The following is a 282,926-nucleotide window of genomic DNA, read 5'->3' as shown; positions in this document are numbered from 1 at the left end:
TCTTTATTTCAGTTTCACATGCTTTTTATGGTTTAAAATAAAGCTCAGCAAAGACTGTCATGCAAATATAACCTCTCATGGTCTTTGCCTGAAATTTATTACTTGTGCTGCAGGACTTTGTTTTAACAGATGGGACTTTATCAGCAAATTATATGGGCAGGCCACCAACTTCTCTCAGGAATGGAGGAGTGCTAGTATTTACTTGGGCTCTTATCTCTGCACTTAAAGCCATATTCTAACCACAAACTTCTATATTCGTTTATTGATAGAAAAGACAAAACACAGAGAATCTTCTGTTCTAAAACACTGCATCCCCAACCCTAGTGTACCCCGTGTATGGGATGAGTAGCTGCTGTCAGATATTTCACACGAGGAAAACTTCTCCTCTTTAAAACTTCTCCTCTTCAAAACTTCTCCTCTTCCTTTTGAAAGCTGAATAGACTTGACAGGGTGTTCTCACTTTCCCCATGTAACTCCATTAATGCTGCACAAAAGGGAACAATTGAGATCACGTTTCCAAATATTTATTTTCCTAAATAATTTGTTGTGGTTTGCTTGGAGTTCTTCCTCCACTGAAGTGCACCGTAATTTACCCTGCAAATAATATTCTATAAGAGAATTTTGTTCATGGAAGGAAAGTCCTTCTAAACTACAGCCACCAGTGCATTGGGAACTGGAAGGTTTACTGAATGCAACCAGAGAGGAGTGACCCCAATTTCATCTCTTTACTACCCTAGCAGCACAGAAGGGCTCCAAAAAGTAATCCTGTTCTGAGCAGGCAGGAGAGGGTGCAGGACCAGTATGGGGAGAGGGAGGGAATCTGAGCCCCCAGGCCAGCCTGGCTCCCACCTGCTCCGTGGTGTAACCTGTGTGGGACATTGTGGGCTGAGAAAGAGGCAGGTGAGGGAGAAAAACTAAATAAATAATAACTCCAGGGAGAGAGAGAAATAGTGATAAGCACTGAGTGTCATGCTAGCTGCCAGCTGCTATGTCCCATTGCAGAACCTGATATTTATGCTTACTCCTAATCAAGATCTAAAGATGTAATTTATAATTTATCTCTGAATTGCAAACACCATCCACAGACAAACACCTTTTGAAGGAATTTTGAAAATGTGCATTCTACATCTAATAACTCTACTCAGCAATGCGCTCTGAAAGAGATGGAATTCTGAAAATTATGGCACATGGCTAATTTTAAGATTTTCCTGCTGAAACAGTGTTTCACAGCTGTTTGAATTAATAGGAAGGATGGCAAATAAATTCTTTAAAATGGGAACGAAATTTTCAATAGAAGACCATGTAAAATTTGCCAAAAAGCCCACTGAAACATTTTAAGTGTTTTGTTCCAAATCACTGAAAATAGCATTAAAACCAAACCATGTTTTCTTGTTCAACGCAATTATTTCAATATAGTTTCATTTGTATGTGTGTTAAAGGATCCAGACTGTAGGACCCAATCCTGTAATGACCCCCCTGGAATTTTCTCATTAAATCCATCTAGGAATATTTGAGCAATGCATTTAGGACTCGACATTCAGTCAGATGAGACTCTTTGTTAGCAGAAAGATTCCAAGTAAATTGTCAACCATAAAGTTCAGAATCCAGCACAGAAGCCACCTATATCATTGTGACACACAGTTAAATGAGCTGTTTAACTACAGTTAAATGCAATTTGTCTTAATTTTTACTCTTGATGACTTGATCATCCTGTTCTTCAACCACATATAAAGCCCTGCTAAGCAATGAGATACCTCCATTGTACTCCATGGGTCTTGGATGAGACCTTGATGGCCAAAGTCGTCCTGTTTTGTTCCCAGAATGAACACTTCCCAGTCCAAAAATGTGGTATTACTGCGAGAAAATATATCAGAAACCAGACCTCAGAGGAAAACTTAGTAATATGCTTCTACAGAGAAAGTTTGAAAAAGCACTACAATTGTAAGAGGATTTGTAAAGCAATCCTGTGAAAATCTGGCCATGGTTCTGGCCCAACAATCCATATCTGGATTTCAAATATTCCAGCATTTACAGATAAGATATAAACCAAATGGTGTGGTATGAACTACCACAAGGATAAGGGTTATTTTCTATATAATCACCAAAATCATGCTTAGAGGCAACAAACAATTGCCAGAGCTGTAACTCATGTGAGAGCGGTTAAGCAAAGGCAAATTCCAAGGTATTTTAGCCGAATATTAGGTTCAAATTCTGACATACAAGGATAGGAACTCATGTGAAATGTGGATCTGGATTTCAATTTTAAACTTCTTGCCATTAAAATTCAGGCTATGTTTGGGTCACGCAGCTCAATATGGGTTTAGATCTCTACAGGATATCGGGGTTTTTAAAGATACTTTTCATTTTCAGATGTGACAGTTAAAAAATCCCGGGTACAATAAACCATTTGACTTGGGGAAAAAAAAGTTGAGCTATAAACTGAAACCAAAGTAGCTCAACTTGGGAGTGTCCCAGCTGCAGAAAACTCTTAATTTTAAAACATTTTGATTGATCCCCAATCTCTTAGAATTACACTGCAGTAAGGGCTGTGCACCCTTCTGAAATCGGGCTATGCCTCAATTACTTCATCTGCGGATAAATTTCATTGTTATTTGAAACATGTGCAAAAGGCAGATACCAGTATACCCTAAAATTGATTAAATATCTACCTCATTAAAATACAAACCCTACAGTATAAGAGGCCCTGCTCTGAGGGTTCACTTTGCATTAGGAATGCTAAACCTTGCCAGGGAAATACCATTCTGGATCTGGATCAATCCAGTTTAGTTGGACAACATCTGCACTTTAGCAGCTGGACATTTACAGCACCAACAGCTTCATTAGGGCTTTCACGGAGTTTCTACTGACAGTAAACACAAACTGACTCACCTGGTTGTCTCCAGCAATGCAAAGGAGAAAGATAAACAAGAAACCTCCTCAGATAAAAGCTTGGAGTGAAAAGCTTCATCCCACATGAAGCTGACATTTTTGAGCACCAAATTTGGATCAGAGTATTTCAGAATGTTTTATGAATTCAAAAGTGACTCAAGGAAACGTGAAACCTGACAGGCTATTAGTCCATTCTGGGGGACTATTACCTTCCAGACAATTATTTTCAACATAAAATTCTGAGGTTTGGAAAACCCTTGTGCCACTTCCCGTGAGGATTCACAGTCTGCTGGCCAAATGTGTCTCTGCCTTGTGATACAACACACACAGCAACACTGTGCTTGCTGCCCTTGAATTAACAGACAGGAGGAACATTTCATACCTTTGTTCTGAGACACTACTAAGAAAAGGGCAATAATTATTTAAAAATTATAGGAAAAACTTATATAAACACAAAACTTTCAGGAAAAAATATAGGTAAAACCAGTCCCATCTTGGCAAGCAAGCAAACAAGGTGAGTAGTATTCATAAATTCCATCTGAATGGATCATTTTTCCTGACCTTCCGCTACAAGATCTGGGGTGCACAAATAGCAGGAATGGCACTTCCCAGAGTCTCTCAGTTTTCCATGCATGCAGAAAACCCTCTAAGAATCACAGCATTCCCTTGGGAGAAAAAAAAAGTCACAAATGTGTGCTGGATCTGTTTGATGAGGTTGTTCCCAGTTGTTGCCTTTGTTTTCCAAGGGAGAGTTGGGAAGATGCAGATTTCAAGCCAGAGGAACTGCTCCAGAGATGGTACCCTACAGCTTGCTGATATTCTTCCCTGGAGCTCACATCTGGAAGCATGCACCTCATGAAATGCAAGTCCAGGAGCCCTACAAGGAGCACAGGGGCCATGTTCTTGGCCTTTCACTATCCAAACAGCTCTGGAAGCCAACACCGCATGCTTCCTGTGCTCCTGACTTGCTACCTGAAAACAAGGAGCAAGTTGCAAACTGGTTTAACCCTCTGGGTGAGCACTACTGCAGCCTGTGGATCACAGCTGAGCACCCCTGTGATCAAGAACCTGTGCAGGTGTTTTTCAGCCAAATTTTGCTACTACAGCTCTGGGAGAAGCAGTTCAGCTCCACATTGCTGCTGCTCAAAGCCATGTCCACAAGGTGTATACCCGCCCTGTAGTTAAGCAAGGAATTTGAATGTGTGCTCGGTGAACAGGATGAGTTACAGAGTTGTATCGGGTTTAAATCAATCCCTTTTCAGCAGAGCACTTATGTATGTGATTACCTCTAAGGCTGTATGTTCCTCATTAAGTCGGTGGGGTTAAGTATGCCCTTAATGATATAACAACGATCAGAATATGCTTAACTCTTTTACAGATGGCAGCCCTGAGCCAGGACCCTCATTAGTGCTCCCACTACACTGGCAAAGGGACTGGGCCCTTTTACTACAAGGGAAATGGGATGTGGTCCTTCATAATATTTCAAGCATTAAATCCAAATGCAGTTTCCAGAAGAAAGCCACTCAAATCCACACGGACATCTCAACTACTTTACTGTACATCTCACCTCCTGAGTTCTGCATGGAAAAGTTTTCTGAGTGTGGAAGTGACTGTCCCAAGCTTTTGGAGAATCATTTGTAAACTTGGCACGAGGTTTGTTTTCTAAAATGCTGCTGTGAACAATTTGTCACTGACTGAAAGTCTGACAAACAAGCCCCTCTAGGCTAATTCAAACAATGATTAGAAATGCTTTTCTGGAGCTAAGGATGGAATACTGGCTTTGAAGGCATTGCTTTTACTTATGACATCCAAACACTGCCTTAAAATAAAAATAATAATGGCAATCAATGCCAAGAATCCAATTGTTAGGAAATGCCACAAACTTCATCCAGCTCTTTTTTGAGTCAAGTGTCCACGACATGATCATGCACAACTCTTTTCCACCAACCCACCACTTCATTCATTGTGAGGAAAGAACTGGGGCTGTCCAGGAGAGAGCTGTCTGTAGAGATGCTCAATGATTTCAAAACCAAGCAGTTATTGAGCTTCTTTCTATTCTTTCCTCTACATGCAGCCCCAGACTTTATCCTGTACATGGCCTTAAACTCCACATTTAATACGGAATTATCCATTTCCTCACAGGCATTCCTAGGGTCCTTTTAGCAAAGCATCCAAGCACATCACATTGGATAAAAAGTTTATCTTCACAACAGATATGTGAGAACAGAATTAACAGCTTCCACTCAGATCATTTGTTGTTTTCTGATACCTCTACTTCCTACTTCCCTCCCATTTTCTCCACTGAAATTCCCATCAAGTGCTTCTTCCTATCACTTATCCTGAGCATGTACTTGAGAGACAGCACTAGAAGCAAAGAAAAATAATTATGAGATGAAAACTTCAGAGGATTTGGCTGCCAAACCCTAAAAAGCCTCTACTAAACATCTGTGAACTAAAATCTTTTGAGAGCCATACAGCTTGGCCAGATTCGGGGAAACATTTTTATAGGCATGCCAAAAGATCTCAATTTGATATCAGAACAAGTTTCATGTCAGATTTCAGGTGTTTGAGCAAAGCCTGCTTGGGCTCACAGTGAGAATGGACAAACCTTTGGTTTGCTTGTGGGTTATTTGTTTGTTTGATTTACACAGTGTCTTTTTCATTAAAGCATTTCTAGTAGAGTGAGAGGAGCGTTGCTAATCAAAAACAGTTAAAAAATTGTAACAGAAATCAGTGCAATATACACTCAAAGCATTTCAGCTCTTCTGGGGATGCCAACTGAGACTTAAAATAAAAATTTAGGAATAAGGTTCCTTGAGTTTAAGGCTAAGTAATACAGATAAGTAGGCAAAGGCATGTTAGACCTTGCAGTGACTCCTGGTGGCCAGTTGTCCCGGAAAAGAAAAGAATATCAGTGTAAAACCCATGACACAAGGGTGCTGTTCACAGCTTGGCAGGATCCTGTCAGCTGCAGGCACTGCCCAGAAAGGTTCTTCCCTCTGGGCACCTTCCAGGGGTGTGATTTCTCTGGAGCACCAACAACATCCAGCAACCTCTTCCTGGCAATGGGATTCAGCTCCAGTCAGCAAGGGAAGCTTCCCTAAGGAAATCTCAACAGTGCTTTTTTTGATGTTCCCTTCCAGCTATTTGAGTATCTAGTTCTTCCCTCATCCCTCAAATTTCGGGTTGTAATGAAATTATAAAAGCCAAAAAGTACTGAATATCAGGAAAAATATTAGAAGTTTATTAAAGACGAGAAAACAGTGGTTTTCCCCTTGCTGAAAATGTCAAGCAAAGGTAGACATTTCTGACAAATTTCCAGTAGAAAACAATTAATTTCAACCAATAAAATCCTAATAATATTAAAAAAAAATTCAGCATAAAATGTCTTTTGTGATTCAATCAAAAATTTCCTTCAGGCTCTGTGGCTTTATTTGTGGGGATTTCTTTCCATTGGCCTCCAAAGGCTCTTCTCAAGTACGACTCCTCCACCCAGGATGTGAAAGCCTAATGCTTTAGGACAGATATGTGCAAAGGAGAAAAGGAAATCTGTTTTAAATGCAAAGAAATACAAAGCAGATAAAGGAGTGATTTTAAGTTAAGCTAATGAGAAGTGTACAATTCATTTTCAAATTAATATGTTTCTTTCTCATAAATAAAATAGAAATGAGCTTTTTAGGAACAGCATTTTTGTGGAGGATGACGGCTGAGACACACGCAGACAGGGAAGGCAGATGCTGCTATCCAAACACGTAAACTACCAAGTTGTACAAAGTGCCTCCCCACTTTTAAATGGACTAAAATTAAATGAAATCAATTTGGTTTTAATTTATAAGCTCAAGTAAGCACAAGATTCTTCCTTTTTTTCATGTTCACTACTCTAGCCAGGAATAAGGTCACCCCTGGCCACATGTGAGGCTGGATTTACATCGAAGGCCCCAGCAGTGATCTGTGGAAAAGAGTCTTTGAGCAGCAAGAACAGCATCCAGGCTCTTGGCTTGCTCCTCACACAGTTGTGCTGACAGGTCTGGAGCTGCCCTTCACACTGTCACAGCCAGGCTGCTCATGCCATGTCCCTCCCCCCTCGTCCCCTCCGTGTCACTTCATTCCTTTAACTCATATTTAGTGCTAACAGAGCTCCACACCTCCATCCCTATGGACTGGGGGCCTCTATTCCTTCTCTGACTTCACAGCGAGCTCAGCCAAACATCCACGCGGGGGCAGCTTCCCAGGCATCCCCACACGGGATTTCCTTGGGAGGGTTCTGGGCCTGATCCAAAAACCAACAGAGCAATGGGCTTTCCCCACACTGTCCTATCAGAGGATTTCAACTCCAGCCCAGTGTCACTGCCACCTCATCAAGCAGACAAGGAGGTGCCAAGAAAGTGCTGTCCTACCCCAGAACTACAACTTGTCACCACCTCAGTGTGAGCCAGTGACATTTCCTATTATTTCCACAGATCTCCAGGGTGTGAATCTGGGATATGGGCCGTAAACATAATTCACAAAGCAAGCTGAGGCTGCACTGATAAATTGTATTTCTTACCCCTTTAAACACTCAACACACCGAATACATAAAACATCTTGTTTATGAACTTCTTCCTGTGTGGACAGACCCACTCCAGAGAATCAGCCCATTTTTTTATGTCACATGAATGAAAATCAACCTTGGATGACAATCTACTGTGGACCCATTTACTGTGATTTATTGAAGCTTAAGACACTACTTTCTAAACATATTTTGTGTAACCCACCTGAGAGTCTGGCCATCTGGTTAAATAAGATTTTTCTATTTGATTTCAAAATGTTGCTGCACTTGGCCTGCAGATACTAAGGTTAAAAACCTCAGCAGTAAGGAAAAAAGCCCAATTACACAAAGGCACAAAGAATTCCTGATCAAAACTCTGCAGCAAATCCTCAGCTGCTGCAAATTGGCATGAAGCAACTTACAGGGGGCAGGAATCTGGTGAGCTATTTAGCTATGAAAGGCTGTAATGCTACAGGATCTGAAATTCTTTTTCTAAAAGAACTCAAGCAATCAGGGCTCACCAGATTGAAATGAGTATCTTACAGGCATGATGCTGTGAGATAAAAAGTATGCTGGCTGCTTGCCAGCAAGGAACTTGAGCATCTCCTTATCTTTAAACTTAGGAGCAGTCACACTGAAGTCCCATGCTTTGGGCCTGAAATTAAACATCAACTCAAGGATTTGGCTGGACCAGCGCCAGTGAAATTTTAAAAGTGACATCTCCAAAAGCCAGGATTGTTTTGGGAACAGTTACTCAGGTGTATCTGGTCTGAGCTCAGCTGACAGTCTCAGGGAGGGATGAAAGTGCTGTTACTTTTCTGCTTTCCAGTTATTTCAGGCCTGACAGTCTCCCATTTAACCGTGGGAAAGGTTTTCAAGTTAGTAAATGGCTATTAAGAAAACCGAGAGAACTTAAAATAAACTTACATAATGCCTTGCAAAATGTAGCATCCATATACCTTCATCTCAGTCATCCAGAATACAAATGGAGGAAAATCTAAAAATCTGTCACAAAGCTTTAAATTAACTGTTTCGTCAATAGCTGAGCATTTGCAGCATTGACCTGCAACTTCAGCTATTAAAGTAAGTCAAGGAGACAAAAAGGGAAGATGGAAATCAGAAAGAATAAAAGCTGCAAAATTAAGCTGTTCTCTTTCACATGTGAAATTCCATATAAAATACTTCCCTATAAATAGTTGTCAATAAACACAACTGCTGCAAATGTATTTGGTAAATGTTGAGGTCAAAGGCCTCAACTGTTTATTGCCTTGTAAACTCAAAGGCAAGTAAATTTATTGCCTAAACGAGTTTCAGAGTATTGGCCATCATAAAAACTCTGCAGCCAAGGTACAAACCAGCCCATGGGCTGTACCACAACCATTCCACACACAACTCAGGGCCACCACATATAGCATAATTCCAAGTATCAGAAATACACCAGAAATACATTGCTGCCATGGTGGATGTACACTGCACTTCCCAGCTGGAAGAATGGATCTCACGATTTATGTGATCTCACAGACAGAAGATTATTACTTCATAGTACCTCTTTTCCCTAATTTCAAAAATGTTGAATTGGTCCTAAGCTTTCTATAAACTCACTAGAACCGTGGTTAGTGTTTAGGGCCAAATCCTATCCATTAGTCATGACTATATTTCCAGCATTAATGTTTTGAGAACCTTGTTGTCTTCCAGCTCCAAAACAGAAAAGGGCTAGTTCAGAAACAAAGTACATATATATGTGTGTGTGTATATATATGTACAAACATATATAATGTATGTATATATATGTTTTCTTGACCAGGGTTCTATTTAAGAAACATGTTTCTGTCCTTGAAGTTGCACCTCTAGAACAGAATGTGCTCAGCACCCTTGTTCACGTGATCCTCTCTCAAGTATTGTATGATTATTAATTAATGTAAATTAGGAGACAACAACCTGCACCAATTGGATCAAGAGAAAATTCCAGGCTCAAGCTAATATGGCATTTGGTATAAAATACTACACATAGTAATCTAGCCTGTAAACCCCTCAGGGATTTTCCCTCTGATGTTTTCCTCTGTACTGTGGAACTTTGGGGTAATTCCAATTTTTAATCCTCTTCAGTTGTGTGGTCAATAGGAGCTGTCTGGCTGCCCCAGCTCTGCTTTCCAATTTAACTGGATCTGCATCCTGCCTCCACTCTGTGAGCCCACTGCGAGTAGCTGATGATATCTGCAGATAAAGCTTTGCAGGGTGTTATTTGAGAGTGAAGCTGCTGCCAGGGGATGGAGCAGCTGAGTGCATCTGCCAGTCAGCAGCCCCACCATCCCCACTTCAGCTGAGCACACACATGTAGACAGGCACGTGTCAGTGCATGCACACAGACATTTCCCCAAACCCATCAAACAACAAACAAACAGCAGTCGGTTTAAAAATCTAAGTCCACAGATCTTCAAGCTCCAAGAAGTCAGAGATCTAAATACAAAACACCCAGGAACATGCATAGGTACACCTCATTTCCTAGACAACTATGGCACAAGTACAGAATGTAGATTTTTGGTTTTACTCCAGACAGACCTAACTCTCAGCTTTCCTCCAGCCGTTCCTTGGAAAGGTTAAATGGTAAACATTGCTCCATCTGAGAAACTGCCCCAGTAGATTCCATGCACAAACACCTCGTCAATGTCAACAAACCAACGTTTAAACTGAAAGGTACTGTCATGCTGACCCTCCTTCTTCTATTTGCACCTTTTTAAAAAACACAATTAATCCAAACCACACATAGCATGTGACAAGTATAACACCCCAATACAGTTACATATGAGTGGGCAAATCAGAAAATTCAACACTTTTCCCCATGTTTCCTGAACAGCTTTATCCTGGGATGATAATACACAAATGCAGAACACTTATGACTGAAGACTTCATTGGAGAAATATTTCCATCTCCAGGCAATTCAGCTTCTGCTTCTTTCCACACCAGAACCACTTGACACACCCACTGATGAGGATTTATCACTTAAAGGCACCAACTTCTTGGGGGAAAGGCTAAGGAAGCAGCACCTCCATACCCCTAGCCAGAGTTACCTAACAGAGCATTACTCATGGTAGTAATTCTACTGGGGTTACTGGGACTAATCAATAGAATGGTTAAGGTGGAGGAGAAATAGACCCCAAATTAACATAGGGAGAAAATAAGCCCAAGACTAATAATGCACAATATTAAACATAAAACTCTTCCAGGTACTTCTGTCCTATAAGTGTGTTTAGCACACTTAATGGAATAACAAATAAGTGTTATAACATCACCCACCCATTACACTGTCACTCGACAAACAACACAACCATGAACTTTTCTTGGCATAACGTGGGATATAAATGGGGTACTGTTGCTTAATCATTCTCCATGATGTTTATAGGAGGGAAATAAGATCTCAGTATAGCTACAGGCCACAGGAGGGACACTTTAAAGGCTGCACTGCCATGTGTGTCAATACCAAGGGCTCAGCAACATCTGGCTTAATTCATTTTTTAGCTGTTTGCTAACTGGAGACCAGGTGTTATTTCCTCTTTGAGATGGGAAATGCCTTTAATTGCTGCCAGTGCATCTCCCTCGTGCCAAATGGGCACTCAGCAGACCCTGTGAAAACCAGTGGAGTTGTGGGAGAAGCTGGGGCTGGGATTTGCCCATGGGGCCTCTGCAGACCACAGGCCCTTGGAACAGAAGCTGTGTCTGACTGTGCTCTTACTCTGACAAAGCTTGTGAGTCCATGCAAGGCTGCTCAGTGCTTTTGAAACAGAAGTGTAGGAGAAGATGGTTAATTCCAAAATCCTTACCCTCCGCTGAACAAAGGAAGTGTATCTCTTTAGCATTATGTCTTCCAAAATTTCTTCCAGAACAAGTTACAGGTTTTAAGGGACTCTACCCAGAATTCCTTTTTAGAAAGGCAGTTTTTAAAAACAATCACCTGTTGCTACAGTCTTCTGGGGAGACCTTTTGACCAGTTGGACTCAGTTTGTCTCTCAAAACTCAGTTAAACATTAGCAAAGCTGCTTGTGAATAATTTTTCATAAGAAGGGTTTTTTTTTTCATATCCATGTTTGGCAGAAAGCAGAAACAATTTGAGGCTGTTAGAGAAAAATCAAACTTGCCTCAGATGATCTGTATCCCCAAACAAGTTTAGAGCACAGCTGCAGATAGGTTATGGAGATATGAGCTTTGTGCACTCACAAAAACATCAAACCACATTACTGGCTACAGGAACATGCCAGAAAACTTCATTTGAAAATCATTATGCATTCATTTCTACAAGTAACACCTTGTGGTCCCTGCTGTGAGTGTGGTTGTGCTGCAGCTATTTCCTTTTATGTCAGAAATGTTTTTTGGGAGTTTGGCAAGAGAAACACACTAATACTTTTGTTAAGAAAAATTTCGAGTTCCGCAGCAGGTCCTTGAGAACAGCACTGTAATGCAAGTATTCAGATTTTTATCATTTGTAACCCAATTTCAGCTTTGCCTTACATCAGAATAAAATTCCTTCAAAGCTAATTTCAGTCCAGTCCCAAGAGAGCATTTGTCCATATCATGAAAACTGGGATTTTATTTAACACGATTACATGCACATGCTGGTGCAGTCAGATGCCTGACTGGAACAGCAGAGTTAAGACAGGTCAGGATGAAGGTGCACTGGTGGAGCTTGGCAGGGAACCTGCTTTTAGTGTTTCTGGCTCTAGCTGAGAACATCAGTTTCTCGTTGGTGAGTTCTGAAAACAAAATTCTTTCCAGAGAAAAAAAGAAAAGAAATAAATCCCTTCACAAATTCTACTTCGGGCAATTGTGTGTCGGTGTCGTAACTTAAAATCAACAAACCATACAAAGGAGGTGAATCAAAGTTAAACACATCTGTGGACATGACATTCTTTGATTCTATTTCTTCCACCCACTTTTGCAAGCAGGCTTCTGATGCGTCAGGCTCAGCTGGCACAGGCATTTTATTCAAGTTCTCCCAGCCGGTGCTCCTCCACAGGTATTAAATCCCCGCGGGGAACGCAGGCACAGAGGTAATAAACATGTTCGTTTCATTACAACATCTTAAAAAATGTAAAAATTCTAAAAAACCAACTGTAAGCTGACCTGCAGCCAAAGTACACATTAATTATACAGCTTAAGTCAGGCGGATGCTCAAGGAAAAGAGATATAATGTTACACCCAGCTGGATACTTTGTAGTTAGCACAAATGTAATATAAAGCGTACCAGAGTTTGTCAAGTGTCTGTCTGGATTTTCAGTTTTCATTAGTACTATAATTAAAACCACATTTTCAGCTATATTACCTATAACAAGAAAGGAATGAGAAATGAGGTTGTCAAGGTCAGTCTCTCTCTGCTCTTTATCCTGAGTATCTGCAGGCCACAAGCTGTTGAATTTGGTGTAAACCAGAGTAATAGGATGGAATGTCACGTTACAACCAAACCTTTGTGGCTGCAAAGACAAACTGATGAGGTCACTTCCTTTTAATCACCAGTGGAGGGTATTTATCAACAGCCACATAAGTCAGGGGGACAGGGAGGCAGATGACAGACAGACTGACAGATATATGGAAATACAAACACCCCAAATGCAGATACCACAGAGCTGATGCACACAACGGTCCTTTGCAGAGAGCTGCACTTGATCTTGTGCTGTCACGGTCCCTCCCATCCATAAAAGGCACATAAATGCTTTTTATGCCCTTTCTGTGTCACAGAGGGAACCGCTAAGATTTGGAAAATAGGAACTATGGATGAGCGAACTCAAAAAGATTTAGACCCAGATTCATATTTTTAAAACTTTGAGAGAAATCACAGTTTTGCTTAAAGCCACTAAGGCAAAGGGAGCAGGTAGCAGAGAGCAGAATTCCCAGGAGAGGGACACAGTGTTACAATCGCTATTGTGGATGCCTTAATTAGAGACTGGTGGTGAAAAGCAGCACAGCTTCATTAAACTCAGCAGAGCTCAACATTTACTAAGGATCTGACCCATAAATTCCAGTACCAAAAATGCCTCTTTTTTTTTCATATTTAAGTGCAAGTAAGTACTTGAGGCAACCAAGGCACCAGTGAATGCAAATGGAATTCCCTAGCTGTGGTCTAGAAGGTAAATATGGGTTTGGCTTCCATGAAACTCAGAAAAAAAATTTAAAAAGCAGCTGATCAGCCATGTTAAATATAAACGACAGTTTACTTGTGATACTAAAAGGGGATTTTAGCTTCATTAAAAAACAAAAACTAACTACTATGAAGGAGATGAGTGAAATATTACAACACTAAAAGACTTAAAAACGATACCCCAGGAGATAACATTCTGAGAATAAAGTGAAAGAGCTCATATAAAATACAAAAGGTGTGTTGTAAAGAAGGATCAGAAGGGCAGACTTTGAGCTTCATCCAGTCATAAATCAAAAGCTTGTTCTCCATCATTCTTGCCTATGAGGTCAGCTTTGATTCCCAAGCTACAATTCCCAAAGGATGGAGGTATTTCTATTGGCAAGTATGTGTCTTTCTTCCCCCAGGCTGGCTCTGCCAGCCCTGCTGTCACCATGGACTGTCATTATCTCAATCTCTTTACTGCCCAGGATTGTTCCATCCTGGAGCCATAGGGAACTATCACAGGGCTGCGAGAGGAAAACCCATTCAGAAGACCGAGGGCATTTGCAACAGATTAATTGACAAAGAAGTTTATCAAGCCAGGCCATCTGCAATAGTTCAGTGATTCTCCTTCACAGGGACCAAATGCTTTAGCACTCCAGGTGACATGTCAGGGATGCAAACTGTTACACAAAATAAAAGTGTTTAAAAAACAGCTTAAAAACTCTACCCCCAAAGAATATAATATCAACTCTACCCAGTCACGGGATTCATATCTTTTGTATTTGAGTAACTGAAGCAATAATCTTTGAGGTTTAGCTCGGGCAGACTGTCGATGCTCATAAGAATGGTCTGTTCTCTCCCCACCTGAGCACCGGAGACTGGTTCAGCACCTCGATTTGCAGTCAGGCATCTCTGTGTGCACAGATGAAGGGCAGACACTTTCCAGACTGAAATAAACATAAAACACATTTAGCATGTTGTTACCCCAACCTTCATGTAATATATTAAACCAGATAATTTTTTCTTAAATCGAAAAAAAAAAAATTCAAAAGACTTCTTGAGTTTTACTCAACACACCAGACTTTTACAGTGCTCTTGCACAGTGAGTTCTATTATTTGCTCCATTAGTATCATAATGGTTTTACTTCAGTAATTCTCACTTACTATAGAGCAACGTTGCTGTGTGGTGTAAAACCTGATAGTTACTGCGAGTATCTCTAACAGAGATAACAGAATAATGCAGACATCTGATCCCGTATGTTTCTAGAGATAAAAACCTTCATTCTTTTGACAATTCGCAAGGGAAAGGCTTCGATGGGTGTAAAACCTAAATTTTTAATACAAGATCGCCCTCTACTGTGTAGGAGAGAGGAAAACGAGTGAGGCTCGCAGAGACTGGTTTGGGCTGGAAGGGACCTTAAAGCCCATTTCATTTCATCCCCAGCCATGTCAGGGACACCTTCCACTACCCCAGGCTGCTCCAAGCTCTGTCCAGCCTGGCCTTGGGCACTTCCAGGGATCAAGGGGCAGCCACAGCTTCTCTGGGAATTCCATGACAGGGCCTCCCCACCCTCACAGCCAGGAATTTCTTCCCAATATCCCATCCATCCTGCCCTCCAGAAGTGCAAAGCCTCTTCTTCTTGTCCTGTCACTCCGGACTTCTGTACAAACTCCATCCCCATATTTCTTGCAGGTTCTCTTCAGGTACTGGAATTACTGATTATTACTTGTACTCTGGTAGGGTTCTCTCATAGGTAAGTTATAAACAAATCAAACTGTACTTAAAACTAAGTTACAAATATTTTCAGGGCTGGCTTTTTTTTTTTTTTTTTTCCTGACAGGTTAGTTTCAGTCTGAAATACAAAAGAAATTGCACAGCAGAGGAAATCTTGTTTTTAAAGAATTATTTTATTGAAACAGATTCTTTAAGGTCACATACAGACCACAGCAGAAAGAACAAGTTACGGAAACAGAACAAAAAGTACCATTACAGAGACTTTCTTTATCACTTACTTTTGTGTATTTAACAGAGATGGGAAAAAAAGAAAAAAAAATGTGTCTATATTTATATTTATAGGAAACCTGTGATTAAAAAATGAGCAGACAAAAACCAACCATCTCATATCAGCTGCACAGGATGGTATGATTCTTGACTCCAGAAAGCACTAGAGCTTCTTTTGTAGCTATAAAAAGCTTCATTTTGATTCAAAATAAACAGGGGTTTATTTAACACTGCAAATCAAAGTATCCTGATGCATCATTGCCATTCTAGACGTTTGTTTTCTGTCTCAAGTTGCAACTGTTTCTCCAAACATTACACAATTTTATTTTGCATAACAATAACCTTCCATTCATATCCTCATTGTTGGGAGGTGACAACTCAGGGATTCCATTTTCTACAAACATACAATTGAAAGGGAAGGAGAGGAAAAAAGAGAAGATGCTTGAAAATCCTGAAGCTCTGTTCCACCTGTTATTTTTTGCCCTCCATAAACAACAACCTGGAAAAGTAAAACGATTCCTGGTGAGATGTGATGATATGACTGGTAGAGAGCTCCCAAAGAGACCTGGGACAGCACATGAATTAATTAGGCTTTACTAAAACTTCCAGAAACTGAGATATGAAACGAGAAGTGACACATCTTTGACATCACAGATGATTGTCTGGAGTTATCAGTTATCAATGTCCTTCAAATTATTTGGATGATTTGGACATTTCAGATGTGACCTTATCTCCTTGCAAGGAAAGCTCACATCTATAGAGCTTGTTTATTCAAGGTTTCTCTTTGCCTAAGAGGATGTACCTTCAATCTCCTCCACTCCTTGTTTCCCTGGCTGTCTCTGCCACACACCCACGTGAGCAACAGCTCAATTTAAGAAACAAACAGACCACCCTGAGCAGTAATCAGCCAATAAACACAATATTTGTCATTTAATTCTGGAAGATGCCAAGAGTAACAAGGAAACTCACAGGACTTCCCCAAGTCTGGATTTGGGGTACTTTTTCCCAACCTTTTTCCTATATTTAGTTGAAATTTCACACTTACTATCCCTATTTATTTCTGCCACAGCTGTAATCACCACTTTAGATTCCATGCAATACCATTATTATTTCTACTACATGAAGGCACCCAAATTCCTGAGAATTCTTTTGATCTTTTTAAAAAATGACCAGGAGCATGACCATTGTTGCTGTTTTTATATTTATTTATCAGCCTCATGCTGCTGCTTCCATAAAGCTGCAATCCCCAGAGTTCAAGTCTGCAATAACTTTCTCCTGAATAGGCAAGAATCAATCACAGGGGAGAAAAAAATACAGCAAATTTCACATTTTGATCAGAAGACAAGTGTTGCACATAATATCTAATGGGACCACAGCTAAAAACAAAAGCACACAACATACTTGCTCCTTTGTGCCTTTCCTGAGTTATTAAAATCATCTTTGCAGCTACAGGGACTGGCTGTCCTCACGTTGCCTCAATCCTTAGGATGTACTTCTTCCCATAGCTCATCACAGTCTGCAACATCTGGATTGTTTTAATTCCCCATTATGCTCAGTAATGTAATTTTTGTACCGCTGCTATCATATTTTGAGTTTTAATAAATTCGTCTTCTCCTTGATCCTCTCATCATCTGTTTCTTCGTTCCCTGAACTCATCCTAAATCCTGCCATTTCAAGCAATTTGCTCCTACAATCCTCCTCAGGCAGGTTTCAATAAAACTTCCAGCTGTGGAACCAAAGTTACTAATGTAGGGCTAAAATTTTAAAATCTCCACACCCGGAGATCTTGCACTGGTCCTACTGGGAATCCCACCAAGCTCAAATCACTTGTGCCCAGCCGTTCCTTTGACTTGGAATATCTTTGGAAATCTCCATGGCATTATCCTCTAAACTGATGCCAAAATTCACTGTTTGTGCCTGGATCCTTCGCAGCGTGTTTAAACACAAGCTGCAGAAATGCCTTAGTACGATTTAAAAAAAAGAAAAAAAACACACTGCTAATTTATGTATTTCTTCTTCCTGATTAATGGCCAGAGTTACTCACAGAATAAACCAGAAATTCTGCAAATAGAGATCATTTGGAATGCTCTAAGCACAGGCAACCAGCCCAGCTCTTAAAAAGAAGGAGGCAAAAATATTTTTTCCTCCCTGGTGCAATCCTTCATGCTAGTTACATTCAGATAAAAACTCCACACTAGCCTTAAAAAACTAGTTTTACAGATTGAAAGCTAGTTTTTATGATTGAAAGCAGTACCACGACAAGAATATTTGACTTCCAGCTCATGGCTTAAAAGAGCAGAAATGGCTCATTTTCTACTGTTAGAAAGTCCTGTGGTCTCTGCACATAGAACTGACCACCCAAAACCCCCACAAGGCACCCGCTCAAGATCATCCCTGCTCCTGCATATTCTGTGAGTGAGGGCTCACGTCCATCTCCATGTTTTATCATGGAACCAGGGAAGGTTTTGGGTTGAAAGGGAATTTAAAGCCCATCCAGTCCCACCCTCTGCCATCAGCAGGCACCTTCCACTAGAATCTTAGAACATTTCCAGGGATGGGGCAGCTTCTCTGGGCAACCTGTGCTAGGGCCTCACCGCCCTCACAACGAAGAGTTTTCTCGCCAATATCCCATCTAACCCTGCCATGTATCTTCGTGAATTCATTCCCCCTTGCCCTATCGCTTTTAAGAACCACGGGGACTACCAGGAATAGGATAGTCATGAGCACACCCCCAGGAGCGATTTAAAATGGAATGAGGGGAGGCGCATTCCCCCGGCGCCCCCGCCCGGCGCCCTCACGGGGCCCCGCCCCCTCGCGGAGCCCCGCCCCCGGCGCTCGAGACCGCCCCTTCCCGCCTCCCCGTCTCACCCAATCAGCGCAGAGATCACCACAGCTGTTTGCATATTAAAAGCCCCCCTCGCTACTCACCAATCAGAGCGCTCCTCTCATGAAGCCGGGGGGAAGGTCTGCTCGGCTTTCCACACACCCAGTGAGCCGCAGCTTCCCATTGGGCGATGGGCCGGTGGGCGGGGCCAATTTGAACGGGCGGCGGCAGGGAGCGGCGCCATGGTGAAACCGCTGAGGGATCGGGATCGGGATCGGGATCGGGATCGGGATCGGGATCGGGATCGGGATCGGGATCGGGATCCTGATACCGCCGAGGGTCCCGGCCCCACGGTGAGCCCCCCGCTCTCCCCGCAGCCCGCTGCGGCGCCAGCCGACGGCTTCGCCTCCTCAGACGATGAGGTCGCCGAGGAGAACGCGAGCCCGCTCCACATCTCCTGGTGAGGCGACACCCGCGGGATCCTTTCCCTGAGGAAATTGCATTAAATCCCTGTCTTGAGAAACAAGAGGGGTTTCTCTTCGCAAGGGAAACCCGAGCCGGGCCGGGGGTGGCCCGGTGGTGCTGGGGAACTGTCAGTGGATGTGGCTGTGGTCCAACACCCCTGCCCAAGCAGCGTCACCCACAGCAGGAGGCCGAGGATCACATCCAGGCGGGTTTTGAATATTTCCAGGGAAGGAGACTCCACGACTTCCCTTGGGCAGCCCTTTCCAGGCCTCTGTTCTTTATTCACAGGATAGGGAGGCCCTGGCACAGGGTGCCCAGAGAAGCTGTGGCTGCCCCATCCCTGGAAGTGTCCAAGGCCAGACTGGACAGGGATATCCCAACCTGGGATAGTGGAAATTGTCCCTGCCCATGACAGGGGATTGGAACAAGATGGTCCCCTCCAACCCAAACCTTTTGTCACCCTCAAAGTAACGTTTTTCCTCATACTCACTTCCCATGTTTCATTTTGTGCCTGTTGCTCCTCATCTTCCCACCAGACACTGGTGAAAGGGTCTGGCCCCACCCTCTTGACACCCCCTCAAAAGATATTTATATATTTAAATAATTGAAATCTTCCCTTCTGATTTTTATTTATTTTACTTTTCATTTTCTGATAGGTTGTCTTTGCCTCCTCTCTACTCTTCAGAATTCCTGGGATTATGTTCCCTTCCAGGTAAGAAGCAGTCACTGAAATTTGCAGGCGTATCTGAAAGCTGAAGAGGAGTAACACCTTGTACCCCAAAATTCTGTGTTGTGGGTGACTCCTTTTGTAATGTCCCCCTGGGATACATGTTTTGGAAACACCGAAGCTAATCTAGAGAATAATCTTAATGTAAGATCACATTTTTTAAAGTCATAAAATAAACATATAAACTTTGACTGCGTTTTTAACTACCAAAACTGCCGCCATGGTGAATCTACACTCAACTCTAAAGTGATCTTTATTCAGCCCTTGTATTTGTTGGACGATTTTTTTGTATTTTGTGGGGGGATTTCATGCAGTATTCTGTTTTAAAATATCCAAAACTTTTAAAATATCCAAAGCACAAAGCACCTTAAAACCTCAGGCAGATTTCTTCCTTTAATCCTATTACATTACAGTATTAAGCAGATAATGGTGTTTAAACTGTCTTCAGTACCGGGGATCTACCTGCAAAAACAAGATCTGTGTTTTACGCAGGGCGTGGCTTTGTTGCTTGTTTTGGTTTTGGGGGGAGGCTGCCTGTGCTCTGTTCTCCTGCTGCCATCCCATAAATGTCACTTACCTGGAGTGGTAACTGTTGTTCATAACTTGTTCCAGGTTGCAGGTTTAAGGATGTCAGAAGAAATCTTCAGAAAGATATAGGTGAGTCTTCCTTGTGTCCAGGGCAATCCCGTGGATATTCCATGACTATGGAATAAATAGTCAGGATATTTCCAGGCAGGAGCTGCACAGAACCCATGAGGCGTCTTCAGAGCAGCTGGGATCAAGATGAATTACAATTCTTTCTCCCAGAGAAACGTGAAATTGGGATAGAAAAGATGGAATTATGTAAAGATTTGTGCTGACTATTCAGCTGTAAGCACTAAAGAGCAGAGACTAAGAGCAAATTCCCACCGGGTCTGGGTAAGCCAAGCTTTGGAAGTCTTGGCTGTGAGGGTGGGGAGGCTCTGGCACAGAGAAGCTGTGGCTGCCCCTGGATCCCTGGAAGTGTCCAAGGCCAGGTTGGACAGGGCTTGGAGCAGCCTGGGATAGAGGAAGGTGTCCCTGCCCATGGCGGAGAGTGGAACAAGATGAGCTTTAAGATCTGTTCCAGCCCAAACCATCCTGGGATTCCGTGATTTTAACTGGAGATGGGACAGAAACATACTTAAGTGGATAACTGGCTGTCCTGAGTGCTGATGTGTTCTCCAGTGAGACTTCTCTCAGGATTCCCTCTGAACTGAGAATTCCTCTCCTGGATTACCTGAAGGGAAATGTGGGAGGGACTCAGTGGAAGGAAAGAGTGCTCAAACCAAAATTGCTCGCAGCTATTGTCTTAGCCCCAAAGATTAAAGAGACTCAGGACCAAGGTGCTTATCTGTTCATCCTTAAGCTTGATAGGCTTTTGTTTATTTGCAAGTGTCTTAATCTGTTGGCAGGAGAACTGAAGAGCTGTGGGATCCAGGATATCTTTGTGCTCTGTACCAGAGGAGAGCTCTCAAAATACCGAGTGCCAAACCTGATTGACTCCTACCAGCAGCACGGGCTGTGTGTGCACCACCACCCCATTCCTGATGGGAATGCTCCTGACATTGCCACCTGCTGCCAGATCCTGGAAGAGCTCAGAACATGCCTGGAAAACAAGCAGAAAACAATGATACAGTAGGTTCTGGCTGCCTCCTCATCACCCCACATTCCTGTAAAGGATGCTCATACATCTCCAGATGTATGAGCAGGGGAAATAGGACAGTGTGAAAAGGCAGTTGCATTCTTTAGGGTTAGTTCATGCTGTGAAGTCTGCTTCTTCCTCCTCCTGCAGCTATTTGGAGAGAATTCGTCCTTTCAGAAGATCAGAATGTCCCATTTCCCCTTGCTCTGTCCAGCAAGAGTTTTAAAGTGTGTTTTGAGTGGCACCACAGGGCTCCTTGCTCCCAGCCTACCTGGATGTCAGCTGTACAGGATGAGTTGGGTGCTAAAACACTTCTTTATCAGAGTTTGTGACTGCCCCATCCCTGGAAGTGTTCCGGGCCAGGCTGGATGGAGCTTGGAACAAACTGATCCAGTGGAAGGTGTCCCTGCCCATGGCAGGGGTGGAATGAAGTGACTTTAAGGTCTTTTCCAACCCAAACCACTCTATGATTCTATAACATGCCCCTGGACTAGTTATCAGTGGATAAGCAGTGGATTCCAGCAGTGCAAAATTGACTCCTAATTTCCATGAATGGGTTTAAAGGAATTTATTTAGTTGAGCTCAGGGAAGAGGGGGAGAGCTTTCCAAATTCCATGTTCGCTGAATGATCCCACTGACAGCTTCCTGTCCAGACATCCACTGAGTCCTTGGTGTTCCTGCAGACACAGAACCCTGCCGCACTCCTCACAACTGTCCTCAAACCCTTCATCTGGAGTACAATTTAAAGAAATTTGAGATTGTCCGTCCTCACGCTGTTTCCTGTCCTCCTGTGCCTTTGGGACCATTACCAGGAATGAAGGGGAACTTTAAAATAGAAGTTTCCATGGAGAGACACAGAAGGTCTGGAGAATAAATAGGATATATCCCTGTTGGTATAGAAATAGAATATAAAAATATGGAGGAATTCTTGTTCTGACTTCCTTGTAGCACTGCTCCTCTTGATTATATTAAGGCAAGAACTGTGTCCATATATTTATGTGTTGGGGGGTCTCTGGGGGTGCTGCAGTTTGCTACAGCTCATTACAGCCAGATGTTTTCTTTTCTCCAGCTGTTACGGTGGCCTCGGACGCTCATGCCTCGGTAAGAGTTTGTCTCCATGCCTGACCAACCCATCCCACAAACCCATGGAGCCAAATCCTGCTGGAAGCTTCACTGTGGATGCAATCCAAACTGCCACTACCAGGAGCAGCCTGGTTAATAGAAAGGACATGAACCAATTCCTCTGCAACTGTCTCCTTTGCAGTGTTGTCCCTTAAAGCTTTCGGGAGCGTTAGTTACTGTGTGTTCCCAGAAGGAAGGGGTGCTGATATGGCCAGAAGACACAAAGGGGAATTAAGTGGGTGTACTGGCACTCATGGCTGAAAAGCCTAGGAATTGCATCCCAGAAGCTGCTGGGAAGGCAGGGGGAAAATAGTGGGAGGGTTTTCACCTATTTCCAAAGCCCATAGGCTTATGCAGGAGCAGCAGGCAGAGGGGCCAGTGCCCAGAAATAAGATTCTGCAAGAGATCCAAGAGCTCTGGGACCCAGATAGTTTTGCCAGGGTGGTTTTCATGGGACAAATCAGTGGCTGTGTGCAGTCAGAGGTGCTCAGCAGCATTCAGGTATAAACACTTTCCCTTACAGTGGCTGCCTGTCTCCTGCTCCAGCTTTCGGACACCCTGACACCTCAGCAGGCGATAGAGAGCCTCAGGAACCTGAGAGGATCGGGGGCCATACAGACCATCAAGGTAATGGGGCTGCAGCAGGTAAAACACCCGTGTTCCAAACACCAGTGAGAGCTCAGCCAGTCCCCTTCTTCACCTCCCAGAGAGATACCTCCGTCTTTCCAGAGCTGCTCTCTGGGGTTTGAGCTGTTTCCTGCTTACAAGAAACAGCTTCTTCTAGGAAACTGGTGACTGGACAAGAGGAAAAGGCCTCAAGCTGTGCCAGAAAAGGTTTAATTTGAATAATAGGGAAAATTTCTACACCGAAAGGGTTGTCCAGCCCTGGCACAGCTGCCCATAGCAGTGGTGGAATCCCCATCCCTGGAGGGATTTAAAAGCCATGTGGATGCACCTGGGGACGTGGGGTGGTTGTGGCCTTATAGTGCTGGGGGAATGGTTGGACTCAAAGACCTTGGAGACATTTTTCAACCTAAATGATTCCATGATTCAAAATAAAGCAGCTTTGAATTCTGTCAACCCCCAGCTCTGAGGACCATGTAATTGGGGTAATGCATCACCTGTGGCCATTATGGGGAACCACAGGATCCAAGTCAAGATCCATGGAATATGTGTCTGACAGTGAAAAATCCCAGAGGATGTGGAATAAGCACAGGAAGAACAAATGGACCAGGGGGTGCAGTTTTCATCCAGGGGTATCAAACAGCTTTTTAACAGAGGTGGTGCCTCTTGTTAAAGTCCAGGGCACTGACTGCAGACCTGGCTGTGCCTTTCCAGCAGTACAATTTCCTCCATGACTTCCGGGAGAACCTGGCTGCACACCTGGCGACGGAGGACGCCGTGCTGAGATCGGCGTCGCGGTAGCTGATCCTGCCACGGGCACCTCTGTGTCTGTGTGGAAAACTCCTGGACAAGACAGCTCTCTCCTGACCTTTCCTCAGTGCTACTGCCTCTATGTCACAGCTGCTGCCTTCCAAATCCATGTGTAAAGTATTGGGATGGGGAAGGAAATCCTAGAGAACATGTAGAACTTCCTCTCTTTGGTGACTTCAATACTCACTGCCTGAAAAATGCGTGTACAAGTGTGTTTGTGTCCATTGCTTTTCTGCTGGGATAATGGAGCTGGATGGAAATTCCATCTCTGGAGGTGTTGAAAAACACCCTCACACCCTCAGCTCTGCTGTAAAGCAAAGTCAAGTCAAGCTGGAGCACTCACCCCTTACGAGCTCGTAACAACTCATTCTAAAATGTCACGGTTCTGCTCAATGTGTTGAGGGGTATTTGGGAAGGAGGCTCCTCATTCCAAAAGCAGGAGGTGTTGTACCAAAAAATCTGTGAGAAAGCCAGCAGGGGGTTGTAGGTGACTGTGGCAGGGACACACTGCTGCAGCTGCGTGGGTGAGCTGGCACGGCCCTTCTGCCTGCTGCCACCACTGCGAGTAAACAGTCAGCTGTGGGCTGGGAGGATCTCACAACAGAACAGTCCTCTAACAGTCCTCAGCCCTCCTGTTTCACTATATCCATTCATAAAGCCAGATGAAACAGCTTCTGGCCTTTGATAAAAAACTCAGGATTCTGATAAAGTTCAGGACCTTCTCAAGTCAAAAGTTGGGATGAGACTGCAGACAGCACCAGGGGGCTGGAGTTGAACAAGTCCCTGCTTTGTGAACTTCAGAATTTATCTTTTAACATTTGAACTTCAAGCACAAAGGTGATTTCTGCAGATTAATTAGTGTTTACTGCCATTCCCTTCCCCACTCTTATGGCAAACAGGAACTTTACCAGTTTCCACAACATAGAATCATTTACAGCAAATACCCTGCCCCAAATGTGCTCCAGTACTTAATCCTTGCAACTAATGGTTTTCAGATATTAAATATTTATCACATGACTCAGCAGGAAGCTTGCTGAGGGCAAGAGAAATGTTTATTTTCTCCATAATCTTTTTCCTCCTAGAACTCCCAAAAACACTGATCAGTCCCACATTTGGAATGCCAAAGGCCTGGTACTCCAGCAAAGCATCACACAAGGGCTACTCCAACATTCCTGATGTTGCTGAACATGGATGGTATTATCCACAGCCCTGGGCAGCTGGGAATACTTATCTGCACCCCACATCCAGTTAAAGCTGGTCATCAGCAGGACAGTGCAAACACTTTGGTAAATATTGCTGGGCAAAGCCCCTGCAGCTGGAGGGGCTGCAGGAGCAGCTGTCACTCGGGCTCAGTCAGGCCTGGGTTGTTTATTCCACGGTGGAATTTGGCTCAAACCAGCCCAAATGCCAAGGGAACAAGAGGTTTGTTTAGAAGGTTGAGGAGAGCCAGGGGCTACAAGCAGCCAGTCTCGTTTCCATAATGGATTGATAAATATACAAACATAAGAAAGGTTTAATAAGCTTTGCTTCCACAGGCTGAAGTCATCTCTTATATCTCTGGAAGAGCCAAGCAGCAGAAAAAATAAAAATGATCCAATAGGAACAATATTCACAAGTTTCCAAAAAAGCCTTTCAAAAATTCTGCTGTGAAAAGCTAAAAATTATGGTTGCACAAGGAAAAAAATAAATCACGGAATGCTGAAGGCTTGAGCAGTAGGGGCATGGGAAACGCTCAATAAATGCAAGGAAACATGAGAAAAACAATTTTATGTACAAAGCAATACTATTATTACTTAGGAAAGAAAATTTGAAGTTATCACAGCCTAAACTCTTACCCCAGTATATTAAAAAAAAAAAATAGAAACTACCACTCCCCATCCCCTGGGAGCCCAAACTTTGCGTGGTAATAGCCTAGAAAAGGGGAAAGTTGTGGAGGAGAAAGGACAGTCCCAAACCTTGTGGAACGACTTCCAACCAGAGATCACAGACTTAGCCCCTTTGATAGATGACATAAGGAAAGTCTGTTCATTCATACCCAGCACGAATAAAGTGGAAAGGGGGACATTTTCACCATGTCCTAAAAAATAAAGTGTAGGGTCACTAGGTGAAGCCTGGCAGAACTAAATACCTTTTTCACACACAGCAATTCCACAACAGGACTCACTGTCAGGATTCCCCAGAGAAGCTGGGGCTGCCCCATCCCTGGAAGTGTCCGAGGCCAGACTGGATGGGGCATGGAGCAACCTGGGACAGGGGAAGGTGTCCCTGCCCATGGCAGGGGATGGAATGAGATGGATTTTAATTTCATGTCTCTTCCAACACAAACCGCTCTGGGATTCTGTGATCTCTCAGACCAGGCTACAAAAGTGCTCAAAAAGCAACTGAACCGATGGCAGAAAAGCCATTCAGAGCTTTTTAAAATGCCAAAGCCCACTCAGGATATCTGTCACACACTAATTCCCAAATTTCTCACTCTTGAGGCAGATAACACCTGCCCTGTTTTGTATTCCTTTCCCCAGCCATTGCCACTGCCCCACACACAACCTGTTGGAATATCTGGATTTCTGGTGGAACCCAGTGCAGCTATTCACACTTTTATTCCCCCTAACACCCAAGAGACCCAAAGTGAACAAACACACAGTTTATGCAAAAAAAAAAGTTTTACTAGAACAGGGAAACTCTCTGTTGTTCTCCAGCACAGGTAAATGAAAAAGATCTAATTATTACTTGTAAATTAGGCAGCTGTTCACAGTCACAATTTACAATGCAGTATTTATCTGAAACATCTTCCCCTGCCCATCTGCTATTTAACTTCAGGAAAAAAAGCAGGAAATCAGAGCTTCCCTTTTCCAGAGGTAATTAAGATTCCATGTTCTATTTTTAAAGGGAACGCAATTATCCACTGTAAAACAACTGCTGAACACAGTGAGGATCTGTTGAATTTAAAAACAAAACAAAAGGCACCACATAAAAAGAAGTGTTGCTGAATTTGAGATTTGTTTTTTATTATCATTTATTGCACTAAGGAACAGCGGGGCAGTTTCACAATCTCACTTTCTGCTTTGAAAAAGTCTGCAGTATTTACTACTCTTAAGCCCAAAAGTGTTTTCATCATTGGACTTGATAAACGTTGGAGGTTTGTCCATTTGTTAATCAGACAGCACAGACATTAAAAAAAAAAATAAAAACCCGAAACATTTAAATTCATTCCTTCATGGGACAATTCAGCTTCTCCTACCACAGTGACACAGGCTGGAGATTAAAGCAGGGTTAATGTTTGGAGAAGACACAGAAGGCTCTGGACCATGCACATACAGGGGGAAGATTAACCAGATAATAATAATAATAATTAAAAAAAAAAAAAAATAGAACTATTTTTGCATTTGTGTCCATGAATTAATATCCTAAGACCAAAATCACCTATGGGCAATACATAGAGCATTCCAGTCGTTCCCAAGCACTTGGAGCTAGGGCTGATTTTAGAGTAAAGAGTGGGATACACAAGTCCAAGTGAGCCACTACAAAGCCCATCCTACAGCAAATCCCTAGAGTACTAAGGCTAGTAGTAACCAACACCTACTCGAAGGTTATGGCTGTTCCTTATGGAGTGCAAAGTCAAAACTTTTCAAACCCCAGTCATCTTTATATTAATTTACACATAATTCATTAATTTCAGCATCCCAGTAAAATATAAGAAAAACAGTCTTTCCACAAGTATAAAATGTGGAAATATCTTAAAAATAGGGGAGTCGTTTGTTTTCTAACTCAATTGTGAACATCAGGTTCCGGATTTAATCTTGGTCAGAGGTTCTTGTTGTAAAGAATCCAGGTTTTTTTTGTGGCTTTTGCATGCACTTAACTGGAACAAAGCTTGCTGAATGTCTTCTTAAGAGCTCACCAGAACATAAATCATGCTGCAAAAGAAAATAAAAATATTAAGATGAATAATTTTGATTAGTGTTACACATTTAATTATAACAGTGTATATTGTAAGGAACAGGTCCATGTGAGATACATGGATTGTGACTGAAGATTTGACAGAACAACTCTCCTACTTTTGACTTCAACAAAATCACACATCAAAAACCTTCCTCTGAAAACAATGTTTCAGCTTCTTCATGAAAATACTCCGGGACTTATTGTATTATGCTTAACAGAAGAAGTTTGGAGCTTTTCAGTCTACAGTCATGGAACGGAGATTCAAAACAGTAATTCTGACCAAATTAGGATCTCTGTTTTAAAGCAGAATCAGTAGTGGATTCTTTTTCAGGAAAGCTGGCACTGTAGATGATCATAGAGATTCCCAGCATGTTTTCAGTTGGAAGGACCTTACAGCTCATCTCATTCCAACCCCTGCAATGGGCTGGGAGACCTTTGCCCAGGCCAGGTTGCTCCAAGGCCAGGAACATTTCTAGGGATGGGGCAGCCAAAGCTTCTCTGGGCACCCTGTGCCATGGCCTCCCCACCCTCACAAGGAAGAATTCCTTCCCAATATCCCATCTAACCCTGGCAGTGGGAAGTCATTCCCATGTGTCCTATCACTACACACCCTTGTCCAAAGTCCCTGCCCAGCTCTCACAGGCTCCTTCCCAGCACAGGAAGGAACATATTCCTATGGACAGTATTTCCCTCTGCACTGAGCCAAAACTTCAGACCGAAGAGGAAAAACTTACCCATATAGGTAGTAAAAAAAAGATAGAAGGTAAAATGCTAATTTGCACCATCCTTCTTTCTGGCAATAGGCTAAAATATCTGCATTCATGATGGTCGTGGGATCGTAGAGCCCCGGGCCGCTCATCACGGGTCGGCTCATGTACCTGCAACGAGGCACAGGCAGGTGTGGGGTGACAGCCACAGGAAACGTGGGTCCTGCCCCCCACCCACCAGGGAATACCACAGCTGAGACAAGGAGTAACACCCTTGACAGAGAAGCAATGCAATTCCCACGTCTCATAGAACAGAAGAGGAGAATGGAATTGCCACTTCCCCTGGCGTTCCACACTGGGAATCGTCTCAGTGCACCTCTGACATGTCAGTGACTTTAACACACACAACTCAATTCTCACACAGCACAAAAGAATAAAAAATAAAAACATCTGAGAAAGCCAGGCGATGGTTCTTATTCTACAGCCATGACCTCAACTTTCCCAGAAAGCATCTGGGTTTTCCCAAGACACAGACCACTGGACAGGAAGACAGCAACAGGAGAATGAGTAACGATTCACTGAGCATAACAAGACTCGCCAAAATTACCTCCAAATATGATAAGCCAACAAGGGCATATTGAGACCCAGTGTGAGCCACTCTGCTGCACAGAGAAACATGACACAGAAGAATGCATGGATGAGGTACTCTGGAAGTACAAGCTGGAAAAGAAAAAGGTGAGTTAGAAGTTTCGATTACACAGAGCAAAACGTGGCATTTCAGCTACTTTGGAGGCACACAATTGCTTAAAAATATTATTTAAAACCAACGCTTACAAGACCGTGGAACGTGAAAGCAGCAACCAGCACTATGTGCCTTGCTGTTTTCACAGGATTTTCATAAACCAAGGAGGACAAATTTGTAAGATTTAATGGTCAGAGCAGTATTTTTTATTGCTTCTATTAAATCAACAGATTCCACGCTTTATGTGTGACACTCAGAAGAGGTCACTGAGACATTTCTGCTCATGCACCGGAGAAATATCAGTAAGGAGCAATGCTCTGCAGAATGGTTTATAGGCAAAAAGATGTTTTGTGTTTTCCTGTTTTTTTGGTCTTCACAGATCCAGAACTTTACAAAGTCAAATTATTCCCAAAAATGTAACACCTCAGGGCAGAGCTTTCCCCAACCAGACCAGCGGTGACGTGGTGGCACACACGGGTCAGCACAGAGCAGCTGCTCTGCACACACATTTTGGGGGCAGTTGGGCACTTCTCCCTCACAGGTTCCCACTGTGCATGCTTTACAGCATCATGCTTCCAGCAGAAGCCCACAGAGCTCAGTACCAGGTACCATGGAATCACAGGAAGCATGGAATGCTGCGTAGATTAGTGTTGTTAATAGGTACAAACATGGAGAGGTACAGAGAGTAAACACATGCAAAGAGCTGCAAAATCTCACACCCAACACAGGAGTTAAGTTTGATACAAGTCACCCCAAAGTGTTGCTATTTACTGCTTTGTTACCAGGTTCAGAAGGAGTCACACAAATCAGACTGGTTTGGGTCGGGAGGGACCTTAAAGCCCATACAGTTCCACCATCCCAGGCTGCTCCAAGCCCTGTCCAACCTGGCCTTGGACACTTCCAGGGATCCGGGGGCAGCCACAGCTTCTCAGAAAACCTCAGGGCCTCCCCACCTTCAAATTCCTTCCCAATCTCCCATACATCCCTGCCCCATGGCAGTGGGAAGCCATTCCCTGTGTCCTGTCCCTCCATCCCTTGTCCCCAGTCCTTCTCCAGCTCTCCTGGAGCCCCTTCAGGCCCTGCAAGGGGCTCTGAGCTCTCCCTGGAGCCTTCTTTTCTCCAGGTGAACATTCCCAGCTCTCCCAGCCTGGCTCCAGAGCAGAAGCAGCAGATCTGTAAAGCTTCTGCCTTCTCAACTCAGGCCCAGTAAAACTTCTCCTCATGGAAAACATCCCATTTTTACCCAAAGGTTTAAATTGTTTATGTGTATGTGCATGTACACACACAACATACTCTGCCCTCTTTCTATGCTATAGGATTAACATTGCATGGGATGATTACACCAAAGTTTCAGTGGTTTCCAACCTTTTTCTTCTTCTTTTAAAACCCCAAAATATCTTCCAAGAAATCTAAAGGCTACCAACAAACCACCTACTTTGCTACAACACTCTAATTCTCCAAGTGAAGAATATCAAACAAAGCAAAATTGCATCAACACCACCAAAAATTCAGCTGTTGTACGCAAAATGTTTCAAGTAAATATTTTCAACCAGATCCCTCTTTGCATACTTACCATTTGCACATGGCAATTATTTACAGCAGAACAACAACCACCCTGCCCAACACACAAAGCATTTGGTAGCCTGCTCAGACAGATTCACCAGGCCTGAAAAATCTGTATTTATTTACCTACACACCTCAAAGTATGTTTTTCTTTTCTCTTGTTCATTAAACCTTACTCTCACACCAGAATACCTGCCTCTTTCCAATCTCCCCCACTTGATCCTCCCTGCCTGTCCTAAAGAAAAAAATGAATTACATCAGATCCTGCCATATTTATCACAGAAGTGAGGGAGGATGGATCTGGTTGCTGAGAAAAGACACGACTATAACAGGAGCAGGGAAGAGAAGGAATCAGCAGTGTACCAAGGAGTTACTATTTTAGTAACTAATCTTCCCACTGAGGTGCCTCAATTCCTACCAGGATCTTTGGTTCTTTGTACAGGAGAACAACACAGCCCTATGTTTGTCCAGCATCGTGTACCAGAACCCCTCAAGAGCCTCAACTTCACTTTTGGGGACTGATCTGCTTCCACAGGAACAGCAAATGTGAGGTTATTTCAGACTTTCAGTTTGCAAAGCTGCCATGTAAAGGACACTCCATGCACGTGGGGCAGCACAAGGTTAATATTTGGTCAAACATGCACATTTTTACACTACAAAGGTTGCAGTAAGGTCATAATGCATCAATGTAATGAGAGTTGGCCTCTCCCACACTGCAGCAGAGATGACTGGAACAGACCAAGCAAGGGAAACTGTTAGATGCACAGCTCTCCTAGCAGCAAACCTCCTCTCCTCCTCCCCTCCTCACACTGAAATATTCACTTTAATTTCTGTGCTGCACATATAACACGCTTTTCCCCTCACACAATTTATTTTTTGTTGCACATTTTACTTAAAACACACTAAAGCTCCGGTTCAGGCCACACTGCTGTGCTGCCCCTGCATCCTCCCTCAGCCTGGGCACACACAAAGGAGAAGCCATAAGAAATGCACAAAATGCTGCAGGATCAACCCTCTGTGCTCTTTAACAAGCCTCCCTGATGTCACTGGCCTGTAAGAGATGCAGGCAAATAGTTTGCCTCAAATTCCTTCCCTAAGCCAAGGAGTGTCAGAGCTGCATCCAAGAGAGGACACTGGGACACATCCCTGATCCTGGAACACAGAAGTGAGGAGAGCAACTATCACCTTCCACTCACCTAAATCCTCAAAAAAAAAAATCAGAATTGACTTGGTCAATGCTTAAACCCCCCCCAAGTATTCTCCTCTGATCTGAATTCAGTAAATCTGGCTTGAAAAACACAATTTATTTATGCCTGAAGTTATTTTCTGACACCTAAAAGGCATGTAACAGTTTTCCCCACGTTGCTGGGTAAGCAAGCAGAATTGGTTTGGCACAGAATATGGAAATCCATGAGGTTGTTATAAACCCCAACGAACAAATAACAAGCAGATGAACAGGCAGACTAAACAGAACAACTAAATAGTATTACAAATGTTCCTAACAAAATGAAAGGGAAGTTCAAAAACATGAAACTGAAAAGCAGTACACACCTTCAATGCAATTTTGACTCTTTTAATCTTTTTGACCTTTTCAACTGTCTTTGTGCCGAAAATGTGGAAAGCAGATTGAAAGAATGTTAGTATGACAGCTGACAAGATCACCATCAGATTAATAACAGTCAGAATATTCAACTTGAAAGTAAAGAATTAGACAAAGAATTTCCCTAGAACTTCTACCAACAGCAAGGGCTTCTCAACCCAGATGCAATTCTATTGCCCAGGCTGATTGCATCAAGATAACACCAAAAATAAGCACTTTACACGTATTTATTTAGCAAAACAAAATGCCCACTGTGCTACTTACAGGATTGAGTGTATTACACTGGTCTATGGGGTTCTTGTAATCAGTCTTCAGTTCATCGAATGCTATAATCTAGAGGAAAAAATGAGAGAGTTTTGATTCCTCAGGAGCAATTGTGTATTTTACCCAATAAAAGTAGCATTTTGGCACAGAACTGCTACCTTTGCTCTCAGTAAAATTCACCTAAGTTGTAACTACATCAACTCACAGGTAAGACAGATGTGGAACAGGTTTCACAAATATGAAAGCAGTAGTTTCATCAGATATTCAAAAGCCTCTGACTACTCTCCAACTTTTTATCTTCCCACCTGCAATGAATTTCCTACATCCCCTTCATCAGTTTTCAACCCCGCTCGCTGTGCAGACCCCAAGCCTCACCCAGGACTCTCCTGGTGGCCAACAGGAACCTGGCATGGCATTCCTTAATCCGGAAAAAGCAAGAGCAAGCTTAAAAACCAACAGATATTTTTCCTCATTGTCAAAGTAAATGCTGAGCCCACGCACATCCCAGAATCAGGGAACTGTCAGGACTGGAAGGGACCTCTGGATGCCATCCAGTACAACTTCCCCGCCAAAGGAGAAGCACAAAGAGCAGGCTGTACCTCCAAAAGATACATCGATTTAAAAAAAAAAAGCATACACCGGCCTTTTGCTTGACATAAAAATAAAGACGAAGATGCAGCATGAAGTACAAAAGGCATTTGTACACAACAAATGTCCTGCCAAGCATCACATCCTCCCTCAGAGAATCTCATCTCAGGCAGGGTCCTGCTGGCTGTTCTCCCTGTGCCACGCTCGAGGAGCAAATCACAGAATCATGGAATGGTTTCAGTTGGAAAGGATCTGAAAAATGATCCAGTTCCAACACTCTGCCCTGGGCAGGGACACCTTCCACCATCCCAGGTTGCTCCAAACCCCACCCAGCCCGGCCTTGGACACTTCCAGGGATCCAAAGGTAGCCAGAGCTTCTGTGGGCACCCTGTGCCAGGGCTTCAGCACCCTCTCAAAGAATTCCTTCCTAACATCCCATCTAACCCTGCCTTCTGCCAGCGGGAAGCCACTGCCCCTTGTCCTACCACCCCATGCCCGTATAAAACCCCATTCTATCCGCAGAGGCCGATTCGCGCTCCGAGGGCGGTTCCGGATGCGGTTCCCCCGCTCTCTCGGCGGCTGTCCGGGGACGCCCTGCGCGCTCTCCGGGGCCGTTCCCCGGGCAGTCCCCCCCCCTCCAGGGTGCCGGTACTCACATGCCAGATGGCGAAGAAGATGAGGGCGGCCGTGAGCAGCAGCGCCAACATGTAGCAGAAGGCGGCGAACGTGAAGGCCATGGCGGCGGGGCCGCGCGGGGGCTGCCGGGCGCCTCAGCAGCCGCCGCCGCGCAGCCGCCATGGCCGCGCCCGCAGCGCCCCCTGCCGGCCCCGCCCGCCGCCGCCATTTCGTGAGGCGGGGAGTGTGAGGGGATGGAACAAACCAAAAAAAAAAAAAAAAAAGAACGAACCAAAGCCGGCTTTTTTCACCTTAAAGTGTGGGAGGAGGGAGTGCGATCGCGCTTTACGGGGCGCGGTGTGAGACGGGGTTGGCGTAGAACCGTGGAATCACAGAGTCACAGGGTCACTGAGTTTGGAAAAGGCATCCAAGATCATCGACTCCAACCTGTCACTGTCACCTCGTTGTCAACAGACCAGAGCACTGACTGTCATTTCCAGTCATTCCTTGAACACCTCGAGAGATGGGGACTCCAGAACCCCTAGGCAGCCTTTTCCCAATAACTCACCACTCTTTCCATGGGCAATTTTTCCACAATATCCAATCCCAACCTCCCCTGAGGCATGATGAGGCCATTTCTCCTTGTCTTGTCCCTGTCCCCTGGGAGCAGAGTCCAACCCCCCCGGCTGTCCCCTCCTGTCAGGGAGCTGTGCAGAGCCACCAGGTCCCCCCTGAGCCTCCTTTTCTCCAGGCTCAGCCCCTTCCCCAGCTCCCTCAGCCTCTCCTGGTGCTCCAGACCCTTCCCCAGCTCCGTTCCCTGCCCTGAACACGCTCCAGCCCCTCAATGTCCTTCCTAAATTGAGAAGCCCAGCACAGCCTCTTGGTGGCCTCACAGAGGGACAATCACTGCCCTGGTCCTGCTGTCACACTATTGCTGACACAGGCCAAGGGTCACTGGCCTCCTGCCCACCTGGGCAAACCTGGGCTCATGTCCAGCTGCTGTCAAGCAGAACCCCCAGGTCCTTTCCTACTTTCCAGACCCTCTGCCCCAGCCTGGAACGCTCCATTGGGTTGTTGTGACCCAGGTGCAGGACCTGACACTTGGTCTTACTCAGTCTCAGACTGTTGGTCTCAGCCCATCAATCCAGACTGTCCAGGTCCTCCTACAGGGCCTTCCTGCCCTCCAGCACATCCATGTTCCCACACAACTTGGCATTGTCTGCAAATTTGTTAATACTAGACGCAATCCCCTCAGCCAGATCATCAATAAAGAAATTAAACATGACTGGGCCCAACACTCATCCATGGGGGGACACCACCAGTGTGCAGCACCATGCCCCACCACTCTTTGGGCCCAGCCATCCAGCCAGTTCTTAACCCAGCCTAGGGTAAACCTGTCCAAGCCATTAACTGCCAGCTTTTTCAGGAGTTTGTGTTGAAAGGGAACTTAAAACAGATTGATTTTGAACCCAGTGCCATGGGCAGGTAGACCTTCCACTAGACCAGTCCAACCCGGCCTTGAACACTTCCAGGGACATGGCAGCCACAGCTTTTCTGTGCAACTCATGCCAGGGCCTCACCACCCTCAAAGGGAAGAATTTCTTCCTAATACTTCATCTTAAATCTTCCTTCTTTTAGTTTACATCTGTTGCCCCATGTCCTATTCCTACCTGACCATGTAAGATTCCCTGCTCAGCACAAGCTACATCTGGAGAAAAGGGAGATGGCAAATTTAGGAAGAAATGCTGGAGGAGGCTGTGCTGTGTGAGCCCTGGGGAAGGGAAGGCTGGTCACACAATCCCAAATCAATACAACTTGGAGCCTGCCCAATAGAAACAGCAAGATGAGAAAACAGTTGGAGGAGGAGATCACCCCACTCTCCTTTCAAAAGGTCATGTAAAAGTTGTTTCAGTTTAAGCAGTAACACCTTGCAGTAAAGGCAAGCCGGGGTGACATTGCTGCAATCATTTCCTCCAGAGCAGAGTGAGGGATGATTTCCATAAAACCAACAGCTGCCAAACCAAACAATATTTTCCGGTGTTATCTGCTGGAAAGCTTTATACACAATTAATGGAGTGTCACAATGAGAGATGAGCAGAAACTTTATTTCCTTCACCAAAATACAGGAAAAACTGTAGCAAATGAGCTGTCTTTAGGATATCAGCTGTTGCAAAGATAAAGTTGATGTTCCGGTATAAAATCACTCATCTCATCCACAAACTACTCCAAATGAAACAGCTGTGGTGTCATTACGACCCACGAAACCTCCATGTGAAACCCAGAAAACGGATTTTAAAATAAACTTCAGTGAAGATGAGCCCTGAACAACCTGTTCTAGTGGAAGGTGTTCCTGCCTGGGGCAGGGGGTTAGAACGAGATGGAATTTGAGGACTCTTCCAACCCAAACCAGTCTATGATTCTGTGACTCTGAGATTAATAAAAATGTAAGACAACACAAGGTCAGAAGAGTGTGGGGTGGGACTGCAGCCCAGGCAGCTGCTCTGAGCCATCCCAACTCTGTCCCAGGAGCTTTCCCATCACCTTGCAAGTAGGACAGACGAGAAGACCACCAGACAGTGAGAATATCAGTTAGTGTTGAGGCTGTTGTGGTTTCCTTCCAGCTCAGGGTGACAGGATGGGTTAGGAAGAGAGGCCTTGGCAGTGCATCACAGCCACCTTCCAACCATTCCTCATCCCTCGCTCTTCAGGAGCCAGAAACAACAATTTCTGCAATCCCTCTGCAATAACATAGCTTTCTTCATACCACTTGATGCTTCTTTAGCCTTATTTATTAGCAAATTGTTTGTTTCTTATTTGGAGTACTCTTGAGCTGCACAGGCACACTTATTCCCACAGACATTGGAATGGACTGTGCTGGAAAACCTGATGTCCAGCATTCAAACTCTCTGGGTCAGGCTTTTCCAAAGCCATCCAGGAGGCCAGTTTGCCTCAGAAGAGTTGTGGGAGGTAGAGAAACAGAGGATGTGTGCAGAGATCCTGTTGTACCTTGGGGCTGGGGAATGCTGGTTTTCCACTGCAGTTTGATCCATTCAATGTAAATACTTCTGTATTTGATGATTTCTTATCCATGAAAATGCTGTGCAACAGGGATGTGCAGTATCAGAAGTAAAAAGGTGTGTCAGCCACATACTTGCATTTGCAATTAATCCTGCTTCTGCCTCAAGGAATGCAGTGTTTTATTCCCTCGGGTGCTGGCATACCATTCAACTGCAATTATCCTGTCAGAAGAAGCGGAAGGGAGCTGTAATCTTGCACAACAAAGATTTCTGCACTGAAGGATTTCTTGTATCATAGATTTTTTTTTTTTTTAAGATAACACAAAAGGAAATGAAAAACAAATTCTGTAGAAAAGGGTCTAATCAATTCTCATTTCACATCCATTTGGTGTCTCAAATCAAACAGTGACTATCTTCTCTGATTAAACTTTGTAAACAATGTCAGGAAGCCACAGAGGAGCTCTGGAGATGGCCCACAGCTCTTAATGCACTTTCCCGTTAGTCTGGACACACTGAGTTTAATCCTGATTGGAATCCTCAGGGAAAATGTCAATGTCTGTTCACTTCATCTTAAATCCCTCTCAAGTACTTGTCCTTATCGGAAAATAGCCGTATAATCAGTTATAATTCAGTGTGTTACAGCCTGTTCATGAGGAAGATTTTGGCACAGAACTGTGAGGAAAGATTATGGAGCAATTTCTCTGAATTATGCACAGGCTAACCACATCCTTCAACATAAAAAATTGTCATTTCACTTATAGATATCAAGGAGAAATCTAATACTATTGAACTTGGTAATAAAAATCCCGCTGACTATAATAGACTTGGCTTACTGAGTTTTCAGGAGAGGAAAATCTGAATATTTATCTACAATTTAAGGGGCTAATAAAAAGGAGGAGGAGAGACCTTTTTATACAGGCGTGGAGTGACAGGGCAAGGAGGAATGGCTACAAATTGATAGAGGGCAGGGTTAGATGGGATACTGGGAAGAAATTCTTCCCTGTGAGGGTGGTGAGGCCCTGGCATAGAGGAGCTGTGGCTGCCCCTGGATCCCTGGAAGTGTTCCAGGCCAGCTTGGACAGGGTTTGGAACAACCTGGGATAATGGAAGGAGTCCCTGCCCATGGCAGGGGGTGGAATGGGATGGGATTTAAGGTCCCTTTCAACCCAAACCATTCTGTGATTCTGTGAATTTAGCAGAGGCTCTCGGAGTATCTCTCACAGAGTCCAGCCAATGTCACCTTCCTGCATACCTGTAAATACACATCAGGAGCAACGAGAGCACAAAACTCCTCACCCACTCACCCCCTTTATCCACTAACAGACATTGGTTCAGTCTTTGATCAGCAGGTTAAACAGATCCCACTTGCAAGTGCCCCAGCTCCCCTTCCACGCTGGCAAATACCTTTCCTATTGCACTAATTAACTCACCTCCAAAATCCCTGCTTAGTCTCTCCCATTTAGTAGTGATCACATAAACAAATTAACATTATAAATTCCATTGCACATGAAAGCCAGTCTTGAGAGAAACAATCACATTTGAAACCCAATTTCAGAACACCGGTGCTGCCAGGCATCTCACCACGACTCATTACAGAATCCACCCGTGGCCTCAATCCCTCCAACATTCACAGTCAGATGGCAACAGTTTTCATTTAATAGGATAAATACTGAATACTCAACCTGTCCTCATAACAACAGGGTTTGTTTTTCTCATACCGGGTAGAGCTCCTGTTAATGGCTTTCCACACAATTCAGAGCATGATAAAGGAAGGAAAAGGGACCAAGAGTTGTATTTAAAAAAAAAAAATTATAATGCATTTCAGGATTTGGCTGCTCATCAACAAAGAGGGAGATTTTCCAAAACATTTTGCATTAGCCTAGCTGTAGCAGGGGTGACTCCAAAAATGTCACCCTTAGTCCTTAGCTCTTAGAATCCCAGAATGGCTTGGGTTGGAAGGAACCTTAAAATCGTCCAGTTCCACCCCCTGCCATGGGCAGAGACACCCTCCACTGGACCAGGTTGCTCCAAACTTCATCCAGCCTGGCCTGAAACACTGCAGGGATTAACATCCTTATTGTTTCTGCCCAAAAGGAGGCAACAACTTCAGCTTTGTATTTAAAAAAAAAAAAAAAAAAAAAAAAAAAAAAAAAAGCTGTGGAGGTGTCTGACTTTGGTCTTCCTGTTCTCTCGCAGACATCCCTTGTGGCCCTTAGTATGGCACCTTCAGGCCCAATGTGTATTTACACACTTAAATCACACTAAATAGGATTTCAAAAGCCTCCATCCACATCTAAATTCCTTCACAAATCTTGCCTTTGATCTCTCCAGCTACATTGGTATTATCAAATCAGCTCAAAGCTGTACCAGTGCTAGAAATCCACCTCACTGGTTGTTCTTGATATTTAAAGTCCAGCTCCGCTCTGGCTGCGCCTGCAGCAGTGCTCCCACCAGTAACCTCAGGCACGGGGAGCTGGGTGGAGTGGCTGACTCACACTCCACATCCACAGGCCGTGTGGATGAGGGCACAGAGCCAGCACCTCCAAGGTTTTTGGACTAAACCACAGGAATGAGGCTGCAGCACTAAAGATACAGAAGTTCTTTGTAGATGAGAACAGCTTTGTTCACCTCCCAGACAGGGAAAGGGGGCTTGTATTAAACCGTACTTACAGACCCTGGAATGGGGCCATCCAAGCAAAGAACGGCTGTTGAGGGGATGCTTCTGTTTTTCTACTCTCCCAGTAATACAGCCATACAATTTGTTTTGTACTCCTGAACCAAACAATTGCACATTCACAGTTGGAGGTAGGGTATAAATATTGTGTCTGGCTGATCCCTTGATCCCGCCGTCCTCGCTGAATTAATCACACTCGCAGATCAATCCAGGATTTGTTGCTGGCAGAGCAGATGGCCAGGCAGACTGCAGTTGTGAACAAGGCAGGCACGTTCTCCTTCCAATTATCCAGCAACATTTTCCAACACTGGATATTTAGAATTAGACATTATTTTGAAGAAATGCTAGATCTCTTGTTCCTTCTTCAGCTCCATAGGGACAGTGACCCCTGATTTTTACTCTGCTTCCATCCTCTAAGGCTCAGTGAAAGTACAGGATAGCTGGTGCCCCTTTCAACTGATTGTTTTCTGCCCCATTTTCTTCTGCTGTCTTCCCATTTTCCACAGAAACGAGGTGACAACACCAGCTGCTGCTTGGCACAGGGATTTCAAGGGTGCATTATATTAATTGCTGAGCCAAGGGCTCCAGGAAAGGGAAGAGAGCCCCATTCATAGGGCTCATGGCATGGAACAGCAGGAACGGGGGTGACAGTGTGTGCCTTTCAAACAGCCTGAACAGGACTTCCCTGTCACAGGAGTAAATTTGCTGTGACAGACAGACGTGCTGTTTTCCCAGTGTTTACATCTGTTCTGCATTCAGAGTCCCTCTGGATGATAATTGCTCCTGTCCTCCCTCTGTCCCCTGCTGAGGAGCTGTGAGAGCTGTCAGGGGAGTTTGAGCCCAGCTCCATCACTTTCTGTAGGAGACACCTCAGGTTGCTCCAGAGGTGAAGAGGGTTAACCCAGAGCGTGTTTGCAGTCCCTGAAGGAATGAAACACGACAGGACAGTCCAGTGGAGATGATACCCCCGCGGTGGGATACAATGGGCCACTCTGATTAACCACATCTATGCAAATGCATCAAAATCATCCCCTTCACTTCATGGCTAGAGAAAAGACAAGGAGGTTAGACAGAGCACAGGATGCTGCACATACACACTGCACTGCACAGCCTGTTATCCATGCAGGATCACAGCATCTTAACAGCACCTAAAGGAACAGCAGACATGGAAAAAAGCCTGCAAGAGCTGGGAGGGGAACGGTGCCCGAGCTGACACTGATGTGAACTTAGAACCATGGAATCCCAGAATGGTTTCGATTGGAAGGGACCTTAAAGATCATCTGGTTCCAATGCTCCTGCCATAGGCAGGGACACCTCCCACTGTCACAGGTTGCTCCAAGCCCTGTCCAACCTGGCCTTAAACACTTCCAGGGATGGGAAATCCACAGCTTCTCTGGATAATCTCTGCCAGTGCCTCACCACCATCACAGTCAAAACTTTTTTTTGGATATTCAATCTAAACCTACTCTTTCAGTTTGAAGCCATTCCCCCTTGCCCTGCTACTCCAGGCCCCTGTAAATATTCTCTCTCCGTTTTTCTTTTAGGGTCCTTTCAGGTGCTGGAAGCCGCCTCTTCTCCAGGCTGAACAATCCAAATTCTCTCAGTTTTTCCTCACAGCAGAGCTGCCCTATCCCTCTGATCAACTTGGTGGCCTCCTGTGGACTCACTCTAGCAGGCTGATAACATGAGGACATGCCAGCAGTGTCCTAACCACCACCAGAGAATATTCACTGTTTGGTATTTCACCCTTTGCTGCTTCTCACAAAATGAAAATCGAGTGCTAATAGAAATCTTGAGGTATGCAATTTGGACAGCCTCATGCTCAACATTTCAACACAGAAACCTGCCAGATACAAATGTGTATTAATTGGAAAAGTTAAATGCTAAAGTCAGGGGTCCTTGTACTTCAGAATTGTATTTATTAAAACAATGCTGGAATTGACATTTCCTGTGCCAGAACACAGCACAAACCAAGCCAGTGCACTCCCTTACTCAGCAGCCCAGAGAGAGTAATGCCAATTCTCCAAGATGTTGATCCCAGATACGTATTTGGAGAACTACAACTCCGTTTTTCTGCTGTACTGCAGGAACTTATACACCTAAATATTTGGCAGTTCAAGACTGCTGTTCAAGACCACCAGGGCTGCCTCTCAGAACCCAGAAAAATTCTCTCTTCTCCAGCAGTTATCATTTAAACTGTGTGCCCAGACCAGCCTCATGGCCAGCTCAGCACACAGGACCAATTCCCTGGGCTCACTTTGTCTCTGGAGGAGGTGAGAACAAATGACATCATCTCCACAGCTCTCCCTTTGCTGCCAGAGAGAAGCAGTTACCTGCCCTAAGGGAAGCCCCTGCAGAGATGTAACCAAACTGGAGTTACGCAAGTAGAAGCCAAATCTCTTGCCTTTATAAACCCCTCTGTGCAGGCTTTCCCACAGGAAGCTGAGCTTAATTTCTTTAGACTTTGTAGTACATCAGCAAAACTGCAGCTGACACAACTGTGCCAACTAAGAAAAGTGCAGGGGATGACCCACCTGACACATCTTCATTTTTTTTCCAAGGGGTGAGACCAGCCTTAAACCCTCACTCCTGCCATACAGGAGTGCAGCTGAACAAATTCCAGCCACTCTTACAGCCACAGAGCCCTCATGTCCTTCCCATGGCCCCACCAGCCCTCCCTCTCAAGGCTGCTCAATCTCTGTTCTGCCTCTCAGTGGCACCATACCAGAATCTCACCCACCTGTGCTTGGCTTCCTACCTTCACCTGCACCTGAACAGGAAACTGCAGGAAATTCACCTGTGAGGAGCTTGGGGGAGCCAGCTTGTATTCCAGTCAATCCCACAAGCCATGGAACAGTAGGTACAGGCATACTCACACTGTCACACTCAGACAGCGACTGCCTCAGCTTCCATCCCTGGAAGTGTCCAAGGCCAGGTTGGACGGGGCTTGGAGCAGCCTGGGATAGTGGAAGGTGTCCCTGCCCATGGCAGGGGTGGAACTGGATAGTGTTTTTAAGGTCCCTTCCAACCCAAACCATGCTATGATTCCTCTTTCAGCTTCTCCAGAACAACCTACATCTCTCCTCCATATTATTCCCAGACACCCTGCCAAGACACGGGATCTCCTTAGCAAACTCCCAGCCCTGGGCAAGCCGTCTCTTCACACACCTGGAAGGGAAAGCACCAGCTGTGAGATGCTCAGGCTGCAGGTACATTGCAGGCTTGTCCTGCTGTGCAGAGGTTTCCCATTTTGATTCCTACTCTCTTGCTTTGACGTTAATCACCACTCAATTGACCTTTTCATCATTATTATAATCCAGTGACCTTTCCTGAATGGAAGCAGCTGCCCTTCACTTCATATCTCTGGATCTCCTGGCAATTCTCTTTAGTCTGCTGTTGTTTTTACTGTCTGTGATGTGGCAGTACCAATAAACTATTGCCCATTTCCTTGTGAAGCACACAGCAGAGAATGCCACAGGACCCCACAAGTGACCTTCTCCTCCCATAAGAGAGCTGTTTATTCCTTTCTTTCCTCTCCTTTTCTGGAGAACTGTCACAGCTGTGCACGGGTGGTTAGGAGTGCTGCGACCTTCCTCAGAGGTGTCCTGAAAAGGATGTCCCAGGGGGCACAGGCATGTCCAAGCCACTGGTGTGATTGAGCTCTGTGGTGAAAGCCACGGGATTCGGGCGACACGGATGAATGGGATGGAGCCTTTTGGTGGAGTTCTCCAGGAGCTTTATTCTTCAGAGGAGTCCAGGGATGGAAGACCAGAGAGCCAGGAAAAGCAGGGATTTTTACACAGAGGAGGCAGGGACCAGGGTTACACAACTTGGCCAAGCAGGTTAGGGATTGAGAAATCGACCAACCAGGGGAAGGACTGAAATCAGAACAATTAATTGGGGTAAATGGGAGGACGGAGGGAAAGAACCAATGGGGTACAATCAATTAATCTGGTACTGATAAGCTTTATGGGGGAGGAACACACTATGGGAGATAGCAGTCTCCTAAAGTTTCTTCCCTAGGGGGCTTACCACAGCCCTGAAGCCTAGGGGCTGCTTTCTCTCCAGGGGAGAGTGTCCTCACCACGGTCAGGTCACCACAGCCTCCCGAGGCTTAACTCCCGCCACAGAGAACCATTCTTCTCCCACAGCAGCTTCTTCTTCCCCAAGCTTTTGGCAACAGATTTTGCCTTTCAGTAAATGAGATGCCATTCAGGAGCCAGATGTGCTGAAGCAGCTGTGCATTTTCTCCTTCGCAGAGTTCTCTCACCTGGGAGCAAAAGGGTTTATTTCTGTCATGTCTAATCTGTGGCCTATTAATGCTGTTCTTCGGTGTTGGCAGAAACAATCTATGTCAGGAACTGAAGCTGAATTCCTTGGATTATACTTGGCAGTTTTTTCAACAACAAAGGAATCAAAGTCTCCAAAGATTGTGACAGGATAAAGCAAGAAAGCAGCAAAAGAGGGCTTAGATCAAATTAATGCAGTGGTCTCTTGGGCAGGAAAAGACACGAGCCGATAACTGTGGGAAGGTGAAAGTACCAAGTTCCTCTGTCTCCTTCAAGCTTTGGGGTCTCCTTGACAGCTACTCTGACACTGTTCAGGGGGCACCTGCACATTATATTGTATTCCACAGCTCCAGGTTCTTGCCAGAAGCCTTGCGGGAGAGATGGAACAGGGAAGTTTATGTGACATTCCAGGCTGACACTGAGCCCCACGCTGCCTTGCACCTCATCTGGAGGTGGTGGGAGGTCTGTGACAAAGGTGCAAAGCAGCACAGCACAGCAGTTCCCTGCAGTATTCAACAGCTCCTCTCCTTCCCAGCACAGCAGATGGAAACAGGAATTATTTTAGGTACAACAGCAAATGAGGGAGCAGTTGAAACTGAAGACACACTACAAGTCCAACACAAACTCCAGGAAGCTGAGAAAAGGAGGAAGATCATACCAAGCATTACCAGATCTTCCCTGTCACAGAGGGACCACTTTGCAATTAAAACAGGGCAACACAACCTCTTAATGAAACCTTTTATTTAAACCAATACAAGCACCATGCTTAGCAATAAAAGATTTGGTTTAAAGTAAACATGCAATGTGAAGTAGCAGAGACTAAACAGCAGATGGAAGTTGTACTGGTTACTGGTATTTTCATGGAACTGCCAAATTCTCAAATCTCGCCATGAACCTCTCACACCTTTTAAGGCAATGAGTCTGAACCACAGAACAAACACGTGAGTTCCAGTGAGCCCCTTCTCATGTCCCACCTGTCCCACCGTGGCTCCATTTCACAGTCACTACATGAAAGTATAAAAAAAGTGTTCATGATGTTTAGTTTTGGAATGCACTGAAGTAAGGAATTGAATTCTCTTGCTTCTGCCTGTTTGAGTCAGACCCCTGCCATCGTTTCTGGAATAGCTATTTTACAGTTAAAGATACAAAAATGGAATCCTGATACAAATGCAAAGATACTCCTTTGGAAAAGTGAAAAAGGTGTCAACACCAGCATTATTGCCTCCTTTAATAGAACAGTATTCATGATACTAGAAATACACTTAAACCATCAAATACCAGCATTTACATTAAAAAAAAAAAGATATTCAAAACACTACAAGTCTATTTCATGGGCTGACATGCAAACTCATGCTTTAATTCAGCTTACCATCAATGAATAGGATTACAAGAGCTGTATCCCAGCCATCTAGTCAATATTTAAAGCAAACCTAATTAATTGTGGCAGAAGTCTCCCTTGGAGAGACCTTTAACTCCAGACCAAGGATTTTATGGCCAACTTACTAACTCCTGAAAAATAGGAGCTACCAGTGGAAAATGCTGACTCTCAGACCTTTAGCTACAAAGGCTCCCCTAGGTTAATTTTTTGTCCTTTAGAGGTCTGAAAATTCAAGAGAAATGTGTGATTAGAGATGGGCAACTCACCAGCAAAGGCCAGCTGGAACATACTGCCTGAACATGGACTCATCTGCCTCCCACTGAGCCTAAGGGGGCAGCAGCACAGAACACACAGTTCTACAGATAAGGTGGGGAAAGGATATTATGAAAACAAGGATTATTTGTGCAGGAAAGACTTGAACATAATGATGTCTTTGTTTAATCAAGTGCTAGCACTACCTGCATCTCAAGAGCCCAGGACAATTAGCAGCAGCCAGTTGTGTCAAAACACTGCATTAAGACCAAGGAGAACACAAACAAGGCTGGAACAGCAAACACCCTCTGCACACTCGTCCTCCCAGAACCTGCAGCTGCTTCCACAGGTCAGCCAGGGGAGGAACAGCTGCCAGGCAAGGCTGGATGAAGAATAATTAATACTGGTGGGCTGAGCAGTACCAACAGCACCTTTCAGGAGGAACGGGGCTTTAACACTCTCTTGAGGATCTGTTTGTTCCCTGCAAGGCTGCAGGGGCAGCACCCAAGGCAGAAAGTGCTTAAGTGAGGCACGAGAACATGTGAAGTGGAAGAACTCAGCTGAAGATTCAGCTGTGAGGAGCAATGTTTTCTTGGCAGAAGGTGGAGCAATCCAGAGATGAAAGGTCAAATTCAATAATTTCATGCAGCAGCTCCTCCCTTCCCTCCTGATACAGGCCTCTTGTACAGTTACTTTTGTGCAGACCTGTGCAGGCAGCAGTTGGCTGCTGGCAGCCCACCAGTGTACAAAGTACAACAGATATGATTAATCCAGTTTTTCCCCACTGCAAATCAAGCTGAACATTCCAAGCAGCAGCTTCCCTCTCGCCCACACTGTACTTTGACATGCCTCACCTTTAGTACAATCCCCCCCAAAAAACCCTCAAAAGAGATTCTTGCCGTTTCCAGACTGATGCTTGGAATGACATGACCCTTTAAGCCAAAGTCTCATTTATACAATGTTTGTCACAAAAGACATTGTTTTTATTGATCTGCAGTACAGAATGATCAAGCAACAGTTTCATAATCAACATTTTTTCATCCAGGGAAATGAAATTGCTTTTCCAGTTCAGTACGTTAACACAGAAATTTAATTACAAGCACTTCTTCCCCACACCAAAAGATCAATTTAATTGGATCATTCCAACATGTATTTGGAAAAGCTCCTCTCAAGTCAGATTTATATACAAATAAATGAGCAATAACATCAAACTAGGAAGAGATTTACCAACACTGAAGACCTTTGCAAATTAATTCCTTGTGATCTTGCAGGAATTAGTGTTTTACCACTAACACAGCCTATGCTGACAAATGAAAAACCACCCCACTTTCAGCAAAGGTTTCACAGCATGAAATACTGGCCTCCAAATTTAACACTGCATTCCTTCCCAGCGAGCAGATTGGCTGGGGCAGCTGTATTTTAAGGTATGTTATCAACAGGAAGCTGCTCTTTACGCACTTACTTGTTCAGCAGCACAACAAACACTCACGAGCAAGATAGGGAGAGACTGTCCCATGAGTGCTCCTCCTGCCACAGCACGGGCTGAACGTGTCCCACATCAGACAACTACTCTATTCAATATAAAACAGACCTGTAAAAAGACTGGTCATTTATAAAAGCTAAATACTATTTTCACATTAGATTTGCTGTTTCAAAGAGATGAACCGTTAAGTAGATGAAAATCAAATGATCGCTTATGCAAAAGCTTCATCTGGAATGTAATTTTGACCAAAAAGCCATTAAGAAAGTTAGAGGTTGTAATTAAAGTACTTAAAAGCTACGTGTGGCCAACTTTTGTAACAAAAGAGATATAAATCGTTCATTATCAAGAAAAGCTTTAACCTCCTGACTCCTACAAATGGAGCAGATGATTGGAATTTCAAAGAAAATGAGGTTGGCTTTTTGTTTTACAGATGTCAACTGCAGCACGAGGCACTAGGAACAAATATTACTTGGATTCTTTAACAAAGTTTTTACCAAATTTGTAAGAAGTGGCAGTGTAAAATTCTCAAGTCCTTTTAAAGCTAACAAATGAAAGGCACACAGTATCACCAGGTGTTCAGATAACAGGAAATGAGCAGAGGTAAACTTCTCAACAGTGTCAGAATAGAGATACAAGAAAGAAATCTGGTGCAAGAGGAACCAGAGTTGTAGTTCAGCCCTTAGTTATCAGCTAGTTCCTGTGAGACTGTATTAGCATGAGAACTGGACAGTCAAAGCTTTGCCCTGAAATTTAGAAAGATGGACTCAGGCAACTGAGGAATTACTGGAATGACAAAAATTAGTTCCAAGAATTTGAGACAGTTCACGTGGACTCAATGGAAAGATAAATGGATGGATTTGCTGTACAAGGATTTTGACCTTTTAATACCAAACAAATGCTTCCAGGGAGTAGTTTTCAAAATTGAGAAGACATTAAGTCAAAAAATCTGGTAAGTGACAGCACGTGGTGTCGCTTCCCTGCCTCGGACACATCACATGCAACGTCTGGTGACCACTGCAGTGATGCAACAAGCCGCTGTGGATATTGTGGGGAGGCAGAGGGCAGTGGGAATTGCTGCCTGCAGCCGGCAGGGCTGCAAAGAATGATGGAAAAAGCTGTGGAATCCTGGTGGCGCAGCAGATATAGCTGTGGAAGGCAATGGAGAAGCTGTGTGGGTCCAGACCCCCCTTTTATGGAAGAAGACGCCATCAGGAAAGAAAAATCTGGGAGGGTGGGCCTCAGTACACGAAGAGCCCATTATGAAGGTATGGATTCCTTTCTTAAAGAAACATGAGATAAGATACAATAAGCAGGCTTTTCTGGCCCTGCTGTCACAGTCTGAGAAACACAGACTGTATATAACTGAAGGAACCACTCCAGATTTAAAAACATGGGAGCGGGTTGGCAGGTTTATAATTGAAAAAGCCTCCCTAGGAGATGAGGCAGCCATCAATGTGATAAAGCCCTGGAGGCTTTTAGTGGACTTTTTAAGGCAGTTTATAACCGAGCATGACGAAAAAACGGCAGCAGAGACACTGCAGGTGTCGCCAGCTGAAGCCAGCAGCAAGGAGAGGGCACCAGGAGGAGCAGCAGGAGGTGTGGACACTGGAATGGGCACGCAAGAGAGAAGAACAGGCAAAGCAGCCACGCGGAATCGTGCTGCCACTCCATGCCAGACTTTTCCCTGGAGGAGCATCCCACGGCCATGCGGGGCTGTGCTGCCAGCTCGTGCTGGAGCACCTCATCTGCGGGGCATCCTGTGGCCGAGGAGCAGCACCACTGGCCCATGCTGGGACACACTGACAGTGAACACACTGATCACACCAAAAACCTCCTCAGCCGCTGCAAAGCTGTACCTTGCTGCCATGAAGCAGAGCCTAGCTGCTGCAGAGAGGCGCCGAGTGCGCCTGCACAGCCACCCAAACAGCGTGCCCTGGAGTTGCACGCGTCCTGCGTCACCACGAACATGCTCAGACTGCCTTATCCTGGAGCTGACTGCAGGACTGCACCTATTACACTGCCTGCACTGCTGTCTTGGGTTGCAATACAAGATGTAACCAGCAGTGTGTATTCTACTGCCATGGGTTGAAAGCAGTTGGGGAGGTGTTTTCATCTCTTCTATAACCCATTCCACATAACTCCAGGAGGGGAGGAGGGTGGGTGTCTTCTGTTAATGGGCAGCTGTTAAAACCAGGTGGGGCCGTGTTCTTTACCTCCTCAAGGACCCATCCTCCCTCCAGGGGGTATCTGCTGTTACTGGGCCATCGAGGCTCACTGCATGACTGATACCATTCCATCATCCCATTGTGAGAAGCTCCACCCAGTGGGAGGAGCCCAGCATCCCTACCTGGATAAAACCTGAGATTCAGAACACCACGACAGCCTGTTTGCACTGGATTCCCAAAGGGAGACCGGACCCATCTCATCACCACTGGACCTTCAGAGGAAAATTACACTACAGGATCATCTCTGCTAGAACCACATCTGTTACTCCAGGAGGACTTAGTTGGACTGCTACCAACAACACCCTCACCAATAGGGTGTCAGGTTGTATTCTGACTCTGTCAGTGTTTTTTTTTCTTTTTTTTTGCTTGTTTGCTTTTTTGTACTACATTTTTACTTTTAATATTCCTAGTCAAGAACTGTTACTCCTATTCCCTTATCTTTGCCTGAAAGCCCCTTAATTTCAAAATTTTAACTCAGAGGGAGGGAGTTTACATTCTCAATTCCAAGGGAAGCTCCAGCTGTCCCTGGAAGACACCTCTCTTTCCAAACCAAGACAACTGGACACACCCACCCGTTGCTGCCACTGGTGGGCAGACCCCGGGGACACGTCATCGCGCGAAAGTCAAACCTGTGTCAAACCCAGAAGCACCAGGGATGGGGAGAAGCCACAGTGATGTCAAAACGGAAAGTGCTGAACAAATATTACCCCCCAGACTTCAATCCAGCAAAGATCCCAAAGCTCAAGCTCCCGAAGGACCAGCAGTACGTGGTAACACTCATGGCCCCCTTCAACATGAGGCGCAAGACGTGTGGGGAGTACATCTACAAGGGCAAGAAGTTCAATGCCCGCAAGGAGACAGTGCAGAACGAGGTCTACCTGGGGCTGCCCATCTTCCGCTTCTACATCAAGTGCACGTGCTGCCTGGCTGAGATCACCTTCAAGACAGATCTCAGGAACACTGATTATACCATGGAGCACGGCGCCACGAGAAACTTCCAGGCAGAGAAACTCCTGGAGGAGGAGAAGAGACTGCAGAAGGAGAGGGAAGAGGAAGAGCTCAACAATCCCCTGAAGGTCCTGGAGAACCAAAGCACTCCAAGCTGGAGATGGAGGCCCTGGAGAACCTGCAGGAGCTGAAGGAGCTCAACCAGCGCCAGGCCAACATGGATTTTGAGGCCATGCGGAAGCAGTACAAGGAGCTGGAGGAGGAGCAGAGGCACAGGGAGCAGGAGAAGGATGAGCAGGAGATGAAGGCCATGCTGGAACAGGCCCAGAACCGCCAGCTCCTGGTGGATTCTGACTCTGACGAGGAACGGGCAAAATCGCGCCCAAATCCCACGGCCCAAACAAAACCCAAGGACATCCTGCAGGAGGACCCCCAGCCCCAGAGCAAGAAGCTGAGGACGGAGAGCTGGGAGCGGAGCATGGGCAAGCTCAGCACCAAGGCCCAGCTGGCCGGGCTGGTGGCCCGCAGGAAGCAGAAGCTGGATCCTGCCCTGGAGAATGAGATGGAAACCCAAGGCACCGCGACCAACACCAGCTCAGTTTCAGCAGCAGCAGCCACATCCTCGCTGGGTTTGTTGGGAGCCTATGAGGACAGTGACTGCGGAGCCAGCAGGGCAGGGAGGGAGCAGGGGCTGTCCCGGCTCCCTGCTGCTCCTGGAGCCCCACACAGAGCTGAAGCACAGCCAGGGGCCCGGGGGATCATTGGGGAAAAAACCAAAAAACAACAACAGTACATAAATTCTGCATACAAATGGCTAATGTGTGTCATAAGGATGCGTTTGTAGCTCAGAAAAAGTTAGCGTCAGCTTCCAAATGATATTTGTACACGGTTATAAATCCAGAACTGAACTATTTTAGTTACAGAAATATTAGTCACAGGAGTGCAAAAGGAGTCCCTGCAGAGTAGTATTCCCTTTTAGCAGGTACAAATAAGGAAACACCTGCAAAGATTTGTTACTTCAAGGAGACAGACCTGCCATTCTTTGCACAAACTCTGCACAAGAGAGATACTGCAGGAGACAGCTGTGAATACAGTGCATTGCTTGGATGTAAGTATTCATGTCTGGTTCCAGTATCACCAGGATGGTACATAAATACTTAGAACAGAGGTTTTCCTTAGTGGAAGAAGCCCAGTTTCTCACGCAGCCATTCTTCAGTTAGGTCTTCTGTATTTCTGATTTCGAATACCTAAACAAAATGGCATTGCATCAATTCCTGAGGGATGGGACTGGAAAGGGACTAGTACACAATGCAAGCAGGACCTTTCCACACATGTTGTCTGAGCTGCAATAAACCACTCCCCAACCTACAATTTTCAGGTGCTTTCTTGAAAGCATCAGATCAGAGGAAAACACACAAGACTAAGTGGAAAGAACATCACTAACATGAACAAGAATCTTGTAATTGCTATTTCTAGGCTTCACTCTTGTCCCTTAAGAATATGAGAAAAGCACAGTACTACATTTTAAAATAACCCTGAAGTGGCCCCTTCTCACAAGCATTATCTCAGCAAGACAGTATTTTGAAGAATACTAATTAATTTAATATCTGGGTTGATTTAAGCACAAAGTTCATCAATTTTTCTCAGTACAACACACTGGGTTTTTTATTTGAACTGAAATAAATTCATAATATCCAGCAGCATATTATTTTACCTGCAAAATATCCCAAAATAGAAAACTTGGGGGAAAAAAAAACCCCAACAAAATCCTAAAAGCACAGAATGGTTTGGGTTACAAGGGACCTTAAAGATGATCCAGTTCCAATCCCCTGCCATGGGCAGGGACACCTTCCACTATCCCAGGTTGCTCCAAGCCCTGTTCAGCCTGGCCTTGGACACTTCCAGGTATCCAGGGGCAGCCAAAGCTTCTCTGGGTAAAACCCCCAAAACAACCTAAAAACTACTAACCCAAAGCTTTGTGAAATCTTTAATGAACCCTTAATGCAGCCTTGAAGCAGAAAACAAGGTCCAAAACACCAATATACTCTTTACATTGCACTGGTCAGGGTTTGGGGTTTTTTTTAATAACCTGAAGAGAAACTACCTTAATTATGCATTGATTACTGGAGTCTATGACAAAAGTCATAGTAAATACTGGACAAAAGTCCAGTAATTGTACAAATTAACAGGCCTTCAAAATAGAGAAACCCCAAAAATCAATGTTACAGAACAGCTTAACAGGAGCCAAGCTAATATGCAAGTCACAAGAGACTGATGAGAGAACTCAGCTGAGTCATAAGCAAAAATCACACCAGGAGGAAGTCACAGCATGAGTTAAAATGAAACACAGCTCAGCATGTGGCAAGAATAAAGCACATTTGGAGAGCAAGCAGGCAATCCCAACTGGAGACAGCCTGTGTTCTCAGGCTTCAGGAGGAAGATGAATGATCATGAACATCTATACTCAGTCCTGGACTTGCATTCAAAAGCCATTCAGGCTGAATTTGATAGGAACTCCAACTGAGCTACTTCCCGGGCTTTCACCTTCTTCTCACCAACCCTTTCTTCTTGCTTACTGAAAACTCTCTACCACAGCTATCAGCCCTCCAAGATGCAGTTCCAACAGATCTAAAAAAAAGATTTCTTGGGGCTGTGCTGATTGTTTCTGCTATTTTCTCCTGCATTCTTATTGACTCCTATCAACTTGAGGTCTAATTTATAACAGAGGTGTCTTTTCTTACCAGGTGCAGCTGGACGCAGAAGTTGGATGAAGCTTGGAGCAATCTGGTTTAGTGGAAGATGTTTGAACAAATGAACATGAAGGTCTCTTCCAACCCAAGCCATTCTATGATTCATAGTTCTCTTACTGACCCAACAGACATTTTAACTGGCATGTTAAAGAACTCAGCAGGATAAGGAAGACCTAAAGGGAACAGTGCTGCTGGAAGTTCTGCAGTCATTTCACATGATATGAAAAACCTGAAGCAGCTACTGACTCTATTAAGCTTTACTGCTTGAGGCAAAAAGGAGTCTAGGTGCCAATTAAGCAAAGATTTCAAAGATCTCTAAAATGAAAAACAGGTGACATTTCTTTTCTAAAATATGCACACAGCCGGGCCTAGTGAATGCAGTGATTTCTTCTGGTGTCAGCACTGGAAGAACCCAACACAGGAAGAAATTGTTCATCACTTGGCACACGTTACTTACTCTGCAGGCTGTTCTGCAAGCATCCAGCCCCAGGAACCAGCTAAACTGATCTGTTCCACACCACACTGAGGCTTCAGTCTATTCTTCCCATCAGAAAATTCCTCCCCCACAGCAAAGATGTCCATCCTACTGAGGGATATTTTTGTTTTAGAGAACACTGTTCCTCCTGGTGGTTTAGGCTACAGAAATCTCCACACATACTCCTCCTTCAGTCTTCCTAAACCAGACTCTGTTCACTGTAACCACAACTGCTCACAAAACCCTTCCTGCCATTGGTTCAAGCAAGACACAAAACAACAACCTGCAGTGAAGGGGGAAAGAGTTATTTCAAAAGCCAGTTGTACCTTAGTGAGTTCAGCTGTCTGTACAAGCTTATTCTTGCTTCCAGCATACATCATCTGCTGCTCAGGCTTACATCCTGTAGTTGGGGGGGGAAGAGAGTTTGTTTAGTTATTTTGACTGCAACACTTTAAAAAAAAGGTTGGATTTTTTTTTTTTAAAGAATTCAAAGTAAAAGCTAAAGACATTCAGAGAAAGATTCTCAGGTTAACTACAGAAGAATATGCTCAGTAGTTGCTAAACTTTTATATACCTAGTTACTCTAGTTCTAAGAAATTAAGGGTAAAACAATGCAATCAGTTTATCTTCTTCCAGGGGATAACAAGGATAATCCATTAATACCAGCAACATACACTACTACAACACAGACTATAGATGGAAGCCCAGGAGCAATTCAGCTCTGTAAGTCCAAACCAAGACACAGGTTATTTGGCTTCTATTAAAATTACACAGTGCCCTGTCCAGGTAAGTTGATGTTGAGGGTTGCTGTGACACAAGCAGAGGATGCTCCATCTGCTCTCTACAAACTTGGGATGATCCAGGATTAGAGCCTCCTGGAACAGTCTGTTCCCCCAGCACTTTCACATGCTCAGATCTGGGTTAGGGAGCCCCCTTTTCCTCCTTTTCACTCATGGCTGTGAAAAGCCGTTTAGACTGTCCCCTCACAGCATCCTCTATTGCTGCCCATTACATCCAGGCCTCCTCTCAAATCCCATCCTAACCCTCTTAGAATCCTGTTCCTTTCATGGGTAGAATGAAAGGAATAGGATTCCAAGATCCTCAGAAAGAAATGGGTTCCCTTGTCCTTCTGAGATGAGAGAAATTTCTTCTCTCCCAGTCACTAATGCCTGAATAGCGGGAGAGAGGTAAACAATCACTCAGGAACAGAGGTAGTGTTTTCCAGCCCTCTCTCCACTCAATTTCTGAGCCTTAGAGGGTCATGTTTAAAGGATTCCCCAAGGTCTGAGGAGTAAACAGGTTAAATTAGCTTAAACCTCCATGAGTAGACAGAGTGCTCCAGGCCCTGTCCTTCAGAGGAGGGTTGCTGAGCACACTGAGAACAGGCACATTTAGGCAGACACACCTTTTGGCCAGCTAAACAGGAAACCAACACTCCAGTTCAGCCTTCAGAAGTGGAAAAGAGAGAATCTCTTCTATCATACATCTGAAGTGCCCTAAACATGAACCTCAAAGGCAGGAAAACCTCCTTGAGAGCACTAAGTACTCAGTTTTATCTTCCGTAGAAAAGAATATTGCCAAATTTACAACACACAGTAGCTACCAATCACAAAGTTCACTCACCAACTGGACTGGAGAAGATAAAGCACAATGGATAGGAAACTCTTCCATCTTCATGCTGGTACTTGTAACTATACACAATAAATGTTTTTTCTGAGGTTAAAGAAACTAAGAAATCAATTATTCTAGTAGGATATAATCTTCAGTTATCAGAGCTTGATGCAGGCACGAGTCAGTGTTACATTTTAGATGATGTTTTAATTTGGCAATAGTAACCTCACTGTTCTGTTTTCACTTCCACATCTGACTTTCAGAACTGGCCCTGCCTCAATGTAAGGGCTGTTTCTGTAGTAATGTTTCACATCAGAGCTAAAAATCACCCTCTCATCACAAATATTCCTCTCCCAACTTTGTAAAAAGACTTCCTACACCCACCAGCATGGTTTTGGCTTAATGAAAGCCTAATTCTTTCTTTGCTGACCAAGAACTTCGTTGTTTCAGGTGTTTTGCTGAATTTGAATCAAAGTTTTAGCCAGGACTCCTGTTTTACAGCCTCCCACTGCACTGTGGACATGAAAGGGAAGATTCAGAACAGCACAGGGAACGGTGCCAGCCAGCTCTTGAGGCTAATTGGGCAGGTATTTTCTTCACATGTAACTTAAGTACCCCTTTTATTTCATTAGTTAAAGTGTAATTTATTTGACCCTCTTTTGTTCCTGTTTTTTCAAAACAGGGATTCCTCCCTGGATCACATGCCCACAGCAATCCCACAGAATCGGTAACTGCAGCAGAACAACAGCCACATCCTGAGAAAGTACCAAAACAGATCCAGAGTTACACAGGGAGATTCCTATATTTAGAAGTAGCCAACTGGCACATTTTACTCACTTCTTTACATTACCAGCAGCATGGCTTTGCTTTACTTCCCCAAACATTATATAGTCTAAAAGGAAATAAAATGTCAGGAAAGGCTTAAATGAGTCATTGTTTCAACAAGTGGTACAACAGTTCAGCGCAGCCTGAGAACTGATCCCTGGGTTATTTCACAAATAAAGGATCAGCAAGATCACACCACAGCAATTATTGGCCTAAAAAGGTGAAGTCCAACATTTTGAACAGCTTCCAGGAGTGAGTAAATCCAAATGGCAGCAGCATAGGAAGGATATCGAGGTTGTCTCTCGGGCAGCTCATCCTTGAGCTCATCGGGAGAGATACCCTGGTGACATTAAACACAAGCAATATTTGAGCAAGTATCTCTCACTGGAAGGTTAAAGAAGGGTAATGGGCAGCAAAACACCTGCAAGGCAGATGTTGATCTACAGGTGAACTAATAAGGGCCTCCCAAATTACTACAGCAGTTTAGGAAGATTTGTTTGCCAATAGACTCCTATGACTAAACACAGAATTAACGTTAGCATGAATAATCATCCCTATTTTAGGCATAATGAGTTTAGCAAACAGTTTTGGCTCTAGTTGGCTATGCTGGCAGCTACCATGCTTTGCCAACCCTAGTGCTAAACAGAAATAAGCAAGCACACACCATGAAGTCAGTTAACATCAGCTACATAAACCAAAAGTTTGAAAAATTCAGTCCTTCCTCCTTCAGCAAACAAGAGTCCCCATTCCATTTAAGTGTTACATTAACATCCAAATTCTAGGGAACAAGAGCTATGGTTAATGCTCAAATCCCTGGGAAAGGTTTAATTTTGCCCTATGGACCATTAAGAAACACCACACACTGGGCTGACCTTATTATGCCACCCATCAAATTTAGAGTCTGCAGGGGATTAGCAATCCTGCTTCTAATTGATAGCAGACCAGCTCAGAGGCAAATGTGCAGATCTACGTGGAAACACAGCAGAAATCTCTTCAAAAAGCCAGCAGGTGCCAAAGACGCTTTTTACATCGTTAAAACAGCTTTAAAATAACTTTTTTTTTGGTGCAATTAATTAGTCAACTCAATTGCTTCTGCATAGTTTCACTATTAATGGTGCTGTGCTTTACATGCAGAGTGACCATGCATTTAAATAAGCTCATGACCCAAATTAGATTAAGAGTTTGATAACAATTTGAAACTAAGGCAGTACCTTAGAGACAACAATATATTGCAGGCTGAAGATACTCTTATTTACAATTCATTTAACAAACCTCATGCTCCTCATCCAGCACCACCAACTGCTTATCCTTGTCGATTTTCACTACAAATCAAAATAAAACACAGATCAATGTTTTTTTCAATTGATTTATACAATGGAGGCATGAAGCTTTTTAGCACTCAACAATTACAGTCCTTGTGATTCTGTTTTTCGTCTTCACTATATCCCATGACTTCCCAAAATCATTTTACAAACAGCGATAGACTCTGAGCCATAATTAAATATAAATACTCTGCTAAGAGCAGATGGAGACTTGAATCCTAAGAACAGCACTGTTTTATTGTTAAAATTACAGGCAGAATTGGAAGTGCTGCAGCTCAGAGAACAAACACCCTCCTGGCTCATATTGACCTGATACAGCAGCAACATTACATAGGGAAGAAAAGAGGAGAGAGGATTTTCTGACAGTTTTTGTCAGACATCTTTGGAACTCACTTATAATGGCAGCATTGCTGGTCTCTTTGCGAAATCGGAATTTTCTCAGTTTCTCCACCAGGTCTTCGGCAACATCACAAACCACCAGAGATTCACTCTGCAGAAAGGAAATGGCAGAGGGGAGGGAGAGATAAATCCTTCCAGAAAGTGAAACGGACAATAAAATCCCTGTGTCACACATATCTGTGCATAAACCCTACTGAAGACAACCTGCATGCAGCCTGTCCAAAGCTTCAGAGCATCACATAAACCAGAAAAAACTTGGGTGAAAGCAAATTGGCTTTCTTTTTGAAAAAACACATTAACAGAACATTTATCCACTTTAATTTCTCGATTCAAAGCCACACTGTTAACTAGAAGTATTTCATTAACTACTCCTAAAGTGGGATTATTCTCAGATCTCTTAGAAGTAAACTTGACAATTCAGAAGTAGATTTTACAGTTCTACACTTAAAAAGTAAATTTTACACTTCATTTTCCAAGCCCCGAAATAAGGGAGACCCTTAGAGTGGCAGCAAACGGGATCAAGTAATTTAAGCATTTAACATAATAAGAGTTACTTTTAGTTTTTAAGAACAACCTTGTCCTTGTTTATTTTTACCCACAAAAATAATTATTGGACTTCTGAGATTCACACACACAGAAGGAGTTTCAGACATTTGAACCCAAAAACATGCAGCCATTTCCCCCTGTGCACACCAGGCTCTCAGCAGAGATGCTCAGATACCATATTAGTCATCACACTGAAGATGAGGAAGGAAATTATCGTTTCACAAGCAGCCATGCAGGTTATCTTCCCTTACACATGCAATTTCTGAACTGTACCAAGCCAACCACTGCCATTTCCTGAGCAACATTTTATACACACAACCTCCATCACCAAGGGGTTCATGCCAGCTTGATAAAGAAGTTACTTAAAATCTGCAGCTTGTACTGTATTGGTGAACTCCCAAGGCATCAAAAACTTTGGACCAAAGTAACTGTATTTCAAGGTTTCCTTAAAAATTTTCTCAGATAAAAAAATTGTGCAAGATTACCCATCAAAAGCTCTAATAAAGAGCTCTTGCACTGAGACAAATCACTGGTTTAAAACCAGAATGTCACTATTTAAGCTCTCAGTTCTGTCTCCTCGTGTTCAGCACTGTGAGATTTCCCCCAAAAAGCAGACGAGTGGCTCTGCTTCCCCACTTCAATACCCCACGTCTGTTGCTGCTCTTGAAGAGATTTCCACCTTGACCAAATTCTGGCACAATGTCTCGTCCCTCTCCTTCCTCTGGAGAGCTGGAGAGGAAATCAGGCTCTGCTGTGAGAGCAGAGCTCAGGCACTGCCTGTACAGCCTCCCTGATTTTGCTTGCTTCCCCTAAACGTCAAAGATTGCCCTTGGTTCCCTCTCATCAGCGAGTGGGTCTCTCTGACCCAAACAGGTTGAACTCGATGATCTCAGAGGTCTTTTCCAACCTAACTCATCCTGGATTCTGTGAAATATCCCTAGTACCCACTACTCTCACTCATTCAGGAAAAAAACCCAAAAAATATTTAAAAACACAACAGAATTCAGGGCTGCATTTCATGGCTGAAGTTGTACCTCATATGAAATGTCACTAATACCCACTCTCACCAGGAGGTCTCAATTAAAAAACCCAACAGGATTCAGGGCTGCATTTCAAAGCTGAGGTTATATTTTACATTAAATGCTCTTTTGTGAAAGAACCTTTTCTCCCGATCCTCTGGGCTCACCAGCTTCTCCCAGCAGACAAGCCATGCTCTTGCACACACCTGTGCAGCCATACAAGCACAAATCCCTGAGGGAATCTGAAGGAAAACACTTGGTAACATCAGACTGTTTACCGGGGCTAAACCGGCTCACCAACGCTTGGCTTAACAAAAACTCAAGAAAGCCGTGGCAGGATTGCTGCACAGACACAGACACGCCTGCCAACACCACCGAGGGCGATGCCGCTGCTCCCCGGACACTCCTGTGCACTCGGGACACCCACTGCCCCCACCATCAGACTGACAGGTAAACATGAATTTCCCAAAGTGCCTCAAGCACGACTCTCGCTAGAGAGGCACACAGCAAAACAGCCCAAGATTTGATCAAATTTGCTTTGCAACTGCTCCTTCCACAGGAGGGTTCACCTCCCCAAACCTTTACTAAAAGCAGCAGGCACGACTCGTCCTTTTTTCACAACCATTTCTTTACCCATTAGCCAATATTAATGCAAAGTACCCCACAGGATTCATCCACCGGTCCCTGTTTCTCTTGGTCTATTCCAACCAGCAGTCACAGCTCAACCCCAAATTCACCACTCGGGTGAATTAGTTCAATGAGCAACAATCAGACGTTCTTCAGCGAAATAGCTCGAAACACTACATGACAAGCAACAGCCAGGTGCGATCAAGCCATCAGCGGCTTCACAGACACAAAACCAGTGACTCAGAGGTCAGATCAAGCGTTCTACTGCTGATTATTCTACCATTTCACGATCGAATCCTTCTATCTATGCATTATCTCAGCGGGGTGAGCCCCCTCCCGGCCGGATCCCCCCTCCCCTCCCCTTCACGATCCCGCCGGGTCCCCCCTGAGGGAGCGACGCGCGCTCCCCTCTCACCATCTTGGCGCGCGCACCAACCGCCGCCGCTCGCGCGCCGCCGCCGCCGCCGCCGCCTCCTCCTCACTGGGTTGCGCCCCCACCCTCACCGCGCCTGCGTGGTGCAAGCCCCGCCCCCTCCCTCGCCCTCCGACCAATCAACAGCGCTCTCCCGGGGGTGGGCGGGGCGGCGTCACGCGCCTACGGGCAGCGGGGAGGTTCAAGGCCGCCGGGCGCGGGAGGGCGGGAAAACGCGGGGTCACGTGATCGCCAACAACACGCCCCTCCCATATTGCCGCGCAGCCTCGGCCCCGCCCCCTCCCCGTTGCCATGGCAACTCGCGGGCTCGCCCTCAGGCGCCATTTCGCTCTGGGGATCCGAGGGGAGCGGTACGGGACGGGGCAGCTCCGGCTTCAGAGCCCTTATTGTGCCTTAAAAAGGTCCGGGACTGAAGGTTTAAACCCTGGAATTGAAGCATGAGGCGAGTCAGAAGTTGTACTGCTCGCGGCGCTTGTCGTGTGTGCAAGTGGAGAGTAATTCTAGAAGTCATGCGGCGTTTCCAGCACACGAGTCACAGATCGGAGCAGCCAAAGCTGAGCACGCACTATTCGTCCATATCAGGATTTTCATAATACTTGTGAGGTTTTCCTGATGCTGGAGTTAATATTTGGCCTTTTCCGTGCCGCTCACAATTTTAGATGATGTTGCAGCAGAGAAAAACGCACTTTCAGGGATTCCATAATAGAGTCAAGAACATAATTGCTTTCCTCACTCAGAATGAAAGTGCAGATGCGGCCTTCACATCTCAGACGACTTATAGTGAATTATGCTAATGATTTAAACACCAAATTTATAAGATAAAATGCAGATTTTCACCAAGGATTTCAGCGAACACCACAGAAATGCGAGATTGCTGAGCAGCTATTGAAGCCTCACACAAAATCACAGAATATCCTGAGGTGGACGGGAGCCACCTCATGGGGATCATCGAGCCCAATTCCTGGCCCTGCAGAGGAAAACCCCAAAAATCCCACATCTTTGCCTGGGAGCATTGACGAAATGCTCATTGAGATCTGTCAGCCTTGGGGCCATGAAGGTTCGTTCCCTCAGGAGCCTGTTCAAGTGCCTGACCTACTGGGGGAGGAACCTTTTCCTAATTTCCCACCTACTTACAGGATCACAATCTGGTTTGGGTTGGAATGGAGCCCAAAGATTATCCAGTTCTTACCCCACTGCTGTGTGTTGGAGCACCTTCCACTAGACCAGGATGCTCCAAATCCTGCCTAACGTGGCCGTGAACGCTTACAGGGGATGGGGCAGGTACAGCTTTTCAGGGCAGCCTGTGTCAGGGCCTCACAGCCAGCAATTCCTTGCCAATAGTCCATCTAACCCCCATTCCACCACAAGGAGGAAGCAAAGCACAGCCATGTGCTGCCAGAGTCACCTTTGGGTCACCTCACACCCACTGCCACTGCAGCTGTGACTTGCAGCTGTGACTGGCAGCTGCCAGGGACAGAGCTGAGGCACGCTGAGCTCTCCAGTCTCTGGCAGGGTGGCAAAGCTGAATCCTGCCCCGACTGCCACCACTGTGGCTCCAAGGGCTCTCTGTGCAAGCACACAGCAGCAACAGCCCTTCTGGTGCTCTTCAGACTTGAAAGGGCACCTGGAGCCCAAGCACACTGCCAGGAGCCAGCACCTCTGCCAAGAGCCCAGCAGGGACAGGGGCCAGTTTCCTCCAGAGGCTCTGAGAGCAGGGCCAGCAGGGCTAGTAGGGCCTGGGGACAGGGGACTGGAATCACAGCCGGGCTGCCCTGGGACAGGCCCGACAGGCAGACAGGACATGGGGCAGGCTGGAGTCCCCATCTTCTCTGTGCTCACCTGTACAGAGGGACATAAGGGACAGGGAGAACGGCAGCAGAACAGGCCCGTCTCCTATGGGTTTCACAGAGTTTTTGGAACGGTTGTGTGAGAAACAAGGCTCTTAAATTTTTTACCCAGCGCTGTGGTGTTTGGCAAAACTGCCAAAAGCACCCTGTTAGCTTAAAACAATTATATCTTTTCCATTACGTTTGTTAAATGTATATTCATGAGGATTATACATATTCAAACATTCCTGTAAGCTTACATGATCTGGGAATACTTTTGCTTGGCTTGACCTTTGACTTGTCTTCATGCCTGTAGATGAAATTCATATATTTAATTTCTTCTTGAGAGTCTTTTTTCGGTTGTTTGGCATTTCCTCCATTTCTGGAGGGTCAGTCTCTGCATTTTTCTCTTGGTGTTTATTTTCCTGGTTCTTGTCACTGTTACAGTTCAAATAAGATAGTCAACAGGTACACTAAATCAACACAGGTATTTCACAATATTATGTGAGTTAGTTACACAAAAGCATTTAACATTACGTAGTCCCTATTTTAATGTTACGTGAAGGCCTAAGCTATAATATATACTTACCACACTGCTATTTATATAAGCTATATGGTGCATACAGAAACTGACAGATTATACTATATTAAAGCAGTTAAAAGGGGTTACAAATAGTACTATATCAACATCCTTGTGATCAATAATAACTTACAAAAGCCAATACATAAATGTGAAACCCAGTAACTTTATTGTCATTTTTAACAGGATGCAGAAAAAATAGTCTGGGATTGGAGAATGCAGAGGACGTAGGCACAATAATCTTTCTTTTGCTTTATAAAGCTTTATCCTGTCCCTGCAGCTGATGGAGGGTAGTTTATATGGATATCACATTTCAGTGTATAGAGCAGCACTTTGATTACATGGAGCGGGAGGTGACTCACCTGCTTCAAGAGCTGGTGCAGAACAGCCAGGGGCAGAGGACGAGGGCGTGGGGAGCCCTGCTGTGGTCTGGCTTGCAACGGCAGCACTTACGGGCTGCAGCTGAAGTGCTGCTCCTGCTCTTGGGCCTGTGGTGTAGCCACAGCAAAGGTGTGGGCATCAGCCTAGAGGAGGCACAAAGCCAGCCAGGCTGCACACCTAACAGGCCAGACCTTGGCTTCAACCCTTGAGAGACATTTGTTTAACTGAGGGTGAGCTAAAGGAATCCTCCCGAGAGCCTCTGCAGTTGTTACGTTAACGAATCCAAGTTCTGTTCCCCTATTGATTGTCTGTGTTCCATATTTGGTGTTGCTTCCAGAATCATCCACCCCAAGTCAATATATTGTCACTTCTCCCTTGTTTCTAGTCTTTGGAGTTCTGTCCTCGTACTGTGTTTGGTTTCTGGGCATCGGCCCTATTTTGTTTCTTCTTCAAGTGATTTTTCTTTTTCGGACACTCCATCCTACCCCCTCCTTTTTCTGCGCCACATCTGCCCTGAAGTCAGGGAACCCAAAAAGACTTGTCGCAGCCACCCTTGCTGCATAAGGCACAGAGCAGTGACCAGGTGGAGATCTCCAGCAGCAGCTTCAAGGAAGAGGAGGAGACTGTTGTGGTTCATCTCCTGAACACCCCTGCCATGGTGGCTCAGGAGGGATTTCCTGCTGGATGTCTTGGAGCGCCTGTGCCACTCCCTGGAGAAGACAGTCTGTGGTCGCCCCTGGGCCGGCCACCCACAGAGGTGTTCAGCCTTCCTTGGAGGGCCAGCAATTGATGAACTGCTTTTAGGTTGCTGTGCTCTCCCCCTGGGATGTCTCCTTAGGAGACTTCTCTCCACTCACAGTGAGCAAAACTAAGTGCTCCCATGAGCCATTATTACTAAATGTTAATCTTTGAATCCTGATTTGCTGTATCCCCAGTTCCTGGTTCTCCCTTCTGCCAATTGGTTCTTCTTGGATACTTTTCCTGATTGGCACTTTCTTCAGTCCTTTTCCCCATTGACCCAAGTTGTTAACCCCACGCCCTTCAGCCTCTATATAGTCCTGCTTCCCTGAGACCTCAGGGTCTTTTGGTCTCTGGTTCCTGTTCCATAAAGAAGACACCTGGAAACCACAAGACCTGCTCCTGTTTTGTTCCTGCATCACTTGGAGTGGCTCTGCCACCTTGCCGCTCAGGCAGCACTCACAACTGAGCTAAATCACCATCCCTTAGGGTGTGCTTGTGCTCTTGGCAGGTTGGGTGTCTTGTTAAAGACGCTTCTGTCAGGGAAGGTCGCGGCACCTCTGGAACCGCCAGCAGTCTGTGACAGTCTGGGCTCAGACCTCCAAGGATTCAACCAGGCCATCAAAATGGACAGTAGTCCTGCTAGCGCCTCTCAAACCCTTAAGCAATTCCTAGACCAACGGGGAGTGAAACACTACCAGCATACCCCACTCCCCACCATTATAACCTGATGATAGTATATAAATGTACTGTATATAAATTACCTGTATCTATAGCTCTCTTTAACCAGCATCATTGTACATAAAAAGATTTATATGTGTGTATCACATTTATGTATGTAAAACTTTGTGTTATATAGATAGTTTTGCAGTATTAGCCAAACTCTTGTATGAAGAGTGGATGAGAATGTGTGGCAGCAGCAGGTAGAGGACTTGGAGCAGGGGACCCAGGAGCCGGCTGACCCTGGCTGGGATGCACAGCATTCAGCGGCCTTGGGGCAGCCCCTTCTGGGCTGTTGCTGAAGTGCTGCCCCTGCCTTTGAGGCTGTGGTTCAGGTGCAGGAGGGCAGCCATGAGGCAGAGAGCAGCGGCCCGCAGAGCTGAAGCCGGGGCGAGACGGCACAGGGTGGGAATCAAGCAGAAAAGGCTTTGCTTTTAAAGAAGGGATTGAAAGAGATAAAGGAAATATGGAGGCCAATGAAAGTCATGCAGAAGAAAATAGCCTGTCAAGTTTAAGTCATCAAATATAACATTTCAGTTTCTGACACATGCTGAGCACAATGTGACCTGAGACAATGCCGTGGCTGAGATCAGGTTCTTCAGGCATGTGGCTAGCCTGGCCCAGCAGCACAGGTGGCACTGGAAATGCAGGAGCTCCTCACCCACATCCTGGTGGGCATAGGTGTTTCCACCTACACCTTGAAGATGTCTGTGATGCGCCTCATGAACACCCCTGCCACGGTGGCTCAGGAGAGATTTCCTGCTGGATATCTTGGAGCTCCTGCACTACTCCCTGAAGAAGACAGACCTTGATCACTTTGTTGTAGGCAGCCAGACGCTTCCTGTGGAGATCGGCTTTTGGCCAGACTTTGGAGTGCTTGAACCACCAAGGCTTTTCTGGCACCTGGTGCATGACCCAGGTCCCCACACTTGGGCCATCCATGATTACAGTGTCTGCCACATGGGTTCAAATGACTCCTGTTCTGCAGCCCTTGAAAGAGATCCTGAGGCACAGAGCTGTGGCGGTGCCAGAGATTTTATAAGTTCAAAGCATTACAGTTGTGTTGTGTACTTTGGTTTCATGTATTTCAGTTCACAGTTCACTGCACCCCAGTGAACTATTTTAGTCTCCCTCATGTCACAACCTCCCCCTCTGCCTCCCTCTGCCTCTCCTGGTTTTCCCCAGTTACAGCACCTGATTGGCTACCCTTTCCCACCTTGTGTAACTGCCATCCCTCAGGGAGATTCCCCCTCCCTGCCAGTCACCCAGGGCCTGTCCCCCAGGTCTGGAAGCTTCGATAGGAGCTTCCAGGTGACTGGCTGGCTGGAGGGCTCTCCCCTCCCTCTCTTTGGTGATAAGTTTGTGTTGTTGTCAGTTATGTCAATGGGATCCCCTCCTCTCCCTCCCCATTGGTTCTGTATGTACCCACCCCGAGTCTCCACCTCTTGTATCAAACCCCCTGCCTCCCAAGGCTCTGGGCCTCTCCGAGGCTCTGGGCTAAAGGCGAGGATCCCCCTCAATAAAGCCTGACTCCCAGATAAACCTCCGAGAGTCCCGTCTCTCATTACCTCCACCGTAGCTAAGTGTCAGGAAGAAGCTGGCCAAAAAGATCCCACCGATGTCCTGTGGGGGTGTGTCAGGGGCTAGCCTGGCATAAGGAGACACGCACCCCCGCACAGTGCTGTCTGATGACAGCTGAGCTGCCTGGTGATAGTGCATATATGAACTGTACATAAATTACCTGTATCTATATCTCTCTTTAACCAGCTTCATTACACATACAAAGGGGTTTTTTTAATATGTACATATATGTATATATGTAAAACTTTGTGTTGTATATATAGTTTTGCAATATTAGGCAAAAATACTGGGTGCAGATCAGAACACCTGTGGCTTCTGCTCCTTTTTGTCAGTCCATGGAAGCGTGGCTGGTCCCTTCTGTCTGGATGACCTTAGCTCATGCACTGAGACAGGACAGTCTTTGTCTGTCAACGGCTGCCGCAGATGATCCCCTGTCGACCTGCCTGGTGGGGATCCCGTTTAAGCCCTCTGAATTTCCCCCAAGTTTAATAGGTGTCCAGAGGAAAATAAATGCTTTAGGAATCCCTTACTGAGTCATCTATCGAGGCAGTTCCACCTACGAGCTTCAACTCCTGGTCACCAACCCCCTTATTTTGTGGAGTGATTGGGTCAAGAAATTACCAAAATTGGATAAAGAGCCCCAAGAATTCGAGGTTTTGGGATCCTCTCTTGCATCTCTTTGTGTTCAGTTTAATTCTGAGCCCCATTGTAGGAAAGGCAGTTTTGATTCAGTTATGCAATACGACAAGAAGGTTACTGCCACCAATTGGTGTCCCTCCGTTGCAAAAGCTAGTAGACCCTCGACTGAGGATGGTTATCCCTGTAGGTTGGGTAAAGGAGTATTTGTGATCTCTGGTGATCGGGCATGGGCTGGCATCCCCCCTTGCCTTCTCAGAGGTCCATGCACCCTTGACCCGTTGTCCCTGATTGCACTCAACATGACCTAAATTGCAGATTAGGGTAAGCAAAACAAATCAAGAATTCAAAAAAGGGGTGCAAGCCAATTTGATGAACATTGTGAATCAGAAATTTTTCTTTGTTCAAAATCTAAAAGGGCTGCTATTTCTGTATTCTTGCCATGGGTAGCAGCAGCCAAGGCTCTCGGTGAATTGTGCCACCTGGAGTGTTGGGTGACAGGGCAGGTGAATGTGACATCAACTGCCCTCAGTAACCTCCTAGGAGACGAAGAGATTACCAGGCAGGCAACTTTGCAGAACCAGGCAGCCATGGCCTTTTTACTGCTAGTGCATGGGTACGGGTCTGAAGATTTTGAAGGAATGTGTTATTTTAATCTATCCAGCAAAAGTCAGAGTGTCCACGCTTCCGTTCAAGAAATGAAGAAGATGATTGGAAATACTAAGCGAGAAACAGAAGACTGGTTGGGAAGCATTTTTAAGGACTAGGGGCTGTCGGGATGGGTGTCATCAGTTGTTGAGGATGTTTTGTGGTTTGTCCTTGTAATTTTTATGAGTTCTCAGAGTTCTCCTAGCCTTTTGGGTTTTGAAAAGGATCCTGACTAAAAGTTTTACCAAGTTAGTCTCTTCCTCGGCAAAAGTCATTATCGCAGCAGCAACCAAGATGCAGTCGTGGTGGGAAGAGACGTCAACATGAGTTTGAAAACTTTCGTTTTCCCCTGCTTTTCATTTAAACAAACCAAAAAAGGGGAAACTGGGGTAGTGTGTTTGCTTTTAAATCCTTGTTTGCCCTTACGGTGTTGGTTGAAACTGGGTTAGCTCCCCCCTCCTCCAATTATTTGTCACTCTCTGATCCTTCCTACCAGGATGTCAATCCTGGTCTGTCCCTGCCCTGAGTTCTAGAAATTTCTGCGTTCCTCGACACACCATTGGTTTATTGAAGTTGTACCATCCTGTTTCATTTCCTCATTGGCCATCGTTCTGCAAGTCGCTCCTTGTGATTCTCCCCCAGTTTTTCCCAATTGGCTGTACCCACCCTCAGTACCTCCCCCGTTTATAAGTGACTGCGCAGCTTTCTTCTTGGTCTTTCGTCCCTGCCCCTCTCTTGGAATAAACTTCCGTGGGAGTCACGCGAGAGACCCCTGTCTGTAATTTGCTTCCGTCCTCAGTGCTTTAGCACCAAGTTGTCTAGAGAGCAGCAATGCTGTTGCCCAAAGCAGCCCTTCTCTCCCTCCACCTGGACCGATCCTGGTCTGGGGGAGGCCACTCTTGGCACGGCCTGCGAAGGGGCTAGCTGGGATTCTCTGGCACCACGTCACCACCTGAGGTTTCAACCAGGCCATCAAAATGGACAGTAGTCCTGCTAGCGCCTCTCAAACCCTTAAGCAATTCCTAGACCAACGGGGAGTGAAACACTACCAGCATACCCCACTCCCCACCATTATAACCTGATGATAGTATATAAATGTACTGTATATAAATTACCTGTATCTATAGCTCTCTTTAACCAGCATCATTGTACATAAAAAGATTTATATGTGTATATCACATTTATGTATGTAAAACTTTGTGTTATATAGATAGTTTTGCAGTATTGGCCAAACTCTTGTATGAAGAGTGGATGAGAATGTGTGGCAGCAGCAGGTAGAGGACTTGGAGCAGGGGACCCAGGAGCCGGCTGACCCTGGCTGGGATGCACAGCATTCAGCGGCCTTGGGGCAGCCCCTTCTGGGCTGTTGCTGAAGTGCTGCCCCTGCCTTTGAGGTTGTGGTTCAGGTGCAGGAGGGCAGCCATGAGACAGAGAGAGCGGCCCGCAGAGCTGAAGCCGAGGCGAGACGGCACAGGGTGGGAATCAAGCAGAAAAGGCTTTGCTTTTAAAGAAGGGATTGAAAGAGATAAAGGAAATATGGAGGCCAATGAAAGTCATGCAGAAGAAAATAGCCTGTCAAGTTTAAGTCATCAAATATAACATTTCAGTTTCTGACACATGCTGAGCACAATGTGACCTGAGACAATGCCGTGGCTGAGATCAGGTTCTTCAGGCATGTGGCCAGCCTGGCCCAGCAGCACAGGTGGCACTGGAAATGCAGGAGCTCCTCACCCACATCCTGGTGGGCATAGGTGTTTCCACCTACACCTTGAAGATGTCTGTGATGCGCCTCATGAACACCCCTGCCACGGTGGCTCAGGAGAGATTTCCTGCTGGATATCTTGGAGCTCCTGCACTACTCCCTGAAGAAGACAGACCTTGGTCACTTTGTTCTAGGCAGCCAGAGGCTTCTTGTGGAGATCGGCTTTTGGCCAGACTTTGGAGTGCTTGAACCACCAAGGCTTTTCTGGCACCTGGTGCATGACCCAGGTCCCCACACTTGGGCCATCCATGATTACAGTGTCTGCCACATGGGTTCAAATGACTCCTGTTCTGCAGCCCTTGAAAGAGATCCTGAGGCACAGAGCTGTGGCGGTGCCAGAGATTTTATAAGTTCAAAGCATTACAGTTGTGTTGTGTACTTTGGTTTCATGTATTTCAGTTCACTGTTCACTGCACCCCAGTGAACTATTTTAGTCTCCCTCATGTCACAACCTCCCCCTCTGCCTCCCTCTGCCTCTCCTGGTTTTCCCCAGTTACAGCACCTGATTGGCTACCCTTTCCCACCTTGTGTAACTGCCATCCCTCAGGGAGATTCCCCCTCCCTGCCAGTCACCCAGGGCCTGTCCCCCAGGTCTGGAAGCTTCGATAGGAGCTTCCAGGTGACTGGCTGGCTGGAGGGCTCTCCCCTCCCTCTCTTTGATGATAAGTTTATGTTGTTGTCAGTTATGTCAATGGGATCCCCTCCTCTCTCTCCCCATTGGTTCTGTATGTACTCACCCCGAGTCTCCACCTCTTGTATCAAACCCCCTGCCTCCCAAGGCTCTGGGTCTCTCCGAGGCTCTGGGCTAAAGGCGAGGATCCCCCTCAATAAAGCCTGACTCCCAGATAAACCTCCGAGAGTCCCGTCTCTCATTACCTCCACCGTAGCTAAGTGTCAGGAAGAAGCTGGCCAAAAAGATCCCACCGATGTCCTGTGGGGGCGTGTCAGGGGCTAGCCTGGCATAAGGAGACACGCACCCCCGCACAGTGATGTCTGATGACAGCTGAGCTGCCTGATGAGAGTGTATACATGAGCTGTATATAAATCACCTGTATCTATATCTCTCTTTAGCCAGCTTCATTATACATATAAAGTTTTTTAAATTTGTATATATATGTAAAACTTTGTGTTGTATATATATATAGTTTTGCAATATTAGGCAAAAATACTGGGTGCAAATCAGAACACCTGTGGCTTCTGCTCCTTTTTGTCCAGTCCCAATCAGCCCCCAGCCTTTGAAAATGTTATTTAGCCGGTCCTCAGACTTTTTTTTATGTCGCTTGTCATACTCTTCATCTTCTGTATGGTTGTTGTGATGCGTCCTTGATTTCCCCCTCTTAGTCCCTACAATTGGTTCGGCCCCTTGAGAATGTTGCTGCCACTCCTCCTATCCATCAAGCTAACCCTGCCCTTTATTCTAGATCCCTTGCCCGCCAGTCAAGGCTTGTTCCCTCCCTTTGTTCCAGACAATTTTATGTTGCTCGGTACCCAGTCAGTACCTTAACTTTGTACCCTCCCCTTTGTACCACCCCTTGCAATCCCCACCCACAGTGTTGCCATTGGTTGCTGTATTGTGCTACCCCTTGTTCCACCCCCTCTTTAAAAACCGATGTACCTCTGTGCCCAGTGTTCTCTCTCCCTGAGCCCTTCAACCAGAATAAACCTCCTGTTGGAATCATTTTTTTGTTTTGTTTTGTTTTGGATTGCATTGGGCGTAAACAGCGACAACCGCAACCGGCCCAATGTGCTCTGAGCAGGCGAGAGGGGATGCCTGCCCAAGCGTGGTCACTGCAAATCAGGAAGGTGCCCTTTTCCAGTTGATGAGGGAGGTGATCTTTGGTCGAGACCATTTGGATACGGACGATTTTTGCATACCCCTCTGCAAGAAAAATAGGTTCTTCTGTGGGTTAACTGATATAAATAGTTCTTTTCTGGAGCCAGACTGATAATTGAATTGGATGCAGGAACTGGCTATAGATGAGCTGAGCAGCTCAAACTCCTGAGATTCCCTGTCTAGTTGGAGGAGGAATTTGACCCAAGATGGCCACATAGCTAGGGGATTAATGTTGGAGCTTTTTACTTCTTGAGTCAACTCATGGATTTCAAAAGGGATCCCCACTAGACAGGTGGACATTGGGTTGTTGACTGAGGCCATTGACAGGTACATGTGGTCTTGATAAGTGCCTTGGCCACGGTGACCCATGTGTTGTTTTGGGCTTGAGGAATGATCCAGGCTGATAAGAGTGATCCAAAGACCTGTAAAGCTTTGAGTAGTTATGTAGATGGTAAACAACCATGGGATAAGGGAGAGTATGAATACGCCAGGATGTGGAAGAAGGCGGATATTAGACTCTTCCCGGTAAAAATTAAAAACCCCACTGCAACCCAGGGTGACACAGGGGAACCCCTAGATTATCTCCCACTGCTGAATCTAATGCCTTTACCCCAATCCACACAGGCCCAGGCTTTACCCCTGGGACCCCCGCTGATGGCTTCAGCACTTTGTGGCTTTTTCTGATTTTCATATCACAATTTTTCAATAAATTTCTTTATAGATAAAATTGGCTGATCATTTTTTACATTCCTTAACTTAGAATAAATTGCACAGAAGGAAGAAATTAATGAAAAGTTGAAAACAATTCAGAGAACTTGCAGAACTACTTGGTCACACGGTTTTGCATTACAACAGTGATGGTTCTTTTTCTTTTACCAGTACTATTCTGAGATTTAAGAAGGAAAACAGTCACCTTTAAAACATCCACTGCTACTACCGAAGACCAATGTCACGGAAAACTTCTAAAGAATGTCCGAATGGTAAAACATGTATTTTGTATCAGTTTTGGAACTTGGGACACAGATTGTGAACTACTAGCAGTTCGATTAGTTTGAGCTAAGGGTAACCACCTCTCATTGGTAAAAGCATTAAAGACGTTGCATGCCCTGTGTTCATAGCAAGTTATTGGGGGGTCTCAGAGAAGAAGAAAACAAGGATAGGGTACAGGGCACAGACGTCACCACTGTGGGGGGTTCACACAAAGCAGTGGCTTCTGCAAGGAGGCCCCTAATTCCTTTCCCCCTGGGAGGGGAAGGACTTAGAACAGCCACTGCCTCCCGAGGTGGAGCCGGTGGAACCAGAGGCTGGAGTGGGGACAGGAGGAGAAGGGGAAAGGCAGGAAAACCAACTCCAAGTGGCTTGGCTGTTGCCATCTTGGAGTGCTGACACACAGCCATTAACTCTTCCGGAGGACTGGCCTGTGGCCAGCGGGGAGCTCCAGGCGATGTGGCCAATGTCATCCTGGGCAGGGGACTGGAAAGGGTTTAGGAGAATGTGAAGGAAGGAGGGTGAGGAAGGCTCCATAGGAGCCAATGAAAAAGCTACAGGAGGGGGGACCAATCTCTGCAACTCCTGACACAACTTGGACGTGTGGCAGAGGAGTGCAAGTGGGGTCTCCAGTGGGGTTGTAGCAGCCATCAAGCCACAGTAGCAGTATGAGAGCTGTGTGCAGCCAGGAAGCGCCACCCAGACATCCTGCAGCATGGGCGGCCATGCCTCAGGAGTGGCTGGCGGTGGGCTGCCCCTGCCCTGCCCCTGATGCTGCTTGCAGAAGGACAGGCGGGGACAGTGGCAAGCCGAGGTGACTCAGTGAGCGGCCCGCCACCCTCAGGGAGAGCTCCACTCTGTTCCTGCCAGAATTTGTCCCTGCGACGCCAGACCCCCATCTGACCCACGTGGTCCTGGCCCTGTGCCCCCCAAGCCACCTTCCCCTTGAGCAGCCCCGAGAGCCGGGCTCCATCTGCACTGGGACCCCCGAGGGGCTATGGGGGTGTGACGGTGACTCCGGTCCCTGGCGTCAGCCCCACTTGCCCACTCGCTTCCAGCCCCGGAAAGGTCTTACAAAGCTACCGGACCATGTTTTTAAGATTCATCTTTACAAACTCTCTCCCATATAAAACTGAAATGAACTTTAAAAACCTATAAACGCTTTGCTGGCATTTGGAGGATGTTATTTCCATTGCCTGTCATTCCCACAAAGTTTCCTAAAACTCACGGGGCAGTCTTCTGCTTCCCCTGCTGCTTCTGGACGCTCAGTTCTGAGGCGGACTGTCCCAGGCAACCAGAAAGGGCAAAAAAGCCACCAGGTAGAAGCTGCCTCAACTTTTGGGAAGGACCCTAACTCATAGCCGCCACTTCCCTTTTTTCTTGCGCAGCCAACTAGTGGCCTGTTGCTTATGGGCTTCTTGGAGAACTACAACTCTCTAGGAAGAAGAAGGGTCCCGCACGTTTTGGCCTTACTTTTGGGGATTTCAGAATTCATATTTGTTTTCTCTCTCCACAGGGAGTGTTGATGAACTCCCTGGTCCAACATGGGCAACCCCCACTGGACAGCGATTGTCCAGTTATGGGTACACTGATCAAGAACTGTTGTGGCTTGGTTTTCATTCAAATGGATTGCTCCGTTGTACCCCTGTTGTAATGGTTCCTCCTTGGTTATACCCTCCCAAGGAGTTGTCAGTTTTCCCTAGCCCTGCCTCTTATTCCTGATTGTTCCAGTCTCCTAAGTTGCCTCCCACGTCCCTTGTCAATCTTTGTTGTTTGCCCCTTCCTCCAGAATGTTCTATGTTCTTCGATGATTGATTGGTGGTTCAGAGTTGTACCCTCCCCTTTTTTTATTCCATTAGTTGTTATCATATCATCCGATCACCTGAGGCCTCCTTTGCCTTCTCCCCATTCACCAGAGCTCTGTCCCTTCCCCGAAACCCTCTTCCCTTTATAAGCCCATGAAGGGGGAGCACGGATCTGCCCCATGCATAGAAAGAAATGGGACAAGTCAATGTATGGGGGGCAGGGGAGAGAGTGAAAAGGAGGGAACAGAATGTAAAAATCATAAAGACGCAGAGCCACTTAAGTGATTGACAACAAAAAATTTTTACGAGCCTTTTAGACTGGAGACAACAGAAAGCAGGTTGCTTAAAGACAAGAACTGGCACATGGTCTTGGTGAACCCAGGACATCCCAGGACCTTTCACCAGATTACAGACCATCGTAAACATGTCGCTGGGGACACCAAACAAACACCCCAAGAGATCGAGGTTGTTCGGGGACTTGTATCATCTGATCCGGAGCAGTTGGTCCTCATGGTGCGCTGTGTCCACCCACCCTATTTTCTGCACAAAGGACAGGTAATCGCCCAGGCTATCCCAATGCCATCCAGGATAGTCTTGCAAGAAACATCACCTAGTGTCTACTGGGCGGAGGTCATGGGTGAAGACAAACCAGTGAGAAGGTGCGGAGTCTGTTGGGGTGGGGAATATCAATACCTTGAGGGACTGTTGGACATGGGGGCACATGTGACAGTTGTTCACTCTCAGAAATGGTCACCACACTGGGAGTTACAGGACATGGCTGGTAAAGTTCAGGTATAGGGGGTGTCCAATTGGCAAGGCAGTCAAAGAGCATTGTCCAAATTGAGGGGCCGGATGGGCAGTTGGCCAGTTTACGCCCATGTGTTTTAGATTATAAGGAAACCCTGCGGGGAAGAGATCTTACATCCCAGTGGGGGGTCTGAATTGACATACACAAGACCACCCAGGATTCTTCATAGCGGCTGCTGATAAGCACCCTACTGTTGTAGTGTACCCCCTGTCTCCCCTCCATTCTCCCTCAAAGTTGGTCTTGCCCATAATGTTCCCGCCACCCCTCCTGTCCATCAAGTTGACCCTCCCCTTTGTTCCTGACCCTTTTATGCCAGTCCTCAGTTGTGCCAATCTCCTGCCTATCCATCAAAGATCACCTCTTCCCCTTTGCCTAGAATGTTCTGTGTTTCATGACACCTAGTTGGTGCCTGAGCTTTGTATCCTCCCCTTTATGTGCCCCATTGGTTGTTGTTACTTGTACCTCCCATTGATTTCCCTGCCTGCTGGATAACCCATTGGTTGTTGCTCTGTTCCACCCATTGTACCACCCCCTGTTTAAAAGCTGCTACACAGCAGTGTCAGTTGCTCTTCTCTCCCTGACCCCTTCAACCCTAATAAACCTGTCGGAACCTCACAGAGAGAGCCTCCCTCGCCTCCTTTGCCTGGATCCTTGTCGTCGACTCCTTCATGCAGCATAGGGCTGAAAGCCCTAAAAGTTGGGCATTCGTAGCATTTGTGCCCTGCCGTTCCCCATGCTCGCCATTCAGCTCCTTGCTGTTAGCCGGAGCTTTGGAGACCAATACCCTACCCAAAAACTGAATTGGAAAACAGATTCACCAGTCTGGGTAGATCAGTGGCCGCTGAGCAAAGAAAAATTGCGGCTGCTTGAGGAGCTCATGGAGGAGCAAGTGGCCAAGGAGAACATGGTTGCTTCCACTAGCCCACGGAACTCCCTGGTGTTTGTTACAAAGAAACTGCGGAAAGATAAATGGCAGTTTCTTCATGACCTCCAAAAAATTAACAAAGTGTTTGAGGATATGGAACCTCTTCAGCCAGGGATGCCTTCCCCTTCAATGCTCCCCCAAAACTGGAATTTGGTTGTTACTGATATAAAAGATTGCTTCTTCCAAATTCCCTTAGACCCAGCCAATGGCCCCCATTTTGCCTTCTCGATTCCCACCATCAATCAAGAAGCCCCAAAGAAGAGGTACCACTGAAGAATATTGCCTGAGGGCATGAAAAACTCTCTCTGACCATTTGCCGGTGGTACATCAGTTCTTTGCTGTCCCCAGTGCACGCTGAGGTGGGCGAGGCCATCATCATCCCTTATATGGATGATGTCCTTGTGTGTGCCCCTGATGACAATGTACTTACCCATGTGCTTGACCTGACTATAAATTCTCTAGTTGCTGCAGGATTCGAGCTCCAGAAGGAGAAGATTCAATGGATGCCACCTTGGAGGAATATGGGGCTTGAGATCATGGAGAGGACCATTGTTCCTCAAGAACTGGCCATTAAGAACAATACAAGACCTTAGCAGATCTCCACCAGCTTTGTGGGTCTTTGAATTGGGCCAGGCCTTGGCTGGGAATCATCACTGAGGACCTATCCTCTCTCTTCAATTTATTGAAGGGGGGAGAGGAGCTGAGTTCTCCTAGGACCCTGACTGAAGAGGCGAGACAAGCTCTGGAGAAAGTTCAGGAAGTAGTATCATCTAGCCAGGCTCCGACACAACATAGTAAACACTTGTGCTGACTGTCAAGGCCACACTGCAACCGCCACAGATAGGAGTTAATCACTGTGGTTTAAAAAATTTAAATATCTGGCAGACTGATGTCAAACCTATTCCTGAATTTGGACAACTGAAATACATGCATGTGTCAATTGATACCTTTTCATCATCAATATGGGCATCAGTACACTCAGGGGAAAAAGGTCTGGATGCCATTGCACATTGGCGATTAGCCTTTGCTAATCCCCCATAGCATCAAAACAGATAACAGACCTCACAAATATACCTCACAAAAAACTAGACAATTTCTACAGCTGTGGGGTGTGTCACAGCAAACTGGTATTCCCCATTTACCAGCTGGACAGGCCATTTTATAACAAGCACATGGCACTTTCCAACACCTCTTAGATAAACGAAAAGGAGGAATGTGTGGCAAAACCCCACAGAGCAGAGTAGCAAAAGCCATTTACACCCTTAATCACCTGACAGTATCAGAACAATCACAAAACCCAGTAATTTAAAATAATTTCCTATCACTGCAGTCATCTGGTGACACTCAGTACCTAAACATAAAGTAATGGTAAAAGACACTATGACAAGTGGGAAGGTCCATAGGATCTTACTGCGTGGGGACATGGGTACGTGGGTGCACCTGTGTCTCCACGGACACTGGAGCACAGTAGGTACCTGCCAGGTGTGCTCGTCCTGCTCTGCGTCTTGCTCGGGACCTGAATTAATACCCTCCTGATGACATCCCAGTAGATGTTAAGAGCAGTGATTTAAGCAATGTACACCTGCCACATGGAGATGTGGGACAATTTATTTAAGGATTTTTATCTTTTTAAGGACATTAACCATAAAAGTGAACTAAGGCAAAACGTTTCTTTTGTCAGTTGGTGAATTGTTTTCTGTTGGTAGACTTAAGTTGTAAAATTGTAACTTTTAAGTTAATAAACCCCCGGCATGCCACTTGGAGAGTTTGTATTGCTGGTAATCCGATTTGACAGCTCCTGTATATGATTGCTGCATCACCAGTGATACAATGGGATACATCACTGGCTGAAATGGAGTTGGTGGAAAGGTTGAGGTTTTTTATTGCTGTCATTGAGAATATTTCATACTTAGTGCCGTGTTTGTCACCCTGTCTGCAAGGGCCCTGCAGACAGGATGACAGATGCTGCTTTTGTATTTAAAAACAAAAAGGGGGAATTATTGTGATGGCCAAAAGCTGGCCTGAAGGTTTCACAATAATAAGTAATCCCTGTCTTATAACTCGAAGGTAACTAATTACATAAGTACCCTAATTATATAACTTAGTGTAGACCGTTGAAGAGTAGGCCTAGGCATTGGAGACAAGAGCAGCTGTTGGTTGATAGACAAGACAGTGACAGGCTAAACCAATGGGGATTGAACATGCAGACTTTCAGATTTGTGTAAGAAAGAGAGCACTCAAGAAAAGTCAGCTGTCATGCATGAACATTGCTGTGTATTGTTGCATTCCCGCCTCCAAAATCACAGCGACAGTCTTGGAGGGGCTGGACCCTGGAATAATCAATCAGGAAAAACCGAGCCACCTGCACCCATTCCACTCGTAGAAAAACAAAAGCCATACCAGAATAACCTATGGTCCTTTAATAGTTAATATTATTGATTATAATAAACATGAGTGATGACGTTTGTTTCTTTTTGAGAGGAGCTTGGGAGGTTTCTGCCTGCTTTGTGAACGGAGCCCCTGGGAGCCCATTCCCTCCCAGAGGGGCTGCTGTTGGTGGGTGCTGGGGCTTTTGTTGCTGGGCCCACTCAGAGCCCCTGAGCTGGGGTGGTGACAAAGGGCAGGGCTGGCCCGGCTGTGATGCCTCTGGCACGTGTGACAGCAGGGGGAGGTGTCACAATGGGGGCAGCTATAAAAGCGCCCCGCAGGTAACGCTGGCCCGGCACAGCCTGGGCAAGCGGTGAGTGCGCACGTGGCGGGGCTGGGCCGGGCCGGGGCCGGGGCACGAGCGCCGCAGCCGGGGCTGCATTGTCCCCCTGCATCCAGGGCCAGCCCCTCGTGTCGGCACCTTGGGCGGGCCACGGGGCTGCCGCTGTCCCACGGGGACAGGCCTTGCTGCCTGCCACCTGCCCGGGGCTCTCTGCCTCCGGACCTCACTTCAGCCACCACACACTCCCTTTGGTCGCCCCACTGAAAGCCTTGTCTCTCTCCTCCTGCAGACCATGACGTACAAATCAGTCCTTGCCCTGGTTGCGCTGCTTCTCTTCAGGGTGCCACAGCCCGTGCACGACGGTTTGGATGAGGATGCCCAGATGAGCCCTGAGGAGCTGGAGCGGGCTACCCCAGAGCCACCTGAGCCTGGATGGGTGCCCCTGCTCGATGCAGCCTTGCAGCAAGGGCCCTACTGGGCTGCTGCTGAACTGCTCTCCCTGCCTTTGTGCCTCTGGTTTAGGCACATAAGAGCAGCCATGAGACGGAGAGCAGCGGCCCGGCGGGCTGAAGAAGAGGCGAGAAGGCAAAGGAGGGAAATGGAGCAGAGAAGGCAAAGGAATGAAATAGAGCAGAGAAGGCGAAGGAGTGACATCAAGAAGAGAAGGCTTAGGTTTAAGAGGATGGTCAGAGAATTGAAGAAGATGTGGAGGACCATGAAAATGATAAGGAAGAGAATGGGCAGGCTGGTTGGAATGAGAAGGAAGGTGAGCAGGAGGGTGAAGGCCAGCTGGGCAGGCTTTTGGAGGTGCACAGACAGTGGCCTGTGTGAAGAAAAGGTCCTGCTGGAGATGCTCTTTGGGCTGGCCAAGGCGAGCTGCACATCTTTGTGAGCAGCCAGCGCACAGAGCTGCGTCGGGGCAGAGGCTCAGGGCTCCTTCCAGAGCCTGCCCCTCTTGACTGTGTCTCCAAACTGTATCTGTATTAACTGCCTCTATTTATGCTTTTCCCTGCAGAGACCTTGCACTTCCCCGAAGAGGCGTTTGAAGGAGGATTGGGCCAGACGGATGTGCATGGATTTCAATAGGGGAAAAAAGTTTAGAATTAACCGTCTATTTTTAATAAATTTAGATAACTTTTTTTGTTAACTCATAAGATTGTAGAATATGTTAACTGGTGTCATTAATAATACGTTTCAATTGTTATATGTACAAGCTGGAGGAAATGCAATACTAGAATTTTGCTGGAAGGAAGTATAAATGTATTAGTCAGGAAGTACTAATTTTTTTTAGTTTTAGAAAAACATTACGTTGCAGTGTATTATATGAAATATATAATGTTCCTACGTGATATATAATGTGGTGGAATTTTGCAATAATGCATGTATGTTATATATATATATAAATATATATAATATTATATATATATATAATATATAATAGCTGTACATACAGGATTTGATAGAAACTGTATGGATATAAGTATATGGATACAAACGATACTTTGATTTTGTCATGCATTTCAATAAAGTTGTCGTGGACGTATTATTTCGTCTGTGACGTTTCATGTGTCTGTGCCAACCCTGGAACCCTGGGGCCGCCATGGCTCCTCCCCGTCCCTGGAAAGCTGAGGGCAGCGGCTTCACTCGGTGGGGCTGCCATGGCTCCTCCCCGTCCCTGGCGGGCTGAGGGCAGCGGCTTCACTCGGCGGGGCCGCCATGGCTCCTCCCCGTCCCTGGAAAGCTGAGGGCAGCGGCTTCACTCGGCGGGGCCGCCATGGCTCCTCCCCGTCCCTGGCGGGCTGAGGGCAGCGGCTTCACTCGGTGGGGCCGCCATAGTCCCGCCCCGTCCCTGGCAGGCTGAGGGCAGCGGCTTCAGTCGCGGGCTGAGGACGGTGCGGCCGTGCCGATGGCCGCCGTGTTCCTGGTTACGCTGTACGAGTATTCGCCGCTGTTTTACATCGCCCTGGTGTCCGTCTGCTTCCTCGTCACCAGCGCGCTCGTCCTCGGCTGGTCAGTGCTGTGGGGCCGGTGGGGCTCGGCCGAGGGGGCCTGGGCTGCGCTGAGGGGGGGACAAGGCCAGGCCCACGGCAGGGGCTTGGAACGGTCCCTTCCAGCCCAAACCCTCCTAGGCTTCTAAACGAGCAATAAAAATAATTTTTAAAAGGAATTATACGTATTTCTGTTAAGCTCGTTCCTCTTTCAGTGATGCCGAAGTGTTTCCTTAATGTTTTTCGTAATGTCGTTCATATTTTTGGCAAGCAGTGCGTTTGTATTTCCTGAGCTGTGTGTGTGTATCCTGGGAAGGGAGCGGAGCTGGAGAAGGGTCTGGAGCAGCAGGAGCGGCTGAAGGAGCTGGGAAAGGGACTCAGCCTGGGGAAAAGGAGGCTCAGAGGGGACCTTCTGGCTCTGCACAACTTCCTGAGTGCAGGCGGGGTCTTTTCCAACCTAAATGATTCTGTGAACTAATCTCCTGAAATTAGTCTTGAGGCGTGGTGAGTGAAAGAACTTCTGCTTGCGTTTGAGAGGATGCCGCAAAAATGCCGCGGTTGCCTCTTTCAGAAACAGCTCCTTGAAGGTCCCTAACTCTCAGGAGCAGCTGAAAATGTAAATACTGGTACTTGTCAAATGCAGAGCATTGATTGGCAATCAAAATATTTCATGTAGGAATAGTGGCTACATCAGACTTGTGTGGCTTGTGAAAATAAAACTTGAGTTGTTGGTTCTCTCTTTGGTTCCACATTAATATCTGCAGAGAGCTGGTGATAAAGTTGTCCTTAAGAAAATGATGACACCGAAGGTGAATGATGATTTAGATGAATCTTCATCATGTCTACCCCTAACCGCTGATCCTTTTGCCAATTTAATCATTATTTATCTACTTGTAGTGAATGCTGGCAATCCCCTGCTCAAAACGTTCTGAAATAGTCGTGTGCTACAAGATCCTTACATGTGTGCACCTGTCCACTGGTGTCTTTTGGGTGCAGGGTATGCAGAGGACTGTCCAGAGGCATTTTTTTATTCAGGATCAGAGATTCCAGCTGCACCTGCACTAGGTGTTATTGCAGTTTATGGAGATAAATGCGTTTTTTTTTCTTCAAACTGGAGTATTAAGGGCCTGTTAATCAAGGAGCCATAGGCAGGAGCTCAGCACACACAGGCAGGTGAATGTGTGGGCAACTGCTTAGAGGCATTTGCTGCTCCCTTGGAATTCTGCTGTGCCATGGGCATGACCAGGAGCCTCCAAGGGATTTCTCCATGCCTGCAGCTGCAGTTACAGCACAAGTACTCCTGAACTTGCTCAGGGAAACAACTCAAATCCTTCATTTGCCGCACAGAGCACTGTGACTGCAAATGGTGTCACCGGAGCACGGAACACCTGATCTATTGCTGCAGTGGCTTTTGGGCTCCCCCATAATTTTCAGCATTAGTTTGTGTAATGATGTGTTTGTGGTGGTGTCAGTCAGCCTGAAAAACACCAGCTGCTGAGGAATGTTCATGTTCTCTTTTGTCAGTAATGGGAGGAGCATCTTCTCCTGTGGCCAGCCCTGGATACTTGTGGCTCTGCTCACAGTCCAAGTAGGTTAATGCACAGGCAGCTTCCAGAGCCAGTCCCACAGGTGCCCTGGGCACAGGGGTGAAGTGGAATTTACATTACCTGATTACCTGGACATTGTATTTTTAGCTGGAGGGGAATGCTCCTGTTAGGAGGAGCTAAAAGCTCATCACCTGTTGGAAGTCTGGCTCTGCAGGAACCTTAATTCATTAACTAAACCCTTGGAAATTCCTGCTTTTTCTAAGCTAGCTCTGAAGAAATTAATGTTCTCCTCCACCAGCTAATGATCTGGACTGTTAGATTGTAAAATAAAAACTATATCTTTATCCACCCTTCCTACACTTAAAATTTACAGGGAACCACACCTTACTGTGGAACAGAAAGGCCTCCCTGCCTTCAGCTGCTGCTAAAACTGTACCAGAGGCTGTTTTATCTTGCTGCTTTTCATGAGGATAATCCTGTTGCTTTCAAGCAGCAAAGAAAGCTTCCAAGGAATGGGGATTTTCCTTCACATTCAGGCAAATTCTGGTATAAAACAGGACACACCTTTGTGCGCAGCTGCAGGGATCGGCTCCGTTGAGGTTTGGGTATTGAAGAAGGGAAACAGCTGCTGCTTCTGGTTTCTTTGTGAGATGTTTAAGTGGGATATTCCCCTGCAGCCCCAGGGAAGTCACTGTGGGTGTTTTCCCTTGTAGCAGAGAGAACTGACCTCTGTGTGGTCAAATCAAGGATGGCCAAGAGCCTTTAGTGATGCCACTGATGAAATGCAAATGTTTCCCTGAAAGGAATGGCTTTTAAAGAGACAGAGAGCAGCTGAAGGTTGGATGTTAGGATGGAATTATTGGCTGTGATGGAGATGAGGCCCAGAGAAGCTGTGGCTGCCCCATCCCTGGAATTGTTCAAGGCCACGTTGGATGGGGCTTGGAGCAACCTGGTCTAGTGCAAAGTGTCCCTGATCACGGGAGGAGGCTGGAATGGTGCTCAACTCTGCAGGACTCGGTTGGGAGGAAATTCTGGCCTAACCCTTTACCGCTAGAGGGCACTGACAGCTCTCATTGATTTTATTCCCTGTGTGGAAACCCAAAGCAAAATTTTGCCACTTAAAAGATTCCCTGCATCGCTGTGCAGACTCCTGCCTTCTGACAAAAAGCTGGAGTCGAAATGGCAGGTTGTACTATCCATGCATCCTTGCAGATATTCTGGAAAGCCAAGCTTACCTTTATTTGTTCTGCTGTTTGTTATTTAGAGCTGACAGAAAAAAAAAAATTCAAATGTGTCAAGACTAACACGAACCCGCTCATTCTTCTTGTTTTGTGTCTCCTAGGTTTGGTTTGGGTGTTCCTGTTATTCTGAGGAACTCAGAAGAGACAGATTCCAGCACAAGGGTATTGAAAAAGCGGATGAGACAAGTGAAGAATCCTTTTGGGTTGGAGATCCCTAATCCTGCTGCAGCTTCAGTAACAAGTCAGTGGATTTCTTATGTGATTTTTGTCAATTTGCGTTCCTGAACTTGGTACTTTCCATTTTCTGCCTGGAATCATAGGATGGTTTGGGTTGGAAGGGAGATCATCGTTCTTGCTCTCATCCTTTTTCCCCATCATAATTCCTCAGAAATACACTTCCATTCCAACAAAAATAAGCTTTTACACAGTTTATGAACGTGGTGTTTTTAGAAGTGAAATGTTTGGATATGGAGGTACAGTTTAATTCTCATTAGTGGAACACTTCTGCTATTACAGATCTTGAAGTAACTAAAACATTTGCAGATTACCAACCACTGTGGGCGTTTCTATAAATTTCATGGAATTGTAGAATTGTACAGAATTCATCATGGAATATGTGCCACCCACTTAAATCTAAGCCCAGATCTTCAGCAGTGTTTGGAAGTGCACTATTTTTAATAAATAGATAAATAAATCATCACCCTCTTTTTCTATCTGTTCTCCGATGGAAACTGAATTTAAATATCTGTTTGGATCAGAGTTCAAGCCAATCCCTATCATTCCTGAAATCAACCCACACAGCAAGTGGAATTCATGGCCTTCTGCATCACTGGGGAGCAGTGAGCAAGGCTGAGCATCTTCCACCCACACAGGTATGGGGCCTTCCAATGCATGAGGAGGGGCTGCAGCAGATTTCCCCCCTCCCTCAACATAAACCTCCCCCAACACAACAAATCCAACAATTCAGGTAACTGGGATTTTTCAGGAGCTTTGAGCACTCCTGCTCCTGTTTGTGCAAGGAAGTGTTTGGAAGTTTACAGGTTTTTGGATAAAGAATGGAAAGCATAGATACCCTTTTTCTCCTCCCTCTGCATGATCAAGAGCCTTATTCTGCGAGACCACAGAGAGTTTTGTAGATGAGTGATCTAATTAATGCCATTATCTCAGGAGGGAATGGACTTTGGGCTAAGGCTAGTGCTCTTGGATCTGACAATGAGTGTATAAAGTGTTACCAGAAGTTAAAATTTACCATTCATGAAATGCATGTGGTATTTTTGTGAGCTTAATCAGCCATTTTATCTCCTCACACCCACTTCCTCATCCCCACTGACTTCCATAAACACCAAGCTGAATCTAAATCGTTAGAACATTTGTTTATAATGATAAATAATTCTCGTAATTTTATCATGTTTATCATTTTAGGGGTGACCTAATTGCAGCTTTTCAGTACCTGAAAGAAGCTTTAAAAAAGAGACTTTTATAAGGGTCTGGAAGGACAGGACACAGGGAATGGCTTCCCACTACCAAAGGGCAGGGATAGATGGGATAGTGGGAAGAAATCCTTCCCTGTGAGGGTGGTGAAACCCTGGCACAGGGTGCCCAGGGAAGCTGTGGCTGCCCCTGGATCCCTGGAGATGTCCTAGGCCAGGTTGGACAGGGCTTGGAGCAGCCTGGGATAGTGGAAGGTGTCCCTGCCCAGGGCAGGGGGTAGAACTGGATGAGCTTTAAGATCCCTTCCAACCCAAACTATTCTATGATTTTATGGTTCTATGATAAAAATCTGTGACACTGAAGTTGTTTTCTGCTTGTAGCTCTTCAAGCATCTAGACTTAGCAATTCCATGACTCCTTCATGTGGTGAGTTAATGAAATCCCTCTCCTCTTTCTCCAAGGGGGTGTCACACTGACACCTGACTGCCTGGAGGACTGTGTCCTTACCTGCTACTGGGGCTGCAATGTCCAGAAACTCCACGAAGCGCTGCAGAAACACGTCTACTGCTTCAGAATAAAGACTCCTCAGGCATTAGAGGATGCTCTCTACAACGAATACCTCTACAAACAGCAGCACTTGTATCCTTTTTTTGAATTGTTTTGACAAAACATGTTGATTTTTTTGGCACGGGGAGCATTGAGGCTGGTGAGCGCGCCGCGGATTTTGGCGCAACTGGTTTATGAGCAAACACGATGAGAAATATTCTTTATGCGAACGTCACATTTGTCTGCAACTGCAGCCACTGATTGTTTTCCTTGACACAGGCAAAGCATTAAAAAAAATGACAAGGCAGAGAAATATTGTCAGTTACCAGAAGATGCTCAAGTTGTGGATTTTGGCCCCGTGCCTAGAGCTCGCTATCCCTTGGTAGCATTGCTGACGTTAGCAGATGAAGAAGACAGAGAAGTATATGATATTGTAAGTAATCTCAGAGTATATTTCAGGGTCACTGTGTTTCAGGTCTGAATGTTTCAGGAGAGAGGCTTGAATAAAGCACCTTCACTTTCCCATTCCCTAGAATTTGGTCCTTCACTATTTTCTAAAATAAAGCAGTTCGAAGCTTTAACTTCCAAACCCCGGTCTTTGAAGAGAAAATGGAGAAGTAGAAACATTGCTTACTCTTTACTTATTCACTACAGCATTTAAAAGATGCTTGTGATTTCCCCAAAGCTTCCACCTTCCAGGGTCCCTGTGGTGAGAGGAATAAGGGTTGGGGCAGTTTAGCAACCTGTTACTCTGATTTCTGGGATCACACTGGCCTGGGGTGGAGCTCTTGCACTTATACAGACTCTGGGATTCTTTTGGCAAGGCAGGAGGATTTTTTTATGTGTGTGTCTGGCACAGAGATGGAACTGATTGCTGACTTGGCTGTTAGAAACACAGAAATTACCTTTCTGCTCCAGGTCTGTGTCATGGTTGTGTCTCACAGGAGCCAACTCCAGGGCACTTACAGGAAAGGGTGAAGGTCTGGCTTGAGGCTGATAGGAGATACTCAGCTCCCCAAAAAAGGTCTCCTCCTAATCTCTTGCTATTAAAGCAGCTTCAGCCTTGCCACATGCTGTTCAGTACCCTTTATAAGCTCTAAACTGATGATCCCTGAATAATTTGAGACACACTTTTGTCTCTCATCTTTTCATTGGATTGAAAATCTGCTTGCACCAACTCCTTGAACAGTAGCACAACTGAACTCAGAAGCAAATTGCCTAAATCCACGGAACGCTGAATTTTCCATGCATTCACCTGCAAGCTGTAATCACACCAGTGCCTAAGAAATTTGTCCCCTTTCCAGGTGATGGCTGTCCTTGGCTTCTTGTCACCTGACTTTGGGACTGCCCTCCTCTCTCCTGTCCCCACTTGAGATGTTTTAATGTTTTAATACATTTTTATAGGTTCAGATGTCAGATTAGTTGAACATAAAGAGACTCCAAGTGTAATCTTTGAATGTATTTGACATTAGCATGGGCATGAATTTGTAACACTTCTCTTTAGAGCCCTAACACAGAAGAAAGGGGTGGAAGGAGAGTGGGGGAGGTATTTTTCCTTGGGTTTTGGAGGAAAGGAACACATCTAGAATCCGTAAATCCAGTCTAGGAGCAACTCCACCTGAACTCCTTGCCAGACAAATGCCAGAATTGTGTCTGGCTTGTTGAAGCAAACTTGTAAAATGGAAATGGAGTGTGGAAATGGATTTTTGCCAGTGTGGTATTACCATTTTGAAATATTTGGGAGTTCTGTGTGGGTGTCCATCCCTGTGGATGGTGTTCCAGTGTCTCTTTCCTGGGGGAGGGGTCTGATTTTCATCCTAACTGGTTTTGTGGCAAGATCATCCCTTCTTGGATTTGTGCCATAGATTTCCTGTAGATCCAGAAAATTAGCATGACCATATATAAAGTTACAGAAATTACTGGAAGACTGTCACGGATAAAGTGGAAGCTTAGATCTCAGGCACTGTGATTTAGAAAAAAAAGACCCTTTTGCCAAGGAATAGTGAATTCAGTTCTTATAAATCCATATGTGTAGGTACATACACATTTGAACTCTGTATTTAATTAGTCATGTGTGGATTTTGAAGTGCAAGTCTAATTTGCCTTTAAATTTCTTTTTAAAGCAAAACAGCTTCTATATTTCATTTCTCTTTTGACAGCTTCTGGGAACTACAATAATATTGAATTTCACTTTCTTTTTTCCCAGCTTTTTAGAGGCTATTACGTAATTTGGGCAGGGTGGGGGTTGTTAGGCACAGCATGCGAGCTTAGAGTGCTTGCATTTCCAGAGGAATTATCTAAAGTCAGCCCGTGGGGGTTCAGAATCCTTTCCAGTGAAATTTGTCTTTTGCCTGCTCGGATTACAAGCCAATCAGTGACACTTCTTAGTGGTTTTTGGAGTCTAAAAACTGCAGTCTGTGTGTTTGTGAGGGAAGGGGGAGAAAGTGGAGAAGACTGCTCAGGTGTCTTTCCCATTTGGGGTGTAATTCCATGAGGTGGGAGCAGCCAGAACAGGTCTCTGCTATAAACTGGCCACAGAAGAGCTCCATGGGGGAGCAGGGTGGGAAGCTGAAGGAGCACCAAGGGCTCTCTTGTGCCACATCCTGTTTATACCTTGTCCAGTGTATTTTTTTTTTTTTTTGTTCAATGCTTGAAGTCAACATTGTTGAATTCCTGATTGCCTAAGGAGTTAAGCAGGTCAGAAGCTGTACCAAAGTAAATCAGACAACCATGGAATAATCTGGGTTGGAAAGGACCTTAAAGATCATCTTATTTCACCCCTGCCATGGGCAAGGACAGCTTCCACTATCCCAGGCTGCTCCAAGCCCCTTCCAACCTGGCCTTGGACATTTCCAGGGATCCAGGGGCAGCCACAGCTTCTCTGGGCACCCTGTGCCAGGGCCTCCGCACCCTCACAGGGAACAATTCCTTCTCAATATCCCATCTAACCCTGCCCTCTGCCAGTGGGAAGCTATTCCTTGTGTCCTGTCCCTCCATCCCTTTTCCCAAGTCCCTCTCCAACTCTTCTGGACCCCTTTTAGTCCCTGGAAGGGTCTCTGAGGTCTCCCTGGAACCTTCTCTTCTCCAGAGTGAACGCCCCCAGTTCTCTCAGCCTGAGTGATAAGTTACTAAACATAGAATTTTTTCTGTTTGTAGATTGCAATGGTGGCCGTAATTCATGTTCCTGATGAAAGCTACAGGCTTTCCTGCCGAATTTTGTATCAGTATCTCCTCCTAGCTCAAGGTCAATACCATGACCTGAAGGTAAGCCACGCACGGAGTCTGGTTTCATGTGTGTGACAGTGTTAACTTTAGCTTGTGTAGGCTTTCAGGAGCCTAAATTAGTACAAGACTTCTATTGTCATGCAAAGAACTGGATGGTTGTTAAAATTATTTTATCAGTTAAGCAGTACCACAGGAACTTACAGTACAGAAATATTTTCCATGAAAATATACAAGATTTCCTGGAGAAAATACCTGCTTTTAATCTAGGAGTCCTAGTGTCCACTTAGTAAAGCAGTAGGAAGAAATTCACTGTTGAAAGCTTCTTTTTCCCAGAATATTTATTTCCTTTCTCCAAAATTCTGTTTTAATCAGGAAAGCCTCAGAAGAAACTTACTTTTTTAAAATTCCTTTTTCTTGCACTCTACTTAGGAATCATGCCCAGAAGAATTTGCGCTTCACGTAAAATAAGACAAAAATAGGAGTAGGGGAATGGAATATGAGCAAGAGCAGAATGGGTTGAGTGAAGCAGATTTGACAGCGTGGTGGATATAATTTTGGTAGGAATGGATAGAAAATCCCTCTAGGCACAGAGACTGATGGACCAGAAACAAACCCGAGCTGCTCAAAACCTAAGCACTTCTGTTAAAGTTCATGCATGACGTTGATTTGATGCAGCCAAGGTCTGAGGACCTATCTTTAATATTTTCCCACTGTTTTTTGTAATTTCATGATTCTGAAATGCCTTTTAACTGGAAGCCAGGCAGCTGCCAGGACCCACACAGAGTCTAGCATTGTATGACCCAGTGAATGGACCCAGTGGAACTACCATTGCACCTGTGTGCGTACAGAGATCGGGGAAGAGTTTGCTCACTCCTAAATATTTTGTGTTTATGTGTATTTTAGCAACTCTTCATGTCTGCAAATAGTCCTTCACCCTCCTCCAGCGATACCTTCCCTGGTGAGAGCAGCACTGACAGAGGGCTGCTGGAAAAGGCCGGGCTGGCTGCAGATGAACCAGAATTGCAGGAAGAAAACAGCAAAGACTGTGTTGTTTGCCAGAACGGCCCCGTGAACTGGGTCCTCCTGCCCTGCAGACACACGTGCCTGTGCGATGGCTGCATCAAGTATTTCCAGCAGTGCCCAATGTGCAGGCATTTCGTGCAGGAGTCTTTTCCGCTGTGCAGCAAAAAGGAGCAAGATGAGGATGAATCGACCCATGTCTTGCAAGATGTTCTTCCTGGAAGAGATTTTTAACGGGAGTTTAAAAATAAAAGACCTGGGTTGTGTGCACTAAGATTAAATGTGGAAGCCAGACTATTTATGGGAGGATATGTAGCGTTAACTTGTAGGATTTGGCTTTTTCTTTTTTCAGTTGGGTAATTTTCAGCTTCCTTATTTTTCCTCGCTCCATATGCTCGCAGGAGCGCTGCTTACCCGTGCAATGTGGACAGGAGAAGTGCGTAGGATAGCTCTGAAGGATGTGATTTTTATTTATAACTGCTTCCTAGATTTTCTTGGAGCACTATTGGAGGCTATTTTGACTACTAATTTTAGGCTGTCTACTAAAAAAAGACTAAAACTTGCCAGTGCAGTAGCACAAGGCTCATTCTATATTTATTGTGTTTAAAATACTAGAGCCGCATATCGTTTTAACTTGGTATAATTTAGGAACTTAGCACTTTACAGAATGTACCATATGAAGGAAAGTAAATATTCTTCATCATTAACCCTGTGTGTGTTTATTTTGTAGCTGAAGGTTGGACTGTGGCAGGAGATGGGGGTTGAAGGTGTGGCTCAGGACGCTGCTTCTGGCTGCTTTGAAGGATTTGTTTGTGAGGGACTTAAGCCAAAGCCCTTTGGAAAGATTTTTGTTGATTATTCTTGAACTACATTTTGCTGACACTTTCAAGCCTCAGCCCCTGCGATGACATCTTGAGACACAGACTTTCAGTCTTGTTGGCAGTGCCTGTAAGAACTTGTTCTCCATTCAAATGTTGGTTAATCACTCTCCAGAGTGGTGGTAGGTTTGTGGTGCTTTGAGGGATTTCCAACTCTTTTCACTTGCATGGTCAGCTTGGATGACCAGTTAAAAGTTAACCAGTTACCCTCATCAATAGGCCCAGGAAACGTACCTGCTCAAACAAAGGAAGAAGCTAAAGAATAGCAGAAAATTATTTCCTTTCACTCCAGTGGTGTGTTGTCAAAAGCAATAAAAATGGCTGTTGAGAAAAGAAGGTGGTTTGTTTCTTTAAAGAGAGACAAATTCTCCTAAAGACAAATTAGCTGAGTCTCATGTCTGCTCATATAAGGGAAAATGCTCCTTAGAACCTGTAGAAATGGGGAGTAGCTGTTTTCTGTCCTCCCTTTTGTTCCCTTGCAGCTTTTCTCCACATCCAATTCCAGGACAGCTGCTCAGGCTCGGGCAGGGAAAGCTGTGCTCCATGATCCTCAGCTCCGCTCTCCTGCAGCTCCAGGGTACACACAATGTGCTGCACACCTCCAAACCAGGGAAGGAAGCTTCCCCTACTCAAAGGTATTCCATCTTCACCTTTCCATCCTTCTTTTTTTATTGTTGTTCACTGTGACCTGCTTCTAAACTCCTGGCAATTACCTCTGAGGAAAAGATTTAGGTGGTGCTTTTGGGAAGAGTAATGGTTAGTTGTAAGGACAGATAGAAGTGGGGAATTGATGCCTGTAGCCACAGATTTCCAGCCAGTGATCAGCGGGCTGGTTGTAAGATAATTTATATGCTCTGCCTTAAGTGACCATCCTGGCCAGGGACAACTTGGGAATAAACTGCTGGACAATGCAGGCTGTTGTTTGCACTGTGTATCAACCAGGAATGATTGATACCCCGAGGTGTCTGTGGGGATGGAGCAGTTCCTGATCCATGGCAGCAGCTGCTTCCACACCAACAGCTCACACAGCATGTGGGACAGTGGCTGGGCAGCTTGTTATTCCAGAAGAGCAGGTTAATGCTGTACTGGTTCCACCCTGGAGCTGGGCACTGATAATTAGCAGGGACTTGTTTGCCCACGGAGATGATGAAGGAGTTGTTGTTTACTGTTTGACCACACTAGTCACCAATATTTAATCAATTAATTAAAATCTCCCATCAAACAGTGTGATCCAAACCTGTGGGCTTATTTAATCTCACAGTGAAATAGTATTCAGGTAACCCCACAGAGAGTTGCCCGCTCTGCCTCATCCTTCAGTCGATGCCAGTATTAAATAATAATGGCAAGCAGAATGTAGCTGTGCTGAACTGCCAGGCCATGTATTTACCATTAAGTCTGTCCCAGCTTTTCATTTGTTACTTGCTCTTTTAATAGAGCAGGATGATTTTCCAGAGATGCTTAGTTGCTTTCTCTGCTCTAACAAGCTTCCTTGCTGGCCCAAATGAAAGACCTGATGAGAGTTATAAAAAGTACAGTAGGTGCTTCATTATGTTTGCCCTTCTTCTAAGAAGCCATGCCAAAATACAGATCAGGTGAGAAGGAAAAGGAGCAGCTCTAAAGCTGCCCACTGTGTCCCTTGGTTGTCTTAAAGCAGGGATTCAAGGCTCTAAGAGAGAAACAAAACCTTCCTGTGACCTACAAAAACACAGTGTATTGACAAAGGCTGTTCTGCTCTGTCACCTTGTTGTAATAGAGGTGATATAACATTCCTTTTCTGCTCATTATGATGATGTTTACGGATTTGGTGACATTGAAGAACATGGGAAGACTTCTGGCAACAGGACTTGGTTCTTCTAAGCACCACTGGAGTGTTTCAGATTTATAATGTTTTTTACTGCAGGAGAGGTTGGTTCGATTTGATTCATCAACTCTAACCAGAGCTGAGGCTTCCAGATGGGTTGATCAGACAAAGTGGTGCTATTTAGGGATGTCCCAAGGTGTCTTTCCAAGTTGCCAATGGACTGTGACATGGGCATCTTCCTTCTGTCAGGAAAGTTGCTGTATTAGGATCTTCCTTCCTCCTTGCCTGCCTCCTAAGTAGAGGGGGAAATGGTTGTAGGGAAAATCCAGGTCAGCTCAGGTGGCTGCTGTAGAACTCCCTGACAGGAGGGTGCAGCCAGGTGAGGGTTGGTTCTTCTCCCAAGAAACAAGAAATAGGACAAAGGGAAATAGCCTCAAGTTGCAGCAGGGGAGGTTTAGATTGGATATCAGGGAAAAATTCTTCACTGAAATGGTGAAGAATGGGGGCTGTCCACAGGCTGCCCAGGTACATATTTTTTTTTTTGTTCAGCTTTAAGATGAGCTTCTGTGTGAATCTGATTTAAATGCCTCATTTACATGCTAACATCATACTTGAGGTATGGTAAAAGCAGACAGGAATTGGTTGAATTTCTCCTGCTGATTTCCCTGTGCCCTGAGGAAACTCTGCCAGGTCTGCAGGTGACGTCTGCCAGGTGAGGGAGGTCTGGGGCTGATGTCTGTCACTGGAGGTCTCTGCAGCCACCAGTCACCACTTGCTCAGCTGTCCTCACATCCAGAGTAAACAAGGACTGGCCTCTGTCACTGCAGCAGACGTGCAGCTCCTGCAGAGGCTGTCCCTGGTGTCCTGTGTGTGTGTGCAGCTGATGTAATTAATGCCAGGGATAGCTGAATTTCATCTGCTACATCAGAAGTCCTCTGAACTGAGCTGTTAGAAAGGCTTGCTGTTGCCTTGCTGGAATATGCTGGAAAAAAGAAGAAAAAGGGCAGGAAAAAAGAAAATCGGGATTAGGAGCTTATTTCTGGATAAGTTTGGTATTACTTCCATTTCTGGTGGCACACAAGGATGCAGGTGCAAACCTGAGCACAGCTATGAGGCCACAACTGAGCACTAGAGAGTCCCAGGCTTTGCAGGATCTACCAGAACAGCCCCCAAAACCACAGAGGGGGGCAGAAAGTGTCTGCTGAACACTTACTTGGGCAGCTCTGCAAATTGTTTCTGTGTTGCTTTTACTCACTCGTGTCTATGAGCAATGTAAGCAGAGACACAAGAGCTTGCAGTGCAGTGTGCATATACCTGTAAAAAAGGCTGCCACTGGTTGGGTTCCATAAATTCGTGGGAATGTGCAGCACCAACATAAAGGCACCTTTGTATGGATGCTGCTGCAGCTGAGCTAGGGGAGGTCCTGCCTTAATTACACCATCTCATAACGGGAATGATTTAAAAGAATAAAAATATGTCATGTAGACACAGTCTTAAGACTAAATGAATCCATCAGCAGTCTGATGTCCAAAGTGAGGAGTCTTTGTGTTCCTCCACAGAATTTTGGAAATCAATGACCTTATAAATTCATGCTGGGGTTACTGAGCCTTCATCAGGTTTGGGAAACCCAAAGAACTCCTTTTGTTCCTTCTCCCTGCACATGCAGCCCTCAGGCATAGAAAGGGCAACACTGGGAGGTTTGTCACAGTTGTGACATGAGGATTTACATTTCTGTCACTCTTGTGCAGGTGTTCAAGGCCGGACTGGGTGGAACTTGGAGCAACCTGGTCACATGGAAGGTGTCCCTGCCCATGGAAAGGGGGTTGGAATGAGTTGATTTTTAAGGTCTCTTCCAACCCAAACCATTCTGGGATTCTCTGATTTCCATTCTTTAGAAAACACCTGCACTACCTGGACCCTCCTGAGATTGGAGCGAATCCCAGAACTGCTTCTATGGGACCAGCAATAATATCAGGACAATTGGTTGCTACCTGTGTTTTCTATCCTCAGTCTGCAGCGACCTTTTATCAGCCAAAGATTTGTACTTAAAAAGCTTTTCTAGGTTTTAAATGCCTCCTCCAGCTTTTTGTCTTCATCAGCTGAGGGGTTTTGGCAGTTCCTAATAATTTTTCCTCTCCCATTGCATAGCCACTTCACGTCTAATATTTCCTGGCAGATTTCTCAGTAGTAGCTGCAGTCAGGGGACTGGTGAGAGGTCTAATGGATCACTTTTCTCTCTCCTTGTGCTACTTATTCCAGTGTCTATCAGCTCCTCATGAACAGCACTTTGACAAACAGGCTGGAGGGGGGGATTGCTGACTTGGGAATTATTTTGATAGTTACCCTCTTCTTTTTTCCCCTGTAACTCTGCAGATGCTGTTGAGTTTGGAGGCAGAACAGAGCTCTACCAGGGGTTATCAGGCATCAGTCTCCTGCCAGCAGAACTGTGAGATACAGATGTTGTGTTCTTCCCTGCTCACGTGCAGCACAGACACCGCATTTGGTTTGTTCACTCCAGTTCCTGAGGGTCCTGGATTTCAAGGATTTGCCCTGTAGGGAAAGACTGCAAGCTCAAAAAGCACCAGCTTGGAGGGAGCCTGGGGTGGGATATTGCTGGCAGCAAGGCTGAGGGTGATGTTGGCAAGTGAGGAGCCCTGAGGGAGTTGGGCACAGCATTGTCTCTGCTTGCCAGGGTGAGCAGAGCCCTGTGGGGCAGCACATTCCATTGATCAAAGTAAGACCAGGGCAGTGATGTATGGCACAGCACAGCTTGAAAAACAATGATTTTCATTCACCAGATGCTGCCATACACGAGACAAGGTTGGTGACCTGGCTGCTGCCTTTCCTTTCAAAGCCAGTCTCCTCCCAGGTGCTCAGTACCAAACCCTGGCTGGAGTGGCTGCAATATCATCCAAACTCTCCTCTACTGACACACCTTCAGTGACACAAGAACTTACCTTTACATTTTGATATAGGACCAAAAAGGAGCGTTTGCCAAGAGCTGGTGGATTCCCATTAAAGAAATGACTACAACCTTCCCAGTCTTTCAATATCTAAGTGCCTTCCCAGAGACACAAAAATGTGTGAATGAGTCTGCCAGCTCCAGTTTTCCCTTTTGGCACCAACTTCTTAATGAAAAAGTCTCCGTCAAATTTCACAGCATTCAACACTCTGTCATTAGGAGGGCTCGGGCAAGATGCAGAACAGCCCTCAGAGGTCTCAGTGGATCATCTCCATTTACATCTGTTTCAGCTGTGCTCACACATGCTTGTTAGTCCATGCAGCCCTAGATGTCACTTCCCTGGATTTTGCTGAAGTTGTTTGGAGCCAGGAGCAGGAGGATCAATGAGGGCTGTTTATCTTCCACATTTGGATCCCCTTCCATTTCACCAAGTGTGAGCATTAAGGTTTTCCTCCACCCCAGCAACATCTATATCCTCACCCAGCCTGGAAACTCCTCCTCCCTCCTTTAACGATATTCTTAAATTACCCTAATTTTGTCAGCTGCTCCATTATTAATAACTAACTAGGAAAACTGCCACAGTGTCAGTGCTGCTGACACGTGCCTCGAGCTGGAACCAGGCTTCCAAAGAGAGTTGCTTGAGAGGGGTGGTTAGGGAAGCAATTTCCTCGATGGTGCGTGCTAATGCACATATCCAAGCCTGCCTTGGAGCTGCTGGAGCCGGGGAGTCGAGCAGCTCCTTTGCACGGTGCCTCCTTGGGGATCAGTGTCTTGTTTCATCAGGGCCATCTGCCTGCAGCACAGCCTCAGTCAGCTCCAAGTCCTCTAACAAGCTGCTCTCAGTGCCGGCTGGAAATGGTTGGAAAAATCCGAGTGTTATAGGTAAACATGAGATGGGATACAGCCATGCAGGGAGTTACCAGGCTGGCAGGCATTTCTGGGGTGTGGTGGGCATGAAGAGGGGCTCAGAGCTACTGAGGGGTGCAGACCCATGCCAGGTGTGAGTGGAGCTGTTCTCCGTGCCCATGCCAATGGCTGGAAAGATGGAATGGGATGTGTCTTGTGCCCCACAATCCAGCACCGATAACCAGGCTGCCCTGAAGGCCAGCACACACAGAGATCTCAGTCCTGCAAAGGCACATTCTGCAAATACTCACTTGCTGTTGATGGGACAATCAGGTGTTGCAATATTTATATTCAAGGGGTTGCTTGAAACTGGCAGAGCTCAGTGAAACTTAAGGGAAATCCTTCACATCCCTTTTTGCATCCCCTTCTCCCTCAACTCCTCTTCATCACGGATTCTGTTGGCATCTCCAGGCATGAGAGCAGCCTGTGATACATTTGCCAGGGGTGGGGTTTTGAGGACCATTAGTTAAGCTGATTTACTTTGTTGGCTCTGTGTCCCCAGGGTCCCTGTGAGCCAGCTTGCCAAGCATGCAGGACAGAGCTGACACTGCTGGAGAGGCAATGTCCGTGCACTCCCAGCATTTCAGAGAGGACACGGGATCTTCTCACAGCAACCCCTTGACAATGGCTAAACAAATACAATGTGAGCAGCCCTTCCATGCTAACCAGTATTTCCCAGTGCTCCTTTCCCCAGGTGTTTGCACCCAGATGCCACCACTCATCTTTCCCTTTCAGATGTGGTCGAAGCTCAAGCCAGAGGATTAAACGTGTTTTTCCTCCCAGCCCTCATCCTGCATCACCCAGTGATCACTGCCTCTGCCATCAGAGGAGTCAGCCCGTGCAGCTTTCACCAGGATTTGGGCTGTGCAACTCTTCATTTTCTACTAACAGGGCTTGAGAAGCAGTAATTGTACATCCACACTGAGAGCTGATCCATGTGGACGGTCATGTTAAGGCTGGAAGACGGTCTTTTAGGTCCCTTCCAACCCAAATCCTTCAAGGATTCTGTGATTTTTTTTAATGTCTGCCCATCCAGTTTGGAAATACAGACCCACACAGGTTTTATTGTTTACTTTTTATTTTTAGTTTTATCATATTTCTTTTAGGTGTGAGTTTGCTTTTCAAAGGGTGTTTTTTTTGTGTGAATTTTTGAGCTGCACTTCACCACACAAGGTAAGGGAAATGCTGTCATCCCAGTGGCCAATTCCCACACTGTGTTTAGGAACAAATGGAAATGATGATGTGTTTAATTATCTCAGCCTGCTTACCACGGTATTTTCACTAATATTTGGGTTTAATGAGCTAGGAAATCTGGGCCATTGTGTGCTGGTGGATACACTCATCCTTTCTTCAGCTAAATATGTTATCAGATAGCTTCTACAGAGATGAGCAACTGCTTCCTTTGAACTCGGGAATCGTCAGGATTCACTAATTTGCTTAGACCACCTGCTTGGCTAATATTACCACAGGCCTCTTATTTTCCCTCTGAAATGGTAAACAGAAATCTAAATGTTGCTGTACTGACCCTGGAGAAGAGGAGGCTGAGGGGAGACCTCACGGAGGGTGCAGCTTCCTCATGAGGGGCATTGGATGGGCAGCTCTGATCTCTGCTCTCTCTGACAGTGACAGGGAACGGCTGGAGCTGTGGCAGGGCAGGTTTAGGTTGGATTATCGGAAAAAGTTTCTTTCCCCAGAGGGTGCTGGGGCACTGAACAGGCTCCCCAGTGAATGGGCACAGCCCCAAGGCTGCCAGAGCTCAAGGAGCATTTGGACAACTCCCTGAGGGACAGGGTGGGATTGTTGGGGTGTCCTGTGCAGGGCTAAGAGTTGGACTCGGTGATCCCGGTGGGTCCCTTCCAGCTCAGGATATTCTGTAATTCCATGACCCACCCCAGCCCAGCATTTGCTCCGCCCCAGCCTATAACAACACAGACAATGCACAGCCCCACTAACAGCCTCTGCTTCCTACCCAGGGACTTGTAGCCCTACAGAAATGCTCCAGCTGGATCTGCGAAGGTCCCAAGATCCCATAGGAATTACCATATAAAAGAGAATTACCCTGCTTTTCCACTCAGTCTGCCTTATGTTTTGCATGGGGTGTCTTTGCTCCCAGGACACGTGGTCTGCACTTTGGATTCTCCATTCGCAGGGAAGAGGGTTGGCCACGGGGGTGTCGGTGAGTCCCCCCCACTGCAGTCAGGGAAGGAGATTTGCCCCCATCCAGCTTGAGGATCCTTCCATCGCACGTATCTGCACGGGCACCCGCCCTGCAGAGCACGGAATGCAGCAAGGAATTTCTTCCACGGGTCACAGATCTGTTTTTTAATTACCATAGAAACCTCCAAACATCAGGCGTGTGCTGTTACATCAGGGTCTCACTCCTTCACAGCTGCCTCCTGGGGACACTCTGGGGAACAGGAACTGTGGGGTCCTACATGGCAGGTGATTATTTTTGGATTAATTAGTAAGCATGGTCTTGGTGTCTCCTGGAGCACAGGATAGAAACTGTGGCTTTGGTCCTTTTTCATCCACAGCTCGCTGATGTGGGGGGACACCATTTCCCACCGCCCTGCCCAGCCCCGCAGCGGGATGCATTTGCTCCTTCAGCCCTAAATATCCTTCCCATCGCTGCCGTTTCCACTTCAGACATGCAAAATGCAAAACCTGGGAGGCGTTCTTGGCACAGCCAGCTTGGCAACCCTTAAATTAGCGGGGTGTGAGCGCGCGGCGTTCCCACCCGGAGCTCCTCGTGCCGCTGGAGCCTCGCTCCGCGTTCCCGTGCGAGACGCGCACCCGGCGCGGCAGATGGCGCGTCCTCATGGCCATCCCAAAGCACACCCCGACAGCGGGAGGGCTGTCGGCACTTAGGTGAGGGGAAAGGGGCTCCTTGGTGGAGCATTTATTGGGATGGAGCCGGAGGATGAGGCAGATGGCCGGGGTTTGTTGGCAGGGAACTCCTGTTTGTTTAATTAGTCACCAGACAGACTGAGAGCTAAAAGCAAACTCCGAGTGTGGTGAGATGGACCATTTGCGCTTGACGTCTACCTGGTGATCCTCATCTCGTCATCCTGCAGTGGGATTGATGCTCCAGCACACAGGACCAGATGTTCCCAGTGATTTGGGGTGGCCTTTGTTCCCCCACTACTATTTTTCCCCCAAAAGGGGCAGATTCGGACACGTGTTGCTTTAAAAAGCAACCAAAGGATGCACAAACATGGAGTTTTCCTTTCTGCAGCCCCCACCAGAGCACACAGCCACTTGTAGGGGGTGGATTTCTAAAGCAGCTCTGAGAGAGCTGGAGAGGGACTTTGGACAAGTGCCCAGAGTGACAGGACAAGGGGAATGGTTTCCACTGCCAGAGGGCAGGGTCAGACGGGATACTGGGAAGGAATTCTTCCCTATGAGCATGGGGAGGCCCTAGCATAGGCTGCCCAGAGAAGCTGTGGCTGTCCCTGGATCCCTGAAAGTGTCCAGGCCAGGTTTGATGGGGTTTGGAGCAACCTGGGATAGTGGAAGGTGTCCCTGCCCATGGCAGGGGTTTGGAATGAAATGAGCTTAAAACCTGTGATTCTGTGACTCACTGGCAGAGGGGTTCAGGCCCCCCTTGGCCATGATCGCATGGTGTCTCCCTCCCAGACCACGTCCTGACACCTGGGCATGTCTCCCAACTCTGAGCTTCCTCATCCTCAAAGTAATGAGGACTGGGAAATACTGCAAAGGTAGAATCATAGAATCATAGAATTTATAAGGTTGGAAAGCGGTCTAAGTTAATCACTGAGTCCAACCATTCCCCCAGTACTGCCAAGCACAACACTGACCCATGTCCCCAAGTGCTGCATCCACACAGCTTTTAAATCCCTCCAGGAATGGGGACTCCACCACTGCCCCGAGCAGAGGTACCAGTATCACTTGGTCCTGAGCATGGTTCAGATATTTTGGGGAAGGGATTAGTAAAGGGCGTCTGAGAGAGCTGGAGAGACGCTTTGGACAACAGCCTGGAGTGAGAAGACAACAAAAAATGGCTTAAAGCTGACAGATATTCCCATGAATAAAAAGCGCACAGATAAGAACACTTTACACCTTGATTTTTTTCTTTCTAAAATGTTTGATTATGCTCAGTGTTCGATGCCTTCTTGCAAACACTTGTGCTTAGGGCTTTTTATCCCCCAGCTCCCTTCTTATATATACCCGTATCACTCACTCCTTGCAATGTGATGGAAATAAAATTAAAAAAAAAAAAAGGGAAAAAGAAAGGAAATAAATGAGAAATGGGAAATAAAATCTGCACAGGAAATGATAATCCAAACACAAATCCCGTCTCTGCACTTGGGTGCTTGGCGGGGTTAAATCCATGTATATTTAACACGTTTATCTAATATGAAAAACTCTGGGGAAAAAAAAAAAAGTTTTAAAAATTACCATTTGGGGACGAGGCCACATTTACCAGAACCCCAAATCGGCGCTTTTTCCCCCCCACAAAATATCCACCCCCTGCCATTACCCCGCGGCCCACTAGAGGGTGGTTTCCTCCAGCGGGAGCTCCGCAGGCCTGTTGCGGCGCGGGGAGGGGATCCAGAGTGTGTTTTCCAGCATTCCCTGTGCGGGAGGAGCGCCCAAAATTCCCGAGGGGAGTGGCAGAAAGGAGCGGGAGAAGGGGGGGGGACAGAGGGGACACACGGGGGACGCGCGTCCCCCTCGGGCTCCCCCCTCCGGCGCGCGGCTCGGCCCCGCCCACTCTCCGATGACGTCACCCGTATGCAAATGAGCGACATGGGGGAGCGGGGGCCCGGCGCGCGGCCGGGCTCAGTCTCGCGCCGCGGAGCGCGCGCGCGCCCCCCCCTCCCCTCTTTCCCTTTTCCCTTTTCCCGCCTCCTTCCCTCGTTTTCCCCCCCCTTTCGTCCCATGGACATGGCACGGCCACCTTAAAACGCCGCGCCACCCCCTCCTCCCCCGATCGCCGGGGCCGGCATGAGTCAGGTAAGTGTGTTTTTATACAGAGCGTGTGTGCGGGGGAGAACTTTTGGGGCGGGGGGGTGTGTGTGTGTGTGCTGGGTGCTCCCCCCGCATCCCAAATGGCGGTGCTGGATGTAGGGGGGATCGCGGTGACGGTGTGGGAATGCGCGTTGGATGAGGAGTGGGAGGAAGGCAGCGGGCTGAGTGCGAGCCTTCCTCTCCATCCTCCTCCTCCTGCAGCCCCCCTGACGCCCCCTCCTCTCTCTGTTCCAGGTGTGAAGCCCCCGCCGGGAGGAGGTCGTTCCCCTCGCTGGCTGCAGCCCTGACGCTGGGATTTTCCTTTTTTCGGCTGTTTTTTTTTTGTTTTTTTTTCGGCCCCACCACCTCCCTCCTTCCCTCCCTCGCTCCCTCCCTCCAGGAATCCAGCGCTGCACCGAAGCCAGAAGAGAGGGAGCAAAAACCCAGCCCAGGCCGAGAGCTGCGTCCAGAAACCAAACCCGCCCTTCGCGTCGCAAAGGAGATTTTTTTTTTTTAAATCAATATTATTATTATTATTATTTTAATTTTTATTTTTAATACCCCTGACCCGAGCACGGTGGCGGCAGCGGCGCCGGGGCAGGGAGGCTGTCCCGGTTATTTATTCTCTCCCCGCAGAGCTGTCCCTCCGGCTCACCATGATGTTCCGAGACCAGGTTGGCGTGTTGGCCGGGTGGTTCAAGGGCTGGAACGAGTGCGAGCAGACTGTTGCGCTGCTCTCCCTGCTCAAACGCGTCAGCCGGACCCAGGCTCGCTTCCTCCAGCTCTGCCTCGAGCATTCCCTGGCAGACTGCACCGAGCTCCACATCCTCGAAGGGGAGGCCAACAACCCCGGTGAGTGCTGGCGTTTGCTGCGACCCTTCTCGGGCGGGTGCTCTAATGCCGTCGAAATGTTAAAAAAAAAAAACGCACCCAAGAAGCGGGTGCGGTTTGGGAGCCGGGGGCTCCCCCAGCTCGGTTGCGGGAACTGCTTCACTTGCTCACGTTTTATTTTCCAAACGGGGTTTGGCTTATTTCAGTTTGGTTTTTCACAGCAAACTACTCCGCTCCATGGCGTGGTGTAACTACGGTAGCATGAATGATTGGTGGGTGTTTTTTTTTTTTTTCCTTTCCCCCCCGTGCCCCCCCTTCCTCCTTCCATGCAGTTTCCTGTGAAATAAGTAAGTCAGGTCACGTAGAGTCTGGATTTTCTAGGCTTCTTTTGGGCAACGTGGCTTGCTTTGCTCTCTGCAACATGCAGAAGCAGCCCATCGCTACCTCAGACGAACTGTTATTGTATAAAGGTCTGGGCAACTGGGTTATCCTATTTTTTTTCTTTTTCCTGTTAAATGTGGCAATTCCTATTTCATCATTCAGATCCTGTTTGGACGCATTTTTTTCCTGCGGCTCTGAATACCCCCTTGTGTTTCAGCTGAGCTCTAAGAAAATACGAGTGGACTGTTTCATGTTACTGAGCGTGCAGGGTGCAGGACAGAAAATGTGCGTGGCTACCGAAAGTGTGTTTTTCTTTTATTTTTTCGCCATTACAAGTTGCTCAACTCCTCCAAAGTAAATGGGAGTTGGAGCAGGATGGGAATGGCACAAGCGCCGTGCGAATTGCACCGGGTGTTCCCGTATTTATTTATGGGGGGTGTGTTACTGATGTGTCTGTTCCTAAGCGTGGATGTACACGGGGATGCAAGTTGCTTAAAGTAGAGTTTTTGTAGCACAGAGGGTCAGTGGGGAAGGCAAAATGTCATTTAGTTGCGCAGTTCTGTTTCTCCAACACCTCTAAAAAAAAAAAAAAAAATCCCGCAACCCATAAAAAGCAAAGCAACTCCCCCCATTCCTAAGCAGCAGAATCCCAGGGGACTGGAAGCTCTTGGGTTTTGGGCTGTGCGTGGCAGCGCAGTGCCGGGGAGCGGCTGCGGTCCGTGATGGGTGGAAATCTTGCGGCCGGATCCCGAACAGAGCCCCCGGTGTGGACGGGGCGGGAGGAATGCAGGGTCCTTCTCCAGCTGTTCCCTATTAGAGCACCGAGCCGGCAGGATTTGGCAGCTGCCTGTGCTGCCATTTGATGACAAGGTCCAGCCCAGCGCCGTGTTCCACCGAGGACGGATTTAAGTCCTTCTGCAGGAAACCGAGCCTGGAGCTGCTCCGGCGCAAAGGGATCGGGGCTGGCTGCAGGGGAGCGAGGCTGGAATTGGCCGTTCCCTTATATAGCTCGCAGGAATGAGAGGGAGGAATGCTGCCGAGTGCGTCTGGGCGAAATACTGCTGCTTTTATAAACAGCTGAAGGGATGAACCTCATCCATCCCTTTGGGTGGGGAGGCACCGCGAGGGGGGGGCGGGGGTGCCGGGAGGGAACACATTCTCCAAACTCGGCTGCTCCCGGATAAATCTGCAGCTTCCCGTGCCAGCTTCAGCACAGGTTTGCTGCGATTCCCTCTGCGAGTTGGTGTGAGCAATATATTTTTTATTTTTTTTTAAATCAGAATCTCAGCTTTTCGTTCCGGCTGTGGGTTTGGCGGTAGCTGTGTCCCCTCGGTTGGCCAGGGAATTGGAGGGGATTGATTTGCCTCCTGCCATCAGGAAAGGCGAATTGTGAAGGAAAACAGAGCTCTGAAGTGGTCCTGGACACGGAGTCACGTCGGGCCGCCTGTGTGGTGGCGTTTTCTGGGTGCAGACCAGGGGTTGGGCCCTTCCCGTCTCCGCTCGTGCGAGCAATCCCCGCTTGCCCCTGTAATCCCGTTGACCTTGCTTGGCGCGAGGATTTCTCCTGCGTGCAGGGCTTGGCATCCAGCCTCCTGCCTGGCCCTTGCTGCGTTGGTGGAGCTGCCTGAGCTCTCCCTGGCGTGCCTTCCAAAAATGATCTCTTCCTCCAGGGCATTCGTAACTCCGATGCCAAAACCCGGATCTGTTGAGTTCCTCTTTCTCACCGAGCACGCCTCTGTGTGGCTTTCCCATGGGATGGACGTACCCATGCATCCCGCAGAGCAGGACACGCTCTTTTCCAGGCAATCCTGTTGCAGTGCAGGGGAGGTTAGCTGAGATTTGTAACCAGGCTCAGTTAGGAAATATCTTTTAGTCTCCCGTGTTAGTGCTGCCTTCCTAAAACCTGTATTCCTTAAATCGCTGCTGCTCCACGCCTGTTTGGCAGTCTGGCACTTGTCACTTGCCTGGCAATGGAATCACACCAAGTCCTGAACAGCAACGTCGTCGTCAAACCTTGCATTACTCGTTACTCTTTCAATCCTGGTGTTTGCATTACTAATTCAGGCTCAGTTCCTTCCTGGGCTGGGGCATGAAGGGGCTCCTGGTACGTTTTCCTGGTGTTTGCTGACTTGGAAACAGTGGCTCCCTGCTTGTAGGTGCCCCACTGGTGTCCCTGGTGGGGGCTGTAAGGCAAGGGATGTTCCCTTTCCGTGAAATCCGCTGTCTGGGAAGGGGTGTCACCAGCTGAATGTAACCTGCTGGGCTAATGTACTGGAGCAGGTGTTGGAATTACACTGGCTCCTTGTGAGAATTGAGTTGTTTTGTACGTGCAGGACCTGTTGCTTGTCCTAACCCTGTGAAGAGGTTGGGAAAACTGGAATGTTACCCCTAGGTGATGGTCCTTAGGAGGAGTGGCAGCCCTGCTGTGGTCCATGGTGGAGGTTGATGGGCACCATCCTTGGAAATATCACCAGCACCAGAGGTCAGGAGAGGTTCCAGAGGGAGACCAGAGCTCAGAGATCCTCTCTGACTGGTGGTGCTGGGCTCAGAGCCTTCAGGTGTGTGTACCAGGCGTGGAGGAAAACCCATTTCAGCAAAGGTGTCCAGGTTGTTTCTTGCCTGGTAGACTCAAGATGAGAGCTCTGATGAATGGCAGATGTGGTGGGAAAACTCGAGGAAGAGAACCAACTCTTTCTAACTAGTTAATTGCCACACAGAAGCAAGTACATTTAATTCAAAGGAGTTCTATCTTGCTTTTTTCCCAAGCGTGAGGGTATTTTCATGGCAGCCAAGCCATCCTCATCAGTACTGCAAACCCAGTGTGGCTGTGCTGTGTACAGCTGTGCATGACCCTCAGAAAGCCCTGAGGATCCTCCTGATCCCATGGTTCTCTGGGTGCCTCCCTAAGCCTGGAGGGGTGGCTGTAACCTTTTTGCCAACCTCAGGTGTCTTGCAGGAAGCTGCCCTGGTGTCTGGGAGCGCACGGGTGTGGGGGCTGCTCAGGTGGCTGCGAGACCACCTGCAATCCATTGCTTGGTTATAGAGGGAAAATAGGAGTGAGAAGAAAACATGGAAGGACATCCATACATTTTTCATTAGGTGAAATGTGCAGCTTGGGACTGTCCTACACAGTGGCTTCACTGAGCTTTAATGGTTTAAACTGGTGAAGAGTGTGGGTTGTTGCTAATTCAGTTTGAGCGTGAATGGCTTGGTCTGCTGAGAAGGAGGAGAATATGGAAACCATATTATCCGTGCACAGAAATAGAAGTTTCAGGTATTGCATAGCACTATTTAAAAGCCTGCTATAACTTCCTTCCTTCCTTCCTTCCAGCCTGGCCTTGCTGGGCAGCTTCAGTCCCAGCTGCTCAGAGCTGTCAGGACGCGGTGACCTCCTCTGAGCTTCCAGTAAAGGTCAGGCAGGAGTGGGGTGAGCCTTGTGGTGGGAATGGGACCTGTGCTCCTCCTGGGGCACCCAGGGGTGCTGGGTATGGCTGCTCTGTGGGCTGCAGACCCGATGGGGAGTTGTGGAGGCTGTATCCTTGAAACATGGTCCATAGGCTTTGGGCATTGAGTGCAGAACATGCTTCTGCTTTCATCTACTCCTGCAATCCTTCTGCATTTTTCTCTCAAAGCAGTCCCACATCCCACCCCACCAGCCCTGGCTTCTTCATTCCTGCAAGGTTGACAGAAGTGCCCAAAGACTCCTGTAGGTCCTCCAGGTGTCCAAACACCCACGTGCACTGATGGAAGCAGTGACAGCTTTAAGCTCTTGGCCTTAAAGGACAACAAGCTTTCTCTGGCCTGTGCACAGGACATTAACTGCTCCATATGTTAGGGCCAAAATCTTTATTTCATTTCCTTTCAGCAGGCTTTCAGGTATCAGGATGACCTAGATTCCTCATCCTGGGAAGGACTGGCCAAAGGAAGAGACAAGGGTTGCAGGGAGCCGTAACGTCTTTTAATAGACCAAGTGATGCAGCTGGAAAAAATGGCCAGGCATGAAGGTGCACCAACTCAAAGGAGGGCTTGTGTGGTTGTGGGGTGGTTTTTTTTTTCCCAACTGTACCAGCTGGTCTATTAAAAGGTATTACATGTTCCTGCAGACCTTGCTGCTTGTATCCTTAGCTCCCTGTGGCTCCAGCCCAGCACCTATTGCTGCCACCCCAGCCACAGACAGTCTCCCAGCCCATCAGGAAGCTGCTACCCCTGCACTGTGCAGATTTTGTAGTTCATCCTCAGTGACCCCCACTGATGGCAGATCATCCCAGTGCCCAGTTTGAAGGTGTTCTCCATTTTTAATTTTTTTTTTTTCTTGGCTTACAGTTGTGTTGCAATGCTGAGCTCTGGTTTGAATGTCCTTGGTCAGTGTGAGGACATTGCTGGGCTGTCACAGAGTGGGACTGGAGGAGCCCAGGAGGAGGATGGGGTGAGGAGCTTAGCCTGTGCTTACTGGAAGTAATAGGGAGTTCTAAGTGCAGGGCTGGGCATTGGCACTGTGTGGTCATTCCACACACTCGTCTCTGCCTGGAGAGGGATGTGAGCAGCCCTGCCAGCTCTGCTCGTTAAAAATTAGGAGCTGGGACTCCTAAATGGAGAGATCACAGAAGGGTTGGAAGGGATGTGAAAGATGATCTTGTTCAAACCCCTCAGACAGGGACAGCTTCCACCAGACCAGGCTCTCAGTGTTCCATCCAACCTGGCCTTGAACACTTCCAGGGATGGGTGACTTGGGCAAACCTCACATCTGCTGAGCTGTTAGACACTTGCTTTTAACCTGCCTGCTGGTGCTTGACTTGCTGCCACACATCCTTCCCAGGTTTTGTTTGCAAACTTGAGGGCTAAATGCTGTCAATGCTGGGATTTTTGGAAAATGCCAAGGGGAGGGGTACAGAAGTACAGAGTGGTGTTAGCCAGGGGCTTTGAGCCAGGCTACACACCCAGTGTTCTCTTGTGATTCAAAGCTATTTTTATTTTTAGGAATGCTTTCCAGAGTGGCTGTGGGAAGCACTGCAGGCTGCAGGAGGGTCTGTGGTGTGGCATTACAAAGGTTCCCCTTTGCTGTCCCCCCCACCCCAGTGATGGGACCTACAGAAGACTCTTTTGGGCTTGCAATTTGCTCTTCTGTATTTTCTCCTGTTTGCTGAAAAACTCCTTCCCTTGTCGTTCTGGCACGTGTCCCTTGCAGTAAGAGGAGTAAGGAGATATTCCTGTGCTTGCTCCCGGAATTCTGGCAGCATGAATGACAAGGTTTCCTCCATTGGCAGAGCTAATGTGGGCCAGGTCTTTTGGATGGGGCCTGGCAGAGCTTGCCAGGGTAGTAATTTTTTAGGTAGTAATGCTTAAAATGGGAAGGAAAAAGTTAACTAATGGTAGCAGCCTGTTTTGCTGCCTTGAGGACAGTGTGGTGCAAGTGAGTTACTCATGGGTGGGCTGCTTTATCCCAGAGACTTTTCCATACTTTGCAGTGTCCATTTAACCATTTTTTCAGGTGGTAGTTCATGGCTCAGTGAGGGGCCTGAGGCCAGAGTTAATTTCCCCTCTGACTTCATTTGGGAAAAATCCCTCTGTGGAAGTGCATGTGAAAGATGCAGGGAAGCATTTCATGCAACATCACAGACCTGAGCTGGAGAGTTCTCTGCCTGGACCTGCTTGTTCCTTGATTCCTTCTGTGTAGATATCTTGTATTTGTGCTTGGAAAAGCAGCAGAGCTGAAGTTCTCTCCCACCAGAGTGGATGCAGGGAGGATGTTGGTGAAGGAGAGGAAGCACACAGAGCATCACTGTCAGGATATAGATGGATGGGAGAGGTCGAGGACAGCTTTAGATCAAGAGCTGAATAGGAACCAGCTGTAGGGCCATCAATTAAAATAATCTAGTTTGTGAATACACTTATCTGCAAATGAGATTAAATGGATGAGTGGGGAAAGCGCTCTGCTCGTGGCTTGGGCTGTTGCCGGTAGATGATCCTCTGCACAGTTGCATCCTTTGGTGTGTTAGACCTCAAAATCTGAGCAAAGCTGCATGCCCATTTCACCAGTTCATATTTGCAATTAGGCCAGCTGCTTTAAAACTAATCGATGCTCTGGTCAGCTGAATTTTCCTGCAGAGTTTCCCTGAGGCAGTTGAAAGTTGTGGATCATGGTGCAAATTCCCACCTCTGTACAATTTCTCAAGCTTTGCCCTTTCTTTTTCTCATATTCCATCAAAGAAACACCTTGATTTCATTTGTGGCCCATGAAAGCCACTTCTTACTGAGCTGGGAGTTGTGTTTGCAATCAGCATAACTGAAATAGTAATTAGTGTGAGCACCAGCTTTATTTTAGGACGCATCCGTCAGTGCTTTAGTGCTCCAACGTCGAGCTCGTGTCTAGTGTTACCACAGATAACTGCTGGGAGAAAGGGCACCCCTGGCCCTGCCGCTGCACCCCAACCCTGGGGTTGGATTCATCAGAGAGGGGAGAAGCTGCTGTACTGCACTGCTGTGTTTTGGGGCTCCCACCTGACCGCCCCAGTTTCCTCCTCACTTCTTGCACGGTGCCAGCTGCATGCAGGAGCCCACACAAAGCACAGGTCGTTGTGTTTGAAGCCCTTTTTGTCTGCAGAAACGCCTCAAGGGTGGCGGGATGAGCCCTCACATGAATTGTGTGTTTGTGCAGGTCTACCTCTGAGTGTTCATGTGCCCTTTGAATTCCCTATTTTCACCGAATAAACAAGACCATTGCTATTTTACTAACTCTCGGTTACGTAAGAGCTGCTGGGGGATCTAAAAGAGGCTGCAGGTCTGATGCAAGGGATCCCCAGGCTTGCACGTTCATCCCTTTTCCCTTAAAAAGCGGTGTGTTTATCTTTCCAGTGCTCTGGTCCTAAGAAGAGACACAGAGGTTTGCAGAGGTCACTGCTGAGTGCGAGTTTGGCAATGGCAAACAGCCAAGCCAGTGGCTTTCCATCTTGTCCCAGTAATTACAAATAAAGTTGAGGTTGGGGTGAGCAGATCCGTTCCCGACTTCCTCTTCCGCAGCGGATGCATTAAGTGGAAGGGCAGGATCTCATCAAAACAAGGCTGGGATTCTCTGTTGGAGAAGGTGTTGCTGCTGGCTGTCCTTTGGAAGGGGTTTTGTTGGGCAGAGGGGGTTGTGTTTCTGGCACAGGGGGATTGCAAGCTGGATTTTCTCTGATGGAGGAGACCCTGGGATGGTCTCATCCATAGCGTGAGAGCCCTGCAGCTTGGTTTGCTCTAGTTCTGGGTGCTGAGCAGAAAATGAGCCTGGTCAGGGTGAGTGGGCCAGCTCCAGAGACAGAAACCCACTTTGGTTTGTACCTGGCGGGAGCTGGCTGTGTAAGGCAGGTGCATGGGCTTCTCCTGGCTCTCCGTGCAGGAGGCAAACACATCTGGCCAAAGCAGCAGGAGCTGTAAGTGAAGGATTTACCAGCACAGGCTCACCCATTAGATGCCCCCTTCACAGTGTGGGGTTTTACTGATATATTTACGTGCTGTGACTCCGTGGCGTGGCTGTGTCAGGGGTTGTGGTGAAAGTGTCTCAGTTTTAGCCTGGTTTCTCTGCTGGGCTCTGTGCAGGTGTGTGGTGCAGCACCTCAGCTGAGGCTTCCTGGGCTCAGCGCTCCTGTCTGGAGCTTGCTGATGGTGCCTGTGGATTTCTGCTCTCTGAGTTGAACCCAGGGTGTAAACCATGTATTTCTCTACCATTAACCCTTGGCAGATTTCTCAGGGCATTTGCAGTGCAAACTCTTTCTTGTATTCTGTCAGAATAATCCACGGGGCAGAGAAAGGTGCTACCACAAATTCAGGGTCATTTTATGTTGTGGACGAGGGGCTGTCCAAGATGGAAAACACAGATGGGTGATACAGATGGCCCTGTTGCACCAAGGGCTGAGCCAGCTCCTGCCACAACCCCTGCAAACCTTCCCTGTTACTTGCAGGAGCTGGATGTGGCCCAGCCTGTTGAGTTATCGTGCCTGGAGATGTTATTTTACTTAAAATAATGTTAATATTGTGACTGTCGTCTGCAGGATTCAGCAGCTCCGCTCCACTCTTTGCTCCCAAGCAAGGCTGCCCTGCTTTAGAAGCATGGAGGGGGGGCTTCAAAAACCTTCTCTTCTGTTACTGATCCTCACAAATAATTAATTCCAGATTGCCTTTTTTTTAAAATACAACTTGTTTCAAGCAGGCCAAAAACCTGCCTTTCTTTTAACCAGTTAGTTCTCCTGCTCCTTGGCTCTGTTGTTGCCTGGTGGGGAATGGGCATGTGTTGTGTTCAGAGTTTTAATTGTTGTTATAAGAAGAAATTGAGTGGGTGGATAAAACAGGGCTTAGCCAGGTTTAGCCAGAAGCAACTTAAGACCCACTTTCCATGCTGCTGCGTTTTTTTCCTTTTTTTTTTTTTCCCCTGTGTTTTTAACCCTGAACATCACAGATCAGTTCTTCTTGTCATTGGGTTCTTCCTGCTGCCCCCACCAGCAATAGGAACTGAAGAAGGAAGAAACTGGGGAGAGAAATGTGGAGGGAAAACCCCACAACTTTTATTGTGGCGAAACTTGGCTGATCTGACGTTTGCAAGCAGAACATGGTGTTTCTGCAGCAGCTGCAGTGTGTGTCCATGCATTTTCCTGCTTTTCACTTTTCCTGCTGGGATATTCCTCTTGTTTCTCATGCAGAAAACATCAGTGTGATTTTTCTGCCTTTTCTTCTGACTGTTCCCCAGTGTGCTCAAATTGCCACAGGGTCAGCTTGATTCTGGGTAGGGTTTTGTAAAAATCTTACAGTTGCAAAGAAGTGGATTATTAAAAAAAAAAAAAAAATATACAAAGTCCCCTGGCTGTTTCCCTCCAGATAATGCAAACATAGATGAAATGTTGAGTTATAACTACCTGAGTGACCTTTTAAGATAAGAATTGTTATTGACTGGTGGTATTATGTTAAACTGATAAGAATTCTTTTTAGAAGAGGAGGAAAAAAAGCCCAACAAACCCTTCAGTAACCATAACAACTCACTCTGCAGTGCAGGGGCAGCACACAGCTCCTTCCTGACACTGCTGCTGGGGGCCTCAGGGTGGGCACCACAGGGATCCCATCCAGCAGCCCCTTGGGGAAACCTCCCCAGAGCTCCAGGTTGTGCTGTGAGGGATGCCCGAGGTCACTTGGCTGCTCCTGCTGCTGTCAGCTCTCTAAATTTTCATCATCTGTAGGGAATTTTAGGTGGAGGGTTGTGCTGAGGCTCAGCCTGGTGCTGGGGGTTTGGCTGCAGTGGGAGGGAGGGTTGCAAGGGTGCTGGGAGCAGGAAGGATCCAGACTTCCAGAATGATTTGGGCTGGAAGGGACCTCAAAGCTCACCTTGTTCCAACCCCTGTCATGGGCAGGGATGCCTTCCACTATCCCAGGTTGCTCCAAGCCCTGTCCAACCTGGCCTGGAAGGAATCCAGGGGCAGCCACAGCTTCTCTGGGCACCCTGTGCCAGGGCTTCCCCACCCTCACAGCCAGAAATTCCTTCTCAATATCCCATCCATCCCTGCCCTCTGGCAGTGGGAAGCCATTGCCCCTTGTCCAAAGCCCCTCTCCAGCTCTCTCATAACTCCTGTAGGCCCTGAAAGGGTCTCTGAGGTCTCCTTGGAGCCTTCTCTTCTCCAGGCTGAACAGGGATGCTTTTGGAGGTCAGAGGAGGATGCTTTCAATGGTCCTTGGCTGAGGAATGAGGCAAGGAAAATCCCTTCTTTACAGTGACTGTGCTGGCAGGGTCAGGGCAGCCCTTGGAGCCCTGTTGGGAACTGGATCCAATCTCTGTGTCCTGGCAGAGGTGCCAGCTCCTGTTTCAGGTTATTACAGTAGATCAGGGCTGTGATGGGAGCACATGGGTGCTTGGAGCCTTCCTGGGCCCAGCTGAGCCCTGTGGGCTGTGTTTGCGTGTGCTGCTCCTGGGAATTCTGTCAGCTTAAAGCAGAATTCACACTTTGGTCACCTTCTGTTATCAGGGGTTGTCACTGAGGCTGTTAGAGCTAAAGAAAATCCGCTGAGAGCAACTGGGGTTTTTTTACCAGCTTCTCCCTCCCCATCCCCTTGCCCTTGTATTACCTGTGTGCCAAGGGTTCCCAGCTTTCCTGCAAAATGAACTCACAGCTCCCTGGTGGGGATGAGCCTAAAGGTGAACAAACAGCAAGCAGCATCTTGGAAAGTGCAGAGACCCTAAAAAGAGACAGGATAGGCCTGTTAAAACACTCCAAATGTTTTAGAATTAGGGATGAGGGGAAAACAATGCCTTTGAGTCCTTAGCAGAAGAGGCAAAGGTGTGCGACTTTGTGTGTCTGCTCAGGAAATCAATTACTTAAACCTGCTGGGTTAGAAGTCATGGCAGCAGCAGGGAAGCTGTGCAAAGGTGTCTGCTTAGCCCCTGCTTGCCAACCTCTCCTCACATTCTTCTGGAAGCAGCCAGTTGGATGCCGAGTGCTTTTTGTAGCCGATGTCAAATCTCGGTCAGCCGGGGAGCCTTTATAAATAAAGGTGTCTGCTGGTATTCAGGCATATGTGGATAATAGCTGCTGTAATTCAGCTGTCCAGCCTGGCTTCCCAGCTTTTGTAAATGACTGATCAGAGATTCCACTGAGAATGAGGGTTTAAAGGGATGGAGCTGCTGGAAGTGGTCTCTGTGCTGATAAGTTTCGTGAGTCTCTATCCCCGGGGACAGGTGGCCGGCGTTGCCCTCCCTCCACTGATGTCCTGGGCTTGTGTTTCACACAAGGCAAATGTTGCATTAATAAAACTCGTGTTGTGGTTAGATGGCAGGGCTCTGCAGTCATTTCTTGCAAGCTGCATTCAAATCTTTGAATTTGTCTTTTTTTTTTTTTTTTATCCTTTTATTTACGGCAGCGGGTAAACACTCGGAGATCTCTCTGGACAAGCCACAGCAGCTGGGGGATACTGGTTTCTCTATGGAGTGGAGGAATTTCATCAGAGGAGCTATTGTTCCGCTGTGTTCTCAGCATTTTGGCAACTGTTCTTTAGATTAACCCTACAGAAAGGGGAGGGTGCTCTCTGCTGGGCCTGAAATAATTGCAAAAATGTGGGCAGATGCTTTTGCATTGTTAGGGATGGATCCTGGTTGGTAGTGGGGAAGCATGGTGTGGGATTAGGGAATGAAGAAGCCCAAGTTCTTTAAATCCCTCCTGAAGCCAAACTGGATGTCAGAATTGATGTTCAGTTGGTTTCTGTTTTTAAAGCAGAAATGGTTGGTGTCTTCTCTCCCTGAGCAGTCAGTAATCTCAGTGTTTGATAGCTGGGGCTCCAGCCCACACCCCTACTGGACCACTGCAGAATCCTCACTGCCTGGAGGGTCCATTTCCCTGGGCTCTGTCGGGTTTGCCTGGCAAAGTTTTGGTGGCAGGGTGGTGTCTGTGAGAAGGGGCATCCACAGATTGTCTGGGCAGCCTGTGCCAGGGCCTCACCACCCTCACAGCTAAGAATTCGTTCCCAATATCCCACCTGAGCTGCTGACAGCAGAAAGCACACAAAATGAGTTAAGGAGGTGGCTTGAGAGAGCCAGGCCAGTGTAAATTTGGAAGGATGACCAGTCTGGATGGGGCTTGGGGCAACCTGATAGTGGAAGATGTCCCTGCCCATGGCAGGGGGTAGATCTGGATGGTCTTCAAGGTCCCTTCCAACCCAGACCATGCTGTGATTGCTCATCCAAGAGCTGCTGTGGTCTCTTGCAGGGGACCCAGAGGAGAAACAAGCCCATGACTTGTGGCCAAGGGGTGATGAAGCTCCTCAATCACCCTGCAGCAGCTTCTCCCTCTGCCAGTGCCTGCAGGGCTGATTCAGCCCTCAGCTCTGTTAGTTGCCGGATCTGCAAAACGTAACCAAATTCAGGGGTTTTTTTAATCTTATGTGCCTATTTTGATTCAGTTTACCCATACAATTACACTAATTTGCTTTATTACACGCAAAAAGATTAAGAATACATCTGGCAGAGAGGATTAAAAGCTGGTAATCTGGCTGCTAAGAAGCACACGAGGCTTTAGGATTTCCTTTCGAGGTGTGTGGAGCTCTGGAACGAGAGCAAATGTGATCCTTTGTAGTTGGAGTTTTCATAGGGAGAGCTCATTAAAGCTGGTGCGATTGTTTGAGTGAACGAGAAATGAATGAATTTAAAATATAAGACTAAATCCTACCACATTAAAGCAGTGGTTGTGATTTAAGAGCTCGTTTTTGGTTTGGGTTTGTGGGTTTTTTGTGTGTGTGTGTAAACCTGGAGCAATAGGGTTGTTTTACCTTTTAAGGGATTTAACAATTCTCTGTAATTTTCTTTTAATGTTGCAGAGCTTAAAAATGATGCAAGGTCAGGCTGAGCGTAACTAATTCCAGTGTGAAAGCAGAGGAAAAGCCTGTTTTCTCCATAGACTTACAATTAGTGCAGCAATCCTCCTCAGTGCAGCCTTTGAGAGGGATGTAGCAGGAAAAGAGGTGGCTGGAATCTTGATAAATAAAAATATGTGCTTGGGTTTGTTTTTTTTTTAATTTATTTTTTTTTTAATCCAAGGAGAAGGGGGAGCCCTATAAAAGCCGAGGTTTAATTTAGTTTTGCTTGCTTCCACATGTGCCCCCAGAGGGCTTGTGGCAGGTCAGGGTGTGGTGAAGGTGCCCTTGGATCTTTTGGGGGCTGGCAAACCGCTCTGGGGGTTTTGAGTCCTTATCACTTGGTTTGTCTAGATTTATCCCAAGGATGCACAGAGCTTTTCTCCCAGGATCTGAGTTGGTCTGTGTGAGCTCTGCTGCTCTGTCCCAGTTTGGTGCTGGGATTTTTTTTGAGGGGGGATCCCCTTAGTTCTTGACAAAATCTTTTCGTTGCACTCTTAAGACTTACTGTGGCGAGTGTTACCTCCATCACCTTGATGTCAAAAAAACCCCAAACTTGGCTGTTTTCACACAGCCCTGGGTGTGCTGCCTGTCCTGACCTCCTGTGTAAAAAGAAGCCCAAAGCATTATCCTGCTTTTCCTGCAGCAAGCCCACAGCATTCGTGTGACAAAAACACACCTGGCTTTGGTCAGGCCGCCCTTGGGGATCCCGCAGCGTGTCCTGGCAGCCGTGCTGCTGTGACAATAGCAAAGAGGTGTCTCGGTGCTGCAGGGGATGCCCTGGGCCCTCCTCTGCCGTCATTAGAGAGCTGTTTCCCTCCTTGTCCCTTGCCACATGTGTTAATTTTGCTTTCCAAGCCTGGATTGCTGCCACAACCCGCGTGTGTGTCCCTTCTTTCCGTACATTGTGGTCCCCTGCTGCTGGAGGTGGCCGGGAGCCTGGTGACACTGTGAGGACACGGGGAAGGGGAGTTCCCATGTCCTTATTTCCTCTTTCCCTTCCCTTTCCTTGGCCACAGAGTCTGTTTTCATGGTGTGGAGGCTGCTGGTGGTGACAGTGTTCTGTGCCCCAGGGGAGAGACACTGAGGACGCCGTGGTCCCGTTTCCCGCCAGCCTTTTGGCTCTCAGGGATTCCCGGGGTTGCCCCATCACTGCCAGGGATGCAGGTGCTGGTCCCTGGGCTGCTCTGACTCTTCCCTTCGTGGGATGCAGCCAGCAGCCTCCCGTGCCCTCGGTGCCAGCTGGAGCCCTGCCCGCAGCGCCAGCCCTCCCCGGGCATCACCTTCCCGCTGGCAGAGCCGCAGCCAAATACAAAGTGTTTTCCTCTACTCCATCTCTCCTACCTGCTGCAGGACTGCCTGGCCCTGGGCAGGGAGATGGGGCTGCGGATATCTCTCCAGAGCCAGGATCTGGTCTACACCCCCTGGTTTGCAAACACTGCCTCGCTCCATTGAGGTTTGGGGGTTTTTTGTTAACTACTTACATGCCCGTGGCTGATAAAATTTGGCCTGTTACAGTAGAAATCCCAGCATGTGCTGCTTTTTTTTTTTTTTCCCTTCTTCCCAGCAGAATCCATATGTTGCAGCTTTCAGGAGAGAGGAAAGCAGCATTAACTTTGCATGTCTAGCGTCGCTAATTTAAGGGGTGAGAAATTGGCCTGGGTCTGTTTTTTAAAGAACTGAGCATACACTGATAGTACCAGTGTTGGTACTGAATAACTCGCTAAGCTGAAGAATGCAGCGCTATCTAAAATTAAATCTGTTCTTAATTGCTGGGTTATAAATGGCAGCGTTTTCTCCAAATGGAATTAATTTATTATTTTTCATTTGCCGACGCGAGTCTCGGCAGCACAAACCCCGCATTTTGCATTAATACAATAATGAGGCACTTCCAAAAGGTGTGTTTGGCATTTGTAACACAGAGCACAATCTAACAAACCATAAACTGTGTCAAAATACTCCTAAAGTGGTAATTAAAACTTTTTTTTAAAATGTAGAATAGATGAATACGTTCCAAATTGTGACTTTTCAATGAATCTCTTTCATAAAAAACATTGTTTCTTGCCAAAACAAATTCAAAGGCATTTTTGTAATTTCTGCTGGGGAAAGGAGGAGTGTTTATCCAGCCTTTCATGTTGGCTAGGCTTTTTGACTTTTAAATAAAACTTGGAGAAAAAAAAAAAAGGCGGTGTAAAAAAAGAAGTATTTTTGTCTGAATGTGCATTAAAAAGTCTCGTTCCCTGTCCTCTCTGGAGCAATGTGCAGTGAAGGCTGGAGCGGGGGCTGCCTTGGGGTGCAAGGCTGTCTTTAGCATCCCATCTGAAATTCAGTGGTGATGGGATCCCGTGGCAGGTTGCATTTGGGGCAGACACAGATCCCAAAGTGGTTCCTGGGGTCAGGGATGCCCTTGGAGGAGGGAACCCCCACGGGTGCTCAGGATGGGAACAGTGTTCCCCCTCATCTGCAGCCACAGGCATCCAACCAGTGCACAAAGCAAAACTGCTCGAGGTATTTAAAGCTTTTCCTCCTGATTTCTTTCTCTCTCTCTCTTTTTTTTTTTTTTTTTTAATCATTTGAATTTTGGACGTGTTTCTGACAGCTTTTTCCTGCTGAGTCACCATTCGTCCTCATGCACGGGAGCTGCTCCTGACGTACTGAATCCCCGAGCAGGCTTGAGCAACCACCATTTAAAAATAAATCCTGTCAAGGAAGTGGGCTTTTTTCCCCCCCTCTTTTTTTCCCCTCATATCACCAACTGCTTTTCCCCACTGTGTGTTTGCTCTGTTACACGGGGCGGGCGTGTTATAGATGCGATGCCTTCGCGTTGCTAAGGATGGCTTTGCCATTTATCACATCTCACCACTGCCTGTCCTATGGAGGAACTGTGTGTTGCAACCAGATAACAGTGCAGCTTCTGGAGATAACTGTATCTGATCCTGCGCTGAGCTCTCCGCTTCTCCTGAGGTGGATCTTTTTGGTGGTGAGCCACAACTTGAGCACAAACTGATTTCTCGTCGCTTGGCTTTATGGATACAAATCCCTGCTCGCTCTGCAGCACGGTGCTGTTACTTCTGGTGGATGGGAAAGGGACAGTTGGGCTTTCCAAGGGTAATCCCAATATCCAGGTTAGTTTTCTTTCCCATTTACCATGTTCAGATAGGGAGCGTGTTCTTGGCTGGTTTTGCAGTGTTGCTGAGTGCTTGATCTGCATCACTTGCTTGCAGACAGCCAGACTGCAGCAGCCACCTCTCCAGAAATTGCTTGGAAAGGCTTTGGATGTGTGCAGTGACACTCATTTAGGGTATTGAAGCACCTGCCTTTTGGTCCCTTCTGCCCCAGAAATGGTTCTCAGATTTTCTTCGCTGTATTATCTCTAATTTTGTGCATTGGGTGGTAAATGACAAGAATGTTGTTAGCTCCTTCCTGTTTCTGTATCCTCACACTCTTCCAGTGTTGATGCTGCAGATGGGGAATTACAGGAACGGTTGGGTTGAAAGGGACCTGAAAAATCATCTCATTCCCACCCCATGCCATGGGCAGGGACACCTTCTACTACCCCAGGTTGCTCCAAGTCCCATCCAGCCTGGCCTGAAACACTTCCAGGGATTCAGGGGCAGCCACAGCTTCTCTGGGCACCCTGTGCCAGGGCTTCACCACCCTCACAGGGAAGAATTTCTTCCTGATGCTTCATAGTGTGCACAGCTGTTCTGCCTGGGTGGCGTATTCCTGATTTTGTGGGTGCTCCCACCTTCCTCCTTTCGGGGGAATTCACTGCAGGAATGAAGCGTTCAGTCTATTTATAAATTTCAGTCTCTGTATTAATCCATCCGTGGATTTATTAACCCTCCAGGTGGTTGCATTTCACTGTAATACAGCTGCTAGTGGGACGTTAATCTTAGTGAAAGTCTATTTTAGCTTTCTCCTGATAGTGCAGCCTGCTGTCGTCCTGTGGGGCAAATCCTCCCTGAGGAAGGGAGACTATTTAAGGAGGAGCAGTTTGTGAGGGAACAGCTGGAGCTGAAACCGAAGCCAGGTTTGGGAGGAGGAGGAGGAGGCTGGGAAGGAGCTATTTCAGGGCATGGTTTGTCTGGCCACGTTGGTTTTGGGCATGGAGGTGCCCACCCCACTCCTTTGTGTTTGATCAGCACTAGTTTTGGCACAAGCTGTCTAATGTGTGGCCCATTTTTTTTTTTTGCGTAATTAAATTTCTCCTGCCTTGGGGAGATGCCGTATTGGTCAGCCAGAAAATCCTTGACTTCACATTCAGCAGGGCAGCCCAGGTTCCTGTGGGACCCATCGCTGGAGGTTTTCAACTTCCCTGGAGGTGTTCACCATCCTTGGAAGTGTTCAAGCGTTCATTCACACCGTGGCTGGATGTGGCACTCAATGCTCTGGTCGAGTTGAGAAGGTGCTGACAGTCAGAGGTGGGGCTCAGTGATCTCAGAGGGCTTTTCCAACCATTCTGTGATGCTGGGAGTGGGGTTTACGTGTGAATCCCGTGGGATGTTTTTGCCTCTTGTCCTTCGCCCTGTAGTTTGTCAGGAGGACACAGAAGATGAGAAGCTTTGTACTTGTGCTGCTGTTAAATCTGAGTGAGTAATTCAATAATGAGGAGCTATCAGTTCATTGCTTTCATATTAAGAAGAAATCCTGTGCTTTTAAATCCTTTTTATAAGGGTTGGATTGTGAGGTAATTTCTAATCTTGCACCACTAACGGGTACTTGAACATAAGGCGTCCTTTTATCATTGCAGTCTCTTTTGTTAGAGCAATCATCAGCGTATGGTTTTGGAGGATTTAACGTCTCAGACACATGGTGACACTCTCTTAGTCCTCTCTGTACATACAAGTCTAAAAATGGGCTTTTTTTTTTTTTTTTTTTTTTACATCTCCAGGATGCTTGTGAGTACTTGGAGCTAGAGAAGAAAACAAAAGGCCCACCAACACCAACAGGTTTTGCAAAAGGAGGTTTCTAAAAATGCATCTTATTGAGGGGAGCACGTGTGTCCGGGCTATAACGTGAAACTTGTTGACATGTTTTGCTAAATTTGCTCAGGGTTGTTTTTTGGTGGTTTTTTTTTTTTTTTTAATTTTAGCAGTTGGGAAAAGCTTGTAAAACTGGGGAATGTGTGGGGAATGTGGTTTTCCATCCTTTCTTAGCCCTGCTGCTTCTTGTTGTGTTCTCCTGAGGCTGATTGTTGGGTGGATCCTAAATCATCATCTTGGGGGATCCTTGTGCATCCAGCCTGGGCACAGCTCTCTTCTTCCATCCTACATCTCTCTGCTTGTTTAGGCTGGAGGTTTTGGAATTTTGTGGAGATTTTGGAGATTTGTGGAATTTCCTTTCCTCCCTGTCAGCCTACACAGGGACTAGAGGGCAAGTGGATTGCTGTGTCCTGCACGCCAGGGAGGGAGCAGGGATGCTGCAGCCCCTCTTCTCTCAGGCTTTAGGTGCTTTTGGCAGGGTGGAAACATTAAATCGCTTTAGGGTTGTGTTTAGGGAAATGAGGGCTGTGGTGTTGTGGGCCGTGCATCCTCACTCCTGAGCAAAAAGGGGTTGTGGTTTTAGGAAAAATCTTCAGGGTTGTGGGATGGAACTGGACAGTTTGGGCTGGAGCTGCTGCAGTTCTCCTCCCTCTGTCCAAAGGATTTTGAGTTCCTCTTAACTATCAAATAGAGGATGTATTGGGCTGTGCAATATTCCAACTGTTTTTGCAAAACCAACTTTTTTACAGTTAACTGTTCATCCTTCCTCTCAGATGTCCCTGTGGCTGGTGATGTCTGGTAACGAGGAGGAAAAAGGAGAGGAAATCCTTCTTAGGGCTAAAGGACAGTGTTGTGTCCCAGTGCCAGAGCCAGGCAGTGGAGCATGGCAAGGGCTCACTCAGGATTCATTGTGGCCAAGTGTTTCTCAGCTCTGGCCATTTTCCCATCAAAGTAGAAGCCACAGAAATATCCCGTTTTATTCTGTTGCCATAAGAGAGGAAGCATCTTCTGTCTGCAATAACAGCTGGAGCTCAGACTTGGAGCAACCTGATGTAGAGAAAGGTGTCTCCTGCCCGAGGCAGGGGAATTTGAATGAGATGGTCATTATGGTCCCTTCCAGCACAAACCATTCTGGGATTCTTTGGTTCATTTTTCTTTTTTTCCAGTGCGCCACCTTCTCTGCGCATTTATTTCTTTCCTCTAGCACACATTGATCCGTGTGCGAGCCAAGATTCCTGTGGAAGGTTCCCCACTGACATCCTGGTTCTTCAGCCTAAGTCAGGGGATTCCCAGGGGAACCCCCCCTCTCCCTCCTTTTCCTCAGGAGAGGGTTCTCCTCTGGATATGACCTGGAGTCTTTTGGAGACCCTTCAGGAGAGCATCAGCTGGGGGGACCTTGTGCAGCCAGGGGGGATGGGTTGAATTCCAGCTTCTGCCTCTCTGCAAGTATTCCAGAGATGTGTAGATGTGGCATGTGAGGACACAGTTCCGTGGTGGCTGTGCCACTCTTAGGTCTCAAGCCTTTTCCAACTTAAACTGTTGCATAGTTCAGTCTGGAAGTGGGATGGGTGGGAATTCTGCCTGTGTTAGGTGAGAAGGTGCCTGCCCACCCAGGCTTGCTGCCAGATGGCTCCAAGGGGACCCTTTGCTGATTGTGGGATCCCTCAAATCCCAGACTAGGAAGTGATGCCCCTAATCCAGATCTCTGTTTTCAGCAGGCAAATGGGAATGTAGGCACTGTCTGGTGGGTGCCAGAGCTGCTCCCCACGTCCAGGACTGTGAGAGAAGCTGAAGGAAAGAGTGGGGATGTGTTCCCTTCCTCCTCTGGCACGCACATACCCCAGAGGCTTGGCTGTTGTTTCAAAGCTGCTCTCTGCCTGTTTTAAGTTTAGTAGCTGGCTCCCACAGGCACAGGATAAGTGGCTGTGCCGTGGGGCAGGGATGGGACAGGATATCTGCAGTCACTGGAGCTGCTCCTCGTGCTCCTCCTCCCACTGGATGCACTGCCCTGTGTATTTCCACCTCACCTGTGACACTCCTGCTTCTGAGTCAAGTCATCAGGAATTGCAGGACCTGGGGGGAGATATTCTGATACTGGGGGAAGAGAAAAAGTGGTGAGAGCAGCTCTTGCAGGGTCTCAAGATCTGTGACCCACATCCCAGATATCCGACCTTGTCCTGTTCTTGCATTCGGGTTGTAAAACCTGATCTTCTGGGCTCCAAAAATCACGTTGGCATGGACTTGGACAGCACACAAGCACACACAGCTCCTGCCTGGGCAGGCACAGGTTGAAGTCAGAGCATCAGCATCTGACTTGATGCTTGACCTTTTGTGCGCTCCCTATTGCAGACACACTTCTCTGCAGGTCTGGGGGAAAGAAACTAAAAAATCCATAGGGTCTGTGCTGAAGGCAATCCCCGTGGGATGGTGTCGTCTTTAGCCCAGGTTTGTTTCTTGGTCCTCTCCTCCCTCTGTAAGAGCAACTGGGAAGATGAATGGATTCACACTGCGGTCTTTGGATGGAAAATGCTGCAGTAAGTACAAAGTGTGGTGTGTGCATGGTGCTGCACAGCACTTGGATGGTGCTTCTTAACCTGCATGCAGAAATGATGTCTCAGTGTGGCTTTAAGAGGCACCTGTACAGCTGGAAGTGTAAATGCAGGAAGAATATTCGGTCTCCAGCTTTCAAAGCAAAGCCTTGTCCTTCCAATCCTTCTGTAGCAGAGTCCTCATCGTGGACTAAACCATCCAATCATTTTAAACTGACAGGGCAGGTTTTGATGAGGTGTTAGGAAGAAATTCTTTGCTCAGAGGGTGGTGATGCCCTGGCACAGGGTGCCCAGAGAAGCTGTGGCTGCCCCTGAATCCCTGGAAGTGTTTCAGGCCAGGTTGGACAGGGCTTGGAGCAATCTGGGATAGTGGAAGGTGTCTCTGCCCATGGCAGGGGTTTGGGATGAGATTATCATTAAGGTCTCTCTCAACCCAAACCATTCTGGGATTCTGTAGTCATGCATTACAGGTCCCTGCTCAGAAAGTGCATTTGGAAGACTATTTTTTCTTATCTGACAGTCACAGGGGATTGCAGCTCTTCGTCGGGAGCCCTGACTCCCCTCCTGTCATCAGGCAGTTTTAGGTAGAAGGAAAGTTTCTTTGGTTAAGAAAAAATAAATAAAGCTCCACCTGAATTTTTCTGAGTTATTTTCTTTTTGGTCGAGAATAGCCTGGAAACCAGAGCTGAGGTGTCTGAGCTGAGTACAGTGATTTATTTGGACTGAGTATAATAATTTATTTTGAGCACACTCTGGAAGCAGGAGGCTGCAGTGGCTTTGCCACCCTTCGTGTGTGTAAAGGAGGGAGAGATGGGAGTGGGGTTTTCTGCTTCGGGGGGTGCCTGGATGTGGCCATCTTGGCCAAAAAATGTGAGCCCCCCCCCATTCATCCTGCATGCAAAGAGCATTTTGTCTCACCTGTGCAGATGTGGGTAAAGAGGGAGATGCTCTACAGACCCCTCTCTCCCGAGGTTTCCTTGTAAAAAGCTTGGAACAGCTTTTAGGCAGAGATAGGGATTCGTTCCTGTAGGAACAGGGCTCTCCTTAATGGGAGATCTTTGAAAATAAATGCGTATGTTTTTGGTCTGGAAAATACTTTCATATCCTCAGATCCTCCAGCCAGAAAGGAGCATGCTGATCCTCTGCTCTGGCCAGACAATTGCTCTCCCTCATTCCTGTAGCTGAGCTCCTGCTTTCTGGGTGAGCTGGATTTGATTTCGGCATTTCCCATCAGCTCCCTGAAATGGGGTCAGCTCTTGCCTGCTGCTCTTTCCAGTGAGTGATGTGCTCCCGTGGCTGGAAATCCTCTCTCCCATGCCTGACCTGGTACATGTCAGTGACATTGCGGGGATTTTATCCAGAGGTGAAGGCAGATGCTCAGCTCAGAGGGGGAAGGTGGTTCCTGCATGTTTTGCTCTCACCATCCCTTCTCCTGCCCTGTGAAGGGACAGTGATGGGGAGCAGCATCCCTTCTCCCTGCCCATTTCCAGTGGGTCCCATCTGCATCACGAGGAGGGAAAATCAGTGGATTTTCTGGGGGTATCCCCAGTCTGAGCAGGCAGCCCATGGAACACACCAGTTGCATGGACTCCAGCCAGGGCCAGCAGCTTCCCTGTGCCAGGTTGAGTGATAAAGGCCTCCTTGTTAATGCACATTGCCTTGAGCTGTGTTTCCACAGCTTTCCCTCTGTTTACCGAGTGTTTTCAGACATGTAATTCCACCGGATCTGGCTGCTTACGGAGAAGGCTGGATTATTTGTGTTTCACAAATAAGGCCAGAAAACACAAGGGCTGGAGCACTGAAAGGCAGCTCTGCAACGCTCCTGGTGGGGTTTCTTCTTTGGTCCCACTCTCCTGCCTTTTCCTTTTTTAAATTAATTTCTAACCATAGTCCCCTTTTTCTCTGCTCCACGTGTTCCCTGTTATCCATGTTCTCTCCTGTTCCCTTAAACTGTTTGTGGCTCTATAGCTGGGTTGTTTCCCTCTGGAAGTGAGTTTTACTTGGATTCCCTATTCCCTTTTCACCTGGGGGGTCCTTTTTCCTAGTGTTTTGGTGGGGGTTTTTTTTCATTCATATGGTAATACCTTATTTTGAGAAGAGCTGGGATTATGTATAATGAGACCTGGGTCCCCTTGAGGAAAAGTGATCTGTGGTGAGCCTGGGATGCAGGAGCATCCTTTGGCCAAACCCTTTCCTGGTGTTGTTGTGAGATTGGTAAAGCCGCTCTTTCTCAGTGAGCTTTTGTGTTCTCAACTCTCCTTTTTGTCTTCCTGGCCATAAAACCATTGGAGGGGCTGGTTTACACTGGCACCTGTGTGAGCTGACAGCTCTGCATCCATCTGTCCTCGCAGGGCACAGCATCCCTCCCTCATCTCCAGTGGAGCCCTTGGGAAAAGCAGCTCTGTAAAGGTAAACGAGCAGTTTGGTTAATTAGAGCTCTCTGGACCTTTTCCAGCTGGATACCCAGGGAGGCAGGGGACAGCTTGTGTCCTCGAGCCAGGCACCTGGACCACAGCTCAAAGGCTCATACCCAGACACTGCAGGGATGGTCAGGCTCTGCAGGGGGAAAAAATAAACCCTAGAGCCCATTTTTTCATAAAAAGGTCTGTAATGATCCTTTTGTGGTCCAGCCTGTCCTTAAAGCACCTTGCAGGGACAATTAAAGCAGAGCTGGTGCAAACGCAGCCATATGTTCATCTGCACACGGAGGTGTCCTTTCAATCGGCAGAAGTGTTTGGGGAACATCTGTGAAGGGGTGGGAGGGATTTCCCAGACCATCAGCACAGCAAGTCCTGTTCCTGTCAGACCCGTGCGTGGTCTCCAGAGCTGAGCCAGATTCCTCCCATGGGACCATCTCAGCGAGATGCTGCTCAAAAGGATTTAAAAAAAAAAAAGAGCATTTTTGCCATCTGCGTGGCCGCTCGGGGCGCTTTGCAGGACAGCCGACGTGCACAAGAACAGCAGGGCCCGTCCCTCAGCCAAGGAGCCTCAGTTTTCCTGAGCTGGAAAGAATTGCTGTGGATAAACTCTGTAAAGTCTGGGTTTGTGTCGCGGCGGAGTCGGTGAACAGATGCCCGTTGTTTTGTGGAGCTGTGGCTGAAAACCTGACAGCTTTGCCTTGGTTGTAGTGGACAGGGCTGGGGTCGCCCCAGGGGTGTGAGCAGCATGCAGCTGGTGTTGTTTTAGGGCCGTGAAGATGGTCAAAGGGCTGGAGCACATCTTCGTTAGGAAAGACAGAGAATTAGGGCTGTCCAGCCTGGAGAAGAAAAGACTCCAGGGAGACCTCAGAGACCCTTCCAGGGCCTAAAGGGGCTCCAGGAGAACTGGAGAGGGACTTTGGAAAAGGGCCTGAGTGACAGGACAAGGGGGAATGGCATCCCACTGACACAGGGCAGGGTTAGATAGGATACTGTGAAGGAATTCCTGGCTGGGAGGGTGGTGGAACCCTGGCACAGGGTGCCCAGAGAAGCTGTGGCTTCCCCTGGATCCCTGGAAGAGTCCAAGGCCAGGTTGGACGGGGCTTGGAGCAACCTGGGATAGTGGAAGGTGTGGAATGAGAAAGCATCAGTTCCCTTCCAATCCAAATCGTTCTGGGATTCTCTGATTCTGTTTACCTGCTCTGTCTCCCAAGTCTCTGGGATTCTGGGTGCTGAAACTGGGGAGCTAAAGGTACTCTGTGTGTGCTTTGTCAAACTCCTGCCGTTCCCATGTGGTTGCTGTGTCCCTTAACTGCTGACCTACAGGATGCCACATCCTCAGCCTGATAGGGAGTTTGTGCTGGGAGCATTGCCAAGGGGACGTGTGGGAAATCTCTCAGTAACAAGGCCTAAAAGTGATGCTTTACAAACTCGGATTTTCCAAAAGCCTGGCATTTTGGGGGGCTTCCTCGGGTTCCCTCCAGACCCGCTGTGCTGAGCTGTAAGTTTGGGAAACCGACCCCAGAAGCAGGAGAACAATGGGAATCTCTTTGGGCTACTTCTTTTCTAATGGAAAACAGACTTAAGGACTTTGTGTCTTGTTCTGGGGCAATTAAATAAATCTTTGAAGCTGTGCTTGTTCTCTGTCTGACTTTTCACCAGAGCAATTAATACCACCCCCCCTATTTTAAATGTATCCTTGGAGAAGTGCTGAACCGTGGACTGAGGGATGATGGATCATCACGGCCATGGTTGGTTTGGGTTGATGCACTTGGCAATTCTGCCTTTGTTGGTCAGGGCTGAGGCAGGGTGGGGATGGGACTGATCCCACAAAACAACGAGTTCTGAGCTTTGTGTTGTCAGACCATCACGCAGCTGTGAACTGCTCAACGCCAAACTTTCATCTGCTCGGTCCCAAAATTGTGGGCCAAATTGTGAACCATGAGAGAGGAGCACAAACCTCAAGTCTTGCCCTGGCTTGCTTTTTTTTTACCTGGTCTGGATGCACGGCTGGATATCAGGTCACGTCCCAAGCGCAAGGAAATGTTCAAGCCCATAAAATGTCTGACACCAGAGATGTGTTTAGGAAGATGTGAACCCCCAGGTGAAGGTTTGGTGCTGGTTTAAATCGTGTAGAGCAGCACGTGAGCTGTGTAACCAGCACAGTCTTCAAGCTGCTTACATCCAAGAGGCTCCAGATGCTGATAATAAGCAAATTAGACTCTTAGAGTGTGTTCTTTAATGGCCCATGTGATGTTTCCAATGGCATTTTATGTTTCAGGCTTCCTTGGTAGGACAGTGGTAGGATCTAGAAATATCTGAGGCATCAACAGTGTCTCTGTCTGTCTCCCTTTTCCCATCCAAAGATAATAAGAGCTGCAGGGCTGGCCCTTCCCCCAAAGCTGCAGGGCTTGTGTTGCTTTTCCTTGCATATTTTGGCAGGGAAAAAATAGCCTTGAAGTGTGGTAAAAGACAGAAATATGCTGGAGCATCAGGAATCCAACCAGCCTCTTTGACGATTTAGAAAGAGAACAGAAAGATTTTTTTTTTTTCCTTTCCTTTCTAAAGGCGTTACGAGCAAAGCTGTTGGGTTTGGGGCTGGAGGATCATAAAGCACTTTCCTGATCCGGAGAAATGATTCAAACTGACAGATTTCAAGAGGAAAACAAAACTGGAGAAAAGCTGATTTTTTTTTTTTTCTTTTTTTTAGAACTGCTGCTTGCACAGCTTAAAAACAAAAACCTGCATTTGCTTTACAGTTTTGCTGACATTATTTCTCAGGCTGTGCATTAATGATCTGAAGGGAGTGGTAACTTCTTGACTATTCCGTTGGTTTTTAGACCCGTTTTTGCTGCATGGGATGGTTGTTTTTTCTTCCCTTTTGTGGCCATTTTCAGCAGAGTGGTCGCTGTGCTGATGGGGGGAACTGGCTGTGCTCTAAGGATGGGGGACCAGGAGCCTGGTTTTGGCTGCCACAGCGCTGTCAAGGCGTCCAGAGGGCTGAAAGGCCCTTGGGGGCAAGAAATGCAGAATTTCAGTCCCTTGGGGCAGGTGCTGGTGCCAGGGATCTTTCATCTTCTTGCACTGAAGGTAGAAGCAATTCCGAACAGCGCGTGAGCGATTCTGGAGCTGATAGTGTCACTCGGCTGTGCCCACAGAGCGTGTGGAGACACCGCTGCCCGAGCTCGGTGCTCCTGGTGTGCCTGTTTCGGGCTCAGCGTGGGTGTTTCATTGGCTGTCAGCAGCCTCAAGTCCCCCCTGCGTGCTCCTGGGTCAGTCACTGATGCTGTGCCGCTGGCTCCTGCGGCTCCCTGCGCGCCTGGCTCAGCTCCAGCGGGATCCCTGGGCTCCAGCCTGCTGCAGCAGCACGGAGCTCAGCCCTGGGGGGCAATATGGGATGGACTGGCACGAAGGAGTCACTTTGCTGCGTTGTTTATTGGATATTCTGGGGTTTTTTTCTACAATCGCATCTGTCACCGTGACCCCGGAGTGGCTCCACTCAAGCAGTAAGTGCAGGGATGGACGTCAGATCTTGAAGTGACCAGGAACTCCCTGTTCTCAACAGAAGCAGCTCTGATGTAAACCACTGCTCTGTTGGGGTTTTTTTTGGGGGTGGGGGGAAAGAAGAAATACCTGATGTATCAGTGATGTCTTAATGGGGAAAAAAAAAATTATTTCCAATCGCAAAGTGGAAGGAATCCGATGCAGAGCATTTTAGGGCACTTCTTGCCCCCTCTCCCTCTCTCTCTGTTTCCCTGCAAATATTCCTGGTCCAGGTTTTCTCCCAGGCAGCACTGAATCCCGCCTGTCTGCAATTTGTCTTTCTGCAGAAGGATGTTTTTGCCAATTTTAAACCAGATCTTCAGTCTCTCAAAGCTGAGGTGGCTTCAGACACCCACAGGTTTTGTTGGATTCTTTTTTTTCCCCCCCTGGCATGCATGCTTCCAAAAATGAGTGGGAATCCTTCCAGAGATGAGCACTGCAACTCCAACTTTTGGAAAGCTTTTTTTTTTTTTTTTCCCCCCTACTTCTATACATATTTTCTCTCATTAGTGGTGGCAGAGAGCCTGCAGGTATTTATCACAGCATCAGCCATCCAGTTTCTCTGCAGCAGCTCCCAGCCTTTGCACAGTGCTGGGAAACTCGGGCAAAGTGTGGAATGTAAATACAGAACTGGGCAGATGAAATAAATAAAAATTTAAAAATCCCTGTTGTTTAAAGCTTTTTTTTTTGGGGGGGGGGGTAAGAAAAGAATGTAAATGAGACTTCACATGATGACAACCTGTGTTGGTATAAAAACATACCACGAGGAGTAGCTGTGCTTCATATTAAATATTCAAGTGCTGCTTGTTTGCTGCCAGAGTGTTCAAGTCACGCTCTTGGGGGTGGGGAATTTATAGCAAAGTATCTTTAAAGAGGTTATTGAAGTGCTAAGTTTTCCTCTTTTTGGGTTGAATTGACCAGTTCTGTGCCGTGGCTGATCCCTTAAAAGCGGAGAAAGCCATCGGGGCTGAGACAAGGACAGGGACCCCCAGAGTGAGGGAAAAATCTGCTGCTTCTAAACTCTTGAGACCAACCAGAAAAAAAAAAAAAAAATTGAAAGTACAAAACAAGCAAAATGAACTTCGATCCCGTTGTTTTCTCCATAAATATTCCGCAGTGCTGAAGCCACCTTGTCATTCCACACTTTGGTTTCCACTTGAGCAAAGTTTAACACGTTGCTGCAGAGAATGAGCCTGTAGTAAATATAATGATTCATCATTCCTACCGTAGTGAAAAAAGGGAGGTGGGGAATGTCTGTCAAGTTCTCCTGAAGTCCTTGAATCAAATGTGTAGGGATTTCTGAATAATCTCGGAGTTACCAAATAAAAGCATTAATTTGAGTGTCAAGATGATATTTAATTGAAAAGCAACCAAAGGGAAAGATTCATTTTTAGGCAACCAGCAGTTTAAAAAAAAAAAAAAAAAAAAAAAGAAGGTATAAATACAAAATAAGTTTAAACTAAAGTAATTGGAAATTAATTGAAATTTAATTTTAATTAGGTGCCTGAAATTGGATCGTCTGGATCCCTGGGGTTCCTATCTCTGTCGCTTCCCTTTTTTTTCCCCTCTGTAAGGCAAGTGTCAATTAATATTTTAAAAGTGCTTTAAATAACTTCATGTCTGCAACCTATTGCAAGTCAGTGGGACTCAAGTGCTGAAAGGTTTGGGAACCAGCGGGCAGTTGTAGTTACAGAATAGCTGCATGGGGGAGGAAGCACTCAGGCCTTCGTGTGCCTCAGATGTCTGGTTTTCCTTAAAAGCAGAAGGAAAAAGAACCTGATTTTGCAATTCTGCTTTGAAATATCACCTGGACTGGTTTTCTCCTGGCTGCAGAGAAGAGGATACGGGTCAGACCTCTCAGAGAAGATCTTGTGTGTTTTTCTCTGGATGTCTGGAGATGCCATGTCTCGTTTTTCCTGACTTCTCCAGCTGAGATAGCACCTCAAGGCTGGGCAGTGGTGCAGGATCCATCCTTTGCTCTTGGGGGCTTGGTTTCATGGAATCACAGACTGACTTGGGTTGGAAGGGACCCTGAAGACCATCTCATCCCACCCGCTGCCATGGGCAGGGACAATTTCCACTAGACCAGGTCACTCAGAGCCCCATCCAGCCTTGCCCTGAGCACTTCCAGGGATGTTGCCACCCTAGCAAGGGTCCTCTTGGTCACCTAGACAGGCTTTGGCTCTCCCAGGTGTCCAAGGTGTCTTGCCAGGTGCTGCCTCTCCGTGAAAAGCTTCTGGAGCCAGAGGAGATGCCTGAGCATTCTACTGAATCCTTCCTAGTCCAGGGAATTCAGGTGCCAAAACACCTCTCGAGGCATCTGTTTTTGACTTTCCTGGGAATTTTGGACTTTCCTGGGAGGATCAGGATTCTGCCCTGGGGGATTTCACCACGGAGCCTGCCCCTGACAAGTGAGGACACAGCTCATACCAGGCACTGGGCTGGTGGAGGGGTGAGGAATGTCCTCAGTCTAGACAGATGGCTCTGGCTCAGGAAGCAGGAGGTTTTTGGGAACAGCCTCACCAGCTCCCTCGGGGCAGGGCTCAGGTGCACCCAACCACTGCTGTTTTCACGCCCGCAGCAGTGGGAGGCTCCTGGCTCCTTCAGGAGCAGCAGGATGGACCAAGATGCTCCAAAAACAGGAGGACCCAGGAAAAGGACCTGCACCGTTCCCAGCCTGTGTTGCGTGCCTGGCCTGAGTCCCTGTTGCATCCTTCCTGCTTTGGAATGCTGGCAGCGTGTCCTGGCTGCTCGCCGAGGATGTGTCCTGATGTTTTTTGACTCCCAAGGTGCCTTTGCTGTGCCGGGCCAGAGAAGTGGTGCCTAAAAGACGAATCTTTAATGTACGTGAGGAGCCGTCACTCGATGGCTTGAGCTGCAAACCTTCTTGCTGTGCCATAAAAAGGAGGAAGGGGTCAGGAAAGAAGGAAAACAAGGGGTTTTTGTCTCTGTGGTGCTCTGTGTGGCAAGCTGGCGTGCGTCCCACGTGCCCGAGCCGGCACGTGGGACACACACAGGGACAGGAACAGCGTGTGGAGAGGCCAGTCCGTGATCCCCTCACATGAATTTTGTGGAGTTCCTCCTCCTGCCATGAGCTCCCAAGCTGATGCCATTTCCTTCCACCTCCGGGAGCTCCAGAGGAGAGAAGGGTTTCGCTCAGGAAGTCAGAGCGGCCGCGTTATTTATAGAGGAATTATTTGTTTGGACGTGAATAACCTCGGCGATCGTTGGCAGCAAGCTGGAGGTCAGCTTCCCTGCCTGCTGCATTCCTGCACCTTTGCTGCCTGGGGGGACCCTCTCGGATCCCGGGATGTTTTCCTGGGCTGGGTCCCTTGCTCCCCAATACCTCTGCCCATCCTGGGAGAGTGCCCCTGCACTCTCCTGGGGGTGTCTCCTCGGTTCTGGCTGTCCCACACCATCCCTGATGATCCCTGATGGTGGTGCATTAGCTGGCACACAGCTCAGAAATCCTCTTTAGAAGCATCTCCTGTTTGTTTTGGGCATTTGATACACCCCGAAAAGTGGATAAACCCCCATTTTTCAGGACAGGCTCACGACAAAGACCCCGGCATGTGTTTAGCTGCATCTTACTCTTTTTGCTGGTTTCCCCATTTCAGCTCTGAAGTGAAATCATCCCTCAGCCTTTCACTAATGGAAACTTGGTTTTGGTGCCAAGAGAGAGGCAGCAGAACCTGAAACTATTTTTCCAAAGCGCTGGAAACATTGTGCCGCTTCAGCCACTGTAGGGGAGGCAGGATGGAAACAGTCACATCAGGTTGGTTACCTCTGATCCCGGTTTTCCAGAGATAAGGTTTGAGTCCCCTGCATTATTCTGAAACAAAACAGGTTTGGTTGTCTCTTTGCTGTAAGGATTTTTGTGTTTAAGCTAAAACATCTTATTTTGGCTGACTGAAGGACCCTCAGAAGATGAATGGGTTTCTTCTGCACACTTCCCCGCACTCTTTTTCATTGTCAGAGCAACATAAAGACCCCTTGGAGTAATGAGGAATCTAACCCTTCATTTTCCTTTTCTTTTTTTCCTTTTAAAAATCGGGAGAGAGAGCTCATTCCTCCTATTCAGCTGAGAGCCCACGTGAAATGAAATCTCCCAGAGTGCAGTGTAGGGTTGGGTAATGTCATGTGTAGCACGGACTTAAGCATCCCCTGACAGGTAAATGGAGAACAAAACATTTCTTTTTGTCTTTTTTTTTTTTTTTTTTTAAGAGATGTGTGGTTTGTTTGTAGAGGGTTTGGAAAACCCTCTGGAGCTCCTTTGCATGTATATGCAATCCTCAGGCATACTTGTCTGACTGTCCTAGCTGCTCAGTTAAAGGTCAAACTCTTGGAGGTTTCCCAGCGTATATCGTCTACCGCGATTATTTTTTCCATATTAAAAAAAAAAATACTAAATTTCTCAGTAATGTTTAATTATTTTCCAGTTTGTTCAAGCTCTTGTGGAAAGATCTGTGTTTGCACTGGTGAGCCAGAGCAGCGTGTCCCACTGGAGCTGCCTCCAGCACTGGGGAAGGGCTTTTTTTTTTGCTTTTTTTTTTTTTTTTTAAATTCCTTAAGCACGATTTGAATCTCGAGTGCGACGGTCTGACGAGGGGAAATACTGCACCAGAACATTTGCTTGTGGTTTTTGCTCTGCTCTCCCTCCCTTTCCCTGTGCGTGCCTGCAAGAGAGGGAGAGTGAAGGTTTGTGTGGAGGGAGGGGGAGGCACTAGCCGAAATTTTCCAGCGGGGAGCTGCTGGGGCTTGGCATGCCTGATACGCCGGCTCCTTGTTGGATATTTAGAGGGAGGTGGAATAGCTCAAACTGGGGTAGTTGAGGTTTCTCAACAGGAGCAGCTCTCTGCTTTTCTTTCTGAGCCTTTTCCTCTGACCCTCTCTCTCCCCATCTCCTCCAGCCGATGTGGAGCTTTCCTTGATCCCAAGTGGTTTTGTGTTTGGGACAGATGGTGAGGAAAAGGGTTGTCACTGTGGGATGGGGAAGGAGGTTCCTGTAGGGAAGGAGGGCGCCGGCTCTGGCGGACCAGCCCGAGGTGAATGGTATCACATGCAATTTGGCTTGGGCAAGATTAAAGGAAGGGCTGCTTATCTCATTGTCCCTAAGATTAATTAGAGCAAGGAGCAGAAGTCGAAGGAATGAACTTTCTAGGACTGACTCATCCACTTTGCTCCTCTCTGGCAGGGCAGGGTGGGTGGGGATGTCCCCAGAGGTGCTTCCAAAGTGTGACGGTGTCCTTGGCCATGGAGCAGCGGCTTCACCCCAGCTGTTTGGGTTTCCAGAGCTACGGGATCCGTAGTCAAGCCCACGGCCCTTTGGCTCCAGCAGACTTTGAGGGGCACAGCACTTAGGCTGGGCCACGTTTGTGGTTGGAATTGATGATCTTAAAGCTCTTTTCCAACCTGAATAATTCTATGACTCTATTGTACAGCCCTGGGAGAATCCAGGAAAGTCCCTTTCTGCTTTGAGGCATCACTTTGGGTTCGGTGTCCAAAGGGAGGCAGAGTTTGCTGTCATGACCCTTTGGGTAGTGCAGGGCCACAGATCTCCCCTCGGCAGTTCCATGCCTGCTGCCTGTTCAAATTGGGCCATCTGTACCTAATTAGGGCAGGGTATTCTTCCAAGAAACTCATTCTTGAATGAATGCTGTTGAAAAGTGTGTTCCTTATAGAAGTAGTCGTTGTAGGTCCTCCCAGGCCATTCCTGGGAAGAACCTCCAATGCCAGATCCCCCATCACCCATCCCCTCATTTAATCTTTATTCCATTCACTTACCCACTGGGCCACCCCAGCTCTCCCAGCCTTAAATACCAAAAGAATTCAAACGTCAGCTGTCTCCCCCTCTCAGCCCCATTTCCGTGGCTGTGCTCTATGACTGGATAGCGGTGATGTACCCACGAAGGAACGCCGGGAACCGCTGCCGTTCGGGATCTTCTCCCGGCCCACGGAAACTCCGCATTCTTGGGCCAGCTTGCGGCACGCCAGCGCATTCCTGCTCCATGAGGTGGAAGCAATCCTGGTAGTGTGAGCTGTGATTTCTGCGGCTGGGGTGGGGAAGCGCCGCTTTAAAAAGCCTCTTAATTATATTCTTTCTCGGCAACGCATCAGCGCCGTTTTTAGCCCATTACGAACGCTGAGATTTCTTCTCTTAAATCAGCCCGTTTGCTGATTGACCCAGTTCTGCTTCTTCTACTTTTTTTTTTTGCCATTACAAAATGTTCTATTTTCAGGCACTTCACAGCCCTTGAAGAAGAAGAAGGAGAAGGAGGGGGGGGGGGATAAGGAGCCCAGCCCTGTTTCATCCCCGTCTCCTCGCTCGCCTGTGGATGGCGGCGTTCCGTTCTTCACCTGGAAGCGCACAGGATACAAAGCCAGTCCCTGCACAGCCTGGTTGTAGCTGCTGCTTTGGACTTCTCCCTGTATCCCTAATTTCCTGTGCTGGCAGGACGTGCCCTGAACTGCTCTGATGCTGTATCCATCCCTTGCTTGCACCCAGGGGCACAACCGTGCCCTTGGCTCTCGCTTGGAGCCAAGAGCAGAAGGGTGCAGCTGCCTCACCCACTGGGCAGGAAAAAACAGGGAGCCCAGGATGGGAGAGGAGATGTGGAGGTGCTCGTGGAGGCCATGAGGGGCTATGCCAAACCCTCCATCAAAGGAGAGGAGGTAAATTGAATTTGCCACGTGGGTGTGGAGGTGGCAGTGAGGTTTTCTCCTCTCTTTGTGAATTTCTCTGCAAGCATTTGAATGGGCTGCTTAGGGCAGTGGTGGAGTCTCCATCCCTGGAGGGATTTACTAGCCATGTGGATGTGGCACCTGGGGACATGGGTTAGTGGCGGGCTTGGCAATTCTGGGGGAATGGTTGCCCTCAGTCTTGGAGGGCTTTTCCAACCTAAGTGATTCTGTTAATCACCACGCCCTCAGCAGGGAAGGATGGGAGTGCTCTTCCTTCCACATCTTGTAATAAATCCCCCTGCAGCAGACCCAGGCTTAGGAAAGATGTGGCTGCGGGTTAGGGGAGGACCAGCTGCTGGAGACAGTAATCTGGAGAGTGACAGACCTGCTGGGGATAAATTTGGGATCAATACGATGGGTGTTGTTCATCATAATTCCTCCCCTTACCCTTAGACCTGTGAGTCCCAGCCCTGCTGTGCACAGCAGGACTCACCCTCGTTTAAATGCTGATGAGTTTGAATGGAAAGTTGATGGGTCAGGTTTGCATATTAAGCAGCAGCTCCTTGGAGGAAGATGTAAGATGTGGCCTTTACCAGAGATGTGGAGAGCCCAGGTCCCTTTGGACAGGGAGAACATAGTGAATAAAAGATGTGCAGCCTGGGGGATAAATCTGTGTTAGTCCCTGTCAGCAGGTAGTGCTCTGGGAGTAGTACTTGTAGCAGCCTGTGTTCAGGGGAATGTTTAAGGGAACTCAGTCACTTAGTTTATCCAGGAGGACACTAGGAATTGATCCATCCATATGTAAATACCGACGTGGGCGCTCGCAGTGGAGGGTGGTAGCTGGTTTTAGAAACTCAGAGGGTTGGAAATGGGTGCTGGAGATGTTCAGGCTGGAGATGGGGTTGGGGTTTTTAGCTTGTGGTGTGATTAACCCTTGCAGCAGTTTATGAGGCACTCGGGTGTACTCTGCCTGGAGTTTAATTTGGGGATGTCAGCTTCCCACAGGGTCCCTGGTGGAGATGCTTCAGGCTTGGGGTGCAGGGCTCCCTAAATGTAAAATTCTCTTTCCTCTTCTAATTCAGTCAGTCAGAGTAAATGACCGCAGTCCAGGCCCTCCTGAGCCTTGCACTGATGAATCTGTGAATAGTCTCCTAGTGGGGGGTTTTGGTGGGTTTATTTTTCATATCTCTCTCTCTCCCAGACCTGCCTGTTTCTCCCCAGGCTCCAGCCTTGTCTCAGAATGCACATTCTGAAAATACCAATCCCTTTTCAAGGAGAAGACGGGATGTTCCAACCTCGTGGCAGGCCCTTAGGTTACCTGGCAGTGGCTGTGATCTCTCTTTCCTTCTTCCCTGTGAAGTTCCCTTTATGCAGCGCCTGGAGGGACCTTTCCCGGCGCTCTGAACTCAGCTGTGCGTGTTCAAGACAGGTTGCACTCTTTTCCCAAGCAGATCAATAACTGGGCTTTCAATAGGGGTTTGGATCCCTTCAGCCAGGGAAGAGAGATTAAAAGGTGTCACAGGATTCATAAAATCACAGAATTATTTAGGCTGGAAAAACCCTCCAAGATCATCAAGTCCAACCATTCCCTCAGCACTGCCAAGGCCACCACTATATCTTGTCCCCAAAAGCCACATCCACATGGCAGTGATGCCCGAGGGGCCTGTCCCAGTGCTGGTCCTGGAAGCAGCAGACTCACCTGGTGCTGTGGCACCGTGGTCATTCCCTAAGGATTGCCATTCCCTAGGGATTGGCCCATGTGGGTGATGGTTGGAGCCAAGCAGGTAGACTCCTCTCCACAGGGTTAATCTTTCAAAGGTTGCAGCCTTTGGGAGGTGTGAGAAGATAAAACAAAGAAAATCCTGTCAGGATGGCTCCATCCATCCCCCCTTCCTGGGCTATTCCTGGCCTTGTGATACCAGGGTGTATTTTTAGAGCTGTGGTCATGTGTTTGCTGTATCTGATGTGCTGCTCTGCCTCCTGCCCTCCTGGGCTTCACTGACAGGTTCCCGTCCCTGGTCGTGCATGGCTGGTTTAAGGAAGGTTAAAAAAATAAAACCTTAAGGGCCTTTTAGCAACCTGTTGGGTTTTTAATTGGCCTGTGAAGACAGAAAAATCCCATTTGTAGTAATGCATCCTGCAGCCATGTAGTGTGACCATACAGCGCAATACCTACGCTCTTGATCTTCGAAACAATCTTTTCTTGGAAAAGCAGTATATTGATTAAAATACAAACTTGTGGATTCATAGTTTAGGTTGGAAAAGACCTTTTAAGATCATCAAGTCCAACTGCTGCCTTGGGCGACCAGCACACTGTCAAATACTCACCTTTAGGTCACAAGTTGTCATCTGTTTCCTGGGCGTGTGTGGCTTTAGGAAACAGGTCCTCCAGCTGTTGAGAGGAACCTAAACCGTGCGACTTTCCCAGTTCAGAAAGAATCTTGGTACCCAGATTTGAATAGGCCAGTTATCAAAAAGGGTAGCATTCTAAAATAGTGTGTGTGTGTGTATATGTATTTATATATATGTATGCCCTGATTCCTCTCTTATTAAATACATGAAATCACTGGGATGGACCCTTCTTTTTCCATGTAGTCTTACCTGTGCACACATGGAGATCTTTAGGGCCAGGGCAGTGGGATACAATGGCTATAAACCAGAATAAATCTGCTCAGAGTGATGGGAAATCATTCACAAATCGCTGGGAAGGGAGGGCGGGGGTCACACATTGCTGCCCTGGACAGGCTTCCTGCATGCCAGACGGATAGGCAGGAGTAGGACATTTGCTCAGGAATAAGGAATGGGAAGACAGCACCCCAGCCTTTGAATTCCAGCTCCTCTAAATCACATTCATATTGACTTGTTTAAAAGACGGTGCAGGCAAAATCTGTTTCTCAAGAGTGACTTTATGCTGGAGTTAAAAAACAGAAAGCAAATTTTGTCTGCCAGCCAAGGAAAACTTGGATTGGCTATTAAACCCAATAGCCAATCCAAGGATTTTGTTGGCTAGCGTTGTATCTGATTACATGAAAGTGTGGGAGCTAATGCTTTCTAAAGCTATTTTTCCAACCTTTCAGGTGCTGGGTCTTATCACCTACTGTAGCTGTTGAGCAAGACTCCCCTCCCCGCCAGCCCTGCACCTTCCAATCAAACCCTGGTGCCTTGAGGAGCTCAGCCAAAGCACTTTTTGTCCTGGTTGTTTGGTTTTAAGTAAACATTGCTGTCTGTGCTGTTCTGGACAAAGGATCTTTAAAACAATTTCACTGAACTGCAAAGGAGGGGGAGGAACCTGTTGACTGTAAACTTCCAACTGGCTTCAGCTGCCAGAGGTGAGAAAGTGTCCCAGCAGGTGTGAATTATCCTGTTTTTGTGGAACAGTAGGGAGCTGGAGCCAGAGCTAGAGTCACAGTCCAGCCAAGGAGGATCTCTGCACCTCTGTGTGCAGTGGAGCTTGGCCTTTGATCCACGGGAAGATGTTCAGGGATTGTTTAGCTTGGAGAAAAGAAGGTTCCAGGGAGACCTTGGAGCCCCTTCCAGTGCCTGAAGGGGCTCCAAGAGAGCTGGAGAGGGACTGGGGACGAGGAATGGAGCGACAGGACACGAGGGAATGGCTTCCCACTGTCAGGAGCAGGGCTAGATGGAATATTGGGAGGAAGTTCTTCCCTGTGAGGGTGGGGAGGCCCTGGCACAGGGTGCCCAGAGAAGCTGTGGCTGCCCCATCCCTGGAACACTTTCAGGCCAGATTGGATGGGGCTTGGAGCAACCTGGGGTAGTGGAAGGTGTCCCTGCCCATGGCAGGGGGTTTGGAATGAAATGATCTTTGAGATCCCTTCAATCCAAACCCTTCTGTGAATGTGTGATACAGCCCTGCCTTGCTCTGTAGTGGCAGCATCAGTTGATGTCTGCAGGATCCTCAAGAACAAGCAGTGGAGATGGCCCTTGGACTGATTAATCTTGAATTTTTGAATGAGTTTTTTTATCTTTATATTGTTCATAAAGTTGTTGAAAATATCTCCCATACAGACCCCTGGAAAGAGCACTGAGGTGACCTCTCTGTCTTTCTGCACTGGTGATGTTGGGCCTGTTTGGACACATTTGGCTTCTTTGCTCTTAAACTTGTCCTCTGAAAAAGGTTGTCCTGCCTCCTTGCTCCAGTGCTTGGGTGCCCTTATTGCAAACAAGTTTCCCCTGATCTATAAAAACTAATGCTCCTTCCACAACTTTGCCCTGAGCCTTCGTTTTCTGGAAGCCAACCTGCCATTGCAAGAGAAGGGAAAGTCCCTGGGAAGCTGTGGTTTCTGCAGGACACCTGGGGCTGTGGGTGGGAGAGTGAGGGGGCTGCACTTCTCTGCCTGAACTGGAAAAAATCCTGTGGGAGCTCTGAATTTCACTCTCGTAACGAAATAGTTTCTTTGCTCTCCTGTGTGACAGCACACTTGGCATCAGGGAGGTCTGGGCTGAAGCACAGGTTTTGTTTTGCTGCAGTGTTACAGGGAGGATGAGGAAGATCTTTGCTGGAGGTCACCAATGTTCAGATGGCTGAGATGGGGATGGCTGGGGAGGATTGGCGAATTTTGGGTTGGTACTGTGAACATGCTGTTTATTTTGGGAAATGCAGCAACAAGCTGAGATGTTTGATTATCCAGTTTATCCCCTGAGCTAGGATTTGTTGATGGAACACGGGTTTCATCAAGGAGATGCTACAGGCAAAACCCGAGATCAAAAGCAAGTTCCTGAATGCTGGTTGCTGAGGATTTGTGTTTTCATACAGTCACAGAGGTATTTGCTGCCTTCTGTCCTCTGCCAGCACTGGGGCTTTTCTTGAGTTCTGAATGTGCAGCTGATGTGATTCTCTGAGATGGAGTGGGGCTGGTGGTGGGTTTCTCTTGGTGTGGGGTGTGTGTGGCCAGTGATGAACCGGAGTCTGGTTTTGGGCAACGCAAGGCAGCATTGCCCAGATCTCCAGAGCTCTGTGGTCAGGTTGGGCTCTGTGTGTTCTGCACTGAGAGGGGAGCACTGACCTGCTGGGCTTGGCTTGGACATTCCTAAAGCAGTGCTCAGTCAGGTGGGTCCTGTCTCCCCACATCAGCTCAAAGGGCACAGCACTGTCAAAAAATAAATGTTTTTTAGGGTGCACAGACTCGAGGCTGTGATTCAAGTGTGCAGCAAGGTTGACTTTCCTGTTGTTGGCTTTTGGGTGAGGTTTTGATGCCTGTTGGTGTTGAAGTTTCATGGGAGTTGTTGCTCACAGCTTTGATCCCTGTAGGCAGCTGCAGTCACCTCCCCGGAGCTTGGGATTTTTTTGCTTTCCCTTTAAGGCCTCACCCCGTGTACTGTGAAGGTGCCTGGGGCATGACAGTAGCCACAAAGCTTGTGAAACAGGCCAGGAAGAAATGACAAACACGTCCTTAGTCAGCATCACACGTTGGCTGATCAGATGCTACTGCTCGTGTCAGCAGCCTCAGCTTCTCCTAGAACTTTGGGGAAATTTGTCCGGCAAGATAGCCAGAGAGTCCCCAGCATCAGACTGTAGCAAAGCTCAGATATTGGCACAGGCTGCCCAGGGAAGTGGTGGAATCCCCATCCCTGGGAGGATTTAAAAGATGTGTGGATGTGGCACTTGAGGACAGGGTTTAATGGTGGCCTTGTCAGTGCTGGGTTAACGGCTGGACTGAATCTTAAGGATCTTTTCAAACCTAAATGAACCTTTAGGAGGAGGCTGGAAGATAAAACCCCAGTGTGAAAGGCTAGGAGACTTCTGGGGAGAAACAGACCCATTCACCTGAGTAATCCCAGAGGAGTTAAACTGCCCTGTTCAGGAAAAGGAGATGAGTCTGGGTCTCCTCATCCCACCTGGAGCAGCCCACTTTGGAGGGCACTGCTATGGGAAAGGCACTGCAAAAGTGCTCTGATGTTACCAATGAATAATGCAGGGCTGCTGAGCAAGCAGTACATGTATGGGAAGGATTTGGAAAGATGTTTTATCTTTAGAAGCAAGGACACTTCATTAATCTCCCTGAATAATGGCAAGCTATAAATTATATTGGTAATAGACATATCTACGTAATGAAAAGTACCTTCACTTGGTCTTTCCATGAAAAGAGGTTGGAAGCAGCTGTGTTTTCAGGCAGCCCCATCATATGTTAGAAACTGTTTGCTGAGAGTCAGGGGTGGAAGGACCCAGCTGCGTCCAGAGCCACCTTTGTGTCCTGCCACATCATGGCTTGTGTCTCTTCCACAGCATCATGCAAAAGTAAAATCAAACAAACAGGAAAAAAAAAGTTAAGAAAATGGCTGGGACTTGCAGGGAGCTTGCCTTGCTTCCAGCATCCGAAACTATTAAAACCTGCAGCCTGTGAAGTCCAGACCACAACAGAATTTAGAGGCTGTGGTGCAAGTATCCAGGAAACTGAGTTTGTGTGGTAAGGCCACGGATCTGTAACCCAGTAATCCCCGGCACTGGGAGAGCTGGGAGTGGGTTTGCACTGCAGTGTGGTGAAGTGGTTTGGCCAGGCTGGAGAAACAGACTTTTTATTTTAAGAGCTGGGTGGGAAAGAAAAACCTCCTTGAGTGCAAACTTTGCACAGGACACAGCAGCTGCTGGGGCTTTGGGTGCTTCTGAGTCAATGGATTTACCCAGAAAGTGCCTCAAACAAAATAAAAGTAGCAGTGAATGTTGAATGTTGTTTTCCTCTCTCAAATCCCAAACCACCCATGTCCCTTTGCTACTTTTGCATTCTTCTCCTTGGGTAGGTGGTTTTTTGGCCCGTGGCTGGAAGGGATGAGTTGCTGCAGGAGCAATTCTGGCTGATGAGCACCTATGTGAACCTGGGCAGGGAGGCTGCTTCCCAATCCAATTAGCAGTGAAACATCAGCGGTGGGTGACACCATGGCCAGCAATCCGGGGGAACTCCTGGATGTCACCCACCTGGAGGCAGATTTGAGTCACAGGGAGGTGATTCTCCCCTGCCTCGTTCCTTGCACTAGTGATAGTTGGGCTGGTTGGGGGTGAGGGGGTGGTTTTTTAAACTCAATTCTCATTTGTTTGATGTAGTAGAAAATCGTTGGGATACAGAGCTGTGGGAGATGTCAGCCTTGATGTCAAGGAGAGCAGCAGGGGTGGAAGAACTCTGACTTTGCCACTCATCTTCCACTAACAAGGTGTTCCTGTCCCTAAAGGTGCAGGAAGCTTTGAACTCCTGTCGAAATTACTTGAAAGAGAGGAGCTCCAGCCTTGCAGCTCCATGGCTTTTGCAGTGGGATCTGTCCATCCCTGTCAGCTCCTGCAAGGAGGAATCCTCACTGCTTGTGCTGAACTCTTGGTGTGGTGGAGAAAAGACACTTGGAAGTCATGCTGGGAGTGAAAATCCTCTGGAATACTGGGAGAAAATAAATTCTGTTCTGTTCTGCTTCACTCTGTCTTGTACTCAGCATCCTGATCCCATCCAGGTCGGTGTCAGCAACATGGGCAGGCGCTATGTGACACAGAGTGGCAGGAGAGGGACAGCAGGCAGTGCCAGCACTGTGGTTCAGGCAGCTCCTGGCAGCTGCATCCCAGGGAGAGCAGCGAGATGCTTCTCCCAGCCTTTGTGCTGCTGCCCTGGGAGCTGATCAGGTTTCACCCCGAAATAACTTCCTTCTGCAAACACTGGTGGCTGTTAGAAGGCCTGAAAGCTGAGCGTGGCCTCACACTGGTTGCTTTATCAAGCCAGGAATTTACTGCATCTCTGATCTCTCCCCCCAAAACCTGTTTTTTCCAGGTTTTTCCCAGGGGTGTGTGGTGTGAGTGGGAAGCCAGGGCTTCTCACCACCTTGGGCAGCTCCTCCCTGTGCTGCTGTGAGCTGCTCCTGCTGAAGCCGGGGTGCTTTCATGCTCTGAACCAATTGTCAGCACCTGATGGAGAAGCATCTCTGGGAATAACACTCCTCCTTCCTGCTGTGTTTCCATATAAAACCCTCAGTGTTTACTTTGCAGCTTTCCGCTGTCGCACTGAGAGCTGGGGTTTGTTGTCCGGTGTCTGTACGCGCATATTCCACAGCGGCAAAGGGGCTGCGGGGAGTGCAGGGCCAGGGAATTTGTTCCTGGTGCCCAATTTTCTGCCTTTAACAAATCCCTTGCTGTGTTGCTGCTTGTAGAGCGGCCCGGAGGAGGAGCAGAGGCTTTGCAAGCATTACCCGTGTGAGTGCCTGTCTTTAAGGGATTGCCTGAGAGCTGCAGCTTCTGATTCCCCTCTCCTTGAGACATTTCCCTTCCTAATACCAGGAGGAGACACAGTGGGAAAGTGGAGGAGGCAGAGGATAGCTCGGAGTTGTGTGAAACCCAAAATCCTGAATTTTCCCTTCACACCACACGGAGAGAGTTGGAAACCTGGAGTGTCTGAGCAGTTGCAGGAATCCTTTTGGGCTGGGGGCTTCACTTTTCCTGTGGGGAGCTGAGATGTAAACCTCCCCCTGCCATGGAGATTGCAGATGTAGTGCTGAGTGGGATGATGCTGTTCCTGTGTCATAAAGCCTTGCCCAGGCTCTTCTCTGGATGGGTGCAGTTTGCATCTCTCCAGACAGGGTCCAAATTGCTGGAGGTATTCAGCAATCAGGTCTTTCTGCAGGATTTGCCTGCAGCAGAGCCCAGCTGCGTGGAATTGCATGAGGATGAAAAGGAACAGAGCAGAACTGGACAGAGTAGAGCAGAGTAGAGTAGAGTAGAGTAGAGTAGACTGGAATGGAATGGAATGGAATGGAATGGAATGGAATGGAATGGAATGGAATGGAATAGAATAGAATAGAATAGAATAGAATAGAATAGAATAGAATAGAATAGAATAGAATAGAATAGAATGGATTATTTCAGTTGGAAGGACAAGGAGTAATGGCTTTAAAGTAAAAGAGGTTTGGATTAGATAATAGGAAGAATTTCTTCGTAATGAAGAAATGTCACCACAAGCACTGGGACAGCTTGCCCAGAGGAGCTGTGGCTGCCCTATCCCTCAAAGTGTCCAAGGCAAGGTTGGACAGGACTTGGAGCACCCTGGGATAGTGGAAGGTGTCCCTGCCCATGGCAGGGGGTGGAACTGGATGGTCTTTAATGTCCCTTCCAACCCAACCCAGTATGTGAGTCTGTGGTTTCTTTACCAAGTCCGTGATCAAACACTGGGACAGGCATCCCAGAGAGGTGACTGATGCCCCAAACCTGCCGGCGTTGAAAAGGCAGCTGGACGATGCCCTTAACAATATTCTTTCAGTTTTTATCATCCCTGAATGGATCAGGCTGCTGGACCCCAGCATGTGTTGTGTATCTCTCAGAATTTACTGGATTTCTGCACGTTTATTGTTGTGTTGCTGCCGACTGGCTGGGAGCCACTTGAGGCTCCAATTAGCTGGAATCAGTAGCCTGGAGGGTAAGAGAGGGGTCATCAGGTTCCAGAAATGCTGTCACTCCTTCTGTTCATCTCTTCTGGGTTGTGGAGGTTGAGTCCTTCCGTGTGAGTAACTGCAATGTGTTGCTGCTCTTCAGAGGAAAACGAGATGCAGGGAACGGAATTTTCTTCTGCAGGGAGGTCCGTTCCTCCCCCTCCCTGCACAAAAATACAAGGTTTTCATTTTGTTGGAAGTTTCTTCCCAAATATTACGGAATTTGGTCAAGAAAATGAAATCTCAAGCTCTCCTTGGGGCTTTTTCAATAGCTGATAACAGAATTTTTAGCCAGACGAGGGGAGGAGGATGATTTTGGTTTAGCGAAAACTTGAATTAGTTGGGAAAGCTTTTCATGTTTCGAGCGCTGACAAGTGTCAAACTCATCATTGCTCAGAGCTGGGACGGGAGCTGGGTTCCTCAGCATAATTCTGGTGCCTTTGATGAGCATCAGCAATTACGGGAAACGAACCAGGCACGGCCAAGCCACCCAGCCAGGCAGTGGCGATGTGTAATCGCCAGGACCGGTGTTCTTTGTCCTTTAAAGTTCAGTTTACCCATTTCACGTGTTCTCATTGGAAAGGGCTCACGGAAACCTTCCCAGTGAAAAAGCTGTGATTGGGACACATCGTCTTAGCCCCCCCCCCCCCCCCAAAAAACGAATCTTTACAGCCCCTAGGATGTTTTTTGTGAAATATCAATAAAAACCGGGCGAACAGCGGTGTTATTCTGAAGGAACAACGTCGCTCTTTGGTTTTGAGGTCCTGCAGCGCCTCGTGGAATATGAGAAACAAAATGCGAGGCTGGTTATAAAGGAAGAGACAAGCCAGCTGCTGCGGGCAGCACTGCAGCACGGTGAATTCCACGGGGGAAGGTGAATTACCTAGGGAAAGGTGCATTTTAACCGGGTGTTTGTGCCCTATGAGTGCTTGTACAGCTGAGAGAGACACAGGGAGTCAGCTGAGAGTCGCTGCTCTGGTACAAGCTGGGGAGAGTCAGCTCTTTGTGCCACTTTTTTTTTTTTTTTTTTTTTGGTGGGAGTTTCCTAGGAGAAGAGGAGTTTCACTTTGCTTTGAATGTCTCTGTTGTGGATGCACAGATTTCCCGTCCTCCCTGACTCAGCCCCGGCTCTTCCCCTCCCTCCTCTTTGACGTTGGCACTTCGGGGCAGGATCAAAGCGGGTGGAATTAGAAAGTCTCCTCCTCGCCGTGACTCATCACTGCCTTTGGTCAAGTGCTCTGCCCTGGGTGATGTGAGCGGCAGAAAGGGGAGGGGAGGGATGTCTGCATCCTCTGATTCCTCCTGGGAGTTCACCCCAGCGTGCGGGTGAAGCTGCTTGTCCTCACTTCACAGCCCGGCTAGTGTCGCTTTCTCTTCATTGTACCTTCAAAATGGGTCAGATTTTACGCAGGCAGGAAATCCTGTCAAATCTGAGATCTGATCAGATCCATTAAGTTACTTCTTCTTTCATTTACTGCAGAGAATTTGAAGCAGTGAACCACCAGGTGTTTCCCCAGGCTCCCGCAGAGCAGAGAGTTTTGGCCAGCCAAAGCCAGGGCTTGATTTAAACCCCTCAAGAATTGCACAGGAATTTTATTCTTTGAAGGCCTGGGTATGTTTTCCCTGTGAGAGGCTTGGCAGCATAACAGGCTCTTGCTCTTCAGCCTGTGGGGTGCATGCGGTGAGGGGGAGCTCCCCTGTACAGATGTTCTCTGGTGTCTGTCACTGATTTCCAGCAGTCGGCTCCTGGAGGTTCCTTACAGAGCTGAGAACTGTCTCAAACCTCAGATTGAACCACAACCTTCCTCATCTTTAAAAACAAAGAAAAAGGTAGAGCTGCACAAGTTTTGCACGACCTGGATTTGTGCAAAGAAGCCAGTTGATTGTGGAAGGGGTTTCCTGGAGCTCTTCTTCCCACCTGTCTCTGACACTTGTGAAAATCTTAAAAAGAAGGAAAATCAGTGATGTTGTGGCTGGTAGATGCACAGATTCAGCCTGTTAGCTCACCCTGCCTGTGTCCTCCCGAGCAATCTGGGATGCCTTTGGCTGGGACATGTAGGAGGACACACACTTATCCCAAGAGATGGATCCAGCGCCCATCCCAAGAGATGGGCTGAGCCCCTGGCATGGTGGGGTTGCCCATGGCCTTGCTGTGATCTCGGGGTTTATCCATGTGCAGCTTTGGCTGGGAGCACCCATACGGTCAACCCCAGCCAGAAGCATTTTTTTCAGCATTTTTATGCAGTATTTTGCTAGTTGCTGTTTTCCATAATTGTGACAGTGACTTTCATTCATAGCACTTAGATGGGTATAAAGGCAAAACTTTCCTCAAAACTCCCTTTTTCTCCAGGCATCGCTTAATACGTGGAAATTACACTATTGGCCGCTGTGGTTCCAGCATTTATTTTTATTTTTATTTTTACCATTTCCATGTCTGCTGTGGGAAAGGAAGCAACGGTAGCAGTCCTCAGCATCCAAGGATAGGAACCACTTTGTCTTAGCTTTACTTTGGCCGTGTTGAATTTTGCTGAGCACTGTCTTGGCCCAGCTCCAGGGTGCTGGACCAAGCCCACCATATTCAGAGAGAAGTGAATAATTGCTGCTTTGTGGTGGCAACACGGGGAGGAAGGGAAAAAAAAAAAAAAAAAAGTGTTTGCAAAGCGCTTTGAAGATAATGACAGCCCCAATTTGACGAGTGACAGCGGAGCAGAACATCCTCTAGGTAGCTCGGTAATGCCCAGTGATTAGAGGGCCAGACAAGGAACACTGTTCCCAACAGTGCCTGCTTTGGACTTCCTTTAAGGAGGGAGTGGTGAAAGGGAGGGCTCAGCCAAAAATAAACGAGCATCTCAAAGGCAGATGGTCCTATTCACAGACCTAAAATTACACCAGCGGAGGGCCAGGCAGGATGAAAGGAATTAGCATCTGGTGGCAAAGGGAGGGCAGTGTCACTGAGGGTGGGTGACCAGATGGCCCAGGCGCAGTCGGATGTCCTCCTGCAGGCAGTTGCAGCCTTTCCCCACTTGCAGACCTCAATGTATTATTTTTATAGTTGGTTGTTTTATTTATTTTATTTTTTTTTTTTCCCGGGGAGGTGCAGATTCCTCCAGAGCAAATGTAGGCTTACTGGCAGGAGGCTCAAGTCTCCCAGTTCCCTTTTATGGACCTGTTCACACCCTGCTCCTGCAGCCACTGCAGGCTGGAGTGAGTGCTGAGAAACCTTCGGCTCAGGCTGGAATCTTCCAAAAGCACAGCGCTGGGGATAATCCCAGGGACAGGCACGTCCAGCCTGAAGGGAAGTCCAGAAAGGTTGAAGCACCCAGTTTCCAAATGAATGTGAAGCTGGTCGCCTAATTTCTCCTTGTGAGAGAGGATTCACGTTGTAGCTGAAGTGAGATTTATTGCAATGGCTGCTCTGTCAGTGGCCTTGCAGCTGGTTGTGACCACTCTTGGATGCTTGGGGTACTGTCCCCCTGCATCCCAGATGGATCATAGAATCGCCAGGGTGCTCCAAGCCCTGTCCAACCTGACCTTGGACACTTCCAGGGATCCAGAGGCAGCCACAGCTTCTCTGACCGACCTGTGCCAGGGCCTCACCGCCCTCACAGGGAAGAATTTCTTCCCAATATCCTCCCAATACCCTATCCAGCCCTGCTCCTGTCAGTGAAAAGTCATTCCCCGTTGTCATGTCACTCCATTTTTTTGTCCAGAGTCCCTCTCCAGCTCTTCTGGAGCCCTTTTAGGCGCTGGAAGAGACTCTAAAGTCTCCCTGGAGTCTTCTCCAGGTGAACACCCCCAGCTCTCCCAGCCTGGCTCCAGCCCTTGGAGCATCTCTGTGACCTCCTCTGGACTCACTTCAGCAGCTTCATCTCCTTCCTGTGTTGGGAGTCGCAGAGGTGGATGCCAGACTCCAGGTGGGATCTCACCAGAGCAGATCAGAGGGATGGCACTCCCCAGGTGATCCCCAGAGCGGCACTTTGGAGGGCGCAGAGGTGCCAGCTCTTCTTTTCAGGTTTCTTTTCCCTTCTTGCGTGCAGCACCAAAAGCCTTTTGAGAACCGTGCTGTGACTCCCAGTCCAGGTTAAAATGTCCTTTTTTAGTTTATTTTTCCCCCTCACATTGTTACTTTAGCGTTGAGGGAGGGCAGTGACCTGGTTCATGGCACAGCCCCACGGAAGGGTTGTGTTGAAGGGGTGGGATGCAGAGCCTGGTGCTCATCCTGGCATAAGGGGAAACCCTGGCACCCCATTCCCTGCGTGTCGCTGCGAGTGCATTCCTGTAACGTGACTTCAGACAGTATTTGAGAACTCATAAGGTTTGAAGCACTGTTGCAATGCAAGAGCAAACCTGAGAACTGATTTGGGGATTTGGGGAGGGCCTGGATTTGGTCCAGGGTTTCTCCATGTTAACTCTCCAGTATCTCCAACCATTCCGCAAAGATCAGAAATCTCTGGAAGAAGCTGCTGGGGTGGGAGGAGGTTTGCCTTGCTGCGTCGCCACATTCATTTTTATTTTACTTTTGAGCTGGTGTTCCAGGAAAGCCCATTAAAACCTGGCAGCAGGCTTGCAGGGGAGCAGCTCGATGCTGGAGGAGCCACTGCCGAGGGCTGGGGATGACTGATGGTGCGAGGTGTCGGTGGGAAGGAGGGGAAAAGGGGGATGTTCTCACTCCGCTGAACTTCCTTCCTTTGTGTTTCCTATTAAGCCGAGGGAGCCGGGGCTGATGCTGCTGCTTTTTGCAGCCTTCCAAGCTCCCATTTAATTGTGGATGATTTCATCCCGGCCTTTTTCATGCTGAAGCCAGTGGCCTGCGTCATGCAACAGTGAATTTGGGCAGATTTTTTATTTGCATGTGAGTCATTGAGCTTTTCCAGCTGAATGTCACCAACTTGGAATTTTATGTCTGATTTTGTTGTTGTTTTTGTCTCTTGGTGTTTTTCCGCCGGTCTTTTTTCCCCCCCTGCCCTTTGCTGCCTGCACCCCCTCGTCCCTCTGCAACCTCCCCCACCAAGAAAAAATAGGAAAAGGCTAAATGGGAGTTTGAGTTGGCAGTGCAAAAGGATGGGATTAGGAATGTTCGGGGAGAGGGGGGGAAAAAAGGATGCTTTATGTCGCTGGGAGGGAAGGACCAGAGCCAAGTCAAATTGAGGGCTCTAATTTGGGAGCGGTGTTATTACAGGTCAGAGGGAGTCAGTTACTGGCTAAATTGGGAGAGCTGTCACATGCCAGGGCTGGAAATGCTGCTCACATGGCTGGGGCACACAGGCTCCTGGGCAACTCGGTTTGATTTTGTTGACAACATTTAAAAAAGAAAATAATAAATAAAAAAAAAAACCCTTGTTTGTTTTCCCTCAAATTTAGGCTCCGTGGCAGCGTCCCTCTGCCTCCGCTGCCGGCTCATCCCGGCCCTCGCTGCCCTTTGCACAGAGAAGTTTATAAATAGAGCAACTCCTCCATTATGTGCAGCTTCAGTCTCTTTATTTTTATACTGGAATCTGTTCAATGATTAACAGTTTAAACCATGTGCTGTATATCAATACCTTGCATACCCTTCATAACTTATTTTTAGTATTATTTTTCCCCCTTCTAAATCCTTTATCCATTTTAGGCAACACCGTTATGACATTCAGATAATTTTTTATATATTTATTTTAGCCTTTGAAGGAACTTATCTGCATTTCAATTAGGCTTTTGGTAAAAGGCTTTTTGCAATTGAAATGAAGAAGTCAGAGGGGTATTTCCTCCATGCCTGTGGTTGTGCCTGTAGTCTCCTCACTGAAATTCGGGAAGATTCGGGTGTTTTTATGGATTAGGCTCAAAGAAGAGATACAGAAATTGCATGTTTTATTTCTTCGGCTTCCTACATCCTAGGAAATTCCACTGAAAATCTGGATTTGAGGGCGTGTGGAGGCGTGTGAGCAATATAACCCTGGTGTAAGTGAAAGCAGGCAGTGAACTCATTTCCCACCTGTACCCCAGGTCCCAGAAGCAGCAAAACCAGCAGCGTTTTCCCATGGCTGAGCTCACGGGCTCCAGGGAGTGATGGGGCTTCTGGAAGCAGTCTGCAGCCCCTGTTTAATTATGCTTTTAATCCTTGCTGACCCATCCTGTTGCTGTGGGCCAGGCTCTGGGGGCTGACTGAGCTCAGCTGGCTTTGCACAGCAGCCAACTAAAGCCACTTGACCCAGGCTCTCGTTGGGATATCTCTGTCCATCAGACCTGGCACGGCTGCTCTGATATTCCTGTCTCCTCACTGCATGCACAAGGGCTGATGGATTCCCCTCTGCTCTCCACGAGGAACGTGGTTTGGTGTCGTTTCTGCAGTGATAACCTTCTCAACCCACCCGTGGATGGTGCCGCTGCTTTCTTCTGCCCCGGTGGGCAGAGGTGGAGCAACACCTGACAGCGTCCACAGTGCTGATGGGGCTTTTGCACCTTTGCATGCTCTCTGTGGTCAGGTGGCACCCTGGCACTATTTTCTTGGCCTTCCCAAAGTCCATCCTCTTCATCTGAGGTTTGGGACCAGGATGCCTGTGATGCCCAGGGGCCTGGCTGCTCCAGTGAGTAAAGGGAAACTGGCACTGGGCATTCTTGTCCAGTGTCAGGTCGGCTTCACCCATCAGGACAGCTTTTGTAGGAGGTTGGTTGGTTTGTCTGCCAAGCATCTGTCCTCCTTCTGACCTTGGGGTAAGAAGCAGGAGGTGGCACCTTGTCCTTGTTGATGTCCCCGCTGGCTCTGAGCTCTCATTTCTGACACTGAACCATTTCCCACATTTCTCTGTCCAAGCGCTGAGCACTTGCTGGATTTTCACTCTTTATTTCCCACCCGTTGGCACTGCCACCATCAGTGTAGATATCACTCCGTGCTGGACTGTGGATTGTGAAGTCAATGAAGCAAATTCCTCTTTCCCAAGGTGTTCTCTGTGCCAGCTCTGGCCACGTCGTGTTGAGAATCTCGAATGCCATCGTTCGTGTGGTGTAGATTCCCTTGGCACCCGTGGGGCTTTTGATAAGGTTTCCCAGCATGTCATCTTTGCTCTGAGTCAGTGAAATGCTCTCAGCATTGGAAATCTCTGCACTAAATTAAAGTCCTGTTGCTAGGGAGTGTTGTGATAATACAGGGTATTATGCTCTGTAGCAAAAGTGTGCAACAGTACAGCCTAGAAAACAAATCCATAAAACCTCCCGTCGGATGCACAGTGTGAAAATCGAGTGTGCTTCAGCTCAGTATTAAATATGTCATGGAAAAAGGCTCCCGCTCCTCCTGAATTTCCTGAAAGTCTGCTTTGGGCTGAAAACTGTAGTGGCTGGAGCCAATTTAGAGAAGGAAAAATCCCTGCTCTTGTTGCTGTCTGCAGAAGCTCCTTAATGATCGTGCCATGCAATTCTCCAGTGCTAAAAATACATCACTTCTGGGTTTGTACAAACAGCCTCCTAATGACTGGAGCTCTGGCAAGCTCAGGAGGCAGAGGGGGAAAATAGTGGCAAAAAATATGAAAATCTTACTCATTTCTACTCACAGTGGAGCTGGGCTCTTCTGCCCTTGCGGATCTCAGTGGGAGTTAAGGGATATTTTGGTGAGAGATATTCCAGTTTGCTCTGCTTCTGACCAAAATAATGGGCATTCTGCTCACATTTGGAGTTTACAAGTTGGGTGGAGGATGCTGAGCTGCTCTGTGTGCTGGTGGGGTTTCATCAGCCTGTTTGGGATGACAGGATGGGAAGATCTGATCGAGGCTTGAGCCTGGCTTCAGTGCTGAAATTCCCAACTCCTGCTAACACTTGATGGGGCTGCTGTTGCTTTGGAGAGCGTAATGGAGAGGGGAGCTGCCGGTGATAGACAGCTGAACTTGCTGCCTAAGGGGAGCTGCCTTTAAAAGGACAGCAAGTCGAGTTGGGCTCGTGTCTTATCCCACACAGGGATCTGGAAATGGGAGCAGGGGGCTGTTTGCTTTTAATTTCCCTAGAATTTACATGTCATACAGTCACCGGCCTCTTGCCTGGCATCCCAAGAAGCAAGGTGAGAAATTGTTGGAAGAGTTGCCCGGAGAAGCTGTGGCTGCCCCATCCCTGAAGTATTTAAGGCCAAGTTGGATGGGGTTTGGAGCAACCTGGGATAGTGGAAGGTATCCTTGGCCATGGCAGGGGGTTGGAACTGGGTGGTCTTGCAGGTCCCTTCTGACCCAAACCGTTCCAGAATTCCATGAAACTGGGTGTTCATCGGAAATGAAGTGCAGCAGCCCATGTGCCTTTTGCCACCCAGCTGTGCTGACAAACCCATCCCTCCTGCCTCGGCCCGGGGTGGTGAAGGACTCTCCTGTTGCACGCAGGGGCGTGCTGGGAGCCTTTGCAGGAAGGTTGTGTCTTTGGAACAGAATTGGTTTTGCTGCATTTTACAGCGAATATTGTGTAGTTAATTTACATGGAGCTTCTTAACCTTGGTAATTAGGAATGGAGGAGATGCTCCTTCCTCAGTTCTTCTGTGCTCTTGTCAGTGCTGAACCACAGAATCACTGATGGGTTTGGGTCGGAAGGCACCCTAAATATCAGCTCATTCCAAGCCCTTGCCGTGGACAGGAACACCTTCCACTAGACCAGGTTGCTCCACGTCCTGTCCAACCTGGCCATAAATCCTGCTGTGTAGTCGGAAACACTTTGATCTTCATGGTTACGTGGCTCTTGCCTTGATTTTTCCAAGGAACCAGAGTTGCCTGCAGCGGGGATTTCCCCGGCCACCACCTTTTTCGGGACGTGCCGTGCCTATTGCTCAATTTTTATTTTTTTTTTTGCCTCTCCTCCCTGCATCCACTCCGGTCTGTTCACCTCCCCTCCCACTTGGAGTTCCTCTGCAGCAGCCGCTCGGGTGGAAAAGAAACATTAAGTACTTTCCTAATGTATTTTTAGCCTCTTGGAGTGTGATGTAGCTGCTGGAAACACGGAGGGGAGCCAGCACCATGTGAACCCAGAGGTTGCTGCGCATCGCTGGCAGATTTTCCGTCGCGCTCCGGTGCTCCCTGGCGCTGCGACAGAGCCGGGGCGTGAGGTGGGATGTGGCTGCTGGAGGAGGGAGATGGTGTGTGTGCCTTGTGTGATGTCTGTCTGTCCTCTCCTCCTGGGTGCTGGTGGGCAAAAGGTCCGTCTGTCCTTCAGAGAGGCTGTCCGCCCTTGAATCTGCGCGGGAAAGCGATCAGGGAAAGTCAGGGAAAGGGGAATTCTGTGCTTGCCTTTTTATACCTCGTTACAGACCAAAGTTGCTGGGGTGGCACCGAGTGTGTTGGACCTGGATGTTCAAAGCTGCGGGATTGGGTGCTGCAGGAGGTGAAGTGCAAAGGCCTTAATCCCACACGTAGCAGTCCCCAAGCCCTCCTGGTCTCCAGGGCTTTTTTGCAGGCTGTTCCCAGCTCCTAGCAAAGGCTTGTTCCAGCACAAGAGCTTCACCACTGCTTCCCAATGCCTCCCCAAGCTGGGCTGAATGGAAGGGAGTGACAGCAAAAAGCCAGGCACGGGGGTTTATTGGCTTTCCCTCTGTCAGAGCCCGCGTTACCCGCTGGGGTGAGCGGTTTTGGTGACCTGCGAGGGAGCCCTTCCCAGGATTGCAGAGCCGGCCTCCCCCGGGTGCCGCGGGAGGTGCCAGGCAGCCGTGGATCCAGCAGGCACCGTGCTGCTTGGCACGGCTCCCGCTGCCTTCAGACGTGTGGGATTAGGTCCTCCCGCCCCGCTGAGGTCAGCGCTAGCGCAGGCACAAATCCAGACCTGTGGCGGGGGGAAGGACTGGTGGGATTTACGCGCCGCAGCCTCGCGGGCGTGGAGGTGCTCGGAAGCATCGCCGGTGTCTTGTCCCCTGTGTTGGCTGTGATTTTGCACGGATCACAGGGGGATGAGGAGCGGGGTTCAGGTTCACCAGCGTTTCAGTGACAGCCTGCCTCTGTGCCTGGTGCAGTTGGCAGGTCTGCAGCAACCTTTATCGTCGAGATGTTTTTCCTTTTAATTAGCGCCGGTTGCAATAACGAGGAGGCACATGCTGAAATCCTGATTATTTGGCCTCTGGTGGAGGGAGAGGGCTGCCAGGTTTAACAGCGAGGGTATTGATGTGCTCTGGATGGGGTACAGAGTGTTTCCAACGGGCTTCTCGCTTTGTTTTCCTTAATGTTGGCCTTTTGAGTGAGGCTGATTTATGAAGGGAATGATGTAAATTCGCCCAAACAAAGTATTGTGACTGGGCCGACATGCAGGTGCTAATTACTGCAAATAATAATTTAAATCCCTTCAGCTGGAAACACTTTGTGCTTCACCTTCAGTCGAGCTGCTGCAGCAGGAGCCAGGGCAGAGGTTTATGTCTGCTGTCCTGTTGGAGAGTGGATTTCTGTGATGGGTGGTGGGGAGCTGGACCATTTCACAGACCAGTGAACCCAGTTGTGGGAAAGCTGGGACTGGCAGCAACTTGCCCTTGGTTGATACACTTAGTGCAAATTGAGATTTGTGGGTGAAATATCTTGATTTTTTTTTTTCTTTTGCTCTTCTGCATTATCTTTGCACCAAGCTACCCTGTGTGAGGTGGGGTCTGGTTTCTCCACCCCGCTCATAGAATCACTGAATGGTTTGGGTTGGGAGGAACCTTAAAGATCATCTAGTTCAGAATCTGAAGTCAGGTGAATTCAAGCATAAAACCAGATCAGTTCAGCTGGAAATGAAGGCAAACAGAAGTGCTTGGGAGAAACTGGAACAAGTAGACATAGAATTCAGGTTTATCTGATGTTGGTCACTCACTGGGAGATGATGTTGTGGCCAAGCAGAGGTTGTTGGGCTGTGTTCATATGCAGGGTCAGGTTTCTTGACCCCTTTTGCCCTGGTGAAGGCATCCAGGCAGCTGGAAGAGGTGTGAGATCCCAGGGCTGGCTGGAGATGACCTCTGTTACTGCAGATCTGGGGGATTTTGATGGAAGTGCAACATCTCCCGTGGATGTGTGGAGAAGCTGGTGGGTAGTGATGTGCTGCTGGGTCTTTGCTCAGCAGGAGGAGTCCAGGTGCTGATTTTTCTGCCTCTGACAATATAAGGTGGGTGCCCTCCACATGGCTCTGCCCATCACCCAGAGAGTCAGTTTCACATTCATAATCCAGGAAACGGCGAACAATGGGAGCCTCTTCTGGGAGCTGCTGAGGAAGCCTCTTGAAAAACCTTCCTGCAAACCCAGAAATAGCCATCTCTTGCTCTGTGACCACTGGCTCCAGGCTCACTGGAAGCAGTTGCCAGCTGCCTAAGCATGGATCGGATTTCTCTTTTGCTGTTTGCCATCCAAGACGTGAAAACCTCGGTGTTGTCCATCCCTAGAAACTCTTGATTGCCATCCAGGAGCACCCAGTTCCTCTCTCCAGTCCCTAATGCTGCAGTATGTCACTTTACAAGATCAAGCATCCCAACCTAAACTTTTCGTACTAATCCCTGTTTTTTTTCTCCCCAGAAATTACATCTGGGAGTGCAGTTCATTTCAGCCCTGCTGGGAAGCTTGGAGGGTGCCCTTCAGATTTGAGCATCTGGTTAATGGTTGGACTCAATGATCTTAGAGGTCTTTTCCAACCTTAATGATCCTATGATTCCCTCTCTCAGTAATTTCTTGCTTGGGCAAATTATCTGAATGGGCTTTTGAGAACTTTTTATGGAAAACTGAAAACAAGGGCATAATAAAACAGTCATTTAAGAGCAATTTGCTGACAATTGGAGCCCTTAAGTGCACTGACTTAGCATTCAGGGGCAATGATACCAAGCCTCCTGTGTGAATGTCCTCTTTGTCACTTGGAAGATCCTTGGGCAGTTTTTAAAACACTTCCAGTCTTTAAACTGGTGTCCTTGTTGCTCAGGATAAGCTGTTGTCTATTTCATAAGTTACATGTCACTCATCTCACTCGCTTCACCAGGATCACAATCAGCAAATTCATGGAATCCTGGAATGGTTTGGATTGGAAGGGACCTTGAAGACCACTGTGTTCTGACCCCCTGCCATGGGCAGGGACACCTTCCACTACCCCAGGTTGCTCCAAGCCCCATCCAACCTGGCCGTGGACACTTCCAGGGATCCAGGGGCAGCTGCAGCTTCTCTGGGCACCCTGTGCCACCCTCACAGGAAAAAATTCCGTCCCAATATTCCATCCCTCCCTGCCCTCTGGCAGTGGGAAGCCATTCCCTGTGTGCTGTCCCTCCATCCCTTGTCCCCAGTGTCTCTCCAGCTCTCCTGGAGCCCCTTTAGGCCCTGCCAGGGGCTCTGAGCTCTCCCTGGAGCCTTCTCCTTTCCAGGTGAACATTCCTGGCTCTCCCAGCCTGGCTCCAGAGCAGAGGGGCTCCAGCCCTTGGAGCATCTCCGTGGCTTCCTCTGGACACTTCACTTGGGTTGAGAAATAAGTTGTATGTAGTAACAGGAGGAGAACCCAATTTCAAAATGAAATGGCTTATCTTGGATGAGTGTGGTTGTTTTTTGGGTTCCTTCAAGTGCTTGAGAGTTACTTGGCATTATCGTCTTTCCTTGAAGACATATCACCTGGTGAGACCCACACGTTCTTTTCCTGTGCTGACAGCTGCTCTTGGCCATCCCTCTCAGCAGGGGTGGTGTTTCTAAACTGGAATCTTCTGGCCCAGAAGTCTGTTTGCAAAAATCAAAGCTAGAATTAAAGCCCCTGCAGTTTGATCCTTCAGGATTTGTAAATGCAGGCACCAGTGTGCTACTCACGTTGTTTTTTGCAGGGACTGTGTCTATCCCTGCCTTTGTCCATCTGGTCTGGCTTTACATTTGGGAAACTGTGACTGTTCCCGGGGCATCATGGCCATGAGCCTTGCTGGTGATTGAAATAACCCCTTCATCCCTCAGGAGGCAGGTTCAGAGTAAAGGCAGGGAGGTCCCTCATGCAGGGCAGCATCGGAGGTGGATCCATCACCACTGGACACGGTGGCAGTTAACAGTTTGCAGGGATCCAGCAGTGATTAAGGAGATGTGTGACAGAGAAATCCCTTAATAGCTTAATAAATTGACAAACTTCACCTCTATTTCCAGGCAGAAAGCCCCAGTTTTGGGGATGGTGTTGGTCCTATTCATAGCACAAGCACAGGTTTCAGTCTTGGAAGCAGGACCCGACTATATTTGGAGCTGGATTTATCCACAGGCATGCTGCTCAGGCATCAGCTGGGCTGTCTAGCAGCAAAATCCTGTCAGTTAAGTAATCCTTCAGTAGAAAGTAGTTTCACATCCCACCTTCATTCAGCTTCTCATCCAAGAAAATGTCCCGTAATAAAAGTCGGGATTTTCTGCTTTGGGAGTACCAGCAGTTCCCATCCCTTCCCAGTGCAGGGCTGGTCAGTTGTTATCTTACCTCATCTCCTAAAGGAGAGGGCGGTTCAATGGCAGCAGTGGGCAGGACGGGGATTTTGGGGGCTTTCAAGGCAGCAAGGGGGGGATTCTGTCTTTGGGGCTTTCTCTGTGCTCAGGTTTGTCAATAGCTGTGACATTCCACAGAGCAGTGAAATCCTTGTGATGGGAAGCACCAGGCATCCCTGAAGCAGCATCCAGGGGAACTAATGAGGCTGTCGTGTGATTAGTGCCTGCAACCCACCACAGGTATTGTGTCAGGACCCCGGGATGTGGGATCCCAAAACACATTCTGATCTCAGCTGCCCCGGAGTGCTTGCTCTGGCAATAAAGGATGAGATATCCCAGATGGCCAGGAGTGCATGGGAGCAGGTGAGGGGCTGAAGTGGGGGCTCCTGTGTTCAGGGAGAGGGTGGAGAGGGGCTTTGGGATGTTGCCAGCCCCTCTCCCCCTGCCCACAGGCAGCTCCAGCTTTCCCTCTCCTGCGCTGCCCTCTCCAGATCCCTCTGTTTTCTGGCAGATGGGATTAAGCCTGACCTTCCGCCCCATCTCAGAGAGAGCCAAACCTCTTTCAGATCTAATTATTTTCCATTTTTGTTTAATTGTGCACATCCTGCTGCTGGCTGAGAAGGAGACCAGCTCCTGCCTGGGCTGGGGCGGGAAGGGCACCCAGCCCTTCATCAGCCACAGGCTTTTGGGTCAGTGCTCCATCTTTTGGGATTGTGGTTTAAACCCCCAATCTCTTGGTGGTCCAAGGCTAAATTCCCAGGAAGCAGCTCTGGTGCCGTGCTGTGTTTCTCCAGGGGAGACCTTCATGCTCAGCTCTCCCCCATGTGAGGAGGAGGAGTCCAGCCATGGCCACCTGCCTCCCTCCTCCTCCTCCTCCTCCTCCTCCTCTCCTGCACCCTGTTTACACCAGGCTCTGCTTTTTCTGTGTGTGTTTTGCTCCTGTGTTTAAGTGGCACCAACGTTTTTGAGCAGTGCATTGCAGGCCTTTTTTTAAATGATCTTTGATTTCTCAGTTTATCTGAGCTGCTACAAAATCCCAGCTGGTGCCAGGCTGGGGTTTGGCTGTGCCAGCCTGAAAGTGATGCTGAACCACCACGAGAGTGATGATAAAATATCGGGGTGTGACATCCTTCTCTGCAGGAGGATGGAAGAAAATAAGACATGTTTTCAACTCACCAGGCAGCTGACTAAGAGAGAGGGAACAGATAAATCAGATTCATCCCAACAGGAAGCCTTGCCTGGAGCAGGGACATCTGCATATGGAAAACATGGATACGCTCTGGTGGCTCTTGAGTCCTGCTACACTCGTGTATCCTTTACAGCATCACTTATGCTGAGTGTTACTCTCCCAAATCCCATTTTTTTGGCACCAAAACAACCTCACAGCATTGCCACGGGCACAGGAGCACTCCCAGAGTACCAGAAGTCCCCTCGGCTGCAATGCAGCAGTTCCTTCTCCACCCAAGCTGTGCCACGTCGTGTCCCTTGCTCCTTTCGGCACAGGGCACGCTGTTGCTGGCTCAGGAAGTGGCTCTGGAGGAGGGGGAGCTCTGTGGAGAAGTAAATACCAGTGCAGAAAGTTCCAGGGAGAGTCGGCAGCGTTTCCAGCAAGCCATCTAGTGGCTTCCTATTAAAACAGTTGCATGCCTTGGGACTTGGGAAGGTGAATCTGGAGGGGTGAGTGCTGCTCGCCACCGCGGTCGTGTCAGGAAACTGATGTCCAGGGTTTGGTCCTAACTAGGAGAAGGTGATGATTTGACAGCCCTGTTCTGGATCAGGAGTGGTGGGAGGGTTGGGTTAGCTGCTGGCTGGCCCCATTGGGCACACAGAATCATAGAATCGTGGCATATCCCGAGGTGGAGGGGACCCACAAGGATCCTGGAGTCCAGTTCCTGGGTCGCAGGATATCCTGAGCTGGATATTGATTTGCTCTTGTGCCTTCCCAAGTGCAAACCTGATGAATGCTCCTACAGATGGAGATCCAGATTTGCATTTCTGTGGTGTGGGTTCAGTTATCCTAGCTCAAAACCACAGAGAGGCTATAGGGATAATCAATGATTTAGAGCAGCTTCCTGTACAGGATGGATTGAAGACAGCGGACAGGGAGAGAGAACGTAACATTTGGGGGGATTTTTTTCAGTGTTTCACCTGATGAAGTTTTGGGCAGTGTGTGTTTGAAGCAAGCAGGAGGGAGTGTTCTCCACCACATGGTTCAGCTGTGGCTCCTGTAGCACAGCCTGAGACGGGGGCTGAAAGTTTGAAGGCTTTACAGGGAGGTTTGGTCAGCACTGGAGGAGAGACTGCCCTGGAGCTGGGAGGTGTCAGCTGGCTGGTGTGGGTAGGTTTGGTAGATGTTCGGAGTTTGTATCAGCTCTTCAGAGAAACCTCTGAGGATGGAGATCTCACAATGTCCTAGGCCATCCTGCCCTACAGAAGGCATTTTCATCATGTCCAGCCTCATTCATCTTTGCCGCAGTTCAGGTCACAGAATTGTAGATTTGTTTAGGTTGGAAAAGCCCTCCGAGATCATTGAGTTCAACCATTCCCCCAGCACCGCCAAGGCCAACACTGACCCGTGTCCCCAAGGGCCACATCCTCATGCCTGTTAAATCCCTCCAGAGGTGACTCCATCGTTTCCCTGGGCAGCAGCAGATGTGCAGAGCAGCTTGTCCATGCCACTGTTCACCTCTCAGCCAAGTGTCAGGCTGGCTGGTGCAGCTTTTCTGTGCAGCACGGTGTCTGACTGATGTGGTGCTTCCCAAGCCAGGCTCTTGCTGCACAGCTGTTTGTTCCCACCTGCATGCAGATGTTTGCACCTGCTTAATGCAGATGTTCTTTCACATCCCTCCAAGTCTCATAGAAGCACAGAATATCCTGAGCTGGAAGGGGACCCACAAGGATCATCAAGTCCGACTCCTGGCTCTGCACAGGACACTCCAGCCATCCCACCCTGTGCCTGAGAGCACTAAGCATTGTCCAGATTCTCCTGGAACTATGGCAGGCTCGTGCTGTGACCAATCCTGGGGAGCCTGATCAGTGCCCCAACCACTCTCTGGGGGAAGAACCTTTTCCTGATCTCCAGCCTAAACCTCCCCTGGCACAGCTTCATGCCACCCCTTCGAGTCCTCAACATTGTTTGACCTCTAGTCCTGTTTCCTGAGCGTTTTCCTGTCTTTCAGCACGATACCTGCGTGCTGATCACGTTCATCACGTCACCCTTATCACCAGTGACGTGCTGGGTGCTGTCAGGGCCGGGACAGCTCTCCTTGCCCAGCACATCCTCCCAGTCTGACAGTGAATCAGCACCACCAGCTCCCTCCATATGTTTTTCGGATGAGTTGTGTGCCCACATTAGAGCAGTTTCTCTCTGCTGTGCTGCTGAGGGAGCCATGTGCAGCAGCACTTAATGAATATCAAGATATACAGCACTGCCTGTTCCTCCAGCTATTCACAGGCCAGTTGCTCTGTCGCAGAAGGAAATCAAATTGCTCTTGACAAATGGGTGTCGGCAGTCACTTATCATCTTGTTATCTTCTAAGTGCTCGCAAATAGGTTGTTTCATTATTTGTTCCATCAGTTTTCCAAGAGTTCCTGTTAAGTGACCAGTTTGTAATTCCCTGACTTTTCCTTCTGCATATTTAAATCTAACCCCAAGGTTTCCTTTTTTTTCCTGGTCTTCTAAAACCTCTCCTATTTGCTCTGATCTAATAGAGGAACAGGAGCTCTGGGGCTGCTTCAGCTGAGCCCTTCCCTCCTTACCTTTGGGGCTGGTGGATGCACCAACACCCTGGTTGGATGATTGTGTTCCTGCTGGAAAGCTTCTTCCCTCTGTGGTTCTCACCTGTGTTATCTCCTTTGAATCTTGACCTTTTCAATTTTCCAACCAAGTTCTTTTGAAAGGGTAGCTTTATCCACGGAGAGCTTTTGTGTAGTATTTTCTGTAATCTGCAACAATATGGAAAATCTGGGCCAAATCGTGATTTTGATTAAAATAAGCACAACAGCAGTGGAGTAGAGTTGGGTGTAGTTTCAGGAGCACCTGGTAGCTTTTGGCATCCAGTTTGGCACACTTTGCCCTGGCAATGGTTTTGGAGGGTGGCGGTCCCCTTGCCAGGGAGGTGCTCTGTGGTGGTTTGAGTGTCTTTTCTGCCGTGAGATAGGATCGGGAGAAAAGCAAAGCAGACCCAAACTTAAAGGTGTAGGTTTGTTAACAAACGCTAAAAGAAGAGAATGAAAATCATAATGAAACTTCTCAAAACACTTCCCCTTCAGTGACATGCTCCTTCTGTGGTACCACACACGTGGAAATCCCTTCGGCGTGTTGTATTTACCCTGCCAGGTCCCGGTTCTTTCTTTATTAGCTCTGTTTTTCAGTTTCTCAGTCATCTTCTTTTTTCTCCTCCCCTGTTCCTTCCACAGGAATCATTAACCAGTGGCAACAGGAATCCAAGGATAAAGCGATCTCCCTCTTGCTAACCCACCTGCCTTTACTGAAGCCCGGCAACATCGAGGCGAAAGTCGAGTACATGAAACTCTTGCCCAAGATCCTGGCGCACTCCATCGAGCACAACCAGCACATCGAGGAGAGCAGGCAGCTGCTGTCCTACGCCCTGATCCACCCCGCCACCTCCCTGGAGGACAGGAGCGCCCTGGCCATGTGGCTGAACCACCTGGAGGACCGCACGTCGTCGGGGGGCTTCGGCGGGCAGGGCCGCGGCCGCTCGGACTCGGTGGACTACGGGCAGGCTCACTACTATCACCAAAGACAGAATTCCGACGACAAACTCAACGGGTGGCAGAACTCCCGGGACTCCGGCATCAGCGTCAACGCCTCCAGCTGGCAGGACAAGAACCTGGCCTGCGAGAACGGCCACCTGCCCCTCTACTCCTCCTCCTCCGTCCCCACCACCATCAACACCATCGGCACTAGCACAAGCACCAGTGAGTACCCGCTGGGGACAGCCCCCCTCATCCCACTGGGAATTGCTGCTTTGGCGTGGTTAGCAGAGGGGCCAAACTCATCTGGGCCATAGAAAACTCCTTTTTCTTTTCTTTTTTTTTTTTTTTCCTTTCCTCACCTGCTTTTTATTATTTCCCGCTTGCCTTGTTGGGGTTTTTTTCCCCCTCTAGGGTTTCTTTCCTCTAGGTTTTTCCCTCTGGGGTTTCTTTCCCTCAAGTGCTGTGAGATTTTAAAGACCTAGGAACTGGAGAGGAGGGAAAAACAGCAAAGAGTAAGAAAAAGATAGAGCAAAAATGCATTACTGAAGGGAACCCCTTGCATTTCGTGTAGCTTTACAGTTTGTGTTTCAAGAGTGCCTAAAGCAAGCAGGAAGCTGATGCTTCACGTCCAAAAGAGAGCTGGGGGCCTTGAGGCAAGTCCAAAAGTGTGCTGAGGGCTTACTGAGAAGAAATGGGATTGGGACCCTGAGTGCAGGCATATGTTTTGGAAGCAGAACTGGAATCCACCAGCTTCAGGGTATGTGAAAACGTTCCCTTGTATTTGCAGTGCAGAGGTGTGAAGCTGCTGGTGATTGAGGAGTTTAGATGGACAGTCCTCAGTGTTTTCCAGGAGAGCTTGGTGGTTCTTCCCCCATGGAGACCTTGCCAGGCTTTGATGGATGGTGCAGAGCCCAACCCAAGGCTTGGGCGCACGGAGAGCTCCGTGCCTGGAGATCTGTCTAACACTGGTTTTTGTGTGAATGCTGTAGTGCAGCTGTAACTGGTGTTGAAAGCAGCCGTTGATACCTGTGAGCCTTCTCTGGGAGAGCAGGAATGCAGCATCTTCTCCGTGGGGTGCAGAAGCTCCCCTGCCCACCCGCTCGCTCTGTGGAGGGCTGTCACACCTTTGGGTGACTGCCACCATGTCACCTGCAGGGCTGCATGTCCTCCTTCACTCTGGGATATTCAGGAGTCTCCCCAAGATGCTTTATCAGCATCTCCTAGAAGTCAGGGGTGCAGAAAGCACTTTGGGGAGGAGAGGTTCTTGTTGGCAGCAGCCCTGGTTTCTCTGTCAGAGTGTGGAAAGCCACAATTAAATAGCTAAAAGCTTTAAAGTGGTCACTTAAGGCTTCTGGGCTTTTCTCTCTCCTGTTAGAATTGCTTTTTTTTTTTTTTTTAGTGGTGTTTCAAATCAAAAGTGGTACAAAACACAGCTCTGGGTATACTGCTGTAGCACCCTGGTCCCTGCCTCTCCTGTGTCCATCCTTGCAGGCATGTGGGGGTTTAGCAGAAGGATCTCTGCTTCTCCACGGACTCTAAACCATCATTCCCAACCAATCCCCTGTCTGTGAAGTCCCCAGCTCCTGCTGCTGTGGGACTGTGTGATGTTCAGCTTCTCTGAGAGCCAGACCCTGTGCTATGAAGCTGTTCCAGGGTGACTGAGCTGCATGGGAAAGGTCAACAGGGAGGCAGGGTGAGAAAAACCCCATTAATTTACTCGCAGCCTGTCTGTTAAACCTCTCCAAGCATTATTTTTTGGGGGATTTTCCATGTTTTTGCATGCCTGGTGGTTCAGAGGCTTTGCACAGCATGGAAGCAGTGGGAAGAGAGACTGCAGCAGGGGTCTGGTTCCACGTGTTCCACCCCTTGGCCATTGTGATCCCCAAGTACTGGAACAAGATGCCAAAACTGAGGCAACAGCTGAAATACTCGGCAGTGCCTGAGCTGCTTCGGTGCTGTGGTTTTTCCTAAATTCTCCCTGAATTTGGTGTGTTCAGCAGCAACTGGGACAGGAAGACCTGTGGGTCTGCCAACAGCCCTACACTTTACATTTTGCTTGGATTCCTCCTCAATCTCTGTCACTTTGCTTGGCTGCATCATCCTCTCCTAGTGATAGTTTAGGGCCCACGTGTTAAGCTGTTGTAACTCCTGCAGACATATTTTGGTGGCACCATGCTCAGACAACCGTGGGCTGAGCTGGAGGTGACCCAACCACACTTCATGTGTCAGTTCATAAACTTCCTTAACACAATGTTTGGCTTGGGCAAAAGCCTAGTAAGTCCACAGATAGATGCTAAAAAATAAACACGGCTGTCAGCCTTTGTCCCAGCCCCTTGCCTCAATCGATATGTTTATTAATCTTTTATTCCAGAGCAAAGCCCTCAACTCCTTAGTGTTTGTTTAGGTTTTAGCGTTGTTATTAGTTTTAAGTTTTCCCTCTTGCTCAGAGGTGTTTATCTGTGCAGAGGCTTTAATCCAGCAACACCCTGCAGGGCCCAACCTTCCCTGACCCATCCCTGCAAAGGCACTGCCTGTTCCTGACACCAAAATGGGGCAAAGTCTTTCCCAGAAACAGCGATGTGGTGATCTTGCCTGAGCTACATTCTTCTGGTGCTGTGGCACCATCAGGTTTAATGCTCTCGTGGCACAGGGCTTAAATATGGGCGGCTGAAACTCATGTGATGTTTTGCTTTGTGCTGTCCTTGACTTTGACTCAGCCTAGACTCCAGTTTGGAGATTTGGTCCAGGATTGGTTCATCTCCAGCTCTCCCATAACTGCCCTGACAGGGATTAGCCAAGGTTTAGCCAAGGCTTGAGGAGAGGTTGCAGGAGGTGAGTCTGGAGTGTTCTGAAGGAGTCACTCTGGATTTACCACAGTAATGGTGCTCCAGGAGTGGGACCAGTGTCTTAAGTGATGAATTTGGGTCTGGAGTGATCAGAGGATTTGGACTCGCCCCAAACAATGGAAGCTGGCCCAGAGAAGCTCTGGCTGTCTCATCCTTGGAAGTGTTCAAGGCCAGGCTGGATGAGTCTTCAGTCTGGTCTAATGGAAGGTGTCTGGTCCGTGGCAGGGGAGTGGAACCAGATGGGCTTTAAAGTCCCTTCCAACCCATACCATTCTGGGATACCGTGATGTTTGTGTGCTCCTTCCCATCCACTGCATCAGCAATCCCTGCAAAGCTTGAGATGCAACTTTAAACCGAGCTTTAGCATGCTGGGACTGCAGACAGCCTTGGCCTGGGCTCGGGAGCACAGGCAGGGAGGAGGCTGGAGCTGCTCTGGCATGGGGGACGGGATGAAGCCTGGAGTCCTGGCTCTGTGGCCAGGCCAGGCAGCAGTTGCAAAATGTTGGGGTTGCACAACGCCTTTGTGATGGAGACACGGCCTGGAAACTCTGAAAGGACAGAGGAAAGCAGCTTGTTTTCAAAGCTGCCAACAGCTCCTTGCGTGGGGGCTCCAGCTCCTTCCCTACCCCTGTAGCTGGCTCCGCCCGAGCACGGTCTGATGGCAGGACAGGATGTGTTGTCTAATGGAAGCGCAGCTTAGCCCTGTGTTTTCCACCCTCTCGGAAGGGAATCTGTGCAGAGGCAAAGGAGGGACTGTCATTAGCTGTGCTGAGGAGGAGAATTGCAGATACCATGGACTCATTTGGACCATAAAGTCACAGGTCAGCGAGGCATAGAAACAGTCAGAGACCTTGTCAGGGGGTATCCCACAGAGCAGGAATCCCAGGTGTTGGCCCTGTGTTCATACTGGAGGGTTGTTGCTCTCTTTGGTGTTTCAGTGTCACTGCACTGCCTGGGCTCCCCAGAGAGGGATCAGAGAGATCCTTGGACCAGCAAAGCTTTTGCCAGTCTGGAGCCACCCTTCCTCTCCCGCACAAATGGGAGAGATGCTGGGTGCTCAGGCCTGCTACACCCTTCCCATGGGAGTCTCTGCCAGAAAACTGGTGGTGTTTGTCTGCAAGGGGAAGGAGAAGGAGAGCAAGCAGAGCAAGGGAGGAGGAGGAATACTCACCTGTACAAATTTCTTGCCCTGAAAAAGAAAAATCTCCAGCTTGTCCTAGAGCTGAAGAGAAGTAAATCAGGGTTCTTCCTTCCATGCACCCCAGCCCAGATTCAAACTGGCAGAGGGCAGGGTTAAACTGGATATTGGCAAGAAATTCCTCCCTGTGAGGATGGCGAGGCACTGGCTGCCCCATCCTTGGAAGTGTCCAAGGCCAGATTGGGCAGGACTTGGAGCAACCTGGGATAGTGGAAGGTGTCCCTGCCCATGGCAAGGGATTGTACTGGATGATCTCTAAGGTCCCTTCCAACCCAAGCAATTCTGTGTTTCTGTGATCCTGCCCTACAGGCAGACCTGCAGCTGCTGGACTGTGTGTCAGGACATGGCTTGTGTGTGTGACATGGCTTGCAGGATTTTGCTCCAGTTATGGAATCCCCAGTGAGGGGGCAGATGAACATGCTGGAGCTCTCCCCGAGTCATCGGGCGATTGAGGTGGAACAAACAACCCCAAGAAAACACCTGCCACGAACAGAGTGTGGGTTTCCTGACTCTTCTCCCCTACCCTGCTGTGCAGCAGCTCACTGCCTACCACTGGAGACAACCCTGTTGCCATAGCCGGTCCCCAGACTGAGCTGGGTAATGGGATTACTGCACGTTTTAACCCACAGGACCACCCTGATCCGTGTTGGGTTGATGGGCAGCTGATGAAAGTTGTTGTCTTCTGTGTAGATTTCAGTAGCACCTGAAGAGAGGGCACTGTGTGTCCTCAGCCTGTGTTTGCCTCACACATTTCCTCCCATGCAGACTTAGCAAAACGTGTCATGAGAAAATGAAAAAGCCTTAGTGAGGTTATAGCAGTGAGGCAAACAAATGTCCTGTTCTTGCCGGGGGTGGATTAGCTTTTGGCATTGCCTTGAGAAAATTGCTCCTCAGTTGGCCTTGCTGAGACTTGGCACTCTGGCACTCATCCTGCCAGCTGGGGACACCTCTCATGCCTGCTTTTCTTCCCTCTAACTGATAGACTGAGAAAATCTCGTTGGTCTTTATTACACTTGAGCTTCTCAGTGATGGCAGACAAGGACATTTGTTGTCTTGCTCGTGCCCTCCAGTGTCACACGCAACGGGCAGGGAACACTTCCAGAAGTCTCACACTTTGTCAGGTTCCCAGTGCTACAAAATCTTGCTAATCCTGTAGCTTGAAATCAGAATTGCTGTTATGAGAAGATGAGGTGTGAGCTGAGTTACTTGCTGAAATCCATGTGCATCAGTACAGCAGCAAACAGGACTGTGAGTGAGAACAACACAGAGTCATGGAGTCACTTAGGTTGGGAAAGACCTTTAAGATCATCAAGAACATCCATAATCTTCTACTCCAGCACTGAACAGGAGATACAGATTTTCTGTCCCCTCTATAAATTCAAAGCTCCTTGTCCCTGGGAGGCACAGATGCTCAGCACACCGTCACTCAGCCAGTGAGATGAGTGGTCACCCACCACATCCTGGAGGCCATCAAGCACTGGAGATGGAAGTGGTGGTGAGCAAGAGCAATGTCCTTTTGAGGTGTCAGCAATGCTGGGAAAAATCTGTTACTGCTCTTGAGTGTGTTTTATAGCCAGTGTCCCTTCCTGTTCTAACCTTGAAACTTCAGGTTAGCTGCCCCTGCTCTTTTGGATCCTCCTTTGAGCCCGTTTGACACATTCCCTTCACTTCTTTGCTCCCAGAGAATCCCTTTTCTCACTGTGGTTTTGGCTGAGTGACAAAGGTCCATGTGATGCTGGGGTCCCACCTTGAGTCATCTCCACAGGGTTTCTAAACTGACACCCAAATCCATCAGCCAGGTTTATCTGTTGTCTCCCAAACATCATAACCTGCACTGGAAAGGTTATGATGTTAAAGGTTAACCACAACTGGAAAGGAAGAAGAGCCAGATTCACAGGGTGACTTAGAGTAACCCATCCACCACCGAAGAACACCCAGCTCAGGATATCTGGAAGGGTGATTCTCCTGTTCTGTTCGTTCAGGACTTGCAGACCACAGGTGGTTTTGCTCCTGGGGATGCCCATCCTTGCAGCCATGGGGCAGGAGTCTCTTACCGGCAGCTGCTGGCTCTCAGGGCGTGCTGGTGGCCCTGGGGGATGTGGATGGCTCTGGGAGACACGGATGGCTCAAGGGGAATTCCAGTGCCTGTGGCAGGATGGCTCTGGGAGAATATGGGTGGCTCAGGGAGGGTATGGATAGCCCTGGGGGGTTGCAGGTGGCTCTGTGGGGATGGGGTTAGCAAGGCAGAGCTGATGTTACCTGAGGCATCAGACGGCAGAGACAGAGCAGGGTCCTCGCTGCCGTGCCCGCTCTGCTCTCTCTTGGGAGCAAGTGACAGCACGGGGCATATGTGCAGCCTACAGCTTTTGGGATGTGCTGATCCTGCTGTAGCAGGGTGTGGAGCAAGTGAGGCATCCCTGCTTGCCAAGCAGAGTGAGTGAGTAGGCAGCAAAGGGAACACATTTCCCATGGGTGTGCTCTGGCAAATGGATTTTCACATGGGCCGCGGGGTAGATCTTGTGGCTGTTCCTCTGCTTGACCCCTCATCAACCACAGTGGCTGGAGGCAGAGATGTCACAAAAAGGCAGAAGGGTCTCCAAAAGGAAAGAGGAGAGCAGACCTTGAGGCTGGGCTCCGCGGTGACTTGCACCAGGTGATGATACCATGGGTGGCTCATAACCATGTGTGGTTGGTCCAGGCACACGTGAGTGCTCCTAATCCAGCCCTTCTGACACCAAATGATGCTTCCAGACACTTCAGCATTCCGTGTGCTCTGGGCTGCCCTAGCCCTTGCCAACTGCCCTGCGTGGGTAAGCCATGAAGCAGGTGATGGTTGGTCTGCATGGATGGGGAGGAGGAGAGGGAGCCCTGGGCGCCAGCCAGAGACATGCGGCTGTGCCCAAAGTGGGCATGTCACGCATGTGTCCTCTGGGGTCACACAGTTCCTTCCTCTGGACCTTCTTTATGCAAGCTTTGGTCTGGACTCACGCATGGAAACAGCGTGAAGCTGTGTCAGGGGAGGTTTAGGTTGAATATCAGGAAAAGGTTCTTTGCCCACAGGGTGGCTGGGCACTGGAATAGGCTTCCCAGGAAAGTGGTCACAGCCCCAAGCCTGACAGAGGTCCAGAAGTGTTTGAACGCTCTCAGGCACAGGATGGGATTCTTGGGATGTCCTGTGCAAGGCCAGGACCTGGATTCAGTGATCCTTATGAGTCCCTTCCAACTGTGCATCTTCTGTGATTCTGTGCTCTTCCAGAGCACTGCTCCCAAATTCACACACCCTGCTCACGGAGCGATGGCTCTGCAGCTTCCTGGCTGGAACGAGGCCACCTAATTTGGGAATCTCTATTCCAGCAGCACCCAGGGATGTTCCCACCCTCTCAGCTTGTGAAATCCCAGTGCAATCAGCGACTGTAGGCGCTTGGGGCAGGGAGTGCCTGCCATGGGTTTGCTGTTGATGTGTCGCTTGTCCCTTGACGTGCAAGTTGGGGTGGGGGGAGATGGAAGCCTGTGGCTCTGATGCCACCTCCAGTTTCCTGACAGCAGTCTGGATGTCCCGGGGATGCATGTTAGGAAGCAGCAGCAGTGGTTTTGTGCGTATCCCACAGTCCCTGGGATTCCTGTCACCAGTGATTGGCCCTTGTGACCTGGAAGTGGCACAGGAACTGCCGGGGCAGCTGATTGATGCTCTCCGGGTTGTGGAGCAAAGTCAAACAGCCCCAGTAATTCTCTCAGACCCCTTGGCAGTCTCCTCTCTCTGGGAGGTTCTGTTGATGGATGGACCCTCCTAGACCTGGGTGTTTTTCCAGCCTCCCTGGTGCCTGTTGGATACAGGCACAGACCACAGCAAGCTGTGGTCACTCCGTGCATGGGATCTTGGTGCTCTCCCGAGGGAAGCTTTGCTTTTCCCATCACCCCGTGAGCACCTGTGGGTTCCTGTCTGCACTTTGTATCACCCCTGGAGCCATCAGCAAGGGGCTGAGGGCTCCGTCTGGGAGCCAGGGATGTTCCTCAGCACCTCCACTATTAACTTACATCTGTTAAGGGCCTTATGAGTAATTCCCTCCTCAAACCTTCCCTGCTCCTCCGTGACCTCATCCCAACACCACCATTCCCCAGCCTTCTCTCAAAGCATCACTAAGATCACATTTGTGATGTTTTCCTGACAATCTTCATGCAGCAAGGAACCCCTGGAGAGAATCCCCTTCCCGTTGCTCATCCTTCGAATCCGTGCAGCCCCGGGCTTTGGCAAGTAGAGGAATGGAAAGAGATGAGCTCTCCTTCCCTCCACCATCACACAGCATCTGCAGAGAAGTGGCAGGAGGGCACGGAGCAGGGATGGGAATGCTGCGGTTTGGATTCATCCGGAGCGTCTCCAGTCTCCTTCCCCACTGCACTGGGACTTGCTGTGTTCTCCTGACTCAGTAACACACTGCTGTTTAATTAACTTCTGACTTCTGGTTTAAAGGAGCAGTGCACAAAATAGTTATTTACTTCATTTGGAAATTCTTTTATTCGTTACCATAATTATAGCTTCCTCCCCCTTTTTTTTTTCTTTTTTTCTTCTTTTTTTTTTTTTTTGGATATTTTAATTAGCAGGGGAAGGGAGGGAGGGAGGGGGAATATTTGCTGCTCTCCTTGTGGTTATCACATCCTTCAAATTACTAAAAGAGGCTGGGATAATAGGTCTGGTGATTATATATAGGCACCATCTGCTCTGTGGCTGCTTCCTATCAAAGTGCAGTTAGGAGAGTGCAAGGAGGATATTTTCTCTCCAGCTATATTAAGACTGTTTCCATCTCGGCTCCAAAGCAAAGCTCTCTGCATGCAAATGGATCAAATGCGCTGTAATCAATGGCTCAGTTTTGGCAGCCTCGAAGCTGGTTTGGTTTTTTGTTTTGTTGGGTTTTTTTTTTAAATTTTGTTTTATTTTCCCCTCAAGTTTTGCTGTTCCCATCCGTTACGCAATTTTATTTCAGGCTGGCTGTTCTGCATTTGATGTTTCCTTGTAACCATAGTCGCCCCTGTTTGCTGAGCAATGCGGTCTCGTGTTAGCTGGCGCAGGGATCTGTGTCATAACTCGAATGCGAGGCAATATCTGAGCAATCAGGAATGTTTTGGAGGATGATGAAGGCAGATTTTTGGGATGCATCTGCTGTCGGTATGTAGAGGAGGTGGAAAGCTGAGCTGAGTTAATTTGGAGCAGTAACGGGAAAGAATTAATACTCTGGTTTGTGCTACCAGCCGTGGCTGTCCCGTTGCTGCTGGGGATTGTTGGGGAGCATTGCAGGGCTCAGGGTTTGGGAGTCATAGAATTTTAGAATTCCAGGCTGGTTTGTGTTGGAGGAGACCTTGAAGAACATCCAGTTCCACTCCTGCCATGGGCAGGGACACCTTCCACTATCCCAGTTTGCTCCAAGCCCTGTCCAGCCTAGACTGGAACACTTCCAGCTATCCAGGGGCAGCCGCAGCTTCTCTGGCCAACCTGTGCCAGGGCCTCACCACCCTCAGAGGGAAGAATTTCTTCCCAGTTTGACCCTGCCCTCTGTCAGTGAGAAGCCATTCCCTGTCATGAGGTGTCCCATCTTCTGCATGTGATGAACTGGATACTGCGTTTGTTCCTTGGTGGCCTCAGAGACCCAGCAGGCCTCTCTTTTCTCCTGAAGCTGGTAAGATTTTATGCTTTTGGAAGAGAGGGAGGAGAAGGAATAAGACATGGCCAGCCCAGATGGAAGGGGAAGGTGCTTGGGATGGGGCGTGTGAGTTCCCAAGAGGTGGAGGCCAGAGGAAGGTTGAAACACTGAGGAATTTGTCTTGCAGAATTTGTGCCGTGGTGCCTACAAGAGAGGGGGACTAGGTGGCTTTTTTGAATGAGTGAAAGTGGCTAAAAAGAGGTAAGGGAAGAGAACATCCAGAACGAGTTGGCAAGGATGGAAAAGGCTGCGGGTCTCTTTCAGTCTGGGTGAGGGCTGTGAGATGTACATCGCGTAAGACACCCGTTATCCTCATGTATTTTGTCACAGCTGAAGGCGCTCTGCCTCCCTGCTCTCACTCCACAGCTTTTTAATGACTCTAGGGATTATTGGATCCCAGTTTCTTGGGGCAATTCCAGAGGTTTCACTTCCACCCCTTTCACCTGACTGGTTTAAGGCCCTTCGTTTCTCACTCCCGGTTTTCCATAGGTTGCACGTTGCTGTGTAAAGGATGCACATCCTCCAGGTTGGCCTCCTGAAATGGTTGTATGTGGTGGAGGAGTTTCTCCATCTGGAGTGTAACGTGTGGTGGAAGCTGTTGCTGTTGGAAATCTCAGCAGGGAGATGCTCCTCAGACCAGGGATTGAAGCAGTGGGGAGCCCTGGCTGCTGCTTGAGCAGAGGAAATGTTCTTGGACGTCCCTTTTGGGTGGAGAAGGACTTTGGGAAGGAGAGTTTCTGCATCCCAGTGCTCTTTATCTGGCTTCATTCGTGAGCAGGGGAGGAATTTCTCCCAGGAGCCCATAGCAAAAGCTATTTTCTGGGATAATTAGGGAGGCTTGGTTCAGCACAGCAGCATTTGATATTAATGGACCGGGACTCCCCAGGGACAAACGCTGATTTTCCGTGGGTTTGTGTATAGATTTAGAAGAAAAAAAAAATGCATTTATTGGCCTGGACATCGGGGCATTGTGTTTACCCCAAGAGACTCGTGGTTTAGGGCAGCACCTCCTTGCAACATACCCCTAATCCTCCATCCCCACCCACTCCCAACTCCCTGAGTCACCATTCCATGCATTCTTTTGTCTGTGAGTTAAATCCTGGTTGGATTCACATCTATTCTGTCTTGCTCCCACCTTGCTGGATGCTCTAGTGGGAAGCAAGGACCTTCCAGTACTTAGAAGGGGCTCGTAAAGGAGAGGGAAAGGAACTTCTTACATGGGCTGATAGTGATAGGACAAAGGGGAAAGGTTTTAAATTGAAAGAGCTGAGATTTAGATTAATTTTAAGAAGAAATTCTTGGCTGTGAGGGTGGGGAGGCCCTGGCACAGGGTGCCCAGAGAAGCTGTGGCTGCCCCTGGATCCCTGCAAGTGTTTCAGGCCAGATTGGACGGGGCTTGGAGCACCCTGAGATAGTGGAAGGTCTCCCTGTCCATGGCAGGGGGTGGAACTGGATGTTCTTCAAGGTCCCTCTCAACCCAAACCATCCCAGGATTCCATGAAGGAGCTTGAAAGCAGCTCCTGAGCTCCTGCTGCTGGGTGAGACAAGCTGGGCTTCCTTCCAGAAACACATCCCGTTGGATTGCTGGAGCCACCAGGGTCTGAATTTACACATCTTTAGATGCAGCCCCGCTCCTGCTGCCGCACAAATGAGTAAATAACAGCCACAGCAGTTCCTGCTGGAGCCAGGCTGCAGCTCCACGTGTGTTTGTGCCATGCAGGGAATTTCAAAACCCCCTGTGAGGGTTCCTTCCCTGCTGAGCCTGGATGGGGCCTCGTGCGCACTGCTCGCAGGGAGCAGCAACAAACGGGTTATTGTTTCTCTGTCCAGTTTCTTGAACAGGAAACTGTGTTTAAAAACACCATTTCTGAAAAAAAAAAAACAAAAAACAAAAAACGTTTTCTTGACAGTCTTTTCTGCAGTCTGTGCTTCTTCCCATTTCTCTGCTCGAGGCAGCACTCTGCTTGTAGGGATTTTTTTTTCCTGATGCAGGGGTTAATACCAGTAATTCCCTAATACCACTATTTTCCTTACACCCAGTGTCTTCTTGCATTTAGGACCCTGGATTTCACCCCTTCGTGGGTTATATCAGCCCGTGGTTCAGAGGCCAGGACATGGATTATCCCACTCCTGCAAACACAGTTAAAGTCACAGCCACAGAACACAGGGAGATTAAAGGAAAAAAGGCACACAAAGAAGAGGCTCCAAGGGTTAGGGGATGTTGAGCCGAAAAATGTTCCCTCAGGTTCTGCCCTGGCCGTGCTGGAGCTGCCTGGGGCAGCGTGGGGAGGGGGTGAATGGGGTGCCCAGGAAGGAGGCTGGGTGCCAGCTGGGCAGTGTGACCCACTGGCAGCTCTTTCCAAGGGTTCTCGGCAAAGGAACTCTGGAAAAGCCCTGGGCATTGGTGTGCCAGCACGGGGAAGCCTTCCTGGAGGAGAGGATGTGTCGTGACTGGGATAGCAAGGAGGAGGCGGAGGGGAGGACTGAGTTGAACTTGGGGTTTGCTTTGTTTCCCCTCTCCCTGGGGGAGCTTCCAGGCTGCACAAAACCTTGTGTGGATTAAAAACAGACCCACTTTTTGGGGTCAGGCTGCTGTTCCAGGTACCAGCAGAGCAGGAAAGGAGCTGTATGTGATCAGATGCTGCCTGAGGACGCACCATAAACAGCTTTGTGGCCCAGAAGTGCCAGTTTTAGATTAAAAAAAAAAAAAAAAAAAAAAAAAAGAAGAAGGTCCCGAAGAGTTCAATATGCACCTTGCAGTGCTTTTTCCTTTCTGCAAGCACGGGGAAGATGTTATTTGGAATTGTAACCTGATGTATGGACCCTGTGCTGGTCCTTTGGGTGTCAGGAGCGTGGTGGGGACTGGAGAATTCTGAATACTCCCAGTGGTGGGTTTGGTTCTCACTGGAAACTCTCACATGTGTGTCTTGTCAAGGACTTTGGCAGCCCTCTAAACCAGATTTCATGGAGGGCAGAGGGAGGGTGAGCATCTTGTCAGCTGTCCCACGCTGTGTGGAGGAAGGTCTGCCTGCAAAGCCCAATTCCTCAGCTCTAATTACAGGAATGGGTGGCTTTTCCCTTCTCAGGCTGAAAAAAGTTGGCCCAAAACCCTGAGAAACCACAACACAAATGTCTGACGCTGTTCCACGTGGTCCTCAGCGAACAAAAACCCTCTTGAAATCAGCCCTTGCCTCCCAAAATAGGCAGCACCACTTCAAAAGGGAAGAGAGGGGGAGAAAATAAAAAAAAAAATCCCAAACCCAAGGCTTCAGGGGATGAGAGCACTTGCAGCCTCAGAGTTTCTGTAAGTGTGTTGTGGTGCCTGCCAGCCCAGCAAAGGGTTTGGTCTGAGATAAATCTGGATTTGCCTGGGGAGGGTCCCACAGGGATGCTCCCAGCACGGTCAGCAGCTGCCTCCTGTGATGGGGAGCTTTGTTGTCATCACTCCTTCTCCATCCTCCACTTCTTGTTTTTTACCTGGGAATATTCCCCTGAGCTTGATCCCAGTCTGGAGGTCATGGAGAGGTTTCTTGCAAGGAAACCTGGTCTGTGTGCACCTAAAAGGGCAGGAAGACACATCTAAACCAAAAGTGGGGCACTCTTACAAGCCGTAGGGGATCTGTGTGCCAGCATGGGATGCCCTTTGGAGCCGTGGTTTCCCCTCTTCATTTGCCCAGCTCACAGCATTCAGAGAGGCAGCCATTCCCATCCACCTTCTGGGAGCTTATCTTGCCCCAGAATAACATTTTAGGTTTCCTTTTTAAATTAAAGCTTAGTATTTTTGTAGTAAAAGAAAAGGAGGCTTGAGTGTAAGGTGATAAGCTCACACTTGGTTTTCTTCTGCTGAAGTTGAAGCCCACGTGGACCATTTGTTTTAGCCAGGAGCAGCCCTGGATTCACCTTGGGCCATCCAAAAAGCACACAGAATGGTCAAATTCAAGTCAGGGCCTACAACAAACAGATGCGTTGGAAATAATTAGCTGTATTCTCTTATTTCAAAAACCTGAGGGCGTGACCACAAGAAAGCAGCATTAATAAATATTATTAATAAATATAATAAATATGGGCATTTATTAATCCCCTGGGTGATTCCAGAGGGATGCCATCCCAGCATTCTCAGCATTTTTAGGGCTGATGGAAATGGGTAAGAGAGTTTGCAAGAAATCACATTATCACCAATGTCTGTTAGAGCCAGAAGGCAAACCCTAAAGTTAGGCCAGTGCTGAGAGCCCTTAAATCATCTCAGCCTGGTCCCCAGAGCAGCTGGGGTGGTTTCAAAGAGCTGGGGACTTTGCAGCATCCTTTGCAGAGGGATTGTCACTGCCGCATCTCAGGGGGTTGTGTGAACTGACTCACAGTTCAGTAAAAATTTGGCCAAGGAAAACGTGTTCTCTTGGATCCAGCGCTGCATTATCTCAGGGAAAGAAGTGGAACTGATTTTTATCTGTTGCACCGGATGGTTTCTAATTGTCCCTGGCCATCCTTTGGAGTTCATTATTTCTCCTTGAGCCGACACCGGCTTCTAATTAGGGGATGTAAAATGAAGATGGAAGAGCAGCAGTTTGCAGGGGTATTGCTGCTCGTGAAGGAATCCGGGCTGGATTTATGCCAAAAATACCCTCTTGTGTGCAGGGTTTTGGTGGGGAGAGGGTGGTGTAAGCGCTGCTGGGTACCAGTGTCTGCACACACCCTGTAAGAGCCGGATTAGCAGAGCAGCCCTTGGCCTCCTGGAAGGGGAAATTAACCTCAGTCCTCCTTGTCATTTCTCCTGCATCTCTCCTTCATCTAAGGGGCACAAATATTTCTTAAATTAGAGGGTTTCATACAACGGATTCAGGGTGGATTCTCTCCCCAGGGCAGAGTGACTGTGGCAGGGGGCAGCAGGCACTGAAGGGCTCTGGGTGGTGTGGAGCCGATGCTCAGCCCTGGTGATGCATTTTAACCAATTTATCCATTTTTTTTCCCCCTGTAATTCCCCCTGTATTTTGGCGGTTTTGAATCCCAAATATATTTTTCTCCTGGGAGGGTGATGTGTCATCTACGGATGCTGTTTTGGGGGTACAACTGCAAAGCCAAGAGCTGAAAAAGCTTGGCCAAGACCTTCTGAAATCCCATCTACTTCCCCATCCGGATGCATCGCATCACGGCTTTGGGAAGCGTAACACTGCTCTGGAAGCAATCTCAGGATCTCATTGACATCCTTTTCTGCCAAGAGACTTCTGGAAGATGTTTATATAGTTTTTAAATGGGAAAGGAACAAATTCTTCCCCATAAGCCACCCCCGGTGCTTCCCTGCAGAGCATGGTGTCAGTGTTACGTGTTGGCACAAGAAAACCTTTTCAGAAGTAGGAATTATTTAAACATTAGAGAAATCCACAGGTTTTTTTGGCCTCATCCAGCAGCTGCCTGTGGTACCAGCTGCTTTTTGCAGGTGGTTAATAAATGCAAATGTGCTCTGGTGTTTCTCTCTCCCCTCCTTTTGTAACCCCCACTACTGCCTCGCTTTCATCCTGCTCCTGGTCAGCAAGATGGCTTTGATGGTGGGTTTTCCCCCAGGCTTGAGCTGGGAATTAAGCCTGGCTTAACCTTTGCAGCACAGTGCACCTGGCTGGGGGTTTTCCACCAAGACTCATTTATATTAAATAATAACATGGACAGGAGTCTTGAGTGGTTTTGGTGAACTGCTGTAAATGCGAAAAAAGGGGATTAAGGAGCTTTGGGGCTTTGGTGCTTTAGATGGAAAAGCCTTGAGAACAATGAGTTGCCCCCAGGTTTTGTACAGTTTAAAAATTTGGTTTGGAAAGAAAAATTGAAAAGTTTTTTTTTTTTTCTTTTGTTCCTTGTAGGCTGAAAGGTCATTCTAACCCCTCTGCCCTCAGATTTTCCTGGAGCAGGGAAATTTTCCTTGGTTTGCATCCTAAATCTGTATGTTAAATTACACACACTGTGTTTATGGTTAAACCAGTAGTTTAGTGACTCTGAGTGGTGGAATTTGAATTTTGTTAAGTAAACAGAACTATCTTTTAGTACTTCTTTCAGTGCTTAAAACAGAGATAGTCCTTGGAAGTGTTTAAGGGCAGGTTGGACGGGGCTTGGAGCAACCTGGTCTAGTGGTCGGTGTCCCTGCTCATGGCAGGAGATTGGAATGAGATCTGTAAGGTCCCTTCCAACGCAAACCATCCCATTATCCTGTGATTTTAGTAGGACTCAACCAGGCTGAGACATTCCTGTGGATGAGAAGTACCCTTGCAATGATATTGGGAGATGTTTAAGTGCTCCTGCTTCAGGGTACAAGCCAGGTCCTAAGCCAAAGGGAGAGACAGAGATGCTTCCCTTGGATTTCTATGGGGACATCCCCATCCTGGGGATTTTGACGCTCTGGAACTGCTCGATGGATGTTTTTTTCCCTAGAGATGGAATCCATGCAACACCTTCCCTTGAGCAGCCCAAGGTAGCTCGTGTTACCCCATCTCCTTGCAGGTACTCCCATCCTTTTTGCTTCCCAGGAGGCAAAGCAGAGAGCTCAGGGTAGGGCTCAGGGCTGCTGCAAAGCCATCAGCGAGGCACCATGGCCAACCACCACCACACATTTTATAATTTCATTTGATTATTATTCTTTATTTTTTTTTTTTTTTCGGGGGACTCTGCTGCATCCCGGGCCGCGAGGGGGGAATAACCTCTTTGATTTTATTTTTTTTTCAGTTCTCTCAGGCCAGACACACCACAGCCCTTTGAAACGCTCTGTGTCCCTTACCCCACCCATGAATGTGCCAAACCAACCTCTAGGACATGGATGGATGTCTCATGAGGACTTACGAGCTAGAGGACCCCAGTGCATCCCTTCCGATCATGCCCCCCTGTCTCCACAAAGCAGTGTAGCCTCTTCGGGAAGTGGTGGGAGTGAACATTTAGAAGATCAGCCTTCCGCTCGTAACACATTCCAGGAGGAAGGGAGTGGGATGAAAGGTGAGTGACAAACCAGCTCCCCCCTCACCCCCCAGCACCCAGAGGCAGGAGGGGAAGAGCCGCCGTTCCCGGCAGCTCGGGGCTCTGGGATGGCGGTTCTGGGCGAGGATCCTCCTGACCCAACGGGGCCTCCCGGCGTTTTCTTCCCGGCTCAGGAATTTAGGTTTAGGGGAATGCGTTGGGTTGTCTTTTAACTAGCAGCTGGTCCTGATCTGACGTCTTGCACTTGGGTGCCAGTGGGCTGGTTTTGCCCCAAAAACCCTGTGAGCTGCCAGCTTTCCAAAAAGCTGGATTTTTTCCATAGCCTGTGGCTTTTGGCTGCGAGTGGTGCTCTTTTTTTCTCTTTCTTTTTTTATGACGGTGAGAAATATCTCAGAGCAAGCTTAGCAAGCCACGTGTGATTTACCATTGCAGTGTTTGGTACCCACCAAGTATTTGGGGAAGTTTTGGCTTGGGATACATGTTTGCAGTGAATTTAACCCGTGTGTGTTTCGGTTGGTTGTCCCGTTACACCTGCATTTCGCAGAGATTTTGGCAATAAACATATGTGGTTCTGGCGGTAAACAAGGCAGAAATAAACCCCACTTGCTGCAGTCAAAGATACAGAGCAAACTTCAGGCTGAGGGGGAATGAATAGATAAAAACTGGGCAAACACATGGACTGTGTGTTCCTGGGAACAGACTGAAAACGACCCTGCAGCTCTCAGACTGAGTTGAACAACTCCAATTTGCAATAATGCGAAGCGGCTCGATTGTGTTCAAACCAGTGGTGTATCAGAATAGGGAAATAATTGTATTTTTTAACAGTCACAAGGTCTGATTTTAGTCTAATTACAGACAAATTGAGATATGGATTAATCTGTGTGATGTGGGACTGCATTTGGCTTGGCTCTGAATGGCTTTGATGTGCATGAAATAAATGCATGAAAAACCCCTCACGGTTCCAAGGAATGTAACAGAGGCAGGTCGGGTCCTGCAGTCTGTCTGGCCAGAACTTTTTGGGAGCAAGTGTTTCAGGGGGGGAGCTGTTTAACACTACATTTCTCCAGGTTTCTGCAGAAGGAGCTGGGGAGGAGACCACGGGGAGCTTGGCTCCCTGTGATCCGCAGCTGCAGCTCCGGGATCTGCGTGGATAGAAACATCCCAGTGCCGTGCAATCAACCTGTGTGGCCAAATCCACAAAACCCAGAGGCTGTCCCCGAGCAATGATCAATTAAATAACCCCCACATATTAACACATCCCCTTACTGCTGCGTGCAGCTGGGATATGTCCACCCTTCCTCGGGCTGTCCCTTCCCAGACTTCCAAACATGATTCCTCCATTGCTGACTCAGCCAAATGGCTTTTGTCCCCCTGTCCAGGGGCGTGCAGAACAGATGTTCACAACCTCTGGTGTCTATGCCTGCCATGTCCTCCCCCCTCAGCTGGGTTTTCTTCAGGCTGAACCATTCCAGTGCCTTCCCGGATGATGTTTTCTAAATTTGGGGTTGTTCCTGCTCCTCTCTGCCAGGTTTTTTTTTTTTCCAAAAAGTCCGCGTTTTATTGAAGGTGTGTTGCCCAAAACTGGACTTGGAAGCAGAGCAGAGGCTTGTTTGCCTCCAGACAGCATTCCTGTGGCTGTGTAGCTCATCGTCCTCAAATAACAAAGCTCCATGGGCTGCATATGCCCCATTGTATCCCCACAGCTTTCCTGAAAAAAAAAAAAAAAAGAGAGAGAGGACTGCCCGTTCCCTGCACTCCGATCGTGCCGTTTCTCGTCCCTGCACAAACACACAACTTGGTGCATTTTTATTGGGCTGCCTCGTGTTCCATCCAGACCGGCTGCTCTGGCTGCCAAGTGCCTTCTCTGAATTGCAGCCACGTCTCCCCCAGTGGCTGCAGGCTCTTGTGGCTGGGTGTCACCCCTGCTTCTGGTCAGCTGGTTCCTTCTTTAACACCCTCCGGGGCATCCAGGAGGATCCAGACGCACGGGATCTGGAATGTGAGGAACCCATGACAGATCCCCACCTGCCTTACCATCTCCCCCAGTGTCACCTATTTCTTTCCTTTCTATTTATACTCTCATGTCTCCAATTTCTTTTCTTTCCATCTATCTTCATGCCCTTTGGCTTTATCCTAGCTCTTGGTTTCTCCAGGGGAAGATATGGACACTTGATTCTCCATGGAGCCCATCTGTTTGTCTGTCCATTCCCACGTCCCTGCCCATGGCAGGGGGTTGGAATTAAATAATCTCTAAGGTCCCTTCCAACCCAAACTGTTCCAGGATCCTGTGATTCCTGGGGCACAGCTTGGGAAGCACCAGGAGGAAGGTCTGGGTAGAGCTGGGGGTTTCTTCTGGGTGTATATCCAAGGTGTCCTGTGTGTAAATTTGGCAGGGTGAGCTGTTTTCCTTCTAAATTTCCCGACAGCCGTGCCATGACTTTGCAATTAGCTCCTGGTAATTGCTGATTAAAGAGTAGCTCTGCAGGCAGGTGGTTCACCCATCCGTGGAGAGCTTTGGGAAGTTTGACTTTCCAAAGACCATGAAATCACCTTGCATGTCCTTGCACCTCCTGGTTGCCTCTTCCCTGTGGGAAGGGGGAAAGCTCCACCACATACAACACACCCTCTGTGTCCTGGGGTGGCTTCTTCTCCCCAGTCTGCTTCCAGGATTGCCATCTCTGCTGGTAGGGGGGCTCTGGGACCATCACTCTCCCCAAAATTAAGGCATGAGCCAGACAGGCTGATGCAAAGGCAAAGAGCTGCCTCTGCAAAGGTTGCAGATGGGTTTCCTGCAGGGTCCAGTGTTTACATGAAGTTGCATCTGTCTTCTGGAAGTATCCCTGTGGGCTTTGCCATTGCCATGGACGTGTGCCAAAGGCAGGTGTCCCATGGGGACGTGGGATCAGGGAGACTTTCAATGTGCTGTCACTAGAGTGGTGTGGGTTTGGTTAAAATGTTGTTGAGATTTGAGCCTGTGCTGGAAGTGGGGCTTTTTGCTAAGAGGTTTTTATTTTGAACAGACGCCAGTTTAAGTGGGTGCTGGTAGCAGACTTTGGGACTGTTGCATGTCAGAACTTTCGGAAAACGGTGAATTTCAGCCCGTCTGTGCTCAGTAATTGCTTTTCCCCGTGTTTGGTGTGGGGGGGATTGATCTCCTGTGCAGCGCTTGAGGAATTTCATTGACACGTGGATCCCAATGTGTGTGTGGGATTTGGAGAGTGTAAGCAAGACGCAGCACCTTGGGACTGTTTGCATCCTCTGCTTGAATGCAAGGTGGGTTTGGGATCAGCCTGGGCAGCAGGAGACTTCTGGCAGATGTGTGGATTGCCTTAGGGAACCAAACTAAGGTCACTCCTGCTCTGTCCCCTCCTCCCCTTTGGTTCAGGAAAAGGTCATGGACAATCCTTGGCTTGCACGTGGTACTCGAGAGTGTGGGACTTTCTGGACCCGCACCATGAGATGGACGTCCCAGCAGTGGGAATGAGCTCCCAAGTGTCTCACTGCTAGGGAAGGGGACAAGGACTATGGACAAGGTATTGCTGGGAGCAGAGCAGGTCAGCTGGGAAGGCTGTGGCAGAGCTCAATAGGTGCTAAATAGAGCAGGTCTCGATTTGGCAAAGCTTTTGAAGCCTTTACAAAGGAAAAGTGTCGTCACGGGCCCGGTGCTGTGCTGCAGCACAGACACCTGCAGGGCCCCCCTCCCTTGTGGGGTGTCACCACTGACCCCCAAACCTGCAAAACCCTGCATAGCTGCTTGTTGTCACGTTGCTTTCTCCGTGGGGGACACCCCATCATGGAGTCTAGGGGGTTTTGAATGACACAGAGGAAGGATTCCCCTCCCAGGTTCCTCACTGTGAAATCATGTTGATGTCAGGAGGATTAACGTATTTTTGGGTACCCATCCAGGTGGGCGTAGAGGTGCTAACTGCAGGTAACGGCTGGGAAGGAAGAAGTCATTTCAGTTGGTGCATTTTAGGTCCCACGTCACCCTTTGAAGCAGGGTGTGGGGCCGTCTTCGATGGCACATCATTTTTCCATCCCAAACCCACCTCTCTAGTTCTGTTTAAGCAGCCGGTTCCATTTTCAGCACATGCCACCATCCCTCGTGCCATAAATGAGTGTCTGCCATCCACAAAACAGCCTTTTGCTTGTCCTGAGCTCAGCCACTCCAGGAGCTTCAGCAGTTCCCATGTTCCTGGGAAAACAGCAGTGAGGAGCTTGGCGTGCAGTGACACGATGCCAGCTCCCCATGGGCTAATTCCCAGTAGCTTTCCCACAGAAACCCAGCTTCTGAGGATGTGTCCTCATCCAGGGGCTGCTTCCTCCTCCCATCCACATCCACAGCCCTGTGTCCTCATCCAGAGGCATGTTCCTTGTCCCATCCACATCCACAGCCCCGTGTCCTCCCAAAGGTCCCTGAAGCTCAGTGAGGTGTCCGTTGAGGACGCCCCTCGTGTCGCTTTTGATGCTGTTGCTCGTGGTTTTGCCATTCCATGAATTCAAGGGAGCTCTCCTGTCCTTGCCTTTGTGCTCCAGATGTCCCAGCCTGGCTGAAGAGCCTCCGGCTGCACAAGTACGCCGCCCTCTTCTCCCAGATGACGTACGAGGAGATGATGGCCCTCACCGAATGCCAGCTCGAGGCACAAGTATGTCCCACGTCACTTGGGGGGGTGACAGCTTCCAAAGCCCCTTCGTGTGTCTTCCCCCGGTTGGGAAGCAGAGAAAGGGAAATGGGGTCTCGGGGAGTGAAAAAACCTGTTGTTGTACCTGAAAGAAACCTTATCCCCATGTTTTTACTGGAGTCCCAGCATGGAAGTCCTATCTGAGCTGTGCTTGGGGTTTTTTTTTTCCAGCTGGGATTAAGTTCCGGAGTTTCAGGGGTGCAACCTGTGGTAACCAACTCCCTTAAAGCGGGGCTTTGATGGCTGGCTGCCTTTGAAAATGTCATGGAATCATTTGGGGTTGGAAGTGACCTTAAAGATTATCTGGTTCCAACCCCCACTGCTTTCAGGTTCACCTCTGGATTATCCTTGGGATAAAGTGGAATGGGAACACCGTGCTTTCCACGTGTGAGGTGCAGCAGGGTGGGACAGACTAGCTGGAAATTTCTGTCTTCAGCAAGTCTCTGGATGACTTTCTATGTCCTCCACAAATCCCTGCACTCAAAAATGCAACTTATTTCTAGCAGCCCTTTCTGTTTAGGAGAGGAAGGGTTTGGGTTGAGCCAGCTGCCCTGTGGAAGTGTTGACGTCGACTTTTGTCCTGTTTTTGCAGAATGTTACCAAAGGTGCAAGACACAAAATAGTCATCAGTATCCAAAAGCTAAAAGAAAGACAAAACCTGCTCAAATCTCTGGAAGGGGTAAGTAATCACAGCCGTTTTTGTATTTCTTGTGTTTTTAAGAAGCCAGGAAGTTAATTCTGGGGTGAAGCACTCTTTGCTTACACGTATTGTGGGGATCTGATGCAGGTTTTATTTCACGGAATTCCAGAATGGTTTGGGCTGGCAGGAACCTTAAAGACCGTCCACTTCCAACCCTCTGCCATGGTGGGGGAGACTCCTTTCACTAGAAGCCACGTTGCTCAAAGCTGTATCTTGCAGAGTGGGTCCTAATGCATCTCCCACACTCACGCAGCTGGGATGGATGTGCCCTGTATCCCTGGCCCACTCCAGGGTGCTCAGAAAGACTTGGGCTTTCCTGGAACATGATACGGGCACCCTGTCCCCAGATAAAACACCACACACCCACCTCAGTGCCTGAACAACATCGTGAATTTCCAAGGAGAATAAATGGAAACTTCTTTATCCCTTCAACAAAAGCTTAAACCCTGCAGAATGGGCTTCTGGGGAAGTAGCAGCACCACAGCCTAGCTGGGAGCAGCTCACCCAACCTCTCCCTATTTATTATCGCTGTATTGTATTATATTTAATTGCACCATCTTCAAACAGCAACTTGCAGAGCCTCCCACTAGGGGCTTTTAAATACTTCTGTGGTGTGCTGCTATTTATTGGTGTTTTCCTTAGCTCACTGCTTCACTATTTATTTATAATATGGGCTTGTGCTCAGAGTATGGCAGGAGCTAATAAAGCCGTATTTACCTCCGTTATTAATAATAACTATTAAATCCAAGGGCTGGATGGAGCTGGCTGCAGCTCTGTGTTTTCCAGGCGATTGCACAGCCTCTTCCTCCACTTCTCCACTGGGATTTGGGAATCTGGTATTGATTGAGTGGCGCTGTGCAGGAGCTGGAGCCCAGCTCAGCTGGCACAGCCGGCCAGGCACGCTGTTAAATACAGGAGGAAAGTGGCAGGGACTGGTTTGGAGCCCTCCAGGGGAGGGTTTGGGCTGTGGCACTGTGACCCTGTCCCACTTTCCTGGGTCTCAGAGCTGCCTGTGAGCTGCGGTCCCTGGGAGGAGATGTCTCTGGTTTTCCAGGCTTCCCATCCAATTTTTTGCTAAACAAGAGCATGTGTGGGACTTGATGTTTTTGGGCAGAGTCTCGCTGCGAAATGCTGCTGCTTTCTTGGAAAGAGCTGCTCCACCCCTCTCTGTTAGTTAGCATGGCAGGATTTTCTCCCAAAAAATTAGGGCCCAGCAGACCGACACCAGATTTTTGAGACAAATGAAGCTGAGATGTCCAAGAGTGAGCTGGGAATGCAGCAGGAATTAGAATCAACAACTGTTTCAGGGCTTGCACACTTCCCATGTGCCCACTTAGTGTCCCTTCCTTCAGTGCATCAGGATTCACTCCAAAAGTTGCCTCTTTCCAAGCACTGTCCCGTGAGCCAGACCGTGCAGGAGCCTGCAGTGAGCTGTTCTGGTCCAGGCTGCATTAAAAAAATAAAAACAAAAAGCAGTTTTTTCCCATCAGTGGGACCATAGAAATTGAGTTTTTGATCCACACCAGGAGTGAGGCTGGGATGCACCCAAATTCTCTCCCTCTTGGGTGGATCTGCCCCAGGATCTCCAAGCTGAATGGTTTTGCTGTGGGAGCAGCAGTTCACCTTGTGGTGTCCCCTTCTGTGTCTGACCACAAACCACCTGCTCCCCTTGAAACCCTCGCAGTGCCCTCTGCATCCACTCCCCCAGGTCATCCCAGAGTGGACAGGGATGTCCCCGCTGCTGCCACAGGACAGGCTCCTGCATCCCAGCACGGTCCTGGGCTCTGAGATGATCCCAGAGCATGAGGATGCCATGGCCAAAAATTTTGGGGCAGAGCAGTTAATGGGAGCCAGGCTTGAAGGCAGCGCTGGAAACAGGAAACGAGCTCATGTTAATGTAATTCCAGTGAAATAGAGCTGAAATGTTGGGATTGTAGGATTGCTGGGGAGCAAACAAGATATTTGCTGCTCTGGGCATTGAAATCTCCCAGGCTCAGTCACTTTCATGGACTTGCCATTTCCCTGGTGGGAATGTGGAAACATTCCAGGTGGATTGTTGTTGGATTTGGGTCCCAGTGGTGGAGGGGGGCACATTTATCTCTGGGGATTCAGGTCTGAACACATCCATGGATAATCACACACAGCACTCCCCTGATACAAGGAAAAGACTTGATGAATGAAATGTGGCTGTTGAGTGTGGAATGCAGCAGGATCCTGAAGCAGGAGAAAAGCTGGGAAGTCACAGGAGGGATCCCTGCAAAGACAAACCCTCCAAACCCTCTTCTCTCCGCTTTCATCCGCAGGACATCCTGGAAGGTGGCAACTTGCGTGTCCCGCTGCAGGAGCTACACCAAATGATCCTCACCCCCATCAAAGCCTACTCTTCCCAAAACTCGAGCACGGAGGAGCACGGCCGGGACGTGGACTCGCACCACCCCTCCTCCCTGCTGGGCTCGGACAGCCAAGGCTCGGATTGCAAGGACTCCGCGGCGGCCGGGATGCAGCAGCACCATCTGCCGGGATGCGAGGGCGAGTCCGGGGGCGCCCCTTTGCCCGAGGGTGACCTGCCCGGGCAGTTCACCCGAGTGATGGGGAAAGGTGAGCAGCTGTCCCTTGTCCTTGGTGGCCTCTCACTGCTAGGGAGGGCTGCTTTGGGGCAGGGGGTGTGCCGTACCAGCGCTGGCAGCCGCCTTTCCCTGAGCTCCTGCTGGTCCCAGTCTGAGGGGTGATGGTTTTTTTGAGGTTCTGTCATGCTGGGGTTAGAGATAAGAAGACAGGGGAGGTGGGCTGTGGTTTTGGGGAGGGGCAGCAATGGCCCAAGCTGCCTGCCCGAGGTCCAAGATGGATACCATGCATTCCAAGCCCCAGGTCCAAGGTGGAAAGCATCCTCCCCCTGCCCCAGATCAGAGGCGGAAATCACAACTTTCCCTGAGGTCAGGAGTGGAATCCGTCCTCTCTCTTCCCATCCAGAGCCCTGGGGTCATCCCACTGATCCAGAGGTGTTTTGAGCAGCATCCCTTGGACTTGCTCTGCTTGGAGCAGGGTAGCAGTGGTGTTACATGACATGAGCCATTTTGAGTGCAAATCAGCGGGTCCAAGCCCCTTTTTAAGCCCCAGTTTGGATGCAGGACATCCAGAATACTCCGGTGCCGTTCTGTGTCTAGTGCAGGGTGTGTGGCTTTGCATCAGGGATAACACATTGGGAGCTATCAGGAGCCAGCTGAGGTGGGGACCGACCTCCTGTGCAATATTCAGGGCTCTTGGAGCAAATCTGTGTGAGCTTGGATGTGTCCTAACCCTTGCTGATGGCACCTGAGGTGTCAGTGCTGGCTGCATAGAGGGAGATCTTCCTGGGATCTCCCAGGAAGGGAGACTATCATCTGCAGGAGACTGGGGACAGAAAGAACCTCACTGGGATGCCACAAAGAAGTATCAGCCTTGTCTCTATTTCCAACCTTTCTTGGCAAAATAATAGCTGAGATGTTTTCTGTACAGAAACCTGGTGCAGAATTTGTCTCCAGCTGGTTGCCTGCAGAAACAGCCACACGTGGGGCTCCGGCCCCATTTTATTCCTGTGACAAATGTCACATTGTGGCCCAAGCCCTGCCAAGATGTGGTGTCCTCCTGGACCCCCAGGACTACCCAGGGGTTTACAACCGGAGAAACTCATTCCTCTGTGAGCTCGTTCCCACTTCCTTCAATGACATTCATTCCAAAAGAGGTTAAAATTCATCAGGGAAGGTGGGAATCTACCACTCTGCAGTGGGGCAGGTTTATGCCATGGGAACAGGAGCTCTCTTGCCTATGAAGAGGGATCCATGCTGTGCCCCTGAGTTGCTTAGGTCTAATTTTGGGGACTCCAGTGGTGTTACTCTGGATTTACACCATCATAACAGAGAACAAAATCTGGCCCTAAATATAGGAGGGCACAGCAGGAATTGGGGAAGGGCGTTTTTTCTCGCTGATGAAAAACCTATTTGTGGCTACAAGGGAAACAGGATGTCCAAGGTGTTTGTGGGACCCCTCCTGGGCCCCATCTTGGTGTCCCCATCCCCATTTCCCTTCTCTTCTTCTTCTTTTTTTTTTCCAGTCTGCACACAACTTTTAGTTTCCCGACCCGACGAAGAGAATATAAGTTCCTATTTACAGCTCATAGACAAATGTCTAATCCACGAGGTGAGTCGTGTCAGATCATCTACAACTGTTGTTCTCATCACTTGGAAACTGTTTCCAAAGTGTCTGTTTATGTAAACCTTTCAGTTTCTAACACAAATATTTTTGGGGGGTATTAATAGTAATTCTGACAGAACAGGCTTGGAGCAGGCGGTAGCTCCAATGTGGTGCATGGAAATGTTGCTTCCCCCCCCACGCTGGTTTAAGTGCCAAGGCCTGGAGCTGGGAAATTCTTCTGGCTCGTGACAGTCCCATCAGCAGCTGGATGAAAGGAAGAATCCTGGGATGAACGTGCAGGCGGTTTCCATCAGACAGACCCGGCGTTCCCTTGGCGTTGCCTCCTCCCGTTTTTGCACCACGTGGCCTTGGGATTTTGCAACAGGGATTTTACATCTGTTCCTGCTCCCAGCGGATCTGCCTGGGCCGGGTGATGGCTTGGGACAGCCCAGGCTGTGCCACAGGGCTCTGGCACGCTCCTGCCTGGTGGCAGGGAGGGATGGCCGGTGTCCCTGGTGTCCCGCAGTGTCTCCTGCCTACCTTGGCAGGACCTGGAAGAACAAGCTGCTTCCATCACCTGCCCATATGGGAGGAGTTAGGGAGCAGAAGTGGTGGAAGCTATGGCCTGGGGCCAGAGGACAAAGCCAGGAGGACGTGGAACTTTTCCCAAAGTGCCTGCACTTTTCCCAGCCGAGCCAGCCCGTGTCCCAGGACCACCCTCTGCGCTGGCTCCGGCATAATCAGCACCAGGAGAGAGCATCTCCCCCAGAGTGGTTCGGAGCAATCAAGTCAGGCACTAATTAGCCTCCAGATTGTCCTCTGGAGACTTCTGCTTCTCTCCAACAGAGACCTTGGGTGTCTAAAGTTAGCGGTGGTGGCACGTGGGTGTCGCTGTCACCCACACCTCCTGCCTGGAGCTCTGGGAGCAGGTCTGTCCCTGCCAGGGTGACCTTTGCAGGAAGCCTGGGTGGGTGACAGGCTCACCCTGGGTGACCTCCCGCAGAGCCTGTTGGTGCCAGGATCACAGCCAAGCCCTGCCCAGCCCTGAGGAGGGGGATAGGATGCGGGATTCCACAGGGCAGCTCAGCTTTCCTAATCCCACCTTTGCCCACCCTGGCAGCGTTTCTAGAGCCACATCCAGGTGACAAGTGTCACCACCCGTCAGGACCCACTGTCAAACCCCTGCTCTGCCAGAAGGAGTTGGCAGCCTTGGGGCAGAGCTAAGCTGTCACTACGGGACACAGGGAATACTGCCAGAGCGTTTTCTCCACCTGAGATGAGTAAATCCTGAAGAAAGACCAGTGTTTCCTCCTGGACTTTCAGATGGGGCTCAACTCACCCCATCACTTGTTCCGGCTGGTTTTTTTTTACCTGCACATCCCTGCTCGCTTTGTCCAGAAGAACATTCATACATTTCCTATTTCTCTCTCTATCTCTCTCTCTCTCTCTCTCTCTCTTTTCTTTTTTTGGGCAGGCGTTTACAGAGATCCAGAAGAAGCGGCTGCTGTCATGGAAACAGCAGGTGCAGAAACTCTTTCGGTCTTTCCCTCGGAAATCCCTCCTGGAGCTGTCAGGCTACCGGCAGCAGAGGAGGTATGCGGGATTTGGGGATTTCGGGAGGGGAGGGGTGGATGCAGTGGCCAGAGCAAGAGCAATCCAAGTGGGAACAATGCCTCCCAGAGGGAGGGATGGGTTCTGCTGGGTTCAGAGCCATGTTTAGGGAAGGGGGAGGATTGGAAATTCCAGGATTTCAGGCAGTGGCTGGGAAGGGAACACGGCAGGCAGTGTCCTTGTTGCATGTGGCCGCTGCCTTTCCCTCCGATCCCACCCTGTCTCCATGGCTCCAAACCCAGCACTTCCCAGCTCTGCAGCATATTCCCGATACTGGGCTCTTTCCCCGCTGCTCTTTGATGATGATCAGCACTGGAGTTTCCTCTAAACGCTGTCAAGTGGCAGAAAAAAAGGCTGGAAGCTTTCAGAGGGTGCAGGGCCAGAGGTGCAGTCAGAGAGCCAGGCAGGGCTGTGTTGGGAACACCATGTTTGCTCACTTCCAAGGTGATGCTGGATTTTGGGTGATCCTGTAGAAAGCAGAGGGAAGCAAGGAAAAAAGATTTTTAAATGAATTTTAACAACAACATCCCTTTGTTTCATTTTGCAATGCCTGGTTGGTTGCAAGTTAATTATTCCCAAAAAATACAGTGTTTTGGAGGTAACTGGGAACTTTCAGGATGAGATTTCAGGAAAGCACCTTTAGCTCAGCCCTCCCTAATAAAACTTGGATTTGTTAGGTCATTCTAACCAAATCTTAACAGAACTTCCGACGTCTCAGAGGTGATCATGTTTTTAAAAATGAACCTCCTGGAAGGGGAGGAAGAAAACCCAACAGCATAAGCTGAACTTAAATTAGACACTGGAGAATCCACTCGTGAGAAATCTCAAAGAAAACAAGTTCCCGTGGAATTACCTGAATTATTTTAGATTGTATTTAAGAACAGACCCATTCTGGAAGAGTAAAATAAGCTTTAAAGAAAAACCGGTGTGGCTCTGAGAACTGCAGAAGGGCGGGAAGGCAGATGGGAAGAAGAGAGGCTGCTGCAAACCCAGACTGCCTCCTTCCCGCCGCCTGTGCAGGATGGAGGAACCACCTCGGTGGGATGGGAGGGACAGGAGCCCCTCACAGGGGTCAGTGTCCCATTCTCGATGGGATGGGAGGGTCAGGAGCCCCTCACAGGGGTCAGTGTCTCACCCCTGGCACTTTCTCTCCGCAGCCGAGGCTTTGGCCAGTCCAACTCCCTCCCGACAGCCGGATCCGCGGGAGCGGGACTGGCACGGAGGAATCCCCGCCAGTTCCAGATCCCCTCCCGCAACCTCCCCACGGCCCGGCTGGGGCTGCTGGGCCCCACGGGGCTGCTGGGCACCCCCCAGCGCAGCCCCGCCGCCAGCCCCGCCATCCTCAAGCAAGGCAGACAGGTTGGTCGGCGTTCCCAGCTCCTCCATGCCTTCCCCACGAGCTTCAGTTGCTTTTTCCTTCTCTAACTCGTCCAGGTCCCCACTTTTTTTTCCCCGCTCTTCAAGCGGGTTGGGTTGCGCTCCCCTCTGTGCAGTGGGATGTGGAGGCGGGAGCGGCGAGAGGGGCACAAACCAAGCGGCAGAAGGGGAAAAGCTGAGTCCTTAAAGTGGCTTATAAAATAGGGAGAGGGGATTTTGACAAGAGCAGATAGTGGTAGAAGAAAGGGAAGGGTTTTAAATTGGCAGGGTGGAGATTTAGATGAGATACTGGGAAGGAATTTTTCCCTGTAGGCGTGGGGAGGCCCTGGCACAGATTGCCCAGAGAAGCTGTGGCTGCCCCTGGATCCCTGGAAGTGTCCAAGGCCAGGTTGGACTGGGCTTGGAGCACTCTGGGATAGTGGGAAGTGTCCCTGCCCATGGCAGGGGGTTGTAACGAGATGATCTGTAAGGTCCCCTGCAACCCAAACCATCCTGTGATTCTGAAGTAGTCACAAACCCATGGCACAGAGGGCCTTGCTTTGCATCCCACACTTCGCGTTTGCTCCCCACAGAACCTGTGGTTTGCCAACCCTGGGGGCAGTAACAGCATGCCCAGCCGGAGCCACAGCTCGGTGCAGAGGACGCGCTCGCTGCCGGTCCACACGTCCCCGCAGACCATGCTGATGTTTCAGCAGCCAGGTAGGCAGCAGAGGTGCTTTTCCACTTACCCACAGCCAGGTGAGGTGAGAGGAGCTGTGCTGGTGAACCGCCCCACAGGCACTCGGCCCGTGCGGGCACACTCTGCTCCCGCTGGGGTGTCTCTGAATTCCTGGGTTGACCGTAGACATGGCTGGAGGGATTTTTGACCCTGTATTTGCCATCTTGACTCTGTGTGTTACAGTGCTGGTGCCTTGCCTAGCTCGCTTCTGAGGGGCTCGTGTCAGGAGGGAAGGTGGTAGCTCATCCATCACTTTTTCCTCATGGATGGACACGGAGCTCCGGTGCGGAAGGACTGCCTTCATGCACTCAAGGGAAATTCTTTCCACAGTGCGTGTGAAGGGAAATGGTGCTGTGTCAGTGCTTCCTTCCCCGACGCTGCCAAAGTGCTCCTGTGTATAGGAGCATCCTCTGATTCAGGGAGGATCCCGCTGACCTTGGACCCTGGACCTGGAGCATCCTGGCCCTGAGGAAGCCTGTTTGTGTGTCCCTTCCTTAGCCTTTGAGCGTGTCTTTTCCTACCAACACACCATTTACACCTCAGGACAGGGAATCCGTCCCTCCGTTAACTCACCCTCATCCTTTACACTCCTGCTGGTTTGGGCTGGCAGCTCCCTGGCCTCGCACGCCAGCGGTGTTAAACTGCAGCATTCGGGCAGCAAATGTTCCGTACGGCAGGAGCAGCAGCTGTTCCTGGGTATTGATCAAACACCGGGACAAGGGCACATTTCTCAGGCGTTGGAGGAGAATAAATGGGTTTCTCTTCGCGCGTCAGCCTGCGGTGGATGAGGGCGTAGGAGGATTGGGGAGCCAAAGACGTGGATTAAGTCGCAAGGAAAATAAGCAATGATGTGATGCTGGGCTCACAAACCACCGTTTGCCAGGCTGGGGGGAGGACCTCAACCCTCCTGGATCTCATCCCATGTTCCTGTGAGCCAGTGGAAAGCGGGAGATGCCGTCCAGCACAGTAGCACAAGCCATATTCGCAGGTTTTGCTGCAGGGTGGGGAAAGTTTGCTGCCGTTTAGATTAGGACAGGGATGTTGGAACACTCCAGATTTCACGTGTGTGTCACCTTTTTTGTGCTCACCCCCCCCAGGGATGTGGCAGCAATGACGTGGGCGACTGAGTGGGAGCCTGGCGGGTCCCAGAGAAGCCAGACAGTGGCTCTGCTGGTCTGTGCTGCTATCCCATGTCCAAACACTAACCCTGCCTGCACGGACAGCACCCAGCCCCAGGAGATGACCAGGGCTGCCCCCTCCCTGGGTGGGGTTCTGCTCTTGCTTCTGCTGCCCCTTACATCTCTTATCGGCACCTGAACCCCCTCAGATTCATCCCTTATGGATAACAGGGGGTGATGACTGCTTTTGTGAGTGTCTCCTGCTGAAGATGATTTTACTGGGAGTCCCATCAGACCCTCCGGGGTCGTTCTTCAGGTGGTTTCCCCACACAGAGCAGGCAGGCAGGGTCCCCTGCCAGGTCCCTGACCAGGATCTCCTATTCCATATCTCCCTGCAGAGTTCCAGGTGCCGGTGACTGAACCTGACATCAACAACAGGCTGGAGTCCCTGTGCCTGAGCATGACGGAGCACGCACTCAGCGGTGAGCATTCCCTCCTCCTGGGGCTCTTCCAGCACGTCCACGCCGCCTCTGCTGAGCCCCCCAGCACCTGCCCCTGCCCCGTGCCCCCCAAAAGCTGGGACAGGCTGTGGCTGTGACAGCGGGACGGCGGCGGGGCCGGATGCAGGGGTGCTCCCGGGGATGCTCCCGGGGGCGTTCACGTGGGAATCTTGGCTTCTCTCGGCGAGGTGGCCGGGGCAGGGGGTAAAAGCCGAACGCAGGGATCGCACCAGCACTAGTGGAGTCTGTGCTAATTAGCCACTCGTCAGCTTGCTAATGATAATTAGTGTTAGCTCGCTACTCTCGTTAGCTCTCGATAAAGCCCCTGCCGCCGGCGCGCTCGGATGGGTCACAGGCTTTGGAGTGTTGCGCCCTTCCGCCAGGGAACCCCTCGTTTGGCTGGGGGTGCCCCACAGCTGGGGGCTAAAGCCCTGCCAGGGGCTGTGCCAGGGGCTGTGCCACACACAGCTGGGGGTGCCAGCGGATAACGGGCACGGGGAGGGAGGAGGACTGGGGCAAAAACAAGCAGGGAAGATGGAAAAGGCAACAGCAGCAGCAGCAGCACGATGGAGAGCCTGGTGCAGCACAAAGCACCGGCACCAGAAGCTCCCGGTGTCCCCTGGCAACGCTCTGGACCCCCAAGCACAAGGGATGACCCCCAGCGATGGGATGAGCACGGCATCGCCCGGATTCCCGAATGACCAGCTCGGGTCTCGCTGCGGAAATCCTGGACTGTGACGGATGGTTGAGGACAGGAGCCCTTGGAGAGGATGAGTGCCACCAGGAGCCCTCGGGGAGGACAAGTGCCACCAGGCTCCCTGCAGATGCGACAGCTCTTCCTGGGGAGAGGAAGAGGAGAACAAGGACTGTGGGAAGCAGCAGGGCCCTGGCAGCATCCCTGGCTGGGAAAACAAGGACACTTCTGTCACCCGAAGCGTTTCTCCGGCGTGTGCCCAGCCGAGGCTTAGCTGTCTTGTTCCTCTGCAGGGTACTGTTCCTCCAAGTTATTTTTTCCAGGTCGCATTCCCTGAGCCTCTCCAAACCGGTCGTGCTATAAATAGCTCTTAAAAAAATAAACCTTTCGGGGGAGAAAAAAAAAAAAAAAAGGCGTAACAAACCTGTTTGTTTTCAGTGTCGAGGAGGGAGGTGGCTGTGGTGCCCCAAGTGGGAACAGGGAATTCTCTGTTCCGCAGCCACTCTGGGAGCTGCCTCCCGCCACTCTCCATCCAGGGGATGGGGTTTGGGATGGGGGCAGGGGGGTGGGATCAGGGCTGGAGGGTTGGAAGTGCTGTTGGGTGCTGATTTCTGCCGCAGGGGTGTGGGGACAGGGGGCTGCTGGTACCGGGGTCAGTTGTGAGGCTTTGGGGTGGGTCGTGGACTCCTCGCTTCTGGGATCGGGCTGTGGCTGGATGCATCCCTGCTGTCACAGGGTGCTGGGAACAGGGGCTCTGGGGAGACTGAAAGGACTCCTGGGGGGCTTTTTGTCCTGCCATGATCCTCAGATGGAGGAAAAATTTGCATCCTCTGGGATGCAGGTATTGCAGGACTGGGTGAACTGTGGGCAAGGCAGCCCCTGGGACCGGCTCCATCCCTGTCCCCTGACTCTTGGTCAGGGGCACATGAACTTGTCCCACTGTAGGAGACTCCCAGACTGTCACCTGCCCTGTGACGAGTCCAGGCTGCCCAGAAACCCCCTGTGCTCCTGGGAAAGCGGTTGTGGTGTTGTGGCAAAAGGCCTGGACTGGTGTTGGGACAGCAGCTTGGGGAAGCTGCTCTGGGGTGGGGACAGCTGGTGGCACAGAGGGACCAGCAGAGCACTGACACCCCGAAACCCTTCTGCACCCCTTGGGGAGATGGGAGGTGGTGGGGGTGGCCCCGACACCGCCTCGCTGTAGGGGCTGTGGGTTGGGGGTGCTCTGGGGGTCCATCCCCCAAACCCCCAGCTTGGGGGGTACCAGTCCTCACGGGGGCTGCTCCTAATTCTCCCTTCCTGCTTGCAGATGGTGTCGACAGAACTTCCACGATCTAGAAGGCGTCGCCAGGGGGACGCTGGCCGGGACAACAACTGCTGCGGGTCCAGCGGCGAGGTCGGGGCTTGAGGGAGCCTCAGCGATAGCTTGCATCCTTTCTCCTCTCTCTCCTCTCCTCTCCTCTCCTCTCCTCTCTCTCTCTCTCTCTTGTTTTAATTTTGTGAATGTGTAGATTGTCCTTGTGAACATATCATTAGACTTGGAATTTGTGTTGTCATTTATTACATCCATGCTAAGGGGGGGACGGGATGGGGGGAAAAGATGGCAAAAAGAAAAAAAAAAATCTCAGCGACGATGATGAAGCAGCGTGGGGAGGTTGGGGAGGGACACGGAGGAGGAGAGTGCTGACAACGGAGGGTTCACCGGAGCACCGTGGGCAAACCCTGTTCCTGGAGGAGGAAACCAAGGAGCGCGGAACACCACGCGGGGGTGCGTGACCAAAATCCCTTCGGGGAGGATTTGCCGGCCCTGCCAGGGCCTTCGGGGCCGGCACTCCCGCCTCTCGAGTTTCTCCGCGTTCGGCCACGGACTGACCCGGCGAGTCCAGATCGAGACACAAATAATAAAATAACCCCAAAAATTTTCCTTTCAGTTGAGCCAGGAGCCCTGCGGTGTGGAGGCAGCGTTGTGCTCAGGGCAGCGGAGGGTGGGCGGGGTGCCCGTCCCTGCGCCCCGCTTGGATCGGGATGCGGGATGGAGCGAGGGCATCTCGCCCAGAGGAGGATCCCGGGGGGAGTCTGCGAATCGGGGGACACTGGGAGAGTTTCTGTGTCTCTTGCCTTGCCTGCTCAGGTACCGGCAAGCTGCTGCATCCTGGCTCCACACATCTGGCCCAGCCTGCCCAAATCCGGCTCTAAGGGGCTTTTCCAACGTGGCCGAGGAGGGATGAAGGAGCCCCCAAATAAAGCCACAAAGGGCACCAAAATGCAGCTTCGCAGCCCCGTTTTCCTGGCGTTCACCATGTGCCGGGCAGGAAATGGGGATCGCTGTTGTTGGGCTGCCCCTCACCCACTGCTGCTTTTTTGTAACTGGGGCTAAATTTGGTGTTAAATCGGTAAATCCGACCCGGCACTGCTCAGGCCTGCAGTGATGCTCCCACTGGTCCTGATGCTTCTCTGAGTCTTCCAAGAATAATTACAAATGTAAAATCAATTAATTGAGCTGATGGGTTGCAGCAGTATTTCCAATCTGGGCTGTGAGGACGTGGGCACCATTGTGTGCAGGGATCAGAGGGAGCAGGGCTGGGGGCTGAGGGGGAGCTCGAGCATGGGCAGGGCTGTCAGATGTGTGAATCCTTTTGTCATGCAGCGTTTTAAAGTTGTTTTTCTAAAAAAAAAAAAAAAATTATATATATATATATATATACACACACACATATATATATACAAAAACCCAAGTGCCAAATGCAATGTTTTATGTTTGCTGTTCCTTGGTGTCCTGCTTCCCGGCAGACAGGAGGTCGAGATGGGGTGATGGGGAGGGTGGAGAAGGGAAAACCTGAAGGCCAGGGAGGTTGGGAAGAGGTGTGAGGAGGTGAAGGCGAAGCGGGGTCGGCGCTGGGGACCTGGGTCACCCCCGAGCACCCCCAGCTAGTGAGGTGTGAGCGGAACCGCCGTAGCAGGAGCCTCCCTCAGGGAGACTCCAGTGTATTTACAGAGCTGAAATTCTATTTATTCCTTCGCTTAATATGGACACGGAGGTTTTCTGATTGTTCAGAGAGATTATTTTGGATATTTTACCTATTAACTTGCTATGGCTGGGAACCATGATAATGTCTGTTGTTAACAACCGCCAAATAATTCAATTGTTTTATCCTTTCGATGTTAAAGAAAAAAAAAAAAAAAAGCTTATTTTCCATCGACAGTGTAGAAGTTATTAACGACTTAGTTGTGTTTGCTGTTTCTTGTTTTTGTTTTTTTGAGTAAAAAAAAAACAACAAAAAAAGTGGCTTCAGTTGCGTTCGGGAAGTGCTGCCTGGCTCTGGCTGCCGGTGCGAAGTGCGGGCGGCAGAGCTCCAGGGAAAGAAGCTTAAAAGGGAACAAAAAAAAAAAAAAAAAGCTTGAATCCTAAAAGAAATAAAAGTTATTTATAGAAAGAAAAGGAAAAAAAAAAAAAGAAAACAAAAAAAAAACCCCTCCCAACAGTTGCACGAGTGAGGCTGCGAAGTCAAATATTCAATAATAAAGCGGCAGTGCCTTTCATTTTTGTATCCCTCGCTCGCCCCATTGCAACTGTCCCCTCCCTGTCCTGTGGGAGATGTCGCCGCCGTGGGGTCCTGGGGGTCGGGCGGGCAAGTCCCCCCCTCCCGCTGCTCGCCCAGCTCCAGCCCCGGTCCCCCCAGCGCCGCCGGGGACTTTTTCCTGGTGCTGTTCCCCTGAGCCGTCCCCGGCCGCCGGGGAGCCCGGCCAGCCCAGCACACAAGTGACCTTGGGATGCGACACCCACGGCGACACAACCCTGTCCCCTTCAGTGTCGTCCCCATCCCCAGGGACAGCCCGAGCTCGGCTGGGCTGGAGTTGAGCTCTGCCTCTCACGAAGGGGTTCAAGGTAGGGGTCGAGCCCCGGCAGCACCCGGCAGGAAAATCCCAAACTGTGATTTAAAGCCGCGAGTTGGGTCAGCACTTAGGGAAACGATTTCTTTTGTTGTCACCTTTCTCCATGTCGGGTTTGGCTTTCGGAATGTGCCTGATGGAAAGTGGGTCCCGCAGACGTCTATAATTTGCACACAGCGACGATAACACTAAAGTTGATTTTATACGAGTCATCAGAGTTTGCAAAAGTGAGTTTTATTTTTTGTATTCCTTTATCTTTACTTAAAGGTGAATGTGTATTCCTCTGGGAGGAATAGGAAGAAAAAAAAAAAAGAAAAATACATTAAAAAAAGGAATGTTAATAATGTTAAACAGAATACTTCCTCCCTTATTAATATATATAACCCTGATGTATTTATGCCTATTGTAAGCTGACTTTAAAGAGCTTTGACCTCTCTTCTGTTGCATGCCATTCCCGGGCAGCCTCTCCTTGTCCATGCATGCCTTTTGTCCTGGTTTTTCTGTACAAAGTTAGTGCACAAAAGAACTATTTTTGCCTAGTTAATGTTGCCGAGCAATGCCTATTTTTTAAATTTTAATTTCTTCTTTTTTTTTTTTTTTTTTGTTTGGGTCATATATGGGCAATAGCATGTTTGTTACATGTAAAAGCTTCCCGATATAAAGAAATACTAATGTTTGGAGATGCCAGTCTTTGCAAGTGTACAGTTTTCCAATGTTGTTCCCAGTGAAACACCCTCGTGATTTCCACTTGCTCCGATGTATTTATTACTCATTTCCTCCCGTGTAACTAGGAACCATGGCTATATTTCATATCTGCGCTATATTGAAAGTGAAGGGAGATGATTAATACAAGGTTTTGTAACACTGGGGTGTGGCGCCTCCTTATTTATCCCCTTTTTGGCAGGCGGCTTCGGACTCCTGAACGCCAAAAAAAAAAAGAAAGGAATTCAATAGATGTTCATCCCGTGGGCGAGAGGGGAGGAGCCCTCCACAGTTCCACAGGGGGTTGGGGATCTTTATTTAAAGCCTGTGGCTGGGCTTCCAAATCCTTGGCATTCCCCACGCAGCTGCTTCGCTGTCCCTTTGGGATGCCCATGCCCCAGGAGTTGTTTAGATACAGGATTTTCCTTTGAAATGGGCAGGAATTGGGGCTGGAGCAGCTCGGAGGCTGCGGAGGCACACGGAGGCTTGGCCCAGAGCCTCAGAGCGTGTGTGGAGATTTTTGGGGTGGGATTTTAAGGCTGGGTTCTTTCTGCGCTTTAAACCTGCACATTTCAGACCCTCCTGGGGCTGGATCAAGCAGGGAAGGATGCTCAGAGCTGGGGCTGCCATTTCCTGTGGATACTCGGCTGTGAGAAGGGCAGGACCTTCTGCCCCTGGTTTTTCCATGTTTTCTCAAACTGAGCCTCCATATCTCCAGGCTGATCAAGCCCAGCTCTGCAGGCTCTTCTCTGCCTCATCAGCCTGGCCGAATATTCGTGCATTCAGGTCCAGGGTTGCCCTCCAGAGACCTCCTGGGTGTCCAGGACCCTGCTCACTGTCCCTCCACAGGCACCATGGTGGCTCAGGTGCCCCATGAGGAGCAGAACTTGCAAACACGAGGTTTATTTTATATTTGAATGCTTCATCTGCTGCTTCTACTAGGACGAGGCTCCTGGTGAGCTCTCCAAATGCTGATGGTGCCAAGACCCCAAAACCATGTCCTCGAGCTCCTTCTCTTTAGGATGCTCCCAAGCATCTTGGGCCAGGCCACCCCAGAAGGGACATATCTGCCACGGCGTTCAGTCCCACCTGAATTTCCCTGTCCATGAGAGCATCCACAGCCCACTGGCCATGGCTCCCTGCACCCCTCAGGAATTGACCTCCCAACACAGCTCAGACAAAGCTAAATCCCAAAAAAAAGGAGCCATTTCCTTCCATAAACAGTTTGCCTTTCCAGGTCCCTGTGCTGTTGTCTGGATCTCACAGCGCAGGGTTGTTGCACTAACAGGGAATGGAATGGAAAAGGCAGAAAAACCTGGGTTGGAAAACTGGAGTTGGAAGGGCTGAAAGGGCTCCGAGGAAAGTCCACGGCAGCCACGGATTAGGGAGAGTCTGGGGGTCCTGCTGCCTGGCAAAAGGAAAGAGGCTTAAAAAAGAAAAAGCAGGAGGAAAAGAAAATCATTTCCATGCTGCCGGAAGCTGTTGGATGAATCCATTCCGAACACTAAAGGCTCTTACCTGCTGGTGCACCTGGATTCCACCACACCTGAGCCCCATTCAGCCCGGGGAAATTGGGTCCCCTTGCCCTGAGGGGGGCAGAGGCTGCAGCCCATGTCCAGCTGGGAGCAAAGGCAGCAGCTCGTGGCCACAATTTCAGCAGCTGCTGTGCTGTCGTGATCCCAGCAGGAGCTGGATCACCCCACATTTGTCAACATGATCTTTAATTCCACATCTATCTGTCCCAAAAGGTGATGGAGAAGCGGCCCCAGCCCTGGAGCCAGGCAAGTGCCCCTTCCAAGGGGATGCTCCTGTCCCTTCTACCTGAGCCCTGGTTCCCGGTGTGGGTACAAATTCCTCATATCTAACAGGGGAATGTCCCAGGGAACCAGCTATCAGCAGCAGCAGGCAGGGATTTCCCACTCCAGGGAAGTTTTAATGCAAGATGGGGAGGGCTTTTCCAGCCGAGCTCCTTGGGATCAAGGAATAATTAATTCCCCACGTCTGCTGGCTGCGGCTGCGCGCGGGAGAGGCCGGCTGATGCTGCTGGCCTGGGCTGCCAGCCAGGAATGCTCCCAGGATATACAAATAACCAGCTGCTCCTGGCAGCCCAGGCCAGCAGCGTGGCCGCTTCACCCAGCCTGGCTTCTGCCACCACCAGGGAGCTGCTTTAGCTGGGATCAGCAAAGGGCTCGGGGATGCACACCTGGAATGAGGTGGGGAGCTGGAAGTGGCAGAGCTGGAGATTCCCTGAGGACAAGGAATGGGATCAGCTTGGGTACCTGATACCCACAGAGTTCCCCATGACTTCTCCCAAAGCCCAGCACTGGCAGAGCTGGTGCCTGCGGGAGCAGGACAGCAGGGGAAGGGTTTTAAAATAAAAGGGGAGAGATTGAAATGTTAGGAAGAAATTGTTTACTTGGAAGGTGGTGGGGCCATGGCACAGGTTGCCCAGAGAATCTGAGGCTGCCCCATTCCTGGAAGTGTTCAAAACTAGGTTACAAAGGGCTTGGAACAACCTGGGATAGATTCCCTGCACACAGCAGAGGATTGGACAGAAGACGATCTCTTTTTTTTTGCAACCAAAACCATTCTGTGTTCCTGTGATTTTCCCTCTTTTCTCTACAAAAACACCCCACTTACAGAGCCTGGTCAGAGGAGATGTGGTCCAGCTCGGCCAAAATCCCCGCTTTTCTAAAGAAAATAGATTTTTTGGGGCTAATTTTAAATAATAATAAAATTTTTAACACCTCATCCTGGCAAGCAGCCTCTGCTTTTGGACAAACCCCAACCCTGTCTAAAGGTAGCACAGGTGGGTGTTTGCAGCATCACTCGGCAGTGGGATGCAGTGGAGGGGCTGGGTGCCCCTCTCCCGCCTCCATGCCCTCGGCCTGGCATCGAGATGATCTCAGAGCCTCCCGAGAAAGCATTTCCAGCCCCATGGAAAGCGCCTGCTCCTCCTGCGGCGAGCAGAGCTCGGGGCCGGGCTCAGCAGAGGGAGCCACAGACTGTGCGTGCCCGGGCAGGCGCTGCGGAGCCGGGACCGGCCGAGCCTCCTCTGGGCATCCCTGGCCTCGGGCATCACCCAGCTGGAGCAGAGCCTTTGCAAACCCCTTGCCAGCTCTTACTCCCTCCCTCCTCCCACTGCTGCTTCCCTACAAAACCTTTCCCGTGCTTCTCTTCCTCCTCCCAGCACCCAAGACCTCTTTTCCCCCCCAGCTCATCTCCTGCGGTAAAGAGCAATGGAAAAGAGGCTGGAGAAGGTGAGCACAGACCCGGGGTGCAGCCCCCCGGAGCCCAGGGCTGGCACCAGGGGCTGTGGAAGTTCAGGTCCCCAGAGCCAAGGGCTGGCACCCTGCACAGCATCAAAAACCAGCAGAGACCGCAGAACATCCTGAACGGGACCCACAAAGGTCACCCAGTCCAGCTCCTGCCCCTGCACAGACACCCCAACAATCCCACCCTGTGCCTGAGAGCGCTGTCCAAATGCTTCCTCAGCTCTGGCAGGATTGGTGCAGTGACCATTCCCTTGGGGAGCCTGTTCCAGTGACTGTATCCTGAAATTTTGCCTTTTCCCTACACGTTGATGCACCGCAGCGTGTCCTGGCTGGAGCAGTGACTGTCACCTCCTCCAGGCATTCCTGCAGCTCCCCAGCAGCTCCATGCCTTGTTCCAGGACAAGGGAACTAAAGAAATGGCAGCTGTAGGATGAGCTATGACTTCCCTGGTGGAGCCAGGGGATGCTGAGAGGGTGCACAGGCACCCACAGCCAGGGCAGGAGGGAACTGAAGCACAGACACCCACCCACAGCACTTGCTCAGGGGGTCCCAGGAATTACTCTCTCCGTGGCATCCACACATCCAAGGCCAAAGCAGCACCACTGTGTTTTGCTTTGGCACTTTTAAAATCATTTTCAGGCCTTTGCGGTGGAGCTGACCCCTCTTACAGTGGGTTTTTCACCTCTGCTTCGCTGTTGTAATCCTGGCGTGGGGAAGAAGAGCAAACAGAGGGAACGTGGTACAGTTCACCTGCCAAAACCACCCCTGCGACACCCCAACAGCAAAAAAACACAACAAAAAGTTGTTAAAAACCACAAATAAATTCCTTGTGATGATATTCTTTGTGCATTTTAGCAATATTTCTTTGAATACTGGGATTTATTTTCTGTCCCTCCCAGGCCAAGACTTATTAACAACAGCTTTAATATTTTATGCCCCCTCAACTCCTAAATCATGAGTGTAACTTTAAAAACAATTGGAAGGCAAAGCTTTTCCTAGAAGTTATTTCCAGGAGCTGGACAGAAGAGCTCAGCCAAGGCTCAAAGAGCTGATCAAAGGCTCTTTGCCAACCCCAACAGTGCCCTGGAGAACAGGGGCAGGAACCAGGGGCAGGTAAGGAGCTGTTGGAGCTCATTAACCAATTTTCCAAGGTGTGGAAGGTTGTGGAGGCTGCATGAAGCCTCTGGGATGATCCCAGCTCCTGCCTGCAGCCACTCGGTCACTGGAAGGCAGATTTTTGTCTAAAAAGAGCCTAATTTTGGGTCCAGAGCTGGAGGAAGTTTCCTGAACTGAAGCTTGGTGGGCTTGGCAGTGCTGGGGTAACTGTTGGGCTCAGTGGCCAGGGAGGGCTTTCCCAAATTTAATGATTCCATGATAAAAACCTGCACCTAGAGGTGGAACACAGGTGGTAAAGAGCCCAGGACTTGGCTGGATATGGCACAGGGATTTATGGACTGGTCACTCCACAGTGCAAGGACAGGAGGTGATACCTCCCTGATAACCCAAAACAACCACAGTGACAGAGAAAAACCTCAAAGAGGCTGCTCAGATGGAGGACCCTTGAGGAAATAAAATGGATAAGCAACACATAGCACTGGAAATCATCAGGAAAGGAATGGAGCCCATGATAAATCAGGTGGAATCCTGGGAAATGGGGCAGTTCAGGGCTGGGAGGATGTCCACTTACGTAACAGGTTTTAGTCCTTCTGTTTTAGCTTTTTGTTTCTGGTTTTTGGTTTTGTGTTTTGGGGTTTTTTAATCTATAAACACTTTGAAGCTGAATATTTTTTTACCCCAATGAAAACAGATTTTCCTGTTATTGTGAAACAAGTGAGGCTCCTTCCCAATTCCACAAAAAAAAAAAAAAAAAAAAAAAAAAGGGCAAGGAATAGATTATTTCTTGCAGAAGTGCCTGTTTTCCCAAACACAAGCACCAGCTTTAATGCACAGCTGTGAGAAAGACAGAGCACAGCCTCACCACAAGGATGGCTCTTGCCAAAGCTCCTGGGGCTTCCCAGGAGAGTCATTTCCAAATAGTTCAGACCATCTGGATAAAAAAGACACCAAGGGCTGGAAGAGGCTTCACCCATCATCCCTTCTCCCTCCCTGGCCACCACAGTGGACACAGACCCTGCAGTCCCACTTCCCTCTGCACTTGGGCTGCCCTGCTCCTCAGGAGTCTGGGATCCATGCATTTTATATATATTTTTTTTTTTTCCCCCCTGAATCCCAGCAATATCTGCTTCCTGGGAGGCTGGAGGACAGTAGGAATGTCTTTAAGCCAGCCTATCCACCCTGCACCCAACGAGGCAACCCAACCCAACCCAACCTTGGCTTCACCTTCGAGGTCTTGTGTTGCAGCTGTTGATGGGATTTATTTGTTCAGGTAACTTGAACGTCTGGCCAGGAATCAGGTATTTCTTCAGGCCAACCTGAGGCCTCCAGGACAGCTCAAGAAGGGTACAAGAGGAGTGTGAAAACCCCCAAGCTCAAAGCCAGCAGCAGCCACTGCCACCCACCACCCCACTCCAATGTATTTGCTCTTGATTCCTCTGGCTCCAAGGAGCAGTAAGAAGAAGGTGACAACAAATCCTGGAGGGGATTTTTTTTTTTTTTGCTTTTTTTTTTTCGCTGGGGACTCAGCTGTGCATAACAGCAACACCCATCCCAGAGGAGCAACCCAACACATCATCCATGAGGGCAGGAACCATCTCCGCCTGAGGGGAGGGAGCTCTTGCCCTTTTCCCTGTGCAGAGCCATCACTTCCAGGTCCCCCAAGGATGCTCCCACTCCACAGGGTGACACTGTGCTTTAATGTTTCAGAGACAATGGACTGGTGAGCAGTACAACAGGGGCTGTACATCCTATACATATTTACACACGGGGTGTAGTTAAAGTTCGTGTACCCCAACAATGCCGACGTTCCAAAAAACGCACTGAGACTTACAACAGCAAAAATGGGAACAAAATCCAAGGCCACGAGTAGAGAGAGGTATGTTTTAAGGACTACAGGTCACACGGAAATAAAAAACAGTGGTGGCGCAACGTGAACTTTATCCTGGATAGAGATAAGTGGTTAAAACCCAACTTTTTTGGTGCCTCAGGAGCAAGAGAGTGCTTCACAGAGACTTAATTTCCAAACTAAAGCAAGGAGAGAGAAATAAGTGTACTGGTGTGTGCCCCTTTGGTCCTCAAAATCTCCTTCCAGTCGAGCTAAAAAGAGAGGTTTACTGCCAACTTCAGGCAAGAAAGATTTAAGGCTTTTCAGCTGGATTTTTGTAACATACTGAACTGCAAACTGGAGATTTCAGGAAAACAAATGCCATGGAGTTGGTGTGGTTTAGCAATGTGCAGCACAGCTTGTTTACACCAGTGACAAACACTGTTACAGCACCTAATCCTACACAATCCAGGACAGGGGACGTTACAAAAGATTTTTCCCATAATGCTGTGAAGGTCCTCCAAGTAAAATTAGTGTAATTAACACACGAGCTTGCTCTCCTTGAACAAGTTCTTTAGGCCCAATCTGACCGGACGCAATTTTTGTTTTGTTTCCAAAATGGGCTGGAGCAAGAGGGAGGAATGTTGGTGAGATGGAGCTGGGGAACTGCCCTTGGTGCGCAGGACATCTTGGATTGATATCCAGCAAAGCAGAGAGAGCCCTGGGAACCTCTGGGCATCCAACCGCCCCCCCGGCTGACACTGGTTTTGCAAGCTCGGTGTGAGGAGGGTGGTTTTCATTTGCGCCTCATCTTTTCCCAATTAAAGAGTTACAAAACACCCATTAAAACCGTAACAAAGCAGAAGTTCAGCCAAGTCCAGCTGGACTGAAACTTTTTGTACCAATTCTGCCACTTACAGAGGTTGCCACATACACAGGAAAAAAATGTGGTTTGATTCATTCTGGTGGCCCTGGAAATGCTTTTCTCAGCTGCTCTTATGAAATGAGCCGTTGTCAGTCCGGGTTCCTCTGCCCCGAAATAACCCAACCTGTCGGCAGGGAGGGGAGGTACCACGTGCTCTGCTCAGGGTTTCACGCTCACCTTTGCTCCAGCGTTGGAAATGGAAACCTTGGAATGCTTGCAAATCTTCATTTTCACATTATCGGACTAATTTTAGCTTCTCGGTCTAACCCACGGAAAGACAAGAAGGAAAGCTCAGGGTAAAAATATCATTAAAAATCTCTTTGGATACCTCAGTACTCTGCAGACAGACTCTGCAGGGTTTTTTCCTCTCCTCTGTTAAAGTTTCCTTAAAAAGAGTAAGAAACTGACAGTTCAAGCGGTCAGACATTCTGAGGCACAGTGAAAAAGGTGCATAAACGCCTTTGTACTGAGACAGGGCTGTGCCCCAAATAATTCAGAAGTTAATTCCCTGCCTGTTAAGAGGATAGGAAAAATGGAGTTTACATGTTTCTCAAAGAAAGAAGATACACCAAAAAGGAAGGCTAATACTAGCAAGAATATAAAACACACCATAGGTAACAACTCAGAGGTATAACACACTTATCCAGGTACTGAAACAACCACTGCAGGACTTGTGATAAAACATAGTCCAATAATTCAGGACAATCCCAATCCTACAAAAATCCACATCCTTTCAGGTGTTTCCTGTGCTGCTCCACATTTATTCTAATAAACACAATTATTTCATAAATATCCATTTCACTCCTAAGCCCCGCTTCTCTCCCGACAGTTGAATATTCTGCATCATGGATGGAAAAACATTTCCAAACTCCTACTTGTGGCTTGTAACTCTGTGACATCAGCATCAGTGGAAATCCAGGAGGAGCCTCCCTCATCCCTACCTTTTCCATTTGCCACCAGAAGCCTTTCACTGCACAAAGACTAGGACAACAATTCACGACGATTCAGTTTAAAATTGGGACGTGGGAACAAGGACAGGGAGTGACACAGGACAGAACAATCCAGAGTGCATCCAGAGGGTAACACAGTTTCAGCTCCTGATGAGCGTCAGGAATTCTTCACGGGTCTTTGGATCTTCCCGGAATACCCCCAGCATTGTGCTGGTTACAGTTTTACTGTTCATTTTCTGTACCCCACGCATTACCATGCACATATGCCTAGGAGAAACGAGAGGGGAGTCAATGCATCAGGAACACTCCTGGGGAAGGAGAAATCCCACAGGGAGAGATGTTTCTTACACGGTCACATCCAGTTCTGCGAAGGTAACAAAACCTCCACCACCAGAAAGGGCACCTGCAGCACCTCAGCTCCGGGAGAGTCACATCCTCAGCCACTGAGGGCTGCCTCCTCTCCCCTGATCCCAGGAAAATCCCACTTTCCCAAGGTGCATTCTGACCACAGGGACATGCCTGCTGCTAGTGCCAAGCTCTGCACTGCTCGAGGAGGCAGCAGGAGCACAGGGCATGGACCTGGTGCAGGTGGGACAGCTCCTCACTGCCACATCTCCACAGAGGATCAGGCAGTGCCCACTTTAAATAGCTCCAGCACATCAGGATCATTTTTTTTTTTATTACTACGAGTAACATTTTATTATTAATAGGGTTGTTATTATTATTGTTGTTATTACTAATCTCTCTGCCTGAGAGATTAGTAATAACGTAGCACACAGCTACCACAGCCAAAAGGGCAACACGAACCAGCCCTGCAGCACAGGGATCCCATGGAGCCATGATCCCACCCATGGAACACCTGGGATCACACAGAGCCAGGATCACACCCATGGAACATTTGGGATCATACTCCTGGGACACCTGGGATCCCACCCATGGAACATCTGGGATCACACAGAACCAGGATCCCATCCATGGAACCCCTGGGATCACAGAGAGCTGGGATCACACCCCTGGAACACCTGGGATCACACCCCTGGAACCCCTGGGATCACACCCCTGGAGCCCCTGGGATCCCACCCCTGGAACCCCTGGGATCACATCCCTGGAACCCCTGGGATCCCAGCCGTGGAACCCCTGGGATCACATCCCTGGAACCCCTGGGATCCCAGCCGTGGAACCCCTGGGATCACATCCCTGGAACCCCTGGGATCCCAGCCGTGGAACCCCCGGATCACTCACGTCGCTTCCACGACGACGCCGACCCCGGCGGGCTGTAAGGCTTCTGTGATGGCGATTGCAATTTGTTTGGTAAGGCGTTCCTGGACTGAGGGAACAACAGGGAATTCAGACTCCCAGAACAGTTTGGGTTGGAAGGAACACTAAAACTCATCTCATTCCAAACCCCCCACCATGGGCAAGGACACCTTCTACTAGACCAGGTTGCTTCCAGCCCCATTCATCCTATCTTCCATTTGTATCCTGGAACAGATCTTTTATTTTCCTGTTTATATTTGAAGCCATTTCGCATTCCACCTCTCCAACCACAATTTGTTCTAACAGCTCCTCCATTTCCCATTTCGCAGTAAGATTTTCTTGCCTCTCTGTTCTGTTTCAGTTTTTAGCGTTTGTTCCCGACGTTACTGCTGCATCATTTATTCCACACACCCAGTTTCTCTTCTTAAGGAAATGGAGATAAAAAATGAGCTTTGTCCTGCAAAGCTTTACTTCCTGCAGCTCTAGCACCCTCTATTCACCAGCCTGGTGGTCACTGAGACTTCTCTTGCCAAGACCAGGCCAAATTTAACCACAGGACAAAGGCAGCAGGTTCAGCCCAACCCAAGGTTTTGGACGCTGCAGCTTCCCCTCCTTCTCAGGGGCAGGAGGCAGCTCTTGCTCCTTTGCCTCAGACAAGAATTCCTGAAGGCATCTCTCCAAATCCCTGCAGGAGAGTTCATCCCCAGCAGCATCCAACTTGTTTAATTATTCCTGGCAGCTCTACCTGGTAGCACATTTATACTTGGAATTAATTCCAGCCTCCATTTACCTTCCTAGGCAGAAGTTACCCTTCACTGGGAATGCAGGGGGCTAAGTACAATAACATAAGCTCTTCAAGAATCATTTTTCTCCCCTCTCAAACTCCACATCTACAGTCCACCCCTAATTACCAACCCCTTGCACTGACTGGGAGAGGAGTGCACGTGCACACAGCAAACACCAAATTTTGTGTTTACCTTGTAATCTTCTACTGTATATTTCCACGATCCTAAAAGAGGAAAGGAAAAAGACAGTATTATAGTTATTTCCAGCTAGCCACTGACTGATCCTCACAATTAATTTGATGCTATCAAAAGAGACCCCCGCACTGATCCATGTCCTTCCTGGAAATCCATGGCCATGCTTCTGCCCCAGGTATTCCTCACAGACTTCCCTTGGCACATCACTGTGTTGAGGGAGAGGTTCCCCCCACCTGCAGCACCAGGGACTATTTTAGGGCAAACCAGTCGCTTCTCCTCTGGTCTCCTTCTCTTGGTTTGGAATTCCTTGTGTCCCCACCCACATGCACTACACGACTGTGGGGGAATTCATGTCCAAAGGCTCCCTGAACCCTAATTCCTGAACATTTCCCTTTGCTTCAGACTAGACCAAACACTGCCTTAAGGTCAGCTCAGATAATGGATTCCCAGAATGCTGAAATTGAGCAAGAAAATGTCTTGGATTCTCGCATTTAACCACAAATTTAGCTGAGAACAATGAGACAGAATTGTTCTTCTTTAGAACAGAATCTCTCACCCCATCCTTCACATTTCAGTGCAGGGATCACCTTAATGGTCCCCTCCAACATGACTTCAAATTTAAGCCACTGGTGGGCAGTGGAAGTGACACTTAGTGGCAGCTCTAGAATCCACCCGTTTAAGAAAATCCATATAATTGCTCTCTAACTCCCGGGGTTGTTCATACCGAACTCAAATGCTTAATTACACTTCAAGTGGCCACAAAAAAGGAGTTGCTATAGCAAGCTTTGATACCTGTCTGGTCACACCAGACAAAAGCCAGACAGAGGCTGGCAGCCTGAAGCATCACTAACAAGAATCATCCCCGACAATGAGACTCTCCTGCTGTTTTGGAGAGAGAATTAAATGCACAAACTCCCCTCCAGCAATGAAATGGTTGAGTTACAGCATAAAACAAAGCAACACAGTATTTAGATTAACTACTATATGGATAGGAAACATGCTCAGATGTTGCACAGAAGAAGTCCTAACAAGGTGTTTATGTAAAAAAAAGTTATTTGAAAGAGCATTTTCAAGCCTGAGCTTAAAACCCAGAGCAAGATGTTTGTTTACTGAATACAGGTCATCCACAACTACAGAAACTCACCACATTGGACTAATCCTATTATGAAAGATTAGGCCTAGAGCACCAACCTCACAAATCTTTGCTTGAACACTGGTTGCATTATATAGGGCACGAAAGGGAGGCACGATTTGGCCCCCCAGCCCCTTCAGAGCAAGCACTCCAAAGTGGGAGCATTTTGTTATACAAGAATCTAATCTTTTCATTCTCGCAGTATATGGGAGTTCTACCCTCGCTTTAGAAAGAGGCAAGATTTTAACCTTGGAGCATATTGCACATATCGATGCAGGTTTCCATTCTGGGGATAAATAGTAGGAAAACTGTATCTTTCTAGCACTTGCATTTGAAAGAAAAAGAAAATCACTGAAAAGCATTTTGAGCTCCTTTTTACAACTGCAGTCAAGAGAGAAATAGAGATCAGGGCAAGCACAAACGAGCGGATGCACATTTCAAATGTGATCCCTAATCCTGCATTGGAGCTCTGCAGAAATGAAGCCACGTGCTAAGGACAGTCTCCTCAGCAAGGATGGATCCTCCTCAGAAATCCAACTCCCAGAAACAACAACAAAGCAACACTCCCAGCCCTGCACCACCCAAAACTCAACAGAAGCCAATGGGATGCCACACACATCCCCAAACACGAGCAGCCAACGGGAGATGAAGCTTTTTTTGCCCAGCAACTGCAGTTCTGACAGCTCAGAGCCCCAGCCTACAATCCCAGCAGCTCTGTTCAGCCACAAAAAAAACCAAACCATGCAGGAGAAACTTTACACATTGAACAACCTCGTCCCAGCCTTTTAATCAGAGCAAAGCCCACTCCCACAAGCTCTGCTGGAGACAGGGAGATGCCTCCCTGCAATATGAGGGAGCCTCATATGGGACCTCCAAGGATTCTCCCATTTCCAAACCCAACTTCCTCTCGTGCAAGCAGAGCAGAACAGATCTGGCTCACTTTAGGACATTTTGCTGTCGTCTCTTCCACATTTCTTACCTGCTAAGAAAACCCAGCAGGCAGGCAGATTTGCAGGGCTAATTTCTCATTAGTGTTACAGGAACTACAGCAGGATTATCAGACCCATCAGGGAAAGCAAAACCTATGTGGTCTTTCTGAACTTCAGCCAGATTTTTAGATTTGTTTCTCAAAAAGGGACCCTTCCACTCTGATCCCAAATAATCTGCTTATTGAAGGGATCTACCATCCTCTATCCTCACCAGCACAAGAAAATGTCACTTAATAACAGGAGTCAGTGCGACCACTGACCCAAAGGCATTTGCTGAGGAAAAAAGCTATTTTACATATGAAATGGATTTCTCAAGTGTATCACAAATTGCTTTGTTTCTTAGGCTGAACTTTATCTATAAAATCTACCCCACAGCACTCTCAGCACCTCTTCAGTGAAAGAAAGAAATGCCAAATTTCTCTGAAGAGTCAGCTAAGAGATGAAAGCTTTAGATTCAATTTATATCCATAAAAATGTGATCATCTACAGTCTGGAACTGTCAGATTTTTGTTCTTATTATTCAATCTACAACCAAGTAGTAAAGAGCCGGAAATTCTCACTGGTTTTTGTGGCCTGCCTTAGGACATAACCAAATTCTCTTGTTCTTTGCCTCAGAGCTGCCTGCAGACCCCAGTGCTCTGGGGGAACCTACAAAAGCATTAGGGCTCTACTGCAGCCACTGGTGAGAATCGACACACAGCTCCAAGACTTTATCTGTCCTCTCCACAGAGAAAAAACAATGCTGAGGATTGGTCTAAATCCAAATCCTGGACACAGAGTGGGCTGAGCTTTAGAGGGAGAGGAGATTAAAAAGATTAGCACAGCTAGCACTGCCTGGAATCCTTTTTACAAATTAGCATCACTTTCATTAGAACACTTACCTAGCAAGCTTGCTGAGGCCAAGCACTTGTTTGTTGGGGAGATAACCAATGTGTACCTAGACAGGGGAGAACAACCATTAACAGCAGCAAAACCACCCTCCCAAGGGCAGATGAAACTCATGCACAGACAATGAGATGTGCATTTGCCCCCGAATTAACTCTGGGACAGCCCAGAAGTCTCAGCATGTGGGAGGAACGTGGCACCATGCAAGCCTGGGGAACTGTGGAGCTCAGACTGTGAATGCCTCATGAGGTCCTGGTGAGGAATAGGTGAGATTTTCTGAGGGGGAGAAAAGGCACAGCTCTTCAGGAGTCAAGGCTTATGTTCCAAGTCTCAGGAATGCTACAGAACACTGCATTTGGGTACAAAGGCAGCCTATTACTCAGCACAGCATTATTTGCCTAAAATAAACAGGCTTTTCTTAAATGGATTTAGGGAGCGGAAGGAAGAGGGGCTGTGCTTTACTTCCAGTGAAAGTTCTGATGGCAAGAAGTACTTTGCCACCAAAAATCAGGCTGCACTTCCCGATTTGATTTCATTTTTCTTGTTTTAGTATCATAGATCACTGATGATTAGCTCAGCTTCCATCTTGCTCAAATGTGGGTTTGCTGAGCATGAACTAAATTGGAGGAAGTTCAGCAGAAAAGTGCTCAGATATGAAGGGAAGGACCTTTAGCTCCTTGTTTTTAGAAAGCCATGGGGGCTACTGAATTCCATGGGTTTACAGATACAACAGATTATAAACCAGTACTTGTGCCAGAGACTTGAAAAATCAGCCAAGATACGGCAGGGGAGTGTCAGTGGGGGATTCTGGCTTTGCCTGGAGGCCCCATCTCAGAATCCTGTGCTGCTGTACCTGCAGTAGAGGTACCACAGTGCACCTGATTACCTGGCTAACTTGCTCATTCCTACCCCTTCTGTTAGTCAACCAACCCACTGACACCTGAAAAGACATGAAACATTTCAGACAAAGAGAGAGACACGACTTAGAAATAAGCTTTGAATCATGTTCCCCATGTTTTTGCAGGTTTATTGATTTCTTTTAGGACAGAACTGCAAATGCAAGACCTACAGGCGAGCGTTTGCAGCCTGTTTGGTGCATCCAGCAGGGCAGTGGTTACTCTGAATATTTAGAGCCATACCAAGTCATTTAGGAGGACTGAGTTGCTGTTTGTGAGGAGATTTCTCCAAACCACACAGGTTAAACAGCTGGATGTAAAAAAAAAAAAAATTGCACACATTGCCACAGGAGTAACGGGGAAAATATTCACAGTACACACAACCAAGAGTCACAAGCACAACAGAAAGCTTGCACAGAAAAAGATTATCCTGCTCTCCAGTATAAAACGCTAACGGCAAGAAAAGAAAGCAAACAAAAACTGAATTGACTCAACTAAATAAGCAGCTGGTTTCTGTTCATGTATTTTATTATTGGGAGACTGTTTGCTTGGAACATATGCGGCACTGATTGAATTTTATAGACAACACAAGCCCGTGCTGCTCTTGGACCCGCGAGCACTTTGTGGGAACAGATGGATCAGGCTAAGCTCCATCCTTCTGGGCTGATAAGAGAGTGAAGAGGCTGAGCCGTGCAGCTCCCACTCAGAACTCTTCATCACCTCTGCAGTGGTTAACTGGAGAAATTTTATTTCCTTGAAGCTGTTGGCATTACAATTCCACCTGAACCCTCTGAAGCACCAGCCCTTTCCACGGGACTGCCCAATTAAGGATCCCCAGTTTTGGCCACCCTCACCCTGACTCGGCTCACACAATTAAGGCAGGGCTGCTAATGAGTTTGTTCCGCTCACAGGGGGTTTCAGAGATGAATGTGCACTGGATAGCTCTGAGCCAGGAGCTAAATCCATGACAGAGCCAGTGTGCAGGGTGAGCTGGTTTAATATCGGGATGTCTGCCCTCAAGGTTTGCTGCTGCTTCATGGAGAAGAGCTTTGATATGAAATGTCAGAAACCATTAGATTACTTAGACTAGGAAAGGTTGAGCACTATATTTCAGGAGCTTAAATTCAAATAAAACCTCACATTAAGGAGACCTTCCTTATTTGTATTCTGAAGATTAAACTTCTAGAACTGTAGCCGTAAGCAGCAAGTACTTACAGCTTTAAAAGCTTTGTAGCTACAGCTGCAAAGTCTTTTACATGTACTTATGGTCTTTTATTGTGCATTCCCAGGTTTGTTCTGTGAGGGAGAGTTACCTTTCCAACAAATGGAACGAGGTGATGCTCACACAATGAGAACATGTCTATGTCCTTCACAATTACCATCTCATCATGGTCTTCGTCGAAGATGGCGTCGTTCAGGACATCTGAAATTTAAACATTTGCATTAAAAATAAACGCAAAAAGCACGGCAGGCTCTTCCAGCCAGCGCCTGAGAAAGCTTGTGGCAAGGGCAGAAGTCTCTCAGGGCTGTAGATTTTAGGGTTAAGGTCTGGGAGGCAAATAAGGAGTCACATCATCACAAGCACGCTTTTGTTTGAGAATGATCTCACATTTGCCACAGTGTCACACTGCCTACGTGCTGCCCCAGAAGTCAGCCTGGAGTGTTTTATTTAATTAATAGCTTGAACATAGGTTAGAACAGGTCTGGTCTTTGCAGAATCACTGACATCTTAAGAGCAATTAAGCCTACAGCTGACAAAGAGAGCACCGTGGGCTTCCATCGGTGCTTCCACAGGCAAAGCCAGCCTGGGGTCAGGGAAAATCTAAGGCATCACAGTGGTTCCTCCAAACACTTTCACACCAGCATTACTGTCTCCAAGAAGGCTTTGCACACAAATTTCATCCTGTAGCACGGCAGGCAGCAGCTGTGTAGGTACACCCAGAAGTCGGAGACACATCTGGGGAGAGATTTGCTGTCCTGATCTGAAACAGGCAGGCACATCCACACTGCAGCCTAATTCTGCACCTCAGTGTTAGCAGAAAAGTGAGGTGCCGAAACCCCCACAGAGACAGAAGGGAGAAGAGACAGCTCAGTAAGAAAAGGAACATATAATATGACACTTGGCTAATCTCAGAGCTCAGCAGAACGGATCCTCAGCTGATTTTCCACTTTCAGCAGTCCCTTGACAAATCCCCAAACAATCCTGGCACAGGTTACAGCACATCAGTCTCCAAAGAGACTGCAGGCACCTGGACCATGCTCAGAGAGCTTCAAAGTCAAATAGTCCCAAGTGTAGGAACCAGGTCTTTTGAAGAACAAGAGGGAAAAGCTGTGTATGAGGGAGAAACACGCAGGAGAGAACCAGCTGGACAGATGGGCTGATAACAAGGACAAGGAACTCTGCAAACAACTTCAGCTGGAAGCCACACTGGCTCCTTGGAGTTACTGCCAGGAAAGCAGAGTCCCATACACCATGACCGGGGCACTCAGGGACTGCCCTGCAGGCACCACGGAGCACCTGCAGAGGTGATAACACAAACCCAACAGTGGTGGTGGCACAAACCCAACAGTGGTGGTGACACAAACCCAACAGTGGTGGTGACACAAACCCAACAGCGGTGGTGACACAAACCCAACAGTGCTGTCTGCTCTGCTTGCCTTGGTGCCTTCCCCCGACAAGCACGTCCAGCTAATGGCCACCATCTGCTGTCGATAAGGGATCGTCATCATCATCAGAGCACATTTTAATTTCCTGCCTGCTATCAGCTCTGCACAGGTAACCCTGGAAACTGCGTGCTCGGCGTTCCGCCTGCGACGAGGGCTCTTTCCTGGGAAGGGCTGGCAACCTGCAAGGCAGCCAGGATGAATCCCAGAAGGGTTTTGGATCGGGTCAGAGAGCAGGAGTAGGGGGCATGGAAAAGGCCAGGGGACAACTCTGTGAAGGCACGTGGTTGTGTCCGTCAAATTTCTGATTTACACCAAGCGCTGCTGAGGAGGGTTTTGGTCGCGTGGGCAGCATCATGCAGTTGTGCAATCATGAATTTAGCCAGGCAAAAGGAGAATCCAGAGCAGAGGATCTGAACAGACTCACGGGAGAGGGAAGGGGAGGCAGAGCAGCTGTCTGGGTTCTGAGCTCCCTCCTGCAGCACTCTGCAGCCGTGCCATTTCCACAGCAGAAAGGCAAACAGTGGTTGCACAAAACCTGCTGCTGTGGCCAGAGTTATTAAAACAAAATCCAAACAGATCCACGAAGCATCTCCAGAGTGACTGCTGCTGTTATTAGACCCTCAGCTCGGCTCACACCAGCCTTGCCAGGAGCATATCAGAGCCTGATGTCAGATATGGATTTACGTCAGTGCTCTCGCAAAGCAGATTGTTCAGAACAGCCAGAAATGGCCAAATTCTCATTAAGAGTCGTGGCAATGTGTGACACAGAGCAGGGCCAGAGCTACAGAAGGTACTTCCCCCATGAAGCCTCATACTCATGTTCATATAGATCCATATGCACACTAATTAACATACAAAACATACATTAGTAGATCCTTACAAACTTTCTCTTACAGCTGTGTTGAATCATGGAGACAGCTCAGCCCAAGAGAAGCTTAAGGGATCTCAGAAGAACCACAGAGGCAGCTCCAGGAACAAAAGGCATCCTGCATCCTTCTCATGGCCAAAGCAACCAGACAGGAACACAAAGGGCATCCACCCTTCTTGCACATCCCGATCTCAGCAGTGTGGGCAACGCCCCCGCACAGCCAGGGGAGTTTTAGAGGTAAGAAAACAGATCTGCACATCAAAAATGCAGCCACAGAGCTGTGAGGTGCTTCACACTTCTTATTTATGGTGGTCTCGCCATTTTTGCACCTTTTATTTATTTAATGTTAGCAGCAAGTTGCAGCCAGGTCACCGACAACACCTGCACTTGTGCCTGCAGCAAGATGTGCTGATTTTGTCAGCACCAGCTACTCCTTGACAAGAAGGGCCCACAAAGGAAGAAACCAGCTCAGTGTTAGGCCCTCCAAAAACTCCTCCACAGGTGTCAAGGACACAAAGGTAAAACAAAGTGTGAGGCTGAAAGCCACCACCTGATTAAATCGCCAAGGTGTTGAGAGCCCCAGTTACCCCTACTCTGCTCCAGCCCCTCCTGCTCACAATTCTCCAAGTCTCTCTTCCTACAAATCAGCACAGATTGAAGCCTGCCCATCCCTACACCTCCCCCTTTGGAGCCAGAGCCCCGTGTTGGCAAAAGCAGAGTGAGCAGAGCATCTTTTCACAGCTGCTCCTACCTGTGTCCCACTGCAGCAGTTGTGTGCAGGAATTACACAGGAGACACTTCTCTGGCAGAGACTCAAACACCTTGTGAAGGGAAGCAACACCATTTTATCTGAATTTGTCAGGGGGTTTTTTTAGACTTCTTGAATTTTTTTCCTAGTTTTTTTGCAATAGCGTCAAAGAGGGGTCTGACAAGCTCAGCCTGTGGGATGCAGCACATGTTCTGGAGAATTTTAGAGAGTTGCAAGGACAAAAGGGGAAACAGCATCAGACTAACCAGGCCAGAAGCAAAGCTGGGGACAAAATTTTGCCCCTTTTCTCATTCTTTCACTCTACCTACGAGGCCATGCTGCCTGCTTCACTAGTTTGATTCCATGGTTTGTAGAGTCAGGGTGCTCTCTAAATTATCCCAGCTGATTTTCCCCTCAGCCAAAAGTTCAGATCCTGGTGCAAAAACTTCAGTGGGCTGCTGAAACTGAACAGGCACCTGTGCTGCAAGTTAACTCCTGAAACAGAGCAGAATTAATTTGCCCTTTATCTTCAAAAAGAGTTGATAAAATGAAAAATCAGAACTGGATGAAGACGGAATGAGAAAGACCTTTCAGGATTTTGCGTCAGAGCTCAGCAAAGATACCTGTTGCTATAGAAACTATTTGCATGGCTTTAATGTGTCACAGGAAAGCAAAAGCACCTCTGGCAATCAGAGAAGGCAGAGCCCACCCAGAATGGGCTCAGGATGTAGAGGGGATGAAGGATGGCAGCACTGCAGCAGCTTCACAGCACTTCAGAGCTGCCTTTTTCACTGTGCCTGGGAGTGAAGTGATGCGGGTTGTTCTCACCAGGAGTCAAAGCACTTCCCCGTGGTGTTAAGCTGCCTCGCAGCTCCAATTTAAGTGCAGGTTGCTCAGTGCCAGCGGGATGAAGGCAGCCTCAGGAACTCCCTGACACTGCGGCTTGAGCTCATCCATGCTGGCAGAGACAAAAGGCACAAGGTTCTCCTGACACCAATCCCACAGGTCCAGGCTGTCCCCTCCGTCCTCTGCTCTCCACGGTGACCCTCAAGTTGCCACAGGCAGGGCAGGAATGGGCTCAGGCCCAGGCAGGATGACATCCCATGGGATAAACCACACCAGCTGGAACAAACGAAAGCACTGGCTGAGCTCAGACACCTCCAGGAACGCAGAGTGACCCCCGAAGCAATGGCAGGGACCTCGCACGAACCAGGAGCAGGTCATGGTTTGGAGGATGCTCCAGAAGAGCAGTGCCATGACCCAACTAAGGCTGGCTGGTCTGTAAGGCAGAACCACCTGGGGGATGCTGGCGGATGTTTCTGATTGTCCTGCTCAGAGTTTCCCCCCACCTGAGGACAGATGTAACTGGCAGCAGGAGACACAAGTTCACAGCTGAAAGCGTGGCAGGGAAACCAGCAGTCTGCAGGGTCAGGATGAAATGTGGAAGGAAACTGCTGTAAAAACCTCTCAGCTACTGCTGGGTAAGCAGTAAAGTGTAGACTCAAACCTGACTCTGTTTTTTATTTACTCATGTGATGACATTACAGGTAACTGAAGTTAGGTAAAACATTCCAGACAAGCAACAAGAAAATTCTTGCGGCCTTTGGATATTAAAAAGGCACCAGGAATTTATTATGCATACAGAGAGCCAGGCTATAAAAATATTAATGTAAAGGGCTTATACTGCTGCAGAAAGTTAATGACTTCAGGTTGCTAAGAAAGGGGAAGCTCTGGGTATGTAATTTGCTTCAAGAAGTTTTGAAGAGCTCTAGAAAGAGGCACAGCCTGAGATGCCACATGACTGTTTAAACAGGCAATAGAGTTCAAAAGATGCTGAGAAATGAACACTTGTCATAACAAACCTTCCTAGCAGGAACCAGGAGAAACCTTAGACACAAAAGAATTTACAAGGTTCTGGCTACTATTTCAGATTTCATCACCAGAATACTAGAAACAGACACTCAAACACTTCAGACAGGAACATTTGCTTCGGAAGCAAAGCTTAATCCCTCGGTCACCAGAAGGGAGGTGAACCAGACGTGTGATTCAAGGGGCATTTCATAGAAGCAAAGATAAAGGAAAAGCATTGTTGCTGTTCAGCTAATTCTGGCAGTGATTTGTACAGATTTGTTTGTTTTCCTGTAAGATACCCTCCACATTGTAGTGAGGCTGGAGTCTATTCATAACAGATCAGCTACTGCAGACAGATGAAGCCAAGATTAGGTTCTAGAAGTTGTCCTCTGACAGGAGGTTTATTAATACGAGGGACAGCAGCGTTATGGAGATGCTCATTAAAATGTATCAGGATTTCAATAACCATTTCAATGTCCCATGTCACAGAAGGTGCTCATCCACACTTCTTTCTGAAACTGAAACAAAGGAAAAATCAAAGACAAAACACTTTGGAAGGGCAACATGAAAGATCAGAAGCTTGCAACAGCTCAGACCCCAGAGGTTACAATATTTAATAAATTCCTCACAAAACCCAACCAAGCTTAGTGTTACTTGAGCATTACCAGGCAAGGGAGATGATCCAGGAAAGTCCCAGTTCCCAGAAGTTTCACTGCATTAAGTGTGTGTTCCAGCATGGCAGGCTTCCCGTATGTGGGGGCAGAGGTTGAAGAAACCCCCAAAAACCTCACTCTGAACAACCTCGTGTTTCCCACCCTCTGGTTTACAAGGAACAAGCCATGGCTGGAGCACAACAATGCTGAGGTTTCAGCTGTTAATAGATGACGGTGCTGCATCCGTGTCCTCATGGATGAGCCAGCAGCACCTCGATTCCAGGAAAACACAGCACCTCCCCAGCTCCCAGCAAAGGGCAGTGCTGCTGATCAAACAGCCTTGTTTGCTTAAGGCTCTGTGTGTTTTGACACAGCAATGCTTATCACCTCAGCACAGCAAACCGAGCAGGCTGGAAAAATTTATGAGCTTACACCATTGCTGTCCTCTGTGAAAATACCAAACTCACACAGACTAGAAGAGAAGAATATTAAGGTTGAATTTTCTCACCTGTCAGTCTAGGAAAAGCATATAAACTAATGAGTGAGGAAATGACCTAACTAGTTACTTGCTTTGAAATAAAGGCTGCCCAGCAGAGTCACTTGGCTCGCAGGCAAGTAACACGCAGCCCTTCGAGCCACGAAGGGAAGCAAAGTTGTTCCCTCCCAGCATTTCTGATTTTCATTCCCCAGTAAAACACAGTGAAAGGACAGATGAACCTGCCAACATGCCCGAGAGCTGCCATGCTTACATGAATAAAGGCTGGGAGAGTCCCCTGGTAGCAGCTCCCACCATCAGCAGCAAGCCCAGTTTGGTGAACATGTTTTGCTTTGAGTGTTTGTGGCTGGTGAGAACAACTGAACTTCCTCCTGCAGAGGCAGGCAGCTTGTCCAGCCCTGTGCCTAATGTTTCCTGCAGGATTACACAATCCAAACCAACTCATTTATGATTCACCTTTCAAAGGCAGAACCACTGACGCTGTTTCTGTAACTCACCAGTTGTTTGGGTCTGAAACCTTCAGCTTCAGTTTCGAGTTAGTGCTGTCTGCAGCCATGTATTTCCATTTATTCACTCATCTACTGCCTTTGTACACACTTGTGCTTTGTAGTATTTATAATTAGACCCTCAGAGAGCACCTCCGAGCATGGCATGAAGCCTTTAGCAAAAGGAGGGACGAGGTTTAACCTTTGTGTGGCAGGTAGCTGCCTGAACCAGCTGTCAAAAAGCTAAAGGCATCTGGCTCTCACAGCCCCGCTGTTAACCCTCACCAGCCAGGGGGGGTTATTCTGAAATGCAATTTACACCCAGAAGTAAGAAGCTGATAGATCTGACCCTGGCAAAGAGCACATGTCCTTGGATTGCTGGCACAGAAGCACTGCATGAAATTGGAAGTTACGTTTTTGGTGACTTTCCTACTCTGCCGTCCTTACCAACACATTGAGAGGTTTCTGTTGCAAGAGCTGCCAGTCTGCACTGAGCTGTCAGGATTTTTAATCTGGTCCCCAGGTGGATTTTATTTGAAATCACTAGAGGCATTCTTGCTACTGCAATCCAAGGGTGATGACTGGTACTACAGAAGGGGGAACAGCACATTTGAATACATCCTGTCAATGAAAGAGGTTGAGGCCTTTAGTAAAGGCAGGATTAATAAATGACAATCTGGAATTAACAGAAAGAGCCTGATATTTAACAAGTAAACTCTACTAATGGCTCTGACACACAACACTGAGCAGCTGCAGAACACAGATAGCAGAGATGAATGGGGGTAAAGCAGGAACACCGTCACACTGCACTGCTGAAAACAAGTGAGGAAATACAGAGCAGAAGCTGGAAAGCAGAATCAGCTCCACTGCTGCTCACAAATCTGAATGGAGAGACAGAATTTAGGTGTTATCTTCCCCACAATACGACGAAGTTAAGCGATGGGAAATACAAACATACAAATACAATCAGGTGTCATGGAAGCAAAGTGACAACACCCAGGGCAGGAGATCAAATGACCAGCACATTTAACCATGCTCCAAGCGTATCATGTTCTCAGACACACAGAAACCAAAAAGATCATGGAATAGTTTGGGCTGGAAGGGATCCTTAAAGGCCAGCGAGTGCAACTCCCTGCAGACACACAGCGAGGGAGGTTTAAGTCAAGCACACCAAGCACAGACCTCTGGCAGTGCCCTGGCAACTTTACCAGAAGAGAACAGAGCTGGGGAAGGGGCTGGAGCACCAGGAGAGGCTGAGGGAGCTGGGAAGGGGACTCAGCCTGGAGAAAAGGAGGCTCAGGAGGGACCTTGTGGCTCTGCACAAACTCCCTGACAGGAGGGGACAGCCAAGGGAGGCTCTGCTCCCAGGGAACAGGGACAGGATGAGAGGAACAGCCTCAAGTTGTTCCAGGGGAGGTTTAGATTGGATATTAGGGAATATTTCTTCACTGATAGAGTGGCCAGGCACTGGCACAGCTGCCCAGGGCAGTGGTGGAGTCCCCATCCCTGGGGGGATTTAAAAGCCATGTGGATGAGGCATTTGGGGACATAGGCTAGCAGCAGTCTTGGCAATGCTGTAAAATGGTTGGACTCAGTCTCAGAAGCCTTCTCCAGCCCAAACAAGTCTATAATTTGGATGTATACGTGTCACATCTTTCTCTGTGTTCCTTTATGGAAAACGAAAGCTCCACCAGACATGAATTTCTTTCCCCCTGCCTCCCCGGGGCAGATGCTGCAGCAGACAAGGTCACAGGGCTGATTTTAGAGCCTGTCCCTGTTCTGACATTCACTGCCCTGGCTGACCTGTGTCAATCCTTCCTGGCTGGGTCCGGAGCTCAGCAGGGACCTGTTGCTACACACTTTGCCTCTGGCCATGTGGTTGTACAACCACCACCACCATCGAGCTTTTACCTGAGGAACCTTTCTTGGGAAGACGGAACTTGCAGCTATTGTAACAGCCCCTCATCTTCTGCCTGCTGCAGGGATGAAATGGAAACACTTCCTCAAAACCCACCCTGCAAATCACTGCTTTAACCTCTGCCTGCCCACACAGCTCCACATGAGGAGCGGAATAAGCTGCAAAAAAAGCCTGAGAAAACAAGAGGTCAGGGCTGCTTTCTGGAGATGGTTTGGGCTTGTTTTGGTTCATTTTCTTTTCCAACAGCCCCTTGCTGATCCAGTTCACGGGCTGGCCAGGCAGAGAGCTGGATTAGTATAACCAAGGGAACAGCACAGGATGATGCAGCTGAGACAGCAGCAGTCCCACAGCCGCTCTTGTGCCCAAATATTCCGTAGTTGTTGGTTCTAGGGTTCATGAAGTATTTAAAACTCCCTAAGAAGAATTTATTCCTATTGACTCTCCTAACAAACTCTTCATCCACCACTTGCTTTGCTATCTGCTGTGGGCTTGTCCAGTTGCAACTCTTTCCTCTGTTTGGCTGGGAAGAGTGAGAGAAGTGGAAGCTGAGCATCCTGCAAGAAGAGGAGAGTAGCTGGAAAGTAAAAAGATTCCTCTTAACCTGACACAGGTTAAAAGATTCCTCGGCCTGAAGGAATGTTAGTATCACAGCTTCACATGATTTCCTAAAAGGAAAAATGCAGTCCAGGAGTGGAGCACCCAGCAGTGACATTTTCTATCCCTGGATATAATACAGCTCTCCCCCAGGCATGGACAACCAGAGGAGGAGAGTATCCAGAACTACTCTGCTTAGTTAAATGAATGTGAGAGATTAGAAGACCCCAGAGATCCCACCTTGGAGCAGAAAAAAAGTTTTTAAGATTACTTTAGGTAATGTGTGCACACAAAACTGGCAGCAAGATAAGAGAAGACTTTAGAAGGGCACCAACCTCATCCAGGTTCATTTGAGCATGAATTCCAGAAATTCATGCCCAAATTATCACTAAAAAAATTCCTTCTGGATGACTGAGAGACCACCTCCCATGTTCTACAGCAGTAAAATGAGGAAAGTTAATCCCAGCAAACAAAAGATGATGCCGTGAAAGCCTGATGAAACCTCACCTCAAACACACCGTGCAGCAGGACTAAGAGAGGAGCAAGGGTGGCCACTGCAGCCCAGAGCCTGCTCCCAGATGTGAACCAAAACCCTGGGTTGATCTGAGAGGCAGAACAACTTCCAAGGCAGAAATGCTGTTCCTGGGAGAGGCTGGGACACAGCCCTGGCACGAGAGTTTAAGCTGGCCATGAGTAAGTGAATGCTGGAGGTTGTTGTAATGTGATTTCAAAAGAGCCAACAGCCGAGAAATAAGAAAGAAACTAAACACAAACCCCAGCCTTTAAGCTGTAGCACAGTGCACATAGAGAAGGACTCTGATGTGCCAGCAGGAGCTCCCTGATGCCATCAATCAGCACAGTTCAGCCTTTACATTAGGCTACAACATCCTGCTGCAGCTCTGGGGCAGGCTCAGCACACCAGGGCTGGACTCCAGAGAGCAGAGCAGGAGCAGCTCCTGCCTAAGCCACACTCGGAGATCCTTGCTGACACTGTTTGCATCCCTTACTGACAGGAACTCGCCTTTTACTGTAGGAAGGAGCAGAAAGGGGAATTCCCAAGCTCTCCTGACTCTTTTTTACTGTTTGTACTGGGTACAGTCCTTAGTCAAGAGGCTGAGAAGAGGAAAAGTGATGAAAAAAAAATTCGAGCAGTATTTAGCTTGCATTGGAGCCACGAGTTGCTGGTGAGAACATATCTCGGCCAGTTCTTTTCCTCACACCCTCACCCAGGAAGCAGAGACACTCAGCTGGGGCAGGGAAGTGAACCTGGGGCTCCTCTCCACATCTGCATTTGCTGCTGGGACCCTGAGATGGGGATGGGATCTCCCTGTCCCCTTCCTTTCTCCTTACCTCGCTTCCCTAAGTTTCATTCCCACCTTTAAATCAACCTCACCTGATTAAAACATCGGCAGAACAGGACTTTCCCCCTTCTGTCTGCTAATCGAAACAAATATTCCCACCCTGCCTGAGCACAGCCTGGCTCGGCCGGGGAGGGAGGAAAGAGGGAACCCAGAAGTTCCTAAGCCAGGCAGGGCTGGAAAAGTTCCCGTCAGGAGAGACAAAGCAAAAGCGCTTGCTCTGCTCACCCGAACGAGAGGTTTACGACAGAATGGAAACTTCACCTGCACAGAGTTCAATAATAAAAAAAAACCCCGAGATATCTGGGGAGGGAGGGCACAGCGAGACATACAGGTGATAACAAGCGAGCGCCAGACGGGTGATGCGGACACAGCGCAACGATGTTTTACGAAATTCATTCCAAGGGACGAAGCAGCCCCTCGGCCGGTACCCAAAGCGGGACAGCCCATCCCCGCAGCCCCAGGAGCGCTCCCTACCCGCGATGGTCTCCTGGTAGCCCTTGGTGAAGAACTGCATGGCTGTGGCCGCCCTCCAGGGCGTCTTGAGCAGCCCCTGGCGCTGCGGGTCCTCGCCCAGCGCCCGCAGGATGGAGGTGTAGGCGGCGGCCAGGCCGGGCAGGCTCAGCTCGTTGTCCTCCTCGCTGCGGGGCCGCTCTCCCCGCCACCCATCCCCGCCGGTGCCGGTGCCGGTGCCCGGGGGGACGCGCGGCTTCTCCGGGGATGGCGGCGGCCGCTCCTGCCGCGGGTACCCGTTCCAGCCCCGCGCCGCCTCCATGGGCCGCGCTGGGAGCGGGGCCGTGCGGGCAGAGCCGTGCCGAGCCGTGCCGAGCCGTGCCGAGCCGTGCCCGAGCCTCCACAGCCCCGCCCGGGCCCGTCCGTGCCCGGCCCCGCCGCCGCCGCCGCCGCTTTTATCCCGCCCGCGCCGCCCCCATTGGCCGCCGCCGTGTCACCGCCGCGATGTCACCGCCGTGTCACCGGCGCTGCCGTGAGCCCGGCTGGCCGGGAGGGGCCGCCCGGGGTGGGGGGACCGGGGGAGATCCCTCGGGCTGAGAGCCGGGAGGGGGATACCGGGAGATCCCCCGGGCTGAGGCGGGCGGTAGCCCGGGATGGGGACACGGGAGGATCGGGGTACTGAGGGATCCGAAGGGATCCCCCGGGCTGAGATCCGGGCTGGGGATGCAGGGGGGTCGCCGGGCTGAGGGTACCGGGAGATCTCTGGGATGAGATGTGGGCAGGGGCTATGGGAGTATCCCAAGAGATCTCCAGGTCTGAAGATTTGGGATCCTCTAGGATGTGGTGTGCCCTGGGTTGGGGCTATGGGAGGATCCCGAGTGACCCCCGGGCTGAGGGTCCAGAGCTTCCAAGGAGGGAATCCCATGGACTGAGGTGTGCTGGGTGCATGGAGGGATCACTGGGGCTGAGGATAGGGGACGTCCCCGAGGCTGAGGGTGTGGGGGGGATCCCTGGGGGATCCCTGATATATGTCATGGGGGTACAGGGGGCCCCCCCAGGCTGGAGGTACAGTGGGAATCCCTGGGCTGAGGCATGGGAGGAGGGCACAGGGAGATCCCTCGAGCTGGGGGTATTGGGGTTCTCCAGGCCGAGGGGTGGGCTGGGGTGAAGGGGGGGATTCCCTGGGGGATTCAGCCCTGAGCTGCTGTAGGGTGCTCCTTCCATCACCTCAATGTGGGGGAGGGCTGTGGGGAGCCCAGGGTGAGCAGCAAGGGGCTGGGGATGGATGGGGCAGGTCCTGCTGGGATGCAGGTTCATGCCCTGCACAGCAGCTCCCAGCATCATTGTCCATGTTCTCCCCATCCCCTCAAACTCCTGGAGCTGGTCCCTTTCCCAGCAGGGTGGTGCTGGCACATCCTGCCCAGTCACTCCCTGGCACTGCTGAAATGCCACCACCACCATTGTGAGGTGCTGTAGGCCACTGGGGTTGGGCTGCAGTCACCAGAATGACCCCAGGCGTGGCCTGACCCTCCTTGGTGACCATTCCCACCACCTCCTGCCAGCTAGGCTTCCATCCCTTCAGACCCCTGATCTCTGCAGACACCTGCCTGCTGCAGGGCTGGCGTGTCCCAATGTTTTCATGTTCCCACCCAAGATTCTGCAAATGTGCTCACTCTGATGAGCAAGACCAAATATTTTGAAGTTTCTGTGGGGAACTTGTCGGAGTGTCACCCCAAAAAGGTGGTTGGAGCATCTCGTGTCCTCCTGGGCGCTTTCGGGGCAAACCCAGCAGACAGAGCACAGCTTGGATTCAAGTGCTGGTGAACAAATAAATGGTGGGACAGATTTTTGGAACACAGGTCCCCTCCAGCTGGAGCTATTCAAGGATTTTATGAGCTGGAAACTGAGTCTAAAGGTTCAGCTGAGCATAGGGTGAATGCTCCATCACCCAAGCACGAGGGGGACTTGTATTTTCTGGACTGCAATCAAATAAATGGCCAAGAACTAAAGGAGCCACAAACCCTTCTCTTCACACCGTTGGTCCTTAAGGCAGCAGGGACAAATTGTCCCCTTCTTGTGCCTAGGAAATGGTAAATTGCTGGGAAGATAAGGAGGGGAAGGAGCTGTCAGAGGGTGGGGTGTGACTCACTGGCTTTCCTTCTCCTCCTCCTCTTTCCCCTGACACAAGAGCTGCATTTAACTAACACAAGCAAGAGGAAAAGAAAAAATAGAAAAAAATACCCCAGCAGCTGTAACACGCTCCACATTTCCACATTTATCATTTGGTTTCTGATCACAGGTTTTACCAGAAGAGTCAGGATGACTCAGGTGAAATCCAGGGCCCTGCAGCCAGCCAGACTTTATTCCATTTTATTGCCCCAGGCTCTGATCAGGAACTGCTGTACCAGAAGGACTTGGAGCCCTGAACTGCATCCCTGCTCCTCCCCTGACACCCAGCTCATTTCCTAATCCTCTGAGGACGTCCAAATCCCCTCTTTGAACCAGGCGAGTTCCCTCACTAAAAACACCCGTGGCCCTCGGCAGAAGGACTGCGCTTCCCTCTGGATCCCGGCCGAGCAGCCACGGTTCAGAGGGCTGGGTGATGTTCCTGAGGAGCTTCAAACCACTGAGACCAAATCATCCATACAGAAAAGGGGTTAGCAAAGGGCATCAAAGCATCTTGGCCCTCCCTAGTCTTTGCTCTCTTTGTTTTCTTGGAAAAGAAGAAGATATGCTCCCTCCGGAGTCAACCCTGACTTTGTAACCGCCTGAGCTTAGCTGCTGTGGGAGCTGGATGTAATTTTTCTCCTGTTTATGGGGCAAGCAGGGCAGTTTACAGCTTATTTACCAGCGTGATCGCTGCCTGGCTGTTCAGAAAACCACGTTTTATGAGGATGTTTGAGCAGAGGTTGCACACGCGGGAGCTGATGCCAGCAGCTCTGTTAATGGCCTTTGCCAACACGGAATTAGGAGGTTCAGGTAATTGGGATTTGTGCCAGGATGTGGAAGGACACAGCCCAGTTTCCAGCCACAGTGGAGTCCTTTCCCTCTGAAACACCACCCCACACCAGCTGGGTGATAAGAAGCACCAAGACTTGGCATTTTGGGTTTTCGAAGTATATTATGATGAGATTTTATTGATTGTTCCCTGTTATTTACACCCCATGTTCTCATTAACCCTTCTCAAGTAAGTTTTTTCTTTGCTGTTTCTGAATACATACCAAAAAAAAAAAAAAAAAAAAAAAAAAAAAAAAAGTGAAATACAGACCAGAGGAATCAATTAAAATTTGAGGTTGGAAATCACCTCTAAGACCATCAAGTCCAACCACTAACTCAGCACTGCCAAGGCCACCACTAACCCGTGTCCCTAAGTGCCACATCCACATGATTTTTGAACATTTCCAGGGCTAGTGATCCCACCACTTCCATTGGAAGCCTGTTCCAGTGCCTGACCACCCTTTCAGGGAAGAAATTTTTCCTAATATCCAATCTAAACCTCAACTGGCACAACCTGAGGCTGTTTCCCCTTGTCCTGTCCCTGTTCCCTGGGAGCAGAGCCCGACCCCACAGCTGTCCCCTCCTGTCAGGGAGTTGTGCAGAGCCACCAGGTCCCCCCTGAGCCTCCTTTTCTCCAGGCTCAGCCCCTTTCCCAGCTCCCTCAGCCTCTCCTCACAGGACTTGTTCTCCAGACCCTCCCCTAGAGGGAATGTGCCCTGTTTTTCTCTCCTGTGCTTGCTTAAAGCTTCGAGGATATTTTCATTGTTTCAAGAGAAGAGATTCTTAAAGATCAACAAAACAGGGAGGGCGAAAAATCCTGAGACTGCGACTTGAATTATTTTCAAATGTAGAATAAGGTTTAGAGGAGGTGAAAGCCCTGTGCACCCACTGAAGGGTACTGGGGGGTCCCTGAGAGAGCCAGGGGGTGCTGCTGGGGGCCAAGGGCCATGGGAAAGCCCTTCAGAGGCCTCTCTTCTCTTTGAAAGTGGGGAAAATATCAAACAGGGACGAGATGGAGCAGGTCTATGTTCAGGCTCCTGCTCCTTGGCCTGCTTTAGGCTGTTGAGCTTCCTCGTGGCTTTGGTGGCATTGAGGAAACCCAGCTGGGAAGGGCTGGAGCATCATTGCCTGCGTGCAAAAGGTGCTTCTCAGGGCTGGAAGAGTGGAGTCCCCCGAAAGAAACTTCTCCATGCCAAAGCTAAGGATGAAACACCCTGAGAAGTCCTCAGTGGGGGAGATGAAGCCATCAAAAAGGTGTTTCAAAAGGAATTTCTGCACCAACAGCTGCTAAAAAGCTGTGGGAATAAATAGAAACCGTGCACAGAAGACACCTGCTTTTCCTCTGTTGGGATCATTCAGGGCTGGGCTCAGAGCTGGACGTTAGGGATGATGAATTCCACTCCCTCAATCCAGAGACCCGGCGCATCATTAACAGCTCAAGCAGCAGAAGAGCAAAGCAGATCAATCCTGCTGTTAACAGGACGTGGCCCCAACGCGATCCTGGAATAATAGCTGAGCCCACAGAGGCAACATCCCAGCCTAGGGACATCCTTCCCGTGCTCTGGGAACACAGCCTGAGATTTATCAGGCCCTGGAACCACGGTGCGTCAGTTGGAAGAGTGAATCACGAGCGGTTTAATTCTATTACCCAGATTAACGAGCAAAATTGATTACAGGCTCCTAAAATACCGATCTGTTACAGGAGGATTTGTTGCTCTGTGAGGACAGAGGATCCCCAGGGTCTGAGGGGTTTTCTGCAGATGGGATCTGCGCTTTAACTTCCTCGTTAGGATTTTAGGGATGAGACTGGAGGTGAAGGCAGCAGTTTTGCCCCGCCCCAGCTTTGCTTTCCTCCCCTTGCAGAGCAAGGACACAGGATCTCTTGCTGGTGGGCCTCTCCTCCCCAAAACTTGGAAAACTTCAGAAGGATTGGCCTGGGTAGGCTGTAGCAGGTGAATTTATATTTATCAACATGAAACCAGATTTAAAACAGAAGTCTCCTGGCTCTCATGGACCTGTTCCCAACAGAAGGTACCTGACACCAGCCAGGATGATCTTTAGGTTCCTCCATTCCATCCCATTCCATAACCAAGGGTGGCTTTGGACTCACAGCCCAGGCAAATGGGAGCAGCAGCCGTGTCCCTGCATCGCTCCCCTCAATTGCTCCTCGCTGTTAAAACCCCAAGATATCGATAATGTGATTTGGAGGCCAGACTGTTCCCTGGCAACACATGGCTTGAAACTATTCCTGCAAATTTTCCCTGCCATTTGTGTCCAATTGAGTCAGGATCAAGTGGCTCTTTTCACAGCCTGGGTCGGTATTTGTGTTTTGCCTGCCTTTAAGTACATTATTTACTATTAAATTTGTTTGGCAGCATTCAGCTCAGCACATTTAGTGCAACAACCAGGCAGAGGGAGAAGCCAGATCTGCTGTTCACTGTCAAAGAACTCCACGAAGCACCCGACTTCCTCACAGGCAGCTCTCACAACCCATCTCCTCCCTGGATTATCCAGCCAGGACCACCAGGTCGCTCCATGACCAGCACAGTTATGTCTTTTTGGAAGGAAACTGAGGTGCATCTCATAGCCAGAGGATGTCTGAGAGGGGAAATCTTGTCCAAATACAGGTTCTCCCTTGCCCAGCTCCACCCTGAGAATCCAAAAGTGATGGATCCACCCTGACTCTCCCATTCTACAGAATCACAGGATCATTTGGCTTGGAGAAGACCTCTAAGATCACCAAGTCCAAACATCAAACCCAGTCACTGGGATTTCTAGCGCAGCCAAAGAGAAAACATCAGGCAGATTCCTTGGCACAGTTTCCAAGTTCCTGGTTTTCCAGCAGAAATTCAGGACAAACAAGCATTTCTGAAGACTTCAGTGAAATTCTATTGAATTATTTAGCAACGTTGTTTAAAAAAAAAAAAAAAAAAAGACTGAGAACAAGCAAACAAACAAAACATCAAACCCAACTAGTTAGAGGTTTGTTTACCTGTTTTCACTTGAAAATCCATTCCACGTTTTCTGTTTCTTGGTCTGGCATTTAATTTCCACTCCAATTAGGATTTATACTCATCCCTGTCCTGCCAGTGCTGTTGCTGGATGAGCGCACCCCATTCCTGCCTGGCTCAGCACAGCTCCCAGGAAAGCTCCAGGTGACGGAGGATGTGTTTGTAGCTCTGCCTGCAGCTGTGTAATAGAGCAAATCCCATCTTTGATGGCAGAAATGTAACAGCAGCCTCATGGGAGACGATGCTCCCAGCACTAAAGCAGCTGGAATATTCACAGCCATGGTCTCCAGAGTCCATTTGTTGTTTATTTTATGGCCATGGACAGCAACCACCAGGGAACAAGTCCTGGGAGGATCAGCTGAGGGAGCCTGGAGAAAAGGAGGCTCAGGGGGAACCTTCTGGCTCTGCACAAACTCCCTGACAGGAGGGGACAGCCGGAGGGGATCAGGCTCTGCTCCCAGGGAACGGGGACAGGATGAGAGGAAACAGCCTCAAGTTGTACTGGGGGGTTTAGATCGGATATTAGGAAAAAATTATCCATGGGAAGAGTTCTCGGGCACTGGCACAACTGCTCAGGGCAGTGGCGGAGTCCCCATTGCTGGAGGGATTTAAAAGCTGCGTTCATGTGGCACTTGGGAACACGGGTCAGCGGTGGCCTTGCCAGTGCTGAGGGAATGGCTGGACCCCATGGCCTTGGAGGTCTTTTCCAACCTTAAAAATTCCATGATTCTGCCCACAGTCACACAGCTGTGATGCAAATTTTCAAATCTGGCTTTGGAAACAGCTCTGCCAGCTGTAACCTGCTGTGACCCCAAGGCTGGGGACACTGGGTCTGATGAAAGCCACAAATGTCACACTGCAAAAACTGTTAGGCAGGGAGAAAAAAACCACATGGCAATCAGGGCCCTGGAGGATGGTGCCCAGCATCCCCAGTGATTTCCATGAAACCACCCCCGAAGTCCAGGAGCCTCCTTTTAAACCGACCTTCGGCGTGTTTGTTCAGAAGAGCTGCGGGATTGCAAACATCCAGCTCCCAGAAAACTCCCCTGGAAGTTTATTTTGGCTGCTTCCTCCTCCCTCCACCGGGAGCCAAAAGGACTTTGGATGCTCTGTAGGACCAATTGTTTGCAGCAGTGGATGCCTCCCCAGCTCCCTTGGAAGTTTTCCCTGCCCACTTCCAACATCAGGTCTGTAGAAAAGACTCTGGACAGGCAGCCCAAATGTGGATTTTGGATGTGGATGACAAGAATTACCTGGAAAAGCTCCCAGCACCACAATGGCGATGCTCAAGTTATCCCCAGAAGAATTTGGTCTAGGAGAAAGAAAACATTTCACTTCACCAAGCACAGTGATGTTTCATCAGGATGTTTTCCTTACCACTGCAATCCCATTTTTCCCCCAATACATCCAAACAGGCTTTACTAGCTAAAAATAAATCCCAGTCTCTGATACAATAATTTCTTCCCAAAGAATGCAGAAAAAATCAGGATGCTTTCTGCATTATGTCAGTGCAAAAAATTATTATTTATGTTAAATATTACTTGCTGTCCACTATCAGCCCAAACAAAAATGTGAAATGATAGATAAGAACTGTGGATGACAGAAGAGTTGAAGTTGTCAGGTCTTCAGGATTTTCTGTTTGTATTTCCCATCCCTGGTTGACATCAGGACCCTCTTTTCTTTTGTTTTCTCCAAAATGACCAACAGCCATTGCTAAAATAGTCTAATAAAACACTTCGTATGGTAAAATTTGATGGTTTTTTTAGTGCAATCTCACTCAATCTTCAATCGACAGATTTCAAGGTTTAAAGTGTGTTATGAATAGAAAGTCATCTGCCTTTTATAGAACCAAGGAATTGTCAAGGTTGTAAAAGATCTTTAAGATCATCAAGTCCAGCTGATGTATTTTCAGTAATAATCAGAGTGGTTTGGGTTGGAAGGGACTTTAAAGCTCATCCAGTTCCACCCCCTGCCATGGGCAGGGACACCTTCCACTATCCCAGGCTGCTCCAGGCCCCATCCAACCTGGCCTTGGACATTTCCAGGGATCTAGGGGCAACCACAGCTTCTCTGGGCAACCTGTGCCAGTATGAAGAGGAATTAAAAAAGAAAACAAAGAAAGGCTGTGCAAACACAGGAAAAAAAAAAAAGAGAATTTGAGAACTCATCAGTCTCAGCTATTATGCTAAAAAGTTACATTATTTGAACTGATTTTAGAAAATGTTTCAAAATTTGAGTTTGCCTCAAATACATTTATTAGACATAGTGCTCTGTCTCCAGAGCAGGGTAAAACCAACTGACTGCCTTAGGGCTGGGAGGTAAAAATCTGTTTACTTCAATTACAACTGCAAAGAAGACTCTACCACCTCAAACAAAGAATCAGCCACATTTTATTTAAAGAAAGAAACATTACAGAAACAAATGTTAGAAATATTACAAGTCCTGAGCAGTTGCTGGATCCTGCTGAGGCACGGATTGGGAAAGCACCTTTGCACAGTCTGGGATGGTTTGGCTTTGCACACCTGACCTCCCTAACTCAGCTTCTGCTCTGGTTTTCTACCCCTGCCCATATCAGTCTCTGCCACAGACATTGAAAATGCATCTTAACACATTGCTGGTGTTCAGATTTCTCCCCCTCACACCCATTTCCTCGAGTGTCTTACTCTCAAGGCAGTAGGCATGGTAGGGAAGCCATTATTTTGTCTCTCTAAAACCACAGGGCAGATTTTGGACATATTTTACCCTCCCCAGAAGAATTAAGGGTTAGGGTTAGGTTTAGCACCCAATATCCCTGGCATGAGGGCACACAGGGTGTACCACAGCTACACAGGGCTGTGCCACCAGGGAACAGACCCATGAGCAGCACCTTGTAAAAGACTGTGAGAGGGGATTCCACATTCCTCTCAAAAATTGATAATAAAACACTTCCTAACAGACTATTTGGAGCCAGGCACTCTTTTTGCCAGTGCTCTTCTAGCATGGCAGCCAATTCCTCAACGCAGAGGAATTTCTTCCATGAATACCTTCAGAACACAGACACTGAGAGGGCACCACTTCATTCAGCTCTGCTTGAAGGCAAAAGCTGACAGCCTGTTGTTTGTGGATGCATCTAAAGGCTTGGATTTTTTTGATACATTTGTGTCCTCGGAGTTCTGCTCCTGGCTCTTTTTCACTTCATCTTCCTCAGCCGTGGGACGCTTCCTCTTTTTGTCTTCTGCTGAGTCGCTGACTCTTCCTCCTCTTGCTTTCTCAGTCCACACCTTGGAAGGAGAACAGAAAACTACAGATTAGGCCACAAAACTCATCACATTGTTTTATACACATTATTACTCTGATTTTAAGGTACTGAAATAATTCCTGTGAAGAACTAATAGGGATGAAGTAAGGAACTATTTCCTCCCTTTCCTTTCTTCTAACAACATTCTCCTTCAAAACTGGATTTCTTTTTGAAACTGTATATGAAATTGAAGCTCTTAATTGTCTTTCTGGAGAAATGAGAAACCCAAAAGGCCCAACAAGTTAAATTAGAACAAATTCAATCCCCAGTGAATTAGGCCTGGCTATGTGACTTTACACTCATTCCTTTTGTTATTTGTTCACTGATTGCATTCCTCTCACAAGCCTCACTTTGGAAAAGCTGCTTTCTGATATTGCCTGTAATTCAGTTTATATTTTCATTAATTATATGTCATAGATCATGGCCCAATTCAAAATTGAAATCCATAAAGATGGACAAGAGTGGAATTTCAAGTCAAAATTCCTGACTATAACCCAGGGATTCACTGGAGAAAAAAAAAATTATTAAACAACAGAATTAGAGGATGTTTTCTTACCATCCTTTCCTCTGATGTCAGCATTCTAAATCGACTCATGCCTTCTTTTATTACTTCTGCTTCATTCAGGTCGGGATTATCTGTCAAAATGTTTGCTCTGTTCTCCTCTAGCCACATCTGGAAACCTGTCTTTGGTCTAAAGCAAGCACACAAAAATTGCCTGGTTAAGAAGATTATAGGAAAACCACACCCTCCCAAAGCAACATTTCTGAGCAGCACCTGACAGGGTTTTTTTGTTCTCAGAAGACCTCTCAGGGCAGCAGCCTCCTCTCTGCCACTGCAGGAGGCTCAGAGAACATGCTGACAAGGCAAAACTAAGTCAAGCATTTTTATTAAAACTGTGATATATTTATATATATATATATACGGAGATTAATATTCCAGTTTTAGAATGACAAAGCATAATGGTTCTCCTCCTCTCTGACAGGGTCCCATCAACCTAAAAATAGAGCACATTCACTAGCTCAGCTCATCCTTCTCACAGCTCTCCTTGCCACTTGTTGTAGAACATCATCTGTAAAGGTTAACAAAAAGAATGCCAGTCCAAATGAGTAATAATTACCTTCACCTTCCTCAGCTAAATGAAGCCTAAATGAAACATGGTTGTAATTATGCAGGTTTCATGAGGATTGGGATTGTTAGGAAGTACATCTGCTTCCCAGGAACAAGACAGATTAGAGCCTTAGCTAGGAAGAGATGAGCTCTTCAGGTGATTCAAGTTTTTGTTGACCTTCTCTTTTAAAAGAGCACCAAAATAAAGCTTTTACTCTTTCACATAAGACCCTTGGCTTTGAGACTTTGAAATTTTCTAGAGCTGTTGAAACTTTCAGTATTTCCTATATTGAAACTGACACAGCAGCATGGCTTCATTTATCAAAGGTCATTACAAATAGTAACAAGGCAAAAATTGTTGCTTAGAGCCCCAAAATTATATTTTGAACTGCTCATTTATTATTCCCTCCCACATTTTTCAAGTGGGTTCATGAATGTGACAACTTGTGAGCTAAACTTCAATCTTCATGTTTCATTTCTTTGGCCAGTCCAACATCTTCAGAAATAAAACAGATTTTGGACTTGCATTTCTATCAAAATTGGAATACGGCAAATGTCTCTCACCTTCTGTTTTCAGTGTTTTCCTGTGCAGTGACTTTGGCTTCTTGGGGCTCATTTCCTGCTTTTTCTTCTCTTTCTTCCACTATTTTTTCAGCAGGATTAGTTGCAGGTGTGCGAGGCTGGAAGAAGGAAGCTGCTGAAGCCTAAAGAAATTGAGAATAAGAAAGAAAAAAGTAAAAACACCTCACTCTCAGACAACAAGTACCATGTAACCTAACAAACCCCAAGCTTTTCCTAAAGGCATAATAAGCACTTCCATTAATAGAGTATCTAGTCCATCCAATTTCAGCACAGCAGAATTGTAAAATAAAATAATTTATTTTACATTATTTAAAATAAAACCACAAGGCTCAGTACAGAAAGTGATTTCTACAACTGATTCTTTTTTCTGCAGTTTTATGTGCAGTCATAGTCTTTGCACTATGCTTAAATGAATTCTGCCATCCAAGCTGCTTCACTCACAGGGTTTCATACTTGATAAAAGCTGGTAAAATTCCATTTTTTGTTCTTTCCTCACTGAAATGATGCAAGAAAGATTACAAACATTACCTGCTTGGTTTTGGGTTTGGGAGTCAGAGGCTTTATAACTGGAGGGTTCTGCTTGTTAACAGCTCGACTGCCAGACGAAGATGTTTTCTTTGAGTATTTGGTCATATTGTCTAAAATATTTGCTGAGGGCACCACGGGGTCCTTTTTGCTGGATGACACCTAGCACAACAAATAAATAGGTGTTTTATTTATTTTCTGTCATGTTCCCCTCCAAGGTATCTGTTATATCGGAAAAAACTCCAGACAGAATCTGTTGTGATTTTCAGAGCACCGCAATCGACCCAGCTGCAAAAATTCTTACCTTAAATGGATTCACTCGTCCTCTGCTGCTGGATGCAACCAGAGCTATTTCAGAGGAGAGAAAAAAGAATGTAAAAATGTGTGCACTCACACATATATCCTAATCTTTGGGGCAATGTGCATATTTTAGATGAGTAGAGAGAGACTTTAATAACCCCGTGAAGGTTATGCTGTACGTGCTCAGCTATTCTTAGTTATCAGAAATGCCACACAGGACCAACAGCTTAAAATACAAACCCAGAGGAAGACCCAGTACTTCCTCCACTCCCAAATCCGTTTCCACTCCTATTATTCTTGCTCAAGGGTTGGCAGGTTGCTGGAGGTCACATTCTGCCCCTGCCTGCCCACACTCACAGTTCTACCTCAGGATTTCTCACTCTGACTAGCAAGTAATAAATGTGCCAGTGATTAGTGAAACAAACCCACTGATCACTGTTCTCATGTCTCCCTTGTCCCTTCATGGCATAGCCAGGCAGGCACTGATTCAGCATTTGGCACATCTAAGGCAATCAGAACAGTGATATGGAACATCATTAGGTAGTGAAGACAGGAATAGGGAACTTCTTAAAAACCTGAGAACAACAACCAGTGTGACCAGACCAGCTTGGACAGGGCTTGGAGCAACCTGGGATAGCAGGAGGTGTCCCTGCCCATGGTAGGGGTTGGAATGAGAGGAGCTTTAAGGTCTCTTCCAAGCCAAGCCATCCCACGATCCTGTGAATTTGCCATTTGACAACATTGTTATGCACTAAATTTAGGTAGTAATGGGAGAACAGAGGATAAAACCCAGGAGTGGATATTGTGAAGAATGACAAAGGTGTCATCCTTTAATCCTGGAATAAAATGATTTACTCACCAGGCTTTGGAGTGGTCACCTCTGCTGAAGTGACACCTTTGGAGAAATGACTTGGCTCTTCTGAAAAAAGAAAGGAGTACATATTCAAATGCAATAAAATATTGTAACATAAATTCTTCTTAAAAAATCAAACCAAACAGACAAGTAAGGAAGGATGGGGCTTGAGCAACCTGGGCTAGTGGGAGGTGTCCCTGCCCTTGGCAGCAGGGCTGCAACTGGATGATCTTTAAGGTCCCTTCCAACCCAAACCATTCTGTGGTTCCACGATTGCAGTAAAATTATCTATATTTTAAAGCATGACTTCATTTTCAGACAGTACAAACACTTTTACAAAACCATCTGTCACCTCTACCTAGATTTAGAGTCGTAAATTTATTTCTTAAACCGTAAGCTTATTCCTTAAAGTGTGCCCAACAAACTACTCATCTATCAATCCACCTCCTGCAAAACTGGAGCTGAAACCAAAGTAACTGATTAGAAGGTGAGCCAGTCCTTTAGGAATAAAATCAGGCAACAGAAAAAAGTCCCCCAGGGCCCCTCCAATGGATGCTGAGCACAATGCACACACAGCTGTGACACAGCAGATGACACACAGGGAACTTGTTTCTCTGCAGCAACTGCAGGCACAGGCTGGAATATGGAGCCACTTAATTCCTTATTAAGTCTGCAAAAGTTATCTGGATAACTCCCAGTTTATTCAGAGAATATATTTTTCTTACTCTCTTGCTGCACTCCTGGGGTTTCTTCTGCTTCCTCACAGGCATCAGTTTCTTCATCATCTTCCTCTTCTTGGTCCTGCTGAACATTCCTGCCTGGCAGCTGACCCCAATTCGCGGCAGAGCTGCTGTAACTAAAAGGAAGGAATTTGGCAGAAAGGAAGTGGTCACCAAGTTCAGAAGGAAAACTGAAACAACAGAGAGCAAGCTCATTTACTTAATTTAGGCAATAAGAACAATAACCCTTGGCATTTATGTGCATTATACCTTGATTAAACCGTGATGATTAAAGATTCATTAACCACGCCACAACTTTATTGCCAGAACACTTTGCAATAAATATAAATGCAAATATTAAAGACCTTCTGTAATCTCCATGTAAACACCTATACCTCCAGTATCATCAGATTACTTTTCTGCATCCATGAATATACACACAGGTGGTAACATGGATATCTAATTTCATACCGAAGGCAACAAGTTTTAACATTTAATCTGATCATTCTCTAAATTCCCAGTATAGTAGGATGTACAATTCTTGCATTTTCTTCCTAAAATTAGCCAGTTACCAAAATCTGTATAATATACATAAACAAAAGTCCCATTTCTTTCAACTAAAACAGTCAGATTACTCTGGCCCTAAGAACAGTGTTTGTGATGGATTTTAACCCGCAGAGCGGTTGAAGTTGCACACATGGGATTGCAGCTCCCACACATGATCCAGAAGAACAAGACAGAATATTTAGAAATGAATTTTGACTGTGCAATTTAAAACAGAAGAATAAGGGAAAGGCTACAGATAAGTTCAGGGACTTACCACTTCCTTTAGCTTAAATAAGTCCCAAACTTCACACATAAAATTGTTATAGGAAGACATTGCTTCCAACAATACTACATAAATGAATATAAATATATATAATTATTATAAATTTAAATATGTTAAAAAACGCCTCATAACAATTTTTTAAAAACCCACTAAAACACACACACCTTTTGCCTCATCATGTTATACAAAGCAGATGCAGGTAGGAGAGGAAAGATTGATAGCACAAAGAAAAAAAGAATACAAAGCCAATCTGTAGTATGTTCCACAGCTTTGAAGAGCTGGGAGTAGTTAGGAGGGAATAAGACTAAATAAAATAAATTGAGATGGGATAGTGAAAAAAAGGGATGGGTGGAGAAAGACAGGATCTTAAGACAGATTGAGAGACTGAGACAAAGAGAAAAAAAATAGGTGGGAGTCAAATAATCAAAGGTAGGAAAAGGTGGGAAAATTCTAGTCATAGAAACTTAGTATTGAGGCTGCTTTTGCTCTGAGGCTGCTGGACACAGGCACACAGGAAGTGAGGAGTGGAGATATTTCCCTCTGTGCTGCTATCCTGGGACTAATGAATCCTCACAAGATACCAACAAGGACGTGGCATTCCACAGGTACCACTTACAAACAGAGCAACTCAAACTGTTCTTTCACCCACAAACACCCTGCAAAATGTGGGCCACAGAAGTGCTCGAAAACACGAACAGAGCAGTAAAAACCACCCCAGTTCTTTAGGCAGGGAAATCGGCGTTACCCAGCCTTGGAGTGCTGTCGGAAATCCTCTTCCTCCTCCTCCTCATCTTCCTGTGCTGCTGCTGCTGCTGCTGCCAGCTCCGAGGCTTTTTCCACAGCCACCTCGCTGAGGCGCTGGGCTAAGTTCAGCCTGCGGGAGCGGGAGGAGTATTTGATGGCCAAATTCACCACGCTGGGGGTCATGAGGTCGGCCAGCTCCATGCAGCGAAACTCGCGCTCCAGCTTACAGGAAAGCTGCAAGACAAGAAGCCTGGGGAGTCACACACCTCAATTCCACAGCTCCCCCAAGACTCCAGGAGGAGAGTTATCACGGTCTTGGTGGAGTGGATGAATAAAGATAAGCCATCAACAGTCATGAGCTACAGATCAAAGAAGAAGCTTCACGCTGATAAACAAGATTACCTGCAGCCCACTTTTTATCCGTCACAGAATCACGGAATCATTAGGTTGGAAGAGACCTCCAGGATCACCAAGTCCAATTCAACCCTAACCTCAACTAAACCACAGCACCAAGTGCTGCATATAGTCTCTTCTTAAACACATCCAGAGATGGTGAATCCACCACTCCACCAGGTGGATTGCCAATCACTAGCCAGACTCCTAATAAGAGGAATCACATCAGCTTTTACAACAGATGCCATCTCCAAATAAGTTATAGAATCATAACATGGTTTGGGTTGAAAGGGACCTTAAAGCTCATTTCATTCCAACCCCCTGCCAGGGGCAGGGACACCTCCCACTATCCCAGGTTGCTCCAAGCCTCGTCCAACCTGGCCCTTAGCACCTCCAGTCTCAGAGATAATTCTCAGGGATTCTATTATGTTATTTGTACTTACAGCAAACAGCTTCATTAGAAGTTCCTGCTGTTCTTTCACTGCCTGATTTTTAGCATTTTCATCAAATTCATAGCCATTTTTTGACAAGTAATCCACGTGGCCGTGAAATAGAACAGAGCGCCAGTACTGTTCCTGAAAAAAAGGGAGAAGAATAAGTATTGGAATTCAGAGGGGAAAAAACATACCATAACACAATGCCTAACAATTTACAATCTATTTTACCCACTTATTCTTAAATGTTCCTTTCCTCTGATAATGAGGGTGAGGGGTAGACAATTCTCCTTCAAGTCAATGCCTGCCAAGGAAAAGATGGATAACAGCCACACTTACACAAACTGATCCAGCTGCCATGTATGTTGAATTTCATTTACTTTACAGGCTTGCAGCAGGATGGAATCTACATGTTCACCAATATACTTTCAGGATGGACAATTCTAGAGCAAGTTATTTTATCTGCTGTCCCACAGCAAACTGGAAGTATCCCAGAATAACTCAGTAAACTTATGAGTTTATCTAAGAGACACATAAACAGAAAGTATAATGCAAGTATGGCTATTAGACCAGGCTAGCCTTGTTCAAACTAATTATAAACTTATTCAAAACCAGTATGTTTTCATCAGATGTATTAGAACAACTTTTCTTTACCTACACATATTCCCTCAAGCCAAATTAACAGTTCCTGGCATTCTCATCCCATTATTTTGGGTAGAGGGAGGAATGGCAAACATACTTTATCAGATAAAGAACTAAACACTTAACCAAATGAAGGAGAATTCATTGAAAATTAGTGTGTTGACTATTGGAACTTTTTATCTACGCTTCTTTCTAAGAGAATATATTTCAAATAGCATTAAACTGTTCAAAGGCTGAGGTTAGAATTTTTTGTTCGTTTCTCTTTTGTGCATTACAGCTGAGCACCACAAGTCTGAAATACTTAAACCAATAAAAATTGAAGAATAAATACAGTTATTTTTCTAGAAGTTGTCCACAAGCACATCTTGCTTCAACCAGCCTCTATATAAGCGAAGCCAGAAGACCTGTGTTTTCAGTGATTATGAATTTGGATACTTAGTACATCTTTCAAAAACATTGTTATGCCTAAAAGAGTAAAACCCAGACGTTTTCAAGGTTATCTTGACTGGGATCCCCAAATCTGGTATCACTCAAATAACAAGGGTGAGAAAGACTTCACTGGTCAGAAACAGATCATGTGTAAATACAGCTTTGCATCAACTCTGCCAGTTTTATTTTATGTTCTTCTAGGAAGAGCTGTGAACCAAACCAACTTTTTGTGGAAACGCTCCACAAAACACTGAACCCAAACAACCCCCTTGGCCACGTTTTACTCAGCGTTTGCACTGTCCTCTTTCAGAGCAGAGGTGATTAACAGGGGTCTTGTATAATCCCCACTCCAGGGACACCTGAGCCTCCCAGCTGTGGGCTCCACACCATTCCATACCTCCATCTGTCCCTTCTCTGTTGCAACTTGACAATAAGGAAGTTTAAAAGGCAGGATTGCTACAGCAGGTCGTGGCAGGGTGGGAGGGAACCGGGCTCCTTTGCAAGGAATGCACCTGCGCACAGGAAACAAAACACACCCACTGTCACCAGATGTTCCACATCTAAACCAGGGCTCCTAAGCAGCAAGGTACCTTAAGAGGATTTATCCTTTGGAAAGTAGCAATTAAATGACTGGCTTAAATACAGCAATGTGTAAGATTGCATGATAAATGGTTATCTTTACATGGCAAGCAAGGAAGGATTTCAAAAGCAGCAAGGCACACGCTGCTCTTGTTCACACTTTAAACTCCAAATGTGGCGTGTAACACACTCTCATCTTGATCTCACATCATGTTTGATTTAACAGCTGTTTCAAAGAGTAAATGCAAAATATTAAAATCAGAAACCACTGAACAACTGAGGGCACAGACTTATTGTTTCATTATATTTGAAGGAGTAATTTCTGGTAACAATCACTTAAGCAAACCATTGACTGGGGAAGAGCTGTGTTTTCTGCAGCACCAATGCAGCATTGACAAATACATCTGGGTTTCTAAGCTGCTGTTTCAGGGACTTGAAAAAAAAAAAAAGAACAGGAAGCATCAGTGTTCTGGCTATCTCTTAATTAAGGCATGTGTTGTTTCTACAACAACCTCCCTCCCTCCTTATCTTCATTATGCTGCTGGCTTCGAGGAAAATGTTCTTTGCAATTCAGAGAGCAGCACTCTCTTTCTTGGAGTAGAAGGAAAAACTAAGGATGAGAGACTCACAGTTGACCATCTTATCAATGTGATGTGACCTGCACATTTCTGGTGAATTTTCTGGAGGCCACCATAATGATTTGGAGGGAGAAGCAGGCAGGGAAGTGACATTTAAACAGAGGTATCAAATTATTTCCTTTATTCCAAAAAAGCAAAGTACTGTGAAGAATGCCATGTCAGGTCAAATAAAATGCAGTCTCCCACCAAACTCTACAATTGTCCATAATTACTAAAGTGAGAGAGTCTAAATTTCAGTAAAATATGTGAGCTAATGGATTCTGCCCTGGTAGGAAAAGGACACAGACCACTGAATAAAAAAGGCTACAAATAAAGCTTAGCAACAAAATGCCCAGCATGCATGTCACACTGAAGAGAAACAGTTATTTAGACACCCCAGTATAACATTAAAAAGAAATGGTTAGCTTTCAGCTAAATATTTGAGCAATTTTACATCCAAAATGATTCTTCAAGGCCACAGTTTAAATATTAATATAAAAACAGACCGCTCTGGTTTATCTATGTCTGATGATTCAGATGAGTTGTAGGATTGGATTCTTTTCAAAGTCAAAAAAAGTGGGGGAAAGATACCAAGAACCCCCAAAAAAAGTTGGGAAAAAAAAGAAAAAACAACCAAAACCATCAAAAGCAGAAGTAAATTTCTAACAGCCACCATAACTTTAGAAAGTTTCTCTAGAAAAATGCAGTTTTATGAATGTGTCAATAGAGTGCACGCACACCTCTGAGCCAATTAATCAGTGACAAATTATAAAACTCAAATGAGTTACTCAAAACCAGTTTAATAATGAATCCTCCATGCAGAATTCTATTTGGGGAGTTACCATTTGCATATTTACCAGGCACCTGTTTCAGCACCAGCTGAAATTTGCAATTTCTCTCTGTACAAAGCGATTGGAAAGGGATTCTCTAGGATTGAAAACCAAGACAAACAAAGCATTTCCCTGTGAATTATCTGACCTGAGCTGCTGGGGATTTTCATGGACGCCAACGACCCAATAATGATCATATTTCCCTTTGCAATGCTCCCTGGTGTTGCACACCGGAATCCAAGTGTTCCCAAGTCCTCGGTTCAGCATCCGCACGATTCCCTCGGAATCCACGTAACAAGGGGTACCTGTTTGTTATAAACGAGAGCATTTCCTCTGACAGGCAGCAAATTCCAACCCAGGAAGGTGGGAGTGCTGGATCCAGCTGGGAAATGAGGGTTTCCATGTTTCAGATAGGACACCCCACCTCCCGAACACAGCACAAACTCGTTTGGGGAAGGCGGTTTCCTTGGAAAGGTGCGCCACCTTCTGTCAGCCAACACCACTGCTGGGCTACGGACAGGTTCAAAATTAAAACGTTTTATGGACAAATCGAATTTATAATGCTTGGGCAGATTCCCAAAGGAAAATCAGATGTTATACAATTACTTTTTATGTCTATTATAAAAGGTCCTCCCAAGCTACCGACTTCAGGGGCTTGGGGTGCTCTTATGGTCTATTAACACAATTTATTTCTTTTGGCTGAGCAGGAAAACCAATCAGGAGAACAAGTTCTGATAACATTTGAATGGGAAAATATTAAATATTTCTTGCAAATATATTGAAAGAATAGAAAAATAGAATTTTTTTTGTTGTTGAGGAGATTGGAAGAAAAAAACCAGCTCCCACGATCTACATTATCGAAAGGGCATTAAATAGCCAGACTTCTCCATAGAATAACAGGATGGTTTGGGTTGGAAGGAACATTTAAAATGGGATAATGGAAAGTGTCTCGCCAGCAGGGACACCTTCCACTATCCCAGGCTGCTCCAAGCCCTGTCCAACCTCGCCTTGGACACTTCCAAGGATCCAGGGGCAGCCACAGCTTCTCTGGGCACCCTGTGCCAGGGCCTCCCCACCCTCACAGGGAACAATTCCTTCCCAATATCCCATCTAATCCTGCCCTCTGGCAGTTTGAAGCCATTTCCCCTTGTCCAAAGTCCCGAGCCAGCTTTCCTGTAATCCCCCCAGCAGTGTCAATATTTCTCAACACTTCTCATGCAGGTGTTTCATACCTTCAGCAGAGAATCCTACCCACACTAAATAGGATCTCCTTGTAAGAGAAAGAGGGTCTCCATGCAAAATTTGTCTTTTCTTCATCCCTAACTCCATCAGCTGTACCCCAAGGCATTGGTCCCCATCAAAGCCAGTACCTAGGAAGAAGTTGTTCAGTGATTGTGTTAGAAAACAGAAGAATTGGGTAAATTAGTTTTGAATCAAAAATTAATTCTAACACAGTGTTACCCATGGATACCACTGTAAGACACGATTTGGTATTTTGGACACACAAGATGTGCATTGCAACAACTTCCCTAATTTCCTGTAGTAATTCCTTCTGGCACATCTGAAACCCAAATTCAATATATTAATTTCACTGTTGCAAAATTCTCCCCTTCTCCACAGTTTAATCTCAGCATCCCAATATCAAACACAGGCTCTGCTCTCAGGAGTCTCAGGTCCACGAGTTGTGATGGATGTGCTTGTAAAAGCATCACCCAGAAGAAGAAAAGGGGAAACACCACGAAGAAAAGAAGAAGAAAACACTCTCTGGTGACTACAAACGAATTAACCAGTGCGTGAAGCCAGCGAGAGGTGAGGATTGACAACCACCCCAGTTCAAAAAAAATGACATAAGGGAGAAAACTACCTCTGTGATAAACAATCATCAGCTGCTCTCCATGTCCTGCCATGGACACCACAGGGCCTGGGAGGCTGAAGATCTCTTTCTGAACTCCCCCAACGGTGAACACACGGACCAGCAGGGCAGTGGTGGCACAGGCAGCCCAGCCCTGACCCAGACAGATGGCCTCAATCTCTTCATCCTTTGGCATATCCACGGTCCACTCCTTGTTGGCATCCCAGGAGCCAAAATGGATGCAGTGGAGCTTGCTAAGGCAGAGACAAAGAACCAATAAACATCTCAACATGTAGAAAATATAATATCTGAAAATACACCAGTATATTAAATTTTTATCAGAGATCTCTGATGGAACTACAGAGGGCACTAGAAATTTCCAGTGGTCATTTGCAAAGGTGTTGCTCTTATTTTTCAAAAACTGAAGGGCCAGCTTGACCTCCAGAACTGTAGATTTAAAGCCTCTAAAGCCTGAAGCAGAGACAGTTGAAAGGTCTGAGGGGAGATATTTTAGATGGAAGCAGGTAAATGTCCCCCCTGCACCCTGAACATCAGCCCTCATTAGAAGTCAGTCATGTTATGCTATCTTTCAAAGGGAAAAAATATTAAAAACTTCAGTCCTTAATCACTGAAAACTGCCTATGACTAATCCACAGACATGATGTCTTTTGAGAGGTTACCCATTTTCACTGAGAAAAGCACTGACACTTTCAAAATCAGACAACCAATATATAATAAATAATATTTTTAAAGGGTGTTTTTCAACTTACCACAAGACTGTATGTGTGAAAATAAGAAGAAAGCTCTTTCTTCAAGATATTTCCAAAGAAACCAACAATAAAATACTGTTGAAATAATTCTTAAATGCAAGAACAGAGTTTAGCTGGCCCAGCTGCTTAAATCTTTCTGTGGTTTTCATAAACTTGTGTTTTTCACACTTGAAATTCTTATGGGTATCTCCAAACATCTTCTTAGCAACAGTGTGAAAGGAAATAGCTGAACCCTTATGACTGATCTTTGATCTGAGCAGACTGAGAAACTATTGTTCATGTTTACAACTCCCTCTGAGCCTGCAGTGTGTGAAGTTTCCAGTACATATACATTTGAAAAACAAATTAAAAAGAAATTCTCAATTAACAAATTACATTTTTCAATACTCTTTGAAGTCTTCAAGTAGGTGGAAGCTCAAATACTCCTTGGAAAGTGGTCCCATAAATAAAAAGCATGATCAAAAGCCAAAAAGCTCAAAAGCTGATAATAAAAGCCAAAATATTTGCAACAAGTTAAAAGCAGCTCCCTTGTGGTGGTTTAGTCAGATGTAAAGTTTTTTTCTAAAGAAGTTGTAGCAGATACTGACAGCTTAGTTGACCAATTAAAGAGTTAGATACACCTCTGGGAAAATACCCATTTAAATCTTGAACGCCTCCAAGCCAAGCTCTTTTCCTTTCAGTCAGCAACAGGTAACAAGGTAACAAGTTCACACCCACAAAAAAACTGTTCTAAGTTATCAGTAGAAGAAATTCCGTAGTAAACTTGAAAGACTCCTCTCCTAAAAAATTAATAAAAACCTGTATTCGAATAATAAAACTAGCTGAAAATCACAAATTTTCTCTCTACGCTGTTTGCAAAAAAGTAAACACTTGTGGGGGAAAGAGAAGGATTTTGAAAGCTTCATTTTTTCCCCCTCTCCTTTTCTTCTTTTAGTGTGTGTGTTAATAAAATTTATCTATTTACTTTTAAGTTCAACCTGGTTTGCCTTTTTCTCCCAAATCCTATCTCCCAGAAAAAAAAAAAAAGAAAGCAGACAGTCAAACCACTACACTAAATTTAGCGAAACAAAAAATTCAGCGAACATAAAACCACTACATCCCCATTATGGGTTTTGGAGAGCAAGGCCCATGACTTACCTTGCAAGTTCCTCGGTACTCTCACAGGCCAGCAGAATGGCTTCAGTGGAGAGGTCAGCCATGGTGTGGCTCAGGGAGTTGGGCAGGTGCGTGGCATGATGCACAGAGGTGTCGTGGAACTCGATGTCGATGGCGTTGTCCTGCTCGTCGTTGTAGCAGCGAATGATCCCCACCGAGTTCCACACCTGGCAAAAGGAACCACACACACCCCAGAAAACCCCCCATCAAATCAAATGCCCTAAAGCCATCAGATATACTGCCCTAAACCAGCCTGCTGTAAGGATTTTATCTGAAACCAGAGTGGGTGGCAGGCTGGAGAATGATTGAAGACCTGTGTAATCAGGACTTGCGGCTCCTAAAACAGCTGAATTAGGCAGAAAGCAGTTTCACTCTCACTGCTCAGCCATCTTTCTCCTTACCAAATTAAGTGTAAAGAACTTGAAGATAGAAAGAAATAGTGAATGATTAACATTCAAGTCTTAACAGCAAAAAAATATCCGCAGCTCTGACTTAAAAGGAATTTTTAAATGGATTTGCTAGAATTGAGTAGCACGGGTACAAACTGCATAGCTTGATTTTGTCTTAAAGCAAAGTATTTATTTCTAAAGCAACTGAAATGTAAATCAAAACATTATGGAGTCCTGCTTGAAAACAAAGCTACTTTCCATTATTTAGCTTCACACTCTAAAGTATTAAAAAAAAATCTTGGATTAGATTAAAACACAACACAAAATGGGCAATATTAAATATAAAAGAAACATCTAAATCTAAATAACCACACAGATTTACCATGAATCGATGCATGAGGTGCACAGGAGTGGAGCCAGACTGGAAGGGCTTTTGCCTGGGGGTTGGCATTGGCCCATCATACAAAGGCTGTTGTGTCGAAGACGGTGGCAAAGCTGAAAAGCCACCAGTCTGATCACCAGCATCATCCTCCTTTTCTAGAAGACCAGAACTCGCTTTTATCAACCCAATATCTAGAAGTTAAAAAAAAAAAAAGAAATATTACACACAGTATTATGTCAGAATATAGGTTAAAAAAAATTTAAAACAGTCAAGATATCACTGGAAAAACAAAGCAGAGGATGCTAAAAGATGATCCCAGTAAAAGAGCTCTGGAAAATAAGCTCACTGTGTACCTAGTGAATTATCATCATCATCATCAATCACTGCCCGTCTCACATGGCCTGGGGGTTGCACAAGGTCATCAGCATCATCCTCGTTATCTCCAGTTTTTGGGGAAGAAGGTGGTTCAACCATATCCTCGTTTAAATAATCATCATCATCTCCATCAAACAGGTCATTGTAGTCTTTGGCCACTGCACTGGCAACCTACAACCAGATGAGCACAAAAGTTCCTTTGGACATGGAGCTCAAGAAATAAATTTACACACAGGAGGGAACTTGCAAAGCACAAAACAGAGTGTTCCATATAACTTATAACCTAAATAATGCTTATAATCAATAATTAATTATAATTATTAATTATATTAAATAATTAAGTCAAGAAGTCATTGGTACTGAGCACCTTGTCATTTGGCTTCTCAACATCACCAATATTTTCCAACAGCCCCAGATTTCCCTCAGTGTCTGTGTAAGCAATTTGCTTGTATTTAGGGTGCCATGCCAGTCCACAAATTGAGTATTTCTTCTCATGCTTCATCCTAAAAAGAAAATCAAAATAATGGATTTTAGTAAGCTCCTCAGGATAGAACCTTCCCCTCCAAGAGTTATTGCAAAAAGTGGCAATTTTATTAGTATAAGAAAGTGATATTACATATAACAAGATAATTAATAGGTCACCTTCAGAGTAAACAGCTGCTCTAAAAATAGAGCAAGTCTTCCTTTTCTATGAAGAAAATAATTTAATATGATTCTGATTAATTTAAAAATTAATCAGAATCATATTCTTAAAACAACAGCTTCCTGATACACATTTAGAAGACAAAGGAACTCATCAGCATTCATTTATTCCAGAACCATCCAGTATTTGAAAGAACATTATTTGTTTCTCTTGAATAAATGGATAAATTAATTTTCTACCTTTTCCACCTTTTATCCTTACAAAAATCATCCCATTAATTATGTACATAATAATAATTACATAAATAATTATTGTTTACATAACTAATATTGAATCTGTCTATAATTCTTAATATAGAGATTGCAGTTACAATCATGTTTCTTACACAGAATATTCAGATAATTCTCTTCTTCTCTACCTCATGTAATAATACCTTTGATTTTAATTGGGGGATATTTAGGGTTTTTCAGGAGTTTTAATTAACCAAATTGCAATTTGCCAGTCTGTCCTTTTTGGCCTACAGGTGAGGATGTCTGACTGACTGACCTGTGTTTCCCTGTAGAAAACATGTTACTGGGGTCAGGGATGTGAGGAAAATCTGTTTCCATCAAAGCTATCCTTTAATCAGTCATCAGTCTCAAAAATAATAACAGCTACACACAGAAAGACAGATTCTGGGATTTGAACAAAATCCACATTCAAGTCCCTCCCCTAAGGTTCCTGACATGTTAAACCAGAAAAACTGTAAATCTCATCAGGGGCTTTTTTCAAGAGGCAGAGATCTGCATCTCCACAAAAAAAGTGTTACAGAAAAGATCATAAAATTCAATTTTGAGAAAAAGAGGTGAACTTGGGGATTTATGGAACAACACTGAATACCTCTCTATGCACTGCTGGGTTTCCACATTCCACACCACTATATTCCCATCCACACTTCCAGCTGCCAGGAACTGCCCACAAGGAGACCAGACCACAACATTCAAGGGCTAAGGAAAAAAAAAAAAATAAAACAAATAATAACAAAAAGTGACCAATGCATGCACAGCATTCCTATTCTGGAGCTTTAAACAGACAGATATTCTGGAATAAAAAAATTTATAATCATCTTTAGCAGACCATATCCAGCTTCCTGTATATGGGCTGGGGTTAAGCAGCTCTTTTTCTTTAAAAACCATTATGAAAATGGCTGCTTTAAAAAAACACACTTTAAGATAACACACCTATTTTTGTTTCAGAATATGCATCTTCTCTCATTAAACAGTGCCATGAGGCCAAACAAAACCCAATTCTAGACATGCAGAAAGAAGCATTTTGCAAACTCAGCACTAAACAGAGCTTTATTTATATTGAACTTAATACAGTCCCATAAATTAAAATCCAAGGCTATGTGTTTTGCATCTTAATAACACTAGAAGGTGGTTCTCTTCAACCCAAAGATTCCCAAGTACATGGTGAGGCCAAAAGAAAGGAAGTGGCACAGACAGGTCTACTAAATTTCAGCTCAATAAAATATAAAGTGAACAACTGACATCTCTGCTCTGTACAGAAATAATACTCCTGACATTTTCTCTAAAAAGCTCTGTATTTAGAGCAATTTGTGAAAACAGATGTTCTTCAGCTGCAGTGGGTGAGTCACTGGGAGACTTTAGAGACCTGATGGGTTACTATAAATGAAAAGAGGAGAATCAGAGCCACATGAAGGTGTTTGACACCACTCAGTATCTCTGCCCTGTTTTCAAACAGAAAGTAACAGGGTCAGAAATTAAACAGAAAATGTGAACAGCCATTACCAAGAGAAGGGGGCCAGGGAAGGGAGAGGTACTGTGCAGTAAACAATTTCTAGCAGAACAACATTTAAATTACCGAGTATTTAACAAGCCCCTGGTTCCTGCACCTACCTGTGTGATGGAGGCATCCGACAGACTGAATTGACTGTCCCAGGTTTCTCTTCTGAACAGCTCAACAACTTTATCTACAGGAACTGCCAGCAGCTGCTCAAAGGAAAAATATTACACCATTTAGAACAAGTCACCTGTCAAACAGAACACTCAAACAGCACAGTTCCCTCATTCAGAAGCCTCACAGATGTGACTGCCTCAGGATTTAACAGCTCTCTAACATCCCAGCCATGCCAACCGAGAGGAAGCTGAAGTAATTTAAATTACAAGGTTCTTTAATGCTTTCCACAGGCAACAGAGCAAAACGTTTCCTTCATTTCCTTCTGGCAGAAAACTGCACCATAAGGTTATAAGTTCTTATTTATCAAAACATGACACACACACATAGTTTTCAGTGCCCTGAGCACAAGGCTTAGGTGATTCTTTACCCTCCCTCCCCAAACTCCTTTTGATTGGGTTACAATTTCTCAGTACATCTGATTTGAATAGCTGATTCCTAAACCAGCTCATTTCTTCTTCCATAAAACTACATCAATGTTACTGGCCGGTTATTTCTTTAGGATTTCTTTTTGTTAGGATTCTAACAATTTGCTTTGTAAGAGAAGCAAGACAACTGCTTACATTTCAAATACATTTGTGTGTGTGAAGAATTAGTCTAAAAATGAAAAGTATTTGGTTTTATGCAATCTGGATATTGAAACAATTTGTACTGAAAGTGACATTCACTCTTCCATGGAAAATTGATACATAACACTGTCATAGAAGCCAGGGATTTTGAAGAATCATGGAATTTTTAAGGTTGGAAAAGACCTCTAAGGTCATCAAGCTCAACCATTAACCTGGCAGTGTCACCTTCACCATTAAACCACGTCCCCAAGTGCCACATCCACACAGCTTTTAAACCCCTCAGGGACAGGGACTCTACCACTGCCCTGGGAAGCTGTGCCAGATCTGACAACCCCTTTGGTGAGGAAATTTTCCCTAATATCCAATCTAAACCTCCCCTGATGCAAACTGAGGCCATTTCCTCTTGTCCTGATGTTTGTGACCTGGGAGAAGACACCAACTCCCACCTGGCTTCACCCTCCTGCAACTTTGATCTTCAGGTGAAAAGAAAGGGAGCAACTTACTGAGGAAATATTTACTGTCTAGTAAATAATTTACTTAAAGCAGAGAAGGACAGGACTCTTTTGATGCTCTGTTGTGAACAATTTCATTACTTCCCTCGTGTACAATGTTCTTTCCTATTCAGAACACCAAGACTGTTTCATGCCGGTTAGGGCTGACAGCTGGACTCCTGCCAAACTCAGTCTGGAGCTTAAATAAGGAGCCATTTCCAGCTTTTTATGTTTCCTAAAAGGGAGCTTCACCCAAATTTTTTCCTTACTCCCAGCATGTGCAATTTGGGCTTGCCCAGATTGAATTCTACCATTGGACTCAGAGGCAAGAGAAGGATTAAGATGTGATAAAACAGTGTCACTTACCTTGCCAGTGCCAGGTTGCCAGGCAAGCCTGCAGATTGATTTAGCATTTATCACATCATTACATTTCTGCAGCACCAGCCAGCTTGTTGTGCATGTCTGAAAAAAAAAAAAAAATTAAAAATAAGCTTTTGAGCTCAGCAAAAATCTGCTGTTTAGTACAAATTCCTAAAGGAAAAGAGTGGGGGAAAAAAAAAAAAAAACAAAAGGAAGAAATATATCTGAACTGAAATAATCTCTTTCATCAAAATACAGTAGTACATACTGCCTTGAAAGTACTTTGTCAATGTAGCCCTGAAACTATTTTAATGACAATAAAACCACTTGTAACAGAAATAAGATCACAGAACATGTATTTTTAATCAAGTACAGAACAAATGAGCTCATCTATTTTTAGGTTATAGAGAAATGTGGCCAAAAAGCATTTGTCAAACCCAGATCAACTGCAGCAAGGTGACACACAGCAGTCTGAATATGGTCCCAGCAGTATAAAGAATGAATGACTCTAATCTCAAATCACAGCAAGATTCATGCATCAAACTGCCCCAATCCTGGAACATTTTCAGTATCATTTCCCCAGAAGGCACCCACTGTCAGTCTGGAACATGAGATTTCACACAACTATGCTTGTGACTTAAAAAAGTAGCAAGCCACAAGTGTGGGGGGTGTATTTTCAACTGTACTTACAGGAATAATTCCACAGGGATTCTTACTCCAGTCAGTGGCATTTAGCATTTAGCAAAACTAATGCCATATCCATACACAGAACTGCCTCATGAAAGCCATCACCTGAAATTCTCAGGTTCCTTAGTGCTCTAAGAGCAGAGGTTAAATGTGTTTACTACAGTGACTAAATTGTTTATGATAATCAAATTTCCTCAGTCCTGACAGCAACGAGCTGAAATTCTGAAATGAGGAATCTGCTGTCAGTTGCTATCCTCATTTTGTCCTTGGCACTTGCAGTGTTGGCCAATTAGGAGAGATGAACGGAAGGAATCAGGGATTTCACAGACAGGAAGAACAAAACACAGCTACCCAGGCAACATTTCATAATCAGCTTTTGGAATTTCTCCCAGAAGCAGATAGAAGTATTCTGTGAAGTGTAGCTAGATTTCGTCCTCCAAAGGAAAATCCTGCTCCAGGAGGGTTATTTCAGTCCAGCTCTTCTTGCTGTCTGTGAAATCCTGGATTGCTTAGGAAAGATTTCACGTGGAAAGGGCAGCCTTTACCTGATCTGCGAGGTTCCAGACTCTGACAGAACCATCACAGCTCGCCGAGGCCTCGGTAAGAGAACGGAGTAAACAAATTAATAATTAAAGACATAGAGAAATTAATGCTAAAAAATGGAAAAATCCCTATAACCAATGCCACAGACACAGGATACACAGGCAGTTTTAAGAAGATAGCCTCTCTTTTTAAACCACTTTAAGATTTAAGACTTTCCAGTGCTGTCATTTTGATAATTGTACTCAGCTCCAAGCTGCTGTAATTACAAACCCTCATACTTCAAGTGAGCTATTTATTTGCAAAAGAGGTTCAAAATTAATATTAAATTTCTTTAGTGAGGCACCTTTTTTTCCTCTAAATTAGATTCCAGAAGAACACAGCCAGCTCAGTAAAGCAGAGACTGAGTTTTCCTGGGAGGCAACAAGTTGTGACAGACTCCATCAGAAGCGAGGTCAGATGAAATGAAGTTGTCTCATCTGTCCAGTCACTGCTCTTTTTTTTTTTGGTAAAAACTATATTTTTAATTTTTTTTTCCCCCAGGGAAAATGAGATTCAAAGCGGAATGCAAATAAGAAAAGTTTTTTGGTTTTTTTACCAGGTAAACATCCTTGGGGTCAAAAGACAGGCTTAAAACAGGAGCATCGTGTCCTCGGAACGTTTTCTGCTTGCTGCTATCAGTCACCTCCACAACTTTGATCATAAAGTCACTGCAGATCACAATGACATAAAATTGTTAACATTGCTTGCGATTAACAATGAGAAGCGATGTTTTTATGGCAATAAAAATTGGGCATTAAATATCTTTTGGGGAAGTTACAGCTCTCAACACTCTATGATGTAATGGAAAATGAGAATCTTGAGGCTTGTTACAATAGGAGTCAGGCCAGACTGTTTTATCAGAAAATTATTTTTGTTCATGTCAAAATTCATAAAATATGGGGGTTTTTTAAGAAGATATTATGCACACACACACCATATACCTCTTCAATATAATATTCTATATGATCTAATAAAAATCTCTGCTCAGATACCAGAGAGCTGATGATTTAACAGCAATTATCTGCTGAGGAGGAACAATATTCATTACTATAATTATTTGGCCAAGTGGCTTTTAAAAAAAAGATGGTGCAAGTAGTTTATTTTGTGTTACTTTTTAACAGGATTTTTAAGACCATTTAGTGTATCAGATACATTAAGAGAACTTTTACTATTTCATTCCTTCTTCCAAAATTGCAGCCACTGCTGCAGTTTAACTCAAAATATCAATCCTAACTCCTAAGACAAAGAGCTCCTGTGATAAACTTCCAGTACCACTCCCCCTCAAACCTCATTGCAATACCCTCAGAAATTTCATTTTAGGATTTAATTCTATAGGGTTAACAATCACTTTTAAACTTTTTCATGTAGTTCATGAGAACTTTGACAGCTAGTTGGATGTTAAATTTATACACAACTGAAGTTTGGAGATTTCATGTTAAAATGGAGAAATCTGGTGTAAATAAAGGCAATTCTTCTCAGCTGCACTCCTTCACTTCATGGCCTTCACCGTTCTCCTTTAGAATGACACAGAAGACCTCACTGAGGGGTGGCCTGACGGTCTTGTGAGCTCTTTTTCCTAAAAATGTGGGAGCCCCAGCCAGGCTGCAGGAGTACTGGCGAGGCAGGGAGGGGGGGTGTTACATAAGTTTTAGAAACAGCAAAGAGTTTGCTGTCTGCCTAATCTCTCTAATCAAAGCTGGATCCTGGGGCAGAGCTGTTCTCTCAGAAACAAGCACTGGCAGAGGGCCCAAAGCCATGATCCCTGTCAGATCTGGAGATTACAGTGGTTACTGCCCAGCCTCCCAGTTTTGGTGGAGCTGCTAGCAGAGTTCACAGTCCAGCATGTTCATCCAAAATGCTTTTCTGGGTCAATTCACACTTAGAGGAGTCAGGAAGCAGATCTCTGCCATCTCCCCCTGTGGAGCAAAATTCCAGAAAAGAGGCAAACAGACAGCCTGAATTAGCTATGACTGCCCAAAGAGTTCACCAAATCCAATTAAGAATCACCCAAGCCTTAAATACATGAAAAAAAAAAAAAAAACAACACAAAAACCCCATTGCCTGCTGGCTATTTTGCCTCCTCTGTTCAAGGACTAGAATATATTCTGTAAAAGTACACGTGCTGCCCTAAGAAAAGAACTAAACTACATATTAAATTCCCCTCAGGCAAGTCTTGGAAGTGTCATCTGTCATCGTTTGGCAGATCGGTGATGCTTATGCCAGAGAATGACTCAAAGCTCTCACACAAATCAGAACCAATCTAACTTTTAGATGTGCACATTCATCTGCAGCTCCATGATCCTGAGCAGTCGGGACATCATCCTCAGCTCCTCAATGAGAGGAGACATCCATAAGGATGAACACTTGTGCTTCAGACTGAGAGCTGAAAACACTCAAGCCTCCTAAAGAAATGAAATCATTTCACAACACCAGACTTCTATATAAAACTACTTGGTGGATCAAGTATCTCCCAGAGCATTGTTTGCTAAACTCCTCTTCATTCCTTTCTTCCCCTCCACCCCCTGGAAGGCATTTTCCAACCCTTGACAGCCCTCAGAGATTTGTGGATTCATGCCTTCATTGGTAACAATCAGCCAGGATTCCTGTGAGGAATTTTCTAGATTTTGAAGGGCTGCAGGGCTTGTCCTCACAGTGCCCACATCACCTGGATCCAGCAGCAACTCTGGTGCCGTCAGGACTGAAGGTGACGTGGTTGGCGGGCGTGGTGAAGCGAGTGAGGATCCCATCCGGAGCTCCCTCAGGAAACGTGTGTATCTGGACAGTGTTGCTGGACACTGCTGTGATCAGCTTTCCTTTCTGACAAGAAAAAAAATCAGCCATAAAATCTGTCACTTACAACACATTTATGCCACAGAGACAAAAATCCCGCTCTGCTGTCCCAAATATTTTGGCAGATTAACTTTATTCATCCCAAAAAGGTCTGACAGCAAGCGCAGTAAGGGGAATACTCTTTAACTTATATTTTTTCTGCCCAAAAATACAGACAAGCATAGTAACTTTAATAATCTATCACTTTAACCAAACTAACTTTCATGCTATTTAGATTCATCTGCTGCAGCATCAGGAGAGGGCACCCTTGGACTGGAATTCTCAGTTAAATGCCACCAGGGAAAGATGAGAAGTTCATGAACCATAGCTCAGTTCCTTGCAGAAAACAGAAGGCAGACATTTACTAAAAATTAATCCAGATTTTTTAAAAGTGCAAAACAAAAGAAATAATTATCCCATACTTGGAAAATAATACCTCTTCCAGTGACAATACTATTCCTCAGTTGTACACAGCAGTAAAACTTAATTTTAAAGAAATGCCTTACTTACTTTCTTTCTTATTGTGTGTATTTTTTTAGGGGGGGAGGCAGTATTGTGGTTGGGTTTTTTTGTTAAGGCGTGTAAAATTATAGTAAATACCCTGAAGGTAAAGGAAGCAGCAGTCAGTAGTGAATAACCTAAAAAAATAAGAGACTGGATTTCTTACCTAGATTACATCAACATCTCAGAATAGTCCCTCATGACATTTCATTAATGAAGAGTATTTATTGAAAAAAGGATTTCCTGACATTTAAGTCTCCCACTGTTTAAAAATAAAACATCCCTCAAAACTAGAGCACCTTTTTTAATTTTTCCCAGGATTTTTCCTCATCTATCCTTTAATATTTTTAGCAACTTCTGGCTCTGTCACTGATTTGCTAGGAGAACCTATTCAAGTCACCTCCTTTGGTTTGTGAAACAATAATAAATGTGATGGAAATCTACAGTAAAATACACTAAAAATCAATGATGAAAATAGATTTACAGTTATTGAGGAATAGATATATGAGGTATGTTAAAAAGGACATAAGGAAATGGATTCAATTAAGGTAGTAGTTCTGAAAAGGATTTCAAATGATAATTCTTATAATGCAATACAAATATGTTAATACTCATTTATTTCCTCTTTCATACTCCTCTACAAAAGCACAAGTCGTTGAAAAACAATTTTTAAATTTCTCTTTATCTTCGAGATTAAATACACAACATTTGTAGAACTGATGTAGGCTTCTGGAAGTCTTCTCTTCTAAAATTGCCACAAAGACAGTATTTTAGACCCACTATGATTAATGTAGTATAAAATAAATTGAGCATGAAGGAAATAATGTGAGAATTCTCAAGCTAAATACATGAACATGCAGAGTAAAAATAATTATTTTCCATCATATAAATCCTCTTCTCACTTCGGGGACACTGGGTCAGAGGCATCTTTTGAGAGTGAAACATCAACCAATTATTAAAAAAAAAAAAGTGTTACCAAACCATTACTCACTTTGTGAGAACAAGTTTTGATTAATACAGATTATATAATTCCTTGGACTTTAACACAGGCCCACATAAAACAACCTCTTGGCTTTCTTCCTAATACTTGATGATCGCATCCTATGCTGGGAAAATTCTTGCAACTCACATGGTGAGAAAACACTGAAACAGCCTAAAAAGTTCACTGCATAATTAGCTTAATCTGCTGGGTTTGTTTCTCAGAAAGGAGATCAAAGTCAGAAATTAATGTAACTGAACATGAAGGAGGAGAAGGGGGAAAACCATTAGAAAAGTTTAGTACAAGTGATAATTCCCTAATGGGGTAGAATGAATTGTCAGAGGTAATTCTTGTTTATTGTTACCCACAGAAGCAGCATCCCCTGAGCTGCCAAATCCACAATCTGTAAGAAAATCCACAAGTGTGAGGAGCTGTGTTAACACCCCTACCTTCAGAGCACATGAGAAGGCCTTTTCTCCCACATTAATGGACTTTGGATCATCGTCATCCAGGTTCTCCCAAATCCTAACATCTCCATCGCTGCCACAAGTCACAATGCAGCTGTGGAAAGACACAGGATTTGTTAACATCCAGGAATCTGCATGGTTTTTTAAGCACTTGGTTGTGATGCCAAACAAGGCTTTTTGTGGTTTCAAGGGATTGTTACCAGACCATCTCTTATGAACAGTCTTTGCAATGATAATGAACTTAAGAAAGGAATAAAATAATGTGGACTTTACCCATAACCAGTATATAAGGTGTATCCTTTGAGTTTGTTTTGAGAGGGCCTGGGTTTTAGGTTTATTTTTTTTCAGTTTACCTTTTAGTCTATAAAAAGGTAATACTAAATATATAGTTTGTATTTATACATTCAAAAACTAGCACAAGGAAGAGATGAAAATATAGCAATCCCAATATTGCATTCCTTCAACTATATTTTTAATTTCTTAGTGCATACATAAATGTATTTACTCCCACATTACACTGATTTCTGCTAAAATCTATGAAGTCACTCCCATATAATGTTCATATAGACTTTTTATATATACTTACTATATATATACACATGGGGATATATGTACATGCTTACATTTAAGTTATAAATCAATCACTTCTAAACTCAGAGCACCTAAATATGTCACACGGCCAGTTCTCAGCACAGGCAAAACCCAAAGGATTTCTTGGACCATTCCAGGCCATAAATCCATCCCAGAACCTCACGCAGCACTGGCTAATATAGAAACTTACAGAATCATTAAGATTGAAAAAGCCCTCAAAGATCATCGAGTCCAACCATTCCCCCAGCACTGCCGAGGTCACCAGCGATCCATGTCCCCAAGTGCCACACCCACAGGGCTTTTAAATCCCTCCAGGGATGGGGACTCCACCACTGCCCTGGGCAGGCTGTGCCAAGGACTGACCACTCTTCCAGTGACAAAATTATTGCTAATACCCAACTCCTGGGGAAGCATCAAACAGGAACAAGCCCATCCCTCTCTGGGGCTCTGGGAACGGGGCTGTTACCTGCCAGTGTCATCGAAGCAGACGTCGGTGTGTCCCTCAGTGTGGCCGTACCGCATCGGCTTCTGCGTTGATGGCATCTTTGCTCCCAGCTGTCTGCTCACGGAGAGGAAAAAAGAGGAGAAATAACGTCAGTTAAAAGGAAACACTTCAGGAAAGACCATCGGGTGGGGGGACAAGGTGAGAGCTGCTGGGACAGCCACATTTTCAACCACCTGCGGGGTTGGGGATACCAAAGGGATGGGGACACCAAAGGGATGGGGACACAGGATGGGAGATGAGGACACTGTGGGGATGAGGACACGGGAACGGGGACATTGCTGGGAGGGGAGCACGAGGGTTGGGAGAGGGGGGCACTGTAGGGATGGTGACATCACAGGGATGGGGGCATGGGGATGGAGATGGGGACACACTGATGAGGTCACGGGGGCAGGTAATGGGGACACTGTAGGGATGGTGATATTGCAGGGGTGGGGACACAGGATTAGGGGAAGCCACAGTGATGGGGGCATCGGGAAAAAAAAAACCATGGGGATAGGAGATGGGGACATTGGATATTGGGGGGATGAGGGACATGCTGATGAGGTCACGGAGTAGGAGATGGGGACACCGCGGGGAAGGGGACTCGGGGAGAGGGAGCGTGGGGACGGGGACGCCGCGGGGAAGGGGGCCCGGGTTCCCGAGGCCCGAAGGGGCCCGGCACGCCGGGGCCTCTCCCTCGGCCGCCCCAGGGCAGGCCCGACAAGCCGCCCGCCGGACCCCGGCAGGGACCGCCATTGCCCGCGGCTGCCCCCGCTCCAGAACGCTCCCGCACCGCCCGCGGGGCCCCGCTGTGGCCGTAGCCACCATCCACCCCTCTCCGCCTTCCCCCGCTCACCGCCGGCCCCGCCGCCCGTTCGAGCCTTCCCGCGCCCGCCGCCGCCGCTCCGCCCCCGGCGGGGCTGGGCCCGAGCCGTCAGCGCCGGGGCGGGGCCGGGGCGGGCGCGGGGCGGCCCCGGCAGCGGGGATGGCGGCGGCGGCGGCGGGCGGCTGAGGGGCCGCGGTGCCAGCGCCGAGCCCGCCGAGCCGCCGGCACCCGGCTGCGGACAGAGCCGGCGGAGAGCGCCGGCCCCGCGGGCAGCGCCCGCCGCACCATCGTGAGTTGGGGTCGGGGGCTGAGGGGCGGCAGGCGGGGGTGGGCGGCGGTGCCGGGGAAATCGGCGTCTCCTGTCAGCGGCGGGGCTCGGGGTCTGCGCCCCCGCCAGTCACCGGCGGGCTGGGAGCGGGGTCCGCTGTCACCCGTGGCGGGGTTGGCCTGGGGTCCGCCCTCTGTCACCGCGGCCAGCGCTCTGTCCCCCGGGGGGACTCGGTCCAGGGTCTGCTGTCACCGGGGTGACTCGCCCCGGGGGCTGAGCCTTGTCACCGGGGACACTCGGTCCGCGGGCTGCTGTCACCGCGGGGCTCGGCCGCTGCCAGTGACCGGGGGCTCCGGGTCTCCTGTCACCCAGGGCGTTCAGACCGGGGTCTCCTGTCACCGGCGGGGATTCTGTCCGGGGTCTTCGCTCTGTCGAAAGGGGCTTCGCTCCGTTTGCTTCTCCTCTGAAAATCCCCGTGCCCGACATATGTATCCTAACACAAATAGGGCACGTATATTCCCTGCTTATCCTTCTGTGTATGGATTTAATGGCAGCTCCTCAAGAGGCACGGGAAGGGCAGGGAAAGCCCAAACGAGGGGCTGTGCCCTTCACCCCCCTCGGGCATCACCCCCATAACAGCGGGGGCTGCGCTCAGCCAGCCGCAGGATCAAACCCCTTTGGGGATCCTGATGGTCATGATGGAATTACTCTGGAATTCCAGCCATCCTGATGCGTGTGCGAGGTGGAGTTGACAGCAGTGGTAGTCAGGCAGGTAGTGATTGCACTGCAAAAATAATTAAGCTGCTTTTTTTTTGCTTTTTTTTTTTTTGGCTGAAAAATAAGAAGAAAGCATCCTGGCTGATCTCTTGAAGGAATAATAATAATTAAAAAAATGCTAGAACTGATCATACCTGAAATTTAGAGCAAAAGACAGCATTATCTGTCTTCCCTTTATGTAGCCTTAACGATCTGGCCCAGTTCATTCCTGTTTCTAAGAAAAAAAATTGCTTCCAGGCAAAACCCTTTTATCTTCAGTTTTGCTTTGCAGCGGGGTTATCGGTGGTTGGGGTGAGCAGAGTGATTTATTTGTATTGGAAATGTGTTTCTCACTAACACTCACATTGCTGGTAGTTTCATGAATGAATAAGTGACAGGATTACAAAGCAGACCCACTTCTTTAAAAAAATCATAGAAATATGGCCGGATTTCATTATTAAACCTCGTGGAAGCTGTGTAGAGACATGTTTTCCATGGGTGTATCCTACATATTTCAGTAAATCGTGATTTCTGGCGAGGATAATGTGTTCTAGAGAAATGATTCGGAGCTGAACTGCTTATCAGATGAGTGGGAAGACCAAGCTATTCCTGCTGCAAGCCGCTGCCTGGGATGGAGACAAATGCCTGTCAAATGTGTTTATTTTTCTTAATCACTTTAATTTTCGGAGGCTGTGATAGAAACTGCACCTAAAGTGTTTTGCAATATAAAAGCCATTTTACATTCGGTTCTATGTAGCAACTAATTTCCTTGTCTGGAGGTGCTGCCTGCTGGGATAACCCTTTGTACAGCACAGGAAAACTGAGGGGGAGGTTTTTCGTGGTGGGGTCAGGATCCCGTGGTCACTTGTCCGAGGGACTGCAGGCGCTGTGGCTTTGTGGCGTCCGAAGTGACACGCCACCAAATGCAAAAGTTATCCTTTAAATCCGGTCGGGAATTCGGGCTGCTGCTGGCTTGATTAATAGGTGTGAAGTGGCTGCGAGCGGGGCGGGAGCCGGGAATCGCTGCTCTGCTTCTGTTTCTGGGTGGAGCACGGAGTGTTGGTCATGGACCATAAAGCTTTCACTGATTTAGTGCTGGAGAGGCGGCTGCGGTTTGCCAAGCGCTGCCTGCATCTCTCCTGCCACACATGAGCAGAGCTTCATTAAGGCAGGAGATACGAGCAGCCCTCACCTCTGGCACCTGCTGCCAGCTCAGTTCCACCTCCTGGGAGTGAATAAAATATCCCCCGTGTTGGGGTTAGCTGGGCATGGCCCCCCTCCTCCTACAGTTCCGGGGATAAATGCATGGTATTTCCAAGGAAGAAATATTTAGGTTGCCAATAGTACCTTTAGAAAGTCTTTTTCTTTTGTGTGTATTTGTGATAATTGCTTTAATTTGCTATAAAGGCCTCTGGAGTCAAGCTTAGGTATTTTTAGATGATATCATAAATCAAAGTAAAGGCAAAACTGAAGAAAAATAATTTAAGATGGTGGAATTGTGATTTCTTGTTATCCTTAGTAGGTTGGGAAGGTCAGGTTTTAAAATGGGGTCTTGTGGCCAATATCTGATTGGGTGAAATTAATGAAAGCAGCTTGTGACCAGTGAGATTTTGCTTTAAAATAACTTTTATGTAAGTTATGAAAGAAAAAGTACTCCGGTTTATTGCAGCTTGCTCTTCTTTCTTAGGATTTTATCAACTCTACAAAATCAACTTCCATAACAATTCCAAAATTGATTCATTGCTCTTTGTGAGCCTTCTTTTGTTGTTTAATTAGAGGCACAATACAGCAATGCTTCTTGTGCTTGGACAGAAAACTTTCCAAGTCCTTTCTGCACTGGGAGGGTTGAGCAGCGTGGGAGCACCAGAGAGGTGGTGGGAGCTTCATCCTGGGAGGTTTTCAGGACATGGCCAGGCCATGCCACGGCTCCCCTGAGCCCATGCTGGCAGCAATCCCTCTCCAAGTGGGAGGTTAGGCTGGAGACCCCCCACCATCTGCTCCTTCTTTCTACAGAAAAGGGAAGCAGCTTGATGCAGAGGACTGTTGGGCTTGAGGCAAGGATCCAGCAGCTCAGGACATAAGTATCTGGTTAAGGCAGTTCCGTATTCAAGTATTTATAGAATAAATAAATTTTTTAAAAAGGCTGTCTACATTTATGGTTTTGATTCTCCTACTGGCATTATTGATTAGACATATGGTGAGGCTGTCGCTGTCTGATCACAGCTGTGGGTTGCAGCCTACCCCTGGCTAGGAGGGAATGTGGTTATCCCTCCAAACAGCAACTGGATATTGGTTTTAGTCTGGGCTTGAAGTTTCAGGGTTGAGGTTCATCAGCTCGTGAAGGAAAAAGGACTTTGTCTGCAGACAGGAGAGAGGAACCCCTGAAGGGAGGGAGCTGGGCACAGCACAAAACCAACAGCAAAAGCCACCCAGCTCTGTGCCTGTCCTCAGGGACTGTAGCTGTGACAGTGTTGGGTAACCTTGGACTACCAGCCGGGTCCCGTGGCCCGAAGTGAACTCCGCTCATCCCTCCACTTGTCTTTATCTTTGCTGTTTCCTTAGGAGAAAGGGTTTTGTCCAATCTGCCATCAGCGGAGATGCCTGAGGCGTCCCCCGTGCAGGATGAGGCTTTTGCAGGCAGGACACTCATTATTTCTCCCAAAAGGAGCTCAGACCTGATGCGTGTGAGCTGCACAGCGCTGGGCTCCTCCATTTAACCTTCCCCTCTAGGGAAAAGTACACTCTGTGTTCCCTCTCTTTTATCCTTGCCCTCCTGTCCTGCTCTTCCAGCAGCGCTCCAGCCGTTAATGGAAGTACGTGGCATTTCCCTTGGATGCTGCAGTGAAACGAAGAGCTGCTTTAGATGGATGGCCCGAAGTGGTAATAGAGCACTGAATGCCTTCCCTGCCCTTTATGCCTTTTTCTTTCTGGGACTTTTAATTATTTCTGGTGCCCATTTTATTGGTGGGGCTGTGAATCACTGATGCAGAAGGGTGTGAAGGTGTGGATCCCTCGCTGTAATGCCAGGCAGTGGGATTTGGGAGGCAGCTCTCCCGCAGCACACAGACCTTTGTAACACACGGTCAGGTTCAAACCTGACTTTAGTAGGATGACATCCCTTTTTTTTTTTTTTCTTCATCTGTTCCTTGCTCTTTTCACGGCTCTGGTGTTCTGTCTGATTAGCAATTCCTGCTCTGACGTGGCAGGAGCGGCGCCTGGGCTCCAGCAGCCCTTCAAACCCCAGGGAAGCAGCTCTGGCTAATGGTGCGTGGCTTTGCAGCATCACGTGCTGCTTCCCCAGCTTCTCTTTCAGGGTTCAGGTACCACTAATGATTCACGACAGGAGAAAGGTACAAAGGAGAAGGTGGCTTTACAGCTCGATACAACAGCAGCCCAGAAATTCCATGAAACCCAAGCTTCTTTCGGTTGGAAGGCTGAAGTTAGGAGATAACCAGGCACTTCTGGGTTTTGTACGTTTTGCAGTTTTTAATTAAAAGCCCATATTCTGCATGTTCTTATTCCTTATATGGGCTGGATGAGCAGAATGAGATAATTGAAGGTTTCAAAAGCAATTACAAACTGTCGTATCCTAATTTTTAAGAACTTGACTTTGCAACCTCAGTGATATCTTACTGTCCAATTAAAAATCCCATATATAGACAATTAATGTATTTTACTAGAGGGTGAATCTAAAAACTTTTTGTCTTCAGTGACTTCAGATTATCATCAGGGTAAATGAGATTGCTTTTATTCCCTCTTTTTTTTTTGGAATTGTGGAGAAAATTCAGTGCTCCACTTTAGGTATTTCCGGATGAAAAATATCAACGTTCCAAAAGCAATCAATGAATCCTGGTCTAAATAAAGATGTTTGGAGTCTCATATGCAAATGTTTCCTTTCTCCTGTCTTCATTGTGTCTTGCCATGCTTTCACTGAAAGGCAGTTTGCAAAACCCTGAGAGAAGAAAAATAAAACTTTAGTTTAATCTTTGATTTGTAATTGCTGAAATATGGACCCTTTCCTGTGGTTCCTCTTGGTACCAGTGAGCTGATATTCATCTGCATTGCTCTAATGCCATTTTTCTTCCCAACATATTTCCAATGTTGAACCTACCTTACCTTCATCCTACATTTCTACATCTCCTCCCTTCCCCTGCCTTTTCCTTTCCCCCACAGCTCTCAGGTCTGTGGGTTTTAAATAAGGAATGCAATGTGAAAAACTCCTGGGTGAAAGTTCCATCTGGGATGCATTTGGCCCACAGATTGCATGTGAGCCTTTTGGCAAGGCTGTCTTGTTCTTTTACTGAAAGCAGAGGCTCGAACTCAGCCTGCGCAGCCCCGGGGGACTGCAGAGAGGTTGTGTCATGCTGGCTAATCCTGATGATGAGAATGGATTGAATGGAGAGAGGAAGTGGATGCCCTTTTCTTTTCCTGCTTAGTATTTACCATGTCAATTAGTTGTAAAAAAATCCAAAACTCCAAAAAAAAAAAAAACCCACGACAGAAAAACCCACAGCCAAAAAAAAAAAAAAAAAAAAACCCAGTGCAACAGAGGAGCTTTGCATGGTTTTGGTGTGAAAGCATCACAGAATCATGGAATATCCTGATTATGATAAGTGATGGGGAATATTTCTACATCCTGCCATGCCTCAGGGGGTATAGCATCCAGACCATATTGCAATCTACGTATCTTGAAAAAAATCCTGCTCCACTTTCAACTGAGTAATCAAAAGAGGATTTTTTTCATCTTTTTTTATTCAAAGTGCAGCAGTCAAAAGGAAACCTCTTATCTGTTTGAGAATTCAATATACCTTTGGAAACAAAAGAAAATGAAATCAGCAACCGTAGGTCTCAAAGCAACACTGATTTTAATAATGTAAACTTCCTTCTCTAATGAGTAATAAGCAGTTCCATCTTTCACGGCCTTTTAAAATTGCTTTTAGTAAGGAGCTGGATTGTTTTAATCCTTTTCAGTATGTAAAGCTCCAGATATTTCAATCCCCTAGGGCCTCAGTATTTCCTAGCTCCCTTCCTTTGAAAAGGCAGAGGAAAACAGCTTTCAGAAACTGACAGAATCTGTGACTGATAAAATTTAGGTTGTTTTTTGTTGTTGTTTTTTTTTTTTATCCAGAAAGTGACCCAAAAGTGTCAGTTAAGAAAAAGATCTCTGGCATCCCACCCTGTGGATTAGTAGCAAACAGGCATATCATCTAGGTACAGTAGCTCTTTGTACTCTGACCTACTTGTTTCTGTTCTGGTTTGTTCCTTCTTGGAAGGTTATTTGGAAGAGATGCAGAATTTGCTCCATAAACAGCTAAAGCAATATCACCTGCCGCAGGAAGGGTTTCCTTTTGAAATGGGCCCTGGCACAATGGGGTTGCCAACACCTAAAACGTTCTGCTCTGCTGCATAATCAGAATGAAAACTCAACAAATACGTTAAGGTAGTTTTTTTCTGGAGAATGCTTTTCCCAAGGAAGGGTTAAGAGACCTTTTCCTGGGATCAGGCTGGTATTTGTGGGGTGTGCTACTGGATTCACCTCAATCACATGATTTTTACATGGTCAGCAATTAATTGTCACTGTCGTCCTGCATCCACCAGCACTGCTGTTGCATTGTGTGTGTGTGTGTGTGCATAGCAGTTAACTGAGCTGTGTTTCCTTTTTCCTTAGATATTTCCAGAAAGTGCCTCGAGGAAGCTCCCTTATGTAGAAAAAAAAACCCCCACAAGAATCACAGTGTGCGCTTCCTGGCAGCTTGTGAAGCAAAGCTGTCACAATGGCAGAAAACAAGGACAGCAGCGCGAAGAACGCAGATGTGAGGCCCAAAAGCAGCCGGAGCAGAAGCGCAGACAGAAAGGATGGGTATGTCTGGAGCGGGAAGAAGCTCTCCTGGTCCAAGAAAAGTGAGCATTGTCCTGATGCCGAAACAGCAAGTGCTGCAGGGAGATCGGGGACTAATTTAAGGAGCCAAGAGAGGAAGTACAGCTGCTCGTCCATCGAGCTGGATCTAGACCGCTCCTGTGGGCACAGGTTTTTAGGCCGGTCTCTCAAGCAGAAGCTGCAGGATGCTGTGGGCCAGTGCTTTCCCATAAAGAACTGCAGCAGCCGGCACGCCTCCGGACTGCCATCCAAAAGGAAAATCCATATCAGTGAGCTGATGCTGGATAAGTGTCCTTTCCCCCCGCGCTCCGAGCTGGCTTTCCGGTGGCACTTGATCAAAAGGCACACGGCCCCTATAAGTCCAAAGGCAGAAGAATGGATAATCGCTGATTTATCCCAGCACGAGGACAGGGAGGATCAGCTGCGAGACGAGGAGATTGCCAATGGGGGAATGGACTCTCCCTCCCAGTCCTGTGACTTCACTGACAGCAGTTCCTCTCGGGGTGACCCGAGGCCCGAGCTGGTGACAGGTAAGGTGGCAAGGAGCAGCAGGGACGAGAGCGACATGGACTCCGACGATGAGGTCATAACTCTGTGCACGAGCTCTCGAAAACGAAACAAGCCCAAGTGGGAAACGGATGACGAGCTGCTGCGGATGGAAACGCCCCCGAAATACCACACCCAGATTGATTATGTCCACTGCCTAGTGCCAGACCTCCTCCAGATCAATAACAATCCCTGCTACTGGGGAGTCATGGATAAATACGCAGCTGAGGCGCTGCTGGAGGGAAAGCCAGAGGGAACGTTTCTGTTGAGAGACTCTGCCCAGGAGGACTATTTGTTTTCCGTGAGCTTCAGGCGTTACAGTCGCTCCCTCCACGCCCGGATAGAGCAGTGGAATCACAACTTCAGCTTTGATGCCCATGATCCCTGTGTCTTCCACTCTCCTGACATCACGGGACTCCTAGAACACTACAAGGATCCAAGTTCCTGTATGTTCTTTGAACCACTTTTATCCACCCCTCTGAACAGGACCTTTCCCTTCTCTCTCCAGCATATATGTAGAACGGTCATTTGCAACTGTACAACTTATGATGGTATCGATGCACTTCCCATTCCTCCCTCGGTGAAGCTGTATCTGAAGGAATATCATTACAAGTCAAAAGTTAGAGTGCTCAGGATTGATGTACCAGAGCAGCAAAGCTAGAAAATATTTTTGTGCAAGAAATTTTCACCGAACAGACAATAGTGTGTTCAATCTCTTTTCCTTCTAGGTTTTTTTTTAAAAATAGCGACTTGATTATTTTTTTCTTTTTCTGCATATTATTTACCACCCAAAATACTCTATGTTTAAATGTACTTTTGAGTCTTCACAGCTCTCTTTTTTAGAAATTATATTCATTGTGGGCTTTTGGTACAGTCCCTAGGCTAGAGTTTTATAGAATTCCAGGTAGGCTTTCTGGTATTTCTATAGATGGATAGTCGTTAGATCTAAAACCCCCTGAAAATCAGTTTTGAACTTGGTCTGTCTTTTCTATTGTAGTTGACACGTGTTGCTGACATGATGGAAATAATGCACTGTTAACTCTAAAGATTGACTCATCTGTATTTTCCGCATTTCTTTTAAAATGAGTGCTCTAGCCTCTGTGTGTGTGTGTCTGTCCGTCTCTATCCACTGCAGTAAATTCGTCAGTCTATTTCTAACATTACTATTCCAAGCAAAATGAAGTTTGAAAGAGGATATGATCCTTCTATAAATATATCAGGGGACTAAATACCAGGGAGAGGAAAAACAATTCAAGTTAAGGACAACACTCGGGGCAGGAACAAACATGTATAAACTGGTCCTGAAAAGATTTTGGTTGGAGAGGAGGAAGACTTGTCGTCATCAGAGCAGCGGGGCTCTGGAAGAGCTTTTCATTTTGTATAATAGCAGTATAAAGCAAACTGCTCATAAACTGGGATTTGATCAGTGTCTGGAAGAGATAATCATGTAGTTACTGATGATAGATGGGGCTTGGACTTGGGAGCTCTGTTTCAGTGTTACTGTTGCATTACATGAAATACCCAGTTTTTGCTGTAGGAGTTGCCACTGCTTAAATGATAAAGCACAGGGTGGGAGGGTGGGAAGGAAGATATTTCCTTAAAAATCTGCATATTTAACAATCTCATTCTGCATGGTTGAGCCTGAGGTGATGGTGACTAACTTCTCCACTTTGTTAGTAGGGGGGTTGGCTTTTTTTAATGAGTATAGTTAAAAAGGAAAACAAGTCTGCTGATTTTTCTTGCAATGTGAAGCATTCGGTCGAATGGCTTCCTGCCAAATTCCATGTACGGGAAAACCATGCACGGATAATGCTCCTAAAAGCATTACTTACATTACATGGATAGGCAGATCTGCTGCTGAGTTGTTGGTGGAATCCCACGAGACTCAGTGGATGTGGGTTCAGGCAGGAAACTCCAGGCTGGCAGCTCCAGGAGGTGCAGCAGTGACCTGCAGTTCTCTTCCCTGCATGTGCTTTATCTCCTCGCCCAAACCGGGCTGGAACTCCTCTGCCAAAAGAATGTGAGATGGTGTAATTGTAACTCCAAGAACCACATTGTTTCCCCTCCTTTGGCCACAGGGAGCCTTTGTATCCTCTCAAAATGCTTTTGAAACTGAGCCCCAAGCCTGCCGAATTACAAATGTGTTTAATTTCATGCATGTGAAGGATCCTATCAAAAAACCAGCAATGACCTCTTGGTGAGGTTATCACTGAATGGTTGGGGTTGGAAGGGAGCTCTGGAGAGGATCTTATCCAAGCCCCCTGCTCAAGCAGAGGATGACGTCCAGGTGGGTTTTGAACACCTCCAGAGACTCCACAACCTCTCTGCACAGCCTGTTCTAGGCCTCCATCACCTGTACAGTAAAGAGGTTTTTCCTCATGTTCAGATGGAACTTCTGAACTGTGTTTCAGTTTGTGCCTGTTGCTCCTTGTCCTGTCTCAGGGCACTGCTGGAAAGAGGCTGTTCCCATCCTCCTGACACCTGTCCTTAAGACATTTGTATGGATTGATTGGTTCCTCTCTCAGCTGTCACTTCTCCAGAGCTGAGGCCCAGCTCCCTCAGCCTTTCCTCATAGGAGAGATGTCCCAGTCCCCTCTCCACCTTCACAGCCCCTCCACTGGCCTACTCCAGTAATTCCTAGTATTTCTCATAGTAAGCAGCCCAGAACTGGACACAGCAGTCCCAGGTGAGTCCCCATCAGGGCTGAGGAGAGGGGCAGGATCACCTCCCTCGACTTGCTGGCCACACTTTCCCTCATGCAGCCCAGGATACCATTGGCCTTCTAGGCCACAAGGACACAGTGCTGGCTCAGCCCAGGTCCTTCTCCACAGTGCTGCTTTCCAGCAGATCAGCCCCCAGCCTGGACTGGTGCCTGGGGTTATTCTTTCCTTGGAAACGGGGATCCTACTTGACCTTCCTTAGGTTCCTCCCTGCCCATCTCTCCAGCCTGTTCCAGGTCTGGCTGAGTGTCAGCACAGCCTGTTGGTGTGTCAGCCACTCCTTCCTGTTCTGGATCACCAGCAAACCTGCTGAGGGAACACTCTGTCCCTTCATCCAGGGTGGTGAATAAGCTGAACAAGACCGGACCCATCACTGATCCCTTGGGAATCTGTGTGCAGGCAGTGCTGTAGAGTCTGGCTCCAAGACTGTAGACTCAGACTAAGCAATACTTCTATTTGGATCTTTTCATTTCACCTTGTACAGAATCCTATAGATCTGGGGACCTCAAATCCATCCTGCAAGGTGGGGGCCCAGGAGTTACCAAGGGAGCTTTGCCATGCAACTCCACCGGGACCTGCCACCCTGCCCTTACCCCCAACCTGAGCAGACAAAACCCTTTCCACTGAGCTGCTGCCTCTGTGATGATGTAAACAGATTTCCAGGGACATCTGCCTAGAGACCAGCCCGTTTGTTTTCTCTGGGTTTTAAATAGGTTTGGAACCAAAGTCTCCAGGGAGGAAATGCTAACACATCAATCCATGGCATCGCACATGGATGAACGCGCTCCGGGACGAATTCTCAGCTGCTATAAATCAGCGTGGCCTTATTGATACACTTAGAGTGGCTTATCCCAGCTGAGATCCTCCCTCCTCCACATCCAAATGGAATTGTGGGACTGATGTCAGAAAAATGACCCTGGTTTTTTTCTGTAATTTTTCTCTTGTGCTGCTTCCGTTCATTGCCTTTTGCATAAACTGTATTCTATCAAGAGCAGCTTTATACTGCTACGTCTGTTTTACCATGTCAATACCATTTTCCAGATGCAGTGTTGGGGTCATCATTGCTCTGCTCTTGCCCACTGTGCCTATCACGGTGGGATGGTGGGCTGGGATTTGGGTGGCTACAGTACGAAGAAAGAGCTTCTGGTTCAAGATCTGGAGTGGCCTCAGAGATATTTGCAGTCTGCTTGATTAAAATTCTCTTTCAGAAACTCCTAATTAAAGCCCATAATTTTAGATAGGGATTAGCATTATTTTTATGGCAGGACCAAAACCGTTAGGTTTTGACCAAAAGTTTTACTTCAGAAGTTACTGAAGGCCACCATCGTTTTCAAAATCAGCAAAGATTTTGTCCCTTCCAAATGAAAGGCCAGGGAGAACTTTTTTTGGGGTATCGTTTCCCCAACACACTGCATTTCAGTATCATTTTGGATGCAGCCTACATTGTTTTGACATGAGTTGATGCATCACTTACCCCAAAAACATCTTGAGCACTCCAAATTTAGGAGACCTATATAATACAGCAGTTGGGGGAAGAAGGTGTGGCATATAAAAATAGTGCCTTTGGACTGTGGGGCAGTTAATTGCACTAGTTTAGAGAAATTATATGTGAAAAGTATTGATAAGTGGGATTTTGTGAAAGTTCCCACTGTTTTTTCCTGATTTTTGTCCACCTGTGTGACATTTGTCCTTACGACACCATTGTGCCACACGTGCAGTCTGTGCAAGATCCGTGGCATGAACTGTACATGTTTTATGAAATGGAAGAACTCAAAAGGTCTATTTTGTTTAAATCCATTTACCTTTTTTTTCTCTTCTTTCCCTCTCTATTTTAAATAAACCTGGTAGGACTGGTTTTACAATATGCCGAGAATTGTCATCCTAAAATTTTATTCCCATTGCTGTCATTAATAGTCCTATCAGTTCCAGTACCACCCTAGAACATCTTGACCCAAAGACACGCAAGTCATGAATTCAGTTTTGAAACCCTCTTTAAAATTAGCCTCAAAAACCGGGTAAGAACTTCCATTTTCTAGAATCACAGAGTCCCAGAATGGTTTGGGTTGGAAGGGACCTTACAGATCATGCAGTTCCACCCTCAGCCACGGGCAGGGACACTTTCCACTACTCCAGGTTTTCCAGGTTGCTCCAAGCTCCATCCAACCTGGCCTTGAACACTTCCCAGGATGAGGAGTCCACCCCTTCTCTTCTCAGCCCAAATCCTGCCAAGACAGAAATCCCCCATTCCTCAGGGTGAAGACTTAAAGTGGAACAAGGAAAGGTGCAGAGATGTGCCAAAACCCACGTGTTCAAGATTATGCAGCCGGCCAGTGGTTGAGCAAAGTCATAAATCCAGAGGTGATTCTGGCCACAGCTCCTGCCTTTTGGGGCACCCAACCAGCTGTGCATCAGGAATTGTGTCTGCAAGATGTGCTTTGAATTGTTTTGAAGGTTGTCCCATAGCAGCACAGTGGAAACAGAGTGCATTAAATTGCTGTGAACAGCTACTGGTCAAAAAAAGATCTGATTTTCATAAAGTATTTTGATATAAGAGGGGAAGAAATGATCAGGGTCTTGATGGAAATAGTCAGGCAAACCACATATGCAAGTTATTTTTACGGGATGGTTTAGGAAAAAGATTAAACACTCTTTCCATTAATTGTGTCCTCTGGAGTTTGCTTTTGCCTGGAATGACTTTTTGCAGGTCTGTAACAATGTCACTCGTTGGCCCCGGGCCATCGATACAGAGTGACTTCAGCTCCAGCAGAATCATTGATGGGCTCGGGGTAGTTTGTGTGTCTGATAATTGGGAATACACATTTCTTCTCGATTTTCCTGTTGTCAGCATTTGTCTTGATGAAACCCAGGGTGTATTTGGAGTAGGATATGTATATTTACAGCAGCACATCCAACTTTTTTAAAAAAACAAACCAACAAATTATCATGATTTAAATGCTTTCCTTTTAAAGATGCTGGTGGGCTTCCAGTATAAAGAAGAAATCCTTGTATGATGCAGTCATGCAGGGCCTTACTATAAAATTGACATGCTCTTAAATAATTAAAAATGGGGATACTTTAATTTTGAAAAGGATACTGGAGGAAGGAGGTTAAAGGAAGCTTTTAGTCAGATCCAAGGTTAGATTTATTGATCTAGTGATCAATCCTTTTCTCTTTCCTGAATTTAAAGCTAATGGGAGACTGTGGTCAGAGATGAGTGGCTTTTAGTTAAGGTTTTTGACTCTTATAAATAATACAACAAATGTCCTAGTAAGTAATAAGAAATAAGATACTCGCTCATTCTTTTTAAATAGAACAAATGTGGCAAACAAGACTCAGCTGTAATTTTCGAAGTCATTTATTAGACAAATTGCTCTTCTCTAGTTCTTTTACAAGAGAGACATAAACCATTATATTATTTATTCATGAATCATAGCCATTAAGATGATAAATCAAATTATCAGCTTCCTGTCTCTCTTCAGTTTTAATCATTTTTTATAGTTCATGCACTATAAAGATAGCTTCCTTCCTATGAAACAAGAGACCTTCAGAGACCTTTTTATTGTAAACGTACATTTCCTTCCCATTTTTAAGTATATCCTAGTGATTTTCCCTGTCAATTTTATCTGCAATAAAAATCCAATAAGGAACTTGTTCATTGATTCAATATAGCAAAGTTAGCCATGAAGTAAGTGATTTTGGTTAACCTCTGAAACAATGGAGCACTTGAAAATGCAGTTAGAGGACGTTTTTTTCTGCCACCCCTAAATGTGCAGGGTGGCATCATATATTTAATAGAGAGGAATATTTAATAGAGAGAAATCTTGACACCAGCTCACCTACTGATAGCCAGACCCTTCACAAAGGGTTTAACGCGATCTCTGCAGTAGTATCACTTTTAAAATGCATTCAAGCTTTTTTTTTTTGCTTTTTTTTTTTTTTTTTTTTTTTTTTTTTTTTCCTTTTTTCCCCTGTTCTATTCACACAGCCGGCACGTCTTCGCCTCTGCCCGGGAGGTGGGAGAGCCGAGGCTGCTGTGTGTGAGCTGAGATGGTTTCACACATCCTCCCTTCCCTCACTCTCCGCCCGCGCCTGTCTGGCCCCGCATCCCGGCGAGCCGCACGTGGGTGGGCAAGTGTCCATTCACAAGAAAATGCACATTGATTTCCATTCCCAGCAGCGGCAGCCGCCTGCTTCTAAACTTGATCATCCTCGGTAAAGGATACTCCTCGCTCAGGAAGCACCGCTGAGGTCAGAGGTACCCAGGGTGAAAGAGGAGAGCCTCTGCGTGGCTACAAATACTCATCCGTGCTACAGTGTAAAAATCAATACTTGTTTACTCAACTCTATGAATAATAGAGTTTTGAACGTAAATATATAATTTATGCGTCTAAAATCTATAGCGTGGGGCTGACAGGAGGTGCAATAACTTCCCTGTATCCCTTTTAAAAATCCCCTGGGTGTCTGGGTGATGCGTTATCTGGACAAAACACATCCTCAGCCCAGCCTCCCCACAGGCAGGTCATTGCAAACATCTTCCTGTGGAGATCCTTGAGGAATGACTGCCAAGTGCCCCATGGACAGCCCTGTGTGGGCGTTCCAGATATTTTATTGCCGTGGAGAATCCCTTGAACGGTGTGGGTTTGGGACCAGTCTGAGGGATGCCTGCAGCAAGCACTGCTCCCGTGGTTGCCACAACGTGATCAGAGGGCTGGAGCAGCTCTCCTGTGAGGAAAGGCTGAGAGAATTGGAATTGATCAGGTAGGAAAAGAGAAGGCTTCAGGGTGACCTAATTGTGCCCTTCCAGGACCTGAAGGGAGCCTATGAGAAACACGAAGGGGAACTTTTTAGAAGAGCATAGAGCAACAGGAAAAGGGGGAGTGGATTCAAACTGACAGAGAGTAGGTTTAGATGAGATATTAGGATTAAATTCTTCCCTGTGAGTGGTGTGAGGCCCTGGCATAGGTTACCCCAAAAAGCTGTGGCTGCCCCATCCCTGGACATGTCCAAGGTCAGGTTGGACAGGGCTTGGAGCAGCCTGGGACAGTGGAAGGTGTCCCTGCTCATGGCAGGGCGTGGAATGTTATGATCTTTAAGGTCCTTTCCAGCCCCAAACATTCCACGATTCTCTGAGGAACATTCTCACAACATAATTACCATCATTTCCCGGGAAGGATGTCTGGCCTGTGCAGAGAGCCAAAGCCAGAGTCCCTCTGCTAAAGCTGGGCCTTGGGAATATGGGTCCCTCTTCCCTGTCCTCTTGTTTTTCCTGTGGTTCTTGCACATCAAAATGATGCAGCAGGAAAAACGCTGGACCCACGTTACGTCCTATAATCCAACACTGCTGGCAAGTGCCAACTTAAAGATTTGAATCCAGATTCAAGTTCGGAGATCGTTTGGCTACCTAGCTCCTCCATCTTATTTTCCTTAATTTTATTTTTAATTCTTTGGGGGGGAAAAAGCCTTACTTGTTTCTTAAGTCTGGTGTTGAGCCAGTAGCTCAGAGCATCTCTTGAGTTTGTTTCAGATGAGCAGGTTCATTGCCAGACCTTTTATTTTTAATGTGTGTCAATTGGGCTACACCACAGTTCATGGCTTGTGCTAATGTGGGATTTTTTTTGGTTCAGGAAAAGGCTGGGTTTGTCCTTCCTAGCAGTGACATGATTGTATTTCTAGGTCAGGTCTTTATGTGTAGCCAAATGAAGTTTCAAATTGGACAAAACACCTAGTAAGGGTCTTGATGCTTGATGCTGTTATGATTAGAAAGTTGTCTGATCAAATTTTGTTTCCAATTAAAAGAAATTGGATTAGCTTTCAGATTGAGACCTTCGCTGTTATTTTTAGTCTACAACTAATGAACCCCTGAAAATAGAGTGTATAATGAAAATACGGTGATTGGTTCTGCTGGGATGGTTGAGAAAATACATTAGCAGATCAGAAAGGGTAATAAATCTTCCGTCACAACCTTCCTCATTAAACTAGATAATTTGAAATTGCCTCTGGTGTATTAAACAGTTCATTATTTTGAGGGGAGCAACACACAAGACAAAAGAGTTGTGTTCCTTTAATTGATATCCAAAGCCCGAAAAAGAAAAAAAAAATAAAAAGCAAATTTAGTCAAGAATAATCAATCTGAGCAATGGCTGTGTTGTTTGGAGCCATCCAAAACTTCTCATCCTCTGACTCAGGGGAAGGAAGAAAGGTCTTTATGAACACTGGAGCAGCGAAAAGGGAGTAGCTCTATTAAATATGACATTTGCACAGTTGCAAATTGTGGTAATTTCAGGTTTGTGGCTATTTTTTTTTTTTTGGATGGTTTTAGCATATCAGAAATTAATCCACCCGCACACCTCCAAGCTTAATTTCTTTATCAGCATTGTAGTGTTATTCCAGAAGCCTCTCATGCAACAAACATACCAAGGGTGCTGTCAGCCTGAGGGAAGGGTGTTTGCAGGAGCAGGAAGGGATCAAGAGGAGCAAGAGAGGGGGACTGGGTTAACCGCTGGAGCAAGGAAAAGAGCCAGTGCTGGGGTGCAACAGAGCCTCTTCTCTGTGGGGCTCGCCATGACCTCGCAGCAGTGGGAGTGGGAGCCTCCAGCCTGGTGGTTTTTTGAAATCTTTAACCTGGCAAGCTGGGAGCTGAGGACAAGCTGAAGGCTGTTTTTGTCCCTCTCTTCCCAGCAGAACCTCTGGCATCAGACTGGGAGCTGCCTGGGATGTCGCCGCCGCCAAGGTACCGCAGGGCTGGCCACGGGGACATCCTGTCATTTTTACACTCCTGTCATTTTTATACTCTCCGAGACAAATTATATCCCACTGTGATGCTGCTGGCTCTGCTATCCTTGTACACCAGGAATCTGGATCCTGTGCCCAAGGAGAGGGCACATGTGAAGGGGAAATACGAGAGTATTTTATTGGGGAAGATATGGCTGAGGGGGACACTGAGTGGGAGAGTGTGAGTTTGAGCACTCAGCAGATGAGGCACTTCATCATCTCACTAGGAACACACACATTTATTAAGGTAAGATTTTTTAAAATTCCCTGTTTGAGCAAAAGCCTCTTCCCAAGTCTTCCCCTCCTCTAGAGGAGTTGAAAAAAAAAAAAAAATATCAGCTCTCCTCCCCTTTCAGCCAGCCTTCCTCACACATGAGCAATGCCTGGTTTCTGCTAGATATTCCCTCCTGACAGGATCTTCTGCTCCCACAGGTAGGATCTGTTGGTACAAATTACCTGAGTGGGTGGCAGATTCTTGGCTAGACAAAAGGCCAGCCAAGGAATAAAAGGATCCTTTCTTTCACAAGGAGCTGGGAGGATGCAGGGAATACTTTGATACTGTGCTTCACATAATAGCAAAAGCATAAGGAAATAATCCCTTGCCTTATCTGATGCACTCCTTTTATTGATTCCAGACAGGCAGGATTATCGAGGGGGAAAGGAAGGGAAGGAAGGAGACAGAAAGAGGAGGCAGGGAAACTGAGGAACCGGAGTCACCTCTTTCCAAGGGCTTCCCAAGCTATGAGTTGTGTCCCTGCTCTGTAATCTTCTGACCTCCTTCCCCCAGCCTGCACTCCTAATTATTTCAATACCCACACACTGTCATCAAATACAGCTCCCAAAAGCACACTTCGGGACTTTGTTTGCCAAATGTTTGGCCACGTGAGGGTGGAAATTATTCCAGATAAATTCATTCGGCACTTTATGAGCTAAAAATGGCACATTTGTTAGCACACAAATAACATATGGCATTAGCAAATGAAATTTAATACTGTAACAGCTGAAATCACAAGTGGGTCTTATCCACCTTAACCTGAAATGCTCAGTGGGAGGGAATAAACCAAAAAAACCTTGTAGACTTCCCTCCATCGCCTGCTGGCTGGAGTGCTGTCAGAAGCATCCAAAATTCCTTCTTGTGCTCCAATACAAGACTTGATTTTCTCTAAAAGCAGACCATGTCCATGGCCAAAAGTCCATTTGGATGAGTCGTCTGTATCCCACAGCAGCCACAAGTGAAGGCTCAAGGAAGAGGAGCTCAGGCAGTGGCCAGCCCAATTTATCAAAGTGCGCTTTACTCATCTCAAAATAAAAATTAGCATTATTGTATGACGTTGTTTCAAAGGAAACACTAAATTCTTGCATTGAAAAACGATCTCCCTGTGCAGGCTCAGGAGTTGGACTCGATGATCCTTTTGCGTCCCTCCCAGCTCAGGATATGCTGCGATTTTGTGATTCTGCATTTATGGGCCGAACGTTACAAAGTGTTTGAATTTCTGTCAGTAAGGAGAGTCATTGCAAACAACTGACTGCAAATCAGTGAGTGAGTGAGCGTGGATCTCCACGAAAGTGCACTTAATTCATTTGCTTATTACAGCTCGTTTTTAACTACGAAAACACATTTTACCACACGTGTAATATATACATTGTCTTAAAAAAAAAAAAAAAAAAAAAAAAAAAAAAAAAAAAAAAAGTAATTCCTAGCAGTAGCAGACCTAACCTCGGTGAAATCTTTGCTGGGGGAAAGAGTCCTTTCATTTTTTACTGCACTTCAGCACAATGGTTTAGCTGGGATCTTATCCTGAAATCCTTGCTCCTACCTACGTGTCCTTCAGAAACAATGAGTGTGATTAGGAGCTATTCAGAAGTCTGAAGAGCACCGCACTGGTTGTTTTTACCTCCGGTTACTTCATTAAACCCGCGGAAGGCCTCCTGTTTGGGGAGATGGTCCTCTCTGCTATTTTGGCAGCATATCTTGTTTTCCCAGAATGTGTTTAGCTGAAGTAGCGCCGAGGGAAGGAGTGTGACACGGTCCCGAACGAGACTGGTTTTCTCAGGTCACCAGCCGGCCTGAGCGCTGTGACACCGGGCTGGAATATTACCGAGGAAGTGTTTTTCATGTTAGTTGTGTTGCAACAGGCGCTCGGTGCTGCAGACCTCGACACCTAACCAAGGAGATGCTCTGCGTCCCGAAGAAATTCGGAGTGGGAAACAATAGATGTCTCCAGGAGCGGTGCTGGAGGCGGGCGGGCGTGCTCTGCAGCGGCGCCTTAACCAAGGCCGGGGCTGCAGTCATGGGATGGGGAATCAAAGGACGGGAATTTCCCAGAGGAGGAGGAGGAGGAGGAGGAGGAGGGAAACGAGCTCCTGCCAAGCGGAGCAAAGGCAACGAGGGATCTGGGAAAGCAGGCAGCGGAGAGCGGAGTTTGCTGGAGGCACTTTTTAAGAGCCCGTTCTGCTAAACTGCCTGCAGCACAGCCCTGGGGAGCACGGAAATAACAAGGCAATTATGTCCTCAGATCCCTGCGATGCTGTTAGAGCTCAGCCCGGGATGTTTTGCCGTGCACTTTATCACAACAGTCAGTCCCTTCGCTTTCTAAATGGCTGTACAGAGGAGTATTCCCGCTAATTAATTAGGATGCCTTCGCCCCAGGAGGGGGAAAGAGCTTACGGTGGGAATTTGGAATCTGTTTCTTCAGACAATATTGCAAACGTACACTGGAGGAGGAGTGCTGGCCCCCAGGCAGGGAGAGCTGAGGTAAGGGATGATGCTCACTCACAGCCTGGAGCTATAAGGCTCTGCTCTGGCAGCCTGGCTGCTAGGAAGGCTCGGGATGAATTCTAGATGTAGGATTTCCATGGGGAAAAAAAAAAAAAAACAAACCAAAACAAACAAACAAAAAAAAAAAAAACAGTGCTCAGCTGACATTTTTTTGCCCTGCTTCAACGGGAACTCCCCAGCGTAAACCTGCACAAAGACAAACCTGCCACTCAAACTCAGCAGGGTTGAGACTTTCTCGTCCCAAACCACATCCGAAAAGCCCTGAAATCAGTGAGGAAGCTTGGAAATGAAGTTTGGATCAGGCTCATTCCCAACCTTCCGTTATCTCACTTGCAATTTATCACTGAAATGGCTGTAATTCTCCCCAGGGAGAATTTCTAGTATTTAAACAGCTACTATCGTGCATAATTTCTTCCTGTTTTCATAAGAGAAAGAGGAACTGAGAACATTATGCTAAATGCCTCAGGAGTCCAAAGAATAGAAATTTTCATGGAATTTTCTGAATTTATTATCATTGTGAGAGATGTGGCTGGAAACAAGCCCAAGGTTAAAAAGTTCAAATTATTGTTTTCTTTTCTTTTTTTTTTTTTTTTTAATGACTCTGGAAATGATCTTGACTTCAGTTAATTCCAGCTCTATTTGCACCTTAAAGGATCTCTGTTAGGCCCATATTAAAAATATATGTCTCATTTATTTATAGGACTCCATCATACTTGTGCGACTATTGACTTGACAAATCCATTTGACCTAAAATATGACTAAGAAGTGTATTTGCGGTTTGTTTATTAGTTGCGAAGTCCTTCCCGGGCTAATCTGTTTTCTGGCTGTACTCTTCCAGCAGGCTGATGGAAAAATAAAACCCAAAGAAGGAAGCGGATTCTTAACAATGATCATGAAAACTGCTTTATTCTCAGGGCATTTTTGCATGGCATTAGCAACTAAAAGGCACCACTTCAGCCTGGCACTTAAGCTATTTGCTTAATCAGGGCCTGAAAGCTGAGGAGGAGGAGGAATAGCATGGGTGTTATTCCCACAGAATTTCTTGGAGCATTATACAGCTATTAGCTGATGGGACAAGATTTGACTGTATGAAGTTGCAGTGGGTGAAATTCGGGGTTTTTTTAATGAGGTAGCCCAAAACTGGCAAAGGAATTGCAGCCATCAAATCCCTGCCTGGAGCAGGGAGGGTAGAGGTAAGATACAGAACTCAGTACTGGAATGAAATAAACTCTCTTAGCTGCACCAGGCACTTGTTAAATGCCCACCCCAGTTTAGCAAAGTAATGTTGGGGAAAAATTCTCCCACCCTGAAAGATTCCTAAAGCTACTGAAATTACCAGAAGAATATCAGGAAAGCAGAGAATGCAGCTCAGCCCACGCTGCCACACCCCCCGGGATGAGCTCTGGGTGTAACACTTTACACAGAGTGTTTTTTACTCAATACTCCTGTCGATAATTCATCACATGCCCTTCAGTAGCACCTTTGTCACATCAATGACTTAGAGATCTTTCACGAGCTCAAACGATCCTTTCTGTGCCTCGTTCCCTGCATGACTACAAGCCATTTGCCTGTAAATGTGTTCTTTGGCACTCATCAGTGGATCATTGACCTTGCCAGTACGGCCACACCATCAATTCACGTTTGAACTAGAGACACGAACAACTTGGTATCGAGCATTCAATGTCATGTACAAAATCCTAGAATCGTTTAGGTTGGAAAAGACCTCTAAGATCATCGAGTCCAACTATTACCCCACCACGGCCATATTCACCACTAAACCATTGTCCCTGAGGCTCGTGTCAGTGGCTGTGCAAAACCAGAGACTCCAAAAGGCCCTCAGAAGTTTGCAGAGAAAAGTGCCTGAGCACGGAAGCATCTCCCAGTGAGCAAATGGATCCCAACACAGAAAGACAAAAACGAGGCACTAAGATGCAGCCACAAATGGTGTCACGGGGAAGTGATGAAAAACGGAGTGATTGAGATTTTAGGAGGATCACTCCACATTACTTGTCTTTCTCCTTTTCCTGAGGACCTGGTGTTGCCCAGAGTCACGAGGCCAGCAGGACCTCTGGGCTGCCCCGCTGTGACTATTCTAAAATCTCTCCCCCAGGAATGTGTGAATGTGCCTGGGTCTTTATATCTGCCAGAGCATCTGGACCACAGGGAAAATCAACTCTGCCCTCACTGCCAGGGCAAAGCCTCCACAAGCAGTTAATCCTCACCTCCTCCTCCCTCTCCAAAAAATCAGAGCTTTGTTTACAATTGCAACATCAGAGTGAAATAAAATAAGAGGTCCTTTTATCTGCTTTTCAAGGATAAATGAAATTTCCAGCTTTTTCTCCACAGCACTGAGCACTTGAAAACATGATCCTTCAGAGAATGAAGGGCCATAATTCTATATTATCATCTGCCTGTTGGAGCCATGGCTGTCAGCCAGACAGCAAATGTCACACAACTCATTGAGAGGCTGCGAGGATTGCAACACCATGCTGGGAGCCACGCTCTGGGACTGGGCATGTGGAGCAAAGGGGAAGGGCAGG

General features: G+C 47.4%; 8 protein-coding genes and 1 pseudogene across 19 annotated transcripts; 5 read left to right on the top strand and 4 right to left on the bottom strand.

The window, feature by feature from the left end:
* Nucleotides 1-18,473: 18,473 nt before the first annotated feature.
* CDKN3 (cyclin dependent kinase inhibitor 3) lies at nucleotides 18,474-23,961 on the top strand. 5 transcript variants are annotated; one of them, XM_066186963.1, is made up of 8 exons: nucleotides 18,474-18,517; nucleotides 18,730-18,812; nucleotides 19,474-19,529; nucleotides 20,157-20,201; nucleotides 20,978-21,200; nucleotides 22,277-22,308; nucleotides 22,853-22,956; nucleotides 23,668-23,961. In XM_066186963.1, the coding sequence occupies exons 1-8, from the start codon at nucleotides 18,476-18,478 to the stop codon at nucleotides 23,752-23,754; spliced, it is 672 nt and encodes a 223-aa protein (XP_066043060.1). In that variant the 5' UTR covers nucleotides 18,474-18,475; the 3' UTR covers nucleotides 23,755-23,961. The 5 variants fall into 5 exon arrangements, with proteins under 5 accessions (XP_066043060.1, XP_066043061.1, XP_066043058.1 ...); XM_066186964.1 differs by lacking the exon at nucleotides 18,474-18,517 and adding an exon at nucleotides 18,587-18,597; XM_066186961.1 differs by lacking the exon at nucleotides 18,474-18,517 and having other exon boundaries at nucleotides 18,589-18,812; nucleotides 23,671-23,961.
* A 2,780-nt stretch (nucleotides 23,962-26,741) lies between these two features.
* On the bottom strand, nucleotides 26,742-33,939 carry CNIH1 (cornichon family member 1). 2 transcript variants are annotated; one of them, XM_066189116.1, is made up of 5 exons: nucleotides 33,823-33,939; nucleotides 32,579-32,647; nucleotides 29,017-29,129; nucleotides 28,437-28,580; nucleotides 26,742-27,677 (listed from the first exon to the last, which is right to left on the bottom strand). In XM_066189116.1, exons 1-5 carry the CDS (start codon nucleotides 33,901-33,903, stop codon nucleotides 27,650-27,652), a joined length of 435 nt encoding a protein of 144 aa, XP_066045213.1. In that variant the 5' UTR covers nucleotides 33,904-33,939; the 3' UTR covers nucleotides 26,742-27,649. The 2 variants fall into 2 exon arrangements, with proteins under 2 accessions (XP_066045213.1, XP_066045214.1); XM_066189117.1 differs by lacking the exon at nucleotides 33,823-33,939 and adding an exon at nucleotides 32,954-33,111.
* Nucleotides 33,940-44,487: 10,548 nt separating this feature from the next.
* On the bottom strand, nucleotides 44,488-60,121 carry GMFB (glia maturation factor beta). Its single transcript, XM_066189114.1, has 7 exons — nucleotides 60,037-60,121; nucleotides 57,424-57,520; nucleotides 56,981-57,030; nucleotides 55,999-56,048; nucleotides 54,896-54,978; nucleotides 53,599-53,672; nucleotides 44,488-51,294 (listed from the first exon to the last, which is right to left on the bottom strand). Exons 1-7 carry the CDS (start codon nucleotides 60,037-60,039, stop codon nucleotides 51,223-51,225), a joined length of 429 nt encoding a protein of 142 aa, XP_066045211.1. The 5' UTR covers nucleotides 60,040-60,121; the 3' UTR covers nucleotides 44,488-51,222.
* On the top strand, nucleotides 49,774-50,891 carry LOC136291908 (splicing factor YJU2 pseudogene; annotated as a pseudogene).
* A 19,656-nt stretch (nucleotides 60,122-79,777) lies between the features above and the next one.
* On the top strand, nucleotides 79,778-89,699 carry CGRRF1 (cell growth regulator with ring finger domain 1). The gene is made up of 6 exons (XM_066189113.1): nucleotides 79,778-80,005; nucleotides 82,873-83,012; nucleotides 84,663-84,840; nucleotides 85,033-85,180; nucleotides 87,904-88,011; nucleotides 88,876-89,699. The coding sequence occupies exons 1-6, from the start codon at nucleotides 79,902-79,904 to the stop codon at nucleotides 89,224-89,226; spliced, it is 1,029 nt and encodes a 342-aa protein (XP_066045210.1). The 5' UTR covers nucleotides 79,778-79,901; the 3' UTR covers nucleotides 89,227-89,699.
* Nucleotides 89,700-100,322: 10,623 nt separating this feature from the next.
* On the top strand, nucleotides 100,323-198,752 carry SAMD4A (sterile alpha motif domain containing 4A). Of its 5 annotated transcripts, none has more exons than XR_010721974.1 (13): nucleotides 100,327-100,516; nucleotides 100,766-101,362; nucleotides 161,446-161,967; nucleotides 178,185-178,448; nucleotides 182,967-183,076; nucleotides 183,705-183,791; nucleotides 186,116-186,410; nucleotides 187,903-187,988; nucleotides 189,457-189,575; nucleotides 190,751-190,952; nucleotides 191,543-191,669; nucleotides 193,205-194,294; nucleotides 195,307-198,752. XR_010721974.1 is itself a non-coding variant. In XM_066189110.1 (13 exons), the coding sequence occupies exons 2-13, from the start codon at nucleotides 101,167-101,169 to the stop codon at nucleotides 195,333-195,335; spliced, it is 2,121 nt and encodes a 706-aa protein (XP_066045207.1). In that variant the 5' UTR covers nucleotides 100,330-100,516; nucleotides 100,766-101,166; the 3' UTR covers nucleotides 195,336-198,752. The 5 variants fall into 5 exon arrangements, 4 of the variants coding, with proteins under 4 accessions (XP_066045208.1, XP_066045209.1, XP_066045206.1 ...); XM_066189110.1 differs by having other exon boundaries at nucleotides 100,330-100,516; nucleotides 193,205-193,288; XM_066189112.1 differs by lacking the exon at nucleotides 178,185-178,448 and having other exon boundaries at nucleotides 193,205-193,288.
* A 7,719-nt stretch (nucleotides 198,753-206,471) lies between these two features.
* On the bottom strand, nucleotides 206,472-225,316 carry GCH1 (GTP cyclohydrolase 1). Of its 3 annotated transcripts, XM_066189105.1 has the most exons (7): nucleotides 224,936-225,316; nucleotides 214,134-214,243; nucleotides 212,811-212,864; nucleotides 211,921-211,976; nucleotides 208,916-208,947; nucleotides 207,924-208,008; nucleotides 206,472-206,948 (listed from the first exon to the last, which is right to left on the bottom strand). In XM_066189105.1, the coding sequence occupies exons 1-7, from the start codon at nucleotides 225,231-225,233 to the stop codon at nucleotides 206,822-206,824; spliced, it is 762 nt and encodes a 253-aa protein (XP_066045202.1). In that variant the 5' UTR covers nucleotides 225,234-225,316; the 3' UTR covers nucleotides 206,472-206,821. The 3 variants fall into 3 exon arrangements, with proteins under 3 accessions (XP_066045202.1, XP_066045204.1, XP_066045205.1); XM_066189107.1 differs by lacking the exon at nucleotides 212,811-212,864; XM_066189108.1 differs by lacking the exon at nucleotides 212,811-212,864 and having other exon boundaries at nucleotides 214,200-214,243.
* Nucleotides 225,317-233,298: 7,982 nt separating this feature from the next.
* On the bottom strand, nucleotides 233,299-260,717 carry WDHD1 (WD repeat and HMG-box DNA binding protein 1). The gene is made up of 26 exons (XM_066189104.1): nucleotides 260,699-260,717; nucleotides 259,825-259,917; nucleotides 258,750-258,861; nucleotides 256,657-256,808; nucleotides 254,548-254,659; nucleotides 253,955-254,005; nucleotides 252,729-252,824; nucleotides 251,245-251,337; nucleotides 250,226-250,332; nucleotides 249,071-249,206; nucleotides 248,682-248,874; nucleotides 248,329-248,519; nucleotides 247,540-247,724; nucleotides 245,645-245,886; nucleotides 245,013-245,150; nucleotides 243,929-244,085; nucleotides 242,152-242,266; nucleotides 240,693-240,824; nucleotides 239,858-240,090; nucleotides 238,290-238,420; nucleotides 237,571-237,630; nucleotides 236,716-236,759; nucleotides 236,415-236,573; nucleotides 235,869-236,008; nucleotides 234,753-234,888; nucleotides 233,299-234,179 (listed from the first exon to the last, which is right to left on the bottom strand). Exons 2-26 carry the CDS (start codon nucleotides 259,899-259,901, stop codon nucleotides 233,979-233,981), a joined length of 3,393 nt encoding a protein of 1,130 aa, XP_066045201.1. The 5' UTR covers nucleotides 259,902-259,917; nucleotides 260,699-260,717; the 3' UTR covers nucleotides 233,299-233,978.
* A 151-nt stretch (nucleotides 260,718-260,868) lies between these two features.
* SOCS4 (suppressor of cytokine signaling 4) lies at nucleotides 260,869-269,210 on the top strand. Its single transcript, XM_066186959.1, has 2 exons — nucleotides 260,869-260,957; nucleotides 267,361-269,210. Exon 2 carries the CDS (start codon nucleotides 267,467-267,469, stop codon nucleotides 268,775-268,777), a length of 1,311 nt encoding a protein of 436 aa, XP_066043056.1. The 5' UTR covers nucleotides 260,869-260,957; nucleotides 267,361-267,466; the 3' UTR covers nucleotides 268,778-269,210.
* Nucleotides 269,211-282,926: the final 13,716 nt, after the last annotated feature.

This window comes from Chamaea fasciata, unplaced genomic scaffold (assembly GCF_029207755.1).
Source record: "Chamaea fasciata isolate MVZ Bird 193981 ecotype frontalis unplaced genomic scaffold, bChaFas1.0.hap1 SCAF_7, whole genome shotgun sequence".
NCBI lineage: Eukaryota > Metazoa > Chordata > Aves > Passeriformes > Sylviidae > Chamaea > Chamaea fasciata.
Note: the sequence above shows the minus strand (reverse complement) of the source record. Positions and strands in the feature narration are given on the sequence as shown.

Coding starts and splice junctions, on each gene's coding strand:
- CDKN3 (XM_066186960.1), top strand. CDS start 18,595: ATGGTGAAACCGCTGAGGGATCGGGATCGGGATCGGGATCGGGATCGG. Junction 19,530..20,156: donor GGGATTATGTTCCCTTCCAG/GTAAGAAGCAGT, acceptor AACTTGTTCCAG/GTTGCAGGTTTAAGGATGTC. Junction 22,957..23,667: donor GGGCCATACAGACCATCAAG/GTAATGGGGCTG, acceptor GTGCCTTTCCAG/CAGTACAATTTCCTCCATGA.
- CNIH1 (XM_066189116.1), bottom strand. CDS start 33,903: ATGGCCTTCACGTTCGCCGCCTTCTGCTACATGTTGGCGCTGCTGCTC. Junction 29,130..32,578: donor AGTGTAATACACTCAATCCT/GTAAGTAGCACA, acceptor TTTCTTTTCCAG/CTTGTACTTCCAGAGTACCT. Junction 28,581..29,016: donor TTGGCTTATCATATTTGGAG/GTAATTTTGGCG, acceptor GCCTCGTTGCAG/GTACATGAGCCGACCCGTGA.
- GMFB (XM_066189114.1), bottom strand. Junction 56,049..56,980: donor TGCTGGATGAGGAGCATGAG/GTTTGTTAAATG, acceptor TAATGTCACCAG/GGTATCTCTCCCGATGAGCT. Junction 54,979..55,998: donor CTGCCCGAGAGACAACCTCG/ATATCCTTCCTA, acceptor CTCAGAAAAAAC/ATTTATTGTGTATAGTTACA.
- CGRRF1 (XM_066189113.1), top strand. CDS start 79,902: ATGGCCGCCGTGTTCCTGGTTACGCTGTACGAGTATTCGCCGCTGTTT. Junction 84,841..85,032: donor CTCTACAAACAGCAGCACTT/GTATCCTTTTTT, acceptor ACACAGGCAAAG/CATTAAAAAAAATGACAAGG. Junction 85,181..87,903: donor ACAGAGAAGTATATGATATT/GTAAGTAATCTC, acceptor TTCTGTTTGTAG/ATTGCAATGGTGGCCGTAAT.
- SAMD4A (XM_066189109.1), top strand. CDS start 101,167: ATGATGTTCCGAGACCAGGTTGGCGTGTTGGCCGGGTGGTTCAAGGGC. Junction 161,968..178,184: donor CGGCACTAGCACAAGCACCA/GTGAGTACCCGC, acceptor TTTTTTTTTCAG/TTCTCTCAGGCCAGACACAC. Junction 183,792..186,115: donor TGCTCAAATCTCTGGAAGGG/GTAAGTAATCAC, acceptor TTTCATCCGCAG/GACATCCTGGAAGGTGGCAA.
- GCH1 (XM_066189105.1), bottom strand. CDS start 225,233: ATGGAGGCGGCGCGGGGCTGGAACGGGTACCCGCGGCAGGAGCGGCCG. Junction 212,865..214,133: donor TCGTTCCATTTGTTGGAAAG/GTAACTCTCCCT, acceptor ATGTCTTTTCAG/GTGTCAGTGGGTTGGTTGAC. Junction 211,977..212,810: donor GGAATGAGCAAGTTAGCCAG/GTAATCAGGTGC, acceptor TCCCCTGTCTAG/GTACACATTGGTTATCTCCC.
- WDHD1 (XM_066189104.1), bottom strand. CDS start 259,901: ATGCCATCAACGCAGAAGCCGATGCGGTACGGCCACACTGAGGGACAC. Junction 251,338..252,728: donor GGCAACCTGGCACTGGCAAG/GTAAGTGACACT, acceptor TCCTTTGAGCAG/CTGCTGGCAGTTCCTGTAGA. Junction 244,086..245,012: donor GGTAGGATTCTCTGCTGAAG/GTATGAAACACC, acceptor TATAACAAACAG/GTACCCCTTGTTACGTGGAT.
- SOCS4 (XM_066186959.1), top strand. CDS start 267,467: ATGGCAGAAAACAAGGACAGCAGCGCGAAGAACGCAGATGTGAGGCCC.